The 288,358-nt window shown below is 33.3% G+C and overlaps 1 protein-coding gene across 2 annotated transcripts; it reads right to left on the reverse strand.

The window, feature by feature from the left end:
• Positions 1 to 23,765: 23,765 nt before the first annotated feature.
• zfh2 (Zn finger homeodomain 2) lies at positions 23,766 to 231,602 on the reverse strand. Of its 2 annotated transcripts, XM_076537570.1 has the most exons (7): positions 231,584 to 231,602; positions 191,243 to 191,278; positions 163,174 to 163,224; positions 36,191 to 39,546; positions 29,854 to 32,744; positions 26,211 to 28,946; positions 23,766 to 26,105 (listed from the first exon to the last, which is right to left on the reverse strand). In XM_076537570.1, exons 4-7 carry the CDS (start codon positions 39,342 to 39,344, stop codon positions 25,617 to 25,619), a joined length of 9,270 nt encoding a protein of 3,089 aa, XP_076393685.1. In that variant the 5' UTR covers positions 39,345 to 39,546; positions 163,174 to 163,224; positions 191,243 to 191,278; positions 231,584 to 231,602; the 3' UTR covers positions 23,766 to 25,616. The 2 variants fall into 2 exon arrangements, with proteins under 2 accessions (XP_076393685.1, XP_076393684.1); XM_076537569.1 differs by lacking the exons at positions 163,174 to 163,224; positions 191,243 to 191,278; positions 231,584 to 231,602 and adding an exon at positions 110,904 to 111,856.
• Between the last annotated feature and the right edge of the window lie 56,756 nt (positions 231,603 to 288,358).

The raw sequence follows: 288,358 nt of genomic DNA on the forward strand, positions 1-288,358 counted from the left end.
TTCAACAAATAAAAATTTGAATTGAATAATTAATAAATTTAAATGTAACTCACCCATCGAACCGCAAATAATCACGATGAAAATGCATCTCTGTCACTGGGCCAATCCACCGATCCCTACTGTTCTCATAAATAATAGAAACTGAAAAAACTCTCAAGAAATTTCACTGTCACCTATCACTGTAACCCTTCATTATTAGTTTTCATTATCACTTTTTTCTGTAATTTTCCCTAATTTTCACTAATTTTCACTGTGAGTTCAACACATAAATACGACGAATGAAAACACATAAACAAATATTCATAAATAATTTAAACTATATTATCTTGAAAGCAAGAAAACAGAATTTTTGATTAAAAACAACGATACATTTTATTTCAACACGTATCTTTCGACAATAAACGATGACTGTCGATCGACGCCGCAGTCGTTCAACAGATCATCGTTGCATGGCAACCGTTCACGACGTATGCCTCGCGATCGAGAACGAAACCGCGATCCGTGGTCAGTCTAACAATGTCTTCTAATAAAATACAATATAATATCGATTCCTCAATTCCGATTTCTTATAATGAGAATATAGCGTATCGTTAAACATCATATCTGTGAACGATTGTTCACGCGTTTTCATTCGGTCCGTTTACCGGTCGTGCTTATGTTGTGCAATTATTAGAAAGAGACAGTGAAATAAATTGAGAGTTCATTGACCCTGCCAGGATATCAGCTGTTGATGCTCTGATCGGTGGATCTACCCGGTGACACAAATATTTTTTATCGAAGCTAGTTTTTTCATGAATCAATGGGTAAGTTTTATTTAAGTTGTTTCCGTATTTTTAAAATTATACGTACGCAGCAATTGATTTATTACACTTCAATGAGGTACTGCATTAGATATTTTATTCCAATTTTATCCCATTTCATAGGGAAGGTACACATTCGTTTTGAAACATGAATTTATTCGTTTGCTTCATTAGAATAATCGACAGAATGAATTTTCGTGAATTTATTCTTTTTCCTTTTTGAAGGCGTAAAATAAATACAAGATACATGGTCTGGGTAAACAACAACTAATTGGTTTATCTCCCATTCACGAATTACGAAGAATTTAATATTATTCTTAACTTCTTAATTCATTATTCGATTTAATTTTCACCTAATAGCTTCCTGTTATACCGACGTTATACCGACATTATACCGACGTGGTATCAATACGTTTGTTCACGACGACGATCGGCCGTCATATTCGAAGCTGTCGCTCACGCTTTCGCGCGCCCGGTCTATGCACGCTCTCATTGGTCAGTGTTTTTTGCTAATAACTTGAAAATGGAGCCTCAACCAATATTTTGGCAAAGGAAAAAGTTGTTCAGAATCGCCCCACCTACCACCCCTTTTCGGGTCCTACACTAATTGCGGGACACCCTGTATTTATTTTGAGTGAAGCAAGTCCATTGTTTGTTATTGTTAGATATTTAACTTCTTATCCTAAAACTACGTGCCACGTGACGTACACCACAGTGGGAATGTGATAAATTCGTATTTTGAATTTTGGGTTTAATTCTAATTATAATCTGTACCATCTAGGATTACTGAAGGCAAAGCATGTCTAACATTTTAACATTTTTTAGTTGTTTTAACGCTGTAATAATAATTAGGTATTTTGACGCAACTGTCTAGAAAATTATAGGTTGAGGGATCAAGGGTGTACATTTTAATAAATTCTAAATATTGGTCAGCATTAATAGACAAATTTTTTGTATTTTTTGTCAGATAATGTATTTTGTATCAGATAATATATGTTTATTATATAATAGTGTTTTAAGTGATGGCTAAAGAAAATAAAGGTTTTATTCTACTCAAATGAATTTACCTCACTTACAAAATTAACGAATTATTGTAATTATTAATTAAATAAATAAATTCTATATATAAATGTTCAGAAAACATTTTTCCAACGTCGCTAATGAACCAAATGTCCTTCGCCCAAATATTAAAGTTTGAATTATTTTTAATATCGATCGTTTACATCAAGTTTTATCTATTATAATCGTCATCATTATTTTTTTTCAAAAATAGATTTTTCCCACTTTTGAAATTACTCATATGTAAAGTAAATGATCCACTGCTCAAACAAGACCTGATTCTAGAATTTTGTCGAAACATTTATTAAACATATAAAATAACAATTTATAATAACATTAAATATAATAACATTTCTGTTTATTTTGAATGTTTGAACTAATCCAAACGTAATAGCAACTGTAATAGTAATTGTAATTTAATAAGTAAAAGTAAATGTAAATGTAATGTAATAAGTAAAAATAATTAATAGTAAATTAGCTATGAATGGATATAAAATTCTATGATTGGGGTCACATAACATCGGCCACTTCTAAGAAATCTAGCTCTCCGGATATATGGCTATGTGATGGGCATACGTTCAAACATCGCTGTATTTGTTTCTTGGGTAAAAGTATGAATTAGAGAAAATAATTTATCCAGTATTTACTTAACGAAAATTGTTTAACAAAGTATTGAATTAAATTTTGTTCAATTTCTTCCCAATTCAATTTCTTCACTCTACCAATAATTTTTAATTACTTCACTGTCGAATATTTTTTATTCTCTCTATGAATTCAGTTCAGAATTTCCCATACATACATTGTCAATATTTATATTCGGAAAACATGTTAACCATTTTTAAATTTGAATATTGTGATCTTTAAACCATATGTGCCTGCACAGAATAAGAGCATTATTCTGTTAAAATATAAGCAACATTTCGTCATTTTTCTCAAGATAAAGCGATTACAAGATTCCTCGATGGTTTTTACTATTCATCGTTGCAATTTGTCACACATTCCTGCGTGATATTGCAAAAGGAAGCAGCAATAAAATTATCTGTAACAGCAAGCCATATAAATTCAAGTGAACTCATAATTTTATATCAAAAGTGCATATCAAAAGCGATTGAATTGCACATGGGCATCACAATACATATACCGATATTATGTCATCCCCAAAAACTATTTACAGCGTCAAAAAGCAAATACAGAATGAAGATTGAGTTCAAATTAAACTCATAAAATTAAGTAAAATGGAAACAAGTATACAGAAAGTCCTTTGTCGAGTAGATACAGATATTGAGTTCAATAATTTTATTAATTAATAATCATATCATTTATATCTGAAAATTTACTTTTTAAAAACTTGATGTTCACAATTGAATTAAAATTACAGTCGAATTATTTAAATGAAAACGTTTCCAAGTCGTGAATTATTAAAAAAGAAATCGTAAATATATTCCATACGTTTCTCAGAAAGTAGATACAAGAAAACACGAGTAGACGGATAATTTCGGCGAAGCAATCGAGCTCCGAATAAGGGTCGTAATAGAAGCCAAATTGTTCCAACTGATACGTACTTTCCGTACAAATTTGATCGAAAGATATCTCACGTTGGAAAAGAAATAACTCAGCATAAAAGGAAAGATGGCGGACGGGGAAGATGTTCCTGAAATAACTAGAAAGGATTGCTGGAAGAGTTTCCTCGTTTCTTCCTAACAAGCTCTGCACAAGCTTCCACCCGTTAGTCATACATTTATATAAGGGATGTATCTTCTTATTCCAGGGGCGGAATACAGGAGATACATATCTTCTAGTTATTAATGTATGTCTGCAACCTCTGCGTTCAACTCCCTTCGCCTGCGTTTCCGAATTTACTTCGAAACCGAGGAAACTTGGAATGCCAAGAATATAATTGCATAAAAAATTTCTCTACGAGCGTTAATCATACAAATTAGAGATGCAAAAATTATTAGTTTTTTAATAGATAAGATTATACATACCTAATTAGGAATATTTTACGTATTTGGCCAAAAGATTTTGTCATCTTTTAAGGAAATATTTACTCAAGAAAAGGTTTTTTAAGGAAATATCGATCACATGTATAATTAAAATTTTATCATACAAGATATTATTTTTGCTTCAATATGTGAGAAAAACTGTTATTGAGTTAATCATCCTTGATCGATTATAACTATCCTTGCTCTCTCAGAATATGGATCCATTATTCATATGGGCATTTTCAATAAAAAATGTTCCAAACTGAAACTGACATTTGTAAACATTTGGAAATCTCATTCAGTACGTGGTTTTAGACATTTTTAACTTTATGTAAATGATGTAATATAGTATTATTTTGTATTTACTAACGTAATATAGTAGTGCCTTCTTTTGTATCTTCCATTTTTAACCATTTATAATAAATAAAAAACTTACATTACATTCGATACTGTTTCTTTAATATGGTACCTTAAAATGTAAGCTGTAAAACCATTCATACATTTGTTAAATAGCGTTAACATATAAATTGAAGAAAAGTCAAAAGTTTTGACTGCAACTTCTGCGAATGCACTCAAAATAGCGCACTGAATCACTTTAGAAAGAAACATTAATGAAATTCAATTAAATATCCTTCCATTACTATTACCAATTCTCAATTTCCAAATTATTGACTAAAAGCTGCGTACAATTATTCAAGTATGTTCTACGAAGCACTACTTTGGAATTACAGTTCAAGAAGCTACATTATACTAGCATAACATGCACCATATGCTAACCCCGTAGCAACAGCAATTTACTCCACCGATTTCCCACACACGAATCCACCTCGAACACGAATTGGGTATCGATGTTCATAAGAAGAAGTATTGATCACATTCGAGAAGCCTCCCCCCCCTGCGGAGGATATGAATTCTTAATACCCGACGTGCTCCCTGTGATTCTTTCGAATTATCAATATTTCTATAGATACATTTCGAAGTAAGATTAACCTGTACGCTCAGAAAGCTCCCTGTTCACAATTCCTTTACAGTGGATCCATTCCGCGTCAGCAGCGAGGTGAACTCGTTGTATCTTCTGCGAGATCATTTTGCAATTTTCGTCGCTCGGTCACGCGGTACGAGTCTGTCTGTAACTAACCGTATTTGCGGCATACGTAGCCGGGGGCAACGACGAACAACTATGTGCCAACGTCACGTAGAGGCAGCGGCGACTTGGATGATGCTCCTTCAATCGAGTCGTAACTTGAAAATCGCGTTTCCACGACGCCCGTCCGACCGAGAATAGGAAGATCAGCCTAAGGAGCGCATTAAAGTAGATTGCGCCGGCCAACCGAACTTGGAACGCGGATTGATGATAAGCAGTTTGATGGCAGGCACGTCTCCCGCTCCCGAAGAATTGCGACATGGAATGTTGAGGAAATGATTTGAATCGGAGAATCTCTTCCGGTATGTATCTCCGCGACACGAGCAGCGTTTCTCGGTTCGACTGTGAGCAGATAAACTCGCGCCCCAGTCCTCTCTTTCCGCACGGAATTCCTTGTTAACTGCAGAGTACGGAGACTTTGACGCTGGGCATAATGGTGCAAATAAATTCTACGTTCGAGTGCAACACGACACGTGTATAAACTTGGTCGCTTACAAATTTTCGTAATTATTTTTCATTTGCAAATCATTCGGGTTTGCAGATTCTGGAATTTTTAAACTTGCAAGTCTTTAAATCTTTAAATTTTCATGTTAACGAATTTTTTAAATTCGAAGTTTTATATTTTTAAATTTATAAATTTTCAGATATGTAAATTTTTGAATTTTCAAATTCCTAAATTTCTAGATTTATCAATGACAAGATTTGAAAAATTTTTCATATTCGTTCTAGACTTCTTGCGTACGTAGATTTACAAATGTCATGGTCACCAAATATTTATGTTTCCAAATCTCAATGACACTAATTTCCAAAGTCCCTGTATACTTAAGTTCTCACAATTTCATAGATCCGTAAAATCTTCAATTTCTTTAAATTTATACCTCAAAATTCCTATATCCCGAAATGGACCGCTAAATTCCTGGATTTTCATGTCCGTAAACTGCAAAATTTCAAAAGTCAAGAAATTCCTATGCTCTGAAATTTCTAGATTACCAAATCCCTAGATCATTTTCAAACCCTATTAAATCACCAAATTTCTATGTTCTGAAATTTTTGCTCCCTAAAAATATGTATAGGAACTTATAGGTTCCCAAATTCTGAAATACCATAAGGTCACGAAGTCTCAACTTAACCTTTCTGCTCTTGACCGAAATTTATGGTAATCCTTACATGTAGAATTTATAATTTTTTTATGATGCTGGTTTATTTAAGTTTTGAAAGTTTTGGGGTGAATTGAAATATATGACATACAACCAGCAAAGTTTCCATAAATCCACATAGAATTTGAAATTTCTGATAACTTGTAAAAAGTAAAAAAGTTTAATTTACTATCGGATTATTCAGAGATTTACGAAGACATCCAATTAGCTTTGAGGTAAAATATGTGTTTATTTCAAAATTCCTTTCATTACACAGAACGAAATATCTTCTCGTTAGTGCAATTCCATAGATGAGATATCAGGCATTACAATGTCGCTTTCGCAACAATACGGCAATATACAGAGTGTTTCAGTTTTTTCTCATATTTTAACCAGGATATTTTGTGAGCAAAATATTATGTAAATATGGGCTCTTAAATGCTTTATTAAAATTTTAACAAAGACACGAAATGATAGCGAACTGATTTCAAATTATTAAATTACTAATTTAATGTACGTATTTAATAATTAATAAGTATTTAATAATTTCATATGTTTAATAGTTAATAAGTTTCGAACAATGATTTATTAAAATTTCTACCAAGTGTAATTATTAAGTCCTACACTTACTGTAAGTATAATTAAACGACACATGAAGTCCATAAATCTAGTACAAAAATATCAAATTATCGCACTTAACCTAACCCAACTCAACGTACTCATTGTAAACGACACAATTCCATTAAACGAGAGTGATCAAGCCCATAAATATTTCAGTGCATACGAAAAAGCACCCTATCCAGCATACATTGAAATCATGAAAGGGGTCTCGCGATCAGATTCCGATGCGGCATCGCGCCATCTATCATTCCCTTCTCCTATTACTTTTTCCCGGCTGCATAAACGTTGCTGTCAATTGATCCGCGAATGAGATCCGCGATGAAAGTTAATCCTGGTACGATACAGAGCTTTGGTTGATCGTCTCTTTGGTTCGATCTAACTCGTTAGGATCAACCTTTTTACCAATCGAGAGGACCCCGTGTTACATGACTGCCTCCCTCCACATTTTTCCTTTTCCGCCACTAAGGTCCGTTCTGAATAGTGGTGCCGAATGCCGTAAAGCAAATAGCTTCCTCACGAATAGCTAATTACGTTTCTTAGTATTCCTGTTTCTGGTTAGGCAGACAACGGTCAAGTGAAGGAAGACGAGTTTTGTTAGTTAGTCGAAGAAATTACAAACTAATCTTGAACTCGTAGGACACGAGCAGTTATCACTTAACGACTAGAAATCGTCGTCCTCATCTCTTTAACTCATACTCCATCTTTCCTTTTTAAACACTATTCGTACTCGTGTTTCTCGTTTCCCTCTTATTCGGCATAATGGCGTTGTTTAAGGTTTAATCATAGTTGACGTACGGTTGGAGTATAATTAGAGTATAATTCAGTAACATCAGTCAGCGATGCTGGCCCATAGCGTGCTTGAGTTCTGAGATACCCTCGGGACTTTACGAAGATACTAAAGCCAACTGTTTTGTTTAGGTACTCTTTGACCTTTTATAATGTTGATGACCAAATTTTATTAACACTATGGTGTTTGTGTCTATTAGAAATATTCGACAATCACTGCTTTACTGTAACAGTATTTTATTTATAGGTAAAGTGAAGTGGGGTAAGTGCAGATTGTGAGGTAAATTAAATTTGTAATTGGTAGTGCAAGCTGAATATTTGAAGTAGTGGAATTTTAATGTCCCATCCAAAATATTCGAAATATTCAAATTTTTACAACTCTAATTATTATACGCAATTTTTAATTCACGATTCTAAATTAATTCATGAATTTGTCTCTTTTCTTCGTTTCCAAATGTTTATCCTCTCACTTGTCTATGTAACCCAAACCTACATAGTCTCAAATATTTACGGGGCCTAAATGTCTACAATATTCTATTTTTATGTTCCTAACTTTCTGTTTATCACATTAGAATACATATTATTGAAATTAAATTTGAAACAATATATTACTTTTTATCATGTTAATATTGTCATTTCTTTCTAATTCATCGTTCCAAAAAACAAGCAGAAACTTATATAATAATAATTCTCTGTTTCTTGATGAACAAGTGACAACATAACATAGATTTTGTCCAATGAAAAGTAATGTTCTTTAAAAATATAAAACACTTTATTTTATCATTTTCTATGCTAAAACATTGTTCAATGAAAGTATTATAAATAATATATCGGATTTCATTACTTTCATACGAACCATCATATTTAAAGTGCTTTAGCTCCGTAGATGTAAATATTGTACTCTATTATAACGTTAAAGTTACACACTGTCGTTTCAATAATGAAGTCTATAAAATTGTAAATTAATTGCAAGTTTACATCCGAAAATGAAAGTTTGCTAATTTTAAGTTATATAACCTGTTTTGCTTTCGAAAACCTGTTTTACATGTTTTACGCTATCAAAAATTAGGTAAATCTTACAGTTCGGTGCATGTTTACTTCTATTTATAGAGAATCAGAAATATTTTAAGTTTAGAGTTCTAAGAAATACATAATTTAAACCATTGGAGTTTTTCGCAGTTATTATCAAATACTGTATATTATGTGTCCATAAATATTATAGATATAGATTTTCGTAAATGAACTTAGTTTTCTACATTAAACATGTCCACCCAAATGTATATACACACGTAGAAAATATAAATAATATATTTTCCATAAAAAAATTCAGATTCTATATTCTGCGCCACAATATACATTTGTTCAACTAGTTCAACGGAATTTTTATGTTTTCTCAGCTACTTTCAGTAGTAACAAGTTAATCCCGAATATTCTACAATAATACTTTAGGTTATGAACTCAATTTTGAGGTTATAATTCAGTGTTTGATTTATACTTGTGTTCATATTGCGTTTATATATTTGCGTTATAATTGCGTTTTATAAATGTGAAAACGATTAGTCACTCTGTACATTGTTAATAGCATGATTTAGATATGTATTGTGAGGTTCTATTAAGTACCTGTTCGAAAGACTATTTATGCCTCCTACATTCGATGTCGCGTCTTGTACACAAATAACAGAGTTCGACACAAGTGATCTTTGATTGCATATTGGCAGGTAGATTTCAACGTAAGATACATATATTCATATATGAATAGTTCGTATCAGTTTTCTATTATTCGACGTAATAATCGTGTAACTGTAGTAAGATCTACTTTTAAATATATCAAATAATAATAGCTTATTAGTAGTTATCTATACTGTCACTATTATTTAAGATGATTTGAATAATGAGGAACGATAATAATCTTGTCTACTAAACAGTGAATTATTTCTTTACAATAATGCTTCCGTTGACCTGTTATCTGACAATCACGATGTGTAACATTATAATTTTATTTTTAAAAGTCATAAGTATTTACGTTCCATTATTTTAATATTTTTTAGGTCAGAAAAATATTTATGCATATGTCCTTAATTGCGTGTTGTGCTTCATAAATTATTTAAGTTTCTATTAAAAACTTGTGATATAGAAATTTAGGGGTGGAGACATCTGGAAATATACAAATTTAAATATAAAAAAGGAATAATTGAAATATGGAAATTTAAGGATTGTGAAATTAATTTTTATTACGATAAATGTGAAAAATGGTTAATATTCAATAATAACCATAGCTTGAAAGATTTTTTCAGTGAACCTTCCTCATGTATGAATATGACAAGCGATGACTTTAGCACCGAGTAGAGTGTAAAAGAATTTTTTTCAGAAATTTCACTAAAGCAAAAATTTTACAGAAATTGTGTCATCCTATTGCATCAAATTAGCAGTCTACCAATTGAACTCAGAATTAAATAACCTAAGTGATATGTTTTCTATGCAATCTCTTAATAGCTTTACTCCAGGCAAAGTTACATTACGCTTTTCCAGTATTTTGCAACTCACGTGTCGTGAATATTTCGAACACCTCTTACAACTGCTAGTACGAGTTTATTGGTTTGCTGTCAAGAATTCACCTAACGAATCGTCGCTTACAACAGGAAAAATTTTTAATAATTAGCGTTCGATTCTTTTGTATCGTTGACTGCTCGGTGCACATCAAGGTACCGAGAACGACTTATTTTGCTTCTCTTTGATTGCCTCAAGGTCCATCGGTACTTGTGTCGTGCCGAGTCATGCGTAGAACTCTCGACATCATTGCCATAACTCGTCTCGCCGTGTTGCCTTCGCGGAGTTTATGGTGCCATCGTTCTCGTCCCGTAACAATTCGGTCGCCTTGGCATCATCTACGCACAATTGCGGCGAAATTTTTGCCGCATCGCTGCTCGATCGCGATTCACCTTTGATGAATTATTGTCGCAATTTTTAGTAATTTCGCGGAAAGGATTGCACGTCGCGTCATGGCGAATTATTCTTTCTAAAGGAATGGAGATGAAAATAAGATTTACACAGTAAAAACACGTCGGGGATCTAGAAAAATCTCCGTTCTTATTTTGTACTTGTATAAAACAGTGATATGTCGTAAAAAGGTGGATGTCCTAGTTCTCAAACAAGTCCACAGTGAGGATTTTGTTAATGATAATATTTCTGTTTATTCTGCATGTGGAATTGTATTAGCTTTACGTAAGTACGCGTAAGTATACATTTTTATAATTGAACATCGTGCAAAAATATTATTTTTAAATAATATGACTCAAGTAAGCGAGGAACTTTGTGTATAATATCATATAATTTTTGTTAATTTCGTATTTTGGTTTTCCACTACATAATAACATGACAGTCATTAAACGCTATCGTCACAGACGCCACTTTACGTGAAATCGAATTATTAAACGAGCAGTCACAGTGAATTTATTACATTCTTAATAACTATATTATTAAGTTAATAATTTATGTTGATAATAACTATACAAAAATATAATTTTGCTTCTTAATTTCGTCATAATATTAACATAACCTATATTATAACCTAATCTGAACTAACCTAACCACACCTAAATTATAACTTAATTTGAACTAACCTAACTACATCTATGTATATTGTAGATTGTATTGATATTACAGTTTTAATATAATAACTATTTTATAATATATTTCTAACCATTCTCCTTACATTATAAAGTCACGTAAGTTCTTCAAAATGCAGAAAAGAAAGAGGAAAGATAACAGCAATTATACAACTGATAAAATAAATTGATTAAATATCTGTCAACATATCTATCTAAATAACTATCATCAATAATAGCATAATACTAAAATTGTTAAATAAAACCTTAATATCTTTACCAAATTCCTACTTTGTCTTACAACTTTGTTGTATGTTCTGGCATCGTTTCTTATTTTCTTCCAACCAAATAAGATGCATTTATATCATGTCAATATACAACAAATTATAACTTATTATTATAAATTAACTTATTAAGATTAAATGATGTTACCAACAAGTTAGTGATTTTATTCTAAATTCATAACAATAAAAAATGATGCATTACTTACCAAAACGTCGTTACAAAATATTCAAGGAAAATATTAAAGCAATATATCAGCAGTCATATTCATAAATTGAAATGTAAGTTGAAGCGGATAAAGATAATCGCTGTATAGTTTCTCCGTAGTTTTTCTTTCTAATTTCTATGTTCAAGCAATCATTTCTATAGCGTTGATATACACGATACGGTACCGCGTTGAAAATAGCATGGTATATTATAGGCAAGCATTAGAGTGACCGGTAGCCGACCGGTGAGTTTTTTTGTCGAATTCCAGTAGCGCCTACGACAAACACCAGTGGAGAGAAGAGTTTGGCCTTTAACTCACTCTAGAGTTTACTACTCTTACTAGGTTATTCAGGAACGGTCTCGTGACTGGACCATACTAACTTCTCTCAGCATCTCAGCCGATCGAAAGAAGACCGGAGCCAAGGGCTAAAGGTGAACGCACCGAAATCACTTTGTTACGCACGAAATCGAGCTAACCTACCTATGTGGCATTGTTTAATCCTCCGAGCATAGGCGTCTGTGGAACTTTTTTTCAGTGTGGAGGCATGATATAAAATATCACTTCTTGATTAACAAATGTATATACAAGGTGTTAGGTAAATCGGTAGAAAATTTGCAAGGGATGAGAGAAGAAGTTTGAAATACATATATTTAGATATTTGTACCTTTATGCAAAGTATCATGGTTTTTGAGATATTTGTCATCTTGTTAATCTTCTTACTGAATATTTTCCAAGTAAACAATTGTAGATTATTACGATTATTATAAACTCTAAATTTATATGTATATTTTCTTATTTTCAAAACGCGTTTTATCTAAATCACAATAAAATTTTTCCGAATGTGATTCTAAATATTTGGTAAGAGAATGAAACTGCTAACATACTGTGTCTTGTAATTGAAATAAATTTTTAATCGCTTCTTCCTTAAAAACAATTAATTTCTATTAAATTAAAATGTTCGTAAAAGTTTCTTTGTTTTGTCCTCTTCCTAATAGTATGTAACACTTTGACCGTTTTTTGGAAGTCTTATACCTGAAAAATAATGTACCCAGCGGAACATGGGATTACATTCCTACCTGTTTAGAGGGAGCATTGATTAACGAGTCTGTCGTTAGCTGTTACTTATTTATTTAACTGAATTATCTGATTTATTTAACAGCTCTAAAGATTATTTACGTCTTTTATGGCGAAAACAGAATTATAACAAACATAAAGTTTGAAAAAAATTTATTTTTGATGTTCAAAGTGTGTCTGTACAGGAATGTGCTTGTTTTCAGATTTCATTAGTAGTAGTGGCTGGTATCACTTCTTCCTTAATTTTTGTAGCAGCTTCTTAAATTCTTCTAACCAGCCGATTTTTGCTTATAATTTTTTCGGCGTTAACTAAATCTTTCGTGTCTCCAGGCATAATAATCTACTATTCACTGAGAAAGTTAGAAATCCCTCATTGAGGATAGCAATATCTAACAATCGACTAATCCCAGATTGTCATAAATAGAGAAGATACTATACTAAATAAACTACGCAATTTGCTATACTAATCAATCAATACCTGTTTAAAGTAGGTACGATAGCAATCGTAGCCTTCTGCTAAGTACATTATTGCATAGGTATAAGTAATTTGCAGAAGATAGCTAAAGTATTACACACCGTTAGAAACAGTACAAAACGAAAGAGTTTTTACAAACATTTTAATTTAATAGAAACTAACTGTTTTTAAAAGAGGAGCGATTATAAATTTACTTGAATTATAAGATACAATATGCAAGTTGTTTCATTCCTTCACTAATATTTAGAATCACATTCAGAAAAATTTTACTGTGTGATTTAAATAAAGCAAGTTCTAAAGATAAGAAAGTATACAAAGTTTATAATAATTGTAAACTTTCTACAATCGTTTGCTTTAGAAATGTCCAGTAATAAGCAAAATTGACATAGTGGTCAATATCTAGAAAACCCCGATACTTTGCATAAAGGTTTACAAAGTATCGTTTCAAATGACCTCTTCTCTCATCCCTTGCAAACTTTCCGCGTACCTAACACCCAGTACAGTTATGTGAGAGAAAAGGAGAGTCAAGAAAAATTCGAGATACAAGATAGATCGAGCAAGATACAGACGGAATTTGAAACGGAGACAATAGATGCTGTATTCAACATCCTCTTGCCGAAGGAGGATCAAGTGGCCCGATTGTCCCCCTTCCGGATGCCCATGTCTCTGAATATTATGGATATATACATTCAAATAAATAAGCTCATCATAATTTACTGCTAACTGTAGCGATGTGAACCCACGAGTTGCTGTGTGAAGGAGCTGATTCAGATGTTTAGAAGAACTACGGCTCCATTTGGACAGAATAGAGAATTAACACCTAGCCTCACATATTTTCGAAGATGGGAATAGTAAGCTCGACCAGTTAAGCGTACTAATTAGGTAAGTGTACTAATTTGTCGAAATGTAACTCTGGAATTATTTACAGTAGGCGTAGCTTCTTTTACTTTTGGTGGATTTACATCTGTATATGCAGTTAAAGTTAAGCGCTTGCTGATATAAGAAAGTGCATTCTAATGTATAACTTTTATATTGGGTTGTCCCGAAAGTTCGTGCCGATTTTCGGTAGGCGGCATGAAATTTTATTTAGAATAATTTTTCACCAAAAAATTTGAGACGTTCTGGAAGGACTTCTCAAGTTGTATAAAAGATGGAGAAAGGTTATAGAACAGAATGGCACCCATATAATTTAATAAATGTGTATCAAATTTAAATGAGCTGCGTTTCAATTCCCCTCAAAATCGGCACGAACTTTCGGGACAACCCAATACCTTAAGTAATATGGCGCTACAAAAACGGAAATGTATTATTTCAAGCAATATAGAAAGTAAATTATCGTCAGGTGTCAATTTATTATACCGTAACAAAATGGTTAAACATATTAATCTACAATTTGTTAGGCAGTTGTATTATGCACAAATGACTACTTATTGCTACAATGTGAAGACAAATAAAGGAGATTAAAGAGTTAGACACGTTTTGTATTCAAGCATTGTTGATTGCAGAGATTATAATTGAATGTGAATTCAAAATTCAATTACGAGTTTAGTTTATCAAGAATTTCAAAATTTCAAAATTTTAAATTTTGTAACTTGGAGGTTTGCAAAATCTCAAATCCCAAATTAGCTATCCTTAAACTGTCAAATCCCCCAACCCCCTAAAAATAAACAAATTATAAATCTTTCCCCTTTAAGTTACCATATTTTTCAAAGAAAAATCAGATTTACTCTCGATTGCTTATACTATTACTAGTTCACCAAATCTCAAATCCCAAACCTTCAAGAAATAAACTAATACCTTTCTTTTTCTATAACATACTACATATACTAGTATACTAGTAAAGTAAAGTAGTAAAAAGTTAGCGTAGTAACAGAATGAAACCCCAGCAGAATAATAAAATAATTAAATATTAGAACAATGAAAAAGTACTACAGTTGTATAGAGTTGTATAGTTATACATAGAGAATTATATAGAGTAATATAGTAGTATGTTAAAATAAAATAAACATAATAAACTAACAAATTGTAATATAAACTTGTAATAATATTGTAAAATAACAGTAAAGTAGAAGAGTAAAATGATATTAGAAAAATAGGAAAGTAATAAAATATAAAACACTAATATAGTATTATAACAAAATAGGAGAACAGTAATACAGTGGTATAGTAAAATAGTAGAATAGTAATGCAACAATACACTTTACTTCAATTAATCTTTAATTTCGAGGACCAAAATTCTAAGGCCAAATAATTAGCGATCTTTAGATAAATAATTTTGGATTCTGAGAAGTATTTTAAGAAGAAGCTGTTCCTTAATACGTACATAAAATACTCTAAATTTAATTGCATATATCACAGATTCATGCCAAATCTATCAATGTACTACTATCTATCTGTCAATGCAATACAAGTAGATATCATAAATATTTATATCCTTTGAGTAGCATACTGAAAATTTGACTCATTCTCACGCTTTCCTCCAACAAATTGCTTAGTATTTACATCATAAAAAGTATTTAACAAAAGCTAGTGCCAAACAGTGACATTCTACACACAATCTGAACTAAATTTTAAAAAATAGGTGATGCAATTAATGAAGTAAGAAACTAATCAAACCAATCGTTTTCTTCCATCGAAAAATAAAAAAGAAGACAAATAAAATCGATGGCGGTTGGCAGTCACCGTGGGGTGAACTCTACCCCATGTAACAGGATTTTTTTCGCCTCTCCTTTCCTCGGATCTCGCTCTCATCCCTGTCCCCAGCCATGAGTCACATAATAGTTCCTCCACGCCAAGCCCTAATGATTTATGCCTCTGGTCTGGTTTTATGTATTTCTGTGCAATGCGCGAGGCTTCAGCATTTTTTTAGCTTCTCACCCAACTGTAGAAAGGGGACAGGAAAAGAGAAACGATCAAGAGGGGAGAAGAACCATAAAGCGTTGCAGGGCCTGATACCACTTTTCGCTACCATAGCTAACTATGCAGCCTATATAGATCGATATAATTAATAGCTCCTCCGTGGATCAGGTAACATATGGCCTGGAACGCGGCAGAAGAATGAAAAAGGACACGGAACGCGGTCAACTGGGGGAAAGAGAGGAAGGAAAGATGGCAGAAAGTGAGAGAGAAGAACCGATTCCGAGGTACACTTTCGTTGCCGCCACAAGTTGGTCGTGCGGTCTTCGTGCTGGATCCAAAGGGATTAACAACGAATAAACGAAGAACACGAGCCTTCTCGACAGCGATACGAAAGAAAAAATCAGAAGACCAGAGACTCGTGGCATGCTAATTCCTACCTGATGGCGTCCCCAAGGTTCTTTCCTCCGCGATCCTAGCGAACTTGTCCGCTCGTTCAATTTATGATCCTTTCGGACATTATTGTCATTTTCGATGTCATGATATTTTCTGACGGAAATTAACCAGTCAACTGTGGCGATCTTTTTGCAAAGCGCGCACCAGTGTGTGTCGCGATAATCAAGCGATGACGAGTTACCTCTCAGGAATTTAAGAATCCATCTCAAATCATTTACACTTTTTATTTGTTTATTTCATTTCGTGTTGACCTCTAAACATTTTAAACATATAACAATTTACGAATATAATTTAGTTTTCGCCAAAATTACAATTTAAATATCAAAATTGTAACAAAAATTTACGCATGACAGATATAGTCGTCATGACACAAAATTCTGCCACATCTCCATGACGGGTACAGTCGTCAAACACACTTAACTGGTTAAGTGCTCGATGAAACACGGTAGAGTGGAAACTTCCCTATATTCCGAACATGATTGTGTAAAGTTATCAATAAGAACTCATGATAACTGAAGCGGAGATATTTCATTTCTAAAAAACAAATTTTTGTATTTCACAGGTTACGTTACGAAAATATTAATACATTACTCAGTAACACTTTTTAAATTTCACAGAACAAGTTAAAGCTGAAAAAATTCAGCAAAGACTTTTACATTACTCGCAAATTAAAACAGAATTATATTTAAATGTAATTTGTATAACTTTAGAATTTACAAAAATTAACGAACTACTATCGAACAGCATTTTCTGCGAAATACATGTAAAATATAATTTTTGTAATACACTGAAGTCCAGATAGGAAAGCACGCGCTGAATAATTTCTAACAAGTTACTTGAAACACTATTCACGCAACAGCTGACATGCATATGTTTCATGATAAACGCAAATCAATTCGATATAATGGTGATTAATCCAAATATGTACGTAAGAATCATATCAAATACCTGAGAAAGTTCGTTTGAATATTTCCCATATGGTCATTTTATTCTCTCGTATATAAATATTTTTATAATTCTGTTATGACTGCGGAAAACAAATAGGATAAAATAATTACTGAAAAATATTCGTTGCTTCACATTTACTATTTCATAAATTTGTGTTTCATCAAAAAGTGATGGCGTAAGAAAAATACTAATCGGAAAAATAAATATGCAGAGCTTTCGGATACAAAGATAGTTTAGGTTTAAAGTCGATAATAAGAATTTTGGACATGAATCAAGCGAAGAGCAAACAACTTTTCTGAATACAGATAACCCTTGGGCGGTCTTCCGTGTCTTTTACGACCCACTGCATTTTTGTTTATCTAAAAACTGCAGCTGGAACTAGAATGAAATTTAGATGTTTGTTTTTGTGATAACGTATTAAAAGTTTGTTTTGTAGTTACATGTCGTTTAATAAAATTCTTTCCAATATATATGATGCATCGAAACTTCATTTCGGAACAATGTATTGAAAATGGATACAGAATGAAACAATTTTTGAGCTCGTGAAATGCAGGTCATTTATATAAATAATAAGTGATTATATTATTAATTATATCCTAAGAACCAACTTCTTCAACGACGAAACTGAATTTTTATGAAAGAAATGCTATATATAGAAACTTTGTACATATAGAAATTTTTTTCCTAATGTAATTCCCAAAACATTAAATTCTAAAATTTACAAATCTCCACATTTCTAAGTTTTCTAAATCCCAAAATTCCAAATTTTGCGATTTTCAGATCTCGATATCTTCAAATTTTCAAGTCCTAAGATACTAAAATTTTCGAATTTTCAAATAAACCAATTTTACGATCTTCAAATCCCCCTCCCTAAATTCCTGAATCACTCAAATTTCTAAATTTCTAAATTTTCACATCTTAATTGCCCAAATCATCAAATTTCAAAATTCCTAATCGTTAAAAGGCTAAATGTTTAAATTCTCAAACTGTTATCTATAACAAATACTAAATTTTACTTTTAACGCATTTAGTGACCAGGTCTACAATTTTTCCTTCTTTTTCAAGATGAGTAAATTTTAATTGAAATTTTTTCACATTTTAGAAATTATGACCGAAATGCGGTTAAATACGTTAGCAAAGTCATTCAGAATATTGACCTTGGCGACATATTTCAAGGCCACTGAAAAATAAATAAACAAACGACGAAACATAAAATAGAACATACATTTATCATTTATATTAATGAAAATCAATGTGGATTTAAAGGAATATACTTCAACAAAATGTGTACCTTATAATCAGAAACTTGTGGAGCAGTCATTTGACCGGTTTGGTAATTTTAGTGTTAAGTATACTCCGTTTCGTAATGAATTATTGCATTAAAAATATTTTTCGAGTATCCTAAATTAAAACGTAGCGGCGGTAAAGAGAAAGTAATCGGTCTTTGACAAAATATTTCGAGGTCATCGAAATGGATGAAGTGCTTTTCTATGCAATTACCATTCAAAACATTTTCGCAGTAGCTAATTGCAACGCGAGCGGAGTAGGCTCGAGCATCTCTCGACTACCTGAAATCTAAATACGCGCGCAATTTTCGTGCGAGTGAGCGTTCTCCGACAAAGAGAAGGCTTCCAACCCTCTGGAGAGTTATCATTTGCATTCCCTCGTCGACCAAGCCACGTGCCTACCGTGCAGAGTCGTTTGCACACCCTCGGCGCGCACGCACGCGAGTAAGCGGCATGATTCGCGCGACACGACGTGTGTTTTGCATAATTTCACGAATCGCGCGTATAATCGTTCCCTACCGCTAGAGAACGAGGCGGCGTTTCGTGTCGCGCTTGCGGGATCCCGCCGCCTCTTCGCATTAGCATAAGCTTTTCAAAATAACGTATACGCGCATTGTAGAAACCGACACGTGGCCCGCCACGAGCCGGAAGGAACAAACCCTGAAACCAACGTTCTCCAGGCGTTATGAATTTCAACGAGTCCCTCTTCATCTTTTCCCCCCTTTGTTCGTTCCTTGCGCTACCTCTTCGCCGTAATTCAGAAATGCCTTTATAATAAAATTGTATTTAGATACACATGAAAATGAAGATTCTTAGGCACGTGGCTAGGAGTTATCTTCTTTCTTGAAATTGTTGCAGGTAGTGATGGCGGACGCCATTATATTAGCGGTTGCACCGGGTCACGGTATTGTTATTCTAAAATGGTTTCCTTTTGTTACACGTGTTGATGCGCATGTATGATTGATTTTTCGAGCTGACAGAAAAGGCATATTTATGTTAATGTAGGGATTTTTAATATCGGTTATATTTTTAACCCTTTGCACTCGAAAGGTGACTCACCGTTCGGTTTAATGCGACAATATTTTGACTAAATCTATAGTGTTGAATATTTGATGTATGAACGTAGTAAAAAAGATAGTGGCGATTGATACTACTTTAAAAGAATTTAGAGTTATCAACTGTAAAGTTTTAGTTACTAATAGCAAAAATATCTTTGAATGCAAATTGTTAATATTGTCGAGAAAAATAAAATCAACAAAGTTGAAGGCGAACGTTGATATTTTTGTTTTAATTCTATTTTCCACATTGAAAATTATTATGAACAGATTTATTTATGTTTTTTAACCAACTTTAAGAGAAACAGTTTTTAAAAAGTTTCGTGTAAAAGATTATATTCATGTCAGATTCTGTTTCAGTAAAAAATACTCTGTTCTCATAAAAAAAAATTGCAGATTTAAATCGTCTTTTCTGAAGTTTTTTCTTTTTTACTGTTTTGAAATATTTAACTATTAATTTCATAAAGTTCGTTTTAAATTATGAAAATTAAAGGACATCTAACAATTATTCACAGCCAAAAACAATTTTGTTATCTCTTACCCCAAAAATCATTAATTTCGACCAAAGTTATTTATTTTGCAATATTAGAATAATATTATTTTAATATGCAACTTGTTTAGTAATAGCACTGTTATATTACAGTAAAAATACAGCACATACTAAAAAAGTTGGATGTATAAAGCAAATAAAGATTTTTCACTCTTAATAATTATTAAATATTTATAAATTTGCATAATTTTTTTGGCAATGTTTTAAGCCTTTATTGATTTTCAGTTTTTATATGCATACTGGATATCAGGTAATACTATTCTTTATTTTACTACTTTCTATTTCTTGTTACTAGGAAGTTTCTTTCAGAGCTATTATATATTGAATATATGTCTACATTTTTTACTTCGTTTTCAAATATTTCATTATAATTTAGTTGCAATTTAGTATCTAATAAACTTCGTGTGTAAATTCACCGAATGTCTGAATATTTTTATGGTAATACCGATCGCAACTTCCATTTTAATGAGCAATGAAAGGTGCAGGTAAATTATATTTTACTATAACTTTCATTCAGTTCTTAGTTTTGACTTAGATTGAATTTCATTATGATTTGGAGGCTCATAAAATTGCGCTCGGTGAAAAAGAAGCACATGATATAGTACTATTAATTTATAGAAAGCCAATTTATCGTTCACTATACACTAAAGTTTTTTAATGATTCAAAAATCAAGAATAAGGTGAAGTGGGGTAAGTTCGCAAACGGGGCAAGTGCGTATGCAGGCTATTTTTATTACAATATGAGCGAAATTTCTCCATTTAGTATATTTGTTTCCTTGTTTTGTTTCACTATATCCCCTTTTATATTTCAGCTAAGAGTACTTGTTTACAGTGTAGAGTTCTTGCATAATGCAGTAAAAAGCATTTTATAGCAGATTTGTTAATAATTCTGCTCTTGCCCCATTGCACATGAAATAAAGTTTCAAAGTATTTAACTTCAAGTTACGCTCTTCACCTATTTTCGGGGAAACTGCATAGTAGTTGACACTTTAAACAATTTCCTATCAAAATCAAAATGTACAAGGAGAATTAAGGTCCTAACTAATATTAATTAAACAGTAGTAATTGTGCAAAGTGTTCGATATCGACAGCGTGAAGTATTTACATAGCAGACTGAAAATACTTACGTTTAAGTACCAACTTTACAAAAACCAGTCTGTATTTACTCCACTTCACCTTATTATAAAAAAACTAGACAAAAGGTACAGGATGTTAAATACAAAACATGACAATTATTCTATGCATTATCTCACTTTTCAAATACAAAAATATCAAATGCTAAATAAATTAATTAGATGACTAACTGAATATTAATGATTGAATTAGTGAAATGTGTATGAAATAAAATTATATACTGTACATTGTACCTACCCAATTTAGCGAAATTTAACTACTGTTATTTAATTTCCTTCGGTATTAAAAGCTTTGTATTTGAAAAATTACTTAAAAAACTTTATGTTATCTAATTGCTATAATTTTGAAAGTAATATCACGTTGAACAAACATATTAACTTATATTTTCATCAAATTTACAAATCTGCTGTTTTCGAAAACATGAAAATTATTTATTAAATGAAATCAACTTTAATAAAATACCCTACCATTGCGTTTTTTTTTAGTGATAGAAAACAATGAATTCATCACATGATTAACAGCTCATATTTTAAACTCATTAATATTTATTCTTCTATGTATATATACATAATTAATGCTTAATTATATATTTCACCGTAAAAATATACAGTAGAAAAAAAATATAAATACACAAATTATTGCAATGATTGCAACTATGAGCGTGAACATTATAAATTTTAACCACTTTAAATATCTTATCAGGTAACGAAAATACTGTTACATATTTATGAGTTTTATTTTTCGTATTCTTTAAAAATATTTAAAACAACGACTATAATCTCATTATTGTTCAAATCTAAGTAGCTAAATGTTTCCGTCGTGACGTTTTCTAAGAAGAAACATAAGGACAAATTTTCATTGCTCAAATCGACAAACATATTTACGTATAACGATCGATCAAAACAATTTTCTCGAAATGACCTCGTTTAGCATTTTAAGGTCATTGACGTTTTTTCAATCGGAATTATTATATCTGTTTTCTTATCACCTCATGAAGTAAAAACAGATTCACTTACTTAACGGATCATTTCGATTATCTAATCTCGAATCTAAAGGTCTTTTGTTAAACAAGGAAAAATAAAATTAATTTCTTGTTTCAAATATTTATGGAATATTTCCCCGTCATTTTGCGTTCTGTATTTGAAGGAAGAATAATTTTTTAGTTTTCGCCCGATTATTTGTTTTCTGTGGAGATGTACGCTCGGTTAGGTTAGGTTGGCTCAGTTGACAACGATGGCGTGTACGTTGAGTTAACCAACATTTGACAGTCAAATCACTCGTTTTGCAAGTTTAAAGAAAAACAAATATAAAGGGAACATTGATAGTTCGCTACTATTTTTTTATTATCAAAAATATAAATATTGCTCAGAACTTTCTATTTTGTTCAACAGATTCAAATTACAATCTACTAGACGCAATAAATTAATTAATTTTGTTGCTGTTATCAATTTCACTTCTCCATTTGTATTCTATTTTTATAGTTAAACATTTCCAGGTTATTTATATAAATGTATGTACATCGTTATAAGTGTTGAATATTAATTATCGATGAAATATATAGCTTTATTATTGTTTTTGCAAATTAAACATTTTATTTAATCTTATTCTATTTTAACGTACAAAACAATGTAAGGTTACGCAAAATTTTGTTTCATTATTTTTCCACCATGTTAACAACATTTTCGTCTTTAAATTACCTCTATATTTATTCCGTACTTTAAGCTCGCAAAATGAATTTGAAACGCCACATCGTTTGTAATTAAAAGAAAGTATTGCATAAAATTATAAAATTTGATTAAAAAAAAAAAGCATACCAATTCCTTACAATTCCATTTCATGTTCTCCATATTTTGCTTCGATATTAAATCGAAAACTATAGTTTTTCAATTAATTAAAGCTACGTATTCAATAAATAACGTGAATCGATAGTCGATGCGATACGGAACATATTAATAGCTATGTTTTACGCAAAACTCGCGCAATCGATCAACCAGGTTACTAAGAAACTATCTCCCACGTTGAGTATTACCTTTTCCATTACGAACAATCTGTATTTGATTGTAAAATCGGAAATTCCTTTTACGAATATTTATACAATTACAGGTAAAAATCTGCGTTCTACTTACACAAAAATCTGTACATAACACGTGAGCGGAAAGAAACGATGACTTTGATGCATTCGGTATTTGCGGCAACGACTTACCCCAAAAAAAAATAAGCAAGGAGAACTAGGAAATTACGTAACAACGATTAAGCGGAAGGGAACGGGAAATCGGATAAAAATGTCAAATAAGAAGAAAACCAAAGATTAATCTTATGATAGTATAGCTTTATTTTAGACTAGAACGGAAAAACAATATAATATTAATAATAATATAAAATAATAATAATAATAATAATAATAATAATAATTAATAATAATAATAATTAATACTTAATAATAAACTATATACACAAGAATAGTAGGGATCGACATACATAACATTATGTATTCTAATGTTCTAATGTGTAAATGTAACGTTTACGTGTGTTCATCTTGTGTATGTACGTATGCGATGCAGGGCGTACAAAGCTTTCGTTCGGATGCGTAATCCGTGTGTACAAGCGTGAAATCACGCGTATTGTGTACAAGTGTCTGACGTGTTGATAAAGAAAAAAGCAAGAAAGCGGAGGCACACCCTCGTTGGCCGCGAATGTAAACTAGCGCGAAATAAAATACATCGAAAAAGAGAGAAATAAAGAACGCATGTCTCGAGCTCTGTTCAAGGTCGACGTATTTCTAAAGAAGTCGATTCGTTGACGCGGGGGCAAGCGAGAGTGTGACTGTCATAAAAGGGGAGACGAAGGGAGGGGTCCGAGGGTATTCATAAATAACTAAACGTATAAAACAATAATAATTAATAATAGCCCCGATTAAGAGCGATATCGTCGTGGCGGCAAATAGGATCGTTGCGACGATGCCAAGGTAAAAAGAAAAGAGAGGGAAGCGAGTGAAATGACATTACAGCGAGAGAGAAATTCAGGTGTATACATATATGTATCCGTTCTTCGCAAGAGAGTCCCCTCTCCGGTAGATTGTCTGGTTCACGGAGGTCAGAATCGGGATTGTTCGAGATAAACAGGCCATATACGAGCCTCGGATAACAATGAGAGATTTTGCGAAGTATTTACAGTGAACGCTTTAAACATAACGAGCTGGAGATTTTAAACGTGAAACGACAAGGTGTTGGAATGGCTTTGTGGATATAAAATAATGACGACGATAATCATGCAAAACCGAAATGAGAAGGGGACGAGCAGTTTCGGGGGAGATAAGGGTACGATAGTTACGCTATGCAGGAATTAAGGCAACATATTCTCCGTTCTTTCTGGCTATACTATAATGAATCAAACGCTTCGAATAATAACCAAAATTGAATAGTGCTAGGGATCCATTATAAAATATAATAATAAAGTTTCTAATAATTTGTAATATAGTCTTTAACTGTACAGCAACGTATAATCGGGACGCTTTATTCATTTCTATCTGTCCGACGGCGATGATCGATCATTTAAAAGTTAATGCTTGAAATACGCATCTCTCAACTTTTATGCCATTCTCTCTCTCACTCACTCTTTCTCTTACTTTCTCTCACTCACACATACTTTCTGTTTCTTCTTTCGTTCGTTCGCATTCTCTCTTACGCTAAAATAGTCATCTGATAGGAACTTTCAGTATTGCCTAGCTCTGGATATATTATATTCGCACTATACATAAACGATTCCTCGAATTTTTCGTATAAATTCCATAATCGACAGGCCCCCTAGAGTATCACACGGGCCAGATTAAACAATACGGGTACGTATACACGCGATAAAGGGACACGTGCACAACATACAACGACAGTGACTTGCGCATGTTCGAAATTCAATATTACTACAAAACGATATTGGATAGAGCACACAAAGAGAGTATAGAAGTATGCATTTCCGTGCTCGAAGGGAAAGTTAAAATAAACGTCGACGCATCAAACATGTTCGGAAGTTAATTTATCGTTGAAAGTATGAAATCAGTCGCGTTCTCAACTCGACAACGTTTTCCATCGAACCGATTATTGGAAGAACACGAGTCGCGTTAAATGAGATAAGAATTTCGAACGAAATGCGGTAGAACGGTCGCTTAGGAGTCTAAGAGGTCAGCCAGACACTCACCGGCCGTGGTGGTAGCAGTGCTAGCCGTTGCGGCGCCCGGGTGTTGTTGTTGCTGTGGCTGGAACATCGCCGTAGGATGGAGGAACAAGGATCCGTACATCATGTTTTCGTCCGATTGCTGCTGCTGCTGCTGCTGGGCAGCTTGCTGATTAGTGGCTCCGACCACCGGCGAATTGCCGATTCCTGCTGTGCCACTGTTGCCGCCAGGAACGATCGGTGCGCCGGGTGTTGGTGGCACGAGACTGCCTTCTTCGACGGCAACACGCACCGACTCGATGTGTCGTCGCGAGAAAACATGTTCCTGAAGCGGCGACTTGGCCGAGTATCGGACTGAGCAGAGTCTACATTCGTCGGGCCCAGTTGGTCCACGATGTGGTTGGACAGCTGAGCCCTCGGCTGGCAAACCTGCCGCCAATCTAGCCTTTTTCTCCTTTGCACGGGCATTCTGGAACCAGACCTACAATTCGTTTCGGTTAGTTTGCGAGTTGGTCAACGACGAGGAGATCGTGTATTGAACGGCACGGTCGGGGGTCAAAGTCGTGTTAAATTTGGGAATGCTCACCTGAACCACACGCTTTGGCAGACCGATCTCGCGACCGAGCATCTCGCACTCGGCCATCGTCGGTGTTTTGTAATCCGAGAACAGTGACTTCATCACCTTCACTTGAGTGGCTGACATCTGAGTGCGATATCTCTTGCCACTTTGTTGGCCAGTTCCGCTACCGGTACCAGTCGCCGGTGGACCCGCAGTACTTCCAGTTCCTGCAGAAGCAGATCCTTGTCTCGAGCTCTGTGTACTCGAAGCTGGACTCGCTGGTCCACTCTCGTCATCTAGAAATTCTGTGGTTTCGCTCATACTGTCATCGTCGCAAATACTTCGTTCGGAAAGATCGGTCAGTGGACCGCAATCGCTACCACCGCGGAAATGTGCGCCATGTTGCTGTTCTTCTAACAAATTGCTCAATCCGAGACTCAATTTCATCGGACGACTGAGATCGACCGGTTTGCTCAAATCCAAAGGAGTTTCGCCGCTGTTGCTACCCGCCTGATGATTTGTTGCTTCTTGTTTGCCGTTACTGGCGTGTGCCTGCAACTCGCTGATGTATCGTTTCATTGACTCTTCATAGTACTTCTTCAAGGATGCTTCCATATCGGTGTTGAAAGGTGGGAACAACGGTGGCATCATGTTCGGTGTGCTTGGATTCGAGGGTACAGATTCCATTGAGAGTTCTTCGTCGGGGATATTATCGATATTAACCTCGCCTCGGGCAACCTGGTCAGCGTGTTTACTACTGAGATGTGATTCTAAAGCGGATTTTACTTTGAACAGCGCCGGGCAAAACGGACAACGTTTATTGATCACTTGGCTGTGCGCTCGAAATTGACCCTTCCGTTCACGAGCACGAGTATTTTGGAACCATACTTGAACAACCCGTTTTTTCAAACCGACCTCGCGCGCGATAGTCTCCAGCATCTTCCTCGATGGATTGGATTCGACTTGATATTTTTGATATAAATAATCCAACTGTTCTGGAAGTATGGTCGTTCTCAAACGTTTGTCTTTAGGCTGTTCACTATGTTCGGAATTTGATCGGGACTCGCCTCCAGTCCCCTCCTCGAAATCTTCGTATTTCCTCTTCCTATCTTGCATCATCGCGAGAAGTGGATGAGGAGTGTCCGTAGCTACGCTGGAGGTAGCGTTCAGTGCTTGCTGTTGTAGGATTCCAAAAGGTGAGTCTGGTGGATACGCCGGTGGGAATAAGGACGGGTTCATGATATGTACCAGCTGATGTTCTCTCCATTGTTCAAATCGTCCGAACATCAGATTGCATTTGTCGCACTGAAAGCTACCTTCCTTCGACTCGGATTGGGACTGTGTCTGTTGTGGTTGCTGTTGTTGTTGCTGCTGCTGCTGCTGTGTTTGTTGTTGGGACTGCTGAAGAGACTGAGTCACCGTTTGTTGTTGATGGTGGGGAGACGTAGTGGTGCTTAACGGTTGCTGAAGCTGTTCTGCGAGAGCAGGCGCAGTAGTTGGATTACTAGGTATAGGATTCGCTGTGGTCGTTGTAGAACTGCTGTTACTATCTTCGGAACTTAAAACCGCGGCAACCTGAGCCGCAGCAGCTTGTGCTTGAGCGCTCCTTTTAGCATCCTCCTCCTTAAAACAGTGCGTCTTCTGATGACGAATGAGTTCGTAATATCTTTGAAATACCAATAGACACTTTTTGCATTGGTAGTTTAAGCCTGGCGTTCGTTGAAAGCGACCTGAGCCATCGTCGCCTTCACGGTTGCCAGTTGTCACTGGTTCGGCAGCGGGTTGATTCTCGTATACCTTACGAGCTTTCTGCCTAGCGTTTTGAAACCACACCACAATCACACGCGGACTTAATCCGAGAAGCTTACTCAAGTATTCTAAATCGTCGTCCTTCGGGTATGCGTTGTTTTCAAAGAACTCTTGAAGAACTTTGATTTGATAATCGGTGAATCTAGTCCGGTTTGCCCGTTTTCCAGAGCTGCTGCTAGAGGAACTATTTCCGTTGGTACTCCCCCCAAAAGAGTAATCAGTCGGTCCACGTCCAGGGCTCAGAGATCTTTGAGGGGTCAAAGCCATTGCCGCAATGGCGCCCGGTACAACGCCACCTGGTCCAGGATTGGGGCTAGCAAAATTCTGCGGTGCTAATTTTGGTGGTAACATAGGTGTGGTTGGCGTATTGGTCGTTGATGGAGCATGTGATGAGACGTCATGATGAATGCCGGAAAAAACTGAACTCATGCTGAGGGCCGGAGAATGTGGCCTAGACTGCTGTCCACCCGAACTCCCTGGCGAATGATGCTGCTGCTCTTCTTGATGCTGCGACTGCTGCTGAATGTGGCACGGCGGTTGTTCCTGAATCTCCTGCTTTATCTCGCTAGCCTGAGATGTATTGATTGTTGTCGATGGCGGAGGAGTTGCCTGTTTATTCGGACTTTTGTCGTCGGAGGAACTACTTCCAGACACGCTAGAATTTAACGGAGTAACTTTTGCCTCCCCAGTCTTTTCATATTCTTCGAGATTCAAAGTGGTGCTAGGAGGATTGTTGAAGTTATAAGGACTATCTTTGTTACGTTGTCGTTCTTTAAATAACGTGTTCCGGAACCAGTGCTTAATCACTTTCGGCGGTAATCCGCTTTGTGCTGCCATGTCTAGTATCTGTTCTTCACCAGGGGAATTATTAATATCGAAATGTGCTCGCAGTATCTTAAGTTGTTCATCCGTGATGCGAGTTCGTGCTCGTTTCTGAGAAGCAGCTACGTTAGCCTGGAAGAAAAAATGTACCTATGCTTCCTTCCTTGTTCATATAACCTATGTGATAGAATAATTATTTTCTACAGTATATTATTAACATAATCTAATATATGCTCATATTTTTATACAAAAAATATAACCGTTTGAGTATTTGTTGATAAGAAATGTATAATCGTAAAAAAATATTTAATACGAAATAAAATTTACTGATATCCCAGGTTACAATAGACCTCACACAAAGTTTATGGAAAGTAACTAACAAATTTTGTTGAAGCTTTGCCATATTCTACTTCAAGTGATAGTAATTAGAACTTGTTATTGTCCCAATTCAATTGTTGGATTGATTTTGGTTCACGGACGTTAATTCAATTGTATGACTCATTTTTATAGTAGTGTAGAAGAGCTTAAATGTCAATCATAGTGTCTTATGTCACTCACACATAAAGCGAGAATGTAATTTCTTTAGACATGTCAGTGCATACGTGTGTGTCTGGTCAAGAATCAGAATGAATGGTGTCACAGCACAATTTTCAATGATCCATTAAACTACTTGAATTGTAACCGAACTAGAATGTAAGCAATATTAACGTCAATTTTAACCTAAACACAAACACGAAGAAATCAGGTTCCGAAACTTTATTGAAGCATGACGCGCGGATATAAAATAACTCACTGTAATTCACTTTCGAATATTCCCAGCGCAGAAATAGTTAGTAATTATGATCACAGTTATTCAATTATCAATAATATTTTTTATTGGTATTACTTGAGGTATAAAATTGCAAAATTTCAACCAGGTCCATCAAAAGCCCCTTTCTATAAAGTTCGTGCAGAGCCGTTTCTAAACTTGTATGAAATATCTAATTTAAAATTTTATTCGGTAAAATATTGCGTATTAAAGGACTGTGAAGTTACTCACGGCAGCTGCTTGTTGTTGTTGCAAAGCGAGATGTTGTTTAGCAAGAAGATCAGCTTGAGCATTGATAGGTGGATATGCGGTGGCTGCTCCATCATACGGAGGTGGTGGTAACATCATTGGTACTAATGGTGGTTGAAGATTCATGGCAGCTAAAGCAGGTACATTTAATCCAAGAGGTAGCCCCATCATACCCATCATCAATCCAGGATATTGTTGTAGTTGTTGTTGCAGCTGAGAAGCAGCCATGGCGTTTAAAGCAGCTTGCATTTCAGACATTTGTTGAGCCAAAGTTAACTGAGCATGCTGCTGCTGTTGTTGTTGTTGCTGTTGCTGTTGTTGCTGCTGTGGCTGTGGCGGCTGTTGCTGTTGCTGTTGTTGCTGCTGCTGCTGTTGCTGCTGTTGTTGTTGTGTTTGTTGAATATGGAGAGATGAATTTATTGGCAACACAGTAGGCGTAGTTGAATCTGTGCTCGACAACGGTGTATTACTTAACGCTGGAGTCGATGCTGGAGTAGTTGAAGTAGCTTCTGGAGTTTTGCTAACACGATCCTTGTTTTCGATAGGATCATCCTTTTCTTTTTCGCGTTGCTCCTTCTCCGAAACAACGTCCTGAACCTGACCAGATGCGGGTGTGGAGCTTCTCGGCCCAGAAGACGTGGACGAAGATGTTGCAACGGTTACCACGACACTTTTCTTCTCGTATTCGCATTTGAATTGTTGAGCATACTTCTCCAGAAACTCACGGGGCACCAAATCACGATGTACCTCCTCGCAGTGTGCTTTGAGAACCCACACGCTACTAAATTCTTTATTACAATGCTGGCAAGTGCTCCTAGTTAATTCCGGTATAACATCGTCGTCAATTTGCTCCTCAGCTTCTTCTTCTCTTTCGCGTGCAGCTTGGGCAGCAAGAGCTTGTTTCTGCTGCTCTTGTTTCTGTTGCTGTTGTTGAGCTTGCAGCGCGGCGGCAGCCTCCTCCTCTTTTCGTTGACGCCTCTGATGATTCTCATTAAACTGCATTACTAGATCGAATCCGAAACTCTCCAACAGATGCTTGTACATCTGCGATGTTTTGTGACGTGGCTGCGATAGTATATCTTGCGTCGTTTGCGACGAGTGCTGTGTACTTTGCTGCATATGCTGTTGAGGACCTGGTGTCGTAGATACCGGCGGTGGCGTTTTAGCAGGAGCAGATGAAGCGAGTTGTTGCGAAGCTGCCAATTGTTGAAACAACGCCAATGGATTGCTAAAGATGCAGTAAAGTTGTTGATGTGTAGCGAGTTGCTCTTGATTCACGAACAGAGCGCTGCATCGCGGACAGGATAACATAGACCCTGTGTTACCAGCATTCGTGTTAACGGGCGAACTATTTGGACTCGTTGGTGGTGGTTGTTCGATTAATGGCCGAGCAAGGTCTAATTGACCGCTGGCAGCGAGATCTGGCAGTTTACTGGCCCTCGTTTGATGCAGCACGCTTCTCATGTGAATATCCAAAGTACTACCTTGAGAGTATGCTACCTTGCAGATATTACATTTGTAAGGCTTCTTGTCCTGGTCTTGTTGCGAATCGGGTGATTCTGTTGGACTAGCAGGTGGCACAACGGAGATCAGAGTGTTATTATTACCCTGTTCTTGCATGGCTCTCTTCAATTTGTGTAAATGGCTAACGCTGTTATAGTGAACCAACAGTATATTTTTCTGAGTGAAGCTCTCCTTGCAAACGTCACATTTGTAAGGTCTATTCGGATCCAAGTACTTCTCCATCGGATAAGACATCTTCTCTCCTTTACGATGCAATAGCGTTTTATTGTGTCCAGTTAAATAGCTCTGCCGCGTGAAGGCTACTTTGCAGCGGTGACACTTGAACTTTCTACCCGGATCATGGTAAGAATCTTCGGCAACCGTTTGACTATTCAAATAGTCCTCCAAAAGACGTTGTTCCTTATGCAGCGGCGAAGAATCGCTCGCGTCGCTCTCTTCCTCGTCCGCCTTGCTAGTATCGTCCTCCACGTTCTGTTCCCCGCTCAAGTTACCTTGCCTACGTAGAGCTTCCTCGGTTAGTGCCAGAAGCAGAGGGTGAGCATGCAGCAAACTCTGCTTGTATTGTGCGAGTTCGTCCTCGTGCAGATCCGCGTGTGCAGATTCAAGATGTCTTTGAAGTGCCTGAACCGAACGAAATGATCGGCCGCACAACGCACATTTCGTCGCATCTCTGATAGCATGATACTGTGAGTGTTGTTGCAGTTTCTCTAAAGTCTTGAACGCGAGACTACATTGACCGCATCGATATTTGTAGACGTGTTTCTCGCTAACTGCTAGCGTAGGTGTAGTAGCCGGATGGATTTCCCTGTGGTGTTGTTGCAGCTCCTCCAAAGAGCGACACACGCGTCCACAAATGGTGCATCTTGTGATTTCCTCGATTTCTTCATTCATACTGCGTTCGCTCATTTCTTCTTCTTGCACCGGCTTCGTGGTCGTGGTCGGGGACGTTGGCGTAGTCGCTGCTGGGGTTAAAGTGTTTCTGGGATTGTTGTTCAACCAGTGGCTCTGATCCACTAAAAGCAACAGCCGCTGTAAGCCGTCAGCGTTCACCGAGTGAATTTGCATCACGTGTTTCTCCAAAGCGGAACGCTCTTTGAAGCTATCTTGACATAGCGGACACAACAATTCCGGAGCTGGTTCTTCCTTTACAGCCTCTACTTTGTCCTCGGAATCTTGGACATGAGCCACTTGCAAATGCTGCCTTAATTCTTCGCGTGATGTCGGTTGATAAGTGCAATATGGACAGGTGACTTCCTCCTGTTCGGTCTCTGGTTCTTGTTCCGGTTCTTGATCGTTGTCTGGCTCTTGCTTCACCTCGCTACCACAATCGCTACCTTCCTCTCGGCGTTCTGCAAAAGCATAAAAAAGATTCGTTTGTGATAAAAAGACAATTGCTACGCTGATAAATAAAAAAAATTTAGATCTAGGGACAATATAAAACTGAAGACTGAACAGAAATTAACACATTCAATCCCAGCTGTTTTTTAAAACATCCTACAGAAATAACAGCCAGAGGATATAAAATCACTCAAACATTAGAAAATATGAAAGTAGTGAACCTCTAATATTGGTCTAGACATAAATGCACTTCGTAGATTTAAAAATGTTTTTTACATCTTTGTTTTATTGTTGACCTACACTTACTCTGAAATCGAACGTGTTGAACTAATAAAAAGCAAAAAGCGACTTTATACTTGCAACTAATATTTAATGTAAATCAATGTAAGTTTAAGAACATTATAACGTTTATTGCTAAAAATTTCAATCGCAAGTAATGAAACTCAGAATATCTTCTGCTGTATTTGTATCGAGAACTTTGATTCAAGCAACATACACTCGTACGTCTTAATATTTCGATTACCATCTTCCGATAACGAAACCATGTAATTCTCTTTTTTGCTAAGACCTCAATAAATCGCCAATCGACGTCGAAAATCTTACCGGCCAAAAAAACAGACCATTAATCTTATAACTGCATGCGGACAGAAATGCAAACTGATAAAGTTGTAAGAGAAAGTAAATCACGTGTAACGGCCAGAAAGGCATTTTGTTCGACTAATTCAATGTTATATTCTGTTAACATGTTGATTGCCAATCAATCCGATCGAAGTGATGAGATTCTGATAACTTCTTCGCTTCAAGTGTTTCGATGAATATCGTGATAGCTAAATAGATTTATTTCTATTAGCTTACAAAGTTCATATAAATAACCAATTAATGCATGTTCTTTTATGATTATCATTATGAAATATTTCATTTTATTCGGCACATTTTGTTTACTTTTGATAATATTAAAAAATATTTCGGATACGAGAAATTTAACGTGATTATTTTTATCATTAATCTGTTCTTTATTTTTTATGTGAACAAAGGTATACTAGTATGTAGATAGAAATTACATGTTCAAATTTTTAAACAATAAATTTTAAACAATAGACTTCCATGTACTGGAAAAGTCATACTTAAGGAAGTAATGTAATATTTAAAAACTTTAAGCTTGAAATTATATGTTAAGTTAGCAAAGATTATAGATTATAGGTTATAGATAATATATTACAGATTGTAGATTATGGATTATGGATTATGGATTATGGATTATGGATTACAGACTATGGATTATAAATCATACATTATATATTACAAATTATATATCGTCTAAGTATATTCAGAATCACACGTTATACTGAAAATTTTAAATATTCAAATTTAGATATTGAAAAATTGAAAAATTTTAAAAGTTGAGAATTTACAATTTGAATTGAATTTAATAATTAGAAGTAAAACTAAAGTGTTTGAACATTCGTTATTTGAGAAATTGGAAATTTATGAAATGAGAAATTCATACTTAGAAATTTATAAGATTAAAATTTGTCAAATTTGTAAGATTAAGTATACAGAAATAATTTAATTTTTAAATTTGAGGTATTTAACAATTTGACAATTTAGGAAACTAAAACATTTAAGAACGTCGAAATTTGTAAATGTGGAAATTTAGGAGTTTGCGAAATTTATGAACTTGGAAATATGGAAACATTGAAATCCGAAATATTAAAAATTGTAGAAATGTAAGAATTTAAAATATTTTTAGAAATTAGAAAATTTGGTACGTTTTAATAAATTTAGAAAATTAGGAACATTAACAAATTTTAACAAATTTTGAAAATTAGGAATATTAACAAATTTTAACAAATTTGGAAAATTAGGAATATTAACAAATTTTTGGATTTAGTAATTCGGTAAGTAACAAATTTAAATAGAAATTGAAATGCGAGAATGAGGGATTTATAAATTTGAAAACGTAGAAATTCGAAAAATTAAATATTAAATATTGAATATTAAGTATTAAATATTTATATAAATACTAATTAATGATAATATGGTATAGTGTATATTTAAAAGCAAAATATGCTGTATTATATATGGTCATACTCAAGTTTTCAGCGTATAAAAACTAACATCAGAAGATGATTACGTACATGAGCAAAATTATTCAAAATGTAAAAATAGATATATTTCATGATTAACGAGTCTTTCCAAATACCACACTGATGTTTTTGCAAATATCCCAGAAACAAAATTCGCACAATTATACAAGCTTACAAAAAAGTCGATCACGACGTCCTTGATAAGCATATTGAGACCACCAAAATCGATTAAGTATATCCTTTCCCATACAATTACCAAAAGCAGTAGCCCGAAGCCAACAGAAGTTAATATTGTAACACATCGTATCAGGTGAAAGAGTTTCGCTAACGATGAAAAAGTACGAAGGGGGTGACGTCCTGGTGTGCAGATATCGCAGATGCTTTCTTGTCTGAATTAACAATACTTGAAATTACAGATTGGCAGAGTAAAATTATCGACAGGTCGTAACAACGAGGGAAAAACGCGTGGCTTGTGGAGAAAGCAAGGCAAGGAATAAAAGAAGTCCGCCTATTCGCGTGGTCTGATATTGTCTGGAACCGTATTTACATCGAGCAGCGTCAGTTGCGAAGGCACAACGCAAGGAAGAACGCGTGCTGTTGCTTTCAGTTTGTACGCGCCCTCTCTTCATATATTTATGTAAGTACAGGGCATCGATAGAATAACGCTCGGCATTGTGCGTGCCACAGCACACGCCATGACCATATGCCAGGCGAAATTGCTGTTGTTGTATGTTAATTACGCGATAATCAATGAAAATACTGAATTCGTTAAAAAACCTGATCAATTCTACTCTTATAAGATCGGACAGGTAGAAAGTAGCCTTCGTTAAAATCTATTATGTGATGTTCGGATATGATCATTCACGAATGTACTGTCAAGTGCAAATCACACATCTTCTAGACAAAACAGTGGTCGAAAAGATTTTAGGAAATTTTAAAATTTAAGGATGAATTTGAAGGAATAGAAACTTGGAACCCAGGAAGCTGGTGAATCTAAGAATATGAAGACCTAGTGGTTACTGAAGTATGAGAAACACGAGCTATTCTACAACCTATATCTAACATCAAGGTTACTTATTATTTTAGAAACGATCTAGATCTTAGAATATCTAGATTATTATTTCTTCGACGTGTCTCTACTAAAAACTGTATGTATTGTATTAATCTACTATAAAAACGTTTACTGTTTTAAATATCCCTATCATCTATCCTTTGACAAGAAATAAAATCAATGCTATATTATAATTAGCGATATACTTTTGATGTATATCATTTGTGCAATAACAGAAAAGATATGAACAAATAAAAGCAACAAAAGCAAATTCAATAGCACATTGTAAACTATATTTAATCTCTAAGTTTGTACTCACCACTATTAACATTAGTAGCATTCGGAGTGGTCGGTGTAGTGGGACTGGGTTGTTGCGCAGATGGAACGTCCGGATCGCTCATAACTTGAAAAACATCACCGATGTCGGTATGCGGTGTCTCGTTTCCTTGAATTCCGCTTCGTCGATGTAACTGATGCAACTGTTCCATCTGAAGATGCCTTAAAGATCGAACATGCTGCAGAAGCGGCAACCTGTGTCTTGCACTGAATCCGCAGAGCGCGCAATGATACAGTTTCGCCTGTGATGGCACATTGGCACTTGCTTCTAACAGGTGACGAAGAAGTAGAGCTGCGGCTTCGTGTCTGGGCGATGCAGCGTGCAAGGCCAATTTATGGGCACTATTCGTGTAATAATCGCATGCGTGACAGCGTAATTGCGGGGCGCTAGTAGGTGAGGCCAGGTACTTGAGTTTCCACTCGTTTCTAGGCCCACCCTCCTTCACGTGATTCACGTGCTGCAGACGTTGGAGGTGCTTATCAGTTTTGCAGTGGAGTTGAAAATTCGCTTTTAAGTTAGTTTTATAGGAACAAAGTTTACAGACGAAATGGCCAGCCACCAACGCAAGAATTTCGCCTTCGCGCGTTCTGGTCCTGTCGACAGCCAAATGATGACCCAACGCTTCCAACGAATCCGTCGCGAAATTATTACAAACGCAGCAATGATAAAGATGAGATGGATCAGGGTCAGCTGGCTCGGGTGGTGGATCCATGCTGTCCGGTGAGAGACCAACGTCTCCGCCAAGATTGCCCATCGCACTCATACTCGCCATACCACCCATAATTTCCGGTGGAAGTTGCGGTGGTAACTGTCCACCGGTCATCATCTGAATTAACAGAGCCTGATTGTAAGCCATATCTGCCAAAGCTGCTTCCGCGTGCTGTGGTTTGTCCAAACCGCCCAAATGAAGCAACTGCTCGAGCTGCTGTTGATGCTGCTGTTGCGCTTGCTGATGATGATGTTGAGCCTGTTGATGATGGGACTGTAGCGCCGATAAAGTTTGCATGTGTTTCACGTTCTGCTGTAGAACCAGCATATTGTGCGTATGTTTTTCGCTAGTCATGTGTATCCTCAAATTTCGAGCGACGTTGGTTTCATAGTTGCACACGTCGCAACGAAACGTTGGTTTCGGTTTACCTTGATTTCCGACCTGGCCAGTGATATGCGGACTATGATTTTGCTGGTGATGCGGACTTCTCGTTGGCATTGGCGCGTCCTGAGAAGAAGATGGATTGTTCGCGCTTGAACTGCCACCGCTACCCTGCTGAAGCTCTTGCATGTTGTTTAAATGCTTGTCACTTTGCATATGAATACTGAGATTGCCTTTCGTCGTGGTAGAATAGTTGCATACTTCGCACCTGTAAGGCTTGTATCCGCAGGTATATGTCTCGCCACGAGCTAATCTAGGATGTGGTTGACCAGCGATGCAATAAATGCAAGAGGTTTCGCTCTCTGGATGCTTCTCTTTCATGTGTATCTCCAGAGTTTCTTGGTACTTGTAATGCCAATTACATTTTGGACATTTTAACGTTTTACACGAGTTCCGGCTGTGAATCCCAGCTAGTGGACCACCTGGACCAGCCAATCTGCTGCTTGCTAATATAAGTTCGCATTTCGGACACTCGACTCCGCTAGGCCTACCCTGCATATGCTCTGGACAGACACCGATGGTCGTACCCGTCAAAAAATTCGGTGGTTGTTGGGTCAAAGAGGCGTAAGAAGACGGTGATCCTTTCGTCGACGAAGACTGCGGTGGCGGCGAAGTATAATGAATGCCAGCAGTTTCGGGTGCTTTGGCCCACGATGCAGCACTAACTTGAGCACCGGTCCACTGATGTTGCTGTGGTTGTTGATGATTGTACGCGAGAGGATGATTCGAATGGGACGTGGGTGTCGTAGGAGTACTGGAGGACGGCCTCTGTTGTTGCTGCTGTTGCTGTTGGGGACTACTCGGTACTCCAGGGGTACTGGCAGGGGTACTAGTCGTTGTCGGTGTTTCATGATCGTTGGATTCGGAACGTTGCTGTTGCTGTTGACTTTGCATCTGCACAGGCGACGGCTGCGGACACGTGGAGCTCGTAACGGGTTCGAGAAAACTGACCAACGGTTGTTTTCCTCTACCCACAGCTTGAATAATAGCCGATGCGGTCGAATGCGAAAGTATCTGCCTTTCGTCTTCCATCAAGGTAAGTTGGTGCTCGCCCTGTGCGTGTGCTACGAAACTTTTCGCGTAGCCAAAACTGAGTTTGCATATGAAGCACATTAGAATAGGTTTTACAGGTACCGACGCGGCTGGAGATGGAGGAGTAGCCGGAGGTGGAGGCGGTTGTTTACTACCCTCCGCGCTTCTGTAACTAATCACTCGATAACTGTGCATCACAGGAAGATCGGGATTGTGCTGTTGCACCGCCGAACGTTGTTGCTGTTGCTGCTGCTGCTGCTGATAAGCCTGATGCGCGTACAGTCTTGACACGTAATACGCGCTCGCGATCTGAGGAAATACTAAAGAATGAGGAACCGAAACACCGCGCCCATCTACGATACAACCGTCCGGCAGCGAATCATCTTCGCTGAGCTCACTCTCTCCCTCGATAATATATGCCGAGCCGTCAGGATTATAGACAATCTTTCCATCAAATTTCTCAACATCGCCCCCCGTTGGGCTGGGACTAGGACTAGGACCTTGTTGTTCCTGCTGTTGCCCTTGCGACTGCATTGTCATAGTAGTTGTAGTTGTTGTGGTAGTATCTGCGATCGGCGTGGGCGTCGGTATAGCATCGCGAGTGCAGGGTTCCGTGCCTGAGGGTGGACTAGCAGTCCGGGGGTGATGAGGCTGATGTAGTGCAGCCCCTGCTGCCGGGGGGGACCCGCCCCCTCGACCCCCCTCCTCCTCCGGGCTCATCTCCTGCTTCTGTTGCGTGTACGTGGAATTTTGGAAAAGCCCGCCGTGTTGCTGCTGTCGCTGTTGCTGTTGCTGTTGTTGTTGTTGTTGCTGTTGCTGATGATGGGCCGCCACCAGCTGCTGGTAAAGCTGATGTTGCCCGATCGCGCTCGACGTATGTTGTTGAAGATGCGAGGGAGGAATGGTGTGATGCTGAAGGTGGTACTGGGGGGGATGAGGCTCACTGGAGGGCATCACCCCAAACGTGAGGCGGGCGCCAGCCTCACATCACCTAAGGCGCCTGCGCCTACACTTTCTCGACTTCCTCTTCTTCTTCTTCTTCTTCTCCTACCAAACGTGCTCCCCGCCTTCGTCGTTTGCTCTCCGTTCGTCGAAATCTCCTTTCCGCCACCAACAGATGCTTTACTAGCTACCCCGACACAACCCCAGGTCGTACCTGTAACAGACAAATGCAATCACGTAATTAGCGATGCTGTCAAGATTTTCTGATGAGCGAATATCAAAATAGTAATTACACTACTACAGGTATATAAACGGTTCTCGTTCTAACCGAGTTAACGGCTCTAATCTGTCAGCTCGAGGAGTAATGATTTTGCAAGGAACCTTATAAGATAGCCTGGCGGAATAATCCAGGGCAAAAAGATCCCGCTTTGAGGACAGACAAATACTTGGAAAATGCGGCAAGCTGCGTGTACAGAGGATCGACCCAACGATGGCTGCGAATGGGTACACAAAACCAAAGACTTGGCACAGTAACACAGGGCACCCTGTATTCGGATTACCTGAGCCCTTCGTGGACCCAGCTGTGTTTGCGACCCAACGACCAAGCTTATCTATCGATTGGATATTGACGTCTCTCTTCGGTCCGTGCATGCTCGAAAAAAAAAGTTATAACAGAAAAAGGTTGTACGATGAAGCTAGGGTATGAATGCTCGTCTTGTGTGTACTAAGATTACAGTATTCCGTTTCGTTTTGAATTCTCCCTTTCTTTACCAATAAAATGACAAATTGTCCTGGCAAACATAGAAATATTTTCTGTCTGAACGGGATGCGTTGTTCTATGAGTCCGAAGGTCGAGCACGTGAAGACTGTACCACCGTGAGATATCACCTTTGGAAATATCGCTATGTCAACAGCCGCACGCATGCTCAAGATTATATTCAGATTCCTGCCGGCAGCGAACATGCGTCTAATAATCTAGCCCCAATTACGTGAAATCGCGGCCTCGAATCATTTGGTTTGTGGTTCGAAAGATCGCAACCACAAGTATTCGTGGAATCTAACGGGTTAATAATGAGAGAAGTGGGTGTACACAGACTCACGCACGTATGAGTGCACGCGTGTATAAGGGTGTAGCGCAGCGTGACGAACCCAAGAGTCCTTCGTGTTATGGAAGCTATTTAGGAAAGTTCTTTTTCCCTCTTCAACCTATGATCCCGGATCGTCTTTCTCGTTCGTTGCAAGCTCGCCGCTGGACATCATGATACATAGATGCATAACATCATACGGCCTCTTTCATTCGCCATCTCTGTCTCCCTTCGTCTACCTTTCTCTCCGCTAAGAGCACAGTTATAATTCCGTGATGCAAATTCCATAATCCAATGACCGTACCCCAGGCTTCTCGTACAATATCACTTTTGTGGTGCGTGAGCCGCAACGAACGCTGATCGATCCGAGGAAACATTAAATTAATAACGAGAATCAATAACTTTTTTTTGCTTTCCATTTTCATTAGTCATTCTCTTCTTATTTCCTTAGTATTGATATGTTGAATATTACAGAGCGAATTATTCTAGTTTGCGTTCGTCTATTTATCTGTTTAACAATATTTTGAACTTATAAGAAAATTTTAATTACAAAAATTAATCATAACTGTTAAAGAGAGATAATTAACAACTACCTATATGATACGCATACGCATTTATACATAAAAAAAGGAAAGGATGTAGAAAATAACACTGATGGTTAAATTAGAGACAAGCTGTTGTGTAACCAAAAACATCTGCCGATCTAGCATCACCTGTCCCGAGTTATCTATTTCTAACTAATTTATCATCCGTTTGAACGAAGCTAGGAATCGAAGAACAGCCTAGTGGTAAGATATCTTCAATCAGGCTAGATCTCAATAGAAATTTTTACTCTATCCTCATACTATCATCTTTTATTATACGATCAAATCTTAACTGCTCCTCCGTTATGCAATTTTTGATAGGGTGCGTTTCTTCGATTCCTCTGATTTGCGTTAATAACCTGTTTCGTTGCTAGTTGATTACAGAACTGGTTAATTGTTCATCCGGTTGATGGATATTTCGAAAATGAGCGTTGCATACGTAACCATTATCTGTTAAAAAATTGGTTAAATATATTAAATCTATTATTGCTCCAGCGAGACTAAATTTATTAAAGGATAATCAATTGTATAAACCTTTTATAATCTGTAGCTGTGAGTTTACAATTCAAGTTTTTACAATTTATTAAATTTGAGACGTTCGACTAATTCTTTGCAGTAATGTTTCAACAACATAACATCTGAACACATTTATTATAATGATCTTAAAGCAAGCATCAGAAACAAAATTAAATCACTGTAGAATTGGAGGGACGCCAATACTGCAGAACACTTATTTAGTCCAAGATATTTTCTGAAAAATTCCTGTTAATTCACTGAACATAGAACATCAATCAATACTTAGCGAGGTTAAGAGTAGGTCACATAAGCTGCACTCATGTTCACCTAACCACAAAAGAAGAGATTTATATCAGAATTATTGTAAAACTGCTCCACGTATTAGAACGAAGGAGAACTCAACTTAAGAAATCTTAAATTTACTTTAAATAACGAGGACGTAATAAAACATAATCTGATTCCAACAAATAAATCTTTTTGAGCTAATCTAACTATAGTGAGCATCAGTCCACACTATTATTGTTAATTATTATAAACAATATCACCACTGTAATAACAGAAATGTTGTAAATTCTGTCAAATGTAAATATTGTAATAATTATTTAATAATGTAGTATCCTAGTGTAGTATTATTCGATTTTATGAAATGTAACTGTACATTATTGTAGTCTCTGATAATCCTCTGATGTGGATGTAACTTTAATTATCCTAACATTTACTTAATATTTCAGTCACAACAAATTACTAATCTAAATATTTTGCATTAACTTATTTGTTTCATATTTAGATGTCTACAATTATTAAATATCACGATAATTCGGTATAGTATTGCTTGAGTTTATGAAATGTAACTGTACAATATTATAGTCAGTAATAATCTGAAGTAAATGCAAGTTTAAATTAACTTAAAATATTCTAACATTAATTTAAGATTTCAGCTACGAATTACTAAGGAAACTAAATACTTTGCACTAATTTATCATAAACTCAGAAAAGTTAAAGTTTGAGATATACTGAAACATAAATCTAAGTATCAGTTTTGTTTGATACGCAATATAAAAAATTGATGGATTATTTTCGAACATATCAAAAGTTCAAATATAGAACTTCTAAAATTTAGAGATTCTTTATAATTAAGTCGCCGTGATTAAACATATAATTACGCGACAAGACCTAGTTGTGGACAAGGTAAACCCAGTTTGAGTTGCAAATTACTTCCTAAAAAGAGAAGAAGTTGAAACAAGGTTACGACCATTAGTGTAACTAGGATTTTTTGTCTTATAGTCAACCTTGAATTACCATTCTTTAAATTGTTATGCGTTGTATAATAACACAGTCATGTTCTATATCGCCACGTGTTATATCATATTTAGGAAAACAGGGTAACCAACATTTCATCGGGATGAACTATTCTGCCTCCTTAGTTATGCTATATTTTAGTATTATTAAGAAATAAAATATTTAATAATATACAGCTTTATATATTTTATATCATATAGAAAAATGTGAATTTTTGTTTAACAGAAGTAAAATATTGATACATAATAATATATAATAATAAAAAAGTTCGATATATTTGAGAAAATTTAGCGCATGTTACAAAATTTAAGGATGTCTTAAATTTGCAGAAAAGTATGTTGAAGGAGAACTACATGTGATGACATATTAAAAATAAAAAAAAATTGTTATTAAATGATCCCGAAAATAGTATAAGAGAAAGTTTAATATTTAATTAACAAATGCTATTAGCATTAGCAATTATTAATGAATGTGCTAGTACTAGCAATGAATGTACTAATACTAGTACTAATTTATTAATATCAGTTAGTTAATATTAATTTAATTTTAGTAATTAGTACAACTATTATTACTACCATTAGTAATATTAATTTAATCCTTAATCCTTTTAGTGCTAAACGATATATCGTTGTCAGCAACACTTGCAATTATTATTCTAAATACCATTCTCACTATTTTTTGGCTCAAACCTTACTAAACTTTTTTGATTTCTTTGACGTTTGGTATTCTAAGGTACAACTTCACTCGGCACTAAAGGAGTTACCGATACCTTCAATTATATCATTCAATCGTATAAATTTATCGTTCAAGAAATTACAGAGAATTCTACTTGTAGTTCATTGCAAAATAATTTTGTTATCCGCAGATCGTGTAAAGTTAGCGTCGATTAAAAGTCGTCAGCCCTAATTGCTTTCTACGTTTCTCCCCACGGCTTCTGTCGCAGAAAACACGACACGATTAACCAAATGCGAGGTTCCACCAACTAACCGAAGGGTTATAATCAGAAACGGCGTTTCCACGAAAGGAACGCATCGTTTCCGTGTCTCGTGGCGAGCTGCCGGCGCGGAAAGACAATTGCCCTATGCCAAAACGTGAAACGAGCAAATAATACGAATCGGACGGAACATAATCGTTGCTCGAGAGAAAGTCGAGAATGAACGCAGGTGGTTGATGACTTTGCACTCGACTTGCTGGTAGGGGGAGAAGGAACATGAATCGAGAGACGAAGAGACAACGAATGACAATTCGACCAAACGGCAAACAGAGGACAGAGGTTTCGATGATGCGAGGTAAACATTCGGCGAACAACCGCGAAATCGACGCAGTGGTCTTTTGTTTGACGCGCCGTTTCACCGGAAACCGAACCGATGTGCTCCTCACGCGAAAGTCCCTTTTGTGTTCTCCGAGGAAGAATCGAGGCCCACATGACGATCGCTCGCGCATTTCGACCATGCACGAAATACGAAAGATGCGCGCAATTATGGCCTCCCAATTATCTCGTACGCGTCTCGTTATTTATTGAATATCGTGGCTGTTCTTATTTCACAGGCGAGCTTGCGTGCTGATTCGGGACGAAGACGAATGACGCATACCGATACGACCGCTTCTTTTACGTTTCTGCGCAACGATCCAAATAATTATTGCCGTTCGAACGCGTTAACACGCTGCAGAAGGTACCTTTCGAGACTTGCACCGAGTAAATTAAACAGGATACACGTAAAAATAAATTATGAACATTTTTTTCTCGTTTTTACACTCAGTTTGCTTTTTTGTAACTTTTATTGACAAATGTTGTGACATGGCACCTTACACGCCTGATATTAACATTATACGTCATATCGATATTAACGAGATTGCACATTGATATTCGATATGAATAATATTGTAATTTATATCGACAGGGGATGAACATTGTAACTTATATCGGTACTTAATATCAACAAAATTGTAATGGATATCGTCACATAGTGTCAGCAATTTAATATGTGACATTTAATATGAATAACATCGTAGTTTACATGAGTACATGATATAAACAACATTGTAAGTCATATCGACACTTGATATGAATAACATTGAAACTTATATCGATACTTAATATCAGAAACATTGGAACTTATAGCGACACCTGATATGGACAACATTGTAATTTAGATTGAAACTTGATATGAATATTGTAATTGATATCGATGCTTAATATCAATAATATTGTAACTTATATCAACACTAAATATCAACAATGCTGTAACTTATATGAACAACTAATATCAATAATATTGTATAATATCGGCACTTAATGAACAACGTTATAATTCGAATTAACACCTAATATGAATAAAATTGTAAATCATATCGACACCTAATATGTACAACATTGTAATTCATACTGAAACTGAATATCAATAATATTGTATAATAATATCGACACTTAATGAACAAAATTATAATTTAAATTAACACCTAATACGAACAAAATTGTAAATCATATCGACATCTAATACGTACTACACTGTAGTACACACTAAAATTTATTATAAACAATGTAACTTATTCCGACACCTGATATGAACTACAGTATAACTTTCACGTAAACTATTTATAAATTGAACTTGTTGTAATGATCATATTAAATGTTGATATGTAGAGCAGAAACGAATATCAAGGTTTTAATCTGTACATAGTACATCTTCGACAATGATTGAAAATTGCATGTAATAAAGAATATAATGCTCTCGTATAACAGCCATCACCGTTCATTATCGTTATGTTTTGGTTAATAGACGTTTTCCGTTTTGAACGTAACGGATACTTTCTGCGTATACAAATTGAAGTGGAATTGACTTCCATTTCTGTTGTAATTTTGAAAGAAATAAAGAAGTTCTATGATAATGTAAGTGTAGGTATATTAATGGAAATTTCAAGGCTGTGCTTATTTTGGTATACCAAAAAATAAAATTAAGTTTTAGATTCACCATTTGTTGCTTAATTTTTATCACTTTTGTAAAAGAATGTATTTTCAAATATGTTATGAAATACTTTCTATGTAAAATATTTGTTAAGGGGAAATTATACAATATCACAAATATGAAATATTTTGAAAAGGTATAACAAAAGTTGTAATTACCAAAATTGAGAAATATTTACAATAGTTTCAGTAATTATGAAATTTGCAATTTATTTATGTTAAATAAAATTCCGAATTGTTAAATATTTTATTTTAAGTGGTCTAGGGTTATGAATCGTTACAAAGCAAATATAGAATCATTCCACTATAGGTACTTCTGTCTATAAGAACTGCTATAGAAAATGTTTAAAAAATATGTAGTAACAAGGATTATACTCCTACAATTTTTTATGATTTTATCTTAAGCTTGCTATATTTTATAAAACTCAAGGTGCAAGACTCAATCAACATTATTTATTATTTTGTAAATAAGCCACAATCGAATGTTGATCGATAAAAAAATGTCAATTCATGATAAAACAGATAATAGCTTCATTTCCATTCCTCATTCATTCCAGGTCCATCGTTAAATTTCACCTTCTTCTTTTAAGTATTTTTATAGCTCCGTAATTTGTTCTCAGTAACATTCATTATTATTTATGTAAATTAAAGAGTCACCATTAAAGAACTCCCGTGAAGTGTGCTTCAAAAATCTGCTTAATGATACTGATCATTAAATGTAACACTTTTATAATTCCACTCTGCGTCCTGTTTTTCTTATTATTGTTATTGTTACCATCATTACCAAAACCTTTCTATTTAATTAGTGTACATTTGTCGAACACTTAAGAACATTTTTGAGAAAAGATTACTGCTTTTAACCTTAGTCACAAATGAGGGAAGCGAATCAAGACTACTATTATGACTTTTCTCTTAAAGAAATTAGTGATTTGAGATCGCTCTATTTGACAGTTAACAGGTAACTGCTATAGTGAAGAAGTATGCGCACCAAGACCTAACGTAACTATTCAGAATACAAATATTTAATTTCCTAAAATAGGTTTTTTAAGGAATCTTGCATAAATAAGGTGGTCTGTATCTTCTCCAAAATACATACTATCCAAATTTCCATATTTCTAAATTTCCAAATTTCCCTCTCCTGAAATTTCCAAATTTCAAATTTATAATTTATAAAATTTATAAAACACGTGGTACCATTTCAGTTACGGGATGTTGATACTATAATATTAACAATATAAGAATTCTTATTAGAACGTCTTTTCGTAATGAATCCTCATTTACACTCACTCGACTTTCCTTGTTACAAGTAACACACTCATTTGCTTCTGTTTTCAATCACTCGATCCCACTCACTTTATGATTCGTTCTAAATTTCAACCGTTAGATCGGGATCCAAATAGACTCTCTATACACAGTATTATGAACAAACTTATAAGAATTCTATATTCACGAATATAATACAAGTTTCGAAACAAATTCTAAAAATAATAAAATTAAAATAATCAGGAATACTTAACTTTTCGATACGTGATGATAAGAGAAATCCATCACATTTTCAGAAGTTGAAATATTTAGTTATAGTTATAATTTATTTAGTTAGCTATAAAAAGACTTGCGAAAAAGAGATACTCTAAATCAGGGAAAGCGTATATGATTCGCAACAATCCCATCGACAGTTTGCTCCACCAATTTTCGCGATGTCCAAGATCGATTCTCGAGAATAGAACGCGTCCACGTGATTAGCCAATCAGCGAAGAGGTTCGCGAGCATTCAATTAATCAATGATTTTCCAATTGTACTCGGCGAGTACACCCGCTTGCCATTTGCTATGGTCATTCGCAGTCGACCGAGAGCACACCCGAGAACGCTAAACGCCTCGTTGGGAAGGGGAAAATGGCGGGGGAATAAGGAGAAGGGGAAGATGCAGGGATTGCAAGAAAGGTGGGTGAACGAAGAGAAGAACGATGGGAGAACAGCGAGGAGAGGCTCTTGATCGAAGACAACGGTAATAAACGAAGGGCAGAGGCACACGAAGGAGGCGCGTAATTTACGTGCAACATGGATTCGACCGACGTTTAATCCGGCAGGCAAGCTGGCGATTATGAAGTTAGGTTGGGTTAGGTGATGAGCGCAACCAGAACTTCTTTGTGATATTAATTAAATATGATTTGCCTCTTCCAAGCAAGAGGAGTGGATGAGCTTCGACCCCTCTCTTTGCTTCTGAATCCTCTCGTCTCCTTTTCCCGTTCGTCCTATTCCTCTTGTTCTGCACTCTCACCACCGTGGGGTAACCCGCAGTTTAACCCATTCCCTTATAATTTCCTTCCAATGTACCGTGAGAAATTCGCCTGTAACACGCGCGCGCACGCACGTTGAGGCCGCGCGTGTTGGCCGGCTTCGGCGGTCACCGATTATTAGATTTCATCGGATTTTCGTCGTCCATTTCATGTGGGGGCCCCCACGGGCATCCGGTCCGAATCTACCAATTAACCCCGTTAGTGTTTTGGCCCTGCAATTAAGCCGATCCGTGAGAGAAGTGCATTCCCGCGACCGACCGATATGCACGCTTTCTTTCCCGCCTTACAGATCGCCGATCGTGGTAACTGCCGATACTAAACAACCGAAACAACTGCACGGGCTTCGAAACCAATTGTCGATATGCTTTTATTAATTCGATTGTATCTGCGAATCGTTTTATTAATTAAACCTGCTCTATCGCATACAACTCATGACGCACCCCACAGTTCAAATGTCAGATGATTGTAGTTTTAGTATTGTTCCATTTTGAATTTCAATTATAATCTGCAGGGTCAAGGATCCCGAAATATGATGTACGGTTAACGTTTTATTACTTCAATATTCCGGAAGGGATTTGTTAATTTTGAATGACGCAACTGATAAATTGACGGCTAGCCAAAAGTGGTTAGTCGGTAGATTTATCTGTCGTTTCTTGTTATACAGGGAGACAAAATCGAAGAATAAGAATAAGTAACGCTGGAAATGAACTGGTTAAATGACTATATCACTGTTTATGAAATTGTGACATTTTTTGTCTTGAAAGATTTAAGGTTTGAATTTTAACAAATTAAAACATATTTTTGGATAACAAAATACTTCTGGAATATTCACTGTTGTAATGTAAGAATTTTTTATAACTGTGAAACGAGTGTAATTTATAAAGAAATGTAAGCGCCTAATAATCACATAAAAATATAAAATTTTAACAAATTTTAAATAGTTTAAACAATGAAACCATTTATCTTGGATAGCATAATTGTTAATGCACTTAATCATATGCAGCCATTTTAATCAAATTAACTTTCGTGTATTAACATACATATTTATTAACATATGAGATATAATATATGATGTTCCCAAACAGCTTTCCTCTGCGCCTCGATCTCCGGATTTAAATCCCATAAAGCAGCGTTTCTCTACCTTTATAAAACCATGGCCCAGTTAATTCTTTTCCTTGCAAAACGAAAGCGCGATTTCAACTTTACTTTTAAATATCAGTTGAATTTCTTTCTTTAAAATTTATATATTGAACTTTCATAAGTATTAATAATTGAAAAGTATGAATAAGTAAAGCTCTAAATGGAAAAGCTAATTGTTTATTAACTTGTTATTTATTGATAAAATATATGCACGCTTTTTGCTTATAATAATCTTTACTAGTTACGAACATTTTTATAATCAAAAGCAGCTTTTTAAAAAATGACCTTTATTTCCACTTTAAAAATCGATGCTGATTTTCATTAACATATTAACATTATTCTTTTCAGAATATTTCCACTGTATTTGTTTATAAGAATCTAAAATGACACACTAAAAAAAAGCTTCTTACCGTCCTGTAGCTAAGAAATATTAATAAAATATACTTAGAATAATTTAGAAAGAAATATGAAATATAAAAGAATTTAGAAATAAATATAAAAAACAATATGGTGGTATTAATAAAAAATGCTGGATATATTTTTGTGCTAAACAATGTCTTCTAAAGTTTGGTAAAGCATTCACTGATACAGCAGATATTGTGTAAAAAGCTAACGCAAAAATAATGTTTGATATTAATAACGTCAAAACGGTTGTAAGTTCGCTGCATGATTTATGCTGCAACGCTGTTAAAATTATTCTATACGCTGTTTAATGTAAAAGTGCTGTAAGTCAATTTTTTGTCGATATATTTGATTAATACTGTATCTGAAAAGCTTAACCTTCATTCTGTTTTGTAGAGGAGTATAAGTCTAGCTTCGTCAGTTTCTCGCTAGATAGCAGGTCAAGTAAGAAATTCACTTCAATTTGTTTCACTTCATCCCTTATAAATTGGTAAACAATTTTTACTTATACTACATTTGAATTAAATATTTCATGTTAAAATTCGAATGAGAAATTTTACTGTCATACTCTCGCGTTATTATCTATTTAATTTGATGCAACATTTTCAAAATATTTGCGTTCTTGCGACGTGAAATGTAATTTTCTAAAAGTCGAAAAAATTTAACTAGTGGCATTATTTGAAGTGAGAACAAAAATTATGACGATATTATTTTGATTTAAGGTAAAAAATCATTAAGATTTAATCATATATATATATTTATACATATACAATATTATAAGATTCGTCAAGAATAGAAAAGTTTATTTACGCAAAAGGCACTTACATTATTGTTATATCTATAACTATAATAAATGTAATATACATACAAATATAAAAAAATATTTGAGAAACAATACCGCGGTTAAAAATTATCCCCTTGCCTCAGAAAATTTGCTAACATAAAATGTAATGAACCATAATACAAAATATGACAAAATAATATTGTTAGTAAAATTACATTGTAATTATTGCTTAAAAAATTAACAATGTAAAAACAGCTATAATAAGTACTTTAATACATTTACTTATTTTAACATTGTGAGAATAGCAGATGAAAAAGATCTTTACAAAACACAAATTTTATACTCTATACCAAAAATATTCAAAGGTTCTCCAGAATAAAAAATATTTGTATTTTCAAATGTAAGTATATTTAACATATATATATATATATATATATATTATGTGTATAGAATTAAATATGTGGTTTTAATATTTTATATCACTCTTATCAAGGTATTTAAAATTCATTGTAAGATTAAAGTTTTCCTTTAGCATTACAGAAATTAATAACCCGTCTACGAGGAAAGAATTCAAGATATCTTTTAAGTTATTCACGCAATGTTTCATGATTTTCATCGTGTACAAGACTTAAAGTGTGTCTCAGACTGGATCAGGATACGAGACACATGCTTATTTTACATACTTGTTACTTCGTCTTGTACAACTCAGAAAATTACTGCAACATTCATTATGCAACATCTTTTACCCATTTTTGTTACAAATATGTATAGCGCTGTTCAACACGTATCATTCATATTCAATGTCTCGAGACTGCTGTTGAAAACAAAAATTTGATCCTTGACAACGTTTTATATTTTTAAATTCTGTTTACATAGTATTACTGCTTACAGTGTTATTTATTTAACTTTAACAATTATTCCTCGTTGCGCCAAAAAAACATTGAAATATCTTTAAGCTATCAAAGTAAAAATGGCGCACGAAACAAAATAATGCAATACGCAAAAAAATTATTGGTTCACTTTTGTTTTTAATACAAAAACGGAATATTTTGGTAAGTAAAGACGCAATATTCATCGTTTAGTAACCGCCATTTTTGTTGCGATCGTAAGATTATGTTCACATTAAACAAACGCTCTCCCTCAATTTTAGTGAAGCTTTATAATTTAATTTTCTTTTACATCTTAACTTTGCTAAGTTCAAATAAGAAGAAGAGTTTGTGAAAACGTACCCTAACAGAACCAATAAAAGTTCACGAAAAGAGGAGCCGTCGGCAATGAATTTTACTGCCAAGTCCTGGTCTTCCACCAACCAAATCACTGTCTCACCTCAAAATATCTCACAACTTAAAAATTCACAATTTTTCCCTTAGTTATCAAGCGAATTCCATGGCATCACAGTTCAATTGTAAGAAAAATTTTACACAGGAAATAAGTTTTAAAGACAGTACCAATTTGTACAACTAAAGACCGTTAAATCCAAAATCCAACATTTCAACCTACTCCATTTACACACTGCAGTAATAAGTCAGTTCTGACGCACCTGCTTCTTAAGTTAAGAAGTTAAAATGTAAGTAGAAACACTGCAGTTTGTTTCGTATTCAGCACACGAAAATCCAGAAGAAACGTCTATTGAATATAAGTGGTCTAAAAAAAGGTAAAAATTTGTAGTACAGTGTTACAACATGTTCATAAATCGTTTTATATCAGTGTTACAACTTCCAACAGCTAATATCGTGCTTATTACATGCAGCTTATTTCTCTGAAAGAAATCCGCGAGAACCTGCTACCGGCACCATACGTACAGACTCCATCTTAAGAAATTCTTGGCTCCTGAATGTTAGCGTCGTATTTGAACGAACCTCGAAAGGGGACAAAACGCAGGACGCGGTCTGGTTTCGTCGTTGAACGTCGCTAGAAGGTGGTTTTTGCTCCGGCGTCGAGGCCGCGTCGGCAACAACAGCCGCAGGGGTGGCTAATGACAAAATCAATGCGACATAATTAGACATGGCGGCTACCTACCTAGCTTACGATCCCCATCTACGTGTATACACGCTCGTCGGTACACGGAGCACGTCCACGTGTACGTATTTGTGTACTACCGCCATGCTAGCGGGAATTATTGCAAAAACATCCCTTAATGTGATTGATACGGCTTCGTTGTCGACTTCGCGTTTGAGCTCGCGGCACAGCTCGAACGATCGCTACAGATGGAAATTTCGGAAACGGAAAAGTTCGAGTACGGTCCACAGGTTCGATGTAATTCATCGCGATGGATTTTTTATCGGCTCGCCGCGCGCCGCGCCGTGCCATCGCAGACCAGCACGAGCGGATGACCCTAATTGGGTTTGGAGCCGGTTCGAGGTGGCGCGCTAATGATCTCTGTTAGCGAACGCCTCGCACCGAGAGAAACGACTCTCGTTTGATTTATGATCGACGCCAGATTTCGGCGAATCGGTAATAAGGACCCCGGCTCCTCCGTTTCTATGTACTTTGCAGGGATCTTCCCTCCGCACGTACACTCGCTCGCAAATCTCACTTACTCTGCGGGAAGTGTACTAATTTGAAATTCTTCAAATCCGAAATTTTGATAAATTAAGAATTTGAAAAGTGGAAATTTTAGAATCTATGTACTTTTCAGTTTCTATATATTTTGCAGGAATCTTCCCTCTCTGCAGATACACTCACTTGCAAATTTGACTTACTCTGCGGAAAGTGCAGTAATTTGAAATTTTTCAAACTCGAAGATATGGGAAATTAAAAATTTAAAAATATGGAAATTTGAGAATTTAGAAATGTAGAGAGTGAGGAGATTGCGAACGAGGAATTTGAGAATGAAGAATTTGTAAATGTAGGGATTTGGGAATGCAAGAATTCGAAAATTAAAAAACTTGCAAATTTTAAAAATTAGGAACTTGAGACTAACAGCGTAGAATATACAAATATGAGATTTAAAAATATGAGAATTTAAAGTGACCCTCGCACTAAAAAATAATAAGCAGTTTTTTCAGTAACGTTGTTTCGAATAAAAAAAAGTATAATCGTAACTCTTAATATGAGATTACAGCTTATATCCATGACAAACATTTTAAAACTTGTAGGGATACTGTTTTATTTCGCAACTAACCACATGTGTATGTTTCATCCGCACATACTTATGAAATGTGTTATAGAAAGTTTTTGAAGTAGTTCGACTAAATTACAAATACCACAACAATGCTAAGTGTATAATCATTTTCATGGATAGAGTTATAAAGTCCATGCAATAAAGTTAATGTCAGTTGTACATTATTAAATAACGAAGATTTAACCTTCAAGCTACTTGATAGTGATAATGTTATTGTTTTCAAATATGTAACCGAAATTTGAGACTCGAATCTTTGTGGGCAATCAAATAGTCCTGTAACTTGTTTATTTTGTATTTTTTTATAAATTATAGCGCGGTAAATTCATTTCTTCAGTATTAATATCTTTTTCTATCGATCACTTTACTGATTTCCAATTTCCCATATTTGATTTCCTGAAATTAAAAGCAAATGTGATACTTCTTTCTTCACACTTCTTATTCTTACTGAATGAAATGTGCAATGGAGTTTACTTCTTAATACCCTTTTATTATTATAATTCTACTACACATTCAAAGGACTACGTGCCGAAAAGAATTAATATTTCACCTAATTCAAATAATTGTACTGAATCTTACATAAATAATTATGTAATTTTGCATATCAACACTGCCATGCTTTAAACAGTTGAAGTTACCATAGAAATTAGGGATGAATTTAAAATTTACAACCAAATTTTTAAATTCTCGAAACTCAAATTCAAATATTTATAAAATTTCGTAACTATTAAAAGTATCAAAATTATTAAAATTATTCAAACTATCAAAATTATAGAAACTTGATTCCCTCGAAACATGAAGTGTTATTGTCGTTTTGCAAAAGAATATTTATTTTAAGAACAAATGTCTCTATATTGTATAATTCTGTTTATTGTCTCATAATTTACCGTCATTATTGCATAAATGTTATAATTTTACAGCTCAAGAAATATTTACTTTATATTATGTAAAATACCATTCAATCATTAACACTATACAGAATCCATTAAAACTGACCTTAAATTTCTTATTTCAAATTACAGAAAATTAAGAAGTTCATTAAAATGCAAGTCAACTTTTCTCAATATAAGGAATGCATCTTATTTATTAATTCTTCTACTTTGAATTTAAAAATGGTCATCAAACGTACGTTAACCTATCTTTTACAAAAATTCTTCAAGTGGGCATACAATACTTACATACTAATACATCATATTGTCTGCATATAAATCTAAAAATTATTGGAATACAATAGAGAGAAGTTTATTATTATTAATAAAGAAACTATTAGTTCAGAGTAGGTATTTATATCAACGACAACGGCAGCGTCGTAAAACTTTAATTACCTGCAAATGTCAGAAATGTGTCCAGAAGTAGATATGTTATTTTTTCTTCCGTAAGAAAGCATAAGTCGCGACACGGTGCCGATGGCATCGGCCGCTTCGATTTCAAGCGAATCCGTAGGTGGAAGCGCTATGTACGCGAGCTCCATGTTCGTGTATGTAGAGCTAATTATACCCTCGAACAAAGGGTTACTCGATGACGCATACGTAAGGTCGGAAAACATTGATGAGTAGCTCTATATACCAGCACCCGGTCAACGTTACGTGTAAGTAAAACGCAAAAGAAATATATTGTGTGCGTAGTCACTGCGTGTGTTAAAACCGAAATATTGTGTTTATTACAGGTAGGTAGGGCTTTAGAGAATTTAGACTTCCGGGAATTTGAAAATTTGCGGATTTAGGGATTTAGGGAGTTCGGAGATGTGAACTTTGGGAATTTGAGAATTCGGGAAATTGGAAATTTAGGAATTTAAGAATTTGTAGGTTTGCAGATTTGAGAAATTGGGAAATTGGGAAGTTGGGAAATTGGAAAATTGAAAAAATTAGAAAATTGAAAAAATTGGGAAATTAGAAAATTGGAAAAATTAGAAATTTAACCATTTGAAAATTTGAAAATTGGGAAATTGGGAATTTAACCATTTGAGAATTTGAAAATTGGGAAACTTAGAAATTTGGGAATTTGAGAATTTCTAGATTTAGAGGTTTAAGGATTTGAGAATTTGAGAATATAGGAAATTGGAAAATTGGGAAATAGGGAAATTGAGAAATTGAGAAATTGAGAAATTGGGAATTTGGAAATTTGGAAATTTGCGAATTTGCCGGCTTGTGGATTTGGAGATTTGAGAATTTGAGAGTTTAAAAATTTCAGAATTTTATAACCTTCAAATTTTTAAATATCAGAATTTCAAAATTTTAGACTTAAAAATTTTAGAAAGTGAAAATTTTTTACTGTAGAATTTGAAAATTAATAAACTATAAAAGAAGTACAATTTCGAATTAATAGATATTTGAAAATCGCGCCAAATGACGGTGACAATACTAACACTTCAGAGAACTTGAGCCAATCGCGCCACTGTTCAGTCGTCACCGCTTAATTATTGTTTTTCTTTCGTCTCGTTTCATTAAAAATCCCGTGTTTCCAAGGACTCGATTGAAACTGATCATAGGAAGCGGTTTTGTAGAACACTGGAAATACTCGTCGCGGCTACTCATGCGTGTCCGTAAATTGATTTAAATGCTCCACGCCCATATCTGTCTGAACCCGTGGGATCGCTTCGCAAGTCAACGGCAAATCCATCAACGATGGTGTGGTAACACGAGCACCATGTATCGCGGCAATTACAAAAATAATCTTACTGTAAATAATATCGAACCGGTCACCGCATCGTGGCGACGTGTAAAAATTTATGAACATCCTTTCATTCGACACTTTCGATGATGTTTCAACTTGTTATAATATTTTCGTGACATGTAGTCAATGATTAAATTAATGTCACTAACTAAAACAAATTTTTATAGTCATAAAATTAAATTAAATTGTGATAACTTGAATGCAAATATTTGCCTCTTTTTGTTGTATTTAAGACATCGATGAACAATTTCATTGTGTTTTAACATGAAATTTTATTTTATTAGTGGAATACGTATTTATGAATTTATCTTTCATTTACCATTTTAATATTTTATTCAGGAATATTGTTATTTCACATATTTATCATATTTGCTGCGATCGAAATATATTTCAAATTATCCTCTTATGAGCAATTTAGTACTTAATATATCACCTGTTGAACAAATTACTGCATTTAACAAATTAACATGCAGGGACATGAATGTGTTATGTTATCTTTTACGTATTTTGATTGAATTTTTAATAAAACAAGTTTCGTCATATAAATATGACAAGTTATATTTTCATACAATTTCAATGAAACAATATTTGTTATATGCATTAATATATTTTTTTACAATCAACTGGGTATACATATCACTTTTACTACATATCAATATACACTAATTTTAAGATAATAATTAATGACTCAGTAAGTCATTTTTTGAGAGAAAGAAAAATACTTGTATCAATATTTTTTGAAAATATTTAAGGGCAATTTAACTTTCACCAGGTTTGAGTATTTACAGTGTTAGATATTCGACACGATAAAAGTGAAGCAAAGTGGCGTGCAAAACCTGTTGGCAGCAGTGTGCAGGAACGCTTACACGCTTCCGGAAAAGGGCCGTTCGGTAGCGAGGCGCGTTGTCTCATTAGCAAGCAGCATCGATGAACTTACAATGCCTCCCTTCTCGCCCACCCCCATTGCTGTTTTCCAGCCCCGCGATACGTATCTCACCCTGCCGGTAACCCTTTACGGTGAAAGCACGCGTTCGTGGCAATCTGCGTGCCTTTGCGATTGTTTTGCAGGTGCACAACACCGGATTCCATTACGGGAGAATTGTAAAAAGGCAAAGTTGCCAGTCGGCGTTAACTTTACACAAAAACAGGAAACGTCATCGCAGAGAAGAAGGAAAATCTGCTTGATTACTATGCAAAATCGGTATAACGATTTAATTAAGCCAAGTGCGTCGGAATGATGCACTTTAGATTTTAACCCATCTGCTACCGCGATCCCCAAATGGGGATTTTAATTGTATATATGTTTTTTACCGCTTGCAATAAAATATATGATGTGTGTTCTTACATTTTAGTTTAAAAATTATTTTTTGTTTGTTGCCTAACTTATACAAGTATTTGTATAAACTTCCAGTTTATTAAAATTATCTTTTGACGAATAAAATTTGGCATAAACTACAGAAATAATTAAGACTCTTGTTGAAATTTTCTTTATCGAAACGAAGATTGAATAAATTACGTTTCATTCGTTACACGCTTGGCGTTGAAGTTTATTTTTAATTTAGAAGTAACTGCATATCGAACGTAAACTTAGTGTTAGCAAACAAGCCTTTCAATATTGTGGAAGGATAGTACATTGTTTTCCAACTAAAATTCAGTACTATGTAAAGTTTTTGCACTTTTTGTATTTTATAGTAGATCAGTTTATAAAATGACCTTCGAAAATTAGAATATTAAAAATTTGTGTACTCGAAATTTTGAACATTTACTAACTTCAATTTTTAATACAAGTTAATTTCAATTTAATTCCAATTTTTAATACAAATTTACAAGTTTAATTTCAATTTTTAATTCAAATTTACAAATTTGGAAATTTGTATTTTTCGAAGTTCGAAAATTAAAAATTCTCGAGATTAGGAAACTTAGGAATTAGAAAACAATAAAAATTTTGACGTAATTACAGTTTTATAAAAATGAATATAATACAAGTCATAGTAGGATACAAAATAAATAAAAGAAAGAAAGCTTATTAAATACAAGACAAGAACGTTGTTAAAAATGAACAAATTAAGCGATTAAAAAATTAAAATCAGTAAAAAACACTTCAAGATTTTAAAGCACATACAAACAGATAATATTTCAATGAATAGAAATATAAAATTTTATTCATTAAATCACAAAATACAATATACTACAACATTGTGTAGCACGTTGGTGTTGCATAATCTGAATTAATAACATGCTGTAAAACACACTTATTTCCATCTAAGATGTGTAGTTTAGCTGTGTAAAGGCTAAAGTTTCACAATTATCGATAGTGGTGCTTCTTATAGTTAGACCGTGTTCATGACTAGTTTATTAGAGGAACTAAGTAGATCGAAACGATGAATAATGAAGAGATTAAATAATTGAAGGACATACTCTAACGATAAACTTAGACACGAGGAAGTGATCGATGGAGCTTTCTGGTGCAAATAAAAGAAGTTGACTAATAAATAACATCGATACGGATATTTCTCACGTATAGAGATGAGCAGATGTACCCCGAGGGCATGAACAGGCATGTAACGCGCAATCGAAAATTGCAGTAATTTCATATTTTCATATTTATAAATTCCTGATTTTTCAACTCTCAAAATGTCTAAATTTCCAATTCTCAATGTCCCAAGATTTTCAAATTTCAATATTAGTGAATTTTTAAATTACACTTCTAAATTAGCAGATTTCTGTATTTTTTAATTTTTTTCTTAACATGTCAAATTTTTGAAATCAGTAAATTTCTATGTTCCAAAATTTGCAAATTAAATTGTCAAGTTCCTAATTTTCGGCCTAACATATTTAAATTTTTAAGATCCCGAATTTTTATATTTCTGTCCTTGAAAATTTAAGCACTCAATATGTTTGCATTTCTTAATATTTAAACTGAAAAATGATGAAACACAAAAATCTGAAATCATTGCACGAACTGTGCACCCTGTGTTCGCGAGCTTCTTGAGCATTTGATCTGCCCATCACCGATCTACACCTAATGGGTACTACGTTAAGTTAACCTGAACCGTCCAGTTTTTAATAAGCGATGATCTTCTATGAAAGAAGTTCAGAAGTCACTAAATAATCTTGTTCAGTCAATTAAAATGAGGTATACCCTTGACAAATACCGAATGCAATTCGATGCCCAGAAAAAAGGCGAACGCATAGCAGTTAATAATAAGAAAATAAGTCCATCTATGGCGCCGACAAGAGCATCATCAAATTCCTCGGCAGAACGAGAATGCTAGTGGATAAGTTTAACTAGAAAAACATAAGAACTCTGTACGTGCAGAGATGTGCGTTCCGACAGATATGTAGGTAGAAATACGTTCATTATTACAAGATCAGTGTGAAAATCTCTGCAACAATTCTCAATAAACGTAAAGAAACTTGATTTACCGGCTAGTAACTAAAAGTCCGTTCGTATTACAAAATTTTAACAAATTCAATATACAATCGTGTCTACAAGACACAACAAAAATTTGGGTAAAATTGCCACATTACCAAATTGTGTACATTCAATTATATTTTATTCTATGTTTATTTCTTATTTATTATTCTATTTTATTTTTTTTGTTTCAAATGATGCGTGCATTAGCTGGTAGCTTTCGTGTTAACAAGAAACCATTGCTTATTATATAGAATAAATTGAGTTAAGTGTCAGGGGAATAATTAATAGTTGTATCTACTGAAATAGCGATGCTCTAAAAAGTGTGAGACATTTTTACAATATTTTATAATGTAAGAGGTCAAATCTTGCAAAACAAAATGTGACACCAGCCATTTTGACTATTTAGTATTTTAATGTTAATAAAAAGTTATTCAGTAATTGTTTAAACTGAGATTAGTAAAAATTGTGTCTATTGAAATACGGTCTAAAAAATGTGACTTACAAAATTTTATAATGTGAAAGCTGAAACCATATTGATGGGTAGCTCTAACGTTAACAAGAAACTATTAGTTACTAAATTGTTCAAATCGAGTTAAATGATCATCGAATAATTAATAACAGTTGAGTCCATTGAAATAGCGACGATCTAAAAAATGTGAGAAGCGTTAGTCTCGTCCAACGATCAGATTTTATGTAACCAATATGGCTTCAGCAAATAAACGAACCGAAGACCTTTCATGCACCCAACGCGAGAATGACTATTAAGCGGTGCACTTCGTCTCTCCTACACCACCCCTATATCAGCGAATGCGGCCACGTTGCCTATCGGAGTTATAACTAATTGTTGAACGTCCTTCGAACAATTGCCACGTGCACGCTCGAAATCTTTTCTATAGAATCTCGATTTCAATTATACTCTATTACGAAACGATCCTTCGTTTTCTCTTCGTTGCTTTATGAGTCTTCAGAACTGCCGAAGGAAACTTTTCTTTAGTGTGGAATTCAGAAATTGGGTATTTCAGAATTTTTATTCTGATATTTAAATTTGGAGGTTAAAAATTTGAGGATTTAGGATGTTTACTTATTTGAGATTTTGAAAAGCTGGAATTTTTTACTTGAAAGTTGAAAAATTATACATTTGCAAGTTTCAAAGGTTGACAATACAAAAGTATGCAAATTTTATAATTTGGTTATTTGTAAACTTGGAGGTTTGATTAATCGTTAATCTGGAAAATTGGAGAATTGAGAATTTGTGGAACTGGAAAATTGCACATTTGCAAGTTTGAAAATGCAATTTAATAATTTGATTAAAAATTCAGTTCGAACTTATCCATATGTTCTTATTCTCCATATGAACTTATCCACACACACACACACACATGTCGGATGTGGATATTTCAAGTCATCGATACGCAGTATTAGTCAAAAACGTTAGTAAGCAACGATATATCGCAATCGTTACGCTTTCCGCGTCTAAACACTTATTGTGGTTGGGACTAAATTAGAGAAGCGTTCCCCACGAGGATTATCCCCTGACATGCAACCACCGGACAAACCGTGAAACATGTCAGTACCGTTCTGTCTAGCGAGGAACGCTTCAATGTATCGACGGTGAATTATACAACGTCCGCGAACGTGTCGTGAATGACCAGCATCTGTTCGACTGATGTATAGATTCTGATTCGATGAGACCATATTCTTCTTCGACAACGAAGTACTAAGAATTTGCGGGGAATTCGATGAAACAACGAGAACGATGCTATCGGGAAACGCGAAGAATGGAAACAATTTGTACGCGATTTAATCTGTAACTTGACTTCGTGTAATTATAAGTTACTTTAAGTAAAAAATAAATCTTCGTTTTAGATAAAGTAATCACATTGTTATTTCTGTAGAAGTACGTAGAATGTTAACTACGTACAATGGAATAGAATAGAAATTGAATAGAAATTAGGAAACAGAAATGTTAGAAATACAACAATTTTTAATTTATAGATTTTCAAATATATTTAAAAATTTAATTGTAGAATTTATAATTTTATAAATGTGGGACATGGAAGTTTAGGAAGATAGAAATTATAGAAATGATAAAAATTAACAAGTTGTAACTTGTGGTCACTTGCTTGTTTCAGTAGTTTTAGTACTAATTGCACATATTACAACAAAATATCCGGTAATATGAGCCATCGTAATAATTCTTAACTTCGACAGTTGACAGTTGATGCAACATTTGTTAACAGAGATAACCTAACCTAACAGAAATAAGTTGATTTCATAAGCAGACACCCGGTAGCGAATCTGCAGTGGTGCGATGTACTCGTCGCATGCAGATACGTGTTGGTTAGGGCGGATATTCAATTATTCATATACTATTACTTCGCACGCATATGAGTACCTAGTGTACTAGCTATGTAGGGATTCGCATTCACACCAGTTAACACATTCTACGAAGGACGGTTGCAATTTTCCTTGGGACAATGTGTCATTATTAGAGAGGCATGTGGGGGACAGTAAGGGTGAAGGGAGGAAAGGCTAATAAAAGATAGACGTTGCAACAACAAAACAATTCGATTCTTGATAATGAGTATTGATAACGCACTTCTAAGACTCGACAATCAGTTTGTGTAATGAGTCACACTTTCACTGACCGATTGCACGATCCATGTTGCAAACAACTTTTTATTTCTGTTTTTATGCAGATTAAATTATTAATTTTATTGATCGAAATTGCATGATCAGATTACACAGTTCGTTTTTGCAAATAATTTAATTAGTTTGATGAAATTATCAGCTACTTGTATTTTACCTTAGTAAGAAATGAAATCAATATAAAATGGCGTAGAATGAAATACGTAAAATGTAATATAATGTAAGTTGGAATGTAAGTTGACTTTAATTATAACCTGTAATTTGCACTAGTTATAAATAAATAATTATTTTAAAAAATTGGACTGTGTCCAAAAATAGGTGAAGAAATTAAACATAAACATTCTAATATTGAAAAAATTAAAAGATCATTCATTAAATATTATTCACCAAATTCTTAATCTTAATTTATTTCAATGTAAAAAAATATTTAGCAATGTTCTAACTTTTGAGCTTGTTTATCCTAACACAATTCTCTTGTTATCACGCTATAAAACAGCTAATTTCACATAAAATGCTTTTCATTATGTAAAATGAATCTGTACAGAGTCATTAGATTTCAACACTAGAGCTACCGACAGTCGAGATATTTTTATCAAAACCAGTGGAAATGACTGGTCTTTAAAGAATCCATAATAACAGAATAATTATTATTTCCTTGCAAAAGCAATTACATGTTATGCAGTATATTTTTAGTATTATTAACTTATCTGGGACCATGATCTTTGAATGCGAGTTACCACATTGTATCATTTGCAACAAAAATAAGTATAATAAAGAATTCGTGATTTGGTAACAAAAATGTTTAAGTAAATTTCAATGTTAAATTAACGCATGGAGAAAATTATTGGGTAGAAAAATTTTAGTCAGATTTCTTACAATCAAGTTTTTCTTCCGAGTGCATTTTATAGACATTTTACGAGTATTACAAATAGTTTTATTATTACTATGACAATACTATAATAATGAAATATTATAGTTTTATTATTACTATAATTAAAGGAGGTCCTTGAAGTTCTTTGGCCCCTTGATTCTCTACTTTCATAACAAAATTTTGTAACAAATATTCCTAACAAAAACTACAACTCGCATTCAACATCCTCAGATCCCAATGAACGACTACAGATTTTCGAATGAATGCGTTATTTTTGCATTAGATGCACAGTAAAAATAAAAATATGTGAAAAACGAAGAATCTATCATGCAAAATTCTAAAAGTCGAACAGACTTAATCAAACTTCTGCATTTAAAATTTTTTTTAATTCAACATCAAGGTCGCACACGTATCAATCTTCGCCAAAATGTAACGCTGTTACTCATAAATTGGTTCGACTACTAAAATTAATATATTATTTTAATTTTCAATTATTGTTTCCCGTGCCATTTATTTATTAGATTTGTCAGTCAAGACTATTTAGGGCTGTAACATTAAAACGAACAAAGAAAATTAAAAGGTTGTATTTTACATTCAGAGATTCTTGATAATGCAACTTATAGTTGGATCTAAATTTCAAAGTTGAAGAGTATTCAAAATTTGAGTAAGGTTAGTCACATTTGAGCTGCCAGTGCGTCACGAGTGAGATTCGTCAAAGCACGGGAAGAGATTAAAGAAATAATTAAAATAAAGAATTGTCACAGAAGTGAAGAAAAACACAAAACAGGAATTTTAAAACAAAATGAGAAAATTTGATTGGTGATAGTAAATCGAATAGAAGATTCGAAAGAAGCAGAAGCTAAAGACCATCGGTGTGGAATTTCGTGCAGCGTGAAAATCGTGGTGACCGGTGTACCGGACGCCCACGTGACACGTCCCGAGTTGCTCTCTCAAAGGGATGAATGGACGAAGATAATCCTGTTTCGAAGGTAGGACGTGAGGAATGTTCTGGTTTCCTGTATCCTGTGGGGTTGCGTTCGCCACGAGCACGAGCAGGAGAGAGCTCCCTTATCGGGACGTGGGATCGCGCGGTTAGGGTCGCCTACGCCCGAACGAAACTTCCTCGTTCGACTGTAAGATAGGTATCGCGGCCGTGATCCGATTAATTAATTCGTAGGATTAATTGCCCGGCCTCTATCGGGATGGATCTTCGGCGTTTCTTAGAGCATTATGTAGACATCGGGGGCCCGAAGGTCGTGTGGGAGGTTCGTCCAGCGTGGAAGGAGGTTCGTCCATCGAGGACACGGTCATCTGGAGCACGACACGGAGAAACCGAAGTCGATATGGAGCGCCTTGCAAACCACCTACGCCAACTTGCAAATTCATATCGTCAAGGTGTCGCATCGTGGACGCGTAGGTGGCAAGCTACGACCTTTTTCTGCGAGGGACCATTCAAAATCAACGAATCCCACTACCTTTCGAATAGTCAACCTCCAACCGAGTTTATTAAACCCTGAAGGATCGACAAAGATAATGAGTGCGAGGAAGCCACGGACCAATGTAACAATTCTGTACCCGACAGAATACGAGTACATTTTTATTCTTATTGAAAGAGGTAGAACGCATACATATCTGTATAAAAATCGAGTAATCTTAAAAGTCAACGTCTTTATTTTTAGGTTGAAGACAAAGTGGATAACACAAGATTTATCCTGGCAAAATGATTTTACACTCCTTATTTTAAATTACGAAAGTTAGTAAGCTTTTATCAAAATGCAAGCATTTCTAGCAAGAAAAATTTCGTCAGGAAAAAGAATCTTTGTATAGTTTACGCACTATCTACTATTTATTTATTTTTTTAGTTAAAGATCAAGTTTGAATATAAATAGCATTAAATAAAATTGAGAATTTATAAGCAAAAATCATTTATTGTAAATCATACGACACAAATTTAAAAGAAACATGTTTAATACATTAATTGAAAGCGATAATAGACGAAAATTAATATAAAAAATTATTTCGTATCTCTAACCTCACTTACAACTTTAAGAAAGATGTTCAATTTGGATTTATAATTTACCTCGTTGAAAAGGTGTTGAAAAGGATCATAAAATTGAAATTTTTCTTGCGTATATTATTTTTAACACGTATTTTACTGCTTTAGGCGTTACTTTAATAACGTCATTTTCAATATTGATTATTTTAATAATGTATTCAATCGAAAATTCAATTATACTCATTTCATTAAAACATAATATATGTAATGCTACAATACTAACGCTATTTTATATAAAAGTATCATAAAATTGATCATAAACCGTTTGTTGTTGAGCAGCACTCACGATGATTAATAATCAAGTCTGGAAATTACCTTAATCATGTTTTAAAATTGAATGATTAACGGCCATTCCTGTTTACTCAGGTTTACCGGAACAATCAAAGGTAAAAATAGTATAAATCGCAATTATTTGTCCATCAGATGCAGTACACCACCTATCCGTTATATATATCCTCAATTTTTAAACTTTACTGTTTTTTAGCGAATTATTAAATTAAGTTTACTAAGTACAATTTTTTGTAAAATTTTGCAATTTAGAAATATCAAATTTTCTAGTTTACTTTCAAGTGTAAACATTTACCTTAAAATATAGATCTGCAAATTAAACAATTTGGAAATATAGAAATTTGATATATGCAAATTTTGGAGTACAAACACTTTCGAATTTTTTAGATTTGCAGTTTAAAGTGTGATAAATTATAAATTTATAAATTTATAAATTTATAAATTTATAAATTAAGATAGCACGAAGTTTATCTATTTAAAAATATCGACATACAACTATCTATAGAAATTTAGATTTTCAAATTTTCGAATTTCAGAATTTCCAGATTTTTAGAGTACAAATACAGGGATTTGAAAATTTAGAAATTTGAAAATTTGGAAATTTGGGAATTTGGGAATTTGGAAATTCGGGAATTTAGAAATTTAGAAATTCAGAAATTTAGAAATTTAGAAATTTAGAAATTTAGAAATTTAGAAATTTAGAAATTTAGAAATTTAGAAATTTAGAAATTTGGGAATTTGGAAATTTGGAAATTTAGAAATTTTGATACTTGGAAATTTGGGAATTTGAAAATTTGGAAATTTAGAAATGTGGAAACTGGGGTATTCAGAAATATGAACAATCATAAAATTAAAAATTCACGATAGAAATATAAAATTTCCAAATATATTAATTTTCAAATACCCAGCTTAGAAATTTTGAAATCTGAAATTTATAATTTTAACTTGAACAATTGGAAATATAGAAAGTTAAAACCGCAGAAATATATAATTTTGCTAATCTGTAAATAAGTTGCGCGAATATTAATAAAAAAAGGGATTTCATAAAGTCGTGAAGCCTTTTTACATTGCAGTAATAACATTAAATTTATGAAAATTTTGGATTGTTAATACCTAACTATGTCGTTACTTATTTCATGAAAGTGAAAAGTATAAATAAACAGTAAAAATTGTCATTTGTACAGAATGTACGTAATGCTTGTCCAAAGAAGACAATATTATCTCGTAGTTAGTAAACTTTCTATCTTATACGGAAGTGAAAGAATGCTTCGTTTATTCGCGCATTTACATTCCATAATTTGCAACTTTCGATCACATGGAAACTCATTATATGCACAACTGTACACTCAGGTGCAACGCTGGCCTCTTTCCTACAAAAATAAATGCATAAACTTAAAAACTTTTAAATTTTCAAATTCTCAGATTCACATATCTTTTTAGTTATTATATTTTTAAAGTTACACATTTTTCAAATTTTCAAATTTTCAGGTTTCCAAACTCATATACTTGTTTCAAATTTTTAATTTTCAAGTTCACATATTTTTATAATTTTCAAATTTTCAACTTTATTAACATTAGAACTACCGACATTAAATGCTTGTTTATTAAAGAATGAAAAATAAAATGAAAAGGGAAATAAATAAACACTAAAGCATCAAGTAACATATAGAACTAGTTTTTACCTCAAAAAAATATGACAGACATTTCCATAAAATTACGACAATAAACGTTTGTAGTAAAATGAGAAATCTGAAACCAGTCATTTTGACTGGTTAGTAGTTCTAGTGTTAAGATCCCCAGTTACATCTCCATATTTCCTAGATTGCCATCCCTGTATTTACATATTCGTAGATTCCCAAATTTCAAGAAACCCAAATTCCTATGTCCTCAAACTTCTGGACTTCCAAAATTTTATACATTCAAATTCTTAATCCCAAATTTCTTAATCCCTAAATCCCATCTCCAAATTCCTATGTTCTCAAATTTCAAATCCCTATGTAGATATCAAGCACCTATGTCTCGAAATTCCTGGACCCTCAAATCTCTAGACTTCCAAAATTGTATACACCCAAATTCCTAATCTCACATTTCTTAATCCCTAAATCCCATCTCCAAATTTCTATGTTCTCAAATTCCAAATCCCTATGTAGATACCAAGCACCTAGTTTCCAAATTCCTGGGCCCTGATAGCTCTAGACGCCACCTCTCTACATTCCCATATCCGTAAATCATAAAATTCCTACGTCTCCAAAATTTGAGATTGCCAGATTATGATTCCAAATTTGAAGAACCACATTCGTCCGAAACAAACCCATCTCCAAATTTTCAAATTCGGAAAAATCCCTAAAAATCTTTGGCTACTTTGAGAAAGCAGATTTGCTGTTGACTGTACCGCGAACAGCGACATTCTACCCCTTCCTTGGAAACCGGAATTCATAACCGTCCAATAGATACCGATACACAAAAATCCTCTCGAAGCGTTTTCTTTGCCAGGTTCGGGCCTTGGTCGATCGGCCAAGGCCACTTTCGGGGTTTACCTTTTTCCTCGAGAAATACTCTCTGAATGGGCCAGGCGTCCCTCGGCGCCGAAAAGTTTTCCCGAGAACGCAGGTGTGCCGGACAGGCTTTTCGATAGTAAGTTCGCGACGTCCCTGAACACGCAGGTCACTCTGCCAGGTGTTGTCGATCACTCGTAAAAGAGCTTGTGGATGAACGTTTGCGATCATTGTTGCCCCGTCCACTAAGTACCCTAAAAGCATCGACCATCTTCGGACCGCGTTTCACCCTATTGTTGCTGGTATTCGCGTCGAAGCTGAGGAGAGAGGACCTGCATCCCTGTCAATGGCGAAAGATGAATTCAGATTCTACCAGGAATCGATCGCCTGATTTTTTCTTATTGTCCGAAACGATGGACTTTAGAATTGCTTCGACTAGGATTATTAATTGTCCACCATCTATTGTACAAACGATGATTTCGACGATTTTCCATGCATGAGAATTTTTATTCTAATATGAATGTCCCTTTTTAATGATAAATGGTATACACCTTAGGGTTCGTTGATTTTTCTCTTATGAGGATACGGGTCTTGGATCATTTATAAAATGTTGTTTAAAGTATTTCTATCATATGTGGGACTTCATGAGTATTTAGAGGCAATTTTGCAATTCGAACATTTTTTAATTCTAAAATTGAACAATTTCTGAATTAACAAATTGTCATATTTAAAAATTATCACGAAAAATTTCAATTTTCCGAAGTTTCAAAAAATCTTCAAATTCCCACATTTTCAAGTTCTCAAATATCCAAATTTCTAAATCATCACTCAAACTGAAAAATCCCCAAATCTCTAAACTAGCTAATATTCAACTTTTCGTATTTTCAAAAATTTCAAAATCCTCAAATCTCCAAATTCCGACATTTGCAAATTCTCAAACGTCCAAATTTCTAAATCTCCTATTTGTAAACTCTCTGATTCAAAAATTCCAAATTCTCTAAATTAGTGTAGGGAGTGTAACATAGTTGTAAGTAAACATACATTGTATTATAGTTAGAGTAACGTATTTCGTGAAGTAGTATATAACGATTTTTGCGTGTTCAACGGAATTTTGCGTCGAAGCGATCGTCGTTTGTTTCTTGGACGTGTCGAAACCTGCACGCGTGCTTGTGGCAGAATTTGGTTAGACGCCGCGACGTATAGATGTGCAAGTATCACAGCAAATCTCTATTACACTTAAAGTTAAATTTACAATAAAACCTATATTAGGTAATATTATCTTTTGTATTTGCAAGAACTTCAAAATCCGAAATTCGCAAGTTCCCAAATCGCTGAATTTCCGAAACATCATTTTCCCAGAAGCATTCCTTTTAAAAGATGGCACTGTCCACACAAAATTTACTGTACATCAATAGGCAAAAAATTGCAGCTGTTCGAACCAAAGCAAATCGAATCCCAACTTTTGTTATTTTTCAACGCAACTGGTGGTCGAAGCTAACAATAATTATTTGGGGACAGTAACAGCCCGCTGTGTGCGGGAGTTGGCATCGTTCCGTTAAGCTTGCAACGTTCTTTCAGATTTTCCTCTTTCCGGACAGGTAAAGCTATGACACACCTGCGCAGGTTTTGTCAAACAACAAAGAGAAGGTCGTGTTTCTTTCGTAGGTTACGTTGGATTCAAATACTGTCTCCAGATCTCAGAGAAAATCTGGACAGCTAAGAAAGCTCATAAATAGTAGTCCATGCTGATCCTCCATCTTGCAGATGTCCTTTTATTTTCATTGAAACGTGTATAATGCAACGGGGCAAGCTTACACTTGTTGAATCAATGCATTTTAATACAATTTTCAATGTAATTGTTAATAAATAAATAATTTAATACTGCGTTTAATGTAAGTGTTAGTAAAAACATATTTTAATATAATGTTCAATGTAATTGTTAATAAAGAAATATTTTAATTCCATGATTCACTTATTTGTTAATAAATAAACATTTTAATACTGTGTTTAATGTAATTGTTAGTAAAAATATATTTAAATATAATGTTCACTGTAATTGTTAACAAAGAAATATTTTAATACCATGATTCATGTATTTGTTAATAAATAAATAATTTAATACTGTGTTTAATGTAAGCGTTAGTAAAAACATATTTGAATATAATATTCAATGTAACTGTTAATAAATAAATATTTTAATACTATGTTTCATGCATTTGTTAATAAACAAATTATCAAAAGAAATGTTTTCTGGTGCACTGTATATAAACTTTTTTGTTCTTACGTAAATTGGTTTGTTTACGTATCAGTTAAATTATATTCTACACAATAATATTTTCAATTGTTTTCACTTGACATGAGTGCCAATCGAGTCTTATCGATTATATCGTAGGAATTCTTAAGTTTCGTAGAACTTGAGATAAGAAAATACTTCCTCACTAGTCAAATCAAACATCAAACACTGACTTTTGATATGCTGACAAAAATACGAGCTTAAAATACAAGTATGCGATAAAGCAAAATGCATAGGCACTTTTCATTACGTACAACACGAGTTACTAAAAGAAAAGAATAAAACACCGAAAGAATGCTTAGATCGCAATCATGGAATGAATGAAAAGAAGATAAAAGATTTACTCCTTGCATTTGGTAACTGTTTGCTCCGATTTCTCTTGGCACCAAGTAATTTGAATAGTTTATTGAAATATTAAAATAGCGATCTATTTCCTTATATCGCATAAGGCCGGGCAATTTATTAGTTCACTACAGGGTAACGCTGAAATCTTATAAAACGTTATTAAGAATACAATAGCTAGAAACTATTGTTTCAATAGGAGAAATCTTGAAAACTTTCTTTGTTTTACTACTTTCTTTATGGTACGTTAGAAGAAATTCGAAAAGGTGTCCACCATTACGATGTAATAAAACATAATTAATTTCGAGTTGGTTAGTAGTAATAAAACGGTAATGAGCACATTTCTATTCTACTTCTCAATTCACTTTGTTCTTCGGAACAATTCGATCACATAATTATTTGAACCCATACTAATAGTTAGTATTACACTGCTTAATAATATACAAAACTTGCTCAAAATATATCCAAACATTTCGTTATGATCTTTTGAACAATTATGGTTTACGTATTGTAAAAGAAATATGAAGTGTATAAATAAAACAACAAAGTATATTTAAAAAATTATAATAATGTAGAATTGCGACCCTTAACAATTTCAAATTATTCATATTAATATATAAAAATTATTTTATGCTAAAACTAAAAATCAAATTTACGTTGCAGAAGTATTTTCAGCAAAATCCTTGCATCTCTACGTTTCCTATATTCCTATATTTTTGTACCTTTAGTCACCTATATTCCTAGATTTTACCATTTATAGGTCGTTATATTTTTCGAGGTCTATGTTCCTGTGTATGGAAACCCATATAGTTTTAAAACCCTATTCTTAAGTCATTCTTAATAGTATTCCATTATTAGATCTCTACTTTCTGAAATCTCCATATTCCTAGATACTTATATTTCTCCATTCTCAAATTTTAAAAGTTATACATGCTTAGATTCCTGGACATCTGTATTCCTATATCTCAATATATCTCTATAATTTTGTCTCTCTATATTCATATATCTTTATCTTTCTATATCTGTATCTCCCTATGTCCCTATGGTCCTAAGTCTCTATATTTCTATATCCTGATGTTCCCATATTCTAATGTCCCTATATTCCTGTGTCTCTATATCTCGATATCCCCATATCCACATATCCCCATATCCCCATATCCCCATATCCCCGTATCCACATGTCCCCATATCTCTATGTTCTCATATTCACACGTCCTCATATCCCTATATCCACATGTCCCCATATCTACGTATATGTCCTCATATCCATATGTGCCCCATATACCTATACCCCCATGCCTCTGTATCCCCAAATCCATATGTGCCCCATATACCTATACTCCCATGCCTCTATATGCCCAAATCCCTACATCCCCATATCCCTATGTTCCCATATACCTATACCCCCATGCCTCTATATCTCTACGTCCGTACACTCTCATATCCCTATATTCCTACATCCCTACATCATTTTTATCATTTCCCAAATCTTATTATATTTCTGCACATACTCATTACATTTTATAAAATGTTTTCACTTGTACATCGATAGAAATTGGCTAGTCGAATATCCAACAGTGCATTATGCTCATCTCGCATATCTAGGTCAGGATTGACCCGGTCACCGTGGTTCAAAGGTTAACGGTGAAGAATGGAAGAGTCATCCATTAAAACATGGTTTATAACAAAAGTCAGTTAATAATTCGTGTAAACTGGTAACCGTACAATAAACGGAAAGATTAATCTCGTTTCATCGGTACGATTGATCGATTTCACGTTTAAGGTAGTTGGAAACTGGTTTTGTGTTTTTAGCATATACATATAAACTTGCACGGTGTCGAAGCTGCATTCTAAAGTTCCTTGTTCCGTGAATCAGCTAAGCTCTATCTTTTCCTCGTTTCACCGAACGAGAATTATGATTAAACTTGGAAATAAATAAGGCTTATCGTGATGATAAAGTACTAACAATTATCATAATAATGTTTAAAGCAATTATGGTAACGCGAGGCGTTATATATCATCTACAGTGATAATAGTAACACTCTAACTAGTGCAACTACTCAAAACTACTGATTTGAACAGTACTGTACTGACTTTTAAGTATTCAAGTTAATAGAAGAGTGTTAAATTATTTGTATGGATTTTTTAAACACTCCAAGAGTAATATTTCGTCAAAATTGTTATATTAGTAATTGCAAAGTTATTTTGACATTTATTGAAATATTCATTGAAATAAAATTCACAAATGACTCTCGTAATTTTATGAGAATTGTTTGTTATTTTTATTTTATTTTTGGTACAATGAACTGTTAGCTATCCTAGTTACTCGTCTTCAATGAAATATTAATGTCATAAGTTTAGGAATGTAAGAAATTTTTATGTCTTTTTAAACATTAATGGAAAACAAATTTCATAATCAACAAAATTATTGAAAATACTTTTATTTGCTGTTATTAGTCTTTTTAGCTTCTCAAAATGTTGTATTTACAGTATTATACCATTTTCAAGGTTTACTAAATATGCATATTCATAATATTATTAACAATTTTAAGCAGTTAGTATTTCCCATTATGTATGTAAACAAACTCTGAACATGTGGATACATGTGAAAAAGCAATCACACGTGTATGGATGATGTGGTCTAAGTATTAAATTAACTTTTTCGCATAGAAAATTATTTTATATATGCTACTAAATTTTGTGAGTATTAGAAATGTATTATTTTTCAGCTCACAAAAATTCAAAAACGTATTGTTCGGTATTTAAAAAATCGCATATTTTCTTTTTCTGTCGCGCAAAGACTGCGCATAAATATTGATTAAAAATGATATGCAATCTCCAACTCCATACTGAATTCAGCGTGATAATAAATAGCTGCTCTAATTATAATAGACTAATATTAAGAAACATACAGTAAGCAACAATTAATGACTGGCAGTTGAATCGTGTGTATCGAAACGAAAAATCAGGAGCAATGCTGAGTTACGGATCAACTAAATGTCGCTCACAATCGAAATCCTTATCTACTCGTTCTAAATTCCTACGAAAAATTAGGCCGACAATATTTCGTGCTACGATTTTCGATGTTAATGATACATTTTAAATATCCCCCACCCTTAAACGGTATCGATATCGACATTTCAACGCAACCGAACATGTCGCGGATCTCGCTACGTCGAGTAGGTCGTATCGGTGATCAAACGTTCCGCATGAAATCACAAATGGCCTCGCGAGTAAAAAAGTATAATTTACGTGGCGATATACGCGTAAATGAACCAACGATCTCGATTAAACGCGGAACTTCCAATAAAACGACGCCTGAAAAGAATGACAGCTACGAAGTGAAACAATGTCAATAAAATGTGGCGTTTAGATATTCATCAAAAATTGTAAAAAAAATGAAGAATGATATGGTACAAAGCAACACAGTGAACGTACGGTCACTCAACTGCCGATAACGAGTTGTTTAAAGTAATAATGAGTCAACCGGTTTTCCGACAGCCAGCACTGCTTTTCCAGCGCGTGCAGTGACGAGGATTCGCTAGGGAAAATGGCGATACAGAGGTCCCATCGTTCTAGAGTCTTTATTAAATTAAAATTTTAGCAGCATGAAATTTTTAGAATTTGAAAATTTAGAATTGACTAATAGAAATATTGAAATTTGGACAATTGGGGATTTGAAAATTTAAGGATTGCAAATTTGGAAAATGTAAAAATTTTTAAATATTCGAGTATGAGAGGATATGAGAAAGTTTGTGAGTATTTGAGTACTTGGAAATTTGGACATTTAGAAATTTACTTGGGAAATTAGAATAGAACTTGTCAGTTCTGTGGTTTAAACATTTATCAATTCGAAAATTTAAAAATCTAGGTTCCTATAAATCTAGAAATTTAAGTCTTTAAAAGTTGTACAATTCAAAAACTTAGAAATTAAAGAGTTATAAACGTAAATCTTTTTAAATCAAATAAGATGCTCCTCCCTTCACAATTTTCCTTATCTAAAGGAAGCCTACACCGGAATGTACACGAGCACGGATCGATGACCTCGATCCAGTGAAGTTTACGAATCGATCGCGATGAAAATCGGTCAGTGATTCATGCAAACGGCGATATTGGCAGAAGCTTGATCGTTTCCAGCATCGTTCACCAATCTTACGTTAGCATGGCTACGATTGGTGGATCGAGAAGCGCGGGCGCCACGCAAAAAGCAGCTGGAAACCGGTCGTGTATGTACGATGCGGACCTTTGTGGAAGCATGCACGTTCGATCGGTGACACGTAGCAAACTCCTAATGTTTTAAATCACCGATAGACACCTCAAGGCTGTCGATCGAACCCGCTAGGCGTCACTTCCACTGGATTCACCGACCGGGCAAAAGAAGCCAAGAAGAGACCGGCGTGTCCCATCGCCGTTTCGCCACTCGTTTTCAATCGATACACGGAGGAAATCTTCGACGCGAACGACAATGTGATTCATTGCCTCGTACTCGTGTGTAGTGTTCATTATTGGACTCACTGATTACTTACACACGCTGTTTCGCCTAATGTTTTGCATAGTTCTTTGGGTGTTTATAATAACGTAACGAAAAAAGTAGACAATCAACATTTATCGGCACGTAGTGTACAACATATAAGAACAATAATAATGGAAAGGTTGACTGCAACTTTTTACCACCTGCGGCGCCACAACCATAAACCTATATGTATACACCGAGTGTAAAGTCAGCGGGTTATAAGTTTCGCGGTAAGAAGAGGAGTGGTACATCGGTTAACTTCGTATTTCTTCGGTGCTATTTCGACAATCACGTGATTTGTCTAATAGTCGGAATATCAAAACGCAATCGAAAGGGTGCTACATATTATGGAAACACGTGTGTAAAAATAAATTAATAGATTAATGTCTTAAATTAAAAATAATGTAAAGGTAATAAAACAAATTCCTTTATTAAATAGAATTTATTTTTTAAGAGAGCAGTATACTGTATGTTCAAAATTCTATACATCGTTCATATGACACATTTGAAGTAACACAAAGAAATTTACAAAATTATATTTAATATATAAATTGTTATGTATCTATATTAATAATACCCATGTATAAAATGAAAAACTCCTGTTATTCACAGGGTTTATACGGAAAGAACGCCTACGATGCTACCTGACGCTTCTGCCGTCAATCACGCAACGGCATTTTCCGACATGAACCAAGTACATCCGAAATTAACCACTACTAAACTGTAAGCTTCAGGAAGAAAAATTTAAAAATATAAGAATATAAAATATAAAAATATAAATTTTAAAATATAAGAACAAAATTTAGAAATTTAATAATTTAGAAATTTAATAATTTAGAAATCTATATTATATTTAGAATAAAAATATGTATCTGGAAATTTACTAATTTGAACCCTTAGTATTTGAGAAGTCAGAAACTTAAGAATTTAAAAATTGTCTAGTTTACATATTAAATCTCTCAATGTAGCGGAAGATTCCTCCCTACAGTTATTAACCAAAGAAAGTATACGTTGCACCTGAGTGTGCGTACATACATTATCTCTAAACTCGCCAATCATCATCTATCATTCTAATATTGCAAATGGAAATACGAAAATACGCATTTCCTACATGATCGTGCATTTCAGGAACCGCAGATTCGTCTGTTCTGAAGTATTCAGTTTTTTCTTTGCATTTTATTAATCTTAGGACCTTTGATAATGGAACATTTTTTCCACAGAGCATATTAAAACTCCAATGTCCTTTTTTAAAATCAACTTGTACATATTAAGAAATCCGTGTATTAAGCTGAAAATAATATGTTGTAATAATATGGCGCTGTGAGAATTACGTGGAAAGCGTTTCCGTCGAATCGATTAAGACTTATATTCGAGCAAACGCGTAATCATAAATTCCTTCTTTCATTAGCTTTCTCGCACATGACGCCAGTATCACTCTATATATTTCTTTCAGCCGCACTTCGCGTTTTTTACGTCTAATTTTACGCCGCTCGGTCATAATTTCACTCCAAGTAAACGTAATGTGCTTGAAATGCACAAATTAGCTAACGGATTAGCTACACGAGGAATTTTATTGATTCTAAAACTTGAACATGCTACTTAACCGTCCAACAAAAAACGGGGGTAGCATACATTTAGTACGTTTAATTTATTTTTCTAAGTCAACCCGAAGTATCGTCGCTTAAGAAGTACATTAGCATTTCGGTCGAAAATAAAAGGATGCTCTTTCAAAAAAGGCTGTTTACGCTCATCGATGTTCTTACTACGCAAGATCGAGAAAATCCCCGTTATTGTACACCCGCTATGGCTCGGGTCTTCACACCGTCAGATTAAGAATCCGCTCAACGTCCTCCCGAACCGAACGGTTTGTTCACGGTTTCGACCTTTATAACATTTGTACAGCACGTCGAACCAATCTGGTCGCGACATCACGCGCCAAATATGCGAGGTGTGCCGGGTGAACAAGGGAGGCGGGTGGAGGGAAGAAAGCGGCGCCCACACCGAATTCTCGCTACGTCATTAAGTCACAGCACAGGAGGTCACCGTCTTCGAGCAACTTGTCACAAAAAATTCAAATATTTCGTTTCTTTAAATGAAACAGAAAAATGCGGACAATAAAGTATTTCGAGCAAGACGAGCCAATGATGATACGATCTTTACCGATTTAAATTAAGCTTTACATTCGTCTTATGCATGTAAGAGAGCGAATTCATCTAATTCAGATACTTCAGTTTTTAAATATTTGTTGATACTTTTAGTTTTTTTTTACACCTTTTCAGATATTCTTGCCTGACGTTTCAGCATCGTATTAAAATTATAGTGAAAATATTAGTGTAACTTTGGGGACTGTACAGGGATTTCATGTCAAAATACAAAGATTCGAAACTCACCAGATGTGAAATTTTTCTTTCCTTTTATTTTGTATTTTTTTTTTCATTCTTTTTTATTTATCTATATAAATTTGTACGGATCTTTTATGCAAATAAAAAGCATATTTTGTATGTTAAATTTTAAAAATGTTTTCTGCCAAATATCTTCACTTACAAATACTAGCTTCAAGATATGTATTATACACATATAAACATATGTAATATATAGCCTAACTTGGACTCTCGTTATATGGCCATATTTATAGGGAACGTTGGCTAATTGTTGTAGCGTATATTGGAATTTACTGTTGTTATGAAATAATATTCAAATTTGTGATTTTTTGATGGATTTCAAATTTTGTATATTTGTTAGCTGTATAGAAAGTCAATTACAGAATAGTGAAACAGTAATGTTAGTAATTTAGTATATGGTGAAATAACAAGAGAGATGATAGAGAAATAGAATACTAGTATAGTTATGCAGTGATAAAGTTGATAGTGAAATATTATAGTAGTATAGAAGGATAGAATAGTAGTATAAGAGCAGAATAGCAAAATGAAAGAATACAATAGTGAACCTGGAGTGTAGTAATATAACAGTCGAGTTATATACTACAGCAGTAGTAAACAATAGTAGTATACAATAGTACAATTTATATAGTAATATTAACCGAGTGATATAACATTGGAGAAGTACTGTAATACATATTGAAAAAGTAGAATTTAATAATTATGTAGTAGAATAGTTAAATATTAAAACAGTGCTATTATAGCTGTATACTGTAATAATGAAATAATCGCAGAGTATTGAAATAGTAAAATTCTATACTTATTCAATAGAGTCAGTGGACAAGTAGAATATTAAAATAGTGGTATAGTAGCAGAGCGGTTGAAGAAAATACATCAATAATTTCTAAAGATACAATAAATAGTCAATACATAGTTAGAAACAGCACCAATAATAGTTTAACAGTGAAAATATAATAGTAACGAAATAACAGAATACAAGTATAATTTTACAGTACAATCCGGTATACTAATATAATAGTTAGTGCTATAATACCTAGAATAGTTATACAATAAAACACAAAAATTGTAAAATAGTGAAAGACTTTAAAAGCAAAATAGTATAAAATAGTAAAAGACAGTAAAATGACTAATAGACCCCAGTACGTAATCTAATCCCAAGATAATTAACAACGAGATAAATTCCAAGTAGGCAAAAAATTCAAATTTCGGCAATATATTATTCTACAATCATCTTATCGGAAAACGAATCGTTTTTAGTTTTACGGATAATTTATAAAATTTGATTAGACAGGATGATTACAATGTGATTCTGGTCAGAAGAGAAAAATAATGAAACATCGATTACCAGAGTGGTTGTCGGTATGAGCGCAATGCAAAACGTGCTAGACCAGTTGTGACATGGAACGGGACCCATTGGCTATCTGCTAGCCGGACACATCTTATCCGTGATCTAATCTCTCACCCTGTTACGAACCAACAAGCCGGGGCCACGACCCGCGATGTTCGTTTCGAGTACATATTTTTATCCTTGCGCCAATAATAAAGCCGTAAATGTTATAGATTCAGATAAGGAAGAGGTAAAACAGCGTTTGGATGTTTCTCTTTTTTTGTACGTTTTAGTTTTACAACGGTAAGACGAAAAGAAGAAATACGAGACACCGGATAAGCTGGTTTCCAGATGAAAATGAATTCATGGTAACAGGTTCTCGCTATTCTATTTCTTGTACTCAAAGGGCTCGATGGAAAAATCCACCTTACTACATTAATTATTGTGCATAATTGCATTTTTCACCTCGCTATAAGATAGCTTTGGATGCAGCATCGGATATTAATTTAAATTCAAATTTTGAAGGTAACGTATTTTGCCGGACACTTATCATTCAACATATAATGCAAATTACAAGCACAGAGTAATTTATCAACTTACAACCACTAGGTTCTTCAACGCTCGGTTTGTATTCCCTGTAAAATTATTATTCCATGCACTATACCTATTTAAAAGTTGTTTTCAACGTAGTTTTAAATACGTGTAGCGTATACGTATCGTGTTGTAAGTAATTAAATTCAGACTTACATTTTAAGGTTACATGAAAAGTTTATCGGAATATCATTAAAGACCTTCAAATCAAATTATGGAGCGTGAATTGTTTTCTAAAGCTTTAATCAACTGTAGAATAAAATTACTTCTTTCATAATTTTCAAAATTAAAAAGTTACGCTTGTATCTCACATATATGTACATATGTACTAATTTTAAAATTCTTAGACTTTCAAATATTTACATTTTTAAATGTATAAAGCTAAAAATTAATTATCTTAGAATATATTAAATGATATATAATACATATAATATATATTAAAATGTAATGTCGATTGCAAAATCCACGTGTAAGCAAAAAGGTGCAAATAGGGAGAAGTCGAAGTAAATTCGATTAAATTATGGTTTAGCCTCTAAGTTCAAGTCGGTAAAAAATACCGAGAATACTATTAATTATATTTCGATGGTTCGATTTGACTAATCCTGGTAGGGTTGCTTCGTCATCGTGATCCACAGGCAAGCCCACAAAACTTGCAAGGACACCCATAGAAGCGCAAGCGGTCTGCATACTACGAAGAAGAGCAGCAACAGTCCGCCTAATGAATGCACGAGCACATCCGATACCGTCATAGTAAATTAATCCGACGGACTAACGAATCAACTTATTTGAATATCCCTTTACCCTCCCCTAGCGAATGTCAGTCTCGCCAGGCGCGAGTTAGCTTCAGCCACAATCGAACGATGAATCCACGTTGAAAAATTTATGCACCTACAAAGGTGTATTTATACGCATCTACAAAGATGTATTTCACAAAGACGACGCGGAAATGTACGATGCGGAAATAGGTGTGAAAGTTTTGGAGCTAAGAAACCTTATTCTCTTACTCGATGTGCGAGGAATGTAGAACAGTATCCTAACGGTTGCGTGATGAAGCGCAATAGAAGTAGCTACTGTAGGATTACATTTGACGAGATAATTGCAGGGAAAATAGCGAATTAGGTTTTATTGTTTTATGAAATAATTGCAAACCGTTTGCAAGACTTTGTTCTGATGTTTTAGACGACAAGACCTGTAATATTCAGATACTAATAATTCTATATTTTAGGCATTCCTAAAATTACTGCGTTTTGTTGTACTATATTTTATAAGAATACTTTTTTATATGTTATAGAATTATTCTGTTGTGTGATAATTTCTGTGTATCAACTTATTCTCGATCTGTAGCTTTTAACTGCGAGTTTGGTATCACTTGTTGCATTTCATCTAAATCTGATGTATTTGACGTTTACATGGATTAATTCATGACATTTTTATGTCATAATTAAGAAATAACAGACTAAAAAGTAATATAAAATACTTGTATGTGCCACAATAAAAGCAGTAGTTAAATGGTTTATATATTATTTAACAAATAATATATTTGTTAGCTTAAGAAGTAAATGTAACATGTTTGTTGACCACAAACGACATGTAAATAATATCTACTAAATACATTTTCGTGTCTAATATATGTATAAGAAAAAGCACAATTTAAATGAACTATTAGCAAATACGTATTCAGTACATATCCTCCAAATCGCATAATTTCAAACTAAAACGTTAACCTTAAATTATAACATCAAAATGATATAAATAATAAATTTAATAAGATGAGACACGATAGAAAGAATTTATATTTAAATTTAATATATTCCCATGAATTTTCATCCATTGTCAATTTTGTGAATGCGTACCTACCACGCAGTTACACAAACGAATTAAACGAATATTATTTGTATACCTGCCTACGTCGTATTTCCAGACGTAATTAATTTTAATCAACTTCCATTTATTCGCTCGTTACTCGATTCTGGTAAGAAATTGCAGTTTTAACAATCGACATATTTTGAAAAAATCTGGTGCTCTGTCCTTAGACATTCGTTTCCAACGTTTCTTTCTGCTCCGTCCTTTCTCCTTCGTGTCCACCATCCCCGATACATCTTTTTCTTTCTCTTTGATGATTTTAATCTTTCCTAATCCTCCTTAGCGTACATCCGCGAGCACACCCTCCGTGTACATCCATGCGTTGCGGTCCTCATGCCCACGCACAATGGGCCCTGATTGCGGATTAAGGATTAAGAGACAAAAGCAGCAAAACCCGGAGCTTCGACCATCTTCGACAAACAAATGGGAACGACTTCGATTAGGTTTCGACTGGGACCAACGTCGTTTCATATTACTCACGGATCGGGTACTGGAAAGTTACCTACTCTATATTCACTAATTTTATCTATATTTATATTTAATTTGCAATTCGATGATGTAATTAATAACGGGATTATGAAGATGTGGGTACTGATGAGGAGATTGTCATGTAAGCTTTTTAATTACCGATTTCATAAAATTTTGGAAAATTTTTTAAACATTTGATGACTTAGGATTTTGAAATTTTTGAAATTTCGGGATCAGTGACGAGATTGTGACGTAAGTTCTTTAATTACCGATTTAATAAGATTCTGAAACATTTTTTAAACATTTGATGACTTAGGGTTTTGAAAATTTAGAAATTTCGAATTTTTGAAACTGGGAAATTCTAAAGTTTACAGTTTTGAGAATTTTTAAATTTACAGAACTTGGAGATTTGGAAAATCTCGATATTTGAGAATTCACAGATTTAGAATGTTAGAAATTTCAATATTTGGAAATTTATAAAGTCCAAAATGGGATATTTGAAAATTAAGTGTTTGGAAATTTCGATACTTGAAAATTTAAAAATTCATAAATTTCGATATTTCAGAATTTTGATATTTGATTATTTGGAAACTTGAAATTTTTACAATTTAGAAATTTAGGCTATTAAATATTTGAAGAGTTGAAAATGTAGAAAGTTGTAAATTTGAAAAATTGAAAAATCGAAGAATTGAAGAATTGAAGAATTGAAGAATTGAAGAATTGAAAGATGAAAAATTTAGAAATTTGAAGATTTGAAAATCTTAAAATATGAGAATTTGAATATTTGAAAATTCGGAAATTTGAAAATTTGAATAGTTGAAGATCAGAAAATTGGTAACTTGAAGATCTGAAAATTTAGACAATCATAATCATAAGGATGTGAAATCTCAAATTGAAAAGTTAACCTCGTATCATATCCACTAGAACCATTGTTTACATATGAATCGCATTTTTAAAACAGGACAGACATTACATGCATACAAAGAAGTCAGAATGTCAAACTTAACAACACAAGGTCACTAAAATCGACGACATAAACGCTGAAAATTATATAATTGTTTGAAAATTCAATTTTTAGTAAGAGATACTTGTAACAAAATTAATACTACATTTTCTTAAAATTTTTCTATATTTTCCTATATCTATATTTTTTAGTCTAACGAAAACGTAAAAGATGCAGAAAATCAAATTTTTTTAAAAAAATGTCGACTTTCGCTAAAACCGAACGCTATTCGCACTCGACATATAAAAAGGAGTAAAATGACGTACGATATGCGTTAAAAGCTTTGGAGAGGCAACACTAAAGTCTTATCAGCTTTTGTTCATTACGGAGCTCGTTTAAATAATATTAATTCAAGTTTTAATTAAGTTTGCAAAGTGCAGTGGTAAAATAAATGCAGTAAAAATCGAAGGATACTTAAACGGAAAACAAGCCCAAAGTCTTTCAGAAATACCTTCGCGTTTTAGTTATTGGCACTCAAAGTTGGTCATAACACAGTCGAATTTAAATGCTACAAGCGTATTACAACGTACGCTGTACGGCTTTAAATTCAGTTAGTGACTTATACGGAACCTGCATTCTTCAAACATTTTTAAGCCATTTCTCATGTTTCACAGTATGATTAAATCATCGTATATAAAATTCAGTCACACGATTTAACCATTTCTCATGTATTTAATGAATTCTGAATTCAATTAAAGCATCGTACATATGTCTATTCTTTTAACCTCAACAGTAATTTAAACGCAAATATTTTAAGTAAATGTTGTATTATTAAGTAAATTAATAATACAGAAAATTAATTTTAAGTAAATGTAAATAAATAAAAATGTATTTTAAATAAATGCTTAAGTAAGTCATGAATATGCAATTTTAATCAACCTTCAGTATTTTAATATCATAATGTACGAAAATGTTTTAATACGAAAGAATATAGAGTATAGGTATAAATATTAAGTACAGTGTAAGTATATAAGTATAAATATTATGTTCAATAGAAATATGTAAATATACAATATGCAACTGCTTAATTAATTGTCTTCAACTGTTGTAAAATATTGCTTATACTCTATCACAATGCATATTGATACATTATCAAACACGAATAAACAAATCTTATTGAAATCCGATACCATTTGTTATTAGAAGCTTCTGGAATTAAGCCGGATTTAACAGGATAAATATTTCGATACTTCGCTAGCATTGCAATCAATTTCATCAAGGGGTCAAGAGATATACACTGATACTACTTGATCTCTGACGGACCCCCCACGTAAATAGTCGATTAACACACGCACAGTATAGTATACAACATCAATGTCGGGTCCCTTGACCTTCCCAAGAAATATACCAACACTTACGAAATTTCTATGTACAAAAATTTAGCAATAGAGAAATTCTAGAATTTGAGAATTCGAAAATTCGAGTAATTGGACACTTGGAAACTTAGAAATAGAAGAATTTGGAAATTTGAATATTTGTGAATTTAGGACTTTAGAAATTTGAATATTTGTGAATTTAGAAATTTAGGAATTGGGTAATTTAGAAATTTGGAAATTTGGATATTTGTGAATTTAAAAATTTGGAAATTTGGAAATTTAGGAATTTGGAAATTTAGAAATTTGGAAATTTGGAAATTTGGAAATTTGGAAATTTGGAAATTTGGAAATTGCGAAATTTGGAAATTTGGAAATTTGGAAATTGCGAAATTTGGAAATTTGGAAATATGGAAATTGCGAAATTTGGATATTTGTGAATTTGGAAATTCGGAAATTCGGAAATTTAGGAATTTGGAAATTTAGAAATTTAGAAATTTGGAAATATGAAAATTTGGAAATCTGGTTAGTTGAAAATTTGCGAATTTGAGAATTTGAGAACTTGAGAAGTAAAGAATTTGGAATTCGCCAATTTGTGAAATTGGGAACTTGAGAATTTAAAAGCCTCTTAATTTGGAAATTTCGAAATTACATAATTTGTGCATCTAGGATTTAAAACTTGGGGACTAAAGAATCCAGGAAATTTATAAATTAGAAATTTATCAATTTGCAAATTTTTAAATTTGAAATTTTGAAGTGAAAATGCAAGAATATGAGAAAGTAATAATATTGAACTACAAAACAACGAATGAAATCTCAAGAAATTAGAGAATCTAAAATTTGTGCCCCTGTTGACCGCTACTGCCCATCACTGTTCTAAATGATCCGTGTCTGGCTTCTGTATATTCAAGATTACAAGACATTTATTAGTGGAACTCTCGAGGCATTCAAACGGAGCAACTCTAATTTAACCGACGTACACGTGGACACAAGAGCACAAGACACTGGGACGAGCCACACGTGGCTCGTAACTTTGTTCATTCGTTCTGGCATGGCGGCACTGACGATGAGATACCGAACGTTTCATGCCCGCGCAGTAGAAGGCCCGGGGCCCGGGACCAGAAGAAGGAGAGAAACCACGAGGACAGGGAGCAAAGAGACAGGCGGAGGAAAGAGAAAGGTACGATGATAAGTGGACTGTAGGAGAGCGACAGCGATGGAGATGGTGAAAAACCGAAAGAAAGGGAGAAAGAGACGGACCGACCGGGCGACAACTATTGTCGCCGGCGTGAAATATTGTTTTCTATGCCAGGCACGACGCGTATGCACGAATAACGACACGTCGATTAATGTCCGCATTGCCAACCACACGGCCGTCTATTAATAGAGGCGCCGACACACGAGATTTCTAGGTGGTGGCATCGAAGCAGTTCCAGGTTGGACGCCCGGTGAAAACTTCGACCTCGAGCGACGATATCTGTCTGACCAGCGAGATCGGTCGCGATCGATCGAAATTCCTGATTAGAACGAGATTAATGCGAGCGAGAAGAACTCATGGTTCTGGTCAAGATTGCTATCTTAATCCGTTTTGTTTCTAAACAGTGAAATACACCTACTGTCCCGCGTCGAAACGTTCGCGTGACTCGTGTTTATCTTCCTCTTACTCAGGCTCTCTAAACAACGATATAATTGCCGCTGGAATGTGAACAACGGGAATTACTATTACTGTTATTCATCGTTTCACAAATCGAGTATCTTTTACTTATGGGGGAATACCGCGAAATATGAGACACAGTGTTTTTAGAGTTTTATATAGGTTGTCTAGGTATATTTCGATATTTATCTGGATATTGACTGCAACTTGAGCATTTGCAAAATGCTAATAAATGGAGGTGCTGATTAGGTGAAAAACACTAGATTATAGAAACCGTTACTGTAATAATAAGTTGCGGCGATCGTAACTGAAACTCCTGCCCGCTCGATTTCTCATTAGCTAGTTTTTTATTTTATTTCAAGTAAAAATGTACTTTTTATTGTTAAAAAATAATTTACCGTTTTTCTATGATCTAATACATGAAATTTATCGTAAATACAAATAAAATGATAATAATAATAATCTAATAAAAGATACACTGACCCAGCAACAGATTTTCGTTTTAAGTTTTTAAAAATGTTTCTATTCATTCTATTCAATATATGATATTTCTCGTAAATACAAATAAAATAATAACAACAATAATCTAATATAAGATACACTAACGCAGCAACAGATTTTCGCTTCAAATTTATTAAAAATTCTATTCAATGCACGCATTGAATCTATTTCACATAAATTAGCGTAAATAATTGATTATGAATGGTTGCAAGTGTTGTAATATAATTTTCACTGTTGGTCAATTTTGCAGATGAAAATAAGTATCGAAATTAAATTTCTAAGAAAAGCTTCTTTTTATTTGTTATTTGTTCTTTTTATTTGTTAGAATGTTTATGAATTCAGCAAAATAGTTTCAAAATAACAATATAATTGAATAAACAGAATAAAAGTACAGTATAAATATAAAATGATAAAACGATAAAGTGATAAAACAATAAAATGATAAAGCGATAAAATAGAACTATGGTAAAAATGATAAAATAATAGTATAGTATAATAGTAAAAATGGTGGTGATTCGATCCAGAAACCGAGTCATTTGCATCTCACATAAGTGAATAATCGTATGGTCATTAATAAACTTGTTGGATTTATATCAATGCTTAACAATAATTTTGAAATGATCCTAACCTTGAAAATTAAATGATGCACAGTATTATAAATAATAAAATGCTGAAAAATCTTATTTACATGTCAATGGCACTTATATCGCACAAAAAATTGCGTACTAAAAACAACGAAATGAAAAATCTAAATAAAGTCAACAATGTGTCAAATATTAAAGCTTTATTAACTTCAAATGTGTGTTTATAGATTAACTTCCTAAAATAAAACTTCGTTTACTTGTTTCTTACGTACCTACAAGAAGTATAGACAATATGGTTGACAAAATTGTTAGCTGCGAAATATGATGAAAAGTAATAAACAAATGAATGATTAGGTTATGATTAGGAGAAGTTTCGTACGCATTCGAAGAGTGGCGCCACCTCTGAAGCAGCGTAAGCTCCACCAAAACCCGACGGAATTAAGATTAGTCTCAACAATTACCACATAACCAAGTACAATTGCACTAAACAAATTGAAAAGACTTTAAGGATTTGGAATTTGAGGACTTTGAGAATTTGGGGAATTTAGGGATTTAGGGAGTCTATGGAAATTTTGGGGAATTTAAGGATTTGGGGAGTTTATGGAAATTTTGGGGAATTTAGGGATTTAGGGGGTTTATGGAGATTTCGGGGAATTTAGGGATTTGGGGAGTTTATGGAAATTTTGAGGAATTTAAGGATTTAGGGAGTTTATAGAGATTTTGGGGAATTTAAGGATTTGGAGAGTTTCTGGAAATTTTGGGGAATTTGGGGATTTGGGGAGTTTATGGAAATTTTGGGGAATTTAATCTGTCTAAGAAAATACTTAACAGCCAAATAGTGCTAGTTAAATAAATGCTACGTCAAAAAAAACAAAAGAAATAAGACCACTGATTATGAAGATCAATTTGAACAAAATCAACTGAAACTTTGTCAAGAGCTACAGAAGTAACTAAAAAAACTTTAATGTTTATTAATTCAATGTATATAAATAAATAGAGGTATAAAAATGTTTCTTTTAAGTATTAAGCCATCTGTCATGATCAATGGGTGAATATGGAAGTTGAAATGATGGAAGAGCAAATTCGATAAAATTTTAATGCGAATTATTTGTTCGATGCGTACGTAGAGGCCGTTCTAGGGACTTCCGAAAGCTCGTTCTGTACACAACACACGCTTCCGTATTTACGACGCGTAAATTTGCTTGTAAATTCGCGGATCACGGGATGCAAAAAGAGATCGTTTAACTTCGTAAATCGCGGGCACAAGCATCTACAGCAATTGCGTGCACGCGGTGACTTTCGGCGAGCAAAAGAAAACGAAAGAAGCGGCGCGCACCTGAAACGCCCCGCAAATTACAGTTTATGTGTCGCGGAGTGTCAGGAATGCGAATCTGTTATGCCGGTTAAACATCGCACACGTTCGTGGATGCCATTCCTTTGGTTAAATTCCGCGAAATTAATCGCGATGTTTGATTCGAAACTCGGTCCTCTTACCGATGATCGCTGCTAGAGGGACTGTTTCGTCGATGCGGATTTTCGTGGAGTTACAGGATCTTGTTGATTGCCGTTCAATCGGCATATCGTTAAATCTGGTTTAATTGACAGCGACAGAACGGCATATTGTGACGACGTTCGTCAGCTTTTACGCTTGGACCGGCACTCGCTCCAATTAAGATCGAACCGAGAGAACCCTGTCCCTTTAATTTTCCATATGCGCGGCGAACGCAACCCATAAAAATTAGAGGAGCATTCAAAAGATGCAATTAAAATGATTGAGAGGCCGCGCCGCGAGATCTTTCTCTCTTTTTTTTCCTCTTGCTGCTTCTATTTTGCCTCGGAATTACTGTAATTCTGAGGGACAAAATGTAATTACGTTAATGACGAAACTAAGGGGGAAATCTTGTTTTGCAATTATGTGTATCACATTTACGTACCGAAAACGCAGAGCGCCGTTGTTCCCTTGTTACGAGAGACTAATTTTTGTTGCTCGTTGACGTAGCAGCAAAAGAGAAACAAGTGAATAAAGGAGAATTATCGCATTCTTCGAATTACGGATCACCCGTGTGCATAATTACGAATATTTTTCCATACATAACGACATATAATGATAGCAATTTTTGATATTAAAAATGTTGGAAATTTAACGTGCGCGCGAATATGGACATTGATAACAGAAAGCACGATGGCGGTTATAGTTATATCTTCGGTAAAGTATGAATGTAAATACTAACTAATACACAATAATGATAATAAGAATTGAAATATTTCGGATACTGTATATCTTCAATATATAGTGTGTTAACTAACATTGTAACTTGAATCTACTCGATAACCAGTCCTTGTTAATTTACTCTATTAAAACTGTAAATACATATATCAATATACCTTAAAACTTAAATATTATACATCATTTTTTTAATTCAATGAAACTAAAATGCATTTATTAGTCTGAATCTAAGTTACAGTAATCTCGAAATATTGCAATCATAAAACCTTTCAAAATTCATTTCATGCAATTTTTTTATAATTTATTTTTATTCTACTATAAGATTATATCAAGAATTCATTTTCATGTTAATACAGATTGTAATTAATTCGAACACAAAATATGAAAAAGAAATATTACTATCCACGTCAATGGCAATTAACTGTAGGTTTTAAAAGATGTAGCAATACGTCAACAGCAACCAGTTACAGTTTATAAAAAGAGATACCAGTACTTAACGGTTGCGGATGTGTTATCTGAATTCTTTAGACTACCTGTTATTTCGTTGAGTGTAAACGCTTATTATTAACAGTCATTAAATTGTAATTTTAAACAGTACTGCGTTTCACGGTATAATGATTAATTACATATATCTACTGGAATTACAAAAGCAATGTAAAGTTTTATCGAAGATATTCGAAAATGTACACTGCAGGAAAAATCGCGATTTCAAGAAAATTTAGTCATGAGACGAATACAAGAATTTCAATTTTTCGGCATACTTCTTAAATTAATTTTGAGTGGAAGATAAATAAAAAATTGTTTGCTAATGTGTTATGTGCATTTTTTAACAGTTTTAATTGTACTATTTCATCCGCAATTTATAAGAATCTTTGTTTTGTTATTCTATTGTGACAATTTGTTTTCACAAATAAATTTGAATTTTACCGCCATCTGAGTTCATTATTATTCTTCTAAGTTGCTGGCTTTATTCTAGTTTGAATATGATGATAATCAGTTAAAAACACGGATATGATTTCCTATGACTCTTTGAACGATCATTAACAAAATAATTCTAATGATATCTAACCTTATAGTTCAAAAAGAAATAATAATTATTATTCCGTTTGATGAAAAATTCATTCAAGTAAATTCATTAAACTATAATTGATTCTTTCATTCATATTTACGTTTTAAAATCAAATTGTTACTAATAATGTTATTATCAGTACACAGTTCTATGTTGTTAAGTTTAAATAGTCAATTTACAATTTTTTTTTCAATAACAGAAACGTAGCCGTTAATTGACAGTTTTTATGCAGTCATGTTCTCTGAACACGTAATAGACACTGCGCTATAAACATAATTGGACTCAGATAACCTCGGTCACTTCTCGGAAATCCACCTCTCCGGATATATGGCCATGCATGGTCCAAACCGGTATATGTATATCTGGATACTGCATAATTGGCTTCTCTACCCTACAAGAATTATTCGTTTAACACTAGATTTACAAACATTTAATAACCAATTATTTTTAAACTCAAATTGAAAAAGAAAAATAAAGAGAACCTTGATGAAAGTTATAGGTTTTGACGACAGCTAATGATGCCTATAACTTCTTAATAATTCCTTCAAACTATTAATTTCTTAATAATTTCTCTAAATTAATTACTGCCATTTTGAAACAGTTGAAAATTTTATTGGAATTTTTATTTTTAACAAATTTTGTCAAATATTTTCACACTATTTATTTATAATTTCAAGTAGTCAATGTAAACTGCAATTAAACAAGTGGAAAAGTTCTCTCATAATAAAAATGATTCATATGGAATTTCAGACGTCGTCTACATATTAATAACACCAACTATGTGATTATATTCCTAATGTGTATTTCCAATTAAACAAGTCAACAAGTTCTCTTGTAATATGACTAATAGATTCACATGAAAATTTAAGCGTCAGCCACATATGTCAAAGTATTAACCAGTTAAATGTGTTTGACGACTATATCCGTCATGGAGATGTAGCAGAATTTTGTGTCATGACTACTGTTTCCGTCATGCGTAAAATTTTGTTACAATTTGATATTTAAATTGTAATTTTGGCGAAAACTAAATTATATTCGTAAATTTTAATATGTTTAAAATCTTTAGAGGTCAATACGAAATGAAATAAACAAATAAAAAGTGTAAATGATTTGAGATGAATTCATAAATTCTTGAGAGCTAATTCGTCATCGCTTGATTATCGCGACACTGGCGCGCACTTTGCAAAAAGATCGCCACAATTAACTGGTTTAAATAACAAATCTACATGTAGTGTTAATAACATGAAATAAATATTGAAAGTAACGTCAGACGGCAGTAATATTTCCTTATAGGTGTTTGCAACAGAAAATCGCATGTTTTCGGTGTAACTCGTTAAACTCTTGTCGCCGTTGAAGAAATCTGATACTTATCGATCGAGCGGTGCAGAGTGCGCGACCAGAATCGGCCGTCACCGAGACAAAAGCGTCGCAATTAATCCGAACGAGACGCGGTCGTTTCGTAACGAAAAAAGGTCTTCCCGCCTCGCCGGGAAGCCCGCCGAAACGCGATTACGCCGTAATCGGCGGGTAAAGCCGAAGCGTAGAATTATCAGGATTTAAGGAGGCAACAAAGTGCGTTTTTACGAGGGTCCGTCCAAGGATGGCCTTTATAGTCTACCACGCTCGTATTCGCCTACCCCCCGGACGCCCTCTACGTCCGTATACTGACCGATATCCTCGACACGAACACGGTCGAACGTGTGCCAGTGGTGCACCGCTTATACGTATAAAGTAGAAATGCCGGAATAATCGTCGGCGAGATATAATTAAGCCACTAATGACCACCGTTCGCCGAGCAGGTTCTCGCCACCGACCGTTCGCGGTAATTATCAAATAAAATAAACACCTTCGAAAAGGGACACACAATGAATCAAATCAAAGATCCCTGCACGGTCCGCCAACTGACTTTGCTAATCTTTCCACGCGATCGGGAAAGTTGCTGCGCGGTATATAAGTCTTCCAGGTCCCGTGGCCTGTCGTTGCCGTGATACTATGCGTTTTCGTATTAATGGTGGGGATTGCGTGAGATTCCCGTCGCGATAAATGTAATTGCACGTGCACAGAATGCAATGGGCCTAATGAAGAAGTTCCTTTCGTAAATGCGTCGCGAAATGTTCATTGTCAGCAGTTATTAACAAACTATGTTAATACGTGCTCGTCATTTCCTTCCTTTCAGATTTTGGAGCGACAACCGTGGTTAACGACTTTGACCTTTACTGCACAGGGGTGTACGCCCCAACGAACGTTCGGGTTCTATTTTATTTTTATTGCGTGCAAATTATAATTTTAGCAAAAATTATTTTTCGGATGCAAATAATAGACTTTTAATGCGACAGTTATTTGAAATCATTGTCACTACTGTGACAAGTAAAATGTGTACCATAAGAAATGTTTATACAGTGTTTGAGAACTAATTTTAGTGCAAAGAACATTTTGGAATTTTGCTATTTTAAATAAAATTTAAGTGGAAGATATCGCATCAATATATTTTAGAATGAATATATGAATAGTTTAGGAAATGTGTATATAAGTTATTTTGTTCCAATTATTTAGTGTGACATATTTTAAATTTCGAGTATTAATTTTGTACTGTATTTACGAATCAATCAAATTTCAAATTTTGCAAATATTATTAATGTCTCTAAACAATAAAAATATATATTTTTAAGAAGAAAGCAACATCCAATAAAATTTGTCATTTTTTAATAATGTAATTTATTTTCACAGCAAGTTTACTCTGCTTTTGTTAGTTTAATAATTTTTTAAATTTTGTAATTTCTTTTATGATTCCCTTATTAGTCTTTTATATACTATATTTAAATATATTACTAAATTCCAAATGTAGAAATTTCAAATTTTCAATATTGAAAATTATTCAGTGCTAAAGTCCCAACATTCAAAAGTCTTGAAATTACTAAATCCTTAAATTTCAAAGTTTTAAAGTTTATAAATCTTAAATCTCCAAAATTCTAAAGTAGCAAAGTTTAACAACTTTAAAATGCCAAAATTCTGAAATTTCAACGTTGCAAAATTCCAAAATTCCAAATTGTTAAAATTTCAATATCTAAAAATTCTACAGTCATGTAATATAAATGTAACATGTCGTTACTTAGATATATTTTTTCATTAGACACAACTCAAAATTGGGCTTCATAAAATTCTCAACTCTCTGTACAGTAATTTGTCTACACAGAACTGTACAATTTCTACACATTTTTACTCACAACTAAGAAAAAAATATTCGATGAAAAAAATTGTTAGCAACGGAAAGAAATCGAGGAAACAGTTGTCAGTAATAGTGGTGTATTAACGATAATATCAAACGAAAACCGCAAGATATCTGCGAGTTGGTAGGTGATGCACGATGAACATTCGAGAGCAAGATAAGAACATAATCGTGCATATTGTAGATCCCGAGAATGTTAAGCAGTATTTAATTCCTACACTTATGCAACTGACCGTATTAATCAAACGAATACATGCTGTATTCGAGGAACACCACGTAGTTTTACAGTTGATATTGAGGGATAAAGTAAGCTCGTTGAGACTTGTTACGAGTAATTAATTCTTAGCAAGATCTCGGACAAATATTGCAGCGGGGACTATAACAACGCTGGGATTACGTGGATTTACAATCACAGCCAGCACGATTTATTAGACAAATATATTCTGTTTACGGCGCTAAAGAAGCCAGCTAGTAAAACTAGACGAAATCCAGGTTAATTTACTACCAAAAGTTCCACTGTTAGATTAATTAGGTTTACCAATTCAATTATTTAATGGAACAGAGTGGTTCGTTTGATGATTTCGTTATATCGCTTCGAAAAATGAACGCTGGAAGACAGATGAAAGCGTAAATATAAGTGTTGCATGTTTAGCATGATAAATAGGAATGAATAAAAATTACGTCAAAATTAGGTCGTTAGCTTCGCTGCTTTCCTCTCCTCGTTAACTAACACTTGGAACGTAATGAACGTCGCCAAAAACAAACCAACAGAAATCTACTATGTACATCTTTGGTTTAACGGTCATTCCACTGGCATTTATGATCGAGAGCAGTAATTTTTTCAGCTGAACATCCAAGGGCCATCTAAATGCATACTGAAATGGTCGATGAACCGTTTAAATATTGCGTGTAAATAAACACTGTACGTATTACATTACGTGTAAAATTATCAAAAATCATTTTTAGAAATAGATTACTTTCAAGTTTTTTTTTTTAAACTTTCAAGAATCCATGTTCCTGAAGTTCTAAGTTTCTGAGTGTTTGAGTTTCTTTGTTTCTAAATGTCTAAATTTTAATTGTATATCAAAAAACGTTCCTAATATATAAAAGTGCACTTTAGATCTAAAGAGTACACTTCAGATCTCGATGAAACAGTTTAAAAAATTATAAAATAATTATTTTGGAACTGTAAAATGGAAGCAATGAGTCGCATGTTAAATTCCATCTCAACATTTTCATTCGAGAGTTAAAATTGAAATGATACATCCAAATACACGTCCACAAGTATACGTCGCAAGCGTTGCAACGAAAAATCATGCGAGTTAATTTATGAACAAGTCTCGTGGTCCAAGATTTTATACGAACGATCATCGATCAGAGGACGTATCGATCGATTCGTTTCGAAAAAAGATACGAGCGAGGAGGAAATTCAAGCAGAATCCCTGAAGGGCCGTCAAGTAACAAGCATGAAAGGATTCGAGTTGTATCGCCGACAGTCCCGGCTTCATGTTAGTAACGGACCAACCGAGACACGTACACATAAGCTGCGATAATAGATTATGATAATAAACGGCATTGTGCCAACATAAAGGCACCTAATACTGGGTCTCACTCATATTCATGGTTGTCCCTCGTTGTTCGTTAACACGGATACCTCGGGAAGGTATCGTAAAGAACGTGCTGTTTGTACTAGGTAGATTTCAAGCAATACCAATCGATTCTAAACAATACATGCACGGACGTCTGTCAGAGCATCGGTTACTTTCATTTTTTTCTTCCCTGTTTGAAATTTACACCATCTTGATGAACCAGAAATAGCAAACGCTTATGATAAACGTTCGGTAGTAACGTATTAATAGTAGTAACCTAGTTCTAAATTTGAAAATTTTGCAAATTTCATGATGTACAAACTTTATGAATTAAAATAAAATTTTTAAATTGACAAATGGTGTATTTTCAAAATTTTGTATTTTCACATTCCAATATCTCTAAAATCTTAAATTCCAAAATTCAGAAATCAGCAAATCTACAAATTCTCAAATTTTTCCGTTTTCAAAAATCCAAATATCCAAATTCTCAAAATCCCTATGTTTAAATTCTTTTATTTTTAAATTAAAAAATCCCTAAATTTAAATCCTGAAATTTTCTGCATTCTTCAAATTATCGAATTCCCCTATTCCCTTATTCTCATACTCCCATATTCCCGAATCCCTAAATTGCTAAATCCCCAAATTGTCATATTCTCAGATTACCAAATGCTTAAATCGGTAAATCCCCAAATAGGTAAATTGGTAAATTCCAAAGTTCCTAATCTGCAAATTGTCAAATTTCCAAATCCCCATTTAATCTTCAAATTCCCTTTCCAAATTACCAAAATTCAAACACGGAATTTTCTCAAGCTAGAAAGAACTAAAATTGCAATTATGTGGAAAATCATCACAAGTATCTGATAACAACATTTCAACCGCCAATTTCTAACATTTAAACACTTCCGAACGTTTCTTGCAGATTTTTCTCATAACTTTTTTGTTCTTAAGTAACCGTCTTCGTAAATACTTTTATGTCTATTCATACGATCAAAGTACATCATAGAATTATTCAGATAATAAGATATAAATTACAGGTAGTAATTATTTTCGCTGTTACTGGTCAGTTTCCGACGTAACAGTTTCAAGTTAATCTACGATGCAATTAAAATGATTAAAGCAGTGATTTAGTGCCGAAATAATTGCTCGCTACTTTTTTGTTCTCTATAATTTTGTTCACATTTTAACGATGAAATAGAAACAGAGTCCCATGAGGTTTCGATATAATTTGAACGAAAGCCTGTGGCCAGTATACCTGTTTCACTGGTCCCGGACTATTTTCGGTCCTTCATAATTGTCCTCGATTCACAGAAAGCCTGGTTGATTTTATAGCGAAATTTTATGACACCAGACACTAGGAATCAGTTCGGTTAGACGTACAGTCGGTCACAGAAATATTTGAATACTTGTACACTTTTTAATATACTTTGTATTTTCATTAGATGTGCAATACTTAAAGAATTGTATTATGCTGCGTTGTATTCGCAATCAATAAAGCCAAAACTATTTATTTACTAAGATGCAATGTGCTAAGATGTAAGATGTAAATATGTAAACAATTGATACTTTATTGTAAAGCGTTAGATCTGTTTAGTAAGAAATAAGTATTTATCTCAAAGCATTTATTATTGATTTATTCAGATTTACTCAGATTTATTCAGTAGATTTATAGTTTTTCACCCGTTGTTGCATGAGGTTTTTAACTTTGTAAAAAAATACATGTTTCAACTCTATAAGCGATAATATTAAGGAAATAAGAATAAGCAAAATTTTGAATATGTCAATTTATTTATTTATTGAAAAATTATAGAATTGCAAATTTGCATCGTTAGATCAATGTGAAATAAAAGATATTAATTGCGGAAGACAAAATATGTTTTGCATAATTAAAATAATAATAAAACATATAGTTTGTTTAAAAATTGCATGGTGCATACATATGTAGCATATTTGCAACACAGTGCAATAAAGAATTAAAAATGATTGATTCATAGGAATATAAAGAATAATTCAGAGATAGTAGAACAAAATAATGCAACTATTTTAACTAATAATTTTTAATAATTTAAAATCATTAACGTGTTTAATTAAAAATTTGCAATTTTACATACGTGCTACTATTGTTTCACATTAGTTATGTGTGTACATTCAGTGAAGCGGAAATTATTGCTGACGAAGAACTAATATGCATAAAATACAAAAGTGCTATGTATAAATGCAATACATATATGGAATAAGCTTCTGCAAATAAAAAAATATCTGCCAAAGAAATCTAAGCAAAGAGATAATATTATTTTTGCCTATGATAATATATATATTTAATATTTATGACACTACAATGAAAATTTGGAAAAGGCGGGAAAAGATGCTAAATTCAAATCATTTAAAAGCGTAGAACTCGATGACAGGTATATGATAGTATATGGCGTATTTCTAATTACAGAACTAATAAATTAGTAATTACTAATAACATTCTATATAAAAATAGTATCATTAAAATCCAATTTTAATTTTGCAAAAAAGTACTGCCACTATTTCGAAATAGTGGAAGATTTAAGTTTTATTGAATTAAATTATTTGAAGCAAAAAGCATACATTATCATGCAGGAATTAATATTGTATGATTACAGCAAACAAGTCTTGCAAATACTCCGATTTAAATGTTACTGAAAATTTATGGAATTGGATAAATTATGATTTAAACCTTATTAAAAACTTATGCGATAAATTGGATAAATTATGATTTAAATCTTATTAAAAGCTCATGCGATAAATTGGATAAAATACAGTTTAAATCTTATTTAAAAATGGAACTACATAACATTTGCAAGTATGATATTTACTTAAGATTATAGTTTTAAATTCATGCAAATGAAATACGATCCCTTTGAAATCATTACTGCATGCACCGACAATATCGAATTCTAAAGTTGACTGTTCATAAGAATTTATTGAAACCGTAGTCATAGCTAGTTTGTGAGGACATCGTCGTTTGCTTCTTCTTTCAATGTCGACTATTTGTCAACAGTTCGAATCCGGTAAGACCTTTTTGCACGCAGCGACAGTATTGTGTAGAATTACATAATTCTAACGAATTTATTTTTGTTCCTCAACTTGTCTATCTTGATAAAACAAACAAGCGAACGCTAATTAAAATAATTCGAAATGAATGTCGAAACTTAACACTTAATTTTATTATTTGTATCTAGTCATTTTTGTTTAAATCCTATAACTAATATAATCTAACCTATTCCTTAACCTGCCATATAATTTTATCATTCAAATTCGTTTCTGTAACAACTTTAAGTTGAACTTAACCTGCCTTCCAAGCTGACAGGTAATTTAGCATTCAAATCTGTAGAAACTTGCTTAATTTCTGTTTGAACTTCAAGTCTGACTTAAACTAGCCTAACATAATTTGATCGCTTAAATTTGTTTACTAGCAATTAAATTTAACCTGGCTTCAAACTAAAGTATCTGAATTTAAATGATACAATATAGGTTAATTAGATTAGTTTATATTAGACAGTCTAAACGAAAATAAATTTAAATGATGGAATCACATGTTACGCTATATTTCAACGATTCTCGCTTGAACGATATTTTAATCGGAAACATTATTGACATTTCGACCAGTATTTATTGATAACGTTATCGATATCCTCATATGCAGGTATAAATGATTTGCAAAAATCAACATTATAAATATAGCAGCTGACTGACGTTCAACCTAGATCGGTAAGAATTTATGTACCGAAAAGAATAATTGATTTAGGCGTAACGGCCTTTGCGAAAACAACTTTTCCACGAACCCTTTTGGGTATCTGTCCCATGCAGAATACAAAAACGCGTCGAAATGTGTTGACAAATCGGACACACGCCCGGCACGTGTTGCGTTAATGCCTTATGATAATAAGTAGCATCAAACCATCCGGAGCGGAAGCCGAATTTGCGCGCACAAAGACGCGAGCGTGGCTGGTGCAGGTCCCAGAAACGAAGATCTATTTCTATTGTAACCGCGACGAAATCGGCTCGTGTGTACCGCTTCGTTTCCTCTTTGTCCGTCGTAGATTCAGCGAGTTTCATGCAAATCAGAAACGGGGTAGTAAGAAGAGAAAAGGAGGATCTCGAGTTTTATGAATACAAGAGTAGGGGTGCCATCGAGGAAAACCAAGACCTATCATGAAATAAGAATTGGTAATCGAGAATAAAGCAAACGCGCTTATTAAAAGTGGGATTTCGCTTGGGACGACGATTGGCTGGCTTCTATTAAGCGTATAATTCGTGGCGTTATGCAAATGTACCGGCTGTAGCCAGATTTTTAGCAGGAACGAAAGAAGAGAACGCAAGGGCGGAAGAGGGTTGAAACGAAAGAAAAACGCAAAAGCAGAAGCTTCGACATCGTGCATAGAAAATAATCAGACGCAACGTTTACGATGCGCCCACCACGCGAAAGTAACTCACGCTACAGTTGTTCAATCGATCTTATTTCTGACAGTCTCATGCAAATGTACCCTGTGTCGGGGGAGAAAGAGAGAACCATCTCCCCCCTTGTTCCCTTGTTTCTTTGGCTTCTGTTCTTTATGAATACCAGATTAGGGTGCTTCGAAAGCCACCGAACGGCTCCGTCAAGTAGGAAGCAAGCACGAAACAGGAATTCTTAATCAGCCGTCGAGTCAACCCTTCATTACGAATTGTGCTTATTAGCGGAGAAGGTCGTTCGATGTACACTCATCGGCAACGTAGCCTTCCTTCGCGACAGAACTAATGAAGGGGAAAAGTGTCCCGCCATATCTCATTTGTCTTCGCTGAGACTATGTGTAAGCTTAGAAATTTGTCCCAACCTTTCAATTTTTTGGTTGAATTTATGCAAGGTTGAATGCAAGGTTGCATTTATGAGTTTTTTCTCGTCAAACTTTTGAATTTTTACATTTATACATTTCAAATCAAATCAAATTTATACATTTCTACTTTTTAAATTTTTCGAGTTAAACTCTTAAATTTTAGAATCAACAAATTTATAAAATTTCGTGTTTCGCATTATTACATTCGCAAAGTTTCAAATTTTCAAACGATCAAATTACCAAATGATCAACTTATAATATTCTTAAATTTCGCAAATCCTCAGATTTTCTAGTTCTCAGACTTAAATTCCTGAAATCGTCAGATATGCAAGTTGTCCGTCTCTAATTTCCCAAATTCCTAAATTACCCAATAACCAAATTTCCGAATTCCTAAAGTTTCAAATCCTCAAATTTCTAATTTCGCCAATTTTCAAATTAACAACTTATTGCATGCTTAAATTTTTCAAATTCTGAAGTTTGTAGGTCCTCAAATTTTCGATTTTTTCGAAATTTAAAAGTTTGTAAATTTCAGGATTTTGTAATTTTCAAGTTTTAGTATGGAAAACAAATGTTGGAAAAAAGGGAGACTACATTGCATCTGAATGTACATTGCGTTGCTTAATATTCCTCGCAGTACACCTTCCTTAGTCAGCTTTTCGATGTCAATAATGATTCAACGACGAATAAACAAAATAATTTGGTAATGACTGGCAGAAGTATATTTACGTTTAAGTTCTTTTCTTACTTCATGCGTTTAATTTAAAATCTTTATAGAAAGTAATTTAGGGAACAATAATACGATTACTTGCAAAAGTATCAGCACATTCTTCATAATAATATATTCCACAATTTTTATTAATTTTATTATTTTAATTAATTTAATTAATTATTGGTTGAAATTTATATTAGAAGAGATCTTAATTAAACCGTTTTAAATTTGATTAGATTTGATGTGAGATAAATAGTTTATTATAAAAATATTACTGTAGTTTGAAGTAAGAAAACAATACACAAAAATATTCGATATTAGATAATATTCATTTTTAAATGTATGCACGCTTACATGTTTTAACACATTCGACTAATTTGTGGTTAATATTATTAAAATTAAATTTGTTTAAAATATACATTAAATTTAATAATTTAATGTAACTAGTCAAATACTTTAATAATGCAAGTAAAAATTATTTATGTTCAATTAATCTACTGCATAGTTTATTTCAAAATAACACTTAGCCAAGTGAAATAATATATTTTGCATATTATTTTAATAATGTCTAAATCTGCTTGTAAAGTAATTCTAAAATACAAAAAATTGTGATGTAATTTATATAATATAAAGAGGGTACATATTACATTTACCTAACAAACAAAATATCAAGCGCCATGCACTCATTAAACACAAGAATTTTTCTCACTCAAAAGAATTGCAACAATGAAAATGAACACGTGAAAAACTTCACTGTCACACAAGAAGTCGAATTAAAGTGTAAAATAAACTAGGGAGAGTCAATTACAGGGTGTTCAGTTTAATGAGTTGTCACCGAAACGTGCAAAACACTGGTGAAAACATAAATTTACGATGCTCAAAAACGACGCATTGCGTGAAAAGCAAAACAGCATTATTTCAACTAGTAACGACCAGCGATAAAAAGGTTTTAACGACTTTAACATATGGCCACCCAACGTGAGTTCCGCCACGTTTCGCTGCTAAAAATTAATCAACGATGTTAAAAAATTTACGACCGACTCGTGTCCTCAAATCGTGCGCCCCACCCTTTCTGTACAGAACCGGAAATCTTTGAATTTCGAATCGCTCTCGTAACTAACTTCGACAGCCATTATCGAAACGCTTCGAAATACGCGATAGAATTGGATTGAGCATTTGTGTTGCTTCGATTTACACTTCAAATAAAAGCTTTCATTTATAGGTAAACTCGAGAGGTCTGAAAATTTATATTCGAACATAAATATTAACGTTCCGATAAGAAACGCGTTATTCATCTTCGATAAAATTGTTACGATTATTTTAGACCATTTTTAAAACTAACTGGTTTCTCTTGATTGAACTTGTATTTATTATTCTATTTAATTTTAATATATTTATTATATTCGCGATTTATTTTACAGACCTTAAAGTTAATAATTAAAAGTGTGCCACGTATAGAAAATTTCTAAAGTAAAGTTAAATTCAATGCTTTTGCTAAAAAATATTTTGTGACAGGTATTAAATAAAACTTGCTGTATCTCGCAAGAATATCAAGTACAATTTACTATTAATATTTAAAAAATTATGAAAATATTTCCCAATTTCTGTGTAATAATTTCAGCTTCACATTTTACTAAAAATACATCTAATTCAAAAACTAAAAGTCATAAATATTCGAAGTCGGATATAGGTACTTCAGAAGTGATAGAGCGGACATAGAATCAATCTAAAGTCACCAATAATTCACAGTACCTAGTATAAAGTACACAAAGTCATGACTAATTTATAAAGAAAAATATTGATAATTTTGCAATAAGAAAATTAATATAAAGCAAGAATTTGAAGTGTTAGCTCATTATCAAATGCATATTCAACGATTTCCATAGTCACAAAGAAACCGATAGTAACCGAGATTTACAGGCAGCGGACTTCTTTCCCCAACAAGAAACAACAAAATTCATGCCGGCTATAATTTTCAGCGAGACAACAGCATTCCCGCCAACGCTTCGGAAACTTTTATCCGTTTACCTACAGTGGTCCTGGTGGGGCTTTTGTTTCCTTTTTGCTTGTTTTCCCCATCGATGATCACGGTCGTCACGTCAATTAACGCCGTCCGCGGTAAATGCGAGCCGAAGAATGGACGCCCTCGTTTTTAATTGAATCGGCGCAAATCGAGAACCGGCCCGAGTCCCGGCACTCGGGGTGTCCATTAAACGGTCGATCGTTTCAGATAGAGAAAGTAGTCAGGGCCGTTTTAATGGACCCTGATCACCCGAGATAACTGGATTACATTTCGAGTCGTCGGAAATACATAGCTCAACTAATTTCGGATTTCGTACGGGACGCGAGAGGATCCCCGCAGTGGAACTCGTGTATTTTATGCGTAACCGTGCATCATTACGCGCCATACTGACGATGATTAACGACGTTACTCCACCACACGTTGCTTTCTCTTAATTGTAACACACCACTACGCGAATTCTGTATAATTAAAATTCATATCAGATGATCCTTTTCTATTATTTAGGGAATATGACGCGGTATTCGGAGACTTATTGTATCGACGTAACAGATTTACTTTAGTCTTATTATTCGTAAAATTTCAATTGTAATTTGTAATAATTAATTTTGCAATTTGTCAACTATAGAATATCACTTACATATCAACTTCAAAAAATGACTAGTATATGTATTAATGTAAATTATTTTTATTACTAGTATTTTCGTACGATTATAGTTATACAACGCAATTTGCAGCACTTCTACAAAAACAAAGTTTTTGCGCCGTTCTTTAAAAATTATGTTCGCATGTAATACGAATATAATTTTTTTTATATGGGCATCCAACGTATTCGATTGTTATTTATAAACGACAAAAATGTTAATTTAAAATTATCTATAATCATAATATAAGTAAGTACTTTGTTATTTAATCAGTTCTACAATTTGTACTGCTTTAATTATTTCCTTGGATTATGATAGACATTTTCAACTAAAATGTTAATTTACAAGAAATGTGAGCCACTAAATAGGGATATGTGCTATATTAACGCATTCAGTGTCATCAGTGTTTTACCACACATGCAGAAGCGGTAATCTTTGAGAAATCGTACAAACATGAAAATGCATGAAATTAGGAAAAAGGTTATAATAAAAGCTGGGTTAGGGCCATGCAAAAATTTCGTACTTGAACGACACCTATTACCCCCAGATCGAACATAATCCTTCAGTGCATAAAATGAAATATTTGTAATTTGTCAAATATCAAAAAAAGAGAAAATATTCTAAATATATATTTACATAATTAAAGGCTGTATTTTTAAGATTATCTTCTTAAAATCGTTACCCAAATGCAATGCAGCAGAGCTTAATGACAAGCGATACTAATATCTAAAATATCTCACTTAATGTTACTTATTAAAATTGAAGTTTCAATGCGATATAGTGTAATAGAAAACCAATTACTAATTGAGAAGTTACGAATATCACTTGCATACCTGTTTTAAGGTACTTAAAAGAACTTTCTAGTTTGCAGCTCAAAAAATTAATTTTTATCTTCTATTTAGATTCGCACAGTATTAAAATATCTTGCAGTAACGTTTGTGGAAAAAACTCAAAAATAATTGTGTTGGAGAATTCTAAAGGATCACTTAAGCATACTAGTATACCACTAAACGTATTTTTCTTAAACTTATCGTTTCTTCTACTTTAGTTACGATTCAAAAAGAAGTAACTGTACGACTAACTTTAATTTCTCAACATACGTTTAATAAACGTATACCTTTCGTATTTACCTCGATTATCCACCCCGTCTTTAAAATTTTATACGGGGTTGAAGCGATAAAAATTTTAATTTCTTTTCAAACTACCGTCATTTTGACACTATTGAAATTCCATATACGAGAACTACACTTACATAAACTACAAATCAATTATAATTTCCGATTTCATACTGTTTATCCGGCAAAATGGCAGAAAGTGCGTATAGTCACACGACAAAAAATACAACACTGTACAAAACTTAAAAAGAGTTCTTGCGCATCAAAAATATTATTCAAGTCTTTAATAAATGTACTTCAATACAATTTGAATGTTTTAATTGCAGTGTTTGAAAAAATGATCAAAAGTAATTTAAAATTCTTCAAAATATCTATAATCGATAAATTGGAAATGAATTGATTCCAACATCTCTAATTAAGGCATATAATAATGTAATAAAGAACATTTAAATAAAAATGTAACTTATAATTCTTATAGAGTGATACAATTTAAATTTTTGAATTTGCTTACAAACTTACATATTTGTTATATACTTTTTGTTATAGCTAACAGTATCATTTTGCGAGATCGAATACTTCGGACATAGAAATGCAACTACTGCAAACGTGTGTCTCTCATCGTGTATATCAACGTGACTGTCAATGACAGTTATGGACATAGATGGTGTCAAAGTACACGATAAAGTAACGTAATAATACTAATAAATAGAAACATCCATTCGGATGCTTGATAAAATAACGTTATCAATCAACAAATTTCCACATAATCATGAACATATTGAATAAATATAAAAGTAATTTCAATCAAACCACTTCCTGTATCGCGGCGATAAATATCTATCAAACTAACTGCACATCATGACGAACATTTAAATTAATTTGTCGTGTTTTATGAAATCGTCCATCGCCTTCCTGGAAACACATATTTCTCTCCGTTACGCGGCAAATCGTAAAATTTAACATAATCGGAATTAATAATTTGACGCGTTCAGAACGGTTCGTCTGACGAAATTATTCACGCGTACAACACTCTCACGACAACACACATCCGAAGAGGTTTCTCTTCGAAAATAAATGAAAGGCATGTAAAGGATAGCGGGCTGCCGACGGGTTTTCAGTTTCGAGTGAGACGAACATCTATTTCCGGCTATGCTGGGTGACCCTCCACGGTGATTTCAATGCGCGGCGTCCGTCGGATTCGGACCGTGTTACAAACGTAATCTCGCAATTCGCCCGGAAAACCTCTAATTGCGATAATAAGGAAACTCGCGTTTCCCGAACGACAATCTTCTTATTAACGGACAATTCTCGAGATCGGGTTATCTGTTCAATTAACGAGTGAATATTCTATTCGAAACTGCATTTGCACTAGAACACGAATTGCAGCAGAACAAGATAATAAATTATTACTATTTTAATTGTGCCGCGTCGAGCGTTCTTCCGTGACTCTAAATTATGGCCCGAGTGACGATAATATATTATACCGAGCGATATTCCTTCCACCAATCGCTAATGATTTATCGCGAGAAACGCCGGCAACTGTTAAATACATCTCGATGATTTTTCCAACGATCTTTTCTTTACGAGACACGCTGAGTCCAGACCGATTGCAAAATACAGCAACAATAAACTTTATGTTAGTGTAAATTAAGTTACATCACATTACATTACTTTTTCCATAGGTTAAAGATTCTTAACCATTTTTTACTATCGTTTATGAAGGATGTCCGATTACAGAGAAAGGGGAGGTCAAAATGTGACTCTGTCATGAGAGGACAAAAGGCTGTGTGACGTTCCGTAATCAATTTTTTAAGCTATCTTACGCGGGAATGTTCAATAATTTATTTTTCTTTCACGTGTGATGGAAATGTAACAATTCTTTTCACACGTGATATAATTTAACAGTTTGTTCTTTGCAATTACAATGTAAATGTAAAACATTTGCAATACAAATGTAACAACTCTTATACATGAGATACAAAGGTAACAACTCTTACATGAGATACAAATGTAACAACTCTTTTACATGAGATAGAAATGTAACAACTCTTTTACACGAGATACAACAACTGACATGAAATATAAATGTGACAAAGTTGCATGAAATACAAACGTAACAACTCTTTCACGCGCGGTATAAATTTGATAATTTTTGTGTATGATAATGCACATAACAAATGTATGATTTGTAAATGACAAATTTTCATTAAACGACACTTTCACACAATACACCTAACAACTTTTATTACATAGCATAAAGTTAACAGTTCAAAAATATGTACTGTCATATTTAAACAGGTAGAAAAACTACCCTAAATTTTTACGGAAAACCATTTTATCTTGAAATTTCCACAACATTCTATATCTGAAAGTTCAATTTTTCATAATCCTCTTAATTAAAAAAATTAGATTTCCATTAATGAAATAAATCAATTATAGCAGATAACGAAATTTGTGACGCTCTAGAGGGGCTGTTACTAATGTAGCCGAGTAGCTAAAATGCAAGAATATAAAAATTACAAGAATCTATGGACACCTTTTCTACTCAATCAAAATCTTGAAATCTTCACAGAAAAGAAGCGATTTCCAACAACTTTTAAGCGACATAAATCTCCGGGATTTTACATCATCTTCAGACAAGAACATTTTTCTCTGCCCAATTTTCTGCTCTACAAACAAATCGATTATTTCGCAAATTGGATAGCAGCGGGAGCCAAAAGTTAGAAAGTAAATCGAGATCTTCATCATAGAATCGGTCTATTAGCGAAGCCGTTTTTTGCAGGCCCACATTCACCGACCAATCGTGAGTTAACCAGTCGGTGAACGATGTTTCTAATTAATCGGCTTACGAAATAATCGGCGCAAGTTAGGTCGAAATTCTGGTACGCGTGTTCCGCGGATCTAATTAGTTCGAGGTGGGCGTGCAAGCGGCTACAGCGACTCAGAAAGCAAGAACCTTTCCACCAGTTACGATTAATTAGCTTCGGAAAATGTTTTTCTTCATTTGGATAAACAAATTGCGACAACCTCTACCCACAGGCATGATTGCTGCAGAAAAATGTCAGTAATGCAGTGTCGCTGTTACAAACATTTCGCGTATGTATGTACACCACGGAACAAATCTGATTTCCTCTGGGAAGAGTAGAAAATTCAGAATTTTTCAGATTATCAGAGTTCCGAGTTTAGGTATTTGGCGCGTAAGGGAATACAGGATTTCTTGTTTTGGGTTTTGAGAATTTTAGGGATTTGGAGATTTGAGAATTTTTTAAGTTCTGAATAATAATTAAAGTCGTGAGATTTTACACATTTGGACATTTGTAATTACATATTTCACGTATACAATTATATAGAAATACTTTGGTGATAGGAGGTGAGAATCTCGAAGTATAAAAATGTGAGTACTTGAAAATTTTTTAATTTGAGAATTTGTAAATTTTTAAGACTTGGGAATCAAAATTTGAAGATATGAAAAATAGAAGAATTTGAGAAGTGATTTCCTAATTAGGACTCCGAAAGTTCGACAAAATTTATAAATCTAAAATTTCAAATTCAGAAATGTAGAAATGCTGAAGTAAACACATTCGATCCCCCAAATCAAAAGCGAGCGTTGGAGGCCCCACCTCCACTCATCCTTATTCAAGGGAAGTCTACGTTGCTCGCGAGTGAACATGCATTGAAAGCTAAGAATACTTCAGATTCCAAGCGTTACTGTTTAATTTGTACCAAAGACGATTCAATATTTAACACAGCACTTCTGTTTCATCACAGATAAACTCCAACAATTAAACTATCAGATTTAAAATTCAAAAGCACCGATTACTATTTATTGCTAAAAGCTGTCGCAAATTTCGTACGAGATCACACAAATCTACATAAAGTTTTTAAATTCATGGCGGCTGATTTCTCGTTAAAAATTAGTGATAGAGCATCAAACGTTAACTTGCATTATACGCATTCTGAAAACGGTGTCTGGTATCGCGATAAATTTCGAAAGATTCCTGCATAACGTTCCGCGTTTCCAAGAGGACCATGGCAATTGGACTTTCTAACGCGGCGGAACCAGGGTCAGGCGTATATCAATCGTGGTTAATTAGTCGCCTGGTGGAAGGCTGGCTGCTTCATGGGCGACGAATAAAGGCCGGGTAGCGCTCACGCACGAGTAAAACATCGGCAACGCGATACCGTTGACCCCGATGGTAAATTGTCTTTCGAGAAACCTCGACAGATGCAAACCGTACAGCCTTAATTAATTGCACACGCATCACACGCTCGACACGGTCCGTTCGGGAAAGCATTGTTCAAACTGGCGACGACTAATCACGATTAATTAGCCCCGCGCGTACGATTTGGAGGAATAAATTGGCGAACAACGCCGAGGAGCTTCGGTCCTCCTGCAGGAGATGTTGCAGATTTTTCAGAGGTCAAGTCTACAAGACTGTGTTCTACGATCGAGAAGGAGGACAGGGTGTCGTACGGAAAAAAACTGCTACAATGGTTTGCTATAGAAAGCGGATCCAAATTATTTGCTGTTTATGGAAACACGACTGTTGTTCTGCCAGACCGGCTTCTAATAACGCTTTCCCGAAACGGATACTTCGTTGCTGAAGAGTCTTGAGCTCCGCTTCGTTGACCTTTAAATCTATTGCTCCGAATACAGCTGCTGCCGAACCCGTTTCAGGGATATTTGCGAAGAAAAAATTTTACGAGCTTCTATTGGGCCAATAGGTCCTTTTTCGACAGGTGAGGACCGATTTTAGAAACACTAGAGGGATTCTGAAATTTGAGTATTTAATTCTCTATCGCTTTTGGTCAACCTCCGTTTTTTTTCTTTTTTCTTGAATTAGAGTTAGATTTTTTTCTTGAATTAAAGTTAGATCTGCCAAATACTTTCTATGCTTCGAACCATCCGTTCGGAATGCGACAATTCAAGTTTTAGATTATTCGTGGAAATATTATATTTCGATGGAAAGTGTCTCGTTAACAACTTTAGTATTTCATTAAGTTATGAAAGAGAGGAAAAAGTTCATGTTCATTCGTCGAATATCTACTTCTGATTTTATCATTACGGAATTTCGTTTTAGGTGACATTAAAAACCTATCGGACACAACTTATCAACAGTAATCGCCATATCACACCTACTTAGGGACACACGAATCTACACTTGAGATTTTCAAGACTGTTCATACAATCTCCACATTTTTTGAAGATTGTTCGTATTTAACGATCAGACATATTCATACTAGAAGTCTACAAAGTAATCATATAATATATGTAAATTACACGATTGTTTCATATTATAGACTTCAATATAACATACCCTAACACTTCAATATAACAAACCCCAGTTCCTAGTCTACAAAAAATGACTTTACTAAATACTTGCAGGTACCTGTCCTAAAACTCAGAATCGATTAGGTCTGTCAAAAATAAAGTTATTCTTCAGGGTTTTCGAATTCAAAGTGAGTGTTAATGACGAGTTTATGATCCGAAATAAAAGTTCCATTGTCTCAATCGATGTGCCTACGACGCGATACCTGTTATTTCCCCTCGGACTCGAACGTGTCAATGAGTCAACGAATTCTGATACGAAGCACTTAAAGTCGCCGTTGTATATTCTGGAGTAGGTTCGTACGAGTAGCTGGGCCGATATTGTTCAGGAGTCGAGTGGCGGTACAAGCATGGTGCGTTTTGACGCGCGCGGACCGCACGTTATCTGGCGATGAAAATTTTTTCGCGGAGCTTAAACTGCAACACATCCACTCTCGTCTTCGCGTGAACCGGTGTTGGTAAACAAAAGGTTGGATATCTAAATCGCGACGGGTATATCACGGCTCGCCGACTCGAGAGGGTCCCTAATACCGGTTCCCTTATCTGCACACGAATCGAAATCTGGCGTGTCGCACGCGTTTCCACTGCGTTCCCGGCCCCAATGCCCGTTGCACGCACCTTCGAAACACGAACCTCAACGGCAACGGTTCGCCAACTCCACGGAACCGGTTGAAATTTCGACGCGAGGAAGTTACGCTTGACACGGACCACGTAAATTTGTCGAATTTTGCTGAAACGAAGTCTCGTCAAATTACCTAATGCAACCGACGAAATCTTAATCGACGAGACGTAAATCATTTCGAAGGAATCTACCTGTCCAGCATACAGATACCTCTATCCACTATACAACCACGCACTTTTGGACCGTGCGAAAAATGCGATACAAGCACTGAAAACGTTGCCTCGATTTAATTAAATAGATTCATTGTTGTTTTCCTTGAATATTACACACTTTTCAAGAGGACCGAACCACATCGAAAACTGATACTTAAACCCTCCCTACATAGAAATATTTTATATTAATTATTCGATTTAAAAATTTATCAGTGACAATCACTCACTACGATCGTATTATTATTGTGACGATTTTTACTTCGTTTCGAATTAGTATAAAGATTTATATCACTTTACGAAGACCCTCACTTTGCAGCACAACACAAGACAGACGTCTTCACCTTGCTCACACCGCTTCATCTTCCGATTTCTGGTCGATTACGCAAATGGGAAATAAACCTCACTGATTGCCGTAACGGAAACAGAAACACTATCAGACGCGGATTTATATCCTGTTAACAAGAAATCACGTACCTGGGTTCATATCCCGCGAGCTGCCAGTTTCCCTTCAAGCAGCAGTTGCACTGTTACCCTCGACACACTGTATCTCTCCAAACACGATAGAACTTTACTGGCGAACAACTACAGATTAATCAGAGGTCCGGACACTTTTTTATATCTCTCTTGCGCGCGGTCCTTCGTGACACGGACAAATAGAAAACGTATAAGAAGATGCGCGTAAGTTGACGCGGATAGGAACGCAGAGAATAGGAATGATTCGTTTCAAAGCACCACACACAGTTTTTATTTTTTTTTTAGTAACGTCTACGAGCCTATCACGGAGAACAATCACCTTCGCGAGTCGAGAGGATTTTGACACTACGCTACCTATCCTTTCAGAGATTCTTGCACGTCCCGACACTTCGACACTCGTTGTCCAACACGCCGCGAAATAGAGGATTTAGAATCTGTCGGCGATCACGGTCGGTCATTCGGACGTTCGCGTTATGTTTCCGGTTGTTCGGCGATCCAAGCGATCCCTGACTAGCTGTTGGATCCTTGGGGGCCGGTTCCCTGTTTCCTTTCGACACTAGTCCTGCGCACCCCGCTCACAAACCCGGCTAATGGATAATAGAACGAACCCGAAAACAAGTCGTGCACTGTGGAGGAAACACCGTTTTCAGCACTTCGTACACGCAACGCGGACTTGCCGATAATCCTTAGCGAGCGTGGCGTTCCGGCAGTCAGAAAAAAAGCAACTCCGCGCGTCCACGGTTCAACCCCTCGGTAAACGCGAACGATGCGAGGCCTGTGACGAGGGGGTGGCGAGAGTGCGTTGTTCGTGGCGTGAAAACGGCGGCGAGGGCTCGCCGGGTTCCGCGGCTCTCTCTCTCTCTACACACGGAATAATATTTTAATGAAGGAAAGGCCGGACAGCGAAGTGCCCACGTCGGGTCGCGCTGCCGAACTGCTCGCTTCCCCGCCCCTCCGCGGCCGACCGCTTCCACCCCTCCACGGTGTCGAGACGGTCGAGTATGCCCGTGTCCTAACGACCCCCACCATCTGACGCACCACCACACCGAACCGCGTTCGCGCGCCCCTCTTCGTCGCAAACGGCACAGCAGCTGCGCCAACGGGTCGGTGGGGACAGTTGGGCGTGACCTATCGCTACGACGAGGCGTGGCTTCGCGAACCCGGGATGCTGCGCTGTTCGGTGGGGGTGCTCGTGAACCGCTCTCCCACCGCGCCGTCGCGGGCAACCCCACCACACGATACGATTCTGACCGGCCAAAGACAGCGCTGCTGCGACAGCGCAGAAGCCGAGGACGACTCTACTGAGACACCGAACCCACCTGGTGGGGGTAAAGGCGCGAGTCGTCGCTGCTCCTGCTTTGTAACTTCCCGGATATCTTTCCGGTAAACTTTCCTCTCCGAGGGATAGGCTCTCTCCGTTTCCTCTCTTACTCCCTCTTTGCTCGCTCGTCCGGACGTATCGTCTGCCCGATTCGATCCGAGATCCAGGATTTCCGACGGCAGGAGACGCCGGTAGACGTCTTCGCAGCGTTACTCTCGTTTTCCCTTTTTTTTACGGGTTTGCCCGCCTGTGACAGTTTATCAGTGTGCCTGTGCATGATCTCCGACTTTTCAGGAGATCCTGTTCAACTGTGATCCGCGTTGTCGATTCTTCAGGTTAAGTCGGTTTAGACGATTGTCTTTTCGAGGAATGAGTGCATTTGCGGTTCTTCGTCGTGGCTCGTTAAGGGCAATGGCGGATCCTGCGGTACCTGACGCTTGGACCTTCCTGTCTGCTCCTTCGGGAAGTTACACATGCGCAATTGTCATTTCGCGATTCAAAGATAATAGTTTTAATGCTTTAATGGAGACGATTTGAGAAATTTCTGCTGGAGAACGGTCACTCGTGAATGCTTAAGGTGATTTTATCGTGATAGTTCAGAGATTAGGATATTGGTAAATATACAAACGAATCTTAGTTAACAATTTTGTAGCGTATATGACTCTTGTATAATATTGATGCGATGAAACATCCCGACAACAGAAAAAGAGCAACAAATTATTTCTCCGTTTAATCGTTGGATACAAGATACCGAGTATATCTTCCTTTTTTCCAAAGGTTCTATCTCTAAAACTGTACGATAACTTTCTTTCTTTTTAAAATACTTCGCATTACATCCTTACATGACCCTTTTAATTTCAAGGAAATTTAAAATGGCGCTTTCGCATTGTAATTGAAAATATACTTCCAATAAATGCTTTTTCTGTACTATACACGTTAAATACCTATACAATTATTTCTGTTTTACTACGGTCAATCTTCCCGCAATTCCATTGGCGCGTAGAAATTCTTTATATTCATTTCAGCTTTAAGGAAATTTTACAAAAAGTATATGAGATATAATCACTTTAACTACAGTTACCTTCAAAGTTCGATTATGTGAGGTTTATTGTTCAATGTACATAACGCTTTCGCTACCAAACGTCACGCATGTGTGAAATCGTAAGAATAGCATCACACAAGTATCTGTGATAAAAGTATATTCCTGTTGTAACATCTACTTAAATCCATGTGCAATACTATATAAAAATGATAAAAATTTGGTATTTTGTGGAGTGTGATATTTCTCTTAAATGGCAAAAGCGAACAGGTTAAAGGAACGCGATTTCCAGTGCGTAGAAATGTCGATATATCTTTTCTTCTTCGCGAGGGCTACCGTTACTGCGTTTTTCATTATTTCGCTTTCCACATCGAATTAACACATATTTCAGTTTAGAATAAAAGAAATTAAATAGCGATTTTACCTATTTTTGAAGATGATTTTACGCAAGAAACCATTTTCTTTAAATACAGAATGCATCTTTTATTTCACTGTACTTAACTCAAGCGACTGATTAGTATTCTCAACAGGCGTATTGTGATCCAGCTAGTTTTCTCGAACAATACAACCTATTTATACGAACCGTTCAGAGCGCCGAAGCGTGTGGAAGTTTCATTGGTAAATGATTACTACTTGTGAGATTTTAAACTTTTGGAACGTTTGCTCGTTAATTTACGCCTTAATTCGTTTTCCACGAGGAGCGCCGCGTAACAAGCGAAGACTGTCGATGTCTATTAGAACCTTTCAGGCTTTCTTTGGTTTCTAATTAGCTCGATTATGTCCATTCTTGTTAAGAGCAGGCCGAAGATAAATGGAAGCTCCTTCAAGGTGTGCAATAACATCTCGTTCTTGCATGTTTTAATTGTTCAATTATAAACGGTTATAATTATTGTTAACTTATAAACAAAATATAAATAACTATTTAATCATTAACGAACATAAGTGTTACCCGTTTAATCATAAAGTTTTTAAATTTTAATTCGGTCTCATTGTTCGTATTTCTTTTACTTATTTTACTATGACATAAAAAGTTTAACTGTAAATATACGTTTTGAAAAGACGTTTACACTTTTAAAGATAAAAGGCCACTATAATTTACGTGTCTAAATCGATTTCGTTATATTTCAAATTTAACGATCGTGTTCCCGATAATCATGTTAGCAATTTGAAGGCCATACAGATATTTCGACGTAAAACCTATATGGAAGAGCAAATTATACGACATTTTGTAATGCATCTTGATCAGTTGCTAATTTTGAGATCATTTGTAAGCTATATAATAAGTAAAGTAATAATGTCAAAATAATAAGAATAACACTTATTAATGTAAAAGTAGATATTAAAATCACGAATACGTGGCAAGTATCCTTGACCACAGGTGTACTTGTATTTGTACATATAAATTTATAAAATCATCCCTATGATTCTGAAATTCTGAATTATAATTATTCAAATTTAGGAATATTTCGCGCCAATTATGAAAATTAGAGACACGTTGATTTTTCATGAGATAACCAATCGGTATTGTGTTAGAACAGTTATAATGGAAAAGACTGCTCCAAAAATCATCATTCAAAAGCGAGTGTTGGTAATCGGCGGAGGGTTGAACCGGCTGTTTGAAGACCAACAGCAAAGAGGGGATATCCGTGAATGGATGGACCAAAAGAGAGAAGGCACTGTTCGTTCAAAAAGGGACCCTTGACTGTGTCTTCGGCCAGTTTTACTACACTTTCAGGATTCCAGACCCGTGGACAGCCTTCGACCAGGTGTCTCGTCTTTCGCAAAGGGAAACTCGTAAAGTGACTTTAAACCGATTCTTTCTTTCGTTCCACAGAATCGCTTTTCCTTCGGTAACGAAGGTGCATATCTCTTTCTGAAAACGTCCAGCTATAACTGTCAAAGGTTTCTTATTCTTTCCGAATCGTTCTGTACAAAGAATAGTCGGAATAAAGACATACAAAGAAAACGTAACAAAAAATTAAGAAATGTCGGAATTTGCGTTGCTATGAACTCATACCGATTGCCAGGGATAACTCTCGGACGACGGAGACGAGTCTGTGCTCATAGTTTCATGAGCTTTTTTCACAGATTCATAGTTTAAATTTTATTTTACGATTTTCTCATTATTTATTTACACACTGTTTTTGCAATATGTATGAGTTTTTTTATGAAAAAATTAAATACATAACTACTATTGTATGACATGGTTCAGAAGTCTGAGTCACCATTGAGCCGACTCTACCATTCGAAGATTAATAAAGCAAATACGATACAGTTGGCTTGATATCATTATTAATGTCAAATTCAATGTTTATGTACTATTTTGTATAACACTACTAGAATTATCTAATGAACATCTCATTGTTATAGTATTTAGTGAATTAATCCACAGTCGTATAAAAGTTGATTGTTTGAAACATTTCTTTTATATTGCCTTGAAAACTATTGAGATTTGCGGCAAAAGTAGGTATTTTATATCACAGATTGATCTTCCCTTTATATTTGATGATATTTCTGCATAAATCATATTTGTAGTTGTCATCAGACATTAAAATGAATTTATACTTTTCCAAATAACTAAAGAATAGTGTAATTATAGTTTTCGATTTTTGATCTTGAAGTAATGATGATACTTGTCATAGTTTTAGTATCCTGCAAAATTCACGATATTATAAACGTTCGAAACGGATTTCTATGAAAATATTCTTTGTAACGAGCACCACAATACCGACGAAGATAATTCAAACCATTTGATCTATCTTCTTTTTGTAATGGTAATAAGATGGAAATCAGCAGTTTTATGAAAATCGGTCTAATAGTTTTTGAGATCATCGGATACGAATAACCGAACTCGCCAACTCTTTCTCTTTAGTTTATAATATATTTTGCTTAGATATAATTTAATATGCTTTTTATCATTAAAAAAACGTTATCTTAAAATAGTGTTACATTTCAAAATCCAAATGGAAGGTATTAATTTCAAACATATTAAATAAAGTATTTGAATTTTCGTACAATTATTCTCAATGTGTTTTCATTTTTATCATTTCTCGTTCCATTATATTTAGTATTTTTCATATCAAATTATATTCTTAAATCATTAATTATATCTTCAAATATCATCATTTTTTATATGTTCAAATATATTAATCATAGTTCAATTTCAAACCATCTATATTTCCTGTATTTTGTATAAATGACTAAATACTATTATCAAATGCACTTAAACCCACACTTCTTACTCTACATAACATTTCGAAGACAGCGCATTCATCACTTTATACTTTACTCAATAAAACAAACGATAAGATAAAACATGTGGCATCGCCTTTTGTAATCTCTAGATTGCTCCATTTATTAGTCGCTGGAGATCTGTTCACGATCACAAGTAATCGAAGAGATGTATCGCATCGAGTAATTAAGTACGTATAACAATCTTTTTCCGTCATTTTTTGTGAAAGGGTACCAAATCCTGCCAACCGGAATTCGTCGAATTTCGGCCGAGTTAGCTGGAAGGGAAGGTCGAGAGGAGAAAACCGAGGATGCTAACAGACGTGAATACGGCGTTGGAGCGTGCGTTGAGAGGTGGTGTTCGTCGGTCCGCACGGTTTTATGGGGTCGTCAAAACGTTCCGCGATTCTCCGGTATGCGCCCAGCTCCACGCATTCCTCGTCGTCGCTGAGGCGCTGAGGAGCTGAGGAACTAGCTGACCGTGGCTCGAACTATGAGAAATATTACAAAGAGTTAAACAGCGACACGGTAGCCGACGATCCGCCGCTAACGGTGGGAAAAGGCCGCGCGAGAAGAAAAAACGCCATGCCGCTGGGAACCCGAAACAATTCCATCGGCCACTACCGGGCCCTGGCCGCCGTAAAATCGAACTACTATCGTTTTACTCGGCAACTATCTGAACAATTCGAGAATCTCGTCGGCTATGCACGCTACGAATCGTTGACCGTGTTCTCGAGCACACGGTAAATCCTATGGAAATTTCTCCCGGTAGTAAAAGCTGGTTTCTTCGCTTAAGAACGGAACAACCGTGTTTGATTTCGATTGGAGGATCGTGGAAAGCGCGTAAAATGGCGAACGTGGTCGTCGCTACGCTAGATTCGTGCAAATCTTTCTATCTGCGAATATGACACCCCGTTACGTATTTCAGATTGTTAGGTCGTTTCGAACGTTTTAACTGAAAAATCAGCAACCGTTTATTTTTGACATCTCATTCACGTGTTTCGAAGGAAAAATTATGTAACACTGCAAGCGTAGATACGTTATCGAAGATGATGCTACCTACTTATTTATTTTGTTCGCTATGGTAACTTATGAATGATTAAAAGATATGTGAGTATCGTTGTTTTATGAAAAAATATTGCAGAATATTTTAATGGAATCAATAAGTTCATTAACAAGTTAAGTAATAAGTTTCGCAACACGTCTCTTAGGCAGACAAATGAGGGAGAAATTATAAAAGTTGATAAATAACATGTTTTTTTGTAACGTTCATATTATTCAACATTTTGGATTAATCATCGATAACTGACAAAAACTTATGGATTCATCAAATAAAACAATTTCGTGTATGGTTTCATATTATACCACATATACCACGTACAGAATTTGTTTCAACTACAGTGGTAAGCACATATGCTAACTTTTGTATTTGAATTTATCCAGATTTTTAAGTATACTGAATATTTTATTAAGCAAAAAACGAAGTCATAAAATATGTAATATAATTTATTTATTTAGAACAACAAAAACGTTTTTATGAGAAACATGGTTTAAACAGTTGTGCGATCCAAAGTATAAGTTCAAAACGAGCTATCTTCCAAAGATTGCAAAACTAAATCTACAATACACAGAAGTATACGTTGGGACCGCGATGATACAAAAAAGTAACCTATACCTGTCTCAGGTAGTCTTTTCAATTTAATGAGTGTAAAAACGGTATCTGGATATTCTTCGTGCTCCTCGAAACGAAACTCAATACATGAAATATAGTCTAAATGAAGTATTTTACATTTTATGTCAAAGTCTGTAGTTAATTTGCTAGCGAGCAAAGAGGTGGAAGTATTTTAAATATTACGTTGCACATGTTCATTAAATAATTTTAATATCAATTTAACTGTATTATTATTTAAATTTCCTAATTCTGGTAAGTATTGGTAATATAATATTTTGAGTTGTAATTAAAAGCTTATGAAACAGACAAAATATATGTAGTAAAATGTCTGTGAATATTCGATTAGATTCGAATAAGCGTGTTCAACCAAGAACAGCACTGTAATGTCAATAGCATCGAGAAATTATAAGAACTACAGCTATTTTTCAAATATCTCAAAATGTGGTTTTTAAACACACTCTGTTCCTCCACTCAGTTATGCGCGTTATGCGAGTACTATCATGGCCAAAGTGCTAATATAATTAAATTGTGTAAATATAATTAGAAAGATTTCATTTCTACATCTAAAAGCAGTAGTCAAAGATCCGTTTCCATCTAAAAGAATTCCTTCGTTCAAGGAATTACGAATTTGTGAACATAACTTGTACCGAAGCGTTCAAATTACGCGACGGAAACAACCATAATTAACGTGCCTGCGGAAGAATCTTGGCAAGAATTCGTGTTCCAGGCTAGCACCGTTTGTTTCTCACGTAATTTGTCAATTTCCCGGGACAACCCCCATCGGGTTGTCTACTTTTCGTAACAACGAAATTTCGTGCACGAAACAGCAAACTTCGAACAGTTTCACCGGGACAAAACCTGACCTGACCCTCGTTCGGCTTCCTGAACGCAAGCCCGTTAGAAAATTACGTGGTCTCACGCGCGTACACACAATTCTCCCTGGCCATGGAGGGTCGTCCTCCCGTGCGTGTGCATCGGCCGAATACAGAGTGGTCAGAGGGGTAAGAAGCAACCCTCCTGAAGGACATTCTTTCGGCTCGTTCCCTAAACCACTCACCGAGACATACGCAACGCGCCTAGTTGCCAGGTGAACGGCTTCTTCGGCTATCAGAGAGAATCCTGGCGAAAGGGGTGAAGAAAACGAAGAACAGGATAAAGGGAAGAAAGAGATGAAAATCCTTTGGAGAGACAAGGAGCCACCGTGTTGGCCACTCGGTCGCGCAACTTTTGAACCGGAAGGAAACCAGATTGACCAGACTGCCGGGCGCCGTTCGTTTCACCCTTCTTGTTTGACGCGCACGAACTGCCGGCCTTCTTACCGATTCCTACGAGTTGGCCGGCTTAACCGACACGGCGGCCATTGTCGAAAATCATAAATCTCGTCAAACTGGTCGTGATTTCGGTGATTCGCGACCGTTCTCGTTACAGGACACGGTAAATAAGCAGCGTGTGCGAACAGCTCTCACGACTGTTTGAACTTCGGCAAACTCTTCGAGCCAAACCTGATACACTCCTCCAGTTGCTTGAAAGTTGCTTATGCCCTGTTTTATGTTTCACTTAAACATGCTTTGAAAATATTTGCAAATAAATCAGGTACACTTATTTATTCATTTATTCTTTTTCTTTTTGTTCGACCGATCGATCATTGCGGACAAAAAGTTCTTTTGAAAAAAACATTATGCATTTACGTATAGACATGAGACCAATAATCACAGAACCCTATTGCAAGGGAAGATTACAATTAGGTGCGTATATGTAAAGAAAGAAATGAAACATTTTATATACGTTTTGAAGAATCTTGTTTTTTTAGTTCATACTCCTTGTGGCGTTTTGATACGTCGAATATTACTGCTATTTTTTTTTCTTTGCTATTTCAAAACAAAATTACATTTTACAATGGTAAAGTGATATTACGATTTCAATAATTCTATACTGTTACTTTTTATTTATAACACCTAGCATCAAAGAATATATACATATATGTCAGAAAGTGAGATAAAATATGAATTTTAAATAGAAATTCGTAGGATATTGTTCAAAATACTATTAATAAAGTTCAGCAGAGACAAATATTGAAATCTGCAATAGTGTTCGCCTAAAATCCATTTCGATCCCAAGCGAAACCTGCTATTGAATAGCAAGTCTTCTCAGAATCTGTGCCAAACAGTTATGAAGATGATCCTGATCTTTTTTGACAACAGGCATCGGCAGGCAGAGAGAAACGAAAGCAAAAAGAGAGGGAAATTGGACAGAGTTGCTGGTTGTACGTCAGGTAGCTGGACCTGGTGGTAGAATTGTTCGGCACCAGCAGGTGCTAGCCATAGGTATTCAAAATAAAATATTGTTCTTGCGTCCTCGTGGCTGAGCGTCGCAAATGTCGAAGGATCTCACCGGCCTTTGTCTACATAGGAGAGGCGAGTATTTTTACTTCTTACGGACACCCATCTCTCTAAGCCTTTCATGCTTCCTTACGGAAACCTTCTTCTTCCTTCTACCTGATAGTATAGCTGTCTTTGCTGGTACTTTTCGAGAAACCGCCACAGGAAAGGTAACCACCAGTTGTTTTAGAGTTTCTCGTTTCCAGGTCAAGTTAAATATTTTGTAAGATTGTTTGTCTTAAATTTTTCCTGGAATAATACTACGCAACGAATGCATTGTAATTCGTTACTGCAAACACCTAAAGCATAAGAATATTGTAACAAATTTTTTCAGTGGTATTGTAAAACTAGCATTGAATAATAGGATGTATGAAGATTAATAATTTTATTAATTTTTTAAATCTTTCTTTTCTTTAAATGTGCATAAATTTGTATACCGAAAATAGTAATTGTTTTCGGTTTTACTGTAGTTAATATTAGCTATTTTTATGTAAGAATAACATTCTCCAAAGTGGTTTGACATACAATGTTACTAACTTCAAAAAATAAAAACGAGCTTGTTTAATTAGTGCTTGCGCTACAAAAATCTCAGAATTATCGAAGATGTGATAATAGATTCGGAGAATGCTAAAAATATGAATTTTTGAAAAGTGAGTTAACAAATTAGTTTCTAAAGAGAAGAGTATATCAAACGACACTTTTAAACAAATTATAAATACGTTATTTGTAACTAATGTTTTATATCAACACAATGTATCGGTACATATAAAGAATAATATAATTCTTACATTGCTATAACTAAAGTTGTAGCTGTCGTAATACGGAGTTCTTTCAAGTAGTATTTGAAAATTTGAAAATTTGATTATTTCCTAATTAGAAAATCTATAAATCTGACAATTCCTGAATTTGAAAACATTTAAAATGGAAAATTTTAAATTTTGAAAATTTGTAAAATTAAAAACTTTTAAACTTAAACATTTGCGATTTAAAAAATTAAAAAATTTGAGAATTTCTGAATGCTTAAATTCGAAGACTTGAATATCTAAAAAGTTTTTAACTTCTAAACTCGAAGGCATCTTCGAAATCTAAAAATTTTTAAATTTGACTGTGCAACGTTTTAAACACAAGACTAAGAACAACTAATTTAGTTTCCTCTGCTAAGTAATGTTCAATTAAAAATGAATACTATAACAAAAATGACAAGAAATCTTATACATCGACTATCATTGGCCTACCCAAATAAAAAGAACTATTTGAAATATTTCCGTTACGAATCTCCCTTCTCCGTAACAGTCCGAAATTACGGTTCCTTAAAAATAAAAGTCCAAAAACATGATGTAATTTAAAAAAGGATTCGAAGTACTCGAAAGAGCGCAAGATATAACATCTTTTCTCCTGTGAGAAAGGCGTGAGCACGTCGAACAACAGTTAAGGATAATTAAAGGAGAAGGAAGAAGGGCCGGCCATGCGACGGACAAGATGCGCGAATGTTATTTAAAGTCTAGACACAATGTAGGACCTCCGAATTAGTGGGCTTCTACGGTAATTAACGAAATTAGCCGCAATTAGAGTGGTCGGGGAAGCGATGCGGCGTATCCCTTTTTCCTTTCTCTCGCAATCAGCGTCGGCCGAAGAAAGACGTTCAAGACGATCAGAGGGACCTCTTGGGGTCCTCGAGTGGCGCGTTTACGCCAAGCCTTAATGACTAACCACATCGCTCGAAAAAAGTATGTATCTACATAAATAAAACTATGGGAACCGCTTCGGCTACGATTACTATACCGGACAGAAGAGAAACGAACGGTATTTTAGCACAGTGATTTCAGCACGGTTAGGAGAGCTCTGTGTGATTGGATTGTCTAGTTAGCGGGTTTGATGAGATCATTCTTACGGCGCAATCAGGCTCGTAAACGTCATCGCACGGCCGCGGTAATATATTTTGGTGGTACACACGTGAAATGCTCACTGATAAAATACGATACGTATAATTCGGCTTATATGGTTAGGGATACGTGTCGTCGTGTTAATTGACGTTTCCTCACCCATGGTAAGCGGTAAATTTTCCATACGCCGAGAATATCGAACGCTATGGCGTCGTAATTCGATTTTGATGGGTTTATCTTTACAAAAAAAATATGCCTTCAATATGATCTATTAAATTTTGTGGAACACTTCGATGTGTTGCAGGTTATGAAAATTGTAAATCTTTTGTGGAAATGTTACTTTGTATGTAAGTTTTAGAAGTTTGCATGCTATATCTATCTGAATAATTGAATCGTGAGTCGTGGAATATTATAAATCCAAGAAAATCGACTTTCAATTATCCTCAAATGAGATTTAAACATTTTCTGTTAAATATATTAAACATATAAGTTATGTGTAAATTACACTGGGTTTATTTCTAATATTTCAAAATATTTGTAACTTCTGTTCTGAAAATTGGTTCAGAGAGTTTATAGTAAATCTTCAAATTATTTCTAAATTATTTCAATTGTAATAAAAATACAAACTTTGTAATAATTCAATACAGGCTTTTGGAAATTATGCAAATAAACTATTTAAAAAATAAACGATGCTATAAGATATCATTATTTTATCCAATTATGCAGTAGTTTACGTAAAAAAACAAATGACTCTTAGATTATTTTACTGTTTTGATTTCAAATGAAATAATTTTAGGTAAAAAAATTGTGAGTCCATTATGAGACTGGCTTTAGTGTTTAAATAAATATAACATTTGCTGGAAATAATAAAGTTTTATATGTGCTTTCATTTTATGTATTTGCTACATTGTCGTATGTTTAGCAATATCTTTTGGATTTAATATGTATGTGTTTTTTTTTTAATGAAAGTTATTAATGAAGTTTTATAACACTTAATTTAAAAACAATTAAGCTCAGGTTATACAAAAGTAACTTATAGATTATTGTTTAATATTATTTGATATTGTTGAATACTGTTTCACATAATTTAATATTGCTTGATATCGTTTAGTATTGGTTGATATTGTTAGGTATTGATTGATATGGTTTCATATTATTTAATATTGTCTGATACTGTTTGATATTGTCTCACATCACTTAATATTGTTTGATAGTGTTTGATACTACTTGATATTATTTGATGCTGTTTGATATCGTCTGGTACTGTTTGATACAGTACATGTTATTTAATATTGTTTGATATTATTTGAGATTGGCCGACATTGTTAGATACCACTTAATATTGCTTGATATTGTTTGATATTGATCGATTTGGTTGTTTTAGTATTAAGAGACAAAATATAACTTGGGTAATATTTCAGTAAGGAGATAATTACTGCGAACGTATAAAATATCAAAAGCGAGAAATCCAAGCGCAAATAGATTCGGAACTAAAAGATGCAGAGACAGGTTCCAGCAACCTGCTAGCAGGAAGCGTATCGTCAACCGACACCAGTCGCCTTTGGTCAGTTTCATAACTGTACAATACTAGGAAAACAGAAAGAAATGCGGACAATGCGTGAAGTACAGAGTGAAAGCGAACAGAGGGTGAGGGTCCTTGTTGTCCGTCGACCCCCAATGGCCCAATGGGATGTCCGACGAACGCGCAGCACCTGCTTATTCGTGGATGACTATGAACGGCCGAAAATTTTTGGTGAAACTGGCAGGACAATGCACCACCCGCCATTGGCTGACCATTGTCCGTCCATGGTCTACGGCCGGTGCCCCCGTGTCACACGCAGGGAAACACTTTATACAGCATTATTATTCGCAGGGGTGTAATCCTAATTCTCTTGTAGCTGCCAGGCAACTAGAGGTTGGTACCTGCTCTGTCGGACCTCCGTGTCTCCTTCTAGTTATTTATTACCTTTGTTTACAGTGTTGCACCCGCAATTAACGTAGATCAGTCCCGCACCGGCTAGGACCGACCCTTGCCCAGATGGACGGCCTTCCGATGGAACACGTGCTAACAACGTTTCGTCGCTCCTGGCTAATTGAACAGCTCAACAACCTCCAAGGTCTCTTCGTGTTCGATTTAACGTGCTTCCAACGAGCTGACGATATCAGAGTCCTTACGATACATTTCTTCGAGAAAAAAAACGAGGAGTTTAGAATTCGAATCTAGGAAATGAGAGTTCAAAGATATGTCTCGATGACAGACAGGGCTAATTGAAACGTTCTATGACTATAGTTTATTAACTGTAATTGCTGAGATATTTTGTCCTTGCAACAAACGGCTTAGATGTTTCCTTTTACTGTGATGTTAATTGTACTGTGCAGTTTATTTGTTAATGAGTAACAAATTTAACAAGTTAATGAGTATTTCTCAAGTAACAATGAATGTACTCGAGTTTTTCAAACGATTGAAGTAGAAATTGCAGGTAGAAATGTTTATTAGTTTTTTTGTTATGCAGACAGATTATATAGTTTAGGTTTCGGTTATCATTTGTGAATTTTCAAATTTTCAAATGTATTCAATTTGAGAATTTCGTATTGTTAAATTTTTAGACTTCAAACAAATATCTGAGGACTTCAAAAAATTACAATAACATTATTTTCGATTTACACCTGAGCACGTGACTCATAAAGTATTTCCAAGCGTTGAAATACAAATCACATTAAATTACACAAGTACCTATTAATAAACATTATTTACACCTTACCTATAGAACAGAATAAAATATTTATTCCTACATATAAATTTTGAATGCAAAAATCGTAATTGTCACTTTCAAGTTATTTACAAAAGAAACCCCTTATTTTTTCGCATCGTGACAAGAGACGCTTTATTGCATAATAAATCACGAATCGTTAAAAACTGTCCTTCCAATTGCGTGTTAAATTTGAATTATACAAGGTACCGTACAAAAGATTCGTTGGCTTGCATCCCGTTCCAAAAGACGAAGCGTTAACTTTCTGACGCATCTTGCTGGTTGTGTTTCAAGGCGATTTCCCGAAAGTCGACTTGTTCGCTTATCTCTCCGGCCCTAATGACACGCTTCGAGAACGTGAATCGCCGTGTGGTAAAATGATTTCCAGTTTCACGGTCGGTATGCAAATTCGAGGAGTGTCCGTGTGAGGCGTTCGAGGGTAATTCACGGATAAGAATAACACCTCGAGCGTGGATATTGAAAGCGAGCGGACTACGAACAATTCGTTATTTGCATTTCTGCGATCCTCGCGACACGGCCACCAGATACGATGCGTACGATAGAAGAAAAAAGAATGACAAGAAATAAAAAAGAACATCAAATGGAAGATGTTTACCTGTCTCTGAAAGGGGGTGGAAATTTAATCGGGGGTGACGACTGTTTCTCCGTGAACAGACAACTGTTTGCGTGGCGAGTCACTTTTTCTCCACTAAAAAGACGTTCTTATTATTGTATCGATTTATTTCTCTTCGTTTGTGAATATTTTACGATTAAATGGCTGCTATGATCAAGTTCACCGTTTACTGGAACGGAGGAAAAACGAACAATTTTATTTCCTGCAGGTTGAACCCATTTTATCAAATGTTATTACACCAGCAATTTTTATACGTCCCTATGTCAATTTCGTTTTGAAAATAAAAGTAATAATTTTGGATGCAGTCATTTTTGGGTCAAGATTTTGTTAGAATTCTTTGGTACAATTCATTTTTATCCGTTTCCTTTCTGCGTTTTATAATTAGATATCAGTAGGACCATTTTGTTAGAAATTCGTAAGAAATTTTTAAAGAATACTGCATTCAAGTAAACTGGATTAATGATCACTTTAAATTAAAATTTATATTTTGACAAAACTTCGAAATAGAAAATAAAAAGATTTTATGTAAGATGTAAAAAAATCATTATACGTGATAAAATTTGTTTTTACTCATAATTTTGAAATATTATTAAACAATGACTATGAAAAGAAACTATTTTCACCATTATATGTAATCCTTGAAAAAACCTAATTCTGTCGCAAGAAATTTTCTCATACAAAAGGAAATAAGGAAAATTTTTAAGTAGTTATATTCAGTTGTTCCATATTGCATAGAAAAAATTTGTTCGTAATATAAAAATTTAAATAATACAATAATTTATAACGTACAAATGCTATAACAAGATAATTCATAATGTAAAAGTTAAACTGACATAATACTTTCTAATATAAAAATTAAGATAACATAAAAATTCATAATACAAAAATAAATATAATGTAACAATCTATAACACAAAATCAGAATGCTATAATAAGTAAAAATTGAAATAATATAATAATTCATAACATAAAAATTAAAATAGTACTAATAGCGTCAGTTGAGATGATGCACTAATACATAATACAAAAACTAAAATAATATAGTTATTTATAATGTAAAATTAGTTATGAGCTAATTTGAGTATATAACCTCAAAAATGTGTTTCACTTACACGAAAAATTCCCATGTAAAATTAATGTTTTTTATCGTATATAAAATTTATTACATGGAGTGAATTTATTAAAGGAGTGCCCATACTTTGTACGAGACCATATATTAAATAGAGCATATTATCATCCATAATATCTTTCTTGCTGCCTGCTCTTCTGTAACTCTTCGCACACCTCCGCTTCTGGTTCCGGTTCAAATCGGAGAAATCGTGGATCAAGCTGATCCTACGCACTTTAAGGCGCCATCATCGATCTCACGAATGTAGATTTGGACCAAGATCGCGTGTTTGTTCGCTCCCCGTATCAATTCCCGTGGATACGTGTCCACGAACACGGAGCTGATTGAATTGTGAAACGCACATAAAAGCAGCAGATAAACGCAAGGGGGAATTGATCGTCCATCGTTGCTCCATTCACGAACTGGCCAGTTATGGCTACACTTATGAGCTTAGGTGTACATATGTATACCGAGTGTATACACGTTTGCACATACTCTAGCGGTAGCATAGCGTGTGTGGCTAGTGCTTATCTGTGTTCGCGTGTGGGTGCATTCAACCCCGCCAATGCACTACCAAGACTTGCCATAGTTGTACATGGTCACTGTATATACACGGTGGACTAGTTTCGGGGTTCAGAGAATAACCCTGACCTTCTTTAAGCTTGCGTTCACAACTTGCGATAAAATGAAAGGACAGTGACATCGGTGGACTTACAGTTTCCAAGAATCGAAAGACGTTACAATCTTCAAATTCTATGGAAAATCTTCTGTTTGTCTGGCGTCAATTTTTTAATTTAAAAATTTTCAAAATAGCAAATTTTTTAAATTATCAACTTCTCAGGTTAGAAATTTACGAACAAGTTTAGGAATTTAGAAATGTTCAGACTTAGAATTTTTTAAGATTTAAGATTTAGAAATTTAGATAATTTTTAAATTGCACATTTTTTATTCGGAAATGTAGCCATTTTTTAATTTACAAATTTTCGAATTCAGAAATTTTTTAATTTTTAAACATTGCATATAATAATGTCTTTGTATATTGCCAATTGCTGCAGTCCCTTCAATTGCATTAGAACTATTGTAGAATTAATTATAATATACAATATATTATTACTGATATATCACAGCGTATAAACGGCTTTGAAAACTATGATTTGTAGCGAGCTGTACCTGTAAATTCTAGGAACAGCTCAATTTCATAACTACATTAAGTTTAAGCAGCCGTCATTTAAAAAAATAACAATTGAATTTTTTTGTGCTCGGAAATAAAATTATTTCCTGTGAACATTTTATGAAGCGTTGTTAACATCGGTTAATTTCTGTGTAACTGCATTTGCGACAGGTATTCGTTCGAGAACAATAATGTGAAGCAGCAGGTATCTTTTGTTTGATGCTTTAATCATAAAACTCGGATTTTAGTTTTACTATCCGATTTATGAATGGGATGCAATAAAAGTTTATGGATGGGATGTTCCTTTCGTAAGTGTTCTTATTCGAAACTTTACTATGTGCCCGAATATTTTATTTAAAAAATGTTTATTTGTACACATAATATCTGGAAGATAATTTTAGATATTTAGGGATAGTATACAATGATATGGGTCGGGTACGCTCCAATCTCTAGAGAGATCAATTAATTCTTGCATTTGATAGAAATCTGCATTTAATTACGTATTATTATATTTACTAATTTTCGTGGTCGAATATGTGTAAATTATATTATTACATTTTTTTGTGGATTTTTTTATTAATTGTATTTATTTACTATTTACTATTTACTATTGTATTTGCTATTTTACTTTTTTTTTACTTTTACTCTTTTTTGCTTTTTTACGTATTTCGAGCATATAGTGCATCGATTTTTACAAATTTTTGAACAGGTTCGCTTTTTCTAATTCTCAACCTTATGTTTTGCAATTTTTGTTACGGTTTACCATTTTATTTTCAGTTAAATAATTCATATAAGCAACATAAGCGGTAAGAAATGTTAGAATTGAGAGTTATAATAGTAAGAACATTAAAACCAAGGTAGTTGAAGCAGAATAGGGTGTTTGAAAATTAATGAAGACTAGATTTAGTGTTTTTGGATTTTTTGACGATTATTTTATTATTCTTATAATATGTTACTTAATTATTATTGGCTATTAAATTGTGTTGTTTAATTATTATTAACTATTACACTATGTTTTTTAAATGTCATTAATTATTAAACAATGTTATTTAATTATGATTAACTATTAAATTAAGTTACGTTAATAATTTTTGTTATATCTTGCAACAAATACCACTTGAAATTTATTTATAAATATACATAAAAATTATAATTTAATGTCAGTTTAACACCATGATGTGTTTATTTTGATCTTTTGTTTTAAATTCTAATAATATTAAAATTTGTATTTAATGGAAAATAAGGCATAATTTTGTTTTAGTTATTTATTAGAAGGACTCAAATTTAAAATATTTTTACTTTCTATTAACGAAAAACCAAATAACAATCGTACAAATAAAATCCAGGGAGCCATGAGTAAAATCATTTGAAAGGAAATTAAAATATTTAATTAATATTTGTCAATTCAAATTTTTGAAATGTTATTTCATATTTTATTTGTAAAATATATCTACTAATATGAATTTTCTTTATAAAACTTTACTATATGCATAGTTACATAATTGTCGATAATACTGTAATTTTCGAAAATGCAAAAATAACATTAAAACAATAATACTAATATTTACCCGTTTTATAAAATTATTTTATTCATAAATATATATTTTTCTAATATTTCAAAAAATTAATTTTATTTCAAATATTTGAAAATATTTTTACAAAAAATATACAATAGAAATTTATTATTACCGATGTTACCAATAACTACCAAAATCATTTTTTACAGTTTTCACTATTTTGTTCTATACAAAACATTTATTTTCCCTTTAATTGCTAATTGCTGTGACTAATCGGAAGACTATAATACATTAAATATAAGAATACCGCATTTCTTTTAAAGCTTTCACAAATTGTTTTAGTTTCCAGATCATAGTAAATTCCTATGAACCGATTACGATGGTCAGGTAGAAGAATAAACGTGAATTTTCGGATGTGTGGTCCCGAACCGGTCCGTGAGTGTTTGTGTGTCAACTAACCGATGCAGTAAAATAGAATTACTCCAGTACGGGAAAGTAGAAACGGGGCTCAAGATAGAAAGAGAAAGAGTATCGTACGGCTTTATGTCAACGTTAACGATATCGGATTTGCGTCTAATTTAAAATTTCGTAATAGAGGTCGAAAAAATGCGATAAAAAATAAAGACAGACAGTAAGATGAAACCTGTAGAAATTTTGCTTTTTATTAAGTTCAACGAAACAACTAAGTGATTTAAAAAGTCAATGAAATTCTGTAAAATGTTACATTACATTTATATTTAGTTTAAACAAACAAATTTTTTATTAGTTTTTGGAAATTGTTCTACTGTTATTCTTAGTATCTGTATTTATTATTGTACGTATAATTGTTATTATTGTTAAGAATAATTATTGCTAATTCAATATTTTAATACTTATTATTAGTTTAATACTCTCATACTTATTATTAATTTAATACTTTAATACTCATTATTAATTTAATACTTTAATACCTATTACTATTAATTTGAAACTAACAATATAAATAATACTAATAATATTAATAGCTATTTAATGGTCACTCTTTTCATGAAAATGTTTACATTTAAATATTTACACGAAAATAAATAGATATTTAAAATCCTATTCACACACTTATTTTAAGTCCTAAAGTTTCAAAGATCGTAACTTCCAAGCTCAATGTTCCAAAATTAAAAACCAAAGTTTCAAAGTCATAAAATTTTAAGGTTTCAAGGTTCCAAAGTTATCAAAAAGGTTCCAAGGTTCAAAAACTTTACAAATTTCAAGGTCACAAGATTTCACAATCCCAAACTCTCCCAATACAATCACAGTCTCATCCCCTAAGGTTTCAATGTTTTAAACTTTCAAAAATCCGAAGTACCAAAGTTTCAAAAACGGTTGTAACCATTCAGGTCAAAAGTCAAAGTACTTGTCCTTCCAACAGTTAATCCAATAACTGTTAAGCTATCCAATCAGATCCATGTTTCAGCTCCAAACAGCAAGTCCAATGGTGTACAAGAGATGAGGAAGAAAGTTCACAATAGACATTTTATATGTTCCCTCAAAGTTACATAAACGTACACAGGATTAATGACGAAGTATTTTACTAAGGTACGATGAACGATAATGTATGAAGCAGAGCCATTGAAAGATGCATGTAAAACGTTGATTCTCTGAGCCAAAAGTGTTTGTGATGAAGCACCGATAGTCGTTCACGTGCCATGAAGGCGCGAAGGACGTAACAGAGATACAAGCTCGATACGGTGTACTACAGGCCGATCGATTTGATAAGGTAGTTACTAAATGCTAATATAGAGAACCACGTATATTTATTTTTTTACACTCGGGGGAAGGCTTCCCTTTTTATACATATTTCTGGAGGACACATCAATTTATATATCGTAAACTTTTATATTTTCGAACTTACTTTGAAATTCTTTAATTTTATTTTAAAATTTTGAACTTTTAGTTTCCTTAATTTTATTTAGTTTCGAACTTTTAAAGTTTCCTTTAAATTGTAATTCTTACATCTTCCAATTTTTGGATCCGCAAATATCTAAATTCTTCAATTACTTAAATTTCGAAGTTTGAAACTTCTGCAATTTTTACATTTTAAAATTTCTAGAACCTTCAAATCCTACACTCCTCAATTTCCTAAATCACAAAATTTGTACATCTACAAATTACTGGATCTCTAAGTTTCTCGATTTCCAAAATCCCACAATTTTAAATTCTCAAAATTCCGGCATCTCTTTTCTAGATTCCCAAATTCAAAAGTTTCCATATTTCACAGTCTCCAAAATTCCCTCTAACTCTTACACCCCAAAATTTTAAAACCGATAGGTTTAGAAATTTACCGACACTTATCTGACTTTAGAAACTTGGTACTCCTTGAAAACACAGAAACTTAAAGATTTGGGTATTAGAAAAAATGGATATAAAAATTTAGTCTCTCAAGAAAAGCAAGTGAAGCATTCGTGTGCAAATCTACTCGAATACTTTCTTTTCAAGCATTAAAATCTCAGCGTACATAATGTAACAACTCTGTGTACCGGCAGCTGGGTTCCGAGTTATTTGTAAATTCCGTCGTTTCGCCGCTATTACGAAGCGTCCACGTTGTCGGACAACATCGTTGGCAGAGGGTCATTAAATATTACTTCTAAATGAACTTTATATTAAACGAGAGTTCAAGCCCAGCCAGATTAGCCACCGCACAATGCATAAATACAGTGCAGGCCAACGGTGTCCCGGTCCCGATGTAACGCCAGGACTTACGATCGCCGTGCGTCCCCAAACACGTCTCTTATCGTCCGGGTATCTCGTGCAATGCCGATGTTACATGTTCGTATCGAGTGTCATTAAGTGTGATTATATTACCCCGCCCGTTCACGTGTACGCCAAAAACGAGGGACAGAGATGGAAACCGGGAGAAGGAGCAAAGGACTGGGACACAGGAGGACACTAGAGAAAGAGGTTTTCGTGCCGTGCTGTCATCGGATGGGACCAGAGAAGCCGCTTTTACGTCGATACGTAATTTATTGCCATATCCGATATTAAAGTATCGTGGATAAGACGAAGGGATTGGCAGAAGGTCTACCTGCGAGTTCGTTTCTTTCTTCTTGTCCGCGAGAATGCCACGGCTGGTCGTGTGTAAAAATATTTTCCTCCTCCTTTTTGCTTCCCTTCCTTTTGTCCACTTTTTACTTTTGCTTTAACCTTAGAAATGATTCAGATTTTGCGAAACAGTTCGCAGGACCCAGTTGGCACAAGATCCTGGTCAAAGTGTAAATACAGAGCTAACTTTGCAAAGAATTGAGTTTGGGTTACCACAAACATTAGGTTGTTGTGTGTTAGTTAGTGGGAAAATTTTGGTTAAAGTTTATTACGCGTTTAGAAAGTCACATAGGCTGCGTTAGAGCACCTCAATAAGTTAGAGTACTTCAATAGGTTAATCCGAGTATTATTTTCAGTGGGCTATAACCCTGATTTAACTCTGATGTAACCATTTTAACATTCGTAAAATCCTAGATCAGAATGACGGTCTTAGATTTATTTTAAATTATAGAAATTAAGAAGTTAGAAATCAAGACTTTTAAGGATAATTGAACACGGTAATTTCTCTTTTACATACACTTCTTTTTCAGTCTAAAATCAGTTGGTCCACAAACGTCCATGAATGGAGTGTCAAGAGCAGTTTGTATAAAAAGAAATGAATGTTAATATAAGGGAAATCTTAATTTGTAAAAAGGATCTTAAATCTCTAAGATTAAATCTGCTGTTAACATCTGGTACCAAAATGTGCCAACAGACTATAGAAATAAAATTAGAGCAAAGCTGTTGAGAAGGAACGATGAGTGTTTCTTAATAGAGGGCGAATGAAAAGGAAGAGATAAGGCACGAACAGAATAAAAAATTGTAGCACTCTGTCATTTTCTGGCGCCATGAATGAACCGAGGAAGCAGGTTTCACTATAGAACGTACGTTCATCTTTCCCTACCCTGTGGTAAAACTAACAAACCGGTGGCCCAGCCGTCCCTGTAATTTTTTAATTACGAAGCCACATCCTTCAGTCACTCAGGTCCAGTGACTTGCAACCGGTGTCTAGAATCCATTCCCTAATTTTTAATAACACCTAGCGCCACAGATCCGGTAATAAGTTTGTAGGCGGTACCCGGAGCGATGGCAGAGGCGAAAAAGAACAAAGGATCGAGCTGTGAGAGAAACAGAGAAAGCGGGAGAAAGAGAGAAAGAGGAGAAACTGGAAAACATATTGGAAGCATACAATGAAAACCTACTTTTAGGGTGCAGGGTGAATGGAAAATTACTTGTCAAGCTGGGGAAGAATTCTGCAATTATTAAAATTATTTTATGTAAACTAATTATTTCAATCGTTGAACTAAAATTATTGAGGATATTTAGAAATATGGAGATTTATGCATTTGAAAGTTTGAGAATTTAGGGATTTCAAGATTTAGAATAGGGAGTTCAAAATTAAAAAATTTTAAGGTTTAGCGATTTATAAATTAAAAGTTTTGGGACTTCGGAAATAGCAGAATTTGAGGTTGTGGAAATTTAGAAATATTTTCGTAGGCTTTTGAAAACTATTTTAGAAATCTAGGAATATTTGATATTTCATAATTTGGAAATTTTTTAATTTCTTTTTTGAAATTTGAAGGTTTGGAGATTTTAAAAAGTTAAGAATTCAGAGTTTTTGAAGTCTGAGAGTTTAGAAGTTTATGTTCTTGAAATTTAGAGATTTAGAAATACTGGAATTTATAATTTGCATATTTAACAGTTGTCTAATTTTCAAATTTCCAATATTTCAAATTTCCATATTTGATAATGTCAAAATTTGGAAATACAAATTTTTCTCATTACTGATGCGGTTTAGGTTAAATTTTAACGAATTTGTCTTCGTTGTGTTTATTAATGAAAAAGGTAAAAGTATGTGATTTTTAAATTGATGGCCTTTATATCTCTTTGATTCCCTTCCTTTTTAAATGCATCAAAGACAATAGTTTACAGCAAACATACCATTAAACATTACCTCTAAAATAAACCGCTGAAACCGCAAATTAATTGTGCATTAACTTACTATTTACATTTAATATAAAATAGCTAATCATAATTAAAAATATTTCGAGCTATTAAATTTCAGTAAAACAATATTCATATATTCGCATATTAAAATAACACAAATTTGGCATGAAAACATTATTCGAACTAAAAATAAGAAGAGCGATTACAAAAGTAGTTAAAAAAAGAGTAAATAGAATGGAAAAAAATCAGAGCAGGCTGTCTGATGTTTTCAAATCAATGTCAACGCGAAAGGTAGAACAGCCGGCCAGGCAATACACGAATTTTATTATGCGCACGATCTGCACGCGTTCTAACCAAGGCTTATGAATAAATATCGCGATTTCCGTCGGCGGAGAAATCGAAACTCGAACCTAGATGGCGCAGCAACAGAACGAATCGATAAAAATTCGTCTCGTACAGCCAGCCGCCATAAATATTCCAATAAAGGTCGACCGTGCGTCGTCGAGCCGCCTTGAGAACGTTTCATCTCTGTTTCCATGTTCAATGCCCGTCCACAGAGGCTATGTAGTTATATCGTGTGAAAAGCTAGAAAAATTTTCCGAGATATTTTTTCCAATGACCGCAAACGTATTCCTCTTCAACCATTTATCGTATTGACATTTCACAACGATTCTTTCAACGGTCGACGGATTACCCATTTTTTATCGTTTTGTTATTATCACCCATTTTTATTGTTCGAACTATTTTTTGATACTTCTTTAATTGACAATTTTGAGATCCAAAATATAGTATGCTTATATTTAAATTTAACGGAGTTAATGGTAAAATGATGTTGATTTTTGTATATTTGTAATTTTGTTTCGAGTTTGGTACATTTTATATATATTTTGTATCTCAGTTTGCTTTGTTGTCACTTTGTTATATTTTGTATTTTATTTTAGTAGGAATAGTATCGTTTAATTACCATGAAATCAATTAACAATTAACATTATTAATAACAAATATAAATCATCACTTTATGTAACTATAGCAAGTTACCAACTAGTCAACGATTAATTATTACTGACTCAAGTTGAGTTACATTTCACTCGTCTTACGTTAAAATAAAATAAAAAGAAGACATAAGCTTTAACATTATCAATAAGCATTACAAATCACAATTTTTGTTAGCACAGTAAATCGTCAACTGTTTAATGTTTAACTATAAAACTCAACCTCTATTGTATCTTATTCATCTTACATTAAAAGAAACAAAAAGCAGATCAAAACACAAAAACACAATGCCAAATAAATTATGACATTAACAATTAATAGTAATCAGTATTTTATGTTATTTCAACCGTTGAACGCTTAATTACCATTAAGTCTTAAAAAAGAATTTTAGACTTCTTGGGTTAAAACAAAGTGAAGATAGGCTACAAATTATGATATTATTAATAATTAATAGTAATGACTGTTTTATGCCACTACAGCAAGTTACCAATATTTTTGTCTTGGAATAAAATTATCGTTTAGAAAAACAATTTATGAGCACGATCGAATCGGTCAACCGTCCCGTTCAATTTAAATATTTAACGGAAGGGAATAATAACGGTCCATTATTCGTGACGGCGATGCTGTGCTCGCGCAAGTGCACGCGTTGCCCTATCGACGAGTATTATTAATGTTACTATTTACCATCGCCACTGGCGCAATTGTCATCACGCCAGACGGTACGTGGCACTAATTACCGTCACGGCAGCCTATTGTTCCACTTAAAGCTGATTGTTATCGTTACGCAAATTGCAGCCAATACAGTGGTGCGTCAGTAATGATTTCGCACCAATATCAATCCCGGCTCGAGTGACTGTCTTTAAGCATGATACATGCGGGAACGTTGCCATAGCTGATAATTTTTCTTATTGTTAACAACATTCCGAACGTTAATAAGCAGAGCGGAATAGTTTTCCATTAGGAGCGGACAGAGAATGAATGACCGACTACGTAACCGGACAAAATAATCACCGGCCAATGTCTTGATAGATCGACGCGATCGATCGAGGTCGATGCGCTACGAGGCAGATGAAAAGTGGATCTGCAAATTCATTTTTACGACATTTCACTCGTGGAAGCCTATTCAAATTTTTCCTTTTGACTTCGAAAGTACTAAGTAGACATGGTAGAAGTACGAGTTTGCTCATTAGCTACGTAAACGATCGGTTTTGTGCAGGCGCGCAGTGACACAAATTTCAATATGGCGGACTGTGAAATGTCTACAAATATTTTATGAAATGTTACATATAAAGTATCATATCGTATTAAAATACCACTTGTAAATCTCGGTTTCGTCTCGTTGAGAAGATTAATTTATTGAGTGATTTATTGAGTATTTTCTTTTGATTCTGTAATTGTGCAACCGTACATTCTTTATTAATTCTGAAATTCTTAAACAAATATAATTTATATAGCTACTGTTTTAATTTCTTTACGAACATATTCTTATTTTGCATTCTACATGTATTAAACTTTTGTAAATGATTAAATAAAACTGTTACATATATTTCGCTATTGATGACATAATTTTTGGCCTTTGCTTGGATTACTACTTGTACTGGTACATACTGCTTATCTTTAACAGCAAGTGTAAATGAATTAATGTAAACTAATGTAAATTAATGATAAATTCTACAAACTTATAAAAATATTTTATTGTGAAATCTTTGCTCGAAGGGAAATGTAACGAGAATAACTTGAACAATAATCGATGGATTTTTCAAAGTAGCGACTATTACGATAAAATGCCGTCACTGATACGCCCGACTATAATTATTCGGCTGCGTGTATAAATCACTAAGGATCAATTAATGCGTAAAAGAAAGAGAAAGAGAGAGCGAGAGAGAGAGAGAAAGAGAGAGAGACAGAGAGGAGAAAAAGGGGGGCCAGCAAAGCATGCGCCGTTTTATAATACAGTCCGCGATCTTAAATCAACGTCCTTTCCTTGGTCAGAGATAAATCTTGCGTGGTCGGCTCGGTCTAAGAAATATAAATACGATTGCGCATAGAAACGGGGCGTTTTGTCGCTCGAAGCGCACGCTCGGTGAAATAATCCTCGCGATTTCACTTTACTTACTCAACTTTTTGTGTATTCGTTCAACGCAAAGTCGCGGAATTAGGGAACGGAAAATTTCTAACTTATTATAATTCCCTTACATATTTCACATTTTTACAAATTGTAATGATTCAAACAAGAATGCAAGTTAATGTTGGAAAACATTTTAAATGCGATAAAATATTTTACTTTACATCAATATTAAAATATAATTCTGAAATATAAAGTATAACTGTACTTATAATTTAACTGTACTTATATTTTTTAATTATATAACGCTTAATTTTCATGAAAAGTTGTGAAACATTAGTTTTTTAAGAATATATTTTATCCTACTATTCTCTTTTGTGAAACTTGGTAATTTAAAAATTCATTGTTTACGAATTTTGACTACATCATTTGTTTTATTTTTTAAGATTTGCAATTAGTAAATGGGGGCAAGATTGTATTACATTTTCTGAATATATTACAAATTTTTATATTTTTAAATCTAGCGGTATCTTTACTAGTAAGATAATTTAAAACTACGTCTCTAATGAATTATAACAGTAACCATATCATAAATTGTACTGAAGTTAATGAAATTATTTTAACAAGGAAGAAACTCTCAATTATAAATTTTCTTGATATTTAGTTTATTTAATTCTTTTACTTTTCATTTAATTTTAATGTTAGTTTTACAAGCAACGTACAAAGCATGAAAGTAAACATGAACATATACGTGTACAAATATATATTTTCAATAAAAGTCAATTTTCATGGAAATACACAGTATTGCATTAGAAACTTATCAATATTGGATTTCAGGGCATAGAAGAGTTAAATTCGTGTGTTTTACTTGTAATCAGTATCTCAATCGATACGTGCTATATATGTTTTTAATATCGTGAAATATTTATGCGAGCTTCTTTCAAAATCATTTTTTTCGTGAACTTATATGAAACTGTCTGAGTCTTCTGCCTACGTGAAAAACGATTCTCTGAAGAACATGCGTCTTCTCCGAACGCTGTAACATGAATAGATGCTTTCTTGCTTGCACAGCGTCTCTTATTAGTCGTTAAGGCGTCGCGACGCCCTGGTTGCAGAAAAATCCGCGAGATGGGGACGCCCGTAAAGCAGACAACCATGAGACGCAAGGCAAAACAAAGCCAGAAAAGAAAGGCGTCGCGACGCACTCGGGCGCGTTAATTTACGCACTGATACCTTTTCTTTAAATTTTCTGTCGTGATTATCTCGTTTAGTTGAAACGAAATTAGTCATATTACCAGACGTTATTTAAATTATTTGAAAGCTTTACTTAAAAATTTGCACAAGCCGTTTGTTACTATTCGTCCATATTTCAATCTACATTGAATATTTAACGTTTTATTTTGAAAATCAGAATTTGTTATGGAATTTTATAAAAAACAGTATAACATAGTACTGTTATATTTGAAATATGGATTTATTCCCGTATATGTTTATAAATTTTTAAATGTATATGATAGGAAGAACGTATCACAACCTGCCTTCAATTTGATTCTATATTACTATTTATCTTTACAAATTATCAGAGAAATTGGTACGTTAATTTTTAATCAGCAAATATTTACAGGTCAGGTGACCTCGAGTTATGCAGACAAAAATAGAAACTGAAATTACTTTATAGACGTAGATTTCTTTTAACACTATACGTTCTTTTCCATTCATGTTGGATATTGAAAAATCCTAATTAACAGTAATTTCAATTTTATTCTCAATACACGTGGTCGATAACTTTGACAATATTTAGTTATTTTTACTAGATATAATATTATTTAAGGTGTTTTATAGTATTATTTCCATCACGTACTCATTTATTTAGAGACGAATAAGGTTGTAGACAAAACTATATGAAACTGATATTAATATACGTATACATTTGTCTTCTCGTATTTACCATCATATTTTAATGCAAATTTACTCTTATGAAGGACTGTGTATAGCCAAATGGTAAAACGTGCAAGGGTTATTGCTTATCGTAATATATGTTATCATTTTAAAATTATTAGCAGCAAATCAAATACAAATTAGTTTAAAAAAAGCGATACAGAGAAAAAATCCGATGTGACATAATATAAAATATAACATATGAAGAATAACGTATATAAATACGAATATGTTACATAATTAAGAACTAAAGAGGGTCGACTAATGAGTGTTTCAAGGATGCTGTGGAGTATCAGAATACATCAATATTGCAATTGAAACGCTATAAATTGTTTCGGGTGGATAATAGGGACGTCTCACAGCGTAGCAGCAATATCGAACACGTAAGTCTAATAAAATTTGGAAATAAACTAGATATCCGAGGCAGTGGAAGAAGAGCCCTATGCCTCCCGCCCATCCGCGCATCGCGCAACAGAAATATCGACTCAGGTTTTAACATACACCTCTCGTATGGCTGCCGAGTGCATCTGGGCTGTCGTCATGGGAATATAAAAGGGAGCTGCAACGATAGATAGATAACTAAAGAAGGACAGAGGGAGCCAGGGAAACGGGAGGATAACAAGGAACCGGTGGAAGGGGGTGGGTACAAAGGGAAGAAAGATCGAAGGAGATGCTTGTCACCTCCTATATACCTTGCACCTCCGCGCAGATTCTACACGCTTTTCTATTCTACATACGCCTCCTCTTCTGCATCCCTCGGCTCCCTTCGCTCCACCCCCTTCCACCTTTTTCACCCTGCGCGTCTTCCACGTCGTCTTTTCACCCGCTGCTAACCGTCCACCCCCGCATGCACGGGATAGACAGAGGGAGAGGAAGCGAGAAGATCGTGCCTGCCGGAGAAAAAGGTGGCCGAAGAAACTCGGGGAGGGGATGCGCCTGCTTCGAGCATAGCTAACTAGCTGAATCTGAATCAATACTTACTTCCGCCCCCGACCGTTTCCTATCTTTTTCTCTCCCGTTAGTCCGTTTCGTATTCCACCCCGGACCACCCTCGGGGTCCTCCTTTTTAGCGAAAGGACTTTCGGGGTACCTTCCTACACACATACACACACACCGTCCCCTTCGCTCAGCCCTCATCTCCATTACTCTCTACGTTACTGTCTTTTCTGTCTCTTCTTATTCAACCGTTCTCCTGTGTCACGCCCCCTTTCGTCTTTTCTTATCGGCATCCTTCTCCTTTTGCCAGCGACATTTTTCGATAGTTGCGACATTTGATCAGCCGAATTCACGCTTCCGCGATCCTCGCCCATCTTAGATTTCGTTTGCGAGGCTTTCACCGGTAGGTATCGAGCTCGGCGACCGAAAGATCAGACCGTTCTTTGCGAACAAGGATTACTAAATTTTCTGACGTAGTTACGGTACCAAGGAAGCGAACAGAATTACTGTATTCTCGAAAGGAAGGTATTCTTCGAGTTAACGCTTTGACCGTCATGTTACCCATATTTGGGTGACGTATGAGTTCATATTGCTAGTCACCCATTACAGAAACGTTTTCACTCATTCATTCAACTGATTTTATTAAATACTTAACGGGATATTTATTAAATACTTGATAGTCATTCATTGAATACTTCACAGAATATATTATTTATGAATAAATACTTTACAGAATATGTCACTTAATGTTGACGTATTCGCAACAGATTAATTTATGGAACATAAAATTTCTATCCTGTATAGTACAAGTCATCAGTAAACATGATCTAAGGGTGGAAACCCCTTAATAGGGTTCATCCTAAGTAAGGGTGGATAACCCATTAACATAACAAGAAATTATAATGACTATTACTGCTTTATTTACGTCAGTGTAAAAATTGTTTAAAATAATTTACGTATGTACATTTCATAAATTGTAGGTCATTTCACAATCATGTTAGTACATAAAATAAGCAATAGAATAAGAATTATAATATAACAGATACACAAATTCATTTCGTTTCTTCCTTACTATGATAGTAAGTGTAACATAGTTGTTTCCAAACATTTGTTTAACCATAAAAGATATAAAATTGTAGCAAACAAAACATCCGGTTCAATATTATTTAACTGTAAATTTTAGTTTATAAATGTTATTTTTTACTTTATCATTACATCAATTTGTGAATTATAAAAAAACAGTGAGTGAAGCAGTTTAAACATTTAAAGTTCATACAACGCACTTCTCAATTCAACAGATATATTTAGTACCTTTTAACATTTTAGAGAAAAGCTAACTCTGATGAGTTCAGCATGATAAGTCTTTTGTAACAGCAGCAAAATGTATGAATAAGTCAAAGCAGTTTGTACACAAATAGATTCAACGAGTCAAGGATACAAACACCGTTGATGATCTGTCTGATCGATTTTTAAAAAGTGTTACCATGTTAAAAGAGAATAAAGTGATCGTTTGGATTTACATATAAATGTTGTGCCCGGGAGGAAGGTATTGCATAATGTAGTGCAAACGATTAACTTTAGTTTACATGAATCACATTGAAAACAGCCAGGCGTAGGTTCGTGAAAACGTTAGCAGTGAAGCGACTATATCCGTCATAGCGACAAATTTCCGATTGTATGTTTTGTCATTTCCTCATTTTCGAATTCACATATTTACTGACTTTTATATTCAAAAGTCTTATATTTTCAAATCTCCATATTTCTAAGTGATCAATTTATACATTTTTTAATCTTTAAATTTTAGAATCGTCAAATTTTTTTTGAAATTGTTTCCAAATTTTCAAACTTTTAAATTTCTAAATTTTTAGATTTCTAAATTTCTGAATTTCTGAATTTCCGAATTTCCGAATTTCCAAATTTCCGAATTTCTTATTAAATTATTAATTTAAAATTTCCAGATTTCTAAATTTTCATATTTTAGATTTATGAATTTTCAAATTTTCTATTTTCTAAGCTTCTAAATTTCCAGATTCTATATCTCTCAAATTTTTTAATTTCCAAATTTATAAACTCTCATATTTGATTGCTGTACCTCAGAATGTTTAAATTTCCAAATTACAAAATTTCCAATTTTCAGCTATGTATGAAGCAAAATTGTTCCAAGCAAGTACCTACATATTCTCTCTAAGTTGAATAATTTATATGAAAAACTTAATTTGAGAGTGTTTAAATTCGCATGAGTTTATGAATACTGATCATAGAATTAAACGTACAAAGAATTCTTATATTATAATATACAGGTCTTGATTCAAAAATAGATCAAAACAGACAGTAATGAAGGATGATTTCGAATATCAAATCCAAATCTGTACAACCTATGAAACAGATGAAGTGACACATGATGTTCATATAACTCTAAAAATATAATGAACCATATATAAAATAAAATAAAATGACCATATTTAGTGATCATCTGATTCATCACCAAACTCATTACTGAACGAGAACACATATGTCATACATCATTACATATGATCAAAAAATTCTGAACACAGTTTCTTTTTTGTGAATGTTTTTACGTTGTAGACTGTAGTCCACCTACTTTAACATTCAAGTCTTCTTCTGTGGTATCACGATCTACTGGCTGCCACGATTCGAGGGCCGATTCGAGGGGTTGTTTCCCCCTGACGACCTATAGGGAACTTCCTTCAAGGTTTTACGACACCGTTCCACCACAACGCTCTTAAAACACGGAGCTTATCTCTTAAGTAAAAAGTACAGGAAATCCTGGCTTCGTGCAGATTTCTCTTTTCACGACGGAACCAAATTTAATTTCAGTCTAGAAATATCTGCGTCGATCGGTTATATACAATTTATACGTTTCGTCTTTAAGAATCGGTAAACGTTTTGAGCGGGAGATTTTATTGAGGTCTTTACTGTTAGTTCGTAAAAGATATACATTTTAATTTTTAGGAAAATTATTTATGTAACGTAGAGCTAAAATTTGTTAACGTATGAATGTTCACGTGTCATTTTGTAGTATTAAGAGTATATTAAGAGTATTAATACGTATTATAGTATCAATACATATGTTAATAAAATAGAATTAATATTTAAGGGTTGTAATATAATATGAGAGTGTAATAAATGTTAGGTACAGCTAATTCCTAAAATAAATTACAAATTCTGTCTAAAAAATTATCCGATAGATTATATTATTTTTTTACGAAGTTCGTCACAATTACTTTGAGAATCACCATCAATAATTATTGATAGTTATTTTCAATTGTTGAGATTTTGTTACAATCATTTTCCATCACTGAATATTTTTTATAATCGTTTTTAAACATGGAAAATATTTTACAACTACTTTCAATCATTCAAAATTTTATATAGTTATTTTCAACTATTAAAACTGTATTTAATTGTCAATTATTAAAATTGTATTTATTTTTCAATAATTGCAGTAAATTGACCAATATATTACACTTACCCAAACTTTATTTTAAAATGGTTGCCACCAAAATCGTTTAAAATCCGAACAAACACGAGATAATATCTCGGTGTGGATCAATTCTTTAAATAGAATTTCGACAGCTGTTCGGCGCAGCATTATTTTCCTGCAAAACATTCGACTCGCGGATTTGCGGGCGCGAGGTTGAAAGAGAATCCGTGAAATATGGAGAACAGAAACGTCAAAATTCGTAGGTGAGATTAGAGACGAGGCCGAAACGTCGTCGCGTCAATCCCTTACATTCCCTGGCTCTGATCTGCGCCGAAGCTTCATTTTCCACCGACGAAACAGCGAATTCGTAGATATTCTAATTCCCCGGGTGGCCACGGGCTAATTGTGTTGCGTGGGTGTGAAGATGGTTTATAGTTCGGTAGAAAAGCTGGCCGCGGGCCAGGCAAATGGGCTCACGTGACGTCACGCGACGGAAATACCCAAGCGGGCTAATTAGGCGAGGCACTTCTCTTCTTACGCTTGAATGCAAGCGGAACCCATGCGTTGCGGTGTTTCTGCAACAACGTGGATAAGATGCGTGTCATGTTCGCCCAGCGTATGTCTATAGGCGGTCCACCGGTCAAAAAAATTCCCGGAGAGTTTTTCAGCGAGTCTTTAATAAGCGAGAGTAATCAAATGTTGCCTTTGTTGGATTGTAATACACGTTGCGGCTTAAATGTGCCAAAATATAATTAAACTTGTAATATACAGCAGCGGTTCTCAACCGGTACGTCACAGGGACGTTTAAACATGGGGACACATAGAATGCAACCCTTTCAATTTTCAACTAGATTCAACAAAATTTTGACTGGAAAATCTTTAGGAATAATTTGTTTAGTAAATGATATATTGTTCGAAAATTATTTAACACTTTGCTGTTTTAAAGAGTCTCACTCGTGACTTACAGATCAAATGCGATGAACCTTGCACAAATTTTGAATACTCTCCTACTTGAAATTTAGATCTAATTTATCCAATTTAAGTCCAATAGATAAGGATGATTATAAAATATATTTTAATTTTCTTTGTTTATTTTAATATTATAGCTATAAATACTTTTGATGTATCTAGTAAATAAATTGTACGGGTAGGGGTTAATTTCTTTGAACTTCTTGTAATTAAGTCAGCTAAGGGTTAATAACGAGTTTGTAATAAACTAGCTATTTTTTTTATGTCGTCTGATTGGCATCTCCGGTTTTTATTAATTCAGTTCGGGATCGATTACCGTACCGTTAGTCAGGTATTAAAATAAAATACCTTTTAAATGGAACACGCGTACTTTGTATTCATTACGAGTAATGTTACAGCTATGCGGTTAAGTACGGCGAGTTGATAAGAGTGTGTAAAGGTTTATGTAGGTATGTATTACTTATTCATTTTGAGTAAAAATTATTCTTTTAAGGAGGCCAATTTGATGGGTGCACCCGTGTGGTAAATTAACTTACGGCGGTCCTGACAGATGGTACACGAGAGGCAGCTGGATGATGCGTGAATAATTTGTGCAATGTATAGTAAATTTTATCGTTGATAAATTTAATTTCGATATTGAAGAATTAATCCTGAATGACGCGTTATGTTTAAGATTATGCAAAATGTAATCACTTTTATGTTAAACATTATGAATGTAGCCATATTTATGATTAAAATCAAACTAATGTTATCACATTTATGATTAAAATCAAGCATAATGTAACCACATTTATGATTAAAATCAAGCACGATGTGAACACATTTATGATTAAAATCAAGCAAAATGCGATCACATTTACATTTAAAATCACGTAAATGTAACTATATTTATGTTTAAAATGAAGTAAAGTAGAAGCATATCGATACCTAATATGAGCAACGTTGTAATTTACTTATTGTACACTTATTCTATTACAAAGAGGATGGAAACATAGTATACAGGGTGGCTCACCACATTTTGCCATCTAGATTTGCGTCACTGTTATTACTCACAGCAAACAGTGTTTTAGATGAAGTTGCATAGTTTTGAGGGGGGCATATGCTGGTGGTATATATTTTTTTGTAGGTGGATGTGTAAAGGACATATGAAGGTCATTAATGTTTTTTTAAATGGAATCATATATTTTTTATTGCATCAGCTGATACTCCTTCATATTCTTTACAAAAAAGTATTAATCTATTTATGTGAAAAAATCATTAGTTTAGGAGATGTTAAAACATCTCCTAAATTAAAATTTTAATGTCTATTTACAGAAAAGGTTCAATGTGGCGACCATTTACATCAGAACACTTTATGAATCGAGAAATTAATGACTTACTAACATTGCGTAATGTATAATCTTCCTGCATGTGTAGCACTTTTCCCAGCTTCAAAACAAACTGATAACATGTCTATCTTTTCTTCTTTAGAATACTTCATTATGAAGTGATAATTCACCGTATTGTCGTATTCATCATATTGGAGACGTAACAGAGACAAAATTTCACTGTTACTGCGTAACAAAAAAAAACAAAAATTCACAATTCGTTTGGTGACACGTGACCTCTCAAAGCATGTAGAAAAACATTTGCTGTTCAGTTAGGGCCATTCATAATACTGACCAGAAAGTCACGATTTCCTAACAAGTTAGAATTAAAATATCTCCTAAACTAATGATTTTTTCACATAAATAGATTAATACTTTTTTGTAAAGAATATGAAGGAGTATCAGCTGATGCAATAAAAAATATATGATTCCATTTAAAAAAACATTAATGACCTTCATATGTCCTTTACACATCCACCTACAAAAAAATATATACCACCAGCATATGCCCCCCTCAAAACTATGCAATTTCATCTAAAATATTGTTTGGTACGAGTAATAATAATGACGCAAATCTAAATGGCAAAATGTGGTGAGCCACCCTGTATGTAAAATTTATCTTGATGTTTGAATACAAGATATCATTTTTGATACTGACTTCCTAAATCTTGATTTTGACTGTACATATGTATGAGAAGATTGGCAATGGTTTTACAAAGTAGGCGCCTATTGAAAGTTATGAATGTGTCTGTTGTTATTAGTGTCTTTTTGAGATTTCTCCATTGTTATAAAGCTTAAGTTATATAGGATGCAGAAAATGAGTAGCCATGGGCACCGGAAATCAAACCTACTTAAATTCTCTGCTGTTCATAATTATGCTATCTATATTTCACACCACTGACATCCTGCTGTCATCTTTATTGCTATACTTTATTGGTTATATAGGGTTCTAACCATTGAGTATTATAGTGCGATAAGAAGTTTACATGATAGTACATAAGTGAAATAAAAAGAAGACCCTTGTGGCTTTGTTTGATTACGCATACGTATTAGTACAATAAATGTGTCGTTACCGTCGTTATATGAATTGCTTTCTTAGGGAAGAAATGATAAAAAATGAAGAATAATAAGAAGAATATTATTACAATATGTACTATAGTTCATGTTAAATGAAATAAATATAATGTTTAAAAATCAGTTTTATTTTTTTATTTTATACTTTAGAATCTTGTATGAATTTTACATAAGAATTTACATAATTCCATTACCATACCATTTTACATCATAATTAAATAAAAATCAATATTTTGAAATTAGTTTAAAAATTATGGAGTAATATATTTAACACTAGAAAGACTGAAACTTTGATTCATTTTGACTGCTTTGGGGCAATATAGGTATAACACATATATACATACCGGAAATGAAGGAGGGGGGAGGTAACTCCAATTATTAATGAACGCATTTATATGTTGTACAAAAAGTCACACAATTCTAAGAAGCTGTGCCATTCTATACACAATTGTTTTTCTAATTGAAATTGAAAAGCAGTCAAAATGACTGCCTTAGGCAATGTAGTGTTAACTATATTTTGAAGATTTGTGAATACAAGTGGTTCATGAATTTGTTTAAAATTCACTGCTTTCCAATAAAGAATAAATCATTAAGAAATATTTAGAAATTATTTGTTTAAACGTGAAATTTATGTTGCACAAAGAGCAGTATAGCTGTAGCACATAATAAGGCGGATTCAAAGCTAGAGATACTGTATCAGTTTAACCGTCTGATCTCAAATTAATCTAATTATATACTTCCTGTAGTGTCATCTTGTAGGAGACTTTAACGCGCAGAAGTATTGGAACAATCGAGAAGTGAATGAATGTTTATCTGAAATACTTTCCTGTTAAACCGGATTTCTGTCAATTATAAATAGTCCATTTGTAGACCAACTTATGTATTAAAAAATGAAGTCTTTTTAATCTCATGTTCTATAAAATGTAAATCTAATTGCGTTACGCATTCGACTCGGAGTAATAAGTTGGTAAAATTGGTTGATATTTAGTATCTATACATTTGATGCAGTTACTGCATTTTATGAAATACTTTACCACTCATTGAATTTTGGTTCATTATTGTGATCCAAATTTTCAATTTCAGATATTTAGAAATTTTTAGATTGAACAAATTTTTAGATTAGAATTTGAGAGTTTTCAAATTTAGATGTTTGGGTATTTGAGAGTTTGTGAATTTGGAAATTTGGGAATTTGGGAATTTTTAAATTTTGGAATTTGGGAATTTGCAAATTTGAGAATTCGGGAATTTGGGAATTTTAGAATTTTGGAATTTCGGAATTTGGGAACTTAAAATTTGAGAATTTTGGTATTTAGAAATTTAAGAATATAGAAATTTGTAAATTTAAGAATTCGCAAATTTCAAGTTTACATACTTAATTCCTCAAAATGAATAAAAACAGGAGGGAAGCTTTTCGCACATTATTCTTATCCCAAGGATAAAGAAAAGTAATACCCTGCCATTCAAAATTAGATAAGTTACATTGTCACTAGCTTCTTGACAAATCGTACGTTATCTTGAACGAAGTATAAACATTGATTTCAAAACCGAACGGGTAGGCTGTACCATCGTAAAAGTGATCCACAACTGCTACCTTATTTAGCATCAGTGAATCAAATCGTCTATCACGAGAACAATTATCTCTGCGCGTAACAACTAATCTTTCCGTGAAATCGATTGACATCTATGTCGTGTTTAAGCAGTCCGAAAAGGACAATCTAAACCTAAACGATCCGCGACGAGATGTATGTAAGTAAATACGTGTACACGAATAGAACTCGTGTGGGGCCCACTTCCTGGTCGACGCTGATCGTCTCGTAGTAAAGCCACGTAGATCTTTAATTAACCAACGCCCAGTCGTAATTCCGCCAGCAGACAAAGTCAATCTGCTCGCCTTCCTCCTGACACGATTAGAGGAGAAAAGCAACAAAGAGTAGGGTAAATTTGCCTAATACGAAACCTGTTTCAAAAAATCATAACTCTTCATTACACCACTTTTATTGAGATTCGAATCATTACTGTTCATATTTGCAACCTATTAAAAGTAAGACATAAATGTCTCATTGATCATAATACATAAATGTCTTATTTTTATACAGATATTATAGATTCCATACAGATTATAAAACAGGAATAAAACATATAAAAACAGCAAAAAATATGGTCATGATTTAAACTAGTTATGAAATAATTCTACCACGCTATAATCTAATTATGGTGGTATGATTAAGTCGTTTAGTATTTCTTCAAATGGAGGAATTAACCCCTTGCACTACAATGAGCTATGCTTATGACATACTCACAGTTCAAGTATGGTAATCTTTTCTGATACTTTGGGTACGCTTGAACTTCCACTTCAGATTTAATTTGCATAATCGTGAATAGAAAATCGACATAACATTTTAGCTTTCTTCTCTAGTAATCAATAATTTGTTAAGTTGCGTTTGAGGAATAAAGCATAACCCTTTAACTGTGCAGCTCTTTCGCACGAGACTATTAATATAATACACGATATTTGCATGTCAGTTGCACATCGTTATTCATTGAGATGTTTGTGAGTGTAAAATATTGAAACATCTGTTAATATTCAGCTGTTTGCAATTGCTATGTTGCATGAAACAGTAAATTCTATGTTAGATCAATTTAACCCTTTGTACTCGAATGGTGACTCACGCACACCATTCAATTTAATACAATTTGATGGAAGCATATTTTAACTAGATCTGTAGTGTTATACATGCAATGTATAAACATGGTGAGACAATAATTAGAGAAATAGTAACTTTAAAAGAATTCATTAAACTTTTCATCTTGAAAGTTTTAAAGTCTAACAGCAAAAGTATCATCGAATGCAAGGGTTAATAAAATAGTAAATACTAAAAAAGAGCTTAATTTTCAGCAAAAGTTTCATTAAAAATATGATCACATTGATGATTTTAAACCAAAAGGTCACCTTTGTTACTAAAAACTGTAATCACAAAAAAATTTAGGTACATATTGCTTGTAAAATAAACTACAACTTCCTCTTCTAAAATAAACTACAGCAACCTCTTCGGTTTTTTCTAATGTTTACCACCTACAAAGACAACGATGGACAAATTATGTGGACCAACCATACTTTCGTATCTATTAATAGATACTTGTGGACGTATACTCCATTCGTAGTGAAAGATTTAAGAGGTTAAATATTTTCCCAAATATTAAATGTGGAACAAATATGTCACGACTCGTACTCTCCAAACAAAAAATTGTATAAGAATCGTTCCAACAATTGCGATGTCGATCTTAACTGTAAATCCAGCCGCGTGTCTCACATTAGGTGAGATGTTAGGTAACTTTATCCTAGGAGAAAGAGGCGAACGTCAGAAAGTAGGGAAAAGCCCACACGTTTCATTTGCATCGGGAACGACGACGATGCACGCACTGTTTCCCTTCGCAGTCATGGAACTGTGTAATTAGTGGCGCATAGCAATTAACCGAGGAGTGGCTCGTGCGTGCGTGCGCGGTAAAGAGGAAACGCGCGGGATATCATTCGGGAGAAGCGGCGTGGCGCGAAGACACCCGTTTCCTCGAACAATGTCGAGCGACGTGTAAGCGGTGTAAATGGCGAGGGGTGGGCAAGCGGGCGTGACTGCGTTAAGTCAAGTTAAGTCGAGGTTAACTCCTTTAATTACTCAGATTTAATCAGAGCCCCGGGGTGTGTGCGTACACACGAGCTACAAGCATAACTAACCGTACCAGCTGAAGATGAACAAGTTGCGAGGAAGGGGGGAGAGCGAGCGGCCGGAGAGGGTCAGGATATAGAACTGACTGTCCACGAGTCATGATTTCTCCGGGTACGCATATATGTATATATGTACATCGTGTGTGCTGTACAGAACAGGCATTGCGGTTTCACTGTCATTGGTGTTCGTAGTTCGTCGAGATTGTGTACAAGGCGTCCGTGCGATGTAAGTAGAAAGGGCTCGCTTGCTTGCTCGCTCGCTCGACTGCTCGTTCACTCGCTCGCTTGCTTACTTAACGAAGATTAATTGCGTTTAAACCAACCGCGCACAGCCTCGCCACGGCTGTGCTGCTTCGAGTCCCGTCGTTGCCGCATATTCTCACGTGACCCCACGAAATCTTGACCGTGATCGAGGATCGAGCCGGCCCGGTATGCGCGATTTGAATTATTTCACGCGACCGTTGCTTGGCCCTCGAATTTTCGAGCTGAATTGGTTATTAACTCGAATAAGCCTCTACCTTTTCCTGTAGCTTTTTATATTTTCCTGCTGAACTACTTTCGCGAATTCTTTGATATTTTGGTGAGTGACTCATAGTTCAAATGTGATTTTTAGCCGAATTTTTAATACGCTTAAATTTGAAGCTTGAAGCTAATTATAATTATGCAGTGAATATAAAATTGACATAAAACTTTATTTTTCATTATTTGTTTTAGTATAAGATAGTTGGTCAATATGACTGATAGATATATCGTACAAGGGATTAAAAGTACTCTGCAATGTTTAGTTATTCTTATTTAGAAATATTTAGAAATGTCATAATGAAATGTTACATAAATACATTTTTTACTTTTGGGCTATTTGCCAATCACCTTTTAAAGGTATACAAACTACAATTATTAAGTAATTAATATTTAGTTTCTGAGAAGTAGTCAATGATAGTTTTCCGCCATTATTGTTCTTATTACTTTTTGACCCATCAGATGAAAGTAGTATTAATCACTCTATAGAGGATTTGAAGTAGAATTTTTCTTAACGTAAGAAACATACATTGATAAAAACAGTACTCCATTATTACAATAATTGAAAATAGAGTGCATAACTAGCTTCCCAAAGAAACATTATAAGTTATGATATAACCTAACCACATTTTCCAAAACAGAAGTCTTAATCTACACACTATGTATGCTGCATTGAAATTAACTACATAGCAACCTATGAAGATATTTAAGAATGCTCTAACAAGTGATTGGTTCAATACGAAGAGTTTAACTATGAATATTAACAAGAAAGTCAAAATGGTAGAAATTTACATGATCTGAATTAAAAATTCAGTTTAATTACTATATGCAATTTTTATGATTCGTCGTCAATCATCGGTGCGAAACAGATTTTGTGCAGCTATAGAAAGCAAATTGTCTTATTTGTGGAAGCTGGAACATGGCGTCTCACTTTAATCATGTTACTCTTGTCCCCTACATGGATAATCGTTTTTATCCGACATTACTAGATTTGTAACTTCAATTATTTACACTAGTCAATTAAATATCTATTTTACTTTCCTCTTACAATTTTCTGTATCAATAACTTTTTCAAAAAACCTAAGCAGCGTTAGGTTTATGTACATACAATTTTATAATTATCATTTATTAACGAATTGCTTGAGTTGTCTAGGAACAACAATAAGGGAAGTTCAGCTAGCAACCACTTCGAAATGTTATTTCTCCCGAGTTTAGTTTTAAACACGACGTGATTTATACAGCTAAATGAGATGCCACGTTGAAATGCCGAGTCGGGACGCACGTGCGTTACTTCAAGAAAAATGATTGGAAACCGCAGTGATGAAGATTAATGACGATTAATTCGGCCGACTATGATCTATCGGAGATAATTGTTACGCGGCTACATGAAATCTGATCCGATCATGGGACCGTGATTTACATGTTTTAATTCTAAATGATTGTAAATAATTTGAGGTACACAAAATAATCAACATTGAAGAAGCTTTTAAAATGATATGCTGTAGAGACAAGATAAAAACGGATAGTAGCTAGATAAACTGATGAAAGATTTTATTTTTATTATGCAGTTTTTACATCTGTGTTACGGAAGCAGATAACAAATAATTTCTATTTATTTCTTTTAATTTAGTTATTGTTTAAAGTTTATTTTTATGCAGATATTCAGAGCTTATTTGGCTATTTAGAATTACAATTTTTTGTTCAAAATGGAACAGAAGTATGAAAAATTATTTCTACGATGTTTCGATATTTATTTTGAATTCTTTTTAAATTATTATTACCCTAAAAATAATATGAAAGTAATTTGAGGGAGTAAAGTTTTAAGCTACCATAGGTATTAAATAGATATATCATAGGAAGAAATATAAAGAAATTGTTGATAACTATTATATATACAATAAAAATTAGAATTAAAATAAATTTTTTATTTTTTGATTTAGTATTATAGTAATAAAGTACTTATATGACAATAAATATTAAGTATGATAGTGTTTGTATTGTAAGAAACAGAAATACTAAATGACATGCTTACAGTAAATAGTCAACCCATTCCCTGAACTCATCAAATATTTTTGTTTCGCTTTTTCCTGTATTATCATCTTTCCTTTTCCGTCATGTTTTGCAGCGGAACATTGAACCATGCTCAGTTATCGACCTATTACTTCGTAGCTACGATGAAACCTTCAAGTGATTCCAGCCGCAATTACGTAATGTTTGCAGCGCATCTTTTCTCCGGCACAAAATCACGATTAATTTACACCGTGCTATCAATGAACCTCGATGTTCACGAAGTAATGAAAAAACAGGAACGAGTAAGAAAGAAAGTAAAATAGCTAGTTTTGTAGAGGTGCTAGGTAACATCTTCGTGATAACAATCGGCTCGAAGTGCGGGCTGGAAGGTAAACGGTGAAGGTGTAGGTGGAGGAGAGGGCAGTAGTCAAGCCGGAGGCCGCTTTTGTTGTGTATAAAATATTATTTCGCCGAGGTCGGGCATTCATTCGGTAGGAAGCTTTCCTTGAAAGGCGAACTCAAAGATTAAGGACTGGCTGGACGGTAGGATAATTATCAAGAAAGGAAGAATTCTGAAAGCGCGACTCACCGAGACAAAGATAGAGGGTGGAGTATCTTGAGAAGTTCTTTCTCCTCATCTTCGTGTTTTCCTCCTTTAATTCTCTCCTTTTTTACGTTTCATTCAAACGCTTTATCCAAATATTTTCCCCTATTCTTTACCCCAATCAGCTATTATAATTTGCGGTGTTTATTAAATACCGAAAATATATTAAGTAAATCTCAATTAAAGGATATTATACGGTTTATGTTTTATCCACGAAATTTTCATTATTTATGAAAAGAGGTTTCTTTATAACTATGTATAGTTACGTATAAATGCAAAGTAGTTGTTCCTTGTTTTTATTAATTATGATAACATTATTTATAGAGGATATAAAATGATAATCGTTTAATGACAGAAATTATATTATAGAAATAATGGAATATATTTTGACAAATTGAAATCTCTTTTTCTTACAATTATTTCATTTTAATTGTTCTTACATTTATAATTTTATTTGAATTACTCATAATTTTGTCTGAATTTTATCTCTTTTGTCAGTTCAAATTTACATCAATCACTAATTAATGTATCAACAAATAATAAAATTTTACTATTGCTTATACCGTTATCTTTTTCTCTTTGAAAATAAATTACAATATTATTTATAATAAATAATAAATTTTATTCTACTCTGTTTAATTGTCATTAATTAACTTTAATCATATAGTCCACTAAAGTATTAAAAATTAATTAAAAAATAGTATTAAATAAAATGCAGGGGAAATGTAAATAAAATTTCTAAGCATTTCAGGTACAGTAAAATTTGAAGTATTGTAAATGTATTATAAAAATAAATATATTAGACAACGTAGTCCGAAAAGAATAAAATGTATCTCTTCTCGTTCCACTAACCAGTAAAAAACTATATTACTAATAAAAATGTATTAATGATCATATCAAATTTATCTTCGACGAGTTTCTCGTTCTGCCAGCCGTCGGCGGAATATTAAAATAAATGGCGGAAGGTATTCCGTTATTAAACTTTGTTATTGGAACGAGCCGTTTCGTGCTCTCTTGCGAATATCGTGGTAACAGCTGCCACCTCGAACGGCCTGGGCAAATAAGGGCGAGGGGGATAATTATACGACGGCTAATTGCCCGACATCTCGACTCGCCGCGAGACATAACGAAATAATCTTGAGGCTCTCTTCCCTCTTCTTCCTCTCTTACCCTACCCATCCCCATTTTATTCCTTCTTTTCTTCTCGGCTGGCTGTATTCTTAACCGAGAGAAGCCACCCCCGCAAGGGATTCTTTTCTCTCGCTGAAATTAATTAGGCGGACTTCCTGTCACGAGAGAGCGAAGGTTAAAGGCGCGTGCTTGATGAGCTTGCTTCGTCACTGTTGCTTCTTTATTGCGGCAGAGGGAAAAGTTCTGAATATATTTACGATAGCGCTGATTAATGTTTGCGATGATTGCAGGTCCGCGCGATTTTTAACGAGGCAATTAGACACGCGTCAAGATTGATAAAACGTTACCTTTTTGTAGTAATAACGGCGTTACGTTGTTAAATATAATTCTATGGATAAAATTAATTGCATTTATTTTCGGGATATTATACGAGTTTTTAGAGGGAAACAGAATTTGTGGATTATATATTTTTGGTAACATATCTTCGTACCTAGCATGTTTGAAAACAATTTTCAAACTGTTTTGCTAAGCCATGTGTTAATGTTTCTCAAGAATTGTACCGGAGTGATGGTGATTTTAAATACAAGAATAAGTTGGAAAAAATAATTTTCTTTTATAAGTACTAATTTTTGAGTAAACTGAACTGACACATATTTGTAAACAGAAATATTAATGGCAAGTAAAATATTAATATCACCAACTGAATTTAATTATTTCATTACTGTAATAAATGCTATAAATCAATAAATGTAGACATTAATACTCTCAAAATACTTTATCAGTCAGTTTTGTATTATTATTAAATTTATACATAAAATGACATGATAAATACACACGAAAGTGACAACATCATATAAAAGTACTATGTACTAACATAATTGCACAATACTAATAATGACTTTTAATTTATAACATTCAGTAATTGAATTAACCGAAAAATGATAGAAACTGGTATTTTCATTTCAAATTTTTAACGCTCAAATTTGGACACTCAGGTTTAAATTAATTTTTGATTTATTTGAAAGTTTTAAGATTTTGAAGAAGGTACTTTTGTTATTAACAAGTCAATAAAAATATAATATACTGTCGATTAGCCATTATCGCATTTTCTTTAATTCGTGCTGTTTTCAAAATGTGGAGTCTGAATGATATAAAAGAATATAATTATTTTTTAAATTTTCGCCCACTATTTATAAAATTAATACTTATGTTTGTTAAAATGAATAAACCTTATAAAAGAAAAGTTACTTTCCGTCAAATAAACATCGTTTACCATCACATGTAAGAAATACAAATTAATTGTAACTTTGTTATTAAATTTAATTTTACACACAAACATGTTAAAGAAATTAAGTTTGTAACAACTCTATATTAATTTAATAAACCAAGTGTTTCATTTCCCAAATGAAAAATCTATTTCGGTTGATCCAAGGTCTACTTTAATTGAAAAGTTGATCAAGAGCTTAAAATAGGTGTATCGTATTAAAAAATAAATATACGTTTGATTTATGTTAATATCATGTTCAAAATAAATTTATTTACAAGTATTATATTTAAGTATAATTCTTGTGAACTCAAAATCAAATGTGGTAATTACTAATTAATATAGGCCAATTCCAATATCTTATATCGGTGATCTTTATCCTACATCAGAAACTTAATGTTCCCAAAATCCACATCGAGTTTACAAGTCAACTTAACAACAAAGTAATTCGTCATTGTTGTAAGGATCGTCTGACGAATTGACGTGTTCCGATCTCTAATTTAAAATGTCTCTGAGCGCAAGACACGCAAGTTCGTTTCCTCTCGTATTCCAGGATTTCTATTCCAACGGCACGCTCAGATCCGTCTGAGGAACGTTTCACGTGCAGAAATGCAGCGAGCCGACAGTGATTTCATGAGAAGAGGATCCTGAGACCGCGTATTCGGCGTTGGTATTATAATCACAGGGTTTGCGATTACGCGGACGAGAGGGGATGAGGGGCAAAGAGAGAGAAAGGCGGCCCATCGAGAAGATCATTTTCGCAGCAATAATTAGGAGTCGCGCAGGTCGCACCGGTTGCACGATGAAAAATAACGAGGGAATAATTGCTGCGAAGAATTTTGGGTAATACGCGCTTCAACGTGAATCGGGATAACGAACAGGATGGAAAAAGAGAAAGAAAACAAACAGGTAAGAATAAAAGAGAAGAGGAATATCCACAATGGAAGGTTTGCGGAAGGGATGTCGGTGAACCGTGGTAAAGAGATGGCTCTTAGGAGTGTTAGTGATCGTGTCGCGGTGGTTTAAGGTGATGAAGAAGATCGTGGGTACAGGAGGAAAAAGTTAATTAAGTAATAAAAAGTCACCAGCTGGGCTTTTCCTCGAGACTGTTCGAGACCGGGCTGAAATTAAAATAAACATCCTTAAATGAGTCGCTGCGACAGTATCCACCCCGCTTAACTAGAGCCGCTAATTAATTCCAAGCCTGTGAAACCGAGAGGAACAAAAAGCAGGGTTGGGGCGTCTCTGGATTCTGTTCTGGTGTCGGAAGAGAAGCGGAATGGGGTGAAGTCAGAGAGAGGGTGAAGAAATGGTGTATTAAACACCGCGAAACCAGCCACCATCTGACTCTTTAATTAGCCACCCCTAAAGTACCGCCACCGGCAGTGTCGAGGGTCGGTGTCGAGCAACAGGTGAGATGCAAAGCAAGGGTTATTCTTGGCTTTAAAGCTTGAAACGACCATGGAGGGTAAGTGGGCAGTCCTGTGTCGTGAATGCAGCTATCCCTACGCTTGCTTTTTCAGATATCACAAAGAGATCGCACCGATAAGCCCCAAGGTTAAGTACGATACTTCATCTGCGAAATGCTATTTACCTCTATAAGTAAATTTAGCGCATACACACTTCTTCTTTATTTTTATACTTAGATATTATTGCATAACAAAATTATGCATGTTACATTTTATGTTTTATATTATTGAAATTATTAAAATACTTTCGTAGAAATGTACATTAACTTCTGTCGAAATAAAGAACAATTATATAAATTATGTTTCGTTCCTTATATACTCATTATTGTATTTTATTTCTGATCTAAAAATACCTGTTCATCGAACATACACAGACCTAGTGTTAATTTCACATGATTCATATTCTTATATTTGTTTAATTTTATACGTTAAGTATGTGTTGCATAGTTGCAAACCTAAGTGTAGCCTTTAACACCTAAACTATCAAACCAGTCAAAGTCAGAATTTTTAAAGAAACTTTTGTTTTTCCTCATAAAAATAAATAAGTTATATATAATTTTATATGGCACTCTTCATTTTTGTACTTTTTTTACTTTCAGTTTAAAATTAAAAGTGAATTATACATAGGGTTAGTGTTAAACATTAAACAATAAATTTTATAACGTTGGAATAGGAATTCAACAATTTCATTGAGTTCAAAATTTTATCTCAAGCAAGTAAAAATTTAACAAAGAGTTTTTTTAAGAAAAAGTATACAAAAGTAATTATCTTTTACAATTAACACAATATGTACTGTAAATAATTTATTACAATTAATAAATAAATATGAGATGTAGGAAATAGTAATTAATTTTGTAAATAAATTTATTTAGTATATAAATTAATATGAATATTGATAATAAGAATCATTTCATCAAAACAATTTTACATTGTTTAATAATTGGGTGATTAAATTCAATAATATTTTCTGTACAAATTGAATTTTAAATTTATTACATTTGTTTCTATATCTGAGTTATACAGTATTTTAATAGTAATTATCCATAATTATAAAACATTCAATGAACTCCACACTGTATAATAAAAAATGAATTTTCTTACTGAAAAGATGGATGGAAGATAATTTTATAAAATTAAATATAACTGTCATATTTTATAAAGTTTTTTGTAAATATTATATTTTATAAGTATTTATTCCAAATTACATAAATATACATTTAGTATTAATTTTATAATTTAATCTGGGCAGTACAAATTATATTAAAATACATTAAATTCTATGTAGAGTAAATATTGACAGAAAAGAATGTTCACAAAGAATTTCTTTGTTCATAATTATAAAGGGGCGATCACAGCCATTTAACGATTCAAATACAATAAACTACTTGTCGCGTGAAAAGGGGTTAAAGCATCATCGAGAAAGTGTCGACGCTAATTAAAACCTGTTGAACGCGGTTCGTGAAGCTGTAAAAGGAGCGTGTTGGGGTTGGATATTGTAAGGGGCAAGGGTTATGAGGCGATGAATATTCCAAGATTGAATCTACTTTGCGAAAGGGTTCAGGGTTAATGAAAAGTACATTATGACTGACGAACGTAGCCAGAAACGACGCCAGAGAAGGTAGTGGGGTGACAGCCGACGAAAGACTGATATCGGTGGGGGTTAAATGCGATAATTTGCGTGGGAGGGTGAACGTGGTCGGAGACGATAAACCCTCTGCCATTTAATTACGCTTAAAACATGCATTAAATATTGTCGGAGGGTGGAAGAGCTGGAAGGGTTGAACCCTTAGGCTCGTTAAATGAGCAGAGATTTTCCCTCCTCGACATTCATCCCTTCCTTGATTTAACAGACAGTTACGGATTTGTAAATCTGCGAAACACGACTCTTTTCGCGACTCATTTTGTCTCGTTTTAACGGGTGTTAAATTTCCAAATTAATTTTGTTATATCGATTTTCTTAATGAATTCAATTTTATCGCAAAAATATTATTACTATATGTAATATTATATGAAAATTATTGAGAACGTGATATAACAAATTTACTACGTATAACGACATAATAAATTATGTAATGACATAAGCTATAATGGTACGTATTTGGTATACAATACTGTGTAAATAGTAAAATAAATATTCAAATAATACAATACAGTAAATAGATTAATTGGAACTGTAATGTGTAGTGAAGTAATATTAAATAAAAATGAACAAACTATTTGTTAAAATTTGAAATATTTTCTGTGATGTCAAGGTGATTACATTTACATTGATTAAGTTTTTAAAAGGCCAATCAATTTCTTTAGCACTATATTGTAACGAATGAAATAAAATTTAACGATCTACAATACATTTTAAGATTAGATCAAATATACGGAATAATTGTATAATATATTAATGATTTTATTTATGGTTAATATTCTGTCAAATTTTGTAACGTAACCTGTCTAACATAACCTAAAATACTGATACTCGAACATAATTTTCCAATCGAACATAAACTACAAAAAATAACGATTTTCTAATACAATATATTTTTCAATGTAGCATGTTCTAAAATAATTTTCTAATATAATCTACCTACCAAAGTCACCTAAATTAAGGTTTTATCAATTAATAAGAATATGTAATCAAATCAGAGTAATAAAACTTGAAGAGAATTAGCCTAAACATCCCGAGTGTAACGACACAGTCCCCAGTATCTCCATATAAATAATCACATTAACGCACTTTACAAAATAAGTTAAATAAGTATCACTTTCAACTACAACCATAAATCCATTAGCTGATTCGTTTCGTTCAAGAACAATAAAACGCGATAAAATTCCCCAGCTCGTAACTGGTAATGTAATTAACATTAGAGGGTTGAAGTACGTAAATTATCAACCCCTAAAGTTTCAATCAGTTTGTCGAACTGCAATAAAGTTTGATAATATTCGTAAATGATGTTTGAAATTCAAAGAACGAAGGCACTTTACGGGACCCTAACGAAGCCACCTGCTTGGCAGCTTCCAACCCTGTTAATTTTAATCGTGAGAGACGCTTTCACGTGAATTAGAAGGGTGGCAAGAAGGGGGCTAGTGGACGGTTCTACGACTGCAGCAGGCCGCTCGTAAAAGACCTTCGTATCGAAAGTGTCGTCGCGTCGGTGGATTCGCTTGAGAACTCCGAGCACGATCAAATGAATCAACAGAGACAATTAATAGCCTGGCGAGAACGCCTTGGAAAAGCGTCCGAGCAGCGCCACCCCCGTCGGCGAACGTGGGGACAACAAATCTATCTATCTGCTCGTTGAACACACTACTGCGGGAAATGGCGCGACAAGGATATCACTGACAATTCCTCGATGGCATTTATGTTTTCCATTTCATTGAAATTGAAACGTTGAATTTTCTACAACTTTCGGTCGAAGTTATTGGACATTTATCTAGTTCGTTTTATTCTTGTATCAATCATGTGTATTTATTTTTTTACGTGTACACCTGTAAAGTAATATGAATTCAGGGATTAAATATTTTTGTATTTTAATCTTGAATCGAAGCAATTTATACTGAATAAGTTAAAGTAACTTTTAATAATAAAGTATATTATAAATTAAATTTATGCATTCAAGCACTCTTTAATTTTTTTACCATTTTAAACTTAACACGCTTACTTTTTAACTGATTAAAATATTTTTTGTAGAATAAATTGGTATGTTTCAAATGAATTTATGGTTGAACAAAGATGTAGTTATATATAATTAATTTTAATTCGAAATTATTTCGAGAATTGTAGAATAAAGTTAAACTACATTCCCAGTAGAAACTGGTTCGATATCTTATTCCCTTTAATTTCATAGCCTTCCGTAAAACTACTAGCATAAGTATATTCTTTTTAGTAATTTCGTACAAATTTGTGGTAAATAATGTGTTTGCTGGAATAATAATAATAATACAAAGATATCAGTGAAAATTCTTCGATATGTATTGTAAATTCAGAAATTGTCAAATTAAAAGATTACAAGTGTTCAAATTACAAAATTCTCAAGTTCATAAATTTCCAAAACTTTAAATTCATGAGTTATCAAATTATAAAATTTTCAAATTCATGAATTTTTAAATGATTCAAATGTTCAATTCTAAGGTTTATAAACTTTAAATGAATATTTTAATATTTAAATATCATTAAATTGTCAGGTCCAGTAATTCAGAAAATGGGAAATTTTTAAATTGGAATTTAAAAATTTTGAAATTTAAGCTTCTAAAAATTTAAGAATTTGAGGATATGGAAATTTAAAATTTGGAAAAAATTCAGAATTTGTAAATTTAAATTTGAAAGTTTGGAAATTTGGAATTTCAAGAAATTTAAGAAATTTAAGAGATTTAACAATTTCAGGTTTCGGAAACGCGATTTCAAAATTTAAGTATTTGGAAAATTTAGGATGTTGAATATCTTTTAATTTAGAAATTTGCGTATTTGAAAATATAGTAGTTTGGAAATTTTTGAACTTGAAAATTTAGAAATTAAAAAATTTGTACGTTTAAATATTTAATTTTCCAGTATGAAAGTAATCGATAACTTACAATATGGTATTCTTATTAATCACCTAATTTGCATGTTTATAAATGTATAGCTGTATATTATAAAAGATAGCATATTGCACTAATCCCGTTCAAAGTTTTCCCGAAAGAAATAATACAGTGGTATCCCTATAATACTATCCTGAAAATGTTGTTATTGGCAATTAAATGCGTAACGCTTTTCCATATTTTGCTTTAAAATCGCTCTATGTCTACTACAAAATAATTGAAATGTTGCCATAAGTATGGTGATAGATTATTAATTCAAATGATCCTTGCATCCATTGATAATTATATTGAAAATTACTGTTTATAATTTTCATTCAAAATGTGAAGGTTGCGAATGTATTTGAAACCCTACTGTCAGGAGTATAAAAACGTTTATCCCTCACAAATTAATTTTAAGTACTGTTTTAATTTTCACGAACGCAAAAGCACATACAACTTGAATGCGTTGAAATTATATAGCAGATCGAAATATAGATTAGTAAAAATGATCTTACTCGCTTTGCACTGTTTCGTTGCTCGTGGCCTGGCTCTGGCTTCGCGACATTCTGTAACAGAAATAATTAATAATTAACCTTCAATTGCACTTAATGGTAATTTTTGTTAAAATACTATATGAGATAGTTTAATTAAATCAACTTTTGATTATTAAAGAAAATTCAGTGGTCTAGTGATTCAAGACGCAATTAAGATAATTGCAATTTCTTACAATTATAGCTAAATACGTTTACACGAAAGGGTAGAATGTTTAAGATAAAATAATTAGAGTCTACATTTGTAAAAGAAAAAGTTTCAAATTAATTAAAATTGTTCATGTGGAAATAGAAGTGAAATTAGATTTCATATCTTATTGTTAGTCATTAATTATTACCATCCCAAATAATGTATCAATTTAATTATTTTCATCATTCAAAAATATCAAGATGATAATATTTTGTGGAATAAAAATGTTTTCGTCATTGTTTCAACTCTTTCATGTTTCTAATTCTTTTTTTATATTCAACATTCAAATTTACTGAAATCAACTATGAAATATTCTAAAACAACTTACAAAGATTATCCATCATTTTTTTCAAGTTAAAAGGTGTAACTTCTTTGCAAGAAACATTCTTAGTAGCTGAGATCCTAAACGTCCCAATGCCAGATATGTTACTCTCATAAAGTGCGATCGTTAAGCGTTAGATGTTAAAAATAAGCAGAAGTATTATAATTAAGAGTATTCCTATTCAAGGGAGTTTGAGCACCAAGACGTTTACGTTATTTCAACACATGACTTTCTTATCATATCCATGTATATCTAATTTGACTGTTTCATCGATAAATCGAATCAAATATAGTGTCATGAGTAATATTTCGACAGGAAGAATTGATTCCGGTGAGAAAGGGTCGTTTGAAATAGTAGCGATAGACACGGAAACACGAAGGCTTAAATTTGTACTGGAAAGGGGATGGGGGTCAGATTAGAGGTTTCCAAATCAAGACAATTGAGTGCGCACGACGTAACCACTAATAACTCATTTCCGGCGTTTAAAAATGATACGCGCATCCCACCTTATGAATACGGCTATGTATCTCGTTACCACGCTCATCAACGAGATAATATCATCGATATTATTACACCCGTTATTTTTCCTTTGAGCAAAGGAAGTACTTTCAATGGAAGCATTCAATCATCATTTAGATATTACGAATGCATCCTATGAATTAAATAGACGATGCTCGAATTGATCTTGTTTAATTTTAAGTTTCAAGGATCTCTTAATTTATTATTCATACTCTTAGATCTGACACGTGTACGGTTTTCAATAGACCATTTATATAATTATTTTTATTCTCTCTTTAACATTAATACTTTTTGATTAAGGGAAAGTAACCCTTTGCACTCGAAGGTATACTGTTTGCAAACAGCGACTTTAAAACTTACTAGTTAAAAAGTTAAATAAATTATTTTGAGGTTATTATTTCTCTACTAATAATTTCTATTATTGTCTGCATCACTGTGTTTATACATCACACGTGTAATATAATAGAATTTATATTATAAAATAAAAAAATGCTTATTTCCTATTAAACAGATTTAAAAAAAAAATAATATTGCAAATCCATAATATTTTGAGAAAGTACAATAATGTAATTATAACAGCGGAAAAATATTGTCGACTGATCATAATGAATCACAAATTTTAATTTCATTAGAATTTCATTAAATTTCATTACATTAATTTATAAATGATAATAATTTATAGTATTTATAACGGACTACAACGAATGATTGAATGTAAATATAAAATACAATAAACGTAACATACATTACTCGATATAATAAAAATAAGCAAGATTTTCAAGAAATTAAAACAATTTAAATAAATATAAAACAACTGTAAAATTATAGAAAATTTCGAGTGGTATATACTTTTATCAGAAGGTACAAAACCGTAAGAAAAACATTATGTGTGGTCCCAATGGGAAAGAAATGTGGCCGAACACGTGTACGTTCGATTTTCTTCTCGGACGGTCTGTGTATTTTATATGTAGCACCGATTCGACCTCATCGTCGAACTTGAAGACACAGCCTTGACCTACCTTCTTTCTCAGCAGGGAAAAGGAAAAGTTAGAGATATATCTGGACTCTAAAGCCAGAGTATTAGATCCACATTCGCGAATTCAAGTTTTACGGTTATCGTGTTAAATATTTTTCTTTGTACAATTATTAAAATTGTTTGATGTATTAGTTCACGTTCTAAATCGCTTTTAAACTAAAAGTTCGAATATATTTTTCTATTTTAAACTAAATAAATTTGTACTATTTAACAATAAAAAATGCTATGTAATTAAACAATGCTATAAATTAAAGTACTCTTCAATTAGTTCTCTGATTTAAACTACAGAGATTGAAGTATTTCTTGTACAGTAAAGTGCACCAAATGGAATTATAAAAATAGATGCAATTGTTTATAATCAATTTGAACTTGAAATTGCTTCGAGTAGCATAGAATAAAATTAAACTAAACTTCTGTAAAAGCTGACTTGGTATTTCATTTCCTTTCATTTCCAAACTTGCTTAATTGTTTAAATATAAATACTTAATTTCTTTCAATAATTTTGTACAAATATCTATAAAATAACATATTATAAAAAAGGTAATATAGTAACTTATCCTAATTAAAAATAAAAATACTAATGTGAATCTCAATTAAAATTAATAAGGGTAATATAAATAAATTAAAAAAAATAATAAGCCATAATAATTAAAAATCATAATTTATATGAAACATAAATTATATATTGATCATAATTTATCACAATTATATGTGAAATTATATGTTCATCATAGTTTATATGTTGATGACAAGGAAATTTGAACAAAAGAGCTGTTGGTGTTAAGAAACGAAATAATTGGTAGGAATAAACGGCATCGCGGCGTCGAATAGCCTAAGTAATCATTCACTCAGTTTTATCGCGTATAGGATTATTTTCACAGCTCCAACAGAACGACAGGTCGTTTAGACGTTCCTGACGAAGTCGATGACCATTCCTATCCTGCGGGCCGAGTCCTTCTGCCGGTCCACGACCATTCGTTCTCTCCTGCTCCTCTCGGAGGAACGATCGGTCTGTCGAGGCGCGATGTCGACGACGAGCGCGGAGAGGGGAAAAATAAAGATGAAGCCTGAAGAATTAATTAGGACTGGGTAATCAAGAAGATACCGCATGGGACTCTAAAGGTGGAAACGGGTGGCGAACGACGGAACAAGAGAAGGCGGGAGGGGCTGGTCGAGAACAAGCACGGCGAAAAAGGTGCGAAGGAAGAGGCCACGTATAAATATTCACTCCTGTTCAACACTGTTCGAACGACTCGTTTATCCCTGGATTGAGCAGGTCCACGAGAGTCTGCTCTCTCTCCAGCCTTGCACCTTCTACTTGGATTCGAGCTGGAAATTCGAAATGCCTCGTCCAGCATTTTATTTTGTCTTCTTCTTTCTCGCCTGCTTCTTCTGCTTCGCCCTGGACCCCCACCCCCGCCCCATCCTCTTTCACCAAACGCTCCTCTTCCTCTTGTCCGGTCCATTCTCCTCGTTCTACGGACGCGGCCGTTTCGCTCAGGCTATACGGGCCCCGATCTTCGGGTCGTGAGTAACGGCTATTCCAAGAAGTTGTTTCAGATAGAGGGCTAATTTGTTCGCGTGCTCTTCCCGTGCCCCTCGCCCCCAACACCCAACAAACATACGGGACTGAGGTGTTCGACGCGCGCACCCGGGGAGACCCCTTAACGCGACGTGTTATTTCCATTTTATTTTATCGACGTGCTAACGATTTTTCTTTCGACCTGTGCGCGCCCAACTTCGTTCCGGTTTGCTTCGTTTCACTGTCACGACGTCCTCTTACGATCGGTAATGGTTCCTCGCGATGGCTACAATTGTACGCTGTCGCACAGCCTTTATAATTTCACACCGCGATCGCTTGCTCGTTTCTGCCTTGTTTCTTCATTTCGAGATACTAGAAAATTCAATATCGCATACCTACGAAGTAACTAATTGTTTATTAGCGATTCATTTTATATTCGTAGAATTTTTATTCTTATTGTGGACTCTGAGTCGTTCATGGCACCAGGTAAATGTTCCAGTGCTCAGAGGATCGAGGATGCAGTTTAGATAGTTGCAAACAATGTAAAGTTGTAACTAAATTCTTAAAAAGTAAAATTTCTACTTTCAGATGAAATAATAAGAATTTATATTTGTGAAAATTTTAAATTATTCCAGTTAACTGTGGCAATCTTTTTGCAAAGCGCGCATCAGCGTGTATCGCGATAATTAAGCGATGACGAGTTAGCTCTCAAGAATTTATGAATCCATCTCAAATCACTTACACTTTTTATTTTTTTATTTCATTTCGTGTTGGCTTCTAAACATTTTAAACATATTACAATTTACGAATATAATTTAGTTTTCGCCAAAATTGCAATTTAAATATAAAAATTGTAACATAATTTTACGCATGTCGGACATAGTCGTCGTGACACAAAATTCTGCCACATCTTCATGACGGATATTGTCGTCAAGCACACTTAACTGGTTAATTACAATCGCAAAATTCGGTTATCTAATTAAACAATAATTATGGCATGTCCCAATGTATTCATTTGTTTTCATATTTTATTAAAAGGTATCAAGATATTAATATTTTTATAATTATTTTGATAATTTGCTGCGACAATGAAATAATTAAAGAATGGAAATTTTAGATAGTACGGGTTTGAATCATTGTGGCTTAGAGCATTATTGAACAAGATGTAGACATTATACAAAAACAAGACACTTTCACGTGTTCATTTGTAACAACTCACTTTCAGATCTACATCAGTAAAAAGTACAAGAACCATTGTTTTTATATTAGCAATTGAAAAACTGCACATTTAAATCTGTTTTATATTGAGATATAATACTGTACGCGAGTATAAGTAATTCAGAAAACAAAAGGACAGAATAAAAAACCTTTTAGTTATTTGTATAAGTATTAAAAATGATTTTTACCATTTTTACTGTTTCTTATTGATTTGAAAACGAAAACAAAGTAAACTTCGGTATATTCCTTTTAAATAAGTATCATTATAGGAAGAGGAGCATTTTATCATTTAATTCATATTTTAGGAGCTAAAATTCAGCTTGAAGTATTTGAAATAATAAAAATTTCAAATTTTCGAAATTTGTAAAAAATTTTTAAAATTTCTAAAACTTCTAAAACTTCTAAAATTTCTAAAATTTCAAAATTTCGACAAATCTTTAGATTCATAAATTTCTTTAAATTCGTAAATTCCATGATTTTCTTACGTTTCACAATTCTAAATTCCCAAATTCTCAGATTTACAAATTTTATATGTCCAAATCTCTACGTTTTCAAATTTCTAAATTTTCAGATTCTGGAATTCCTAAATTCGCAAACATTTAAATCCTTAAATTCTCAAATCCGTACATTTTCAAATTAAGAAATTCTCAAATCCAGAAATTTTCAAATCCACAAATTGTCAAATTCTCCAATTTCCAAAACTTGACATTTTCAAATCCTCTAACTCCCAAATACATAAATATGCAAATCCCCAAATTTGCAAATACTTACATACGCAAATTCAAAGTTTCGATTTTTAAAATTTGAAGATAAGTAACTTCAATGTTTTCTAAACTTCAGAGTCTGTAAATATACCAACTTAAAGTTTGCAGATAAAAATTTTGATACATGGAATATGTCTAAATATCAAAATTTGTATTTCCTTAAATCTGTAAAATGAGATGACTGTTTTTTTCCTACGGTCATCATTTTCCCCAGTAAATCCAGCGTTCGCGTACACATAATTAGTAGAGAAACCAGCGAGTATGATCTCGGGCGCAGGAAGTGAAAAATAAGAATGGAACGGTGCGCTTTTCAGGCAGTAAATCCGCGCGAAATAGGTCGCGTTAAAACCACGCGTATGATCGTAAAAAGGAAATATAAATTGCGAAGCACGACGAAGGTGCGTGAGGCACTATACCTGGGCCCCGAGTGAAGGAAAGGTCCACAGAGAAGTAGATGAGAATTTCCTGGTTCGGTGACAGGGAAAAATGCGGAAGGCGCGAGCGACACGAGTGTTTTCGGCCGCTTCTCAACGAATACCTTCAAGATATTCGCGAAACTACGTCCGGAATGTCCAACTCTCGTGTCTACCTCGGCCTTGCTACGCGTATATTATAACGGCATATCTGCTGTCGGGCTGGAATACGGGGATGCCGGGGGTTGATAACGGCGGCAGAGGGCTTGGATAACAGAAGGAAGGGGTGGTATCGCATGAGTTATTAAGATTCAGGCGCGCATGCTCGCGGTTCTTTCATCGATTCATAAGAATATCCTCTGCTCCGCTAGCCACCCATCTACTCCCTCTCCTCTCCCCTTTCTTCTCAACCTCTTTCTTTCGACTTCAGGGACGTATCTATCGCCTGCATTATTTACATCGATTTCATGTTCCTTCTTATCAAAATAAAATTCACTCTCAAAACATTCGTTCGTAATCATTTTGTAGTTCATTATACATTTTTCAAATTTTAATTTCAACGATTGGGTAATTCAGAAAGTTAAATTTCTTCTAATATAAGTTGATCTTGTTTACAAGGAATGCAAGTATGATATATTTTATTTTTAGTAATATGGCAACTATAAATATTTTACGCCTTCTCTTTCATTCGACTTTATGGATGCATCTATCGCCTGCATTATTTACATCGATTTGGTGTTGCTTATAAACAATTCCGATTTGGTCATTGATCCTAGATTTACGGGCCACTGATATCTAACTTGAAAGTAAATTAAAAAAATAAATAAATAATAATACATAAAATAAATAACGATAATACGTAAACTAACTTATACTATAATTCTTTATTCCGATGAAGGTTAACATCTTCATAATAGCTAAGTATTCTTTACAATTGAGAATAAAAAATCTGAGATTCGTATTTTCTACGAAAATCTAGTGTCAACAAACAGTTCATCCTTAAGAGATACTGATAGATCCATCTGTAAAATGGTTAGGTTAGAAATTGTTAGATTTTATGATTTTAATTATAAAATCATTTTATAATCCATCATAGACTTCCTGCATTTTAATTTCTACGTTCTAACTGGGTAACTCATCTGGAAGTTATTTTTCTTACACCTCTGTATGCATAAATAGATCTCATTCATGAGAAATGTAAATACAATCCATTTTCTTTCTAATAAACACCAGAATATAAATATTGAAAGATTTTTTTGAAAATGTAAATACCATATGTATTGACAACTGAGTAATTGAACATCGAGTTAATTTATCATGCTTCAAAGAGGAATTTAAAATTTAAAAGAGATTTGCAAGATAAACTTGCACGGTTTGAATTATAAGTACAAACCGATTTCTTCTAATGCAAGTACATAATTCTGACTGGTGCTATTCAATTAGATGAAGGAAGGAAATCAATACTTTTACATAATACATACAATAGTGTATGTTTGATGCATGTCTCCAACTGTTTACGACGTTTTAAATTCTGCGTACGAAGCAGAATTAGAAGTAAAAGCTGATATATAAAAAAGAATTAACGACAGAAAACATATGGTTCATAAATAAATTATGGCTCATGCTTGCATGTGTAAACATGCCTAGATACACTAGAATAATTTAATCCAATTACGGATTCAAAGTACAAGTTAGATTCTTGACCCATCTATTACCACCAGTTATTAATTTACATCTTATAACACTGTATAAATAGGCAGGCACTATCGAAAACACGCCATCCCAAGAAAAACACACCATATTTATAGCTGGTTACGAGTCACGCCAAATCTGTCGTTCGTTAAAAATAAGAGCAAATTAAAAATATGAGAAAAAATAATAATAAAAATCGGAACAGAGGCCAGTCCATTTTTGCATAGATGTCCTCGATTGATACCATATTTCGCTACACGCGATACCGGCCAGCGGTATTAGCGCTATTCCAGGTTAAAATAGGTGTCGGTCCACCGATGACATAGAACCTTTCTCCTTAAAATAAGTTCGCAATCCGAAACTCGAGTACAAATAATGAATAACGCTACATCTGTCTATGGATATTTCAATGGTCTATGCATGAAAGTTATCAGATTAGAAGCGCCAAAGATGTGTTTGCGAGTGTGCAGCGTGTTGTTTCGCGGCAAATGGGTTGAACGATCGATCGCGATGAACAGGAGAGGAATCGACGACGGGTTTATCCGTGTAAACGATAATGAGCGTGGACGGTAGTTTCAGACAGAGGTTACGCCTTCCTGAGAAACCGGTATGCGTTACAGGGGCTTGCTCTCTTCGTCTCTTTCGTTTACGTCATGTGGGCGTGCGGGAAAAAATTCTAAGTGCATGACCTTTTTCTCGAAACTTTTGTAAAAATGGGTTTAGATTAATGGTCCATGGCAAAACTCGCGAGAAATGCTAGTGTACAGTTTTTGGACGATTTCCTTGAATATGTGAGCTTGGTAATTTAACTCAACAAAAAACAATCAATTCTTTTTTATACATAACGACGTCCACAATCGTATTAAAGAATAATGACGTCCACACTTGTATGTGGAGTCCGCTTTTTAAGATTTGATTTGTTACGTGTTTTAGTTTTGATATGCACAAACTTTAAAAATATAAGAAATTTTTTTTGAACTGATTTGCCTTTAGGATTACCGAATATTAACGACTCAAATATAGAAGACTAATAGTTTGCTGTTTGTTTTTCTTGTCAAATGTGCGGACTGACAATATTGTGATAAGAAATGTGATCTTATTCATAAATTTGTACAAAACACAATTTAAAATATGAATATTAAAATATTAACACGCAACTGGTTAGTTCTTACTGTTAAGTGTTTTTTATTTTCGGGAGCATAGTCAAAAGAATTTTTATGTATACACTTTCTTTAAAAGGTTTCCAGACTCTCAGTGTTACGTGTTAGGTTAGAATACTACCAACCTTACATTTTTGAAGAGGTTAAAAGCTACGATACCGAAACATTTTCTATATTGCCGAAAATGAAATATGCAGGACCGTGACTCATTATATTATTTCGAAATTTTAGAAATTATTTAAAATAATTTATTTAACTTTTACCATATATTGTCTGTTAGAATGACGAGAAATTAAGATAAAATTAAATACTAATATTAAATACTAATATTAATACTTCGATATGTCCTATTATGATGGATATTAAAGGAATAATTTTATTCTCAAAAAAATTAGTAAATTTTTATTGACGAAATTCAACACTGTCTACTGAGTAAACTCTCCACTAGCTATTTATCAAAATTATTTTTAATATAAACCATTATTACATATAATTTTTTTAAGTACATAGTTTGTTTGCAAACTATGAAACACGTTATAAATAAAATTGGAAACTTATTAATAATTAAATTTGAAAGTTGGTAATTAATTTTACAATCTAAAAGGTTTGTTTATAAACTATAAATAAAACTTGAAAGTTTATGATTAGATCAGCAAGATCATTTGCACCGAAGTAGATGACACATCACTAAACAAATTTATATTTCATTATAAATTTGTAAAATTATGCAATGTATGTTCTTTATATATTTTTTACATATTTGTATATATCCATATTAATAAAATAAAAATGACACTCAGAATGCGCAAAATTCATATATGTTAATATTTTAAACCATTTTATATGTTTGAGGATTCTAAAATTAAATTACTGTTTAGAATAGCAGAATGGAAATTTCAGCGATAATAGTTCTCGAATTTACCCGATACAGAGAAATCGGAGCAAGAACTGTGTTACATCGAGAAAGGGAGCAACACAGACGTTTTCAAGATTTTTTTCAAGAGTATACGGCACTGGCGACGTAAAAGAAGACACACATGTACGCTTATAACGCGGAAAAAGTGTGCGCGCATTTACAGGGTTGCCGGAAAAAGAGAAGACGGTAGACGAGGGTGAAGGTGGAGTCAGGCGTGAGGTGAACCTAAGGAGGAGTTGGTGGAGATTGCAAGAGAGGGGGTGATCTATGCGTTTAATTAACCATAGAGACGCTCCTACCAACTCTTAGCCGTTTTTAGTTCGAGCTTGGTCGACGGGGGTTGCAGAGGGACAGGGTAGCGTAAGAATAAAAGAGCGAAAATGGAAGAAACCCAAAAAGGAAAAGGAGTAACAGAGAGAAAGGATTTAGCTATCGCTGGCGAAATTAACCCCAGGGAAAAACTTATAATGTGTCTTCCCGGAAAAGCAGCTCGAATGCTGTGCTCGAGCTGGGACACGATCCCTGCGCTGCTGCTTCGAGTGTATTCGCCATGGATAATTGATTTGAGACATAATCAATTAACGGGAACGACAGAAACCATTTACGGATCCCGATGAGTAACGTTTCACTATTTCCTACAAATGATATTACCTTCCACAGCTGGAAATTATGGATATTTCTTACGAATAATTTTTAACTTTTATCTACTAATTTCAACTTCGTAGTCACATTAATCGTACAATTAAAAGATGGAGCTATTTAAATATAAACTTTATCATAAGGAGATATAATTTGGAATTAATTGTAAGAAATTCCAAGTATTTCAGATTTGTCAAATTCTTGTGTTCATTTCAATCACAAAAATTTCACTAAGTAGATGTTGTTGTCAAATTTAATTTCTGATATAGTATCGAATCTGTAAGCATTCTTCAAAACCCGAGTGCTCATAAGTACCCACTCTCATTATCCGTTCAAAGTCAAAGCTATTTCAAACATGATTTCAAAAGCTATTTCAAACATGTATTTCAAACATGATTCATTACAAATCGTACTTCGCTTATGAATGCTCGCAGTCAATGATTCTATTACAAAATAACCTTATTTAGGTTACAATAGTAAGATAATGTGTTCTCAGATTTGGGAAGACTTGTTGAAAAATCTCGAGTCATCTACTCTGGTTATACTCTTGGGTGTATAAAGACGAGGACACGTTATGAAGAGGAGGACACCTGCCGGTGCCAAAACACGACTTAATTCTGCTATAGCCAGTCGACAATTGTTTACACATGTTCATTGTTTACGAGTAGCCGAGTGTGTCGAGCGATGTGCACGTAAACTAACCCAGTACCTGTGTTTTCGGAAGCCTGTCAGCAGCCCCGGCTCTCACCCGCATTGCAATGTGCTAGCCGCGGATATTTTGAGATTTCTTTGGCTCTTGTCTCCACTTTCGCGATCTTGTTCCGAGAAAAGGGAGGTTAATGAGACGGTCGCGGACAGTTATAAATGAACGATAAGGCGCACGCCGGATTCCTTTAATAGCTGGTGCAAATTTATGGCCGCTGGTGGAACGGCCGCTAAGGAGTTATAGATTGATTGGTCGTGAAATCGGCTTTAATCAATCGTGTGTACCCTCTGAATTATATGTACGCCGGGCAGAGTTAATTAATTCTAACACATCGGCCGGTCGCCTTCCTTCGTTCGACAGCGCGGCATTAATCTGGCCTTTCGTTACATTAATTTGGCCGGTTGATAACGTTACACCTGACCGGCCGTATTTCAACGGACAGAGTAAGAACGCATGGAAAGGGCGAGGATGGAAAAGAAAAGAAAGAACGAGAGTTTCGAGAGAACGCTGCGTCGAATTTCGAGCGTTCTCCAAACGCGTACGCGGAACAGAAATTGAGATTCTTCTGTGCTATTTGACTCTGTGTCACGATCATTCTTGGTTATTAGGAGAGCGTTCATTCAGTGTTGATGAAATCACCGGCCAATTTTTAATACTATAAGTAAATAAGAGTGAGTGTTATACTACGGAGATAAGTTTAGTAATAGTGTACATAAACAACTTCTTACTCCTTAATACTAACGTCATTTTAGATTATACTATCATTTTAAACGATCTTGAATAGAAAACGTATGCGCAGTCGGTACTTATTCACAATAATTATGCGCAGTGAAGTTATTATACTGTATTTTAGAATATTTATTTATCAGTATCAACATTACTGCGTAGGTGTTTTATCTTCTGTTCTCTAGTGCGCATCTTTAATCTTATAAAACAAATAATGTAAGTTTCCAGGTCACAATATGGTGGCACTCATAAAATGTTGTTGTGGCAACAGTGTACGTGAACAAATATCGTCACTCTATAATATTATAAATTCTAATATTTTTTTAATAATCTTACATACGAAACGTATGCGTATGTATAATACTATAAATCAAAAGTATCATCACGAAATTTTGCTATGACATTAGTGTGCTTAAATAGATACTATTACTTCTTAATGCTAACGTCATTCCACATGGATTTTAAATTCTATATAAATTGTACATAATAATTATCATTAATGCTTAAAAATGTATGAAGTTTTGTTCATGTTTCAATATAGCGAGACTTATGATCATTTTCATAGCAGCGATATATGTAAATAAAATACTTGTTAATTTTAATGCCGTCAGAAGTATATTTTCAATTGTAATATTTTTAGTGAAACATTGGTAGTACACAGTTAAAAATATGAGATTAATGATATACTTAACTTATCCCAAGGCTTTGAATTAGTTTGTGCTATTCTTTTATTAGATAAAATCTCCTAGCTTTACATCAGTAAATTTTTAAATAAATTGCTACAAAACGTTTGTATGTAAAGTCTGAGCGACCTTCTTAAAAATATAAGATTGGTAGTATTGCTGACAATAGTTAACAAATATTAAATTGTATTTACCTTTAATCCCTTGTCGTACTTTGACGAGTTTTACTCGTGACACAGTCACAGCTCAAATGTGACAAAATTGCTCAAATTCAACTTGAAATTTAGGTCTAACTATAATTTGTATAGTCAAGGATCGGTGAATATAAAATGTTCATAACATTTTAATTTTCTCTGTCTGTTTTAATATTATAATTAATAGTTAGTTTCGACTGACACATCTGACAAATAAATTGTACGGCAAGGGGTTAAATAACACTATTTACGAATACAGACAAAAAATATGTATTTACATACTTTCTTTATTTGCATCGTTCGATGTTATATGTTAGAATGGATATCTGTACTGTTAACTATATACGAGGGGCGCTAGAAGCTGTATAATTCGAAGACATTTCTTAAATGATGTTAAATATCAAACATATGCGTAGTAGCTAGCCGTAAACAACAATTATGCGCAGTGAGGTCGTTGCATTTTACTTCTGTGCATTTATTCGTATGATCTTTACTGCGCACATTTATTTCTCGTCATTATCGACTGCGCATGTATTTAATATTCAAGGTCACTGCCAAGGTCAACAATACATTTTTTACATTTAGAGTAATCATTGAAACGACACTAATTTTAAATACTAAAGCAGTGCGCAATCGGTCATAAATAAACTTTAAATGAATTTGATATGTTTTATAATCTCATATGCAATTTGCAATTGGTCGGCAAATTCAACGATAAATTTTTAATTTCAAGTAATTCCCATGCGCAAACTCCCGTTACAGCGAATATAATTATTGGAATTTAGGGTACGTCAGATGAGTGAAAAAATTCAATTCCAAGCGTTCTTTCATTCCTGCTTCTTTTCAGATTTGTAGATCGTTACGACTAAATACCAACACTAATTGATTATAATAGCAATTTGGAATTTGTTTAGTGTTAGTATGATGTGTGTTTAATCAGATTTAATCTTCTACGCTTTCGTTGTCAGTTATTCTCAGTATGTATAGTACCGATAACATCTTCTTTGTACGCCAGGCAAGAATTCCAGTATCGCATACGCATTCCAGGAAAGCGGAGAATCCCTTCGCAGCTGTTCCGTCTTAATTACTAATCTGATTAACAGCAACGGTTAATTAATTGTCTATCGTTATAACGAGTTCGTTTTAATACCAAACAAGTTTCTCTTTTGCCAGTTTTATTTTATATCCGTCCCTGTCGTCTTTTATTAAACTCGTTGAAAAAATTGAGGTGGCCCTCCATTTAGTGGATACGTAAATTGGTCACGCGATCGATCGCATGCATAGATGTTCCTGTCGCGAACAGATGTGGCTAAGAGAACGAAATAAGACGAAAAAAGGAGCAAAGGATCCATGGTGATAGATAAAAAAAGGAGAAAGATGAGCTATCTGTGTTCCGCGTGACATGTACACGGTGTAAACAGGCATGTCCGTGTACTCTCGCACGGAACAGGAAATGTCTGGTAATAAAAGAGTGACTTCCGTCGGTGAAACAATACCGGCCGCGGGATTACCTCGTCCTCGGTCCACTTCCATCTTCTGCCTCGTTACCTTATCCAGCTGCCGTTAATTTGCGACAAAAGTAATTTAGCGCCGTCTCGATATCGCTTTTGTTATGATTCCAATTGCTGTTGCTCATTGGTAAGAGACAAAAGAACGGAATGACAGCTTTTTTTTGCGGATGTAAAAAAATATTGAACAGTACGGAAGTAGAATGAAACATTGTCATTTATAATGGGTCGTTCGAATTTCATCACGATTTGTATTAGTATCTTTATTAAGTAATGTTGTAATTAATATTTTGGTGATATAGCCGAATTCATTGAGTCAGAGAGGATAACTAATGGTATTATAATAGAAGATATAAATTATAATAATGGAATGTATGCTATACAATGTATTGATACCTAACCTTTTTTGCTATTATTTTTCCTTTTATTTTTATATACTGCACGTGATATTAATTATAATTAGGAAACGAGTGATTTTGTATATCGATATTTTTTCATTATAAAAATCTGATACCAAGTTTTTAAATACTGAAATTTACAAACTTCAAAATTTTCAAATTCTTAAATGTTGAGAACTTAAATGTCTAAATTTCTAAACTTTGAAATTTTAAAAAACTAATTTTCAAATTTTCGAATTATTAAAATTCTATAATTTTCTAACTCATGCATATCTAAATCCCTAAATTTTTACATTTTTAATTTATAAACTCTCGAAATGTTTAAACCCCAAAATTTCCAAATTTTCAAATTACCTCTTTTCAACGTTGCTAAACTTCTAAATTTCTATATCTCCAAATTGGCATTAGATTAAATTCCCTAATGTGGATATTTACCAAATCTTTAAATTCTTAAGTTTGTAAAAGTTTAAATTTCCTACTGCCAAGTTTCAAATTCTCGAATTTTCAGATCATGAAATTTCCAAATTTTCAATTTACTTAATCTTTCAATTTTCAAATTTCTGAAATTTAATTTCTCAAATTATTTACAATTTACATTTATTTCTGGATATTTTCCATCCACGATTATGAAAGGTCATATAATTGGTCCGGATGTAAAACATTATAACAAAAAATACGTAAATTTATCGACAAGGTTTTATTACTGCAATGTCCACTTTGATACTCTTTGATTTAACCTAAAAATCTTAAAGAATACGATTTTTTGTGTTTATTATTACACTCCGTCCTACACAAATGATTTTTTCTTCCCTTCTCTTCTTCTATCATCAAAAACTAGTAAAGTATTTAAGATGTTCGAGTTATATGAGACACTGTGCACACAAGATAGGACAATAACTTTGTCCATTTGGAATATTTCCGTTACATGTAATAATATGGGAAAATATTGCGCACGAAACCTGTATGGTATGGAAGGGTATATAATATGACGCAAATATTTTTCGTACGAGTAGAAGTATAAAGAAGATATTATGAAAAACAGCATCGTTTGTTTTAAAAGTAACATACAATTCCTATGTTTAGGGCAACAGCTGTTAATCGCATTAGTTATACAAGCTATAGTCAAAAGTTAGTTAAAGTCAGTGCGCTAGTGAAATAAGTATTACAATGATTTTCGGCTATAATTTTCCTTTGCGCTTTCATTTATAATACACAAATAATTGAAATATTATATATTTATGAAGTGAGGTTTCTGCTTCGCTTTCACGTTTTTAAATACAGCGTAAGTATTGCATAGTAATATATAATTTGAATTTTTGTAACTTCCGTAAAAGATAATAGGTGTACAGGGTGGTTCACCACATTTTGCCATCTAGATTTGCGTCATTATTATTACTCATACCAAACAATATTTTAGATGAAGTTGAATGGTTTTGAGGGGGGCATATGCTGGTGGTATTTTTTTTTTCAAGGTGGACGTGTAAAGGTTATATGAAGGTCGTTAATGTTTTTTTAAATGGAATCATATATTTTTTATTGCATCAGCTGATACTCCTTCATATTATTTACAAAAAAGTATTAATCTATTTATGTGAAAAAATCATTAGTTTAGGAGATATTTTAATTCTAACTTGTTAGAAAATCGTGACTTTCTGGTCAATATTATGAATGGCCCTAACTGAACAGCAAATGTTTTTCTACATGCTTTGAGAGGTCACGTGTTACCAAACGAATTGTGTGTTTTTGTTTTTTTTTTTGTTACGCAGTAACAGTGAAATTTTGTCTCTGTTACGTCTCTAATACGATGAATACGACAATACGGTGAATTATCACTTCATAATGAAGTATTCTAAAGAAGAAAAGATAGACATGTTATCAGTTTGTTTTGAAGTTGAGAAAAGTGCTACACATGCAGAAAGATTATACACTACGAAATGTTAGTAAGTCATTAATTTCTCGATTCAGAAAGTGTTCTGATGTAAATGGTCGCCACATTGAACCTTTTCTGTAAATAGACATTAAAATTAAAATATCTCCTAAACTAATGATTTTTTCACATAAATAGATTAATACTTTTTTGTAAAGAATATGAAGGAGTATCAGTTGACGCAATAAAAAATATATGACTCCATTTAAAAAAACATTAACGACCTTCATATATCCTTTACACGTCCACCTATAAAAAGAATATACCACCAGCATATGCCCTCCTCAAAACCATTCAACTTCATCTAAAATATTTTTTGGTATGAGTAATAATAATGACGCAAATTTAGATGGCAAAATGTGGCGAGCCACCCTGTACATGTACAACTATTTGAATAAACATCTTTATGTAAGAAAAATTTTTTTTACATATATTATAATTTATATTAGTGATAAAATTGTATTAAAAATGTATTAATTGAATTACATTACATTTATATGATTTTAATATTAATTTAGTATTAATTTACATAATTTAATATAGATAATGATTTAAATTTATATTAATTTAATATAAGTAATTTAACGTTTTAACATCTTGTATTAAATTAATATCAAGTTGTATTGAATTAATATGAAATTATACATATTCGTATTAATACATTAAATTACGTAATATATTAAATATACATTAACTTACTATAATTTACTGTTATATTTATATTGCCACTACTTCTGAAATCACAAAATAATTCATAATTAAAAAGATAATATTTTGTACAGATAAATTATCTGATTAATAACTTTTACAGTTTTCATTTATTAAAAACTGTCATTTTACTCATAATTTTGTAAACTAATTTTATCTTCCTATACAAAAGTATTCCTTCATAACATTTACGAACTACAGAATTTATATTTTCGAGCTGATGTTTGAACATTTTCAAGGTGCTGTTATTATAGTTTAGGTGTCTTTTGTGACAAGTTTCAATGTGTGCAGAGAACTCCTTGATGAGAGTCGTCTACCGTTAATCGATAATTATTTGTTAAGAAATCGCAGATACATCATTTCAGTAATAAGCACGTGACCATAGTTAGTACAGGTTGCGAATTTATTCTTAAACGTAGCGATTTAAAAGAATGACTCAGTAAAATAATCGCTTAGTATATGTTTTCAGTATTCTTCATCTCTCCTGAATCTTTCGCATTTCCATCTTTTATTCGTCGCTGTTGCATGTGCATGTACAGATGTTAGGTTATTTATTCGTCGTTAATTCACGTTCGGAATCATTTATTTTCCGGGTTTAATTCGCGATTAACGGCAGTGACATTTGTTATTAAAATTGCGTTGAATGGAAACTGTGTCGAGCTTAGATATTGTATATCTTCAGATTGATTCACAAATGATTAGCTATTTCGGTACATTCGATGTTGTGCAAATATTTAACATAAAAAGACTTACGTGATTGATGCAATAATATTTGTAACGTAAACATTATTTTAACTTTCCTGAAGTACAAGATGAATTAAGTAAGAAATAATGGGATAATGGAAAATAACTACGCAGTTTCTAAATTACCAAGAATGGTTAGCAGAAACGTTTTGCTTTTACACGCTATTTTCTTCTTTTCCTCGTTTCTTATATTCCTTATAATTATATTCCTTCAGGAAAATAAATGTAATTTATACTATGGTACAGAATCTTCTTAATTGCTTTGAAAACATGTTTTTCTATGTATTTTTATTCTATATAGATGTTTAAAATTGTTAGCTTAAAATTATAAATATTTTAACGAATCAATTAATTATTTTTTTCTTAGCGACTGTTTTTTCGGATGTTCTAAAAATGTTCGAAAAAAGAAACTTTAAACAAGTCACATATGAAAGTAAAATCAAATATTTTTTACTTCTTTTATGTTGTTGTGATATATTACTAAAAGAATGTTAATTTCCTAAATTTTTAAGGTAAATAATTAGAAATAAAACAGTAATGTGCATATTCCCCAGTTTGAAAAATCAAAGTGTTTAATTGCAAAACCTCTCTTTCACCTAATTTAAAACAAACTTAAAATATAATAAAAATAATAATAATATATGTCAAAATATAATTCAATTAAAATGTCGAATTATGCATTTCCTCGTTCGCGAAGTGTTTCGCTAAAAAAACATCAATCTTTTATACATTTATAAAACAATGCGTTAAGCTCACCTGCCGCCATTTTGAAATCTGTGCGGCGAGAGTCGTAAGAGTTTACCATGAATATTCATGGATTCTCGACGAATCGTAAAAGTACATGATACGATTTATGATCGCACGATTCGAAAAAAACTTTGATCCGAATTTGAGCGCTAAAAACAATGAGTGGCCAGGTCTTGGCTTACATGTTTCGTTCTAAAAATTACAGGGTTCCGCATGATCGATGCGTTCGTTTTTGGGTGGAATAATCAGGAACGCATAATTGCTTAATCCAACCACGTGCAATGTACTCGACTGAATGATAGAGGAGGGGAATACAGTCCATACATACTTGCAATAAAGGGACGATCGTGGCTAGGACATTCTGCTTTATCAGTGCAAATAGGATGCCAGAGTGTTTCCATTAATTCAAATCGTGAAGTAAAATCACAGCGTGGAATGTCCATTAAAGTCAAGCGGGGAGAAGTCGTTAGCTTGTTTGTGGCAACGTAAAATGCTGGGCGTACACTGTCCGAGTCGCATTTTAGCGAGGAAATTCCTGAAAAATGGCAATCATAGGGAAGCGAGAGAGTTGTTTTTCTGCCTAATAACGTCTTTTAACGACGAACGCCGACCGGTAGTTTCTCAAGTGTGAATAAAGTCCTATGGATTATCGAAGAATGTGTCGAGGCAGATAGGCGAAAACGCCAGTCAGCTTTATCTTAACTCACGTTTCACCGGTTTGTCTCATCGTAAGTCCGCCATGATTTACCGGCTACCCGAGTTCCTCTCGCGGGACCGATTAATTAAATTCGTTAGACGAGAAATTTTCATTTCTATACGCATTCCATCGTTTCGATCGAGAGAACATTAAAAAATCTTTCTTACCTTTTTATCCGTTGAACGAGATGCAATAAAAAAGAATGAACAAACTATGATTACCGATGGTCACACGAGTTACGACTTCAAATAAAACAACATGGACGAGTGAAAAAGAAAGAGGGGAAACCAGGCGAGACGTTACGCGTGTATTTTAGTGCGCTTCTTTCTCGCCACGCGCGAACACGAAATCGTTTAATTCGAGCAGAACGCGTTCGAGAGGAGACGAAGAAACCCGTAAAATGGACGTTCCGGTTTATCAGCACGTACGGCGTACCGAACGGCTTGTTTCCATTAATTCGCGTTGCAAGACAAACTCGTGCCATTGGAAAGGCCGTTCAAGTCGTTAGGTGGTAAAAGGCAAAATGAACCAAACTAATTTGCTACATTGTCACCGATGCACGGAACCCGACCGAGTACAGAATATCGATCCAGAATGGGGTCAAGAAATACGATAAATTACGCTTGATTATGCTTTCAGAACAGAAAACATCGACGGTGATAATGTTGCAACCATTGTCCGATCGATTTTACCATTTTAATGTCTAATGGTTCTTTGTATGGCCTGACCTTTGTACACGATTATAACTCATCCATAGAAATTCTGCTGCATTCGGAGTGCTTTGTAATTATTGCGACGATTATAGGTTTATGTATAGGTTTATGAGCATAAAATAAATTTCCCGATTTTAGCGAATCGAGTATTTTATAGCATGTCATTTTGCAAGAGCGTTTTAAAGCAAATCATTAGTCAGTGCATATAGCTAATCGATGTGATCGAGCTAAGTTTCAACGATGGAATATATTTTACAAGTGTTAGAATACTTCGAAATACAGGATGGCCACATTTTGCCATCTAAATTTGCATCATTATTATTACTCATAGCAAACAGTGCTTCAGATGAAGTTGAATGGTTTTGAGAGGGGCATATGCTGGTGATATATTTTTTTTTGTAGGTGGACGTGTAAAGGACATACGAAGGTCATTAATGTTTTTTTGAATGGAATCATATATTTTTTATTGCATCAGCTGATACTCTTTCATATTATTTACAAAAAAGTATTAATCTATTTATATGAAAAAATCATTAGTTTAGGAGATATTTTAATTTTAATGTCTATTTACAGAAAAGGTTCAATGTGGCGACCATTTACATCAGAACACTTTCTGAATCGAGAAATTAATGACTTACTAACATTCCATACTGTATAATCTTTCTGCATGTGTAGCACTTTTCCCAGCTTCAAAATAAACTGATAACATGTCTATCTTTTCTTCTTTAGAATACTTCATTATGATGTGATAATTCACCGTATCGTCGTATTCACCGTATTAGGGACGTAACAGAGACTAAATTTCACTTTTACTACGTAACAGAAAAAAAGAACAAAAACACACAATTTGTTTGTGACAATTCATAATATTAACCAGAAAGTCACGATTTCCTAACAAGTTAGAAGTAAAATATGTGCCCTCCTCAAAACCATTCAACCTTATCTAAAACATTGTTTGCTATGAGTAATAATAATGGCGCATATCTAGATGGCAAAATGTGGTGAGCCACCCTGTATAACAGAAAATTCCTTCGATGGTTCATGCGATTTTAATGTTTGGTTAAAATTTATTAGAATTATAAAAGCTACGAATAATAAGGTTTGAAAATGTTACACAAAATTTGAAATAAGAGGAAATAGGATTCCTGTTTTATTAACCCCTTGCCGTACTTTGACGAGTCTTACTCATGACGCCCTCAATTCAAATGTGACAAACCCTGTTAAAATTTGTCATACTCTTCAACTTCAAATGTAGGACCACCTATAATATTTGTAGTCAGAGATTACTAAATATAAAATACTTACAACATTTTAATTTTCTTTATTTATTTTAATATTATAGCCGTGAATAGTTTTGATTGACGCATTTGGCAAATAAATTGTACCTCAAGGGATTAATAGTAAATTTAAAAATATGAAAAATTTGTAAATTTGAAAATTTAAGAGTTGAATTAATTTTGAAAAGTGTTACTTTCAATCTCGTACGCATTGGATCTTTTAAATTAACAATTGCATCACTGGACGTAACCAATTTTAGATATTGAACGGAGACGTAAATAATGCAATGGATTGCAGTAACAACATGTGCATGATCATGTGTAATGAATAGCTCGACAGGAAACAATAAAGAGTTTTAATGTTTATGAATAGTTAACACGTACAAGTTTCAATGTTCCATTTAACACGGTTCTAGACACAAAACATGGCACTTTATGATCCATTGCAATATTTGCTCGTTTTGGCTCGTTAATTTTTAAATTTACGAATTTACAAATTCTGAAATTTATAAAGTTGTACATTTGAATATTTACAAAATTACAAATTTTTAAATTTCTTTGCAAAATATTCAAATTTGGAACGTTAGAAATTTAGAGAATTGGAGATCAAATATTTGGAAACTTGAGAATTTGAAAATTTGAGAAGTTAGAAATTTGAGAATTTCTAAAAGGAGTTTGTCTGGGTATTTAAACAATTTTAAAAATTGAAAATTTGTTGACTGGGAGAATTCGTAAAATTCAGGACTTTAGGACTTGAAGAAGTTAGATGTTTGGGAATTTGGAAATTTGGAGATGTAGAATTTTGGAATTTGGGAAGTTGATGATTAGAAAATTTGGAAATTTACAAATTTGACAATATGAGATGTTTGAGATTAGGGAATTTGAAAGTTTAAGTATTTGGGGATTTGGGCATTTGGGAATTTGAATATTTGAGAATTTCAGAATTTGAAAATTTGAAAATTTGAGAATTTGAGAATTTGAGAATTTGAAAATTTGAAAATTTGGGAATTAGGTGATTCGGTGATCTGAGAAATTAAGAAGATACGTAGAAATTTAGAAATCTAGTAATACCAAAATTTTGAAATTCAAAAATTTACAAATTAACAAAAAAACAAATAAAATTGAAAACTTGCAAACTTAAAAATTTGCTAACACACAAATTTAAAGACTTGAAAATTTTGATATTTAGAAAATTCAGGAAGTCAGAAATAAAAATTTGGAAATTTTTAAATTTGCATATCAGATTTCCATCTCCTTCATAATTCCATCAGCATACCATTACATTTTAATCAAAGATTACTATTCCATGAATTTAAAAATTGCACATATCGAGGAATGGAGAATAATTAAGTTTTTCCACGAAATCTAAAGAGGATGTCGATAACGTTTATTTAAATTCGCTGTAAGCAAATCTGTATCTTCTTCCTGTGAATTAAATCATTTTTCGTGACAGAAGTACTGTTACTGAACGCGGAAGAAATTTGGCGTACAGGAAATACGTACGTGCGTACGCACATCATGGTTTCTTTCTGTCTGACATTTCTTTTCTTCCTTTTTCAGAATCTCGAGAACCTGTTCGCGTTCGAGCGAGCTTCTACGATTGCGCTGAATACGGAATCGCTTCATTTAAGACGCGTTGCTGTGCACTATATCAGCAACACCAGAGAAATAGAAACGTACCGTTCAGTACATACCGATTCAATATGTGCTCTGAGTATGCACATTTCCCTATGAGGTAATTAACAAGAATAATCACAACTACATGTTTGGTAATCAATTTCTTTTGCATCAGTGTTGTCATTACTCTTGCTCCTTTAATTAAGAGATACGATTTTAGAAATTAATTATAACAATATATCGGATATCATTAAGTTTATCATTACAATTTTCAAACCAGTCCAGGTTTCTCATTTTAAGTCGCCTAATTAATTTTCTATAATTATGCTTGTATAGATTTTTTTGGGTCGAATTTTTACTGGAAAATGCTAGGTTATTTTAAATAAATTGTGCATCATGGAATGTAATTTTTGAAAATGAGATGCAACTGTTTAAATAATTTTTGGAATAATTTCTCCTATGGAAGATTGTACTAGAAATTTTTTTAAATATTATATTGTATCAATTTCTGTTTGTGACATTTAACACAATCAAATCTTTTATGTTACATCCATAAAATTTTTTAGACTTTCTTTTTATTTAATAAATATAAATTGTACAGTTGGCCAGACAAACAATGGAATAAATAGGTATAAATTTAGATTATCAGAGAAAAGTTCAATGAGAATCCATTACTACGTAACTAAAATTACGTTAAGGTTTTAATATCACATACTTTTAATGGAGCATGAAATACAATTGATAAATTGAAATTATTCAAAATGAATTATTCAAAGTGGATACAGCAAGAGACTTTGAAAAAGTAGATATTTAAAATAGTAAAACATTTTAAGATATTAGATTAGGTTGGCGATAAATTCTACACTGGATTATTTCAGTCAATTTAACGATCTCAATTAGTGTATGTTGATTTTTATTGATAACTATCGAATCAATTTATACATTGACAAGCAGTAGAACAAGTTTCTAGTATAAAAATGTTGATATTAATCTCTATCGATAAGAACTTTGGAAAGTAGAACTGATTATTCACTACGCGCTAACATACTGCCATATTATTGCTACATTTATTAAAATACTTTTCGTGGTTAAAAATAACTCTGACAAAATTCAGCGGTCTTTTGAAGAAAGTAAACTTTACCAGGTGGCCGGCATTACTCTAAAAATTACTCAATTATCAACGAACAGTGTAAGTGCGTTCTTCGACGCATTTAAATTACAATCATCGTAAATGACAATAGTATACTGCAATTTAAGCAACATAGCATACTTTATTATGTGCACTAAATATTTTGACAAACTTTAATTTTAAGGACTTATTTTTATTTTTTGCTTCTATGAAATAAGTAATAATATGGGTATCGATAAACAAATCTCTAGTTTTCAGTTTTATTTAACACAGTTATAAATATAGTAATGTTTGAATATATTGCTTACTTAAATATATTGTATATGTTGAATCGCATGTTGTATAGAGTCGTATTAATGTTATTAATATATGTATATGTATATTACTGTATTAATATGAGTATCTACGATACTCATATGTGTGTGTTAATGTATTTACATTTGTATTAATATTACTAGTATGTGGATGCATTAATGTCTTAATATCTGTATCTGTTAATGTATTAATATCTGTATTAATATTATTAATATGTGTATCCATTAATATATTGATACCTGTATTCATTTGACTTTAACATATTGTACTATGTGAACGTCAAGGGTAAAAAATGATCAAGGTAGCAGTGACATGTTGTGTGACACTTTTTAATCTGTACAATTATTTGTCTAGCCAAGTTTTATTATACATAGCTTCAGAATCTATTATTCATAGATTCAATTAATACGCATATCATTTGAATCCATGAATAATAAATACCACATACATTTGACAAAGTTTGTTATTATAAAAAAAAATACTAACCAAATTTCTAACTTCTTCATTGTGCCAGTTATTTCGAAAAGAAGCAAATGCTTAAAATTGTAAGTGTCCATAATGGAGTGGAGTACTGCAGTTCGAATAGTTTCGTGGACGGCAGTTAGGAAACGGATGCTCAGCGGGAAGGGAAGAAAAAGGAAACCTGGTGCCCAATGACTGGGCGTGCAAAGCAAAAACTGAGTGAGATCTACGTAAACGCGGAATGGTCAGAGACAAAACGCGATACGGAACGTATCGGGCAAGGATAGAGAAATACGTAAGGAAGGACGTGCGTTCCGCTTTATCAGCGCACACGGCATGCCGCGGCGTGTTTCCATTAATTCGTGTCGCGAGGCAAACTCGTGCCGCTGGAATGCCCGTTGAAGCCGAGGAGAGAAGTCGTTAAGCTGCGTGCCGTTCGGCCGGGCAACCGGTTTTCCCATCGGTGATTCGTCGTTAATTCGCCGATGGAGAGTAAGTAATCGCACGCGTGTACCGACGACCACCTCGAGTGTGTTACACGGTTACGTTCACACCGCCGCTTACCTTGGGGTTGTTCCGATTTTCTTCGCCGATAAGCTCGACTCCTCGTAGAAAAGCGAGAAATTCTCTCCCTATTCTTTCTGTTTATTTTTTGGAGAGAGTTTTCTGAGGGACACGCTTAACGATTATTTCAATTCCTTCTTTTCTAAGGGAATTAACAAATTTTAACCCTTTTTCAAATTTTTCGGCAGAGCTGTCTAATTATTATTGCAATGTTAAGGTAAATAATGTTAGGTATATTTCTGATTTAAAGATCTTTATACTAACTGCAATTGATATAGTACTCAAAACGCGATCTTTATGCAAATACGATTTACTTTTATCACACTTGAGAATCTGGGAATTTGGAAATTGGTCACGAGTCTGACTCGATGTTGTAGGCGAAGAGGTTAATGAAATTTATTATCTCAACTATCATATTTGTTCCTCCAAACAAAGTCCCCTCTGAAAGTCTTTATCACAAGAAAAAAGATATTCGAGATGATACACTTTGCTATGATTTATTTGTAAGGCGCGTCAGTTAGAACTAGCTAATCACGATTACAATATTAACCCTTTGCACTCCAAGATAATATTGCTGTTTGCAAACAGCAACATTAAAATATTAATCAAAATGTTAAATGAGTTCTTTTGAGGTCATTATTTCTTTGCTAATAATTTCCACTATTGTCTATTTCACTATTTTACACATCACATGAGAACTATTATAGAATTAATTAAATAATGCTTATTTCAAATTATTGTATTAAATCGAATGGCGCCTGAAGGCACCTCTTGAGAGCAAAGGATTAAAACAGACAAAGAAAGTTGAAATTTCATGTCAGTCCTGTATTCAGCAATTCTTGACTATACAAATTATAATTGGACTTGAACACCAGATTGAAATGTATTAAAAATTTGAGTTAGATTTGTCACAGTCGAAGTGCGAGTGCGTCACATGTCAGTTTCGTCAAAATAGCGCAAAGGGTTATTAAGCTACACACGGTATAATGCGCTAAGTACGTTTAAGGCGAAGTGAAGTCAACTTTACAAAAACCAGTCTGCACTTACCTCACTTCACCTTATTTTGAAAGTGGGACAAGTCCATCATCGAAAAAATGAAGAAAATGATAACAATGGATGAAACTTAATATATTTTTATCTGTAAGCAATGAATAGTAAAAATAATTCAAATTCCCTAAAATTCGACTGGTGGAAGGGGGTGATTATCGTTGGAAAGATGTTTATTTTGAAAATTGAGCAAGTCCGTGGGTTTTAATTACTTATAGCCGAATACATTGCAGTATTTAGCTGTGATAAATTTTGCGAATACAAATAACGCAGATAATATTGTGAAAAACTACATATTGCATAATATTGGTGACATAACCTCAATATGACTGGGAATCTGTAAGTCTGTCTACGTATCATTGCTTCTATTATCGGCTTGCAAGTTCTAGTTCAGTTTCTAATAAATACTTGACAGCATCGACACAATTTTTGTTTTAGTATCACAGCACAAAATCCCTTAAATTCACTTTCCGATTTTCTTCGTCAATAAGCTCGACCTTTTGCGGAAAAGCGACAAATTCTATTTCGCCTCTTCGTCATTTCTTTTTCTCGTTTTGGAAGAATCAGCCCGATGATCGCTTAACAATTATTTCATTTTTTGTTTTAAGAAATTCACAAAGAGATTTTAATGAAGTTTGATATAGGACAAAGTTGCCTAATTTTTTTAATACGATGGTGTGAAAAATATGTGAAGTAGTTAGTTTTGACTAATGCAATTGATAAATCATACGACAAGGAATTAAGTGTACAAAATTAACCTAACCGTTAAGTACATAAAGTATTCATAGCCCCCTGAAGATTGTGATGAAGTAATAGATTTCACGTGCTGGATATGTGATGAAATTAAAGGAAAATAAATTTCAGAATTAACTTATTGATGAATGAGACATAATTTGTAATCATTTTGGACGGCTCATATTTGGAAACAAGAATAGAACAATCAAATAGTTTCAAGGTTAGATCTACTTTATGTAATGATGTATGACTAGCAAGTTTCAAACCCTATTATATACACTATAAAGCAATATGTGTGCAAACAATTATACAATTATAGTATTATTGTGACATTTATAATTTTATCGCATCATTTCAAAAGCGTTATATAACATATTTTAAATATGTAATTACTTAATACGTTTAATGAATTTCAAAATCAATTATTCACATACAGATAATTACGAAATAAAACATTCCTTCGGCTTTTAAAAGAATTACTTGGTTATATGCTTGTAGAACACGGATATCTGGGCACACAGATATATTCAAAATGGAGTTTTATAATAAATCATAGGTGCTGCCACCGTTTTTGTTTGTGTTATATAAAGTTTTTAACTTTACTAACTAGTTCGTTTATATTTACATATTTTTGTAAAGCACTAATATACTCTATTCTGTAAAACTTGATTCGGTTTAATTGCTTATTGTGTCGTTATTATTTATTAGATAAGAATATAATAATTTTTGAAGTCATAAAACTCACCAAATAAATTCGCCAGCATAGAAGTAGATGCTCCTTCTGTAATCAAAACAAAGTATGCTTCTATTATTTATAAAATTGTAAGCAATAACGAAGGATAACATATTACAATCAACAGAACACATTATATTTTATATGCTATATATGTATAGTTTTAGGTATTATATAAATACAGTTTTGTGTAAACTGTTATTTACAAAATGAATAGTTTCTTTGTTTAGAGTTTAAGTAAGTATTTGTTATTTGAATAGATGTAAATAAATTGTATAAATAATAAGATTCAATGCTTGCAATTATAAGTATTAATATTACTTATATGTATTAATTAATAATTATTATTTAATTATTATCAAGAAACTTTGAAATGTTACACTGACACTAAGTTCCTTTAATATTTTATAAATTGCTTGCTAAATAAATTTATTACAAAAATTAACAAAATATTTGAAAAATTTTCAAAGGACTTTTCACTCTTCAATTTCTTTGTTTTTTTCCATAATATTGCTACTACAAATTTTGTTAACTAATTCATGATTGTATAAACGACCATTCTCCATCATTTCTGATATTATTTATGTTTGCATACAAATTGTAATTCCATGACATTCAATGTTTATGACTTTTATACTTGATTGACATCTAAATTCAGATTATGCTTGAATGGCGATACATTTAAATTTGTTATCTAACATGCTTCACTATTTATAAAACTAAAAAAAGAAAACGATAATCAAATCTGGAGAAATTATTTTAAAATTTCTCACGGCATTTCAATCTCAAATACAAAATATCTGACATTAGACGCAAAAGTAGAATTACTGAATGAATTATTTGTTGATTCACTTAAGTCTTAAGCAAGACAAAAATTAATTTTGATTCGTATAAGATGTAACCATCTTTCAGTGATGAGCTCTGAATTCTTTCTTTATACGAAATAATTGTAGAAATTTACATTCATCTATGGGACAAAAATCATATGCCACTTAAAGGTGTATAAAACAAAATAAAAGGATGTTATTTCAAATAGCAGACAAAATTTTAAAACTTCAGTTAAAATGTAAAGATACAAGATACCACCTTAAAAAAGAGAGTAGGTATTAATGCTTAAAAACGATTTTCCAAAACTAGAATATCATCATTCAAAACTTTGTTAGCCCACCCCAATGCTTAACAAGAGTGTTTGGAAACTTAAACAAGGCAAAGGAAAACAGTGGATATACACGAATGACCACATGAAATAGTTAGACGAGGCGAAAGACACACGCATAACATTCACGCACACGTTCGACGGGCAAACCATATTATTATATTTTACTTTGGTCGACACGGAAACCCTGGCATAATTTGCGCGAATGAGCTGCAATTATTTAAGGGTGTGCATACGTAAGGAGGGTGGCAGCTGCAATAGGGCAGCGTTATTTCAACCACTCGCGCTATAACCTCTATCGATTCGCCTTAACTGCGTACACAACGCGGGACGAGCTAGTTTACTTATTCCGGGAACTGTTGTTCGTTAACTAATCAACCTTTCGTTAACAACGATTGTTTGTACCACGCGGGTCCACCCTCTTTGAGACGATTTTGTCGTTACGATGAACCAATAGTTTATGTGCACACGATTTTTGTAGGAAGATTATTACTTGAGTAACGGTGAGCGTAACTTTGTCCCAAAGATGACCACTTTCGTCTTTGTTGTTTTCTTAGAAAGTAAAGAAGTTTACTTCACTTTGTGAAAATGTTCTATACAATCAGAAGGACCAATTAAGTAATTCATAGAGTGGTAAAGTACAACATGATTATGTTCTAACCTTAGGTCAATGCTATAGTTTGATCAAAGGTACCACTATTTATGGTATGTGTTAACCTAGGAGCACATGTGTAAACATCTCACACGTTTCATCTCGAAGGGGTAAAATCCACCAAATATTCTAAATTTTCTTTTTATGAATGCAGAAGTAATTTTCAAATATTCTTTATCAATTTCCTATTTTATAAATTCAACAATCATATGTAAAATTAAATTTTTCTTTTATTTTAATTAGAAAATATGAGCTGTTATAATATAATATAAACTGATGGACTGCGAACATTTATGTATTCCTCCAATCAATAATATAATACAAATATAATGTGCAATAATGAAATATAATGTAACATTCGTCCTGTTTAGGCGTATAATTTTTGTCTAACCCATTTTTTGCTATAAACAATCATTTAGAAAAATCGACAACAATCGATTTCATAAGTAGTTAATTAATTATTATAATATTTAAGGATCCAAGGTTATTTTTCCTAATATCTGATGAGGCTCAAATTTTATATAGATTATTTTTTTATTAAGAGACGTCGTAAAGACAATTTAAAAATAAAAGATCTTTTATAATTACTTAATTTGGTTTTGGTATTTTTATAGAAATTGATGTGTGCGGTTATTTGAAATTAAAAAATTTTAATCTTGATTATTAATAATATAAAATGGTGGCTTAAAAATGTTATTAGTTGTATCCAATTATTAATCCTTATATGTATAATTCTTATAGAGATTAATTTGGAACGTCAACATTTTAATTTTGTTTGAAAAATTAAAAGGAACTGTATCATGAAAATTTGGAAAATTTATTTAAGTTATTACTATTTTAAAAATTACAGGTTTTTAACATTAAACCTGCCAATGTATAAAATAAACTTAATTTGAAATGAAAAAATAAAGTAGAAAAATAACGAACAAATAGAACATAAATTAGTACAGAAAGTATACACAAGATTTTATGCTGATTTATATCTTGATAACAATGAACTTATGTTTCAAAGAAACCATAACAAAGTTCGTAACCTGAAATAAGTTTATTAGTTTTCCTGTTAGAGTAAAATATATAATGATTTATTATATCAAAATGAATTTTTATAAATTAAATATAGTTCACAGCAGACAAGCTACGTCATTTAAAATGTCAACAAATTTCAAATAATACAAATATTTATAAATAATTAGATTTTTTTACCATACAAAAATTTATTTAACAAGTGATTTTGTATTTATGATAAATTTCCTTTCATCTTGTAGAATAAACGTTTCCTCCATTCACTTTTTTCTGTCACTTAAAAATATTTGTTTCTCAATTACATATAACAAAGAGAATTAAATTCCAAACTCGAAGCGTTTTAACGCCTTCCCATTACGAAACATTTTTGACGAACTTTAAACATAAACTTCTCCCTCATTCTAGAGAGTTGCAAACAAAGTTAGAACGAAATCGGTGTTGCAAAGGTCGCGATTCCTTACGAGAACCGTTTGTCTCTTAATCCTTTGAATACTACGGTCACATATTCGCTCAGAGAAGCTCATCATGACTTATTGCTAAGAGTATATGCAATTGGCGAACGTTCGTTGATACAAGAATATTTATAACTTTCACACCTTATCTAATATGGCAAGCAAAAAGAGAAACGCATTTCAAGCAATAATGGTACAAAAAGTGAATAATCAGGTACAATTTATTATACCGAAAGGTTTAAACACATACATGCCTTGTCGAAACACAGCATGCGTTTTCGACTGAAAGTATTCGTTTTTTGTAATTACGCAAGTTTTGGGCCACGAGCGCCCACTGCACAGCAGAGAAACAAGCTTCTCGCAAGCACACGCTCTGTGGAAATGCACCGCAGCGCTTGGAAGCCCGATGTCGGTGTCGAAGGTGGTTGAAGTGGCCTGAGCGGTGATTATGAGCGAGAAAGTGCCACCGTCCACTTTTCACCCCCGTTGGCCGTTCCTTTTCTCTATCGTGGCAACTACCCCCGCCACTTTTACTATGGTTCAACTAAACCCCAACGGATCAATACGTTAAAACATTGCCACGTCGGGACGCCGGCGTGTAAAACCCGAAAGAAATAACAGTGGTTTGGTGTTTTCCTTTGGTCACCGCCCGACGTCTCCTGCCACGTCGCTAATGACCTTCCGACGAATTTCCATCGAGTCCTTTGTCTTCTGCGCGTTAGTGTCTCGCCGTCGTGTTTTGAGAACGGGAATTAACCGTGATTGTCGATATTTGCTGTCGGGTTGATATAGTTCGTTGACTTTTTACTCGATGCGATGTTATCGGTACGACATCGAGTGATACTGATGTGACTTTCGTTTAAGTTGCAATCATTTTCTGGGGCAAATTGTACGGACTTAAACGAATATTTTATTCCGGTGTTACACTTCTGTGTATACTGTCAACTGGAAATGTTTTGTAAACTGTAGGACTATTTTCAGATTGTAACTATGTTGTACGTTGGCTTACTAACGCTGGGAACGTGTGATGTTTATGCTGTAGGTAGTTTGAATATTTATGCCCGTGGATGTAACACAGGCTTATAGTATGCGAACAATGGTATTAAGTTTAACAAAAACTTAAGAGAATTAGCGAATTCCGTTTATGGAATTTTAATAAGGTTTGCGGCATATGCGGTAAAGTCTTTGAAACATTGTATACTAACTATTCATTAAAAACCCTGTACTGTTATTCTAACTCTCCAGCTGCTGCGTAGCCCCACATGATCACTGATCCATCGTGGTGTTTAATAGCTATCTATAATTATAACTGTACTGTACATTCTGCTTCCTTTATTCACATGTGTGACTTCTTTGGATCTAATATTTTATTACAATATTGATAATGTTGTACTGTGAAGAGCAACTTCTATTTCGTACTATGTAAAGCTACCTCTAAAATCGAATAGAGCAATCCTGTAGTTATTAACACGTTCAAACTGTGTATTAAATCACATTTTACAGTGAAGGCTATTTTGGGAGATCGTAAAATCGTACAAACATATACGAAATATACAGATGATAATGACCTATTACGTTAAAACAGGCTCATGCAAAGATGTATTTTATAGTCGTGAAAACGTTCTTTACTGCTTTGTCTTGTGATGGTCGAATTGCACCTGCCGTCTTGGCATCGAAAGTGTTAGGGCGCAAAAAGAAGATTTAACATGTGATGTGTGTAGAGATTACATAGTATTTTTTCGATTTGTGATTTCTGATATAGGTACAATATCGTTTTCATGATTCTTTATACTAATTAAATATGTTCAAGTTTTAGAAGGTGGAATTGACATATCCAGGAGTTGAAATATCCGATTTTTAAATTTTCGGTTATTCAAATTTTTAATTTCTGAATTTCTGAATTTCTAAGTTTTCGAATTTTCAGATTTTTTAATTTTTAAATATTTAAGTTTTTAAATTTCTTAATTTTTAATTTTATTAAGTTTCCAAATCTCTAAGCTTTTAACTTCCAAATCTACAAAATTTGCAATTTTCAAAACTTTCAAAAATCTTTAAATTTCTCTAATTTTTCAAATTTCTCAAATTTCCAAATTTTCCACATTTTTAATTCCTAAACTTATAAGTTTGTCACGCTCTAAAGTCTTTGCTTTCTAATTTCCAATTTTTTAAATTTTCCAAATTTTGCAAAAATCCCTAAATTACCAAATTTCCAAGTTCCAAAGTTTTCAGATTTTTAAATTCTTTGGTTTCCAAATCCTAGAGTTTCTAAATTATTAAATGTTCATATTACTAAATTCGTATATTCATAAATTTCTAAATTTCTACATTTTCAAATTTCCAAATTTTCAGATTCTTAAACTCTTAAAAGCCTCAATATCTCAAGTTATTTATTTTCAATCGATTTTTATTTCCAAACGTAAACTTCCTATCGTTCAAAGAATAATTATACTTTTTCTCATCACAAAAATCTTAATTCCTAACTAAAATAGACCAATCCTTAATTCTTAAGCAATCGTTACGTTTTCAAATAAACGTAGCAAATTACGAAAATAATTTATCATTATAAAATATTACACTTCGAATTCATTTTCCATTGTCCAATTCCACATGGAACTGTTTATTGCTAATTTATGGAACAAGAGAAAATACAGTTGACCTTTATTCGGCATTTGTATTTATATAACGGTGCAATGAGCATTAGTGTTCTGTCAGATGCTCCAAAGCTGTTATGCAACTTTTTCCATCTGCGGTAGTTAACGTTGCTGATGTACAATGTACACTTAATTTTACATTAAAAATAAATAAAAATACAATAATACCCAAAGTAAGTCTTAATCAAGATGGAAAATAACATAGATTTCGGGAATAGTAAATTGTTTAATTTAATAATCTCAACAATAGTAAATTATTTATTTAAAAGAAAATTAACTAAACCAGTCATATGATCGTTTTGATAGTTCCGTTTGGTTATAAAATTCTACAAAATTAGTTTACAAAGTTTCGTCCAAATTGCTCAATTATTGAACTAGGTTTATATCGCTGCCATTTAATGATGTTCAACATCATTGTACATTTTATAACCTATAGTGTTGAATTTAATCACTTTGTGTATGATATATTTAATGTCCATTAGTTCATGCAAAGTCTTTTGTCTCTTCTCGATAAAAAGAGGATGCAAAGGAACAGAGCGCAAAAGAATGGGAAGGAAAATGCTCCACCGGAAACATCAAATCGGTATTTTGGAAGCCACATCTGCGCCAGAAGATACTCTATAGAGGTCTGCAATAGATGGATCTATGTAAATTTGAAAGGAAGATTAATTCACTGCACAATGTTTATAAAACTCTAAACGCATTATTCCCAGATCAACATTTCCGAAGATAGTGATCAAGATATTTCGAAAAATACTGTATCAAACAATCTTAAATTTTATATGCTTATCTTATGAATGAACATCTAGTATTTCATAAAAAAATTTGTTAAGTGGGGTAAGTAAACAGGACAAGTGCGTATACAGGCTATTTTTATTACAATATGAGCGAAATTTCTCCATTTAGTATGTTTGTTTCCTTGTTTAATTTCACTATATCTCATTTTATATTTCAGCTAAGAGTAGTTGTTTACAGTATAGAGTACTTGCATAATGCAGTAGAAAGCATTTTATAGCAGATTTGTTAATAATTCTGCTCTTGCCCCATTGCACATGAAACAAAGTTTCAAAGTATTTAACTTCAAGTTACGCTCTTACCCCAGTTTCGGGGAAAGTGCAGAGTAGTTGACATTTTAAACAATTTCCTATCAAAATCAAAATGTACAAGGAAAATTATGGTCCTCGTTAACATTAATTAAATAGTAGTAATTGTGCAAAGCGTCCGATATCGACAGCGTTAAGTATTTACATAGCAGACTGAAAATACTTACGTCTAAATACCAACTTTACAAAAACCAGTCTACACTTACCCCATTTCACCTTACAGCACATGACTATTCTTCTTATTCAAATTGATACTTTTACTTTAAACAGTTATTCTTTTGCAAAATCTTCATATTTCGCACAAACAGAAGATAATTAGTACAAAAAGTAACTTTTCTTGATTTTTCGATTGTAAATTAAGCTGCGCGTTACTTTAAAATGAAATAATTCACGGACTTGGGTTAATAAATCTCTGCATACAAGAATTACAGTAACATTGAGAAACAATATAGTTTCAATTAAAACTCTTATTAAGACAAATGCAATAGCTTTCATAGAAGGTTTTTGAATATTAACCATTTTTGACCTGTTTACAACCCCTTCAAGAAATCTTAGATTCGTCTGTGCACTGTTCTCCCCTAGCGGAAGAACATCGATAACTTTGTTTGCACTTGTTGATAGATCAGATAGAAAATAGACGATTTCCGCAATAGACTAAACCATACATGCTAGTACAGTCAAGAACAAATCTTGCTTCCCTAGGGAAAATATGACAACCAAACAACATTTGATTTTTAAGAATCTTTGAGGATTTATAGATGTAGGAATTTAAGTCTGGTTTGGTGAATTAAGTTTGGAATTAAGTTTGGTGGTGTAAGAATTTGAGAACCTGGGGATGTAGGGGATTTGAAATTTGGTGATATGAAAAGTTGGAGATGTAGGAATTTGAAGGTATAAGGATTTAAGGATCTCGGGATTTGTGGATTTAGGTCTGATAATAAAAGAACAGGGAAATTTATGGACTTGAAGACCTAGAAATTTGAGAATCAAGAGGTTTGAATGTGGAGAAATTTAAGAATTTAAATGTTTAGAATTCTAGAAATTTGGAGAAGTTAAGAAGTTGAAAATTTGGAAATAGAAACTAGAAAATTTGAAAAAATAAAGTTTCTCTAATCTAGACAAAATTTTGAAGTCCCCAAATGTTAGATTTCTAAATCCCACGATTCTCACCTACATTCTCAATAGAATAAATCTCTAGGTTCTCAAGTTCCCAAACCCCTAAATACCAAAACCCCTAAACCCCAAGATCTCCAAATTCCTATATTGATGATCCCCAACCGACGCTATATCGATTCTCAAATTACTAAATCTACAAATCTCGCGATTACCAAATACGTCTTCAAATCCTTAGATTCTCATATCCTTAAATTCCTGAATACTACAGTTAAATTTCAAGAATTTCAAATTCCTAGAACCCCAAGTTCCAACATTTCTATATTGTTAAGTTTTTAAATTCTTATAATTCCAGGCACCAATATTTCTAAATTGCTAAATTTCCAAATCCAAGGTCCTCAAATTTCAAGATTCCGAAATCCCAATACAAATTGTTAAGTCTTTAATTATCTGTACTTTCGAGTCCTTAAATATTCACATCCCCAAAACTCCACGATTTTCAAATTCCTATATGCCCAAATTATAAATCTCCAAATCCCTACATCCCAAAATTCCTATACTTCAACCAATTTAACTCATTTCCAAATATTGATATCTGTATAAATCTACAAATAGTGGGAGTGTTCGTATCTGATCATATATCCCCTCGGAAGGCAGATTTGTTGTTGACTGTACAGTATTGGTAGGCTTTTGAAGGGCACGAAAGACGGATGAACGGATGTCCGTGGCCTACCGCAACCGACGTAAGATACCGATCCACGCGTTCCTCTCCCTTCTTCGTGGACATGCGCTCACACACGTACGAACGCACGTTGCTCTCGCTCGTTTATAACCCTCACGCGTTACACAACGTAACGTTTCCTTTCCGCGGATGGTCGATATATCGATTGTCGTAGATGAACGACCGGCTGGTCGACGACCACGATCCAGAAACTAAGAGACAGAGAGGGCAATAGAACAGGAACAAGGTTGATGGCTTTGTGTGTGTGTATGTGTGTCTAGCTTGTGGTCACTTGTTGCCTTCCACCCCCAGGGTGTTGGCCTTGTCCCTCTGTGTTTGGGGAACGCTTGTCGCTCGACCGCCGACAAACCATCCACGAAAGGATAGATCTTTTTCCTGTCGGTTAGTGACTCAATTTCGGAGAATTCCAACTTGTTGGAAATTCTGATACCCCACTTCTTTTCTTCCTATATCGGTTTCTTTGGGAAATCGATGGATGCGAATTGTAACCAATTAATCGAGTGTTTAACGCTTTTAGGAAATCGGATTAAATTATACGTTTGTGACCACTTTTGTCTCCTTTGCTTATTAACAGTCACGTGTTTTGAAATATAGTTATATTTTATTGACTATTTTAAAAATTTTCTTATTAAGACGTTTGTCAACTAGTATAATTACAGATTCTTATAAATTTTTAATTTCATACATTTTATAAAAATAATATATGAATTTACATGATAATTTGTTGAGATTAAAAAAAAAAACATATAAATAATGGTATAATAAGGAATATGGTAACTTTTTTTTATGGAAAAACTTGTACCATAAGTAATGTAAAGAGTTTTCAAAATGGTGTAACTGAAAATGAGATGAATTTACATGAAAAAATAAATAAAGATATAGAGTAAAATTTTGGCTTATATGGAATTTGTATGAGATTTTATATCATATCACCATTACCTATCAGTGTTGACATTTTTATGAAATTTTGGTATGCAACGCTGCAATTTATTGCGCTGATAATGATAATCCATCACGGTTATTTATAACAAGTGAATATCTTTCTTAACAGGTAAAAGTTTAAATATGAACTAGATTACTATTAAATATTTTATATCGAATACTTCCATTATATACCAATTTGTAAACACAGTATGTAAGTACATTATCAAATATATATGTTTTCGTTATAAAAAACCTTAACTTTTGCATCTCTTAATGTAGTAATATACAAACATCCAATAACTTTATTAAATTCAGCAACCAATGGCAATAGGGGCAAATTACTCCGTTTTCTAGTATATTTAATAACTGAAATTATTTATCGAATTCTTTACCCAATTTATCCAGTTACTTGCACAATTATTTATTCAGTTATTCACTCAATTATTTATATAATTATTTGTCCAATTTTTTCAATTTGTCTAACCAAATGACAATAGTGACATTGTTTTTTCCTAACTCCATAAAAATCATTCATGAACAGTTTAACCCTTTCGCGCCGAGCGCCGCATATATGCGGCACCCACTCGACGACCTGTGGGTACGAGCGCCGCATATATGCGGCATCCGCGTCACGACTTTTGGGTATGAGCGTTCTGTTCAGTAACAGTACTTCGGCGGACCATTAGCTTCCATCTAAATATTTAATATTTTATCACTTTTTACTTTGTATACGGGGGGAAAATATCGTTAAAAAAAATACAAATTTAGGCACCCTCTATATTGCTTTTTTAGACTTGCATGTTAATATTAATTTGCAAGGTTAAAATATTATTAAAAAAAAAAATAAATGCAAACACCCTTTATATTGTTTCTTCAGACTTATGCATAGCATACACAGTTAAAATCTTATTTCAGAAAAAATACAAGTGCAAACAATTTACATTTTATTACCTTTCACATGATATAAGGTTAAAAATATAATTTCAAAGAAAATATAAGTACAGATAGCCTTAACAGCTTTTCTTCATTTGTACATCAAAGTTAAATTATTTCAGAGAAAATAGAAGAGCAGATTCTTGTAATATTTCATTGCCTTTTGCATAGTACATAGGTTGAAAAACGCTAGAAATCACAAAATTCAATTATTCGATGATTTAGTGTGAATAATATTAGCGGCAATGATCGTTGAACAACTGAAAGCCTCCTTCCGTCTCGATATGCTCGTTCAAGATTGTCGTTATCGTTGAGAATGTAAGATATGGTAAATAGTCGATAATAACACCCTTAGTGTCGTTTGCCCAGTACTATTCCAAGTGGGTCTGTCTGACGGACAGACGTTCCACTACAAACACAGATGTCTCACGGCATCCCACCAAAGTTTCTTTATCTTGCTTGTCGAATTAGAAGCTTAACCAAGGCACAAAATTATCGAAAAGGTATGTCACGATTAAAGAAGTCCTTCGATTCCCGGAAATGATCTTGCATCATGGAATACCATCGTTCCGTATCGTTAGTCGTTGAAAACATTTCCAGAATCTTCAGTATTCCAATAAAATTTAATTACGATAATTGCTTGGCGTGATGTTTATTCAATGTGGACCACCGGCATAGGAAAGCATTTTTACGACCATAATTAGTTAGGGAAGCGTTAACGCTATGCGTTAGCTGTCAACTGGCACACGTAAAATTCTGATGACCACACACTCTATGATTACTATGCGTTATTGTTTTCTATTGTATTGGTATCTCTTCGGTGAACATCGGGTCGTTAAACTTTATTATGTACATGCTAACGAATTCAGGTTTTTTGAGCTCGCAGAATGATTCTGTAAAAATTATAACAATGTTACGTCTTATTGGCGTAACTTGTATTGGATTATATGTTTAACAGAAGCTAATGGGCGTTTGATAAGACAAAATTTCTCTAAGTATATTTTTTACCATTTATTGAAACAATTTATCACTTACTACTTATACAGGGTATATTAATTAAATTAATTAAATTCCTTAACCTATAATTTTCTAGGCAATTGCGTCATTCATGGTTACCTAATAATTGTAACAACGTTAAAACAACTAGAGAATGTTAAAATGTTAAGTTTTGCATTCAGCCTTGATAATACAAATTATAATTAGAATTTGATTCAAAATTGAATTGCAGTCAAAATACGAAACTGGTTTATCACATTCCAATTGCAGTGTGCGTCATGTGTGTGGCATGTAATTAGAGGGTAAAGGGTTAAACTGAAAGAAGAGAAGTTGCGATACCTATCGCAAATGATAGTTAGTCTAATTTTCTTCTAGTCTCACACAGCCACGATGATATTAGATAGAAATCGACAGTTAATGGCGTCCACGTTTGTGACATGTACGTGAGAAACACAACCGTGGTACTGATAGGGATTATATAATATTCAATTTTAGTATGCGTGCGACCCGTCTTAATCCAATCATTACATCTAATTGGTCGGGATTAGCTAATATCCATGTAGCGATTAGGCCGCGTTTGTAGCCACGGCTCGTTTAGATTGAAGCTAATTCTCTCGGGAATGTAGCGCATGCATCGCCTTGACGTTACCACAAAGAATCGATATACTGATCAAACATTATTATAGAGAAACGTTAAGCCGTTCTTTTCACGCCTTTATGCTTAGATGCATTCTAGAAATTGCTTTATTCAAAAAGAAATTAATTTATTTCACACGGAAAAAGAAATACTTAACCTAAAAATGGCACGTAACATATTTAGTCAAATTACTAAAATTTTATAAACCTTTCACGATCATAGCAGTAATATTTAATAATAAATTATAAGACAATATGATTATACAAAATTAATTCGAAAAGAAAAGAAAAGAAATTGGTTTTGATTACACAGAAGAAAAAAAAATTAGAACTTAACCTATAAAATGGCACGCAAGATATCCACTCAATGTTAATAATTTCAATTGGCAAAAATTTTACAAACCCTTTACAATAACAGTTACATCTAGTAATAAATTATAAAACGACGTATATAGGATTAGAAAGAAACTGGTTCTATTCACATAAAAAAAGAATACGACAGTATCTAACCTACAAAATGACACAAAGAACATATCCACTCACATTGATAATTATTGATTAAAATTTTATAAACCTTTCATAATAACAGTTGTAACATTCAACAATGAATTATAAGACGACGTGTATATGATTAAAAATAAATTGATTCAATTTACGTAGAGAACGGAAATACCAGGACCTCATCTACAAAATCACACGCAACGTAGCTCACATTAATAATTTTCAGTGATTAACATTTTATAAAGCTTTCGATCTTAACAATAAATTATAGTGCAATATGATTATGCAAACTTACACATAAAATTTATTGACAAGAATAATTTTCACTGCAAAAAATTTGATAAGTTTAAATAAATTATACAGACATGTAATTAGAACACAATCACTAACATAATTACAAATACAGGTTAAAAATTTTACCTTTCATAACAGTTTACCTGAACTTTTTAATTTTTAACTGAACTTTCTAGTTTATAAATAGTGGTATCTCAATAGTATTATAAATTTTGAGCTCTCATTTAAATTTTATCTATTCGTTAGAAATAGATCCCCCTTTTATGCTATCTAAAAATTTAACTATTTTTCAATTACGATAGAAATTTTTTACGATAAAAAAAGGGAAACTATTGGTCAATAACCGAATAACTGCATATCTATTATGAATTTTGTCATTTGCATAATCGTAATTGTGAGCGTAATTTAGATGATTATTCTATTGAATAGTAATGTTAGAAATAGCGGTAACATTTTAACCTAAATATATCGCAAAAAATAATTTGATATTTTATTTTGCATGCCAGCATTGTAAGCTTACGATGATTTCATAGCCTCGTACAAGGGGACTCGCAAACCTATAATTTAATAAGTACTTCGTTTCCATATAATGCAGCTATGCCGTTAGACGTGATTAAATACACGAGCACTTCTTTTAACGATTTCAGTAAGTGACTCCCTTAAATGTACCTGAAAATCTGCCTATATTTTGTAACTCTGCTTTTCTGAAAAATTTTATAAGGTGAAGTGGGCTAAGTACAGATTGGTTTTTGTCAAGTAGGTATTTAAATGTAAGTATGCAATTTTTATAATTCTTATAATTTTCAAGATTTTTGCAATTTTTTTTCATTCTTATAATTCTTATAGTTTGGATAATTCTTGCAATTCTTATTATTCTTAACATTCTTATCATTCTTTTTATTTCTACAATTCTTACCATTTTTGTATATTTTACATCCATTCGATAATTCCCCGCTAACGGGGCTCTATACATATAACAGTTGTATCTTCTTTATTGGCCTATCATATAGAATGTGATGCATGTGTGAGCGTGTTCGAGCACACAGCGTTTCCATCCAGGAATTATTATAAAAAGACCATTTTAATAGACTGCATAAAATTAAGATTAAAATTCTTTTGCTTCTGTATAACTAAATAATTTGTCATATTTATGCAAAGCAATGAATTTCATAGTTAAGTATTTTTATTATTGTGATTTCAAAATTATCCTTAATAAATTAACTTCAATTCACTTTTCGATAAGGTGAAGTGGGGTAAGTGTAGACTGGTTTTTGTAAAGTTGGTATTTAGACGTAAGTATTTTCAGTCTGTTATGTAAATACTTAACGCTGTTGATATCGAACGCTTTGCACAATTACTACTATTTAATTAATATTCACAAAGACCTTAATTTTCCTTGTACATTTTGATTTTGATAGGAAATTGTCTACAATGTCAACTACTCTACACTTTCCCCGAAAATGGGGTAAGAGCGTAACTTGAAGTTAAATACTTTGAAACTTTATTTCATGTGTAATGGGTCAAGAGTAGAATTATTAGCAAATCTGCTATAAAATGCTTTTTACTGCATTATGCAAGTACTCTATACTGTAAACACCTACTCTTAGCTGAAATATAAAATGAGATATAGTGAAATTAAACAAGGAAACAAACATACTAAATGGAGAAATTTCGCTCATATTGTAATAAAAATAACCTGTATACGCACTTGCTCCGTTTACAAACTTACCCCACTTCACCTTAGTATTTCATAAATCAAATCGCATTAATGTCATATTTTATTGATATCTCTATCGATTTGTAATCATTTCAATTCTCGATTTATATTCAACACTATTTTGTATATTATACAACATTTCAATATTTTTAATTCTTATTTTTTAATATTGATTGCAAAGTAAATTATATTATGTAATTTTACATAAATATAATATTAAAAATGTCCGCAAATCTCATTACTTATTTAACACTATATTATTCGACGCAGAAGATAATAAATTAGGATTACTTAGAATTATAGCTTTTATCAAAAAATTTTTTTAAGACTTTAATCTTCTCGATTAGATTATAATTTTTATCGTTGAAGGAATCAAAAGTAATTTATATTTTTATCATATTCATTAAACTGAACTATTTATAATAGATATTACATAATATGATTAAAATTAGATCAAAAGAGTTTCCATATAAATACTTTTTATTAAGATTTATTGTTTTCATAAATCAGTATTCTTGTTCCAATCTTATGCATCTCTTCTACGGTATATTGATTCACTTTTTAATAGCGACTGGTTCAATACTGATTCATTTCAATACCTGAGAAATTAAATCCCCTTTATTTTAAAAGGCTCCAATCGTCTTTGAATACCATCTCCATAAATATTCTGTAGGGCCTATTTATAGAAATCTTGGCGATATATAGAGTTGTTCAGCGTTATAGTAATCATTCTTTTACTGTACTGTATCCTGAATTATTTTGTTAAAAAGAATCCTTCAAGAGTTAATTTATTCGTACTACAATACAAATTTTTTTTTTAATTTCGAAGTAAATACTTTGATTCTCATTATTGCCATGTTATTTCTAATGATTTCCTACTATTATTTTAAATTATATGTATATTATTTCTAATTATTTCCTAATTATTTCTAATAGTTCATCGAACCATTTCGATGTTTTATTGTTAGACCCAAATTATATTCCATGTTCATTTTTGGTATCTTACAGGTTTTAATTCTTTTATTTAAATAAAAAATAGCAAATTTATATTCATCATTCGATGTTACAATATTCCGGAAACTTTAATTCTTGCTGATGTGTGATTTGACAAACTGGAGATGCTTCCGGTGATTAGTTATACTAATAAGAGGTTTCTCCTGACCACACGACCATTGTAACCTGCCTTTCTGATCATATTACTAACCGGTTCAGGTGCAATTTTTATGTTGTAATCCACTTCAATCAGTCTTACTAATTGTGGTACACTTATTCTTGGTTCGCATTTAATTGTTCTTAATATAGCACGTTCATGATGTGACTTTAACACTAAAATTACTTAATGTTCATTTGATCCATTCGTCACTTTTCTTTTTTAAATTACAAAATGTATTAATATACTTTTCTCTAAATCTCAATTGATTTTTATCAAAATAAAAAATTAATTTTAATTTGAGTTTTATCGTTTGTTTACTTAATTTTTTTCTTTATTTTCAATATTCAATTATGTATTATTGTTAATTTTACTTACGCTAACATTTATATTTCTTTTTATAATTTCACTGTTAATTCACGAACTAAAACTAATAGCTTTATATTGAATATAGCATTTACATTAGGCAGATTTTTTCAAAAAATAAATAAGCAGGTTTTAAATAATATTTGTGTTGTATATTTCATTACATTACAAATATGAAAAAACGGAAAATCGATTTATAAAATTTGATTTACTTTTTATCATACATGATAATAAATGTGTTACATACATAGCGAGTAAAGACTTTTGCAAATATGTAAAATTAAAAAAATACTCCGCCTTGCAAACAGATGAATGAATGTGAAATCGAGTTTCACTCCGTACTGTAAATATAAACACATTCTCTAAAATCTTTCTTCCACGATTCACTCCTTCCATTTATCAAGTTATGACAGTGCCACATCGATATACTCGACCAGAATTTTAATCATATCCATTCCGAGTAAATGAAAGGAATAAAAAAAATAAAGGAAAGAAGGATAGCATCACATTTACCGTCTTATCCATTACACGTTATCAGGTAGGTATAACGTGAAAGCTTATCAATGTAAACTCTGTGTTCTTTGCTGTCTACATACCACTTAACTGGTCGTGTCATATCTTACAGAGTAGATGAAAGAAGAAGAAGATCTCTCCTTTCCGGTTTGCCGAGCACGTTACAAATTTGGCCCGCAAAAGGGCGGGGATGTCGGCTGTCTTGTCGGTGCTACCAACCGGCCTGTAAAGAACTTCTCTCGCCTTGCCTGTTCAAGATGATTCTCCGAGCTGTTGTTTTTGTATTTTTATACTTTCCTCGCTAAAATCTCTGTTCCGAGCCCTCAGATCATGTCGTCGATACGTTCACCATACGCTTCCTTCTCTCTTTTTTCTGCCAGTTCGTCAGATTTCATCGTTCAAAGTTCAAAGTTCATTCTTCAAACGCTTGATCCAGGTAGATGAGAAAAATAGTCCGGTTGTGGAAGCGTGCACGAGGGCCGTCTGTGTGAAGCCGGCATTATTATGAACTGTTCATACACCGAGTCCAGGTGTATAAACAAGGCGTGTCACTTTCACCGTGACAAGACCGCCAGCGACCGTCGTTTCCATGGTCCCCGTGGATCTCCCGTGGTTTTGCCTTCTCCTTAGGGGAAAAGAGATCGCGCCACAAAGATTGGTTGACTTTCGCGGTGCGAATTGCCTTCGGCCGAAATCGTTAAGAAGATCTGCACCGACTGATAACTGGTGAAGAAATAATTAGAGGCGTGGATGCTCGCCACTCTCCGAATATGCTTTTAATGCTCTTACAGCGAGTTTGCTCTCGCGATAATCCGTGAACACGATGGTCCGTTTTATCGGTCTGTGCAGTTGTAAAAGCGTTTTCGGTGCTGTTCCAACGAAAAGAGGGCGAGAGTCGATAAGCGATAGTCATTTGGGTAAAACATTTTATTTGAACAAGGACGAAGAATGTTTGGAAGTATGCACTCATGAAGCCTGTCCTTGTTTACGAAGGTTCTAAAATACGTTCAATATTGAATTCCGATAGGTGATAGGTTTGTGTACCCGTGGGATAACTGGAACGACTAATTTTACCTTTTAACAAACTTTCAGGTTAGAAAAATCCCTTAACGAAACGAACTTATACACGGTGCCTCATCACATATTGCCATCTAGATTTGCGATATTATTATTACTCATAGCAAACAATGTTTTAGGTGAAATTGAATGGTTTTGAAAGGGGCACATGCTGGTGGTATATTTTTTTTGTAGGTGGACGTGTAAAGGATATATGAAAGTTATTAATCTTTTTTTAAATGGAATCATATTTTTTATTACTTCAGCTGATACTCCTTCATATTCTTCACAAAAAAGTATTAATCTATTTATGTGAAAAAATCATTAGTTTAGGAGATATTGTAATTACGGAAGTTAGTTTTAAAAATCACCTACAGGATGCGTAATTACAAGCAAGTAATGACGAGTGTACATGTCGAACACAGGGCAGATGCTCCTATCGTAAATTTTATGACAGTAAAGCAAAAAAAGGAATGGTTACATTTATATTTGAATTAACAACTTCTTAATATTAACTGCATAAAGATATAATTTTAGGTTGACTGCAGTTAACTTTTTCAAACTAAATTGTTCAAATTTTTCAAATTAGGAAGTAATTAGTTACCAAATTAGTTCCCAATTTATAAATTTCGAAAACTTCTGATTTCTGAATTTCTAATTTTTCTTATTACTAAATTTTCAAATCCTCAAAATTACAACATACAAAGCTTAAGTTACAAAATATTTTAATTTTTACATTTCAAAATTTCGAAGTTTTCAACGCTCGAGAGTAAAAATTTCAAAATATTCAAATTTTTAAATCCTTAAATCATTAAATCTTTAAATTCTTAAATTTCTACATTTCTAAATTGTTAAATTTCTAAAATCAAGTTTTTATGCAATAAAAGATTATCAATTTCATAACATCTACCATATCGAAAGAAAATTCCAAATTGGCGTATATGCACATCAAATGTAGGTAATTGGACAAAAAACCCAAAGAAACAATACATATTCTTTGTCCAGATGACCAAGCACTAAACCAGCGTGTACATAAACCGGTGTCAAAGGCTCATTTCGTCTAATTGCCAACTTCTCCCCCAACAGATGTACATTCAATTTTCATTGAAAAACAATTTAAAGAAAGTGAAAAGTGAAATGAACAAGAATAAAGGGGAAAACGAGGTGAAATAGCAGGATCCTCTCACCAAACCCTCGAAATAATCTTAACAAATAATCCTCGCAATCCAAGCGCGACTACGACCACGGAGTCACGGTTGCTCTTAAAGGGGACCGTTGGGGACACAAAGAGAATCGTCCCGCTTTGAATGGACTTTTCTAGGTATTTCACGCCGAAGGATTCCACCGTAAAGGCCTCCATGGTGAAAAAGTTAGGAAGAGATACATAGCCGAGCAGGAGCATATATCATGAGAAAAGGCGATGTTAAAAACACATTGGGTCAAAATAAGGCCATACAGTTACGGTGGAGGAATCTAATCTGAACTTCTGCAATTTTTAATTTTTTTTTTTTTAATTTATGCAATACAGATAATGTCGCCTATGCTGTACTGGATATATGACTGTAAATTACGTCACATTAAAATATAGTATATTTTGATGTATTATATCAGGGATATAAGTTTTGTTCTGACATACGACCGTAGTACTTACCAATCTAATAATTATATAAATTTTTCCTTGTTTATTGAAAGGACGAAAAATCGTTCTAAAATAGCTTCTTACGATATGGAATTCTAATATGAATAATAGTGAGTAGTACAAGTGAGAAATAGTAGACAAATTGCTATGATCTCTTTAATCATAAAGGAATGACATATATACTTTACTACAGCAAAAGAGTGAAATAAAATTGGAAAAATACAAATTTTGCTCCATCTAATTCATAACCTAACACTCATATGACAATAGATTAACTTTTTGGTTTGTGACACCGAATCCCAATCGTGATGCACATTACAGTTCAAATGTAACAAATCTAAATCGTATTTGCATGGTTAAGTTTTGAGTTCAATGTTAATTATTTGTACAATTAAGAAACGTTAAATTCAAAATATACCTAACATTTCAATTTCCCGTATTTATCTCAATGTTGCAGTAATAATTAGTTTTGACTGACGCAAAGGGTTAACCGCGAAGGTTAAGAGGTTAACTATATTGCTTTTGGCTATGATTCTATTAAGTCCTATGGTCGAAGAAAATTATGCACTGTTTCAACACGTATTCTATTCAGTACCTTAAAGATCTATCTGTTCGGATTGGCGAATAAAATCTGCCAAACTTATACTGGCACGCGCGATCCAGACGACTGAAGATGAAAGAACGATGCAAATCAGAGGAAGGCTTGAGTGATTCAGTCGCGTGTCCTGTATGAAGCCAAAGATTAAAACTCGATTCCCCAAGAAGTGTTCTTCATTTTGAATACTATATTTACATACTTGTCAGAAGGTAAGACAGTGTCAATATAAAATATCAATTTTTCAACATTTAATTTAAGTGTGTTCCATAATGACGTCGTTGCTAAAAACCAAAAAAGTGAATGCAGCATTCAATTAGAAAAAAAACGGCTCATCATGCTCGAATAAGGGATGATTTCATGCAGCGACAGAAGAGAATTACTAGTCTGAAAAATCATGGCGTAAAGATGATATCGGTCATTCCGAACCTAGAATGCATTTCCATAAATTAAACCTCCCTATAGAAGACGATGTCCCGCGTCGTACTATTCATCTTTCTCTCTGTTTCGCTGCTCCCATCCGCTGTTCCGCACCAGAGCCACCAGGTTTTGGTAGAATTATGACGGATAAACTATGCGGCAAGACACAATGCGGTTGCCATCAACGGGGGTGGTTGCCCCAACGAGCGAAGATTTTGAGTACCTGGTCTTTGGGGATTCCAGTAGGCTGATCGGAATTTATCGGGCCATAAGGCAATTTTATAATACCTATGGTCAGCAGTCTTAGTAGCCAACGGTAGATTTTACACGTATGCGCAGCATAAACCAGCATCTAAATTTCGAATGGCTTTTACTGTCTTCTTCCCTTCTATTATTTCGTGGCAGGTGTTGCTTGCTAACAATAAGTGTACACTTCAGTGCAACGTAGTCTTTGGATAAGCATGAGGGAAGATCTTGCTTTTAATTCTGGGAGAATTATCGTAATTCTGATAATTTCCAGACCTTTAAAATACCAAGAGATTTCAAAACTTTCAAATTTAAAAATGTTTAAGTCAGAGATTTGCAAGCATTCAAGTTTTTACATTTTCAAATATTTTGTAAATTTTTAAGTTCTATTTGTGAATTTTATTAATTTTTCACAAATTCTCATGTTCCTTTTTAAGAACAATCTTGAATCTCTCCACATTTTTCGTTGGTCCTTTTTGCTCATCCTACATATCTATTTTATTCAAAGCATGTTAACAGAATTAGAAAATACCGTTACGTTAAAAATTACGTAATAACAATTCACGTTTATTAATAATCACTATGAAATTTTTAAACAGATTATTGAATCATGTATAATCTCTCCAAATTTTTCGCTCGTCAATTCCTTATCTGACATTTCTGTTTTAGACATAACGTACGTCAAGGATTTTAATACATCATTAATAAAATTGAAGCGCGTGCTATATATAGGTTAGCATTTAGGAGCGTGACGAGAGAGCTGGGAAGTGTCAAGTATCGGATCGAAAGTTCAAACTCATCGAGAAGGAAGGTTGAAGGGAGTTTTCTGGGAATTATGACGAGTATATGCTGACTGGTTCCCTCCGGGTGGTATCCCTGGGCCCCTGCTCATTCGGTAATTAATTACACTCGCCGTCGAAGCTCGTTCGTCGATCTTCATCCGAGATATCGACTGGATTGACCGTACGACTCGCACCGATTCACTGACATGAGCTTTTCTTCGTGGCAGCTCTGCACAACACAGACACACGTACACACGCACACGTGCGCGCGCACACATGTACACACGTGTCACGGTGAGTCACGGTACAAGATTAATAAGATTGTGTACATTATACATTTCATTTGACGAACAGCTCTTTTTTCTGTCAATTTCTCACTCGGACCTTCCCCTTTCTGATGAATGGAATTCAAGCTGCAAGGTTTAATAACAGTTGTTAAGAAAAAATCAATCAATTTTTGTATACTAATCATGCCTTCGAATCTGACAAAAATTTCTTCCATTTTCTAGCAGTATATCTCCATGTTTAATATCGAAAGCAATCCTATTTAAATGACAACTCTGGTGGAATTTAGCTGACACAATTAGTTAATATTTTTAATGCACAGACTATTGTAATTCGCTAATGTCTAAGTTCAGCGTTGTTTTAGTTTTTACAAAATTATTTTTGCTACTAATACATTAATTTTTAATAGCAAATTTGAAATAAAATATGAATAAATAAGTATAACAATTTGAAGTAAAACTTCTATGTCTAACTTTAAATCTTATTTCAGAAATCTGTCTATGAACAATCGTACACTCAAACATATTTATTTCAAGAAAAAATGTCATATATACTAACTGTCTCTATTTTCCCTGGAAGATTATGATAAGACCCTGTCAAACAAATTTCTAGAAATATCTCATTTTTCAAACCGATCAAGGTGGTCCACCGAATAAATGCATTGTCACGAATTCGCTAATAACGAGTACGCAAACTGCGATATTTTAACTGGAATATCACGAACAAACTGAGACACGAGGTGTATTTACATGGAGATGCTTTGTTAAGGTAAGAAACGGCTAACGCAAACTCCTTGACTCCCTTTTCGAGAAGTTGCTGCTCAACGGAGAGATAACCGGTCAGCCAATTAGAGGTTGGACCGGTGTTGCTAAATATTGTTAAACCGCTTTTAGATGCAATGCGCAAGTACATAATCTCCTTAATTTCAGTCTAATTGGCCACAATGTAGTAAAGAGAGAACTAGCTCCAAGGGTAGATACTGTAATACATGTACACTCATACGTATTAGCACTTAACGGGTAATAGACATCGATTTAATAATCTATGCTAATGCAGAATGGAATTAAATCGAGAATGTAAGTTACTCGATACAATACCAATACCGGCATAATATAATTACATCTGCGTAATGTTTACATGGATGCCGGTCTGTGTTTGCTGCGTTATTATGTTGCTGAAAGCTTAAATCATAGGTGTTTTTTCCCTCATTCCTAACTATTATTGTGCACCTAGCAACTGCCAGTGAACGTGTGTGTTCGGTGTGCGTTTAAAAAAAGTATCGATAAAATTTGTAGTAAGATTAACAAAATTAATGTCGACAGTGGTTTTGCAAAATTAAAAGAAATGAAAGAAGGCTATGACAGAATTACCTTTAACTTTCAATGTACATGTAAATAAACATGTGATAGTAAAGTACATAGCGTGTTAATGCTAAAGTTAAGATTTAAAATTCTCAATTATCTTCCATTTCTCAGAATAAATTTTTTAGAACAGTATCCAACTTCCGAATTTACTAATATTTAATTCTATTTACTCTAACTAGCATTCTATTTACATAGTGCCAAAAGTAGTCAGCCATATGAAAAATTATTTTGCTTCGAATATTTTATTTGAGATCAGGGTTAACAGTTTTCAAACACCATAAAAATGTGCGGTGTATTTTGCTTCGGTGCTTCGAAAAATAGAAGAAGTATTGTTAGTTTATTGTCAAATTCATCAGCCTTTGATTTTCTCGAATGTCCGAATGTTTTGATTTATAATCCACATCTCACCCACGGTTGCAGCCGCGTGATGTTGACTCGTTGACCGGTTTATGCCATTATACCATGCTTCCTCTGACCTCTCTTTTCATCTCTCTCTTTCTCTCTCTCGTACCCTCTCATTCTTTCCTCTTGATCTTTTTCTACATTTATTTGTAATTACGCTCGATGGATTAAAGCACGTTTCCAGGCGTTATCATTTTACGCCACCGCGTTTAATATGTATAATGCTACAATTTTAACCCTTAACTGGTGGAGCTCTTTCATCCCCACTAATTTTATTGTTTCCCATTTATAAATTCAACTGGTTTTTAGTAAGTAATAAATGTAAACCGTGATACTACCTTTCAGTAATACTTTTTACTTAATTTCACATTTCTGCGGATCCTTATTTTCAGTGTGATAAAATTATATTGTTTATAGATTCGAGTTTTGTGACAGATATCAATTTCCTGTTTTAAATTTATGGATTCGTTTTTTATCCTTTGTGCTGTGCACGGTCATAATTTGTACAGGTATTTATATGTAGAGGCAAATGTATTGCAATTTATTTTTATTTACAAATAGTGCATATTTTATGTATTTGTTTATGAGACACTGTTCATAAGGATGTAAAGTTTCGTATTTATATGTTGTTATTGATATTTTATAGCAGAGACCTTGTAGCAAATTTAAAAGTTTGAACTATAGAGATTTAATATTGTAGAAGCTGAAGAAACTTTTATTTTATAATAGAATTTAGGTAAACTTCATGTTTTGCAGTATTTCACATTTTATCGCACCTCATATTAAATATTTGAACCAAAAATTTTATAAACTGTAATGATAGAAGTATTTTGATATTGAAGAACAATTACAGAGTAATTCGTACGTTTAATATAAATGTTTGAAAAATTTGTATTTGCATTTTATTCTAATTATTTCTAACGATTAAATTACACATTTTTATGTTTTCATATGTTTGTAATAAATACCAGAAAATGTGTAATAATTGTGAGTACAGAAGGAAATGTTCGGTATACGTTTGCATAATACTTTAAAAAAATGTTTGCAATTTTACGTTTTCTATCGCAGAACTAGTTATAAATATATCTACATTAACAGAAAATTTCTTGGATTACAAATTTTTATAAAAATATGCAAAATGTTTGTAATGCACAAAATGAACGATTAACGAGACATAAAGACATACGCGACGAATGAAAATTGCCGAGAAAACGGAAAAGGGGTTGAAAGTGTTTGGGTCGGAAATGAACACAAAAGCAGGGAAAGACTTTATGTACCCAAGTCAAGACATAGGTAACGGACATACGAGCTATATCACGGACTGCTACCGCACACTTGCGGGTTTTATAAGGCGCTCAAAATTTTATTCGTTATAAAATTCCCATCGTGCTCCCTCACCTATACTTGTCAACCGTTCATCTTGGATGCACGCTGAAAATTTCGTGCATATGACGGAATAAGTAATTTTAAGTAGTTTCCTTTGTGTAACAACTTAAGTCACTACGAGTTTACCTCAAATTTCTATTTGATTTCACTGATGGGTGTTTTTAGGAAACCATTCTTCAATTTTTTCAATTATTATAGTATTGTTCATGTCTGCTTGCTATAAGCTGTACAATTAATTCGTATAATATTTTTCCGAAAGTAATATTAATATTAAGATATGAAATATTTTGGATATCGAATATGAGAAATATTTGCAATAAATATATATATTATCGTTTGTAAGTGTTTGTGCTTATCGATGCACATACAAGTATAATATACATGCATAAATGACACATGAAACACACATATATTATTATTTATTTATTTCTATTAAATTTAATTAATATGAATCAAATTTTAGTCAGCTTAATTTAAAATGAAAAATCTAAGACGCGTCATTTTGATGAGTTTCGTAAATCTACTGAAAAAGATACTATTTATTCCCATTTTTAATTAATGATTGTTTCTTAAAATGTTTAATCAATGGTTCTCAACATCGAGTTGAAATAATTTTTATTTCAAGGTTTTAACACAATAGTTGAGGAATGAAAGATAAATGTTAAACGGAAAATATTTCTTTCGTGATGTAAAGTATACAGGTAAGAGGGGGTGGCCAGATGAGATTTCTTTCATAGCCGAGGGTGTTGGGGCGAGGAATGAAAAGGACGAATAGTTACATAGGTAAGATTTTACCCTCACCAATGCATTGTTACCGAGTTATGTTCGAACGACTGCGTCTGAATTCTGCTTAATTTTCTCGAGAAGAGAGATTAGGCGAAAATGGCCGACGAGAGAGAGCAACGACAAACGCAGTGAGCTCGTTCTTCTAGAAACCCCTTAAAATATTCGAAACTGTTACCGGTGTTACTACATTGTTGCCCGTACAGATCCTTTCAAAACCTTTTTTTTTCTTTCTGAACGTTCGTACTTGAACAACGAACGATGCTTAAGCGATTTTTAAAAGACTCATGAGTAATTGCGTGTATCCGGTTGATCAGTTCTTTGAAACCGAAAGAATGGTTTTTGATACCTCGGTGACGAGTTAAATGAAACATGTCGAATACAAAGGATCGCCATTAATTTTTTCCTGTTTACTTCACTTTCTTTGAAATTGTTAGGTTATTGACATCTTTAGCAAAATATTAATTAAAACTTTTTGTATTTTAATTAGTGACGAGATTAATATCAGAACATTTCTCGAATGAGAAATGAAAGGTGACTTTGTCAGTTAACATATTTTATAATTTTGTTTGAGAAATTTTTCTTAGGTATGATCACGTGTTCACATTCACATGTTCAACAATTATTACATGTTCGTATTCAATTGTAAAAATTGTTTTTAATGATAATCATAAAAATTTCTATTTCTGTATATTGAATAACATTTGTAACATATGTATATGTACATATAACATTTATAATATATGACGTTCCCAATATATTATTACAATATATTTTCGTTAGTTAACATTTATAGTAATTTAAATAAGGTGAAGCTTTGTAAAATGTATTACAAAATTTACAAAAAATATATTTAAAAAATTTTGATGTTTAATTTAAATAGATTACTATATTTTTTTATTGGATATAATTGAATGTATGCAAATAAGAAAACATCTAATTACTGTAAGAAATCATCACTGTACAAAATAGTCTCTTCTCACATTACTGTAAAAACCACGAAAAAAATTCGCATAAAATTATTTTATCGAATGTCATTGTCAGTTCAAAAGATCAAACTGACAACTTCGTCTGCAAATGCATTCGGTTTGGTAAAATATAGCAGGCATCAAACTAACCGATTTGAAACCTCGAAAAGAATCAAGGTGCGAGCTTCGAGCGAGACCGAAGGAATACGGTTTAATTCGCGCCAATGAAATTAATTATGAAGATAAAGGATCCTAAAGGACGACGGCTGGTCCTCTGTGCTTGCATCCCTCTTGTTCGTTTTCCGGAGGGAAGCTGCGAAGGTTCTCTCGGGCTGCAACCAGTTTCGAACAGTTCGACGGAAACCAGTCGAGCGAGAGGAAACAGGGAAGAGAAAAGGTGGAGAGGAAAAGGGAGATAGACGCTTAGCGGAGGGACTTACGGACACTTGGCCACTCAATGGTGCGAATTTAAGAGCGCCAGCCGTTACGCTTCTCATTCGTTAGCATAAATTAATTATTTTTCAAGGGGACTGAAAGGCAGGACTTCTCGAAATCGGCCAGAGACCAGTTTGCTTCGTCCCTTGATTGTTTGTTCAGTACTATATGACGCTTAGCGCGATGCAATATGGTGCTCACGAGGTGTCCGTAATTGGCTTGCATGCGACTCGCTTCGTAATCGTTCGTAAATCAGCGCGGAATCGATATTTGTCCGAAAAATGAATTCTAGTAAACATCAACGATTTATGGAGCGTAAAATCAACGTTTCGGGTATTTTAGCCACGACGTTCAATGTTTTGGAAAAATTCAAAAATAATTTTGTTGTAAAATAATCTCCACTGGACATAGTTTACTATTCAACTTGTATTCTTGAAATTGGTTTTTATACGTTATTGTAAAAAATAAATATTGTTAGAATTAAAAGTACACTAAAATAACTTTTAATATTTTCAATTTAAATATAATTATATTTTGGTACATTCCAATTAAAGTACCATACAAGGCGTTTTCTACTTATATTTTACAACAAAAATTATCGTTTATTTATTTTAAGAATTAAAAGTGCACTAAAATGAGATTTAGCATCTGTAACTGAAATACAATTACTTTCATTTCATGTTTACTTTTGTTATTAGAAAATAAATATTTTATCCAAAAATGTAAAATAATATTTTGATGAGATGTAGACTTTCATGGACAAAAGTATTATACATTACTATGTTACAAACATTAATATACTTCTAATTAAAATAAATTAGGGTTAAAATAATTAAATTTTTAAACATTCAAAAAATTCCCAAATTAATAAATATTTAAATCTTCAATTTTGGATATTTTTGCGCGTTCAAATTTCCAAGTTGCCGAATTCTCAAATTTTCAAATTCTGAAATTCTGAAATTCTGAAATTCTGAAATTCTGAAATTCTGAAATTCTGAAATTCTGAAATTCTGAAATTCTGAACTTCTCAAATTCTCAAATTCTCAAATTCTCAAATTCTCAAATTCTCATATTCTCAAATTCTCAAACTCTCAAACTCTCAAACTCTCAAACTCTCAAACTCTCAAACCCTCAAACTCTCAAACTCTCAAACTCTCAAACCCTCAAACTCTCAAACTCTCAAACTCTCAAACTCTCAAACTCTCAAACTCTCAAACTCTCAAACTCTCAAACCCTCAAACTCTCAAACTCTCAAACTCTCAAACCCTCAAACTCTCAAACTCTCAAACTCTCAAACTCTCAAACTCTCAAACTCTCAAACTCTCAAACTCTCAAACTCTCAAACTCTCAAACTCTCAAATTCTCAAACTCTCAAACTCTCAAATTCTCAAATTCTCAAATTCTCAAATTCTCAAATTCTCAAATTCTCAATTTCTCAAATTCCCAAATTCCCACACTCTGAAACCTTCAAACTTCCAAACTCTCAAGTTCTCAAGTTCAATAATTCCGAAATTCTCAGAATTGCAGATTTTAAAATCTCCTAAAATTTCTATATTTAAGCATTACTCAATCGCAAACTGTTTCTACGGAAGCCCAGCATGCTCTGCACGCTATGCTAAACAGTGAACCATACACAATCAATAAAGCAACAGCGAATCATTAACAACAGTAATCAATCGAATCTCAATACTCATTAAGTTTATTACCAACTGAAAACCGTTCATCATATTTCAAATTCATATCACATTTTTCTCTACAATTCCCGGAGCAAAAGAAAACATCTCGAGAACCAGTTTCTCCAGAATGTCCACATTCGAATAATACGAATCGCGTTCGAATAGTTACGCCTACAAAGAAGTAAAAAGGAGAAAAAGGAAGAGGAAGAAGAGGGTGAAGCAACAAGGTGAAAAAGGAAGGCAACGAACAAGACATCCGGCGCGAATTAAGGAACGAAAATGAAAGTTGATGAATGCCGATGAAATCAGAAACGAATGCACTGTGAATTTCGTAGTTCTTTAACCTGTGCGAATTAATGGGCTGCTGTCATCGTACTGTCGTATAAGATCGGTTAAAAACATAGACATATAAGAATAGAGCAGGTCAGGAGGCCAAAAAATGTAAGAGCGGAATAAAAAGGAGCTACGAAAAAACACATATCTTTCTCCGACGTGTATGCACATTAACTCTAGATTTACGGAATCGATCAAAATGACGAATGAAATTTGTAATGAATTATAAAATGATTTTTATGAAAGAACCTATCATCTTTTAAGAATGAATTGTGGTCTGCTAAAACTGACGAAATAAGAATCAATAGCACGCAATATTGAGTTTGATGTAGCATTTGCAAATTGGGAATTTTTTAATTTTGAAAATTGGAAGATCTGGAGAGGTGTGAATTGTGAAATTTAAAGATGTAAGGATTAGGTTATTACAAAACTCATGAATTTGGAACTTTGGAATTTCAGAATTTCAGAAATTCAGAATTTTAGATTTTCAGACTTTCAGACTTTCAGACTTTCAGAATTTCGGACTTTCAGATTTTCGGACTTTCAGATTTTGAGACTTTCAGACTTTCAGATTTTCAGATTTACTGAATTTCAGAATCCCAGACCTTCAGAATTTCAGAATTATAAAATTTCAGACTTTCAGAATTTGGAAATTTGGAAATTTGAAGATTTGAAAATTTTTATGTTTGAACACCTTTGCCAACACTGCTTCGATCATCTCTAAACAAACTGGAATCCACGTTTAACCAGTTAACTGCAAAATTTAATTTCAAACAACCATTACAAAACGCAAAATTAAAATCAAGCTTTAAACAATGGCATACAAATAAAACACAGGTCAAATTTAGTAAAATGTGTAAAGCAAAACGGAAGGATATTTCTACACGATATTAAGTTGAACACAATTATCTGATCAAAATAATCTCATGATACGATTATCGATCGATCGAAAAAACATGCAACACTAATCTCTAGGGGAAGAGTCGAAAGAAGAGAGTGCGTGCAACGAGGTGATTCTTGCCTCCGTGTCTCTTGAAATCGGCTCGGATAGGTTTTGAGGTCGCGTCCAATTCGTGTACGGGCGCGCAAAATAAGCGAAGTGGACTTAGATTGGGCTAATTAATTAATGCGCACGTCCTGTCTCGTCCCGTCTAATTATCTCGCTTGTCAGCTCGGACGTCGTTCGCTACACCGTTAATGCGTGTTCTCCCCTCTCCTCTCGCGCATTCCTCGTTTGTCGTCTCGTTTCTTCTTGTCTATACACATTCGTGCTTCTCCTTCCCTCTTCGGATCTCCGCGTGTTTCTCATTTCCTCATGGTTAACCTGATTCTCTTTGTTGTAATTATAATCAGGCTAATCGTGACGTCAGACACAGGAAGCTACACCTAGAAAAATTGCCCGACTTCCGTGCACCACGAGAAACCTTCCACATCCTACGATCGTTTAAGCGATACTGATCTAACGCGTTCGAAGGTTCTTATTTATCGTGCATGTGACACTGTCAGGTTTTTCGCTCTAACTTTTGTAGTTAAACGTGAAAGTCGCGGTGTAAGCATTATCTTTAACCCCTTACACTATGATTTATTTGCCAAGTGCGTCAGTCAGAGGTAACTAATCACCACTACAATATTAAAACAGACAAAGAAAGTTTAAATGTTATGTCAACTTGGTATTATGCAATCGTTAACTATGCAAATGATGACTGGACTTGAGATGCAAATTGAAATGTATTCATAATTTGAGTAAAATTTATCACAATTGAAGTACGAGTGCGTCAGACTTGTCAAAATAATGCAAAGCGTTAACTAGTGGTTCAAATGTCAAGCACGACTTTTAGAAATTGCGATGATTTGAAACGATATCTTGTTTTTTAAAAATATTTTTAGTATGAGGTGAAGTGGGGTAAGTGCAGACTGGCTTTTGTAAAGTTACTTAAGTAAAGTAACTTACCCCACTTCACCTTATTATTAATATTTACTAATTTTTGCATGATTCAATTTAGCAAAATGATTGCTTATTAGCTGTATAAGGTATTTCATTTTGGTGGAGTATTCAAAACAATTTACATTGCTATTGAAGATAGAAAAGAAATTTTATTTATAATACAGAAAGACAGTAAATCAGTTAAGGACTAGTAATGTAATACCATAATTATAATTGTAGAATAGTTGTATAACGAAAAATGGAAATAATGAAATAGACAAATAGTGGGATAGTAGAATACTACAGTATAAATATATACTAGTAAAATGATAAAATAACAGATTATTAGAATCACTAAATAGTAATACAACTATGCGGTAGACTTAATAGAATAGTGGAATGATAGTATTTTAATACAGCGAAATGGTATAATAGTGTTGTAGTAATATTAAAATACTGTAATAGTAGTAACCAATATAGTGAACCAAAAAAATTTTATCAACATAGTAAAAATATAATAGTAATATAATAATATAGTAAACTAATAAAAACTTCTCGTACTATGATAAAGCAGTATACAGTGTAATTAAAAATTTAAATACTGAAAAGATAGTGTATCATAGCAAATGAAAAAAGCTGGTATTATATAAAATAATTTTGAGAAAAAAAATACGCCGACTTCGAAATGCACTAAAAAGTATAAAATAATTTCTATTTCCTAATGAAGTAATTTCTATTTCATTCAATCATACAATTACGTAACAGATATGAATGAAACCTATTTACTCGTTAGGTGGTATATTAAATACATTTCAACCTTTTCGGAAGCGGCGCAAAATTAAATGATTTTCTTGAACATGTCAACCTTTGGACAGCCGAACATAGGCAAAGCTTGTATAGCTATTTTTTTTCTATACATGTAACTCGACAGCACGCCGCGAAGTAGGTGTTAGTGCGTATAGAATGTAACTATGGTCTATCTAGATTCATAGAGTATGCAACGGAAAGACTCGATCGCCGCATATACTATAAAGATGGAACCCATCTGCCGCAAATTTGGTAATTCCCGCGTCGTGGGCTTCGTTTATAGGTTTTTAGAACCATGGCTTCCACATGCGAACGAAGTCGATTCAATTTCATTTATATCAGAAACGTTGCGAAATGAAGATGCAGTCGTTACATTTACGTATATTACCAGATATATCTATAATGGTTCGTATTCTTTCTCAGGATTTATTAATTTCCAGTACGCCATACCACAATCAACTGGTTATTGGCAGCAACGTTTACTGAGGTATTTTTAATTTTGCGCCGCCTCCGAAAAGGTTGAAATGTATTTAATATACTACCTAACGAGTAAATAGGTTTCATTCATATCTGTTACGTAATTGTATGATTGAATGAAATAGAAATTACTTCATTAGGAAATAGAAATTATTTTATACTTTTTAGTGCATTTCGAAGTCGGCGTATTTTTTTTCTTAAAATTATTTTATTTCACGCTTTTTAGTGGAATGGGGAGAATTGTATAGGATACTGTGAGACAGTTCTTCCGGGCTCTTTTTTGTCTGCGTAAATGCCATGAACATAATTAAGTAAAAGACAACATGGATATTCGTTTTTCAATTTTTTTTGCAACAATAATCCTTTGCAACTAGAAAATGAAAAAATTTTTGGTAATGGTACCAATGGGGAGTCAGACTCTACAAGATGCGAAAGGCTTTGTTCCGATCGCACCACCCACCTAGGAAAAAACCGGCGAACATGCATAGAAAAAAAAATAAGGGACACTCTTTCAGGGACAAGTACAAACTAATTACATCATGATTGAGGGTGCTTCATCCATTTGTTCTTTGTTAACTTTCTTTGCAAAAATTTACTGCGCATGTGTATCTCTTACGGTTTAGGACTGCGCAAGGGTCAAAGTATCCGTAAAATAATAACAGATCCTGCGCAACAAATTTTCTAACAAATCAAATTGATGCATTTTTAGAACGATACGGAGACTGTACCAAGCAATGGGAATAATACACCAACCTCAACGTGAACTCATCTTGCTGCATAAGTCGCGTGTCAAAGCGGTAAAGATTAGTTAGTGTTTTGGTACAGTGCATTGTAATTGCCCTTTCTTGTCTTTCCCGTGCATAGCACGGGGCGTTCCACTGATAATAATAACGATAGTTTTTCACTAATATCACGAAAACTAAAGTTTACCGTCAATTATGCATAAGAAAAAAGTTGTCAAGAACCACGCCCCTAACAACATATTCGAAGGATATTGAAATCGTTCGAAGTTGATTTCAAAAGTTAACAACAATTTTTCGCTAATATCTCGAAAACTAAAGTTTTCCGCGAAATTTGCATAAGGACAAAATTGTTCAGAATCATGCCCCTGATAACATATTAAAAGCGCAGTAAAATCGAGAAAAGTTTATTTCAAAAGATGCCGGTTTTTTGCAATAACAATACTTTGCAATTGAAAAATGAAATTTTTTTTGATAATGGTACCAATGGGGAGTCAGAACCTACCAGATGCAAAAGGTTTCATTCCGATCGGTCCATCCAGCTAGGCGTAATCGGCGAACATACATAGGGAAAAAAAAAAAAAAAAAAAAATACTGATCGAATTGAGTAACCTCCTCCTTTTTCGAAGTCGGTTAAAAATGTGAAAAAAAAATGTGGAAATAGTATCATAAAATTAGTAGAATAGTAAAATGATAGTATAAAGGTATATTGAAAAGAGGGAATAATACAATAAGTCACGTGACTCTGTAGTCTCTAATCTCCAGCATGAAGATTCGAATGCCAAGTAATTAACAATAAAGTAATTAATTATTACATATATTAGGGATTGCAAAATATTCTTCAAATATTTTATCTAAACGTAACAAACGATTTTATAACATATTCATAATTAATGCAATAACAATGTAAAATAAATTCTTTTGCATTTCACCACAAAACTTGCCGCGTTAAATATATGGAGCTGGTTTTGACTATTTAAAATATTTTACAGAAATATTACATCCTGCATCGAAGCACTTAATGTTAAACAACGAATATAATCAAATCGAAAAATCTTGAAATGAAAAAAAATAGCTACCACGATAGAGAAAGGAACAGATTAAGTTTCAATGTATTTATCTATTATAATTAACATTTTAGGTAACCACATACCGGAAAATCGTATAATTAGCATGTAAATAAAATTACCATTTTTTCGCAAACAATATACGTTTTGTTAAAGTATCAGCAAAATAGGATGGTTCGTAAATAGCCTCTAAATTCGCGGTCCATTAATTTTGAAGAATCTACACGTAAGATTGCTTTCGGGGTATAATGCAAGCATTAGCGATCGAAAAGGAACGCTTGGTAGTTTTTGTAGAATAGACTCGAACTTGAATCGACGATCAGACCGATGGTACGATGAAAAAAGTCATCGATGCGTGTTCATAGATCATCGGTTGTTTGCGTGCGCGGAAAATTGTGTATTCAGCTAACGTAAGGATTTGTTAGATTGATATCTAGCGATGAGTTTTAATTATAACATCGATTTCAATGTGATTACTCTTTACTACTATTCATTTTGCAATGATGGTAAAAGTAATAACCGATTGTAGATGTCAAGGCGACTTTTCTCGAATGAACCACTACAGCGAATTAACATGTTAGTGTGTTAACGAAATGGAGAAAGGTAAAATACGATATAAACTCATTCAGTGTATTGCAAACGAGTTTCTCAGGAAGCACTGACATTTCTATTTCAACAAAAAAATCACGAATTGTGCTGAACAATTAATTAATTATTTATTTTCATAGACTTCTTATAATTATAGTTTCTCAGTGAATAACCAGTTTGTTTTTTTAATAAATTCATAAAAATACATTTAATATATTGCGTAACTTAGATGAGAAAATTTTCAATGCTAATGACTCTACTCTTATTGTATGCATAACACTGCGCGTTAAACGAGAAGGTATGTAATAACACCTACTTAAATAATACTTAAATAAACTCAGTATTAGTTACGTATAATTATCATACCATCAAATGCTTTAAACATTACGCAACGCAGATATTTGAAAAAATATTTTTAAAAATATTTGAAGGAAGACTTGAAAATTTGAAGTATTTGAAATGAATGATATCTGCATAAGTGATTTATTAATAAACACACTTATTATGCTACACATGGTCGATTTGAGCATTTCTGAAATTTTTGTTATTAAAATTTATAAACTCCGTTAAATCTATAATTTGTAACATTATAATATATTCTATTTACTATTATTTGAATACATGTAAAAAAATTTTAAATAAATTTGTATAAAAATTTTAAAAAACGCAATCTTCACATTATCTCCCGTTGTATAATCGTACATTATTTTTTCTTTTTATATTTTGTCTATAATCGAAAGAAAATTTTTCGCAATCTTGACAGATGTATTAATTAAATATTCATTACAAGAAGACTGATCTAACATATTTTCTTATGACTCATGCATAAAATTCGATTTAATCTGGAAAACGTACGGCAGAGACGCGGACCGCATTGCTTGTCAAGACTCGCGAACAGTCTGGAATTCGAATGAATAAACGCGACTCGCCTGTGTAGCTCTGAAAGAATGAAAAGAGAACGACCAAACGAAGAGCGAAAATGAATTATGGAGGAATGTAGCGAAAAATGTACCGTGCTTCGATTTGTTTACGCATGTTCCCACGAGCTACGTTCTGGAACGGGGATTTCCAAGCTGTACAGATACAGCGAACATAATAAACTTTCTGCTTTCTCTGGCCAAGAATAAAGAAACACAAATTTATGCATTTCGAATAATAAATCTAGACAATACTTTACAAGATAATTTGTGTGGGAATTGTACATGCTTATTCGTACTAATTTATGTAAGGTATTGTTATACATATAGACATATTCGTACAAATTTATATAGAAAATTATTATACATTTTTATTTATATGAATGTGTATGATTATTTATTATTATTGCCTTAAATCATATGAGATTTATACGGCAGTCATAATTAGTTCACAGTAGGTATAGTACAATAGTATATGTACTATAATGCATCAGTACAGTAGTTAGGTTATATTCGTGCGTATATAAATTATATAGAAGTAAATACAAATTAAAAAGTAAGAAAAGAAAAATACAATTGTTCATTAATTTGTATGATTATTAATTTTTTCAAATGGGCACACTAAGAGATTGCGATCTTGAATTAAATGAAAAGGTACTATTTCAAAATTTGGGATGTCATGTGCTTTTTTTGTAAATACTGATTATACGGTAAATATAGCACGATTAGATTTCGTACGCTGTGAAACACTCTGTCAACTTTTTGGCAACAATTCAGGTAATTTTCAGAAATCTTGTTCTTCATTAAATTGGTAATTATTTGTATTTGTCAAAGGGGTGCTTTTACCCGTGTAATAAATAAACTATTTGCTAAAAATAGCAAATGTTACACTTTGCGGTTCAACAGTCCCGTACAGTGTGTACTGGTGACTGCGCCGTAGCGAAAGGGTTAACTCACGAACAGCGAAGCCAGGTCAATCGTGATCCAGACCTACAAAACATATACAACAATGCTCCGATTAAGATTATCCAATCAAAGTTATACCCGAGACTTTCACGTACGAAAAAAATAATACTTGCAATACACAATAAATACACTCGCAAAAAAGCATGATTGGATATGCTTAATGTTAGAGCATAACGAAGTAGTATTTAAAATTAAGTTCTGATCTTTGCTGCCATTTATTGAATTTTTAGTTTAAGTCTAGCGCTTGAATAAGTAGTATCTTTTAACATTGTGTATGGTGTACTTGATGCGTTTCATTGAAAGTCTACAAATGAACAAAAATTTGAAGCATATTGTAAGGGTCTGTAAAGTTATCTTTTTACAGTGAAGGATATACAAAATATGTTTCTTAGAATAAACCTAAAATGTATGTGTAATAGAATGTATGACCGTCTAAATCAGAATAAGAATAATTTAAATGTTCAAAATTATTTTTCTTCATTTAAAGTGTTACTATAACTAATTTTACGAAACTGATCCACATATGACTCATTTTTTAATTTATCAACATATAATACATCGTATAATCTATCAACTACTACCAGTGAATATTGGTAAGTGTTTAAGTATTTTACAATCGCAAACTATATGTTGTTCGCCCCACGCAAAAGTGCGCAGCAGTTTAAAAGAATAAAATTACTTTGAGATTCGTCATAAAAATCAGAAACACATTAATTTTAAAAACTGCTACATATCAAATCGGTAATTATTTGTGTTTACTAAAAAGTATCTTTACCTTTCATGTGTAAGGAATAAATAAACAGGTAATGGATGATGAACGAAATAAATGAGGATTTCCGGCCCAGTCGATTTCAATTCCGTGCGATGCATCCACCATAATCAAACGGAATTATGCGCCACGAGGACTAACCGATCCCACAAATCAAAGAATCTATGTGAAAGCCGTTCGAACGTCCCATTCGATGAATCGAAGGGTGATGAAGATTCGGTTATGCCGGTGGAATAAAGGGCCCGGTCGATTGGGCGATCAGTCAGGATCAAAGGGAGAGCAAGTAACGGTAAGAGAAAAACGAGGCCCATGAACAGGTATGAGCGCCCAGGACGCTGGCCCAGATTTTCTCTTTACCTTTTACCCCTTTCGTGGTACATAAATCGAACAACGAAAGGGATCATAGAGGGAAGACTCGGGCTTTAAATACCGCAACGTACTTTAATTGTATCATCGAAACGAAGAAAAGAGAAAAAAATCGGCCAACGGAGAGGGAAACGAGGGTTAAAGAAAGAAATGGAAGAAATAGAGCAGAGGCTCGTCGTGTATCATGTATTTTAAGGTATTTGGGTCATGCCAAGGGTGGTAGCACTGTTTCTATTATTGTCTCAGAAGGGAAGCAGCCCCTTCGCTTTCGGAACCCCGACACCTATTCACCTTGAAAATCGCAGATCTCACGAACCGATTCAGCCGCATTCATTCTCTTTGCCGTACCTGGACGAAACTGAAGTGACAACTCTGCGTGTATCTGTTCGGTCTTTCTCGCTTGGTATATCTGTCTGGATCAGTCGGGGACAATGCAAGGAATTAAGGGCGATACTATAGGTGTGGGAATTCTGGGTGAAACACAGATACGGTTTGGCTTGACTCTCACTAGAATGCATACTAATACCAACCGAAATTTTTCTCGTTATATCGAACGAACGATAGAAACGAGTAAGTAAGATGCTGTTCAACGTGCGGTGATTTTGACGAACGACAGTTGAAATCTTTCAGCGTGAGGCAGTATCTGATTATCGATGTTTTATCGAATGCAATTTTAAAAACAAATTTTGTGGTAAATATGATATTGTAAGTTATACAATAATGTACTATAAAATTCGTGAGTTTTGGAAAATTGTGTAATTAATTAAACGGTTAAAAATATTTCTTATTCTTTGCAACTATATTTTTATATTGCGTTTACTTAAGATGTAAATTTGGAATATTATTGTGTTTTCAAATTTTCAAATTTTATAATTATTGAAATCATTGAAGATATTTCTTAACTTAATGTTTTTCGTTATTATACAGGGTGGCTTACCACATTTTGCCATCTAAATTTGCGTCATTATTATTACTCATAGCAAACAATGTTTCAGATGAAGTTGAATGGTTTTGAGAGGGGCATATGGTATATAATAATATATAATATTATATATAATAATAATGACGTAAATTTAAATGGCAAAATGTGGCGAACCACCCTGTACTGCGAATTACATGGTTTTCTGTAAATTTGAACAGATTTTCATGTAGGTACATTCTTCCAATGTTACTATTGCTATTTGATACAATATTTGGTCTGGTAATACGTTTGTAAATACTAGTATTATTTAATATTAAATAATACTTAAGTATTAGCTAGTATTAGTTGGTATTACTAGTAATTAATATTACATGTATCACTAGTATTAGCTAGTATTATCCGTATTTTTTGCATTAGCTAATATTACTAATATTACTAGTATTACTAGTATGAGCTAATAGAACACCATTTACATTAAATAGAACACCGTATTTCCGAATAAAAATTCAGAACCAACATTAGTCACTGTATCTCTATCATTAATGAAGTGAAAAAGTCTCTCCTTCCTGAACACGTCCGTCAGGTATTCCTTTTTTCCGCTGTTGGTACCCCTCAGAGGGGTAACAAGTGCACGCTTCACGTGGAAATTAAGGATGCAAAAACGTTGGCCCGCAGTAGGAAATTTGAATTTGAATCTAAGCCAGCGTCCGCTCGCGTGCTGTTACGGATCTAGGACTAAATTTGCATACGGAAAGGTGCTGGCGCGGATGAAAATCTTATGGCACTCTTTGTGAGAAGCGTGTTCGATTTTTGTGATACGCGTAACGGCTGTTGCAGCTCTAAACAGCTTTCGATTTAGTGCCGCTTCGAATTTGATCGATTATTCAAATTCAGATTATAACGTATATTTTAGCCGAACACGGAGTGGAGCAACGATTGAGAGAATTATACTGTGGGGAAGGTAAAAGATCGTATACTTGGACACCTGTGCAAGTGTTACTTATTGTTACTTTATCTACAAGCAAATTATTTTATCTCTTTATTGAAATTTTAATAAAATCATATTTTAATAAACTTTATTTGTATCATTTTTCTTTGTGAACTTACAATTGTACAATTTATGCTATTTGAATAATGATGTTATTTTATCTGTTAAGAAACCTCGACTTTTCAAGTGTATATTCTCAATGATATTAAGAATTTTTCTTACAATAATAAAATAATGTTAATATAAAGTAGTAGTAATATATAATGTTATAGAATAATAATAATTTCATTGTAATAATAATCTTAATTTAATATTATACATTCAATAATAGATTATTTTTACTTAATTTTAATTATTTACATTCATAAATTATTTGTAAAAAAATATGCCAAAGCAATGTAAAGAAGAATGAAAAAGAGTTAATTGCAAAAAGCAAAATAAAAGTAATTGGACTAAAACTAAACTTAACTTTCATTTAAAAATATTTTATTATACTTCTTATAATCATTGAAATAATAATTTTAATTTACCTTGTGTTGCAGACCGTTTAATTCGTCCTGGAAACCTCCCATTTAAACATTGAAAATCGCCTTAATATCTCGTAACAACGTTCCCATCTGGAAGCAAAATAAATAATATCATCATTTAGCGTTTTTTTTAAGATTTAGAAAATTTACAAAGGTGAATATTCAGTGTAATTAATTTTCTCTGATTACATGTTAATACAAAATTTTCTAACTACATATTACAATTAATATTCTAAATAGACATTGGCAACAAATTCAAATAAATTCATTACTCCAACTAAAATCAATCACTTGGTATATTTATTTGTCAACAGTAGGTCATCAGATATTCTTTCCTCAGCGCGTTCAAGTTACCCTTCCATCCGATTTAAAAATGGAAATCAATTCCGGGCACACGTTCCAGCCTCGTGTCAAAGTTCCTGATTTTAATTATAATCCAGGGAGGCTGTACCGGTGTCGTATCCGTCGCATCATGCAAATAATTCGAGAGGCCGCAAAAGCGAGCACATGCCATTTCCGGCTCGTGTCTTCGGTCCAGAAAATTTAAATATTTTTCTCCCTGTCTTCAGATCCTCTATTTTCGTTCGGGACTAGGTGATCATCGATGCATAGGCACGTGTCCAGAAATCGGCGATTCTAATTCTAATCTTCATGCGGTGAATTTAAATAACGTTCTTCACCCTCGAATTTGATCTTGTACTCGGGCGCGATCCAACGACACGTAACGTTTAGTACCATAGAGGACACGCGACTGAATCACTCAAGCCTTCCTCTGATTTGCATCGTTTTTTTATTTTCGGTCGTCTGGACCGCGCGTGCCAGTATAAGTTTGGTTGATTTTATTCGCCAATCCAAACAGATAGATCTTTAAGGTACTGAATAGAGTACGTGTTGAAACGGTGCATAATTTTTTTCGACCATAGGACTTAATAGAATCATAGCCAAAAGCAATATAGTTAACCTCTTAACCTTCGCGGTTAACCCTTTGCGTCAGTCAAAACTAATTATTACTGCAACATTGAGATAAATGCGGGAAGTTGAAATGTTAGGTATATTTTGAATTTAACGTTTTTTAATTGTACAAATAATTAACATAGAACTCAAAACTTAACCATGCAAATACGATTTAGATTTGTTACATTGGAACTGTAATGTGCATCACGATTGGGATTCGGTGTCATAAACCAAGAAGTTAATCTATTGTCATATGAGTGTTAGGTTATGAATTAGGCGGAGCAGAATTTGTATTTTTCCAATTTTATTTCACTCTTTTGCTGTAGTAAAGTATATGTGTCATTCCTTTGTGATCAAAGAGTTCATAGCAATTTGTCTACTATTTCTCACTTGTACTACTCACTATTATTCATGTTAGAATTACATATCGTAAAAAGCTGTTTTAGAACGATTTTTCGTCGTTTCAATAAACAAGGAAAAATTTATATAATTATTAGATTGGTAAGTACTACAGTCGTATGTCAGAATAAAACTTGGCAAATGTCGAAACATAAACTCTGACATTTACATCTGTCTTTTGGCGCCAAATCTCAGTGTTAATTAGAAAGATGCTTCGTTCATAAATTTGCAATATTTGTTATTTATCTGTTCGCTTGTAATCGACAAAAATAACCGCTAAACTTTTCAATTTTTACAACAGTGAAAAACATGTGAAGAGTTTAAAGTTAGTAAAAATTTATAATCAAATTTACTATATGAGGTGTACACAAATTTTTGGATGAAACATCTCTTAAAATTTATATTTCTTAAAACTCTACACACAAATCTTAAACATCATTATTATTAATTTATAACAAATGTGAGTTTTTACCTAATAAAAATATAATTCAATAAAGACATTTGTTAAGTCTTAACTAATATGTTACCGTAATTTGTTTCCGTCATTAATACCAAGCAGCGAAACGCAGTTTTATTAACTTTCTTTATAGCGCAGTTCCTAATATCGTACACTGGACTCTGGTAAACACTGTAATGCTCAAAACCATAAAATAATGGTGTGTAAGCGTAAATTTTTCTCTAAAAGCAAATACCATTTCCTCCTAATGCAAATCATTCAATAATATTTTTCAATATAATTTTTGAATTTTATGTACCAAAAATCGTTCATAATTCTGACCAAGTGTAGTTTTAACTAAGCACTCCTCAGTACAATTAATTTAATTATTTATTTAACAAAATACTAGTCTTCTTAATATTTTATAATAAATAAACTACTAGTTAAAAATAAACTAAATTAGTAATAACGAAATTAGAAATAAACTAAACTAGTTAAATAATTTTATTTAACAAGCTGACAATAATTCCAATGGTGTAACAATTCTGATCAGTAACTTTATAATTCTGCATAATAAAAAGATATGGAATCCAACGTTGCAATGTGTTCGGTAATGCGTTATCTTCTTGCAAATCTCTCATCACCGATTACCTGAAATGAAATATCCCAGCGTTTCTTTTCTACCGTTTCGACATAAAACTGCGAAGTGACGTCAAGCCCTCGGAATAAATACTGGCGCGCGGTCGATACAAATATTCTTCAATCACCCCAATAAAACGTTTCTCCGCGATATCGGATTCAGTTCAATCGAATCGCAAGTCCGGTCCGCTTCATCATCAAACCGACGATCTATTGCGACCATCGCCAGGTGAAATCGCGCATAAAGCTACGTTAAAGTACGCCGATTGGGACGAATCTTCGAGCACAAACCCGGTAAAATCGTTATTGTCACCCACGAATCTCGCGAGAACGGGACGCGTGCAGGTCGTTTCCACGACGGGGCCAAAACAGATCGTCGTTTCGCCTTGAGATTCCAGCATGTCCGCGAACGCGTGTACGACCGTACAATTATTATCAACGTCACCCACGAGTTTCCATACTCGTCACCTACGATCAAGTAAAAGTCGCTTTAACAGGAGGAACCCTGGTTGGCGAATCGGATCCCGTGTAAAACCCAGGGAGACAGAGAGAACGGCCGATTGATCGCTCGTACCTATGACAATTATTACTATCATCGTACGGCGATCTTCGCCCGTGAAACTTCGTTAACACGCTAAAAAATGGCCGACGAGCATCACGGCTCGTCGAACGATCGGCCATTTCGCCAAGACATTTCGTCGATCAACCGATCGACGTTTACTACTATCGTCGAGCATTCGATCTGAGAATTGATTAGCCGTCACGATTTCTTTTTTCTCCTGCACGGACAAATTGTCTAACAAGTTGTGTTGTTCTACACCGTGTCCCGTTCGCCAGATCGGAATCGAGGTATCGGTCGTTTTCCGTCTAGCAAACATTCGTTATCGTCTGGTTGCAGGAATGCTTCCTACTATTAAAATACGCAAATACGAATCGATACAAATGGCGGGAAATTTATTGACGTTAAGGGACAACGCTTAGGCTCGTGTATGCTGATTTTATATATTAAAGAGATTTTTAGCTGTAAATTACAGATATTCTTCCTCTGTGAGGATACTTGATTCTTGTAATTACCTGCGTCAAAGATTTATTTACATAACTAGGTGAAAACAGATGTATTTTAAAAATGTTACGTATAGTAACATATGTAACAAATGTTAGTATTAGTTAATTTTAGGTTGGTACATTTGAAATAAACATAATTTAAATAATACTTCATTAGGTTTAATACATGATAGAATAGTTAAAGATGCCATTGCAGATTTTTGTGAAATACAATGTCAGTTGATTTACTGTTTTATAAGATGACGTAAAATATTTGTTTAACAAGAAAATAGTTCTGCACATTATACAAAATTTAATTATCTTGAACATATTCTGACATTTCTCAACAAAAATAATATATGTATGATTATAATAAATAATATATATATTGTCTAATATAAGTAACAGTTATATCTTCTTCATCAGTAATAACGTTCGTAGGAATATGTTGTAACATAAAATCTGTTTCAATTTTCACCAGTTAATTGCGTTCGACGCACATACGCGTCAATTCGAAACTTTATTTCGATACGGTTGACGTGTATACTCGTGTAAAATAAAAAGTTATTATTTACTATAAAAACTTGAAATTTCAACAAGAAGTAATAAAAACGTTATTTAGTGTTATGTTTCTGGTATATTACCAATAAAACTGTTATGTATTTTATAAAAACTGTCCGACTATTCTCTTTAGATGTTCTCTTGGACATTCTTGTATTATATTGGATATTCTCTGTACAATGTATTACATTTTACAGACTGAGTTGAATATTTTCTCCAATGTATTGGTATTCGGTATCTTTCGAAAAAATCAAACTTTTGAAAAACACCATAATGAAATTATCTGAATGCCATTAAATTTTTTTTTCTTCCATTTTTCTTGTTTACTAGATTTATTATTTTTTGATTTTAAGTTTTTAATAACAGTAGCATTTTCAAAAATAAGTTCGTTTTATGTCGAATAAAAATCCTCGTTAATATCATAATAAAAGTATTTGCCCTGCGTCCGACGTGTATATTCGTCATTGCTTGATTTTAATTGCACATCCCGCGAGAGATTTTTAAAATTAAATACTGCAGTTAACTGGTTAAGAGCTTAATTATAACTTCTTACAAATCGCATTAATTCGCAAGGAAACATTTGCAATTAGTTTGAAGCTGGCATGAAATAAGGACATAAAATATTGTATGAAAACAGTAAGTGAACTTTGCATGCTACAATTTTAATATACTTGTATGCCAAATTTTGTTTATTCAATTATTGCTGTACGAGGTATGTACAATGTTTGAAATATAGATTTCGTTTGAAGATATGTAGCATAGATACACATCTGTAGTTAGTAAGAAGTTTTAAGTAATTTTGTGAAACTGTAGTACATATTTCTATGAAATAAAGGAAAAATACAAATTAAAAATTTTCTCAGGATGGAAATTTCAAAACTTTTTAATTTCTTAAGTAAAAATTTTGAAAATGTAAAAACTTCAAGTTTTGGAAATTTAAATTTCGAATTCTGGAATTTATTAATTAAAAAATATCAATCTTTGAAAACTTCATACTACAATTTCAGAACGTAATAATCTGAAAATTATATTATTCTTTAATTCTTCATATTGAAGGTTTAAGAATTTTATAATTTATTCATATTGAAAATTTGAGAACTTCATAATTTATTAAAATGGAAATTTGAGAATTTAGTAATTTGTTAAGTTCGAAATTTGAGAAATTGGTAACTTGTTAAGTTGGAAATTTGAGAGTAACTCACTTATTTAGTAGGCAATTTAAAAATACCACACTTTGAAAATTGGAATTTAGAATTCATATACATAAAAAATTATAATATTCAAGAATTTTTTAATTTAATACTGTGAAACTAAACTTGCAAAATTATAAATTTAGGAATTTAATTATCTGAAGACAAAACTTTCTACAATTCGAAAACCCAGAAATGAAAAAATTAGAAAATAAAGAAATTCTTATACTTGAAAATTTTTTAATTTAACTATACAAGTTAAAAATTTGCAAAATTCATAGTTTGAAAATTTCAACTTAATTGTAATATCAAACACCCACAAAATTTGAGTATTTAGAAATTCGCAATCTGGAAACACGATAATTTGAAAATTTGCAAAAATTTACATCAGAATTCAATTTTCCAATATTCTATGGTTTTATATCTCAAAAAGAAAGACATAAATTACAAAATGGTAAAGAAATTTTTGACTTATTTTCCCACGAAGAATCTGCAGATTTAGTACCTCATTTTTGTTGCAACCTGTATACCTCTCATTTATTTTTTTATCGGGTTCGAATGCTGAAAACGTTGGCGACTTTGAGTAAAGAAACACTTCGATGAAGGAAAGAAAAAAGCGAAGGAACAGAAAGAACCGTCGCGAAGTCAAGGCATTTACGACAAGGCGCGTTTCCAATAGTCTCTTCTAAGTTTTCAACTGTCTTCGTTCTTCTGTCGCGGATCGGTGTTATCGTCTCTTTTGCCGCGAGACGGTCCAACGAAATCGCGTGGGCGAACGAGCGACTTTATTGGCTGGTCCACAATGCGACATTTGCAGCTTCGTGCGTCGAAGGGTCGTTGGTATAACACGGCCACTTCACGGATAGAAAAAATCCTCGTGGATTACGTTGTCCCCTGCGACGAAATCGTTTTTTTCCAATTCGAACTGCCTTCGGTAACTGAACTGGTATTGATACTTGAAATTGTGCGACTGAAATCTTTCACAATGTACACGTGTAGAGGCTTCCTTTAGATAATGATATACAAACTTGAGTAATTTTTTAATTTTCATACTTCGATATTTCGAATTCTCAAGTTAACTTTTCGAATTAAGTTCTTAATTTTTAAATTTTCAAATTCGTAAGTTTCTGTACTTTTTGATTTTTAAATGTAAAAATTTTTATACTTTCAAATTCCTAGACTTCTATATTTCTAGGTTTCCAAATTCTGAAGTTATCAAATATCTTTTTTCCAAAATTTCAATATCACCAAATCTCAAAATCACTTTTTTCTATTTTCACAACCTTAGATCAGTAAAATTTTATGTACCGATATTTCAGGGTTTACAAATTTGTAGACCATCAAATACCTCGGCCATCAACTACCTCTATTTCCGAATTCCAATGTCCTCAAATTCCTATATCATTAAATTCTTATGTCGCGAAAGTTCAAACTCTTCAAACTCCAAAACCACCGAATCTCTAGGTTCAACAAATACCTATGTTCTCAAATTCTAATATCACCAAATTTCCAGATAAGGTGAAGTGGGGTAAGTTCGTAAACGGGACAAGTGCGTATACAGGCTATTTTTATTACAATATGTACGAAATTTCTTCATTTAGTATGTTTGTTTCCTTGTTTTGTTTCACTATATCCCCTTCTACATTTCAGCTAAGAGTACTTGTTTGCAGTATAGAGTACTTGCATTATGCAGTAAAAAGCATTTATAACAGATTTGTTAATAATTTTGCTCTTTCTCCATTGTACATGAAATAAAGTTTCAAAGTATTTTAACTTCAAGGTACGCTCTTACCCCATTTTCGGGGAAAGTGTAGAGTAGTTGACATTTTAAACAATTTTCTATCAAAATCAAAATGTACAAGGAAAATTAGGGTACTAGTTAATATTGGAGATAAAAGCGATATAAGAGCGATACACGAATTAGCATTAACATTTGTCTCCATCTAGCGATGTTAATCATCATTGTTCGTTCCTTCTTGTGTTCGCATGTTTCGATTCAATTTTGTTCTCTAATATTCTTCTCACGTAATTCTGATTGTATTTTGTATCGTTCTTAAATAAATAGTTTTTATGCTTTGTATATAATTAATTGCGACACTATTCGTCCACGGATCTCCTCGCCTTCAACAGTTAATATTAATTAAATAGTAGTAATTGTGCAAAGCGTTCGATATCGACAGCGTTAAGTATCTAGCAGACTGAAAATACTTACGTTTAAATACCAACATTACAAAAACCAGTCTGCACTTATCCCACTTCACCTTACTAAAATTCCTATATTATTATATTTCTGTATGTTGAATTTTCAAGTTCTCCAAATTCATAAACTAGCAAATCACAAAATATCTATCCATCAAATATTTAAATCAGCAAATTTCTATATCTGGAAATTTCAATCTTCCTAACTTCCTAAACTATTGAATTCCTAGATCACCAAATATTTATATTTCCATACATGGGTGACTATAAATTTCCTAAAACCACAAATTCCTAGATTAGCAAATTTCTATGTCCTGAAATTTCAATCTTCCTAACTTCCCAAACTACTGAATTCGTAGATCTCCAAATATACATATTTCCATATACGGGTGACCGCAAATTTCTGAATCTACAAATCCCTATATTAGCAAATTTCTATGTCCTAAAATTTCAATCTTGCCAAATTCCTAGAATGCCAAATTCCTAAACTATCAAATATCTATGTTCCTAAATTTCAGCGTACTTAAATCTCAATGTCCCTTTTGTAAACTACCAAATCCCTAAATAAACAAATTTCTACATCCCGAAACTTGATGTTCTCCAAATTTCTAGACCCCAAAATCCGTATGTTATCCAATATCTACGTTCCTAACTTTCAGCGTAGCCGAATCTGAATGCCACTAAATTTCCAAACCATCAAACCCCTAAATAAACAAATTTCTACAAACACGAAGTTCCAAAAGAGTTTGAATTATTCAGTATTACACAATTGTACTTTGATGTATTGTACAATAATATTTTTGCATGATATCAGCATTGAATTCTAGAAACTTAGAATCATATCTATATAAAGCTACACGTTGATTGATGTAAACGTTTAAATTAAGCAGAATTATTATTAATATTTCCACTCAACTGTTCATAACAACGACACGGCAATTACTTATTATTAAATACGGCATATCATAATCGCATTCTTCTTTAATGGTTAACGGTTTCTTAAAGTTTAATAATCGAAGCAAGTAAGTATATGAAGTGGATGTTATCAAGACGAATCATACAACGTTCAAACTTAAAATTTTTTAATTGAAGGTTGACGGCAGCACTCAACGCGCCTCTGTTATTTCTGCTTTATGGGGAAATAATTACCTAGTAATGACAGCTCTGTATGCTCTTACGATCGCCGTTTATAGTTTTGCACCATGCAAGCGTACACTCCGAGTTTTACGGATTCTAGACACGGAACTTCCCGATGTCCACCCCTTTACGATTCTGTATCTACGTTTTCAGCGGTAGAACTGATAACTAGACATTAGAACACGTTAAACAACTTTGACGGAAGTATATTCGTTGATCTTAACTGCGACTATTCGAAAAAAGCATACTAGAAAAATAAAAATTAGCCAACCGTTAAAAATATGGGAGATACGTGTCGGAAAACCTTTAATTTTCTTTCGATTTATTATGTATCGTGCATAGTAGCGTGCACGCAGACATACGTATTCACATGTAAAAACGAACCTTCGTGCGTGTATTTCACTCGAGAATGCGAGGTGTCATTCACCACTATTTCCCTCAGTTAAATCCAGTAATTAGGTAAATAAAGCTGCCTGTCAGTGCATCTTCGCGATTGTTGCACATGCCTTCCAGCTGTCACACATGGGTGAGTGTAGCCAGTGGAAATATTAGATAGCGTTGTGTCAACATTTTCAGCATTTCTTAAATTACATGCGTAATTTTAAGGAAATGTACTTGAAATTTACCATTTTGTTTCGTTGTAAAATAAATTATACGTAGGAAAGGATTTACGGAAATTAAAATCAACGACGGAGTATGTAGTAAATAAATCTAGTAACGTATATTTGAAAGTTTGTTCGAGTAAAGGTACAAGAAAATTAATTTTGCAAGTAGAATGCAATTCTCTGGTTTACAATCACATTGGCTACATAATTTTAATTTACTTTTTGGAACATGACAAAAATTTAATTAAATTTTGAATAAATTAAAATACATTGAAAATAAAATAAATAAAATAAATAATTTTCTATAAAACGAAATAAATAATGTTCACAAATGTGGTCGCTAACAAGTATCAATTTTCGAAAAGTGCCCGATCGCCTAAGTTTATCGAATGTTTGGTCCATCAAGCAGAAAACTGGCCGCGTTCCTACGCCAGTGTTCAGAAGTAAACCGTTTACAGCATTGTACAATTACCTACGTCGGGATTCCATGGTCCTGCCACACCTACACCTACGCAAACGTCGCCTCGAGTGGTAAAACACACGTATATACGAGCATGGGCATCAGAAAGCATGCATGTACCGAGGCTCGTGTGTGTACACGTGAGTCGCGGCTTGGGTTAGGTTAAGTATAATGCGCGGTCGTGCAGCTTTGGGGGCCCGGAGGCGCTAACATGAAAATCGTATGGTAATGGGGCACCGTGGCTCCTCCAGCACGGGGTCGAGTCCGTGTAGGAACCTAGCGAAGCTCGCGGTAAGTCTAGGTTTCTTCCTAGTATTAGCGAACCGATGGCCAGAACAGAGGGAAGAAGAGGAAGGAGAATCGGATAGGTTATGAGCAGAAGAAAGAGAACTTCTAGCCTCTCTTGAGGAGGGTCTCTGAGTTCGCGTGCCTCTGATAATTATACGCTCGAACCGAGACTCGAGAGGAACAAAGAGCAAACGACGAACGAGAAAGACAGCACGAGGGAGGGGGAGGCATACGGAATATCGAGTCTGTGGTTCGACAGGGTCGAAGTTGACCGGCGTCTAATCGATTCGCCGCCACGGCATGGAAATTTCTTTCAGGCTGCCCCACGGCCACCTTGCATCCACAACACCTAACATCTTCGAGAAAACTCCGTGGGACTGCCTATGCAAGCCTTCTGGCTGCCTTTTGATCAGATCCATCGTGTTTGAGGGTTCACGATCCGTGAACGATCTTGATGAAAAACTACTTGCCGAGTAGGCACGATGTATACGGTATTTCTTTTATTCAGCGTTTCACAGATTTTTAAACGAACCTGTTGGGCAGCGATATTGTTTATAGCGTAGTTTGGTTCAGTATAAACTACCACGCTTATAATATTACGAACTTTTATTATTTGAAACGTATAACAAGAGTACAACGGTATTCAATTTATGCTTCCACTTTATCGATCGAAGATTTTATTGAAAATCGTCACGCAATATTTATTTGTATAATAAACAATGAAATCAAAACTAATAAATAGGAATTTCAATAAAAAAATCAAATGTTTTTTAAATTTAAGATATAGCTATTACGGTTACTACTAAAGATATTTTCATGATAAGTAATGATAGTTACTATTAAAAAACTGCCAATAATTTTTAAAATACAAAAAAATAACTTTGAGAGAAAAATCAGAATCATATTGTGAGTAAATAGTTTCATTTTGATACACTTTGTTCATTGATAAAATTAATTAAGATTGATGTTAATAACAAATGATATTTTCTTACATAAAGTGAAATACCAAATTATTGACATAGTAAATTCTGAATTGCATAAAGTATTTATTAAATTCTCATTATTTAAAGTTGTATTACGCAATGTTAGAACAATTCATAAAGTGTCAAATAATAAATAAAAATTATATAAATATCTATTTTTTTTTGCAGGAAACATGCACAGTATTATTTCGGTTGAAATTAAGATAACAGTTAAAGTTAATTAAAGAAATCGAAACCGGTTTGCTGCAACTAGCTTCTTAATGGAACGCACTTATACTTGCACGTATCTGCATAACATACGAATTTAAATTTACGTTATCTTAATGATCAAATTCTTAGCAGCCTTACAAATTACCTCGTAATTTTAAACAATTCATTTTTAATAAATGATGATTGAGAAATGTTGATTTGATTGTAAAAATTCGACGAATTCGCACACTTGTGCAATAAGTCATTTGTGCAAATGGGGATTTTTATTCTTGGAAACTTCACGAATTATTTTGGAGTAATTGTATGCAACGATTAAGGACAGTTAACCTCCCTTACGTGAAATCGACTTCATTTCTTGGAAGTGGTTAGCTAACATGGACGTGGGATTTATAAAGTACGATGTACTCGATAACAACGAGCCTAATGAAGCAAATGCTTTCGAAGTTATTGTACATAAAGAATTTCGTAACATTATGAGTGTAAAAAAGTAAGCTTGGGATATTAAAAGCATTGAACGTTTCAAAAATATTTTTCTAATTTGAAACGAAGATACTAAAAGATCAGCTAGCTGATTACCTTTAATTTTGCTGGGAAGTTTTAATTGCTTAAATGTAGATATCAGCTGAAAAGTTTTAATTGTCCAATTATATGACGATAAAAATAATAAAAATTTTCATGTACACGTTGCAAATGTGTAATGATATATTTCGAGTAGGTTATTTATTAATTATGAACAAATACTAGTTACGATCTATTACTTATAAGTAAGTATTATTTAGGTTATGTTACTACTGTAAAAGTCGTTTTAATTATTTATTATTGTGTTTTAAAATTATTTGGTACTGTACAGTTTTTAGGAGATCTCTTTAAAAATGTCAGGTTGATACCTAATCTAATTGAAGACAAACATCCCCTTAATACTAGATTTACAAAACGATGGATTTCAGATTTTATTTTTTACAAAGTACCACTTGGAATAATTATACATTTTACTAAAATAATTTATAAATACACGTATTTCTAATAGGCTAATTGAAAATTAAAAAATCATAATAATTTTCACTTAATCTTTTGTAATTTAGTTAACAAAGTATAAGGACCAAAATTTGATTTAAACATGCTGATCTGTTAATAATATTTAGTCTCATCCTAAATATTTAACGTGGTCACTTTAGCGTCGAAATAAAATAGATCAACCTTAACGGTCTTGAATTTCAAATAAATTCTGATAACAATTGAAATAGCTGACGAAGAGACATTGCAACCTTCAGTAAAATATGCGATAATATCAAGGTTAAGAGAACGACACGAGACACATGCGTGTTAATCAAGTACGTGGCGTCAGTAGAGTCGCGTAACAAGGACATTTGTGGATCTTCACTAAAACGATCAACGATCTTACGGAAATCGGAAACAAGGTTCTGGCCAGTAGTGTCAACAGATTTGTCCCTGATAGTTGGTCGTGTAAGAGCAGGAGGGAGGAGTTGGAAGGAGTGATCGATCGTAAAGGAAGGGTGGGGGTGTTGGTTGAGTCAGAGCGAGGCAAGGGTGGGCTCACGATCAAATATCAAGTCTTATCTGGCGCCGCTTTACCCAGAATTCTTTCTCTTTCTTTCATTTCTTTCCATGTGATTTCTCGTCTCTTTTTCATTCCGTTTAATTATCCCTGCCAACGACCACAATCCTCTCTATTTCTTTCCTCCCGATTGTTTGCCACCCTCGCATCATGCTATTCGCAAACGGCAAAATTAGAGATGGTAAATTAGAATGTGTAAAAATATTAACCGTTTTTGTTTGTCGCCCTCTTTATTTCTACCCCTTTTACATCTATTTGACGGTCTCGCGCGTTCTTTACTTCGATCGGTGGACGTTAATAGCCGCCACTGTTTCTCACCCATCGCCACCCCATTCTCGGAAGACCGTAATTAAGGGAAGGAAGGACGCAAATGAAACTGGTGTGGGTTCGTCGAGAAAGGACACTGAAGCGAAAAATCATAGACGAGGGAAGAATAGTCCTTTTTCGTTGGCACAGTTTGAGCATTTTCTTTCGTTGTATGGTCAAATTTTATTCTCTTCAAGATAGCGTTTTTTGTTTCTTTTCGATCTGCGAGATAACTGAAATTAATGTTCTGACATTTGCTTGTTTGTAACGTAAAATGTGTTTTAACGTATATGTGTATACATATGTGCATATGTGTATATGCGTTATTGTAATTTGCTCAGTTATTTTATTTTTTAACGACTATTTATAAATAAAATAAGGTCTCTACATTGTAAGTAAATTAAATACAAAATTTTTTCTTTGTGTTATTTTGTCATGATATACTATTTTATGAATTACATTACTTTTGTATACAGATAAATATTATTTATATATACCACTTTACACAAGTGTTTACTTCAATGTAATGTACGTTTTTTTTGTAAATGTTTAAATGTGTTTTCATCAAGAATTGTATTTTTATCCTTGATAAAATAAAGGAATTATAGTGAGCCACTTATAATGATGTATGTGTTATATTTTGCATGTATATTTTGCTAAAATAAACGTTTTGTCACGGTACATAAACAGTTACATACTTCTTTATTTCGCGTAATAGTTTTTTATTTAACCAAAAAAAAATTCAATGTAATATAATTTGAATGTGAAATAATTTTAAGATGATAATTTAAATGTAAATAATTTTGATAATTGCAAATATAATTAAACAAATTATAATAATTATAATGTAAATACATATCACTTAATAAATAAACATTCGGTATTATTGATGATTGTAATTCATCCATCAAAGCAATATTTAAAATTGAATTGCAAAAAGAATTTATGGAAACACATAGTAATCTACATAATAAAAAAGAGTGAAAGCATGTGATCAAGTAATATTCATATTTTTCGTTCAAATCCTTCCCATCCGTCAACCGTTCGTATTGAACCGGAATTGAAATTGCGTATTTCGGGGAAGAAACAATGGACAAAAGATTTGGGAGAATAAGGCGGAGAGCTCGACGCGGCCTCGTTACGTGAAAACGAGGGCGAAAGCGTTTTGAGGATTGCGATTCGATTGAAAATTCTCTCAGGTCTTAGGATCCTTAGGGTCGGATTGGTTGGCGCCAGTGGAAAGAAAGTTTTTCCCTAATGACCAAGCCGAAGTGGTTATCGTTAATTTGGCTCAGCCCCGTTTGGCCCCGCGAATCTCTTGCTACTTCTTCACCGCAGTCGTCTCCCTATCTTTCCTCCCTTCTCCCCGTACATTTTTCGTGCACCCACTATCGTGTTTATAGGGTGACCCAGAAAAACAATGGCAGAAGAGAATTCGGGAATCGCTGAAAGAAGGACAAGGAGAGACAAACCCGAGAGATCGATTACCCGTGGCAACGGCGTCAAAGATCGACGCGGTCGATCGTGATCGATCGATATCCTCTGACACCAAGGCTATACTTGATGTGCTTTGCATAACTGTCAAGTCTTGGCTTCGTATCCACAAGTTACGAAAGATATAATCGTTCTTCGTTCTAGTAAAGGCGTTTAGTGATGGTAAATGATATACCCGTCGCGTAGCCCGTTTCGGGGCTATTAATATGGAATGCGATGCTATTGATGAATAATTTCCGTCTTTAACGTCGCATGTATTTTTAATGCGCACACGTGTACACGATACTAAAACGACAGTAACAGATTTTATTGTGAAAAAACCGTCAAACTTTGACCTTCTTCGGACGTTAAGCACATGTTGAAATCCGAACGAGAGATTTCAAGGTTAGGTTAATTGGATTCGTGTTTTGATAATACCCATTTAATATAATATGAGGTACAACAAAGTGCAACAGTGGAATTTGTTTGAATATATGAAAATGTAAGACTAATTAATAGTTTACACAAGATTTGATTGAATGTCGATAACAGTTTTTTCTGTTGAGTCGATAACAACTCAGGTTTTTTAAACATGAATTTGAAATTCAATAACTCATAAGTTACACGACGTATCAAATAATTTTCAAAACGATATTCCAGAGTTAGGTAATATCAGGGCGACACTAATATAAAGAAGTACGAATCTATAAAATATCGCATACATCAATAAAATTCGTTGTTTCTGATTTCTCCTTTCCGAGCACCGAGTATCACCTTGCAGAAGCAGCTTGAATAGCCACAACCATGCGAAAAAAAGAAGAGCGTCCGGGTGCGAGGGTGGCTTCCAGAGAAAGACAGAAAACAACAGAGTGAAAACTGCGAGTATACGAAAGCGGGGTAAGAGAGAGATAGAGGGGTAGCTGGGAAGAAGGGGGTGGCAACGCTCTTACATTCTTTTTACCAAGCGAAACGTTGCCGGCGGAGGCAGCGAGAGCGTCGCCTATCGATTTTTACTTCTAATGAATTCGAGCTAAAAACCTACCTCTACACAACTACCTTGTAGTTCTCTTTTTCTCTCTCGCACTTTTCCACCACTATCGCCACCCTCGTGCTTAGCCACCCTCTGTTCCACGAACTACGCCAATCACTGCGCGGCATAATTACACCGTCGAGACTGGTGTGCGACTCTAGCGAAGTCGTGTTTCTTAGACCTCGTACACTATAGCGAAAAATACTAGAAATGTGGGAGGGGTAGAAATACCTACAAGCTTAGAATTTTGTTCAGACGTCATTGACTGCTAGATTCCTACTTGTTTACCGTTTTATCGATTCGTTCTAATCGAAACCCTAGAGCAAACTGAAATCATTTAATATCTAGTAATTGACTGTTACTTAAGGAACAGCCAATTTTTACAGATCGATGAAATGATTCTTTTTCATTGTTTTTATTTAATGATCTGCTAACTGTAAGGAGAGAAAAGCATTCTTTGGTTCAAATAAATCTTGCCTTTGTATTCTAGTAATTTTAAAATAAAAATTCTTAATTTTAATGTTGTAAAATGAAGTAATATTATAATTAATGATAATATTATAATTAAGTGATATTATAATGAAGTGATGTTATAATATTTACAATTTTGTTCATATTTCACAGTCTTGGGCTATTGAATTAGGAATACCTCAACAATTTTTATGTTAAAGATCTGAACGAACTATAACAATAAATCGTATTAACTGTTAAAATAATTTTATGTAATTTCTATACTGTGTACACAGATTATATCAACTGAATTACAGTATTTTCTGTTCATAAATAAAAAGGTTAATACTCGTATTCTTCTATACTTAAATTATGAACCTGAACAATTACTCTGAGACTTCTGATAGATTAGCTGTCCTGAACTAAATAAATTAGCTAAGATCTTAAAAAATGATTCTCTAAAATTTAGCCAATGAAAATTGTATACACTCATGTTGCGAGGATTCGACGATATTATAAAACGAGGACGCCAGATGAAAACGGAGCGAACAAATCAGCAGGCAGCAGAGAAGAGACAGACTACGAACGCAATCTGAATTTGTGCCAATTCCCCCGCTCGCAGCAATTACTGTATTAGAAATGATTTCAAATTTCTACAGATCGTGTACGTGCACTTGAAATCCACGTGTGTATGCACCGTTTGCATTGTGACGGGTCGGTATGCGATGCTAGTCGCTGCGTTGAAGCTTGCACAGGAATAGATTGGTAACTAGTTGCCAGATGTGCGACTCTGTTGCTAATCGTCAAAATCGCGTTCCTGTTCGCGGCTAGAATTTGTTCTACAGCGAATCGCGAAAGTATGCGCTGTGTCAATTAAGGGGGACAATACCTTTAGAATTTTGAAAAATTAAAAAATTTTTTTTTTCTATAAAGTGTTAGTGTAACATCTTAAAAATATTGTCTTAAAATTTTAAAGTGAAATACGAAGCCCTTTTGAAGTTATGGCCGATTAGCGCCGCGAGTATTCACGCGTTCAGTGCGGAGGACTGAAACTTTAAACGCGTTTTTCTCAAAACTACATTTTTACAATTGGTGTGGCTGATAACTCAAAAACTAGTTTATCAATCGTGCTCAAATTTTTTGCACATATCCATGACAATACTATCTAACATATGAACCTAAATGTATGAAATAAATTGAACATTAAAGTCCTTTTTATTGCAAAACATTGCAAAAGTTTTCAATAAAATTCAAAGTATTTCTTTAAAAACGCGCCATTTCTTCAATTTTACATATTTTGCACATTTCTGAGGTTCATCTACTAACTGTGAATGTTAGTTTTCGAAACATTGTCTGCAAACTTGCTTCAAACCAATATATCTAAAGCTTGAACCCACATCGATTCACGAGACGCGCCCAAACACTTCCAGAAAGGATTGTTATAATTCCGCCATTTTTAAGTGTATTTAAAAACAAAAAATATTGTGTAATAGGTAATAGTTATAATAAATTATACCTGAAATTTCAAAAACGCAAAACAAAAATATCCTATACAAAAAAAATTCACAAAAATCAGCTTATTTTCATCGGTCTAAAGGTATTGCCCCCCTTAAGAGAAGGGTGCCTTTTGAGGGTTCAGTATTGGGAGGTCAGAGCATTAAGTTCATAGTCCGCTCTCGAAATAAAACTTGAGGACATCCGATTAGCGATCTTAATTAACCGCAATTCGACATTTATACACGTCAATCCAAAGCTTTATTTTGGAACTGTTGATGTGTATATTCGTCATGTAAAATACAAAAATACCAAAAACTTGAAATTTTCTGATAGAAAATGAATATCACTTGGTAGTGTTTATATTACAAATATGTATCTTATAGAAGAAAGTTTCATTATTCTTTTTGGTATATTGGATATTTTCCATAAGATATACTTTTTATTTAAGCTTTCTCCTATGAATTTGATAATATCTGAATTGTTTTGTGTGGTTTCGTGTATATCGGATAGTTCGTGAATTGTTTTGCAAACTTCACTGTTTATGCATGTCGGATCTCCGATAACATAAATTAGGTACGCAAACTATGAAGACCCGTCTGGTTCGTTACAAGATGATAGTTATAACTATTCTTTGATTTTTTAGATACATAAAATGTAATAAATTGTATTGTGATAAATTTCTTACAACAATAACCTTTGCACCAGTTGTTTCATACCGCACAAAAATATAATCTCACATTTTTTTTGTAAAATTTATAGTAGGAACATTTACCCTGTGTTTCATCTGTGTACTTGTTCTTCTTTGACTTTTATTATCCTATGACGGATTTTTAAAGCTAAATCCCGCAGTTAAGACGGAGAATCGTCTGAAGTTGGCTGATAATTCATAGCCAATAAAGAAGATGAATTTCCGCAGGATGAAAACAGACTCCATTCACTTCATTTGGTATTTTCGTAACACTTCCATTGTATCAACTAATAAATTCGTAAAACATATGTGAATTGTAAGAACCGTTATTGAGGTTTTGCTAAAATAGTTTATGATGTGTATTACAAAACTTCTACATAAAATGGTGGGTGTCTATTATGGGGAAATAGTTTTTCACTAATATGAGACTTTCATAGCAATGATTCTGGAAATAGCAATGAGAATAGTATAATAAAGTGATTTTGTGGATGGTTTATATAATATGTTGTATTTTAGTTTAGAATATTTTAGTTTTGCTATAAAATATACTATTAAATATTTTATTTAAATTAGATATTTTATTAAACATTTTATTAAATAAAATTAAATATTTTAATTTCTATCATAAAATTATATTAAATACATTGTTCCTGTTTTAAAATATTTAATTAAATAACAGTAGACATCAAACCGTCCAAAAAGTGTTTTCTCTTATCTCACTCTGAGGTACGAAAAGGTGGAAACGAAAAATGAATAACAACCCTTTAAAGAAAGTCTAATTTGTAAGCATGATATAAACATAGGCATTCAAATAACTAATTGCGAGTTTAGAATTATGAAGGTGCTTATAATATTTGATCATAAAGTAACATCAGTATTGCTTCATGATACTACAAATTACATGCATTAATGACACTATAAAGCAAGTGTGACAAAAGGCGTGCAGAAATGACCAAGCCATAAGCCGATACAAGAGTGTACCACATCAACCCGTGATATTCACAGGCTGTGCAATGTGCATGCGTCATGCCCATGACTGTCATGGGGGCTGAACGTTCATGGGGATAATATCCGTGCGAAGAATGTGAACACGTCTTTAATACAATTCGTCGATTAAACAGTGAATGTATTTTAATAAAAAATATTTTTGAAAATTGATGTTTTCATAAAGAGCTCTGACTGTTAATGAACATGTTTTTTATAACATAACTGATGTAGGTTTAAGAGACAGTTACATGGTTTAGGAAAATTTGGAAACATACAAATTTTGAACGTTTAACATATTCTAAAATTATTTGTGTATAAAATGTTCGCTTGCTTATAATTTCAATTCTTTACATTAAATCTTTAAAATCTTTATGTTTAAAATTAAGTAAAATGGAATCGACTACTTGGATCAACTACTTGGAACTACGAATAATAAATGTAGTAAATATTGAGAAAATATTTCGTAACATTTGTTAAAATTAAAAATACTACTTAACCAAATTTTCAGCTGCTTCTTGGTGTGGCAATCAACGTGTTAAATTTTACACCCCATAGACAATGCAGGAATTGTCCTCTTATTATTAGTTCGAATTCGTTCTCGTCACTCGAACTTTATTAATTACTTTATTTACGTCTTGTAATTTTTCGATAAAGAACTCTATAAGAAACCATTTGTAGTTGTGGTACCACATCATGGGTTAAAATCTCTGCATTAACTTTGATAACGGAATTATCATCTGATACAATTGAATCGCACTGTACGACATGTTATAAAATTATTATAAAAAACAGTTATAAGTTAGCTTGTTAAGTTATTATAAATTATTAAGTTGATATTTATTGTAGTTTACTATTTGACGACGAAAAATAGCAATTTAAAATTATACTACGATATATCGATTATATGTATGTAATATGTACAGATTAATTTAACGTTCTCTTATTAAGCAAAATATAATTAATATATTCAAGTTAGTAAGAATAGTAGAGACGTTGAATGCCATGAGCAACCGTTATTCAGATTTAACGTAGCCAATGAAATTGATCGGCCTTGGTCACCCCTTCGTCATAGAGAAAAACACGATTGAACTTCCAGAAGCGCCTCAGGGTGTAAATAGCACATAATGCGAAACCAGTTTCGAAATCTATCCCTTAAAGAGCTGCTAACTCGTTCGAGTTACCACGTCGTAATTATCCGTGAGACCTCGAAACATACTACGCAATTTCTATGGGGTAAGTTTTATATTCGTCATACTTGTACTGCGCAGACATTTCGCAACTTGTCTTTGCTCGTTTATTTCTTAGCAACTGACAGTATGAAAGAAGCAAAAGTTTTCTTAAGGGCAGAGGTTAGAAACTTGGTGATTTTTTAAATATATTGCATTAAAAATCTTTGGGATCTAGAAATTTGATTTGATGGTTTGTAAAATTTATCATTTGTAAATTGGATGATATTTTGGAAATTTACAAAACTTATGGTTTTGTAATTTGTGAATTTGGTGATTTGTGAATTTGGGAATTGGGGAATTTGGGAATTTGGGAATTTGGGAATTTGGGAATTTGAGAATTTGAAGATTTTGTATACAATCTTGCTAAATTAACACATTGCAGATTTCGAATTCGGAAATTCTGGAATATGGAAATTTGAAGATTTCGATATGTGGTAATTTGGAAATTTTTGAATTTGGGAATTTGGGAATTTAAGAATTTGGAAATTTTGGGAATTTGCGAATTTGGAAATTGGGGAATTTGAGAATTGGGGAATTTGAGAATTGGGGAATTTGAGAATTGGGGAGTTTGGGAATTGGGGAATTGGGAATTTTGGAATTTTGGAATTTTGGAATTTTGGAATTTCAAAATTTGAAAAGTTGGGGATTTGGAAATTTGAGAATTTTGGGAATTGGAGAATCGGGGTATTTGGAATTTGGGGAATTGGGAATTTGGGAATTTGGAAATTTGAGAATTTGAGAATTTGAGAATTTTGGAATTTGGGAATTTGAGAATTTGGGAATTTGGGAGTTTGGAAATTGGGGAATTGGAGAATTGGGGGAATTTGGGAATTGGAGAATTGGGGAATTGAGAAATTTGGTAATTTGGAAATATACGAATACAACAATTTGATAATTTAATAATTTAGTAAACTGGCAATTTAGAATATAGAATATTCAGAAATTTATTAAATGTTAAAAAATGTTCTCATTCATATTAATCTTTACGACTTTAGAAATGTACAAACCCAGAAACCTAGAAATTTAGAAATTTAGGAATATAAACAAACCAAATTTAAAAAAATTCAAATTTCTCAGTTCGGAAATTACAATATTTGCAATATTTCACAAATTCTGTATAACTCCAGTAAGTCAGTTGAGTCTCTATCTTTATTAATAATTATTATTTGTAGTTACAATGTATAAAGAAAAAGGTTCGTTTGTTCATAAGCACAAGTTAATAATTTAATTTCGGTGAACGTATTAAATTTGTATATGGAAGAAGTTTTTTAAGAAAGTTTTCAAATGTGTTCTCTACTATTGAATTTGAACAACTCAAAATAAACACAAACAATTTTATTTCGAAGCGAGCTTTGTTGACGGAGGAAGAAGTTAGCTTTGCAATGCATGCAATTTGATATTGACTATATAACATAACAGTGCTTTATAACAATGCTTCTGTTTGATGAATATTTATTTCTTATTCTGACGTAGCTTTTTCTCGTCGTTTGGAAAAAATGCTCATAATAAATATTTAATTATAATAATAATAATAAAGGTTCTGTTCCGTCAATATAAAAGATAATATTATAAGCATTATATTATATAACATAAGCCATTATTTATAATATTATTTACAAATTATCGAGTAAATTTATTGAAAGAATAATTGCTGAAGAAAATTGATATGTTCGATTTAATTTTAAAAGGAATTAATATACCACGAAGAAAAATAATGGACAAGTCATTGTTTAAATAATCTACTATCTAATATTATCTTTATCTGAATTATTGTCTGCTACTGTTATCTGATATCTAGTGTATAAAGACTTCAATAAAAATTTAGATAATTCATACAAAAAAATTACGCAGATACAGAAATATGTAAGAGTTCCTAAAGCGAAAAATTGTCGTCATTTTGTATATACACTTTGTTAACTAAATACTGAGGAAAATATTAAATGACATTTCAAAATAACGTTGGTAAAAATGATTGACTTTCCCAGTGAACGATAGTAAATTACAAACAAAAGAATTTTTTCGTTGTGTTCATTAGATGTTTGTCAACTAGTTAACTGTGGAATTTAATTTTGAGATTAATAATTTGGTCCTTCATTGTATTTTAGTAGAATAATTTAGCCATCCACTGTATTTGAGTATAACAAGTTGGTCAGCTACTATATTTAAGTATTACAATTTGGTTATCCATTGCATTTGAGTATAATAATTTGACCATTCACTATATTTAGGAATAACAATTTAGCCAGCATCTATATTTGAGTAAGGTGAAGTGGGGTAGGTGCAGACTGGTTTTTGTTATTGGTATTTAAACGTAAGTATTTTCAATCTGCTATGTAAATACTTAACGCTGTCGATATCGAACGCTTTGCACAGTTACTACTATTTAATTAATATTCACTAGGACATTAATTTTCCTTGTACATTTTGATTTTTATAGGAAATTGTTTAAAATGTCAACTACTCTACGCTTTCCCCGAAAATGGGGTAACAGCGTAACTTGAAGTTAAAATACTTTGAAACTTTATTTCATGTGCAATGGGACAAGAGCAAAATTATTAACAAATCTGCTATAAAATGCTTTTTACTGCATTATGCAAGTATTCTATACTGCATGCAAGTACTCTTAGCTGAAATATAAAAGGGGATATAGTGAAACAAAATAAGGAAACAAACATACTAAATGGAGAAATTTCGCTCATATTGTAATAAAAATAGCCTGTATATACACTTGCCCCGTTTACAAACTTACCCCACTTCACCTTATAATAATTTAACCATATACTGTATTTGAGTATAATAATTTTACCATCCACTGTATTTTAGTATAATTTAACCGCCCACTCTATTTGAGTAAAATAATTTGATCATTCATGATATTTGGGTATATTAACTTGATCAGCCCTGCATATAAGTATAATAACGATCATCCACTACATATAAGTATAATAATTTAGTCATACACTGTATTTGAGTATTACAGTTTGGTTATCCATTATATTATAAAGATTTAATTTTAATAATTTTGTAACAATACCAATGTCAAGTAACATTATCGAATGTTAATTTAAACAAAATTTAACAGAAAATCTTCAACTTCGATTAAACCCGACGCGACGATTAACACTTGTAGTCCTGGTTTTCCAGATCGACGATTCTATCATCTCATTTATCAATTCTCGGTTTCACGCAAGCCACCTTGATGACACGAAACGAAAACGCGAACAACGAATAGCAGTTGTGTCGTGACGGGACGCATAACTGTGACCAAATGCGCGGCCTCCTATAACGGCATGCTACTTCATAATTACGGTAATTATTGCAATTAAACGCTGTAGTGTTGACCGCGGGTTACACGCAGCCCAGTTTCTCGATACGTATCCGTACAGTGAATTATTTCGTGTGAAATGTATGCATTATTGGAAAAGCAATGGAAAGATCTAATAAAATGGTAGTTTTTGAACGATTGTTTTAATAGCATCAAGAGTAATGCATTGAAATACCAAATGGACATCGGAAATGGTATAATAGAACTTACCCTTTAAACGAGCAAATGTTTTCCTCTTCGCTTTTATGGAAAATTAATTTAATGGATCGAATGTTCAACTATCTTGATGAAACAGTAATATTCAGACAAGCGCATTATGACAATATAGATTTGTTTAGGTTAGAGTGTATGCAGTCTTTATGATCATAAAGGCACTGGAATGCATTTTATTTTTGACAATAAATTATTGTAAATGTATAATGTGACTTTTGATGCGATTTTAATAATACTTAATATTACTTTAATAATATTTAATGTAACTTAATATAACTTTTAATAATATTTAATATAACTTAAAGCTCAGATGTACATTTACTCGACGTATCTTTAAATCAATTTCCTCAAAAGTCAATCTTTGTATTCAATAATAGTAAGTTAATCTTTCAATACATTTTTAATCACAAAACTCTCTATCGAATTATAAGATCCCTAAAAAATTCGAGACCGATCGTGCAAATAAATTTATGCGCAATTTAGAATCCCATTTCAAAACCTAACCCAATTAACGAAGATGACTCTATCAGACTGTTTTGACTCCTCAACACGACACTCGTTTCTGCCTCGTTTAAATCGTCCCAACAGAATTACGTGTTTGATGAAAGTGACGTGGATAGTCGTGCAAACGCTATAAATCTTTTAAATTTAGCAGAGTTCAGGATGCTTCAGCTGCACTGATGTGAGCGCTTAAAGCACCGACGTCGAGTCGTCCACGGCTAATCGGATTTCTCAGCTCTGCCGGACAACGATGGCAGCGATAATGGAATTACCGTGGGGTCAGCACTTAATTACCTAGACATGTAGCACGATACACGGGACAACATTTCGTTACTGACATTGCAAACATTGGCTAACAGTTACTGTCATTTTTAGACTTCTAAGCCGATTCGACCAACAACGGGAGTAACACGGCTGTGCACGCCTCGATTCCTGACCGCTCTAACTTGTTCCTTCTAGTTTGTTTTCCACGCCGTTACCTTCGATATCTTTATTTCCACAAGAAATTCTTATTTTAGAAGTCAAAAGCAGCTGCCGGGGAGTTTAAATAATCACGTAGCGGTAGACAACACAAAGAACAGAGGAAATGACGAGCCATTTTTGTAGGTGCTTTGTTAAATTTTATGTGGAAGAAGGTACATAGCATTTACATCCTGCAATTATTAACCCTTTATCGTATAATTTATTTGTCAGATGCGTTAGTGAAAACTATTCACTATAATATTAAAACAAACAAAGAACATTAAAATGTTGAGAATTTTAACATTCGGCGATCTTTGATTATGTAAATGACAGTTGGACCTAAATTTCAAGTTGAAGAGTATTCAAAGTAAGAGTAAGGTTTGTCATATTTGAGCTGTCACGAGTGAGATTCATCAAAGGCAAAGGGTTAAAAATAATATTTGTCTTTGCTGAAAGTGTATATGTTGAATGCTTTACAATGACCGTTTATTGCCATTTTTTCACTTAACAGATACTTTTCAATTTTATAGAAGGAATCTGTGTAGGTTCAAGTATAATAACAGTACATTTAAGAATGGTAATACATTAAAGTGTCATAATATTCAAGTAGAAATTTACCTTTGTATATTCTGTGATTTAAAAAGAAACAGAAGAGAAATTATTTTATAATGACTACAGCTTGATAATATTCATAAAAATTTTTAATTTTCTCATCCCTTTTCTAAATTCTCAAATCTTCAAATATGTAAGTTCCCAAACACCAGATCTCTAAATTTCTAAATTCTCAAACCTCTAAATTCCTAAATTGCTAAGGTTCTAAATTCGCAAGTTTTCTACCGATTAAAAATGAAAAAGTGTATCGCTTGATTATGAAATTTTTTGAAGAGAAATCGAATTTATTCTCGATTGTACATGAATTGAGACGGTATTGTCGAGTAAGTGTCGGTTTCTATCGAATGATTTGTTGAATAGACAGTGAGCGGGACGTATACGAAGCCGCGATATCCGGAGGAGGGTAGGCGATCGAAACCGATGTCAAAATAATTCCGTTTCAAGACGGCAGTCGGATTACACGGCGGCCCCTGTCTTCCAGGAAGAGCCAATCGATAGTCTTGTGGCACGACCTGAGCCATGTTTTCACGCCAATCGAATTCGTCAATCGTGCTTCTTCATTGATAATCTCCTACTACATATTGGCACCTACAGTAGACTCATATAATGCAAGTTTTCTTAATCCGAATTCCTATGATGCGCCAAAGATGTGAGACTACTGTTTTAATGTTTTGTGTTCGAAACTCCATCAGCTCCATCATTCAAGATATTACAATATTTTGAAGTAAGTTTTTTTGAGCAATTTTAAGTAAACAAATAGTCTTACATGTGACTTATATGTGACACATCTTACACATGTGATTTGTAGTTATAGTGGAAATATGAAACAAGCAATAACAGAGAAATAATGTCTTCAAAAGAATTCAGCGAGTTTTACATCGATAAGTTTTAAAGTTGTCTTTCTGTAAAAATACATTCGAGTGTGAAAGATTAGTACAGTTTGCATCATCTAACATGAGCATCTTGCATATCTTGCTCATACGATAGAGAAGTAGTATTCATAGTGTTCACAATTTATGAATTTGGTAACCATATTTTTGTAGTAAATTATCTTATATTAAAAACTGTAATTGCATTGACGTTAACAAGTGCATTTATCTTATAATTTATCAACAATCATACAAACATTTCAATTTAAAAGAAAAAACAATTCCATCATCTCTAATGCATAATTATCACTTCTGTACTTTTCAACAACTTCATTGATACTCGTACTACTTTTTGCTCTGCAATAATTGCAAAGAATTTTTGCACCGAGGAAGGAATTTTTATAAAGTATAAAACATCGATAGCAATTTGATTACGCTTGCAGCATTCCACGCATGCTATAAATATTCAGTTGTCAATACTGTATAAAAAGTAGTTCTCTAGGCACGTAGGAAAAAACACGAGTTGGATGTATTGAAAATACAAGTATTTTAAAATTGTGAATAAACATATTAACAATACAGTATTAAAAATAATATAACAAGGTTCCAAAATCAAATTTTCACTTTTATGAAAACAAAATTTTCACACTGAAATAATAAAAAATATCTAAACTTTCACATTTTCAAATTTGCCAGTTTTCTATTTATCATATTTGCCAATTTTCTATTTATCAATTTGCCAATTTTCTATTCGTCAAATTTGTCAGTTCAATTTACAGATTTATAAATTTTCATATTTTCAAATATTTAAACTTCTATATTCGGATCTCCAAATTCTTCAATTTTTCAAGTTCTAACACTTACTGTCAAGAATGACGTTTAAATTTCCATATGAATTTATTCGCATGTATATCACATACATGGGTGATATTTATACTTCCATACAAATCTACCACTTACATATAAGGTGAAGTGGGGTAAGTGCAGACTGGTTTTTGTAAAGTTGGTATTTAAACCTAAATATTTTCAGTCTGCTATGTAAATACCTAACGCTGTCGATATCGAACGCTTTGTACAACTACTACTGTTTAATTAATATTAACTAGGACATTAATTTTCCTTGTACATTTTCATTTTGATAGGAAATTGTTTAAAATGTCAACTACTCTGCACTTTCCCCGAAAATGGGGTAAGAGCGTAACTTGAAGTTAAAATACTTTGAAACTTTGTTTCATGTGCAATGGGGCAAGAGCAAAATTATTAATAAATCTGCTATAAAATGCTTTTTACTGCATTATGCAATTACTCTATACTGCAAACAAATACTTTTAGCTGAAATATAAAAGGGGATATACTGAAACAAAGTAAAGAAACAAACATACTAAATGGAGAAAAAAAAATTGACAAGATTCGTTAAAATTAAAAATATTGCTTCAAATCAATCGTTTCAATTTGGTAGTCAAAATATCATATTCAAAGCTTGTAAATTGAAAAAAAAATTGTTGACGTATCACTCGGTGACGAGTTTTCTCATACATTTCTCAGAGAAACTCGGTGCTATAGATTCTTAGCTGCATATCATCAGCTTCAGACGGCATTGCGATTAGCGCAGCGAGAGTCGCGTAATTTCTTGATTTTTCAACGAAGCATCCGTCAAAACTGGTCGCCTTCGAGACAACCAACAGCACGAAATCTGCGTGGTTGCGTGTGCGTGTAATCACGTGATCGCGTAACCATAGGATAATAACAGGCGGCACCGGTTCGTTACAAATTAATGATCGACCCCGTGGCGAGACAGAGAAACAGTGCGATCGAAGGGAGGCGAAGAAACGAGTGCAAGCGAGAAACGGAGAGAACCTTTCGAATGGGACCCCGTGATTTCGTAACTGATTTCACGGCGGAGTTGCCAGCCTTCTCGCATTCTTTGTCACAAGACACCATGGCCCAATATGAGCGCGGATTTTCACGGTGGAACTTGCCGGCTTTTGTCTGTGTCGACGTGAGAAACATTGTAAGAAAAAGGCACGATGGGGGCCTGATCGAACCGATCGAAAACGGTTCGAACGGTTTCGCAGATCCCTATGGAATACGGTCGACACTCGATATTCTTACCGATACGTGGGGACGAATTTAGGCCCCCACCTGCCAGCTGCTTTTGTAATCGTTCTCGTGCTCCTCGTGACCTCGACCTCTCCCATCGAAAACGCTCTGATGTAAGATGGCCGTTTTCCAGCGAGAAATCGCAGGATTCTTCATCATACTATCTTCGCTTTAGGGATTTTTGCGCGGTGAATGGCTTTTGAAGCGCGGATTTTGGACAATGTTAAGCGTTTAGTCGTGGTCATGATTCACCTGTGAAGGGTTCAGCCAAGTTATGTGTAAAAGTCCCTCGATTTACACGGTAAATTATGACATTGTTTACGGGGTAATTGGTGTACGCAATCTTGATTTATGTGGTCAGGGAATGTACATTTACAGAAGTTTTATAAGTTTCAGATTTTGAATTGGAACCGTTATAAGCAAGGATATAGGCGCTCAGCTACTCTTGAAGTATCAAGATTTAATGAAATGTTGCAACAAATATCAGCTTTATTGAAACTTATTAAAAAGGGACTTGATCATTCTCAATCAGAAGGAGATTAAGAATGAATCTAAAAAAATTAACATTGACAATGGAAATGGCGTAAAATTTCCAAATATTTTAAGCGACAAGGATGACACATTTGTGTCAATTAAAAAGAAAAAATTTATAGTCTTGAATTATAGCAACAATAATGACATACAATAAGAGTTAAGAAACGAAATTTTCAAATCTACGAATTTCTAAATTTTTTAATTTTTTAATTTCCAATTTCCCAAATTTCTAAGTCATCAAGTTTTTAAATATTAAAGTTATCAATTTCAATAATTTTAAAGATGTTCAAATTTCCAAATTTCTAACTAGAAAAGTTTAAGAAATTACAACTTTCTAAAGTTTTAAATGTCAAGTTCAAAATGTTCAAATTTCTAAATCTCTGAATACCAAATTTAAAGTTCCAAATTCCCATATTTTTAAATTTCTGTTTTTTTCAATTTCTCGACTCATACTGCTAAATTTCAAAACTTCTATGTTTCTACATTTTGAAATGCTATAAATTGTTAAATTGAAAAATTCTCTAATCCCTAAATTTTCAAATTCCCAAATTCTCGAATCCCCAAATTTGCATATCCCCAAATTTTCAAATCCCCAAAATCTCGAATCCCCAAATTTTCAAATCCCTAAATTTTCAAATCCCCAAATTCTCCAATCCCCAAATTCACGAAACCCCATATTTTTAAATTCCCAAATTCTCGAATCCCCAAATTTTCGAATCCCCAAAATCTCGAATCCTCAAATTCTCGAATCCTCAAATTTTCGAATCCCCAAATTCTCCAATCCCCAAATTCACGAAACCCCATATTTTTAAATTCCCAAATTCTCGAATCCCCAAATTTTCGAATCCCCAAAATCTCGAATCCTCAAATTCTCGAATCCTCAAATTTTCGAATCCCCAAATTCTCCAATCCCCAAATTCACGAAACCCCATATTTTTAAATTCCCAAATTCTCGAATCCCCAAATTTTCTAATCCCCAAAATCTCGAATCCTCAAATTCTCGAATCCTCAAATTTTCGAATCCCCAAATTCTCAAATCCCCAAATTTTCGAATCCCCAAATTCACGAATCCCCATATTTTTGAATCTCCAAATTCTCGAATCCTCAAATTCTCAAATCCCCAAATTTTCATATCTTTAGATACTCAAATCTCTAAATTCCCAAATTTCCAAATTTTCAAATTTAAACCTTAAAGTTCGTAGACTTCAAATTTTGCCATCTAAAATCAACGAACTTAGCTAGCAAAAATAGGTAGTAATGAACAATGGATAAGAATATAAAGCGAGAATCATATAAAAGGAAAAGAGATTAGAAGAAAAGGTCGGACAGGGTGAAGTGATGCTATGAAAGATCAATCGATAGGGAAATATCAATGAAATTGAAGGGAACCGGTTAGTCAAAGAAAATAAGAGCAACGAGGAAAAAGATATTAAAGAACATGATAAAGAGAAGAGGGTTCAAAGTGCATAGAAAGAAAGCTGCATCTTCTAAAGGGTTTGTTCCCCTACTGCTTGCAGGCAATACTTTTCACAGACACGAAGTCTATTGGAGAATGAATACTACAAAAATTTTCACAAAAATGTAGATATTAACGGATATGATCTTAGAATGTTTTTCACGTGACGTTTTAATTAAAAAGATATGATAGTTGCTTAAACTTTTGTTCTATGACATTAATTTTGAAACGAAATACATTTTTCAACTATTGGGAGTGATAACAAATATTTTGCATTGAAAAATTTATTTAAATACAGTTAAATTAAAGCGTATTTACATTTTATGAAAATACAATAAATAAAATAGTAATTATACAAGATAAAAGATGCTTTGGGTAATTTTCTTTATTATAATTCTTATTTATTTTTTAGATATAATGCAAATATTACTTTTATATGCATATTTACAATTTAGAATATAACTAAGGGAAAATATTGAAAACAAAAAGTAATATATTTAAAAACAGTAACTTTAAGTAACTTGTATATAATTGTATAATATCAATTATATTGTAACTTAGAATAATTTCGATTGTTTTAGGAGCTATCTTTGATACATTTAATATTACATTATACTTATTAAAAATGTTTCAGAAATGTATACAGTGTGTACACATTATACAAAATAATAAAAAAAGTATTGACTATCGATCCGTCAATTTCAGTGCGATGCGAAACATCCATTCAACAGTTCGATTGTGCGTGAACGAGAAGCACCGTCAGTGTATAGCGATCGATTAGTGTAACAAAAAGTAATTAGAGAACCACCTTGATTCGTGGAAAAAACGACGACGCGGTGAGAAAAAAGGTAAAGAGACTTTTCTTCGGCGCTTTCAAGCTAAACTTTCTCGAACCTAACCCCCGGAGTCTCTTAATTCGAGGATCAACGTGTCTGTTTCCGAAGACTAAGTGCGTGTAGGAGAAATTAGAGACAACCTTTACACAAACTTTCTTTCCATTTTATGTCAGACGGTTTTTTCCCTGACATTAATGAGGTTGAAAGATTCACCATGCGTTTTTACAAAAATTACTGTGATTTATGTGACCATAAATAAAAATAATTATTTTGTCATTCATTATTGTGACTTTAATGAAAATAATTTTTCATTGTCGAAGTTGTTCGAAATTTTTTATTTTTAACATACTAATTTTTGTGATATTGCTAAATGTAAATGATTGAAACATGTTTTCAGAGTTTTTAGTAGTAATATTAATTTCCAAAATTTCAAATTAAAAATTTCCCAATTATCCAAATTTCAAAATTTTTACACTTCCAAATCCCCGGATTTCCAATATCTCAAACTTCTAAGTTACTGAATTTCCAACTATCCAAATTTCTAAATTTTCGAATTTCCTAGTCGCTTAATAAATTCCCATATTTACATTCCAAACTCCCACTTTCAACTTTTTAAATTTCTAGGTCCCTAAACGTCCACATTACCAAGTTCCATACTCACGAAATTTCTAAATCCATCAAACTTCAGAATACCCAAATTCACAAAATTAAAACTGAACTTGAAGAAACGAATAGTAAAACATAAATTAGTATACAGGGAGCAGGCTATGGTGAAAACGAATGTTATGATGTTTACGTAGAACTTGACATTTTTATTTGAGCGTAACGTTATTATTTTTACATATTATTATATTATATATTTGTCATTAGATTGCATCTTTATATGAACGCATGTTTTTATAGAAAATACATGAAGAATCATTTGGAAAAATATTTGCTTTTACTAATATTTCGCTATTATTCTTGACATAATATATTATTCCAAATATAAGTTATATTTTTTATTTCACATATTCTGTACTATTCATATGTTTTACACGTGTACTTAGTCTTTTACATTGACCAGAAAGTCATGATTTCCTAATAAGTTAGAGAGTTAAAATATTTCCTAAACTAATGATTTTTTCACATAAATAGATTAATACTTTTTTGTAAAGGATATGATGGAGTATCAGTTGATGCAATAAAAAATATATGATTCCATTTAAAAAAACATTAATGGCTTTTATATGTCCTTTACACGTTCACCTACAAAAAAAATATACCACCAGCATATGCCCCTCTCAAAACCATTCAACTTCATCTAAAACATTGTTTGCTATGAGTAATAATAATGACGCAAATTTAGATGGCAAAATGTGATGAACCACCCTGTATACCATAATTTAAGCTAATTAAACTTGCGTCTATGCATATTTAAGAAATCTCTCGAGTACAACAATTGAATCAGTACAATCTATTTTACAAATAATTCAATGGCGTAAAAGTGCAGAGTAATCATAAGAACGGCGTGAATTCAAGTTCGATTGTTGCAAAGCAATTTGAACCGGTATGTTGCGTTCATGAAAATTCCTGAGTCAGAAACCATCGCGGCAGTTTGCACGAGCTGCGATCTTTAAAATGCAGTCGAACGACTCTCGATCTCGCGCGGATCTGCTGGTCGATGCACGCCGTTATCGAAGCTATCCAGGTTCAGTGAAATGATCGGCGCAGTGCCGTATAGTAATCGGATGACCCGCGGGCACGTACGCTGACGGATTTCAATTGCAAATCGATTTCGCTTCTTTGTAGTCAGCCACCTAGTGCGAGCCACCTATCTTCGATTCGTGACGCGGAGGTCCGACATGCATCTAGCTGGCCGAGCCACGCAGTATTCCCAGAAATAGTTTTAATCTCAGACGTGCTGGAGACCAAGTCGGCCAACCACTGCTGGGGAAAATACATAAATTTTTGCTGTCTAACGGAATCGATACGACCGATGAATGATTAATACCAACTGACGCTACGTTTTTTTAGTTTCTTCGCTGCGCTCGTTTTATTCAATGAATCCTTCCGATGTCTGATGTTCGCGCGTTTCTTCGAGGGAGATCGGGTTCTTCATTTTTATTATTTCTTTTCGAATTAATTATTTCAGGCAACATGTATTACTTAATGGATTATCGCAGTTCTTTAACACTATTTCTTTCAGGAGGTGTCAAACGACACCTATTAAATTTTAACTTAAAATTATTCTCTAAGTTGAATCATTTCTTCATAATTAATTTTTTGATTTTTCATATAGTAGTCGTTAAATTAATTCAGCTCATCTTTTTCAAATTTTCAAATTAAGGAACATTAAATTTACAACTTTTAAAGATTCAACAGGTGATAATTTGTAAGTTTGAAAACTTAGAACATTAAAAATTCGATAAGTTATACATTGAAAAATAAATCTCAAATTTTCAAAGTGTTTAAGTGTTAAAATTAAAATATTTTCAAAATGAAAAACAGGTTATATTTTCTCCCCAATAATGTCTCTAATAAAATGGTCGTGAAATATTTATGCACTAATACTAATAACTACAGTTGACTACTACACCAGTACACCACTTCTCATTTGTCTGTGCATTTGTAACTATATTTATATACGTGTAACGCTTTGCAAAATTATATAATAAACTTCTATTTACACACACATTATTAAAATGAAATAAATCTACACACCACACTAGCGATAAAAATAACGCACCATAACACACCTAACCTAACCATAATCGTATGTATTTTAATCATGTAATAGTTAGTTATTTAAATTGATATTCTTTGAAAAGAATTACAGTTAATTACGAACGTGCATTCGTAATAACAAGAAAAGTGAAAGAAAAAACATTTGAGCGAAGCGTTCGAAAACACAGCAACACGAAGAGAGGGTGGATAATGAGGTACAGGCTTCGAGAGAACTCCGGCCCATTATGTATATTATATTTTAATCGTTATTGATGCGGAATTATCATACAAATAGTACTTATCATGCAAATCGCCTTGGAAAGCGGAAATTGAATTTTTATCGTGAATCGTGTTAGTGACAAATTAGTTGTGGTTTAGCGCTGTACGCGTTCGACATTCGCGTCATGACTGTCAAAGAAATTTGTCACGCTCCTGTAAACAGCTTACGCAAAGTCTGTTATTCACAAAATTCACCAAGGTGTCGATTTGTCGTGACTCTTCGTATTATTCCATTCTGGGGAATTATGTCACCTGCTTGAAAATCACTTGGGATATTACATTATAGGATGCTTTAATCTGTTTGCTCAAAATCGTGTCACACGAAATCTACGCGATAAAAATATTCAGACATTGAATCTATGGGATGAAAATATTCAGTTTTTATTATAACATGATTGAATTCGAATTGTTGCTACGGATTACAGTAATATGATATTCTCATTTATTAATGAAATATTTTTTATGTTTATTATGGCGTAATAAAAATAGTAAAAATATCATTACATATCATTATAAATCGAATAACTATGAACTATCAATATAACTATGAACATACTTCTTCGAAAATATTGAATATTGTTCAAATATTAAATATTTAATATTTTAAGTAAAGTTGTTATAGGTAGTTACAGTTAATAAATTTTATTACATAATTTAGTTACGAGCTTTGTCTAACTATTTCACTATAATTCCTGTTTGATAGGTCACTAAAGTTTGTCCTACATTGTATATGACTTTTATGTATCAAATTTTATAGTTATCCATTTTCATACTGTAAATCATATTGCAGTTTATGAACAAATTTCAAACTATTAAAGACATATCGATAATGAACATAATTTAACGGCTACCTTGGTTAATGCTTTTTAATCCCATTAGTTGAACGAGTTTGCTCGATATGGATATCGTTGCAGCTTTCTCAGTAAAGTGCACGGAATGAAATTATTGAATAACAATTGAATTATAGAGCCTTCAACAATTTTTAATTCACGAAAAAGCTTGGCAGTGATGAATCTACGGATGAATTTGATTTTTTCAAAGATAGCAATGTTTTATTGTAAGAATAAAGAAAAAATAAATTTCTAAGAAAGTATTATATTTAACCATTTTTCGTCTTCAAATCTACAAATTTTCAAACTTCCAAATTTTCAAATTTCTAAATTTCTAAATTTCTAAATTTCTAAATTTCTAAATTTCTAAATTTCTAAACCTCTAAATTTCCAAACTTCCAAATTTTCAAATTTCTAAATTTCTAAACCTCTAAATTTACAAATCTTCAGATTTTCAAATTTCTAAATTTTTAAATTTCTAAAGGGTATAGCCGGATAAGGTGGTCAAATGTGCCCTTGAGTCGAATTTGAGACCCAACTCGTCAGTCGGTAGCATATCCCAAAAAAACATCTCACACCAAATTTCAACCCCCTATCTCATCCGTGGGGGTAGTAAAAGGGATAAAACGAAATTCCGGTTTTTGGCCCTTTTTGCCTATTTAATTTCGTACAAAAATTCTGAAAAAATTCTGAAACATTGAGGTCTAGATAGCGCATCTTACAGAATTTTTTCAGATTTTTTGATCGCAAACTGTAGTCGTCAAAAATCAAAAACCGAAAAAAAATCCGAAAAAATGCGATTTTTTAGTGAAGATGTCGGAGCACTACTTTTATATTAATGTGGTAGTTAGGTATTAGTACAACTATTATTCTCTAATTTTTTCAGATTTTTCGGTGAGGTGCGCCGTAGTTAAAAAAATCAAAAACCGATTTTTTCGCGCGAAAAACTAACTTCGGCATAAAAATTCAAAGCAGAAGTTAGTTTTTCGCGCGAAAAAATCGGTTTTTGATTTTTTTAACTACGGCGCACCTCACCGAAAAATCTGAAAAAATTAGAGAATAATATTTGTACTAATACCTAACTACCACATTAATATAAAAGTAGTGCTCCGACATCTTCACTAAAAAATCGCATTTTTTCGGATTTTTTTCCGGTTTTTGATTTTTCACGACTACAGTTTGCGATCAAAAAATCTGAAACAATTCTGTAAGATGCGCTATCTAGACCTCGATGTTTCAGAATTTTTTCAGAATTTTTGTACGAAATTAAATAGGCAAAAAGGGTCAAAAACCGGAATTTCGTTTTATCCCTTTTACCACCCCCACGGATGAGATAGGGGGTTGAAACCTGGTGTGAGATGTTTTTTTGGGATATGCTACCGACTGACGAGTTGGGTCTCAAATTCGACTCAAGGGCACATTTGACCACCTTATCCGGCTATACCCTTTCTAAATTCTCATCTTAACGAAATTGTATACCTAGAAATTTGATATTCCTAAGTCCCAAAATTACTACATGTCTAAATACTCCAATTCGATAGTCAAAAACCGTATAAATTTATAAATTTAACATTCCAACATTCCAAACTCCAAAAGGACAATTTATAAAATCAAATAATTGATATTCTTTTACTTCCAATTTGCTAAATATCAAAATTATGAATTTTCTAAATTTTTTAAATTGAGAAGCCAAAAATTTGAAAGTTTCTTAATTTTCTGGCCTCAATTATTATTAAATTACTCATCTTGTACATCGATAATCATCATTACAGTATAATTCGCACACATTGTAGTATAATTCATAATAATATTAATTTTATAACATAAAAAATACTGAATATTAAATCATGCCAATATATGTATTTCAATATTTCGACAATCTATAGAAACCCGATAAAATACTAAAATAATGCTTAAAAAAGAATAATTAAATTTGCACATATTTTCAGTTTTAAACATCTTTTAGAATGCACAATATACTTGCATGATTGAAATGGTCATCGTCAAAAAGCATTTTGCCTAACAAGTTATACGTTTCGATACAAACTTTCGAACATCTCTCAATATGATTGATTGCGGGTGCAGGCGTTTGATGAATTTGTTTCTCACAGATCATTTGAGCGATTATTCAAAATAAAAGCAGTCGAATGAGTCTTTACAAGATGAGTGATCCACGTGGCTCGTCAAATTCTGACCCTGTCACTTCAAACATTTTGTCATTTTTAAACGTTCAATCGATTTGTTTATTTCCCACCCGTCTATTTTGTCCTTCTGACGTTATTTATGTACATGCAATCACAAGTTTTTTTTATAGAACCTAAATTGTTATTTCAATGATGATGCACTTAAGGCTAAAACGCAATAAGTGAATCGTTAACAAGAAATATAAATTTGAAACAACGTGCGAATTAAAAATTAAATAGTCACCGATGAAATTTATTTCATGGATAATTCAACGCGACTATCTTTAGCACTTAGCAACCGAAAGTGTAGTTGCAATTCTAATGTGAGTTATGTTCTTTATTTAAAACGAGGACTGCTTTGAATGAATCGTAATGTTAAATGCAATCAAAATGCTGGTTTACCGGTAGTGATTTATAAGTATGACATTATATATTCATTTTTTATTATCGCAGTAATGGGTGTGAACGGTTACATTATGAAACAAAAATTCACTGCTGGTTAACGCTTGATAATACAAATATACCTGCATAACTCAAACAATAAAATATATTCCTTCGGTTGTAGTCCGAAGTAAAAAATTCCAGTTGAGTAAAAAATTATTTTATCACAATGTGGACGTGTAAAGGACATATGAAGGTCATTAATGTTGTTTTAAATGGAATCATATATTTTTTATTGCATCAGCTGATATTCCTTCATATTCTTTACAAAAAAGTATTAATCTATTTATGTGAAAAAATCATTAGTTTAGGAGATATTTTAATTCTAACTTGTTAGGAAATCATGACTTTCTGATCAATGTAAAAGACTAAGTACATGTGTAAAACATATGAATAGTACGGAATATGTGAAATAAAAAATATAACTCATATTTGGAATAATATATTATGTCAAGAATATTAGTGATGATAGCGAAATATTAGTAAAAGCAAGTATTTTTCCAAATTATTCTTTATGTATTTTCTATAAAAACATGCGTTCATATAAAGATGCAGTCTAATGACAAATATATAATATAATAATATGTAAAAATAATAACGTTACGATCAAATAAAAATGTCAAATTCTACGTAAACATCATAACATTCGTTTTCACCATAGCCTGCTCCGTCTAAAAAAATGCTCGACATCAGTTATATTACGTAAATTAACTTTCAAGCAACAAATTTATGGTTAGTCATTCGATAATATTAGATAATTGCTCCGTAATTAAGTTTCCATGAGATGAATTAAACTTGTTAGGTAACTGTAGTGCATGCGGGTTAATAATACTTCTTCCACAGATTTTATGGTTAGTGGTAGTTAAATTTCCAAACCAGATAATTGGTTTGAAAATCAGTGGTATAACTTGATTAAATTCAGAAAATAAATTCAATTAAAGAATGAAAATAAATTATTCATAAAGAATAAAAAAATAAAATTGTGCATTAAGATCAACGTAGGCGTGAAATACGTAAAGATCATAACTCATAAAAATTCATTTTACGAACGAATTAATGCTTTCATTCGAAACGAATGCTTCGGAAGAATTATTGAAGAATCGATCCCGAGAGTTTAAAAATATCTTGTCCAAGTCGAAGCACTCTATCCTGTCATCTTGTACAATTGGTCACACCCCTAGAATGAGTAGATCCGTCGATAAATCAGCAGACCGATTCTATCTTCGCAGCAAGATGTTCGGAGGGAAGTTAAACAGAGCTCCATAAAAAGATGGCCGCGATAGAGGGAACACACGATAAATCCCGGTGAACTCGAGGCAGAATATTTCATTCGCGTAACGCTTCACGTTAACAACTCATCGAGCGGTATTACGTGCGCCATTCAAGATTGCTAGTGCCAATAACCTTGCAGCTTGATCTATGCTCGCTTCTTGGGGGAATCCATCGCAGAAAACGCGCGTACCATGAAGTAAGCCCGTTTATTGTCGCCTATAGAGCAACAGCGAGGTGTGTACCCGCTTACCCGTAGCCCAACAATGAAACCTCGAGAAAAATGGTTCTTGTCCGAGGAGGCAAACCCGATGGGTTTCTTCGCGCGCCGCTTAACGACGATTTCGATCGTTTACGACTTTAATAATTTAGGCGCGGTCCGGCTCGCGAAGCTCGACACGTTTTCGGTCGTAAACCGCGCGACTAAATCCGTATTTATGGGGAAGAAGAGGTAGACCGAGGTAACCGAGGCTCTGTCTCCTTCATCCTTCGAGTCTTTCCTCCTCGTTCCCTATCTTACACTCCTATACAGCTTTATCTCTTTCTGTTTTCGATTCTCTATTTCTCCGCGTGACATGGCCGGTTCGACACCGCATCTCGCGGGACATCGATCCGATTCCAGAATTTTTCTTCATCCTGGATCTTCTTATGTGTAGCCATTCCAGATTAGATCCGCCATTTTAGATTATTTTTTTATCGATGCGCAATTTTCAGTTTTGTTTAATGGAGATCTTGGACAGTGTATTGTTCGGTATTTAAATTGCAATGTTTGGGAACTTTTACAAATTATGGTTGATATAATAAATGGAGAGTTTGAGATTTTTAGACTTTAGATTTTCTGGTTGCGTTCCCTAATTTCTAAGTTAAGAATGTTTAAATTCGGTAACTTTTGCGGGAGAAAGTACGGAATATTACAGGTAAAGTTCCTGTATTTTTAAATATTTCGATTGTGAAATGTTGAATTTGTATGATTTGAAACCTATAACTTCTAAATTACGCCTTCAAATTTTCTAATTCTAAACTTTTTAAATTTTCAAATTCTTAAACTCAACTTTCAAACTTCCCGATTCGAAAAGTTTTCAAGGCCTTTACAAGTTTTCAAATTCCCAAGTATTCAACTTCCCAAATTTTTAATTCTTAAATGTATAGATTTCCAGAATCCCAAAGAAAAAATTTCCGAATGTTCAAATTTTTTAATCTGCGAATTTTTAAATTCCAAAATTCTAAAATTTCTACATTCCTACATTCCTAAATACCTAAACTTTTAAATTCCAAGATTCAAAAATCCCAAGATTCCAAGATTCCAAGATTCCAAGATTCCAAGATTCCAAGATTCCAAGATTCCAAGATTCCAAGATTCCAAGATTCCAAGATTCCAAAATTCCAAGATTCCAAAATTCCAAGATTCAAAAATTCTAAGATTCAAAAATTCTAAGATTCCAAGATTTTAAGATTCTAACATTCCAAGATTCCAAGATTCCAAGATTCCTACATTCCTCAATTCCTACATTCCTACATTCCCAAATTTCCAAATTTTTCCATCTTGAATTTGTAAATTGAACATCAATGAATGCTATGAATCTGATATGATCGATATATTAATATTGTTAATAAATATTGCAAAAATATGTTGATTATTCGAAGTCTTCATAATTCATGAATTACTAAAACGATTATAAATGCGGTTGCTATAATAGCGATTATATTTTCCCTATTCATTCATCTTTCCTATCAAAATGATCGACATTGAACATGGAAGAATATTATTTCTGATTAATGCATTGGAAGTGTTAATCAATTCAGAATATTCTTTGCAGATTTAAACACAGTGTTGTTGCAATTATTATTGTTAATTTGCTGAGCGAGCAAGATTACGTTCAACGTAGACATTTAAGGACTAATTTTACATTTTGACAGACAGCTTTCGAATGAATTTTAATATTCAAAATACTTTATTTCTAGTGGGAAAATCATCCGATGTAATTACAATAAAATGCGATTACATAAAAGTTACTAAGTTTATGGAACCCGTAAAAATGATAAATCTTCTTCAATGATAAATTGACTTCTTATTTTCAATTACGAAAATAATTAAGAATGTTTTGATAAAATGTATGTAAACCTTTATTGAGATAAAGAATGACTGTACAAGATTATTTCGTTATTATTCATTATTTATTTGTTTTTATAGTTTAGTCTGAATTTAAACGTCCATAAATCTCGGGTTAAAAACAATGGCGTCCTAAAAGAAAGTTCAGCCAAAACTGTATTCTGTGCGTATTTTCACATACTCTGATGCAATATTTTTTGACTGAATCAAAGCAATTTAACACTATTTCTACCAAAAGGTGTCACCTTTCAAATTTTAGCTTAAATTATTGTCTAAGTTGAATCATTTCTCCATAATTCATTTTCTGACTATTCATACGATAGTTGTTAAATTTATTCAGCGATGTCAATTTCGTACAGCACATTATAGATTTGAAAACGTGCATATGGTGTACTTATTTCTACCATGAGGTGTCTTTTGACTTGTTAAGAATTTTATGACAGTGCCTAATTTTAAACCGTGCTTAATTTTGTAGCATCATATCAATTATAATCAGATTGAAGAATCCTGATTTTAGTTGCAACGGAAAATACAGGAGTTGCGGCATAACTTTAATGTTCGCTTATTTCCCGCCATGTTTCATTTTAGTGTACACCGCCAAATTAATATTTTATAGATTGATGAATTAGGCTGGAATTTACAACCTGATAATCTTTAATAAAAAGACTTTAATGTATCAATAATATTCCTCAAATTATCTACATTTGTTAATTGGAAATCACAAGTTGCAATTATTCGCATTTAAACGAAACTTTAAAAAAAACTTCAAACGAAACATCAAAAGACACTTTTTGATCGAAATAGATATACACAAAATCATGGTAAAAATATTGCATACTTTATAAGATTTCTCACTTATTGTCACTATAGGTTGTAATAATGCACGCTTATAAGGATCCTCTAGGCCGGGTCACGAGACATTTTGTACGCTCTTTATATTCATGTTCACCACTTACCAAGGACGCAGATAGCAGAACTCATCTATGCTCCTTCCGCTCCCGTATTCCCTGCAACAGAAAAAGATGTAGACGATGAGTACACACGCGCGCATAAGCATACACGAATAAAATATAATAAATGCCTGCGTACGAACGTTAATATTCGCAGTGCAGGTGTGAATTCAGCAGCTGGATTATGATAAAAATTTGCGATTCCATCATTACTTGTTGGAATGCTGATCCTCATCCAATTTGTTCTACTTGTCGCATACATTCTATGTAAGGAGCTCGTACTTTCGATAAAATTATGTTTAATCGCGCGACTGACATTTTATCTTCGACTCTTTTCTAAGTAATCCTATACCAGTAACCAGACTTCGAAAATGCGGAGAAATAAATAAGAACGAGATCGTATTTGATAGTAAACACTTTTTTCTTAAATTTACATAATTTTATCTGGATGAACCGATCTTTAAGCGGACTACATACTTTATCACATTACTTGCAGTTCAGTCACTTCGCTATGTTGATAAAAAATAACTATAATTTTCAAGGTTTATTAATATTTTTTAATTTTTATTTTTAAGTACTTGTCTTACAATATTGTGTACACGCGACGTATGGTACAGCTGGAATATGATTAACCAGACTCGTATTTTCACTGCAATTAAATTTATTTCTTTATTAAATTTCTTATACAAAAATTGATTAAACAGAAAGTAGAAAGAAAATGAACTTCGGTTATCCTGATCCTTATTTACAGAATTGCTCTGCGATTGTACTGTAATATTTCCCATAACGATGTAACATAACCTCACTTAAAATCGAAATTCCTCAGAATAGTGAAAAAATTTTACCATCAGTTCCTTAATTGTTTAAAAATTCACAAAACAGAGGAACAGTTCCACAACAATAAGAAGGAACGCTACGCCTTAATCGGCATAAATTTCGAATCGAAAAGCAGCAAAGACAAAAGAATACCAAGAACCGAACGAAGGAAATAAACGAAATCGAATGGAAGTGTGACCGCTGGCGTGGAGGTACAATTAAAACGACATTAATTAATTGCTAGTCCAACAATACATCTGGTAGGGACATAGGTAAGAGAGGGCAACCGGGCCTCGGGGCCTTCATAAATTTACATGTCTTTCGCCGCGAGAATCATTTTTTACAGCCGTTAGGAGAGTGTCCGCGGTTGGTGTGCGTGCGGAGAGAAGCCGTAGACCTACAGCAAAGCATGAGCTATATTACGAGTCCCCATGGTGTTGCTCATAATAACCATCGATGTCTCTCCGGGGGCATGGAAGCAGTTTCGAGCTCCGATCTTGTTATCTGTTTCAGCTCTCGATCGAAATACTTTCGTTCGGTCAAGTTTAAAGCTTGATAATAGTCTCCTTTTATGTCCATAGGCTTTGAATTACGCGACTCTATTATCAACGCTATTATACAAAACTTTTACTTTCCTAGGGATATTCGTTTTTAGTGGAACTCTAATGATATTTCTACACCCACCATTACATTTAGCTATCGTCTGTAGCATTAATGCAATTTGAGTAATGCTGAAAACTAGTCTAGAGTGGCTTTATGCAGTTTTAGAATAAATATAAGTTCACCAAAGAGTGTAAATGTGTTACAAGCACATTTTGAAGATGATTCAGACCGAATTGTTACTGCATTTTGTTATACCACTGTACTACTTTTCTTATATCTGTTTATAAAATAACCAAATAGTACTGTTGCTGTTGTACTGAATTTTGGTGAATCATAGTTATATCATTTATAGTAAGGTGAAGTGGGGTAGGTTCGTAAACGGGACAAGTGTGTATACAGTATACAGGCCACTTTTATTACAATATGAGCGAAATTTCTCCATTTAGTATGTTCGTTTCCTTGTTTTGTTTCACTATATCCCCTTTTATATTTCAGCTAAGAGTACTCGTTTGCAGTATATAATACTTGCATAATGCAGTAAAAAGCATTTTATAGCAGATTTGTTAATAATTCTGCACTTGGCCCATTGTACATAAAATAAAGTTTCAAAGTATTTAACTTCAAGTTACGCTCTTACCCCATTTTCGGGGAAAGTGCAAAGTAGTTGACATTTTAAACAATTTCCTATCAAAATCAAAATGTACAAGGAAAATTAAGGTCCTAGTTAATATTAATTAAATAGTAGTAATTGTGCAAACCGTTCGATATGGACAGCGTTAAGTATTTACATAGCTGACTAAGTATTTACATAGCTGAAAATAGTTACGTTTAAATACCAACTTTATAGAAACCAGTCTGCACTTACCCCACTTCACATTATCGAAAAGTGAATTGAAGTTAATTTATTAAGGATAATTTTGAAATCACAATAATAAAAATAATTGACTATGAAATTCATTGCTTTGCATTAATATGACGAATTATTTAGTTATACAGAAGAAAAAGAATTTTAATATTAATTTTACGCAGTCTATTAAATTGGTCCTTTTATAATAATTCCCTGATGGGAACGTTGCGTACTCGAACACACTCACATATGCATCACATTCTATGTGGTAGGCCAACAAAAAAGATACAGCTGTTATATGTATAGAGCCCCGTTAGCGGGGAATTATCGAGTGGATGTAAAATATACTGAAATGGTAAGAATTGTAGAAATAAAAAGAATGATAAGAATGTTAAGAATAATAAGAATTGTAAGACTTATCCAAACTATAAGAATTATAAAAATTGCAAGAATCTTGAAAATTATAAGAATTATAAAAATTGCAAGAAGCTTGAAAATTATAAGAATTATAAAAGTTGCAAGAATCCTGAAAATTATAAGAATTATAAGAATAATAGGAATAATAACAAGTATGAGAATTAAAAGAATTGTATGTAAGAATTACAAGAAGTTAGTTTGATCTTAATCCAGAAATTTACAGTTCCATCAATTATTAAAAATTATTAGCAACATATAATGTATTACATATTTCCAAATATTTCCAAAAATATATTCATAAAATGTAGTAAGTATTATTAATAGAATACAGCTTTTAGTTAATAAAAATATTTTATTTTCAGACATAAGAGAAATGTTAGTTAATTTTTATCGAATTTTAGTATCAATAATAAATTGATATTAAATAGACTTCTTTAGTCGTATTAATAGATCTGATTTTATCAAATAGTTTACAATTTTACAGTAACAAAAAGAACTTATTTTTTCTCAAAATTTCCAATGTACCGAAATCGTTAGACGAATCATAAGAATCGGCCTATTTTTTGCATAATGAATGAGATTTGCACGAGTGCCAGTTGTTTCGTTACCAGGAGAGAATGGTTATTTTCGTCAATAGCAACGTCGTTGGTTGAAAATTCGAAAAATTTCACATAGTACCCTCTTACTGAATCACTGCGAGCCGTATTAAAAGAGATACGCGATCGTAACGTGAGACTGGAACGTGGGTGGTTCGTTGCACAAGATCCGATAGGTGGTTATTTTTAATGTTGACCAGAGCGTAGAGAAAAATAGTAGAGAAAATTTATAATTAATACAATTATTGCCGAATTTAATTAGACACACTTTAATTGAATTTCTAGAAAATAGAAACGAATGAAACGAGATATCGGATTGTATAGAATATCGACCAAAAATATGAAACCACTTGCGGATTTTTATTAGAATCGATTGTTCTAACACTTATAGATGATATAATTTACACATGGGCACTTTAAAGAGGTTTCAATTTGCGAGACGAAGAAACTGTTACGCTGTTATTGTTACAAAATTGACATCATTTATTCATAACATGAAAAACATTAAATTAGTTGAAGATATTTTGAAGTTTTACTCTATGCAGCTTTAATATTTTTTGTAATAATAATAATATATTTTGTAAGAAGCTAATATTTAAATATTGTCGTGTTTTTCGTATTTGCAGTATGTTGATATTTATATAAGATAATAATTAAATAAGATATCTCTGTGTAAGAAAGGATTATTTGTGTACTGAGCAGCTTATATTATAAAAATATTGATTACTAATTACAAGTTGCAAATACATGAACAATTTCTGTATAGTAAAATTATTCATTTCTATAGTAGGCTATTATTTATTTGTATAACAGACTATTATTTACTTTTACTGTAGCTAATCAAAGAATGCTATTTTTTCCTTGCAAAAATATTCAGACAGTCTATAATTTATTAATTTTAAAAATCTGTTTAATATGTGTGCATATAATAAAAATAGTGAATATGACAAAAATAATAAAAACTTGATAAAAATAATTCTGTGAAAATTGCATAAAAATATACTTGATATTATATTGTATAAAATTACATAATTATTAAACGTATTTCTATATAACCGTATAATTATTCAATGTTATACTGTGAAAATAGAAGAGGATCCTTTTATTACTTCTTTTCGATTTTATAAGAAGTTAGAAGAAACCTAACTGTCTTATTTGTATGTAAAGTACTTGTAATGACAAATAAAGTCCGTAACAATAGGTAAACCCTTGCTAACATTTTCCACTAACAAGGGAAGCTTGCATTATACGCAATTATGTCTTAAAATATTAACAGTAAAAAGTCTACATGGTATGGTACGGAATGGGAAGATTATTAGTTTTGACAAGGGTCGAATTGTAATTTGTCATAAATGGTAGGGTTAAAACTTGAATGTAATTGCGAGATTATTATTGATGAAGTGTCATTGCAAACTGTATCCTGTTGGACACAATCGATATCTTCAAACAGCAGACATTAAATGGCTTTTAAAATCAGAATTTAAAATAACCTTGAACAGAGTACACTTTTAAGTGTTCATACAATTTAAAAAAAAATTTTGTAAACAAGTCGAAATATTTTAACAGAATCATAAAATAAAATAATATCGTACGTAATATAAGCACCATATTTGATTATGTATTTCATACTATATTTATAATAGTTTCATATTACATATGACTTTAACACCCATTCTATATAAAAGTACAGTCTCTAGTCATCAACTTAATATTTTTTAACATTATTTACAAATTTTTGTCATAATTAGTATCTTTACTGATATTTCGTACACTGCTTTATCATATTACTTGTATCATCATTAATTTTTTAAATATTTACAATTTTTGTTTTCACTCTGTGCTTTAAATTGGGCTTCAGATACATAAAATAGCATTTAAATCGAGTGAATTACTGGAAAACACTATTGGACTCATGGTAATAAATCGATAGCAATGAATAGTAACCATACCTCAATGATAAATCAATTGGTAAGTATACATGGACATCTGCATATTTAGTAAGAATTTTGGTAACCAAGTACAATTCGCTATTTATGACAGTGGTCTATAAAAGTGGGATTTCAATATGTGGTCCTGATTCTATAACCAGGAACTGTGTTCTAGAGCGCAATGTCACCATAACCTAAATGTGGCTTCCGTCTGCTTGTGTCCATTTCCCCATATACATTGTATATATTTGTATATTTGATTTGCATTTCGATATCGAAATATTATTTAATGTTGTCATAAATCTGGTATAAATTGGTTTTAACTGTTAAGCAGAAATTGCTTTCGTATTACCAAACTACAATTAATTTTTATTTAATAATAAGATATATGTACTCAGCGCTATTCACTGGTTATTTAATTTTGTTAAAAATGACGAATAATGTTACTAGTAAAACTTAAAAAATACTGAGATTAAAAGTAATTTACTGATGAGCTGTCCTTTGAATTTTTACATTACTTGAAGTTACTAGAATTTGTACATTTCCAAATTCTAGTAACATATGTTATTACACACACATGTACTTTCAAAGTCATTAATTTTACAACAAAATAATATATGAATTCATATGAACTCATATGAAATAATATATCAACTCGTAACAATTTCTTGAAATTATGTACATAGAAGAGATATACACCTAACAGTAAACTAAAAAAATATCAGTTAATATTTATACAAATAAATATAAAAAATTGTAGTCAGCGAAGAAGACATGAGATCAAATGTAACTTTCACCAATGTAAAACTAATTTTAAGTTATGTTGATATTCTAATAAGTATGAGAATAAGCAACATTCCTGTACAGTTATTATTCAGTACAATGTAATTTATTACATTGTCAATACATGTTGTTTATGTAAATAATAAATATGCTTAATTCATTTAATCATTCAGTTGACGCAAAATCGTGTCCGTGCCGAAGGCGATTAATGACTGGTCAGACTGATGTTATCATGTACTAGCAAAAAATCACAATACTTAATATCCGCGTTTAAACAAAATGAATACAAAACAAGCTTAATTTAAATTCTCTATTACCTAATAAATGTAGTAATCTTACTGAAAAAATTATATAATTAGATTAATTTTTTCACTTACTTGAGTGATTTGATCACTCAATTTGATCGCTTGACAGGACAAGTTTAAAAACGTTGAATCTTGGAGTATTGTAATACTCTATAATTATATCTCTATGAAGCTATGACTAGTTTAAATAAATCGAAAGTAAAAGAAATATTATTAATTCTTACTCAATTACAGGAACTGGAGGACATTTGCCTTATGTCAGCTTGCCAGTTTGACTCTGTTAATCGTCTCGAGAATTTTACAATCATGGCAGCATTCGAAACGAGGGTAGAAAAAACATCGTGTCTCCCTTTCAAAACAATGTCCCGGTCAGCCTGGTCAAAGTAATGTCGTGTCCTTTCTGGCCAATAAAAAGCCGCGCGAGCGACATGTTAGTAGCAACGCTTTTATTACTGCCTTTACGAGGCTTTCCGGCCCGTCCGGCTGCTTGTCGTTGATCCAAGAATCACCGATCGCTGCTCCGAAAAGCTTCGTTCCGGAATTTCGACGGACCCCCAGCTCTCACCTACCATCGGGGCATATTTTATTTACGATGTCCTGCATTATCATCGAGCGGACGCGCGCCATTGTAGCCTACGTGTGCGTTATTACGGGGAGAGAGAAACACATAGAGAGAAATTTATGCGTGGGCGAAACGAGCAACCGAACCGCACAAAGTGGACGTATCTCGCCTCGCCTCGAATTAATAAACAGCAACAAATGACCGCCTACGTCCGCCCCTTTCTCCGTCACCGATTTCATCGTTCTGGTAGTCGATCCGTAAAAGATTTTGCCCTTCTCCTTTCGTTCTCGCTCGCTCTTTCTCGCTTTCGCGCTCGCGTGCACGCGTACACGTCCGCTCAAGACGCGTCCCTCTTTTTCCCTCACCCACCTTCCGTCTTCTTCGTCCTTACTTGATCCTGGACCGCCCGCGGTGATTCTCCCGGAGGCTTCTGGATTCTCCGTGGATCATTTGCGCGACGATCCTTACCAATCCTGAGGTATCCTACTCTCGACTTCTCCGGCTACGGTCATTCAAAATTTGCTTAAAACAGAGCTTGCTTACATATTTATCGCTTTTTTTCTTTCGCGTTTTATTTACATAGTTACTGCACGTATTTAAGTTGGCTTATTAACGACTCGGGCTATGGTACCGATTTTATTACGTTTCAGGGAGATTGCTCTTTTTAAGGAACGGTGATGGCGTCTACTTTTTTGTCAGTCAGGAGTCAATCCTGTAATTTGTTCTCTTAGAGGACGACCGGACGTTGATACTTTCAGTTCAATTTTTACTTTCTGTAATGAGAGCCCGTTACCGGAATTTATTTGTCCCGAGTAGAGATGCATTTTTCAGACAATTTTGGAGAAAACGACTTTGAGAGATTTCGAGTAAAATGGCGGGATTTTATGGAAAAGTTTTATGTAACGTTGTAGTTCAGTGACAAATGCTGTGTTTTTGCGAACAGAAGTTTAAATCTTGCTATCGGATACTTCTCTAATTTTTTTTTAATTACTTATATACTTGTATGTTAACATATTAACCTACGTTAATATAATTTATTCAAATAATAAAAGCTGGAAAATACTTCATAATTATTTGCAACGAAAAACTCTTTTGTTCATATTTTTATTATCCTGTGAAGTTAAATTTTTAGTCATTACTAATTTTTATGTTATTTTATTTTGAAATGTTATTTTGTATTTACCTTCTTGGATTTAAGTATGAATATATGTTAATTTATTTCACTATAAGATGATGCATATTTAAAGATTTCCTTTAACATATATTAAAAATATTTATCAAGAAATAAAGTAGGTAGAATGCATACTAAATATTTATATAATGGAAAAAAGGAAGACTCTATTTTTATGTCTTTATCCATGTAATATTATTTTCAACATAAACTAGATTACACAATGAATGACACCTTAAAATAGAATTCAATTTCGAAAAGTCAAGTTTATTTAATGAAATGTATGAAGTATGATAATTCATTTATGCAAATAAATAAAATACATTTATTTTAATTACAGATTTTTAGTTACTAAATATATAGTCCTACATAAGGTCCCACATATTGTTCATTGAATTATAATAAATTTTATAACTGTAAAAAATATAACCATATTTCTGTTAATTTTGCCAGTCGAAAAAATTGAAATCTTAATAAGAATATTAAAAGAGGAATCCCCATGGGTGCAATAATATTCCAACTTATAAATCCTTACTAAAATAGTTCGAGTGATTAACGCAGTACCAGAATTAGTTACTCTAATTTCGTATTTGTAGACAACGAAGAGCAACAATTCCGTTATACTAAAATAATTGGAGGGTAAAGAAGAACGTTCCATTTATACAAGTAAAACGATACCAAGAAAAATCTCAGCAGCGAATAAATCCACGGAGTTTGAAAGGCTATTATTATACAGCAGTAAAAGCCTGCATGATTCAAGTTTGCCAAAAATAAAAACGAAATAGTAAATACAATCAATTGTTGCCGTAATCTTGTAAATTTATCGCGATATTTCCGAACGACTTTTATTTATGTACTCGTTGACTGATTTAAGACTCATTTGGTCATTTCGAAAACAAAAATTTTAAACAGCATTACAAAATGTACAAGGTAACGAACTGGTTCGATAGTTATCTACGTATGTATATAATTCTCTGATAATTGAATAAATGCAATAATTTAAAAACTCTGGGTCCTGAATTTCTGTCAATACTTTGAGGTTAGGTTACCCTAACCAATTGAAAAAATTTAATCTCTATATGTCTTAAAAGTCTTATTGTAATACAAAAACAAGGTACAATCTTGTATTTTATATGAAGACACAATTTTTTAAAAATATTTTAATTTGTAAGAAAATACCGTACCTGCATAACAGGTATATGTAGAAATAAATATGTGCACAACTACAGATATGTATTCCAAACTCACACATAATTTGATAAATATTATTACACATTTTTGTATATAAAACAAATGTTCATAAATGTATATTTTTGTCGCGTGAAATTCTCAGAGAAATGATGTGTTGAATTGGACAAGATAGCGTAATCCGTTAAGTAGGAAAATGGAATGTCCGATTGTTTCACATTAAGCTGGTTCGACGCTATCGAAATTCAACATCGAAGGGCAATTGCCCCGAGGCATTTCCCTTTGTGGGATAGAGGACGTGGGCACACGCACGGCACTGAATAATTAACTTCTCTTTGGCCGCACCGGTTTTATCGTAATTATCATGCACATAACTCGTTGCCGCCAGTGCTGAGACGATCGATAGTACATCGTGAAAATGATCGACACAGGCGGCAAAGGTGTGCCATTTCTGTACTGTGTTCACTCGCTCGTTATGGAAAATAAACGGTTTATCTCTTTATCATCGATTAAACCATCGTATTGTTACGTTTCGCTAGGCTTTGGTTTCGAAAAAATGTTTAAATAACGGCAACTCGTGATTATCGTGCAATAAACACTCTATGGTACTTTTTAAACCTCTCAAATATCTAAAACTTCACGAAGAATATTTAGATATCTGTTATTCAGAGAAAAGATATTTTCGATTGTTTTAATTTTAGAGAAGCGATATTTTTCAATGCTTCGAATTTTGGCGATATTTTCGGATTACGTCGGAATTCGTATCGAAGATTTTTACGGTGAAATTGTGTTCACAAAGTCAATTCGGCGCAGTAATTTTAGAAGGAACTATAGACCTACGAATTTTTGCTCATAAATTATTAAACGCCAACGCTACCCCTAAACTGAGCCACGAATAAAAGACAGAAAAACAAAGTTTGCGTTTGGAATGTAAATACCGAGGCGACCGATAAATAATTCTTCGTACGATCGATGCACAGGCGGTGGTTAAAGTAACGTTTGGCTGCTCTCGAGAACGAATATTGAATCGAAAGTTGACGCTCAACACGATGCCCAAAGATAATTCTTTGCTCTTCCGTCATGGAGCATCGCTTTTTCCCCAAGACACGTCTCCGTGGTCGAAGTCGCGGGAGAACGAGCGGAGGTGGGATTGCGAAATCATTGTCGAGATAATAACAGACGTAGAACCGTCTGGAGGACCAATTTGCATCGGTAATTACCGTCGTACGTCGTTAATAACTAATTAATGGGAGAGGTCCGGCATCAAAGTCGTGGTGTGACGTAATCGTCGCGCGGGACTAGACGACTGTTAATTGATCGACGATTAATCACGTTACTCTATCATTCGAGCCTTTTCCTTTTCTCATACCAAGTATGTAATTATCGCCGAATCGGCGCCGATCACTCGATGTGTCTGTGATAGCTAACAGAAATTTATTTTTTTAAACATTCGGTGTGCACTGACAGAATATCTCCTTAATATTTTTCGTAATTATATGATTAGATTAAGTATTCATAAATCGGTATAAATTTCACTTTTTCCTTTAATGACGCTATTAACGATGCATTTTACGATTTAATCCGATTGAGACAAGATTTGAATTGTAAATTCAAAGTTTCTAATATTTCGTTGCGGTCTTGGGAGGATTAATCATCTTTTTTATGGTAATTGTTATTATAATTTATTGCTATTTTAGTCATTTGTAGTATTGTATAATTTGTTATAGAATTTTAATAACTTTGTGATATTAGCAATTTAAAATTTTAATTTCATTTTGTTATTTAATGGAATGATTGGCGATTGCATAGAGACAAATCTCAATTTTAAATTGACAAACTGTATAAATTGCTGATTCTTTATAGTCTCGTGTTTAAATTATTTTTATGGTTAAGTTTGTATAGAATAATTTAGTGTATTTTATTATTGTTACCATCTTTATATAATTTAGCTTTCATTTTAATGTAATCCGTTAATTTTTATAAATAAATATATTTGTATATATTCACTTGAACTGTAAAGTAATTATAGATCTTTCAATGACTGATTATTATGGAATAAAATAAAATATAACGATAATAATAAAATTCAAATATCCTAATGTCTCCACTGTCTAGTTGGTAAATCTAAAATGCTACATGAAGTTATAAAATTATAAAAAATGATTAATACAAATAAATTCGTATCACTGAAAAAATATAAAATTTTAAACTTCTTTCTACAAACTATAACCTGAGTATGTTTTATAATTTTAAGTTAGCAAACGATCCAATTGCAAGATCATCCGAATCGAATTATTGCCGACTATAAATTGAAAGGTCACAAGTTGAAGCAAAATTCTCAATCCCGATCAAGTAACAAGTGAAACATTTATAGCATAAGGATCCAATAAAGGTTAATAATTACTTCACTAATTTCCACTAAATTTGTTCGAAGATTTATATCTATAACTTCATAAAAATATCTGGCACCTTTTTATAACTTTCGAAGAGTCGATAATCCATAAAACCACCGGGCTTGTAGATGTGTAAAATGTTTCTTTACTGATGTGGTAGGAACACCGCAGTGTCATTGCAGCTAACGAGAAACTTATTAGTTCAAGGTTACTGAAGTAATTCCGGGGCTGACTTCACGCTGAGTACATCATTGCTACCGGAACATCGACTGGAATCTTCCGATCAAATAACTGTACATGTTCAAACATGAAAGCTTAATGATTGATTTCTAGTCTGATAATAATCATTCATAGATTAATATCTTAGTACCATTAATTAAACCTCAATTACGGAATCATCGAATTCCATTGTAAGTTTAATGACAAACTGGGGAAAGTTGATATTCAGTACTTTAACATTTTAATACTTTAATGTTTTAATGCTTTAATATTTTTAATATTTTTAATATTTTTAATATTTTTAATATTTTTAATATTTTTAATATTTTAATATTTTAATATTTTAATATTTTAATATTTTAATATTTTAATATTTCAATATTTCAATATTTCAATATTTCAATATTTCAATATTTCAATATTTCAATATTTCAATATTTCAATATTTCAATATTTCAATATTTTAATATTTAAATATTTCAATATTTTAATATTCTAATATTCTAAAATTAATAATTAATTCTCAAATATTTAATAATGTTACACAAATCGTAAATTACGGAATGAATGATCGAACGAATTATATTAATTGAATACAACAAACAAGTGAAAGTAACATCATTTTAAATGGTGTAACTTTGAACTGAAAATTTATGACACTGTGTGGTACCAGGAAGTGATTATATTTTACCCAACATTTACATAGGAAATTACGAAGGACAATTAATACTAATAGTTTCACTTCAATATTTAAAGTCCATGTGCCTCTTATAAATGCAGATTAATATTACTGATTAATTGTTGCGTACGAATGATATCAAGCTAACGCTATACATACATTTGCATGACATTCGTAATAATTGTTCAATAATAATATCCTTGCGATGTTTTGAAACTTGCCTTTGCTTCTTGAAAAAAAATTGCAACAAAAAAAAAATAAAAAAGATTATTTCTGAAGGGAAAACAGCTTAAAATGATTGATGATGTTTATGCATACTAATTAATTCTCGCGCTCTCGATTAATTAACATTCCGACACGTCATTAAAGTTGAAACCTCGTATAGGTCGCATAGTAACTATTAACGTGCAGAGTGTGTGTGTATATACACAAGGAAAATTCCTACTGGTAGGGCAAGTGTGGTTCTTACTCTTGATTAGGGATGCATCCAAATCGAGCAGTACCTCTGGCCGGCGATATAGGGAGGAGGCAGCGTAGGGTCCTTGCGGATCGAGCACATTCACTCGCAGTTTCAAAAGCGTATCGCGCGTATCACGCGAGCAAAAGCGCGGTCAAATAGGCGGACATGAGAAATCGAGATCGGCGAAAAAATCGTGCGAAAGAAGAACGACCGGGGTGGCGCTGCCGTCGACGACGACGACATACAACGACGGCGACGACGACGACGACGACGAGAGGCGTCCCTCGCCCGACACACACACGTGGTGGGGGCGTCTGCGGCCGCTACAGCAGAACTAAGGGTTTGTTTGCCCCGTTGGGGGGTCTCGAACGGCTCCGCCACCCCACCAACCTTGCTATTTTGCATAGGGCCTGCGCGTCGAAGACGGCACACACCGCCACCCACCCTCTTATTCCGACCTGCAACGACGCTCCATCTCCTCGAGGAGTCCTTCTCCTTACCCCCCGCCGACTGCTTTCGCACGGGGGGCACACTTCGATTTGTCGAATCCGCGTTCCGCGGCTCTCTAACCTCCTTCGGAAGGGAAAGAGACCCTCCGTTCGTCCTCCACCCTTCAGCGACACTTCTTTTCTCTCTTTCTCTCGTTATATTTCTTTTCCTTCCCCGCTTTTTTCCGACCCCTCTGTCTCCTTTCACCCGGGCTTCCTCTCGTATTTCTCTCTTCCTTTCGTCGGTCCGCTCCGGCTGCTCTCGGGCTTCTTATTTATCTCGTTGCGCTGGCACAAGCTCGTCTCGGTCATTTCCACCATGGAAACGAAGATCGAGCCGAGGAAATCTTTGAAACCTCCGAGATTTCGAGCCGCGGAGAGCGCTCACTCGTAAATTGGAGATTGCGAGATCGTTACTTCCTGCGGAGCGTCTGTTAAGATCTAGAGGGTGGGTGTTTGTCTTGCGAATATGAGATTAAGTCGAAAGGGGACTCGCCGACCAGGAATATTGAATCGGTGATGGCTCCTAATGGAATTGAAGGCAATGAATATCAAATATGACCGCTCTTTGTGAACCGTTCACTGCTTAATTATTAACAATCCACCAAAAATGAGATCACTGGAACAACCTCTCAATTAAAGAACCTCAACCCCTTGGAAAATTGCGAGCTCATGTTAGGATATTTAGTTGTACGCTCAAGTTAGAACATTTAATTGTAAGTTGGTAGAACACTTAACTGTATGCTGAACTTAGAACACTTCTGACTTAAAATCAGAATACTTAATTGCGAGCCAAAATTAGAACAGTGTACTCCTAAGCTGAAGTCAAAACACATAATCTGCAGTTAGAGCACTTATTTGTAAGGAGAAATAAGAAAATATAATAATAAGCTAAAGTTACAACATTTAATCATAAACTAGGGTTACAGTTAAATGTAAGCTGAACGTTTAATTGCAAACAGAAATAATAAGCTTTAATTCTAAGGTAAAGTCAGAACATTGTAATTTGAAATCAGAATAATTAATTGTAAGCTGAAATGAGAATACCAAATTTTTTAACATATTTGTGTACCAAAAGGTCGAAACATCTAATCAACATTTCTAATCAATATGTACTTTACCTTCTCACTACATATGATGTCGAATACAGATTTACTGTCAAAATGTCAATATCGCAACATTTTGACAAATCTGTCATTCCGTTTACTGCTATCACTTCGCTACAATTTTATGGGTCCATTTTGACTCGCTGCAATTTTATACTCTTGCAAGCTTTTGCCGCTACCAAACAAGTATAATAAATCAT

This window comes from Megachile rotundata, chromosome 11 (genome assembly GCF_050947335.1).
Source record: "Megachile rotundata isolate GNS110a chromosome 11, iyMegRotu1, whole genome shotgun sequence".
NCBI classification, from domain to species: Eukaryota; Metazoa; Arthropoda; class Insecta; order Hymenoptera; family Megachilidae; genus Megachile; species Megachile rotundata.

Excerpts from the sequence above, each read along its gene's own strand:
- zfh2 (XM_076537570.1), bottom strand. The coding sequence starts at position 39,344 with ATGCCCTCCAGTGAGCCTCATCCCCCCCAGTACCACCTTCAGCATCAC. Across the intron at positions 32,745-36,190 it reads TGCTACTAATGTTAATAGTG|AACGCCGAGAGGAAGGTAGC; the intron begins GTGAGTACAAAC and ends ATGCTTTTGCAG. Across the intron at positions 28,947-29,853 it reads AACAACAACAAGCAGCTGCC|GCTAACGTAGCTGCTTCTCA; the intron begins GTGAGTAACTTC and ends TTTTTCTTCCAG.